This window comes from Bos mutus, chromosome 14 (assembly GCF_027580195.1).
Source record: "Bos mutus isolate GX-2022 chromosome 14, NWIPB_WYAK_1.1, whole genome shotgun sequence".
Classification (NCBI taxonomy): Eukaryota; Metazoa; Chordata; class Mammalia; order Artiodactyla; family Bovidae; genus Bos; species Bos mutus.
This window is the reverse complement of record NC_091630.1, coordinates 52,606,647-52,895,004: the sequence shown is the minus strand read 5'-3', so window position 1 is coordinate 52,895,004 and position 288,358 is coordinate 52,606,647. Positions and strand designations below refer to the sequence as shown.

The window sequence follows — 288,358 nt, the reverse complement described above, 5'->3', positions numbered from 1 at the left end:
GACTGTATAGAGTATACATTTCTTTGTGTTCTGCCTTTCATGACATAGGAGGGCCTCATTACATTACTTGCAATGAAGGGGTTTTCTCTGCTGGAAGGCAGTATAGCTAGAAGTTTAGACCATAGGCTGTGGAAACCAAATTCGTGAGATTAAAGGCAAGTTTTGCTTCTCACTAGTTTTGCAAAGACAGTGTCTTTCTCTACAAGATGGGGAGAGTACATCTCTGATATGGCCATTTCGAGGATTAGTTGAGATAACACATGTGAATATAGCACCTAGGAAGGACACAGTGAAGGTGAGATCTCTTTTCATTAGATATACTGTTGTTGTTGCTAAGTCATGTCTGACTCTTTTGCAACCCCATGGACTGTAGCCCACCAGGCTCCTCTGTCCATGGGATTCTCCAGGTAAGAATACTGGAGTGGGTTGCCGTTTCCTTTTCTAGGGGATCTTCCAGACTCACGGATCAAACCCGAGTCTCCTGCACTGGGAGGTGAATTCTTTACCACTGAGCTGTCTGGGAAGCCCCTTTGTCAGCTATGTTGTCCCTCTATCCATTTCACTGAGGGTTAACATTTCACTGACAGTTTGCAGTGAAAACTGTACAGGCTAGTACATTGGGAAGAGGCGGAGGGCCGGGGGCAACATTGAGTTTTATGTTCTCACGCCAACTGGCCTTGCTGGTTGGAAGAAGGCAACTCTCTTAACATCTCTAGCTATGTTAAGAATGAGGGGCTGTGTTCAACCTTCCCGGATCCTGTGGTTCTGAGATCATCCCGCAGGATGGCTGTGATTGATAGAAGAGCGTTCTCAGTGAGCTTTGCTCTTGTGCTCTGTCTCTGCAGAGATGAACCACTATTTTTCATCTCATCTTGTCATCAGGGTCCCTCCATTATCCCTGATGTATCCACTGACACATATGCTGAAAGGTCTGAGAGCCTGGGCACCACCTTCATTCAGCTTCATTCGTGCTGTGATTTCTCACCTATGGAGAACTGTTCTATTTGGGTATCACTCCAGCAGCTGGCTTTCTCCTGCTCTTTTTATGTCTCTTGCTTGCTTTACAAATTAGAGAGAAAAATTCTTTCATCCTTTTTTATTTCTGTCATGGGGATGAGGGCTGGGAGGAAGCTGATCTTCAAATATCTCTTTCTAGATGCTCAGACAATAGGAAATCGAAGGGCACTGTAGAATTTGCTTTTAAGCTAAAGTAAATACATCTGGGATTGTACCTGCTGGGTTTCTGGGCTGTAAGTAAATACTAAACAAGTGATTATTTCACCAGGATTTTAAATACAGGCTCATTTGCTTCTGTGGAATTCTAAGTGAGACTCATTTTTGAAACGGCTGGTGAAAAGAGACCACAAACTCTGTATTCTAGGCAAATGGTATAACCTCCCAAGGCCATCCACCATCTGCCAGCCAAGTAAGTGTCTAAGTTGCTCCAGCACAAATCCCACTCCAGTAAACAACATTAACCAAAAGGTTCACTTTGCTGAATCATTTTCAAGTCCTGAAAAGTGGTCCACACTGACGTTCATCATGGCATTAGGGGAGAAGACATCACTTTAGAGGAAGGGTGATCTGAGTTTGAGTAATTTGCAGGAAAGAATGAAGACTAATAATAATAAAATCATAGTAGATCCTGCTTACTGGCAACTTACTCCTTCCTGGCCCTGGGCTCAGCACTTCCCAATATCATCTTGGTGCATTTTCAACACAAATCTTGGAGGCAAACACATTACCTACTTTTGCAGATGACAAAAGGGAGGCTCTGAGAACTTCAATGACCTCACCTCAACTCACACAGATGGTAAATGGCAAAACCAGGATTCATACCCTGTCCTGCCGGAAACCCAAAACTGCTCTGAATCAGTGGTCTCCTGAATCAGGACTCCAGGCAAGTGCACTTCCTTGGCTATACACACGCTCCCTGAGGAGCCTGAAAAAACAGAAACCACTGGCTTTGTTTGTCCTGGGAGATACTGAATCAGAGCACTCAGATGTGAGCCAGGAAATACTTACAGGAGCCACAGCCCAGCATAGACTCTACAATAACCCCTGGGCCGTGGCATCTGGCCCCATCACTTCAGGGCAAATAGAAGGGGAAAAAATGGAAACTGTGGCAGATTTTATTTTCCTTAGCTCCAAAATCACTGCAGACAGTGACTGCAGCCATGAAATTAAAAGATGTTTGCTCCTTGGAGCAAATGCTATGACAAACCTCGACAGCATATTAAAAAGCAGAGACATGACTTTGCCAACAAAGGTCCATCTAGTCAAAGCTATGGTTTTTCCAGTAGTCATGTATGGATGTGAGAGTTGGACCATAAAGAAGGCTGAAGTGAAGTGAAGTGAAAGTCACTCAGACGTGTCCAACTCTTTGCGACCCCATGGACGTGGAATTTTCTAGGACAGAATACTGGAGTGGGTAGCCTTTCCCTTCTCCAGGGGATCTTCCCAACCCAGGGATCAAACCCAGGGCTTCTGCACTGCAGGCAGATTCTTTACCAACTGAGCCATAAAGGAAGCCCAAGAATACTGGAGTGGGTAGCCTCTCCCTTCTCCAGCAGATCTTTCCAACCCAGGATTTGAACTTGGGTCTCCTTCATTGCAGGTGGATTCCTTACCAACTGAGCTATCAGGGAAGCCCCGAAGAAGGCTGAGCACCACAGAATTGTTGCTTTCAAACTGTGATGCTGGAGAAGACTCTCGAGAGTCCCTTGGGCTTCAAGAAGAACAAACTAGTTAATCTATTCATTGGAAGGACTGATACTGAAGCTCGAATACTGTGGCCATCTGATGCGAAGAGCTGACTCATTGGAAAAGACCCTGATTCTGGGAAAGATTGAGAGCGAAGGAGAAGGGGATGACAGAGGATGAGATGGTTGGATGGCAACACCGACTCAATGGACGTGAGTTTGAGCAAACTCCAGGAGATGGTGAAGGACAGAGAAGCCTGGCATGCTGCAGTCTGTGGGGGTGCAGAGTCAGACACAACTTAGTAACAAGAACAATAATAATCCATGGACTCTGGATCTGTGGGAGAAGATTGCAGAAAGAGTCTCTAGATTGTGGCTGAAGAAAAGAGAACGATGGCTGGGCTTGGAGGTAACAACACAGGCTGTCATCTTTGGGGCAAGTTGCTTGATGGTGCTGTACCTCAGATTCACACATCTAAGACAGGTCATGGCATGTATCTCCTGTATCTTCTAGTATCATCTAAGGTTTCAGTGAAGATCAGAAAAGATCATGGTAGAATCCTGTATACACACATATCATAGACATATTACTCTAGTATTCTATTTCTTGAATGCCCTGGGTAGAGAAGACTTCAGTGCTCTATCCAGAACAATGTGGATTCTGTTTTCACAATTTTTTAAAATTGAGGTATGGTGTGGATCAGTGGTAAAGAATCTGCCTGCCAGTGCAGGAGATGCAGGTTCCATCCCTGGGTCAGGAAGTTTCTCTGGAGAACAAAATGGCAATCTACTCCAGAATTCTTGTCTGGGAAATCCCATGGACAGAGGAGCCTGGCAGGCTACAGCCCATGGAGTCACAAAGAGTCAGACACAATTTAGTGGCTAAGCAACAACAATAGCTGGTTCACAATATCTATTGCAAATCCCACTCCCCACACCCTCCCAGTGCCCTTGTTCACACCATCAGCACCTATGGTTCCCCTGAAGGCTGCCCTGAGGCAACTGAAGTTGCTTTGTCCTTAGAGGTTTACTGGGTGTCAGGGAGGACTGGAGGCCCTCCAGGCTCAAATCCAATTCTGAGGCAGAATCTTCTCTGAAAAGTTCCCTCTGCAGGAGCAGGACTCTAGGATTATACCTGAGATTACATCCTCACATGGCTTTTCCCCCTTTCCTGTCCCACCTTGCTCATTCCCCCACCAGTCTCTCCTGGGAACCCTTCTATAATAAACTGCACAGGAATCTTCCCCTGAAACTCTGCTCTAACCTAACCTCTAGGTTTCCTCTCAAAGTCTGACAGCAGTGCCATTTTATCCAGGACCTAAGAACACAGACACTCATCACTTTGCCTGCGTCTTTCCTTCTTCCCAAGCCCAGTGCCATCCTCTAGTCTGAGGCTGTGATGGAGTTCTAGACTCTCACCCTGTTCATCAACAGTTTTTTCCCCTGCCTTTCAGTTGAAGGCACTGGGAATGCTGGGGTGGAAGGCAGTGAGCAGACTGTGGCCCATTTGCTTGCGTGCATGCTAAGTCGCTTCAGTCGTATCCGACTCTTTGCAACCCTCATAGACTGTAGCCTGCCAGGCTCCTCTGTCCATGGGATTTTCCAGGCAAGAATACTGCGGTGGGTTGCCATGCCCTGCTCCAGGGCCCATTTGCTTGGTAAGTATCAAATCTCTTCCCAGAGGCAATGAATGAAATAGCTGCTCAAGTGGGAGAAAGGGGAAAAGAGGAGAAATTGATGCGGTGATACTAGTTCATATTTCCAAAATCTTGTTTTACCACATGGAACTCAGTGTCACAAGTGCTTTTTTCATTTTTGCTTACTGCCAGCTTCCTTTTTACTCCTTGGTTCTCACTGGGCAAGATTTTGGGAAAGAAGTTTCCACACTATTAGTTTCCCACTGTTCTCTTTCGAGTGGCAGATGAAGGTCCCTCTAAATAGGACTCCATGCTGCCGGATCCCTCTCTTTGACTCCCTTATCCTAGGTTGAACAGGATCCATAGGGTGTGAGGGAGGTCAAAACTCCTAAAATTTCTAGATGAAAAGGAATATCTCTGAACACTAGGAAGTTTAGCTATTTGAGCAACCAAATATTTTTCACAATACCGCTATTTCACTTTAACTTATTCAAGCTACAGTAGGAAATTTTCAGCAGAAAAAATAAAAACCTGAACTCTTAGAGTCAGCGCATCCTTCTTCCTGAATATTGAACATCTATAAACCCCAAAATAGCTGTAAGAAACTATTTTAGGGAAAGGATTGACATAATGATCCTAAAATGAATGTTACCAACTGTTTTCATATCCTATATTTAGAAAGCATCTGTTTATGTTGTTTTGCTGTGCTAATGATTGAAATATGAATGGTTTGATCATCTTTCAAATATCAAATAATCTTTATTTTGACAAATGTCCTTATTGGTTCAGGATTTCAAACCCAAGTACCTAGAATGAAGCATCATAGTCAATTTTTTTTTTTTTTTTTTTGCCATCAAGAGAAGCAACTCTAGGGCCTTAGGGATCACAGAATTACCTTACATCCCAACCTACTACTGGTGCAGACCATGTGATGCTGAAATAGATAGGTGAGAATCAGAACATTTGCCCCCTGGAACAGCTATTTCAGCTGCACAATGACAAACAGTGGGAATGGCTGGTATTTTACTTATGTCTAACATTTAGGTTTTTAACAAATGACCAAGAAAACTGGATTTAAAAAAAAAAAACAAAAACTTATGACTGAGATGACTGAGATGGCAGAGGAAAAGATCAATTTCCAATCAATATTGAAAAACTGTTTAAAAACTCTATAAATAATTCAAACTCAGGGCCTGTAGCAATAAGCTACTTAACACTTATGGGAAGGAAGAAACACAAAGCCCATGAATGAACAAAACAGCATCAACACTTTTAGGTATTGAATGAAAAAGACTGAATTCCATTTCAATATTCCTTCAGTAAAATTTTATCTTATTTGTTTTATTTTTTTGGCCATACTGCTCAGCATGTTAGGTCTTAGTTCCCCGACCAGGGATTGAACCCATGACCCCTTGCATTGGAAGCATGGAGCCTTAACCACTGGACCACCAGAGAAATCCAGTAAAACTTTAAATGATGCTTATAAACATACTGTAAAAACCTGAAAATAATAATTTTAAAAACCTATCATCATATGATGGTACATATATAAGAACATTTTAAAATGTATGTATCAATTTTATGCCATTAGTGATTACATCCATATGCACTAGAATGTATACATAAACATCTCCAAACTTTCTGCAATATGGTTAAATTCCTCATAAAAATATGAAAATATAAACCCATTAAAATTACATCAATTTTTAAATGGGCACCAAGGCACACTTTACAGAGCTCTGAAATCCAGCTAAACGTTACAGTCCCTGTTTGCCGGCCGGCAGAAACGCCATGGCTGCCACCGCCTCTCTGTTCCCTGAAACTTGCAGAACAGGTGTCAGTGGCTTGAAGAAAACTGCAGAAACATCTGCCCCCATGTCTACCTTCAGCCTTCAGCACATTAGTCTCCACCAGGACCCCTGCCTCCCTCTCCCCAGTCAAGTGCCTTCCCCTAGTGCTGGTTTTATAACAAAATGAAGGAGTTTTTCTTTATAAATAAAGATCATTTGCACAGAGAAAAAAATCTTAGAAAACAATGTGGATATCACTACAACCACAGAGAAGCTATACTACAACCCTTAACTAAAAATCATAAAGAACACTTTATGTTTTCAGTACACAGCAAAACAACAAATAAAATCATAACTATGCAAACAAAAGAATGTATGTGTGTGTGCTAAGTCATGTCCGACTCTGTGCAACCCCGTGGACTGTAGCCCACCAGGCTCCTCTGGCAATGGGATTCTCCAGGCAAGAATTCTGGGGTTGCCACGCCTGCCTCCAGGGAATCTTCCCCACCCAGGGATTGAACCTGTGTCTCTTACATCTCCTGCACTGGCAGGCAGGTTCTTTACCACAAGTGCCACCTGGGGACCCAAACAAAAGAATGACTGCTGCTAAATCAAGAACTACAGCAGCCTCGCCGTTTAATAAGTTGAAAACAATGTGTTTTTAAAAAGCTGCCCAAGCTTTCCATGAATCTATTCTCCTTAATTTTGCACTATTTAACACAAGCTGGGGTATAAAAATCTCTTAGAGATCTTGTGGAAGACATGAGAAATGGAATGGTGGATTCAAATTATATATGATGAAAAGAAAAATAAACCAGACAAAAAGAGCACACACGTGCACTTGTGTGCACGCACACACACACACGCACAACTATTCTCAAACTGCTGCACTGATGACTTTGAATCAGTGTTTGGAACAGCTGGACTCAACAGAGGGACAAAGTTTTAATGACACCTCAGTCCATTCATTCTGCTTACTGCTTCCTTCTTATGCATGTACACAGAGGGATACATGATAAAAGATATCTGGGTCTAATCAAGGCTAATATTCTTTTCAACAAGTATAAAATGAATATTCTAAGTGACAAGGAATCATTATGCCATAGTTAATTGACAGCAATTTTTCTTCCTTTGTGGTTCAGTTGCTAAGTCATGTCTGACTCTTTGTGACCCCATGGACTGCAGCACACCAGGCTTCCCTGTCCTTCACTATCTCCCAGAGTTTGTTCAAACTCATGTCCACTGATTTGGTGATACTATGCAACCATCTCATCTTCTGTCATCCCCTTCTCCTTATGCCTTCAATCTTTCCCAGCATCAAGGCCTTTTCCAATGAATCTTTTCTTCCTTAGTGGAATATAAAATAATGGTGAAATCTTGCAATCAGTGGTGACTTAGATTGAATAAAATGCAGCATTACCAACACCAGTCCTTTTCAGCAGGTTTTGTAGCTACTTTGAGTCATTATCCACTATTTTGGAACTACCGTGCTCTTCTATGTTGTTTAACACCACATCCATCATTTAGGGGAAAATTATTAACAAGGACTTGTGAATGGATAGAAGTCCTGAAAATAAGAAGGCCAGTGAGATGATACCGAGACTGAAGATGATTAAACTTAATTTCAGGAAAAACAGCTATATGGGACTTTTTATGCCTTCTAATCATCTGGGAGAAAGAATTGATCTTTAAGGTTAGAAAGAATTCCAACTGGCAGGAAAAAACCTAACTCCTGGGAACAAGTCAAATAAAAACCTCATCCCACTCCTGGAATTCTCTCTTCCAGGAAGAAGATAGTGCAGGGGAAAAAGCATCTGAGAAGGGAGAGAGATGTTAGGAACAGACTGGGGACAGGGAAAGTGAGAGAATAAGGAATCAGAGGATGCACTTCATAGAGGAACAGAAAGCTTCTGTAGTTGTCCTAGTCATTCACTTAGCAAATGTTCATTGAGCATCACCATGCACCAGGACCTATGCTGTGATGAAAGGATTTAAAATTAAGGATGACTCAGCCCCACAGTGGTGAAGAATCCATCTGCCAGAGATACAGGTTCAATCGCTGGGTGGGGAAGATCCCCTGGAGGAGAGCATGGCAACCACTTCAGTGTTCTTGCCTGGGAGATTACATGAACAGAGGAGCCTGGCTGGCTGCAGTCCATGGGGTCACAAAGAGTCAGACATGACTGAAATGACTAAGCAGCAGCAACATATTATAAACTGGAGGACCCCAATTTATATTTTCATGGAAAAATCTAAGCTTCTGCCCCTTCTGTCTGCCCCTTATTCATCAGTAGGCAGGAGAACTCTGGTGCCAGATATTACCAATTATAAACCACGAAGGCAGTTACACTGTCTTTGTACACCGGAAGAGCTCTCAGAAATAACTGGGCATTCAAAAAGCATCACTGCAGGACTTAGGTGCATAAAGTGATCATTTCTGATGATAAAACTCTTTAGGACTCATATCACTGAATATTATTAATAAGATCTTTTATATCCTCAAAGATTCTCTGAATATAAATACCATCCCTTTAAGGTCACTTCTATCTATCGTGATCATTTCCCCTCCAAAGGAGGGAGGAACATGGTAGCAGACAGTTGGTGTGTCTGAAACTGAAAAGGGGGAGAGGGGATCTGCTGTGTTCATTCAAAATGGGCAGAATATTCTGTTCCTTTCTCACTAGGGTAAACAGCACGTATTCCTTAAGGTCAAGCAAGTACAGAATCTCAAGCATGAATAATTAATAAGGATGTACAAGATGTCAGAACTCACGTTCCCTGGGTTTGCTAAGATACAGATAAATTGGAGTCTGACAAAAACAAATTGTGTTTAATAACCCTTAAAGACGTGATCTCTGAAGCATTCCGCACTGCTCCGGTTGCCCCCTTGTCCAACTTCTTCTATCTTAATTTATAGTTGACAAAGACTAGCAAGAAAAGAATGTTTGAACTTAAGTAATAAAATCAGTTACAAAACCACTTACTTTATCACATATTTAATGTGTTTCCCTACCCCCTCTTTTCTTTTAAATATAACTTTCTAATCTCTCTATTTAGGGAAGACACACAAAGTATCATTTAGTTTCAGCTGAGAAAGCATCTTCCAGAACTAGCTCTGTGATCAGAGTCATGGGCTGAAGCATTTTTGTGAACTTTCTTGGCTATGTGGAAGAGATGGGTGATAGAGAGTAGCCCCACTTAGAGGGGGAAGAGAAAAAATCATCTGATATCTCTGTGCTTAGTTGCTCAGTCGTGTCCGAATCATGGACTGTGGCCCACCAGGCTCCTCTGTCCATGGGATTCTCCAGGCAAGAATTTTGGAGTGGGTTGCCATGCCCTCCTCCAGGGGATCTTCCCAACCCAGGGATCAAACCCAGGTCTCCTGCGTTGCAGGTGGATTCTTTACTGTCTGAGCCACCAAGAAAGTAAAACTTTCCAATACTGGACATAGTTCTACCCTGGGCAAAAGGATGAAGCCAGGGAGAAATTATATTGCTACAAGATTCTGTATTCCTCCAAATTTTTATCTATCACTTCTCCTTGGGGGACCTTTAAACCTCTCCATTAGTTCTTGACAAATGTTATTCATTTGTCTTTTTTGCTTCTCCAAATATTTTCTTCCTTCAAGAATAGATGCGCCCATGGGGCTTCCCTGGCAGTGCAGTGGTTAAGATTCTACACTTTCAGTGCAAGGGGCACAGGTTCAATCCCTGATCTGGGAACTAAGATTCCACATGTGGTGGGGTTTGGCCAAAAAATAAATAAAGATTAGATGTGGTCAGTTAGGGATCAACTGTGCATGTCTCACAATTGAAGGAGAGAAAACATGATGACTCTGAATTATTCCAAAAGGGATTTAATACAAATAACTCCTTCCGACAAAAAAGGAAAGCATTACCAAAATTCAAGGCAGCATTCAAGGTTAGTAGGTCCAAAGACTTTCAGCAACTCTTTAACTGTGCTGTGCTTAGTCGCTGTGATCCCATGGACCGTAGGCTGCCAGGCTCCTCTGTCCATGGAATTCTCCAGGCAAGAATACTGGAGTGGGTTGCTATGCCCTCCTCCAGAGGATCTTCTCAACCCAGGGATTGAAATCAGGTTTCCCACATTGCAGGCAGATTCTTTACCATCTGAGCCACCAGGGAAGCCCATGAATACTGGAGTGGGTAGCCTATCTCTTCTCTAAGGGATCTTCCCGACCCAGGAACCAAACCAAGGTCTGCATTGCAGGTGAATTCTTTACCAGCTGAGCTACCAGGGAAGCCCAACTCTATAACTACCTAGAGTTGAATTATATCTTCAGTGTGTGCCTTTCCTGGTGTTTTGTGTGTATATATGTATGACAAAACAATGTTACTTACAAAACTTCTTTACAGCCTTGAGACAGCCCCACAAAGGAAAAATTTTTTTCTCTATCTCAAATAGCTAATTTAGATTGATATTAAGAAAAATTAAGGGACTAAAAATGGGATTAGGAAGGCCACATCATTAAGGGAAAAGGGAAAAATATATTTCACAAATTATCAATCACTGAGTATAAAGACTACATTAAAAAATTATTATTTTCTGATAAATCTAGAACTTCCGATCATTGAGGAAATAATGTATTATTCACTCAATGGTATTGGAACACACTACCAATCGTTTGTACAACAAATTACAGTAGTTCATATATTATGCAGCACCAAAATGAATTTCATGTGGATTTTAGATTTAAACATAAAAATAAAACCATAAAATATTAACAGAAAGTCTAAGTGATGATTTATGTAATCATGTTGTGGAAACAACCTTTGCAAGAATTGTGCCAAAAACAAAAACCATTTTTTAAAAAGATATTATAGGATGACATGATTAGATAGCATCACGGACTCAGTGGACATAAATCTTAGCCAACTCCGGAAGATACTGAAGAACAGGAAAGCCTGGCATGCTGCAGTCCATGGCAAAGAGTCGAACAAGACTTAGTGACTAAACAGTGTTTAATCATATAAAATTAGAACTTATCTGTACCAAAGATCTATTGTGAAAAACATTAAAATGATACAAAAAATCTAGAAAAAATATTAGCAACATATGATGAGAAAAGAATTGAGGTATTGAAAGTCTATCACAAACAAATTAGAAAAATGAAACAACTTGTAGAAAAGATTACAAATAAGATGAAAAAAGCACTTTAAAAAGATGAAACCTACCAGTCCACAGCATATGAAAAGATGTACAAAGCACTAGTCATCAAGGAAATGCACATTAAAACAATAATGAGATGCTATTTTTCATCCATCAAGTCACCAAAGATTTTTTAAAGCTAAAATTCTAGGGATTAGAAAGTGTTCTGAAAAATGGTCCCTCAGAGAAGCATAAATTACTATATATTTTCCAGAAGCCAGTCGGGTGATATGTATGAAAAGACCTAGAATTGTTCTTTCTCTTTTTCCCAAGCCTCCTATTTCTGGAAATACTCCTTATCTACTAAAATGAATGGCAATATATTAACATGTATCTGAGAATCACAAAGCACACTGGCTCATTCACCTCCATTCCAACTCCCTGTATCAAAAAATATCAACTTTGTTTACATATGCACTCCAGATAATTTCTCCAAATATAGTTGGTTTTACTTTTATGTTAATTTTTTCAATACAAAATTTAAAAATATCTACAAATTTCTTTAAACAGTGGGACAGGGAGAGGGAGAAGGTGAGAAGACTTGAGAGAGAAGTATTGAAACATATACATTATCATGTGTAAAACAGATAGCCTGTGGGAATTTGCTGTATGATTCAGGGAACCCAAAGTCAGTGGTCTGTGAAGACCTAGAGGGGTGGGATGGGGAGGGAAGAGGGAGGGAGGTTTAAGAGGGAAGGGACATATGTATACCTGTGGCTGATTTATGTTGATGTATGGCAGAAGCCATCACAATATTGCAATTATCTTTCAATTGAAAATTAAATTAAATTAAAAAAAATAGAATATGTCTTTAAATTGCTGGTTGGTTTGAATTATTTCTAAACTGGGCTCACACACTGCTTTGGATTTCATGTCTCTTCTTAGATCTCCTTTAACCTAAGAATTTCTGCTCCTTTTTCTCTCTTTTTTTCTTTTTTCTTGTTACTCAATTGTGACAGAAACCAGATTCATTATCCTAAAAAACGTTCTTACTGTTCAGATATACTTGTCGACCTTCTTGTGGTGTCAGGTAACTTATTCTTTTGTCTCTACAATTCCTGTAAACAGAAGCTAGTTCTAAACACTTGATTAGACTCAGGTTTAGAGTTTGGTTTTGTTTTTTTTTTTCTCCTGTAAGAATAAGAATACTTCATCACTGTTACTATGGGCTTCATATAGCATCCTGTCATAAGACAGACAATATCTGATTGTCTCACCTACTGACACTAAGATTGGTCTGGACTGATTTAATTTTCTCATCACCTAGAGCTGTATAGTTACCCCAAAGCATGTTCTTTTAGTTGCAAATTTTCAGAGTAAGAATTTGGTACCTAATTAATTCAAATAGTGTTCAATTATTTTGTTTTAAATTTTTCATCATGAACCTATGGGTTTTTGTATATTCAATATGCAACCAGATGACTGTCAACCAGTCATTTCCACTTATAAATTGTCCCATTTTTTGGCCCTTGGGAGCCCTGTCACATTGGTTGCTATATCCTTTGACATAAAATTAACAGATTTTTTAAAATGAGATTTACCCAGAGAGATGGGATGGGGAGGGAGCTGGGAGGGGGGTTCAGGATGGGGAACACATGTACACTCATGGTGGATTCATGTCAATGTATAGCAAAACCAATACAATATTGTAAAGTAAAAAAATAAATAAATAAAACTGAGACCAAAAAAATGAGCTTTTAATTTCAGAATTGTTTTATAGAAAAATGACAAAGACAATATAAACAGTTCTCATATGTTTCATAAACCCATTTTCCCTTATTATTCTTAATGACCCGTTATGTTAGTATGGTACATTTGTCACAGTTAATGAGACAATATTGATACATTTTCCAAATGACTTAAAGTCCACACTTGATTCAGTTTTCCTTAGTTTTTACTTAATGTCCTATTTCTATTGTAGGATGCCATCCCAGTTAACATAATACATTTCGTTGTCATGTCTCATAAGGCTCGTCTTGGCTGAGATAGTTTCACTTCAGTGTAAAATAAAAGAGAGAAAAAGGATAAAAGTATAAAATTAAGCACAAATTGTGCAATGGAAATTTGCTTGGAAAACAGTAGAAATTCTTGATTGTTTTTTCTCAAAAATATACATTTCCTTGCTCTGTTCACCAAAAATATTTGAAAGAAATGAAAATCTATGTACTCTGTATATCACATAGTATCTTGCTTTTTTCAATTAGTATATGCAAAAGATCATTTTATTTTAGCCTATAGATATTCTTTTAGGATATGATTTACATGCTATAAATTTTACCCATTTTTTAGTATACAATTCAATGATTTTTAGTAAATTTACTGAGTTGCACAATCACCAACATAATCCATTTTTTGGACATTTTCATCAGTCCAATAAGATCCCTCATGCCCTTTAATAGTTAATACATGTTGCTATCCCCAACCCCAGGTAACCACTAACCCACTTACTATCTCTAGAAATTTGCCTTTGAGATCTGCATCGTATTCAACTGTGAGTGTGTGCTCACTTGCTAAGTTGTGACTCTTTGTGATCCCATAGACTGTAGCCGCCAGACTCCTTTGTCCATGGGATTTCCCAGGCAAGAACACTGGAGTGGGTGGCCATTTCCTTCTCCAGGGATCTTCCCAGTCCAGGGATTGAACCTGCATCCCCTGCATTGGCAGGTGGGTTCTTTACCACTGAACCACCAGGGAAGCCTCTTCAACTGTACATAATAATGGTCCCTTCAACTGGACCATAATCTGTACAACCTGGTCACCTCTCAACAGACATTAGGATTGTTTCTCGTATTTTGTTGTTACAAATAATGCCATAGGGAATAGACTTCTGCATAAAGCATTTCAAATTTTTCCTATGTATGTTGCGATAGATTTCTAGAAGTGGAATAGCTGAATTAAAGATAAATTTGTTATGTAGTGATGATAAATTCCTCTTCATGGAGTTCCACTTTGCATTGTCACTAGCCAATACTCGAGTGAATCTGTTGCCTCCGACCATATCAATAGAGAATGGACTAAACTCGGGATTCTGTCAACTGCAAATCTGAGAAGTGTGTTTTGGATAATTTTAGCAGCAGCAGCAGCTTGCATTGCTATTACATTGAATATACTGCTTCCCTGATGGCTCAGCAGGTAAAGAATCCGCCTGCCAATGCAGGAGACACAGGAGACATGGGTTTAATCCCTGGATCAGGAAGATCCCCTGGAAGAGGGAATGGCAACCCACTCCAGTATTTTTGCCTGGAGAATGCCACGGACAGAGGAGCTTGGCCAGCTACATAGGGTTGCAAAGAGTTGGATGCAAATTAGCAACTAAAACACCTAAGCAAATTTTTGTGTGTTTTTGAGTGATTTTCATGTCTTATATGAAATATTTGTTCATATATTTTGCTCATTGTTTTTTCTGCTTTAAGAAACTTTTACATTTAGATATTGTTTGATATAAACTGCAAACATACATTTCCCCTTTGTTTTTTGTCTGATTTTTCTTGCCATGCAAAAGATTTTTAGCATATCATATAATATTTTCATCTTTTCTTATATTACTTCTGAATTTTGAATCATAGTCAGATTTTCCCCCGCTTTTAGATTATAAAATGATTCATCAACATTTGCTTCTTACACTTTAATACCATGACAACACCTGACTTTAGTGGAACTTAATTCCTCATTTAGTAAGAAGCTGACTCTCCCCCTGAGAAATACATATTTCAGGCCAGTAAAAGATCTATCCATTCCTATTTTCTTGAATTTTTAACAATTGAACACATGTGTTCAATTTTCTCTGTCTTTTCAGTATCTGTGGAGATGATCACACTGAACATCTTGGAGTTTTTTTTTCAGTGAACTCTACTTGGGTATTGGAGAATGCAATGGCAACCCACGCCATTACTCTTGCCTGGAAAACCCATGGACAGAGGAGCCTGATGGGCTACAGTCCATGGGGTCGCTAAGAGTCAGACACGACTGAGCGACTTCACTTTCACTTTTCACTTTCATGCATTGGAGAAGGAAATGGCAACCCACTCCAGTGTTCTTGCCTGGAGAATCCCAGGGACGGGGGAGCCTGGTGGGCTGCTGTCTATGGGGTCTCACAGAGTCGGACATGACTGAAGCAACTTAGCGGCAGCACTTGAGTATTACATTAATTTTTAATGTGCTGACGGTTACCATTGCTATTATTTGAAGGTTTTTTTGTTTTGTCTTGTTTCCTCAGCTGTGCACTAAAGAGCTTGGTCCTTTCAAGAAACCTAAGGCCTTACTTCATCCTAAGTGAGGTGAGGTCTTTACTTCATCGTAACATTAGCACCAAGCACAACGGCCCTAGCTCAGCACTCGCCCCCACCGTGACCTGGATGGAAGCATCACTATTATTGATGTTACTGATATGTTTTCTCTCAATACTGCCACACTGTTGTGTGTTTGCATTTATTATATATGACAATATTATGTGATCTCATGGGCACATCATGCAGCTTGCTGAATCTTAGTTCCCCCACCAAGGATCAAACCCACACCCCCTGAATTGGAAGTGTGCAGTTTTATTTATTTGTTTTTTTGGAAGTGTGTAGTCTTAACTGCTGAACCACCAGTGAAGTCCCTAGTCACTCTTATAGTAAGGTATTATCTGTTGGTTACTGAAAGTATTAAAGTTAGCTTGAAAAATAATAGGGTCATGAAGGAGAAAGCCAAGCAGGATGCAAAGGAGACGCCCCTCAGAAGAGGCTTGAGTGTGGGGCTAGTCCCCTGTGGAATCTCCAAAGGGGCTGGTGTGACTGGAAGTCATCTTACCTGGCCTGAGGTTGTTAAATAGCATCACTACCTAGTGCAAAAGGACGAAAACAGAGAGCACGTTCAGAAAGGAGCCTCTCTAAACAGGATGAGCTTGGCATTTGGGGGAAAAAAGCACAGAAAAAGATAAGAAGGGTGGTCTCAAAATGTCACTTCAAAAATTTGCATGAATTTGGCCTCACCAGTTGGTGATTTCTACTGAAATTTCCTTAAGAGAGCCCAAGGCGTATCTCCTATGATCCAGTCTGAGGTTGCCCTCTGGGTACCTCCCTAAACTACTCCCTTGCCAAGTTTTAAACCCCAAATACCCTCTGCAATAGAAAATGCAGTTTGAATTAACTTCAACTGAAGGTGTCCTTATGATGCAGAGAAACGTATCAGTAAAGAGGTCTTCCCACGGAAGATCAAGATAAGAGATTTTGGGTAACTAATGAAGAGTTGTGATGTGTGTTGATGGCGCTGGCCCAGAGTTCCTTGCACATCACTGGCCTCATGCTGCACTAGACTTCAGTACGTGCCCTAAATATGGGCCTCCAGGCTGAGAACTTTCAAAGATGCAAACGTACCTGGTTCCAGCAAGAACCAGAACCTGTGCCATCAACGTCAGGTCTGAGTGAAATTGCAGCCTGCCCTCCATCTCCTATTGCTGACGATCCTTCAGCTCTTCCATCTCCCACTTCCTGTCCCTCCTCTCGTCAGTAACTCTTCTTGCCTGTTCACTCGATACCCGCCCCTGAACGCCAGCTGCTGCGTGCATTCAGTCACTATGCGTGCGTGCTCAGTCGCTCTGGTCATCTCATTTCTTTGCAGCCTCATGGACTGTAGCCCGTCAGGTTCCTCTGTCCACTGGATTCTTCAGGCAAGACTGGAGTGGGTTGCCATTCCCTTCTCCAGGGGATCTTCCTGACAGAGGGATCGAACTCGGGTCTCCTGCGTTGCAGGCAGATTCTTTACCATCTGAGCCACTGGGGAAGCCCTGTTGTACTGTACTACTGTACTTTTCAAGGTACAGTACTATAAGATTAAAAATGTCTATTTTTTTTTATGTATTATTTGTGTGAAAGTATTATGAACCTCTTACAGTGAAGTACTATGTAGTCAGCTGTGCTAGTTGGGTACCTAGGCTAACTTTGTTGGACTTACAAACAAATTGGACTTGGGAATATGCTCTTGGAACAGAACTCATTCGTAGTAGGGGACCTACTGTATCTTCTTCCAACAATGCTAATGAGGTAACTCAGGTTGTAAGGTGGGGGATCTCAGGCATAATACCTCAAGGCACCTACCTAAGGGTGCCTGAAAATCTGAAATCTGAAAAGTAAAGATTTCACCCATGTAAAGTGTTTAGCATGGTTTCTGATGCATCGTGGTGGTGGTGATTTAGTCACTAAGTCATGTCCAACTCTTGTGACCCCACGGACTATAGCCCACCAGGCTCCTCTCTCCATGGATATACTGTAAGACATCAAGAAATCATTCTACTACTTCTATCATAATAAACTTCCATTGGAATTAGGCCAAGGGGAAGGAGTTTAGCACAGATGTATCTCTGAAGCGAAGTATATTCTTTTGTCCTTCATTGAGATGGGCTGTTTCTCAAAAAAAGGATATAATTAATTTACCTCCCTTGATTGTTGTGACAATTTACTAATGAACCCTGTAAAGTGCTTTGGAAACGGCAAGTGAAAAAAAAATGCTAAATGTTGTATAACAGTTTTCTTTTGCATAGCATCTTCAATACACAATAATGTAACCTGATTTAATTAAACAATATAAAGTTAAATTAAAAAGAGCCCAGGAAAAAATAAATATAAATTAAGAGGCATAGTCCAGGGAGAAGGGCAGGTTTTCAGCTGAGATTTGAAAAACGAGTGTGAATCAATGAGGCAGAGAAACCCTGGAAAGTTGTTTTACTTGAGAGAAGCTACAGACAAGGTCTCTTCTTAGACAATCTGCTACATTCCCTGGGACCTCATTATAACATTAAATGCATCAGCATCTCAAATAACAGTGAATGTTAATGGCTATCACTGGTGAGACACAAAAGAGCACTTAATTACCCTTTGGGGGAGTAAATGCAATCATTACTGAGAATTGTTGAAGTCATATAGAAGTTGAAAAATGTAATAAATTGTGGCTGGCTAACACTGAAGATCCGGGCTTCCTTTCTGTAATTTAGAGTCATTCCTGGGAGGCACCTGCTGAACAAGAAACTCCATTTCTCCTACTCCAACTGATGGAATGTAAACAGAAGTGATGTGTGTCATTTCCAGACTGAGGTGGATAATTAGTAATTGTGCTCTTGCCATAATCCTTTTCCTTCCCACAGTGCCCTGTATGTTGAAGAGAGTGGCATCAAACAAAAAAAGAAAGAAAGAAAATGTCTGAATTCCAGAGTCTTAACTTGAAGGAAAGCAACCCAGGAGAGCAGCCCAAGTAGGAACATCACCTTAACTTGGCATGGGTGAGAAGTAAGTTTGTTTATTAAACCACTGATATTTTAGAGCTGTTTGCTACCTTGCCTAGTCATATATTGCCATCGCTAGTAAGATATTTTTATTTCTAAAGTTATATTTTTGATCTAAACACTTTTTTATTAGAATAAACATCTATCACACTTTTTTATTAGAATAAACATCTATCACAAACCATATAAAAAATGGATTGAAGGGGCAGAGCAAGGAACAAAAACTGTCATAGACAGAATATTTATACAAAGTGGAGAGAGAACACAGCATTTGGTCAGCATGGCTGATGAAGAGCTGGGCCAGGGTCCATGCTTAAACATGATGCAGAGGTCAAGTAAGAGAAGAAAAATTTCAGGACTCCCCTCGTGGTCCAATGGTTAAGACTCCATGTTCCCAATGCAGGGGGCCCAGGTTTGATCCCTAGTCAGGGAATTAGATCCTACATGCCTCCACTAAAGATCTGGTGTGCCCCAGCTAAGACTCAGCATGACCAAATAAATTTTAAAATAGTGATAAAATAATAAATATTTTAAAAAGAAGAAAAATGTATTTAAAGTGAATTGAACTTTGGAATCTGGTTGCCATAAATGCCTTTAGTGAAAGCAATTTTCACTGAGCTTTGGCAGGCTAAATCAGACTGTAGTGGTTTGCGGATTGAAGTGGAAGTGAAGCAGTGCTCTTCTTTAAGACCCTTGGCATGAAATGGAAAAAAAGCAGGAAGGTAGCTAGAAGAAAATGGGACAGCGTGGTACAAAGTCCATGGGAGGGATATTGTAGGAAAGGCACCTCTTCCTCTAAAAACTAGAAGCAAGAACAGGTTCTGCTGCAAACTAGAGGAGGAATGGCTGCCTGCTTTCACCATGAGGATTGCAAAATATTTAGCTGTGCGGGCACTAATGTTTCCATCAATCAATTATGATAATAATAAAAGAAATGGGAATAAATTCAAGCCGATGGTGACTGCAGCCATGAAATTAAAAGATGCTTACTCCTTGGAAGGAAAGTTATGACCAACCTAGATAGCATATTCAAAAGCAGAGACATTACTTTGCCAACAAAGGTCCATCTAGTCAAGGCTATGGTTTTTCCTGTGGTCATGTACGGATGTGAGAGTTGGACTGTGAAGAAGGCTGAGCGGCAAAGAATTGATGCTGTTGAACTGTGGTGTTGGAGAAGACTCTTGAGAGTCCCTTGGACTGCAAGGAGATCCAACCAGTCCATTCTGAAGGAGATCAGCCCTGGGATCTCTTTAGAAAGACTGATGCTGAAGCGGAAACTCCAGTACTTTGGCCACCTCATGCGAAGAGTTGACTCATTGGAAAAGACTCTGATGCTGGGAGGGATTAGAGGCAGGAGGAGAAGGGGGTGATAGAGGATGAGATGGCTGGATGGCATCACTGACTCGATGGACGTGAGTCTGAGTGAACTCCGGGCGTTGGTGATGGACAGGTAGGCCTGGCGTGCTGCGATTCATGGGGTCACAAAGAGTCGAACATGACTGAGCGACTGATCTGATCTGATCTGATCTGAATGTACAACCAAATGTGAATAAAAATACATAAAACCAGATATTACTCACCCATAAAAAGGACAAAATAATGTCATCTGCAGTGTCAAGGATGGACCTAGAGATGTTATACTGAGTGAAGTAGGTCAGATAGGGAAAGAAAAAATGTGATATTTTTATCACTTACATATGGAACCTAAAGAAATGGTACAAATGAGCCTATTTACAAAAGAGAAGTTGAGTCACAGAAGTGGAAAACAAGCTTATGGTTACCAAGGGGGTAAAGGTGGGGGTGGAGAGATAAATTGGGACATTGGGATGACATATACACATTACTATACATAAAACAGATAGGTAATATGAACCTACTGCATAGCACAGGGAACTCTACTCAGTACTCTGTAATGACCAATATGGGAACAGAATCTAAAAGAGTGGACATATGTATACGTATAATGTATATGTATTATAGATTATACATTAAGTATATGTATGATGATTCACTTTGCAATACAGCAGAAATTGACACAACATTATAAATCAACTATACTCTAATAAAAAATTAATTTAAAAATATATGATAACCGGTAAGGGGGAAATCCATAAAGTTAGATACAGAGATAGATTCACATACAATAAAGATATAGTATGAAATACAGTAAAATAATATGTAGATAACTGGCAATACATTTGATAGTTATTTTGCAAATATTCTAAGTTAAATGAAGAAGAATACTAATTATTATCAAGGGAAACTATGTGCCAGACAGTGGGCTAGTTTTACAAATATCTTCTTATTTATTTTGCATCACAATTGCATGAGGTATCACTTCCATTTTTTTTTTTTTAGCTTGAATAAACTGGCATTCAATTCGGAGTTATTAAGCAACAGAGCTAGGGTTCAAACTCATATCTGTGACTTCAAAATTCATGCTCTCATTATATTCAAAACTGCTGTTGCTTTAGCAATGAAAGAGAATTCACCTCAGAGACAAATAAACCAGAATTAATCTATTATTTCCGCATCTTACTTCCTACATTGTCAGTTTTTGAGAGCACGGTCTGCACTTTGCTCACATTCGTGCCACTTAACACATGGAACAGTGCTCAAGCACGTGGAAGGGGCTCAGTAAGTGAGTATCGTATGAAGTTGTATTTCTTTGTGTCTATTGCAACATTCCCAGCAGGCTAAAATGAAAATATTACCAAAAAAAAAGACAAATTAAAGAGAGAAAACACTTTTAAAGAAAAAAAATTTATAATGAGATGATTGTGTGCCATGTGCCAAGTTGCTTCAGTCGTGTCTGATTCTTTGCAACCCTATCATTCCTCTGTCCATGGGATTCTCCAGGCAAGAATATTGGGGTGGGTTGCCATGCCCTTCTCCAGGGGATCTTCCAGAGCCAAAGATCCAACCCGCATCTCTTATGTCTCCTGCATTGGCAGGTGGGTTCTTGACCACTAGTGCCAACTGGGAAGTCCAGTGAGAGGATTAAGAAAGGACTAAGATGAAAAAGTAGAAGGCATAGATCACATAAACGCACTTGCAAGGGCTGTTTCGGTGATCTGCACGTGTTGATAACAGTGAAAGTTCTACCATTGTCCGTGGATAAGGATAGTACATTCCTATATTTCTTTGGAAGGAATGATGCTAAAGCTGAAACTCCAGTACTTTGGCCACCTCATGCGAAGAGTTGACTCATTGGAAAAGACTCTGATGCTGGGAGGGATTAGGGGCAGGAGGAGAAGGGGACGACAGAGGATGAGATGGCTGGATGGCATCACTGACTCGATGGACATGAGTCTCAGTGAACTCCAGGAGTTGGTGATGGACAGGGAGGCCTGGCGTGCTGCGATTCACGGGGTCGCAAAGAGTCGGACGCGACTGAGCAACTGATCTGATCTGATCTGATGTACTATTCTATGCCAGATCCTAGTGTTTCTGAGTGGGTGCACTCACAAAAGTCTAAACAGCATACTGTTGTGAATTAATCACTATCAAATATTCCAAAAATGCTTTGTTTTTCCCAAAACCTAGATTGAATTTTAAATTACATATCCATGTTCACACTGCAAATAATGATTTTTGTGTAAGTTGATTTTAACCCCTTTTCAGACTCCATTTGAGAAACCCAAAGAGCCCTCCTTTTAAGAGCCAGACTTTCACATATACAATTTTAACAACATGGAGTTAAGAGTTTGGAGGCAAAATAATGCATATTCTAACAAAAGTTCACAGTTTTAGGTATCAAAGGAAATCATAATAAGCATAATGCACAATAAGCAACATTTGCAAACTACACGTATGGAGCGTGGGTACATCTGGTAGAATACTTAATTTTGAATTCTATCTTTGTGTTACGCACTCAGCATGTCAAATAGTACCAGCTATTTTAGTCACCCAAGTTAACAAAATATTTAAGACTTGGAGCTTTACTCCAAGTCTATAACCAACAAAGCCCAAAACCAAAAATCTTAGGGAAATGGGACAGTATGTGCTAAAGCTAAAACACCAGATTTTATTCTTTTATTTAAAAATACTTTTATAAATGATAATGCTTTTTTTATTATATTCCAGTCAAAAAGAAAAAAAAAGAAATAATGGCTTCAAATCCAACTAGCTAGAAGTTATTCTTATGAAACATAAGTGAACATCAACCTAGACATCTCTATTTGAATAAATACAGATAAATAAGAGACATAAATGACTATAATGCAGTGATTGCTCTAGACATGTTTTAAAATTATTTAATTTTTGCATTTGATAGCAAAATAGAATTGAAATACAAAACATTATACTTTTGGATAAGTTTTTACCACTAAAATTAATAAAAGGGCTTCCCTGGCGGCTGGGTGGTAAAGAATTGCTTGCAATGCAGGAGATCGGGTTCTATCCCTGGATCGGGAAGATGCCCTGGAGAAGAAAATGGCAACCCACTCCAGTATTCTTGCTTAGGAAATCCAATGGACAGAGGAACCTGGCAGGCTACAGTCCATGGAGTTGTTAAGAGTCAGACACAACTTAGCAACTAAAACCACCACCAAAATTAATAAAAATCACAATGAAAAAGAATTGAGTGGTTGGAATTATCATGGTTACTTTTCAAACTGTAGCCATGTTTTAAATACTACTTTTAGTATATTTTAACATACTTTTAAACACTACTGATTCATAATATGGAAAGCTAAGGAGATTCTCACACCAACACTTTCTCCTTTCATTTTTCATTAATTAAATATTCTTTTGGACTGTTAAAGTTTACATTCTGTCCCAGTTCTAATAATCCCCATATATGTTTTGTCTTAGTTTTATACTGAAATGAAGTGCTCATCTCCATTCCTTTCATCAAGTCGTCTGCATTCCTGAGTTCCCTATTTTAATTAATAGTCTAACTGGAGAAATCTCAGCATCAAGTCATTTTTTAAGGAATGACGCAACAGAACTGAATTCTTTGGGACTAGCTGCCTCTTGCCTTCAGACTTAATGGACAGCTTTCATGGGTGTAACATTCTCAGGTCTCACTTAGCCACAGAATCAGGCTTTTTTTTACTCCCTTGGGAGTCTGGGCATTGAATGCTGCCATGAAGAAATCAAAAATCAGTCTTTCTTCTGATAGTTGCCAGATAGGAAAACACTATGTAGACTCTTTTATAGATTAAGAAACTGAGGATCAGAGAGGTTCGTGCTAAGTCGCTTCAGTTGTGTCTGACTCTTTGCAACCCCATGGACTGTAGCTTGCCAGGTTCCCCTGTTCATAGGATTTTCCAGGCAAGAACACTGGGAGTGGGTTGCCATTCCTTTCTCCAGTGGTATCTTCCCAACTCAGGGATAGAACTTGTGTCTCTAATGTCTCCTGCATTGGCAGGCAGGGTTTTTTTTACCACTAGCGCCACCTGGGAAGCTCCCAGAGAGGTTGCTGCTGCTGCTAAGTCACGTCAGTCGTGTCTGACTCTGTGCGACCCCATAGATGGCAGCCCACCAGGCTCCCGTCCCTGGGATTCTCCAGGCAAGAATACTGGAGTGGGTTGCCATTTCCTTCTCCAGGGCATGAAAGTGAAAAGTGAAAGTGAAGTCGCTCAGTCATGTCCGACTCTTCTCGACCCCATGGACAGTAGCCCACCAGGCTCCTCCATCCATGGGGTTTTCCAGGCAAGAGTACTGGAGTGGGTTGCCATTGCCTTCTCCGCCAGAGAGGTTAAGGGTCATATAATTTAATAAATGAGAAAACTGGAATCAGACAGTAGGTCCCTTGACTCCTTGAAGTTCATGATAGAAAGTCAAGAAAAAGCTATGGACTTTATTATCCCCCCATGAACAACATGCTTGAATGTGTCTCAGAAGATGGCTGTTCCTCACTTATTTCACCTGCTGCACTGGAGTTCACAGTCCAAGTAATGGAGCGACCTGCGTTCCTGTACATGGCTCATAGAATAACATTGCAAGTATTTTTTTTTCTCTTTAAGACATAAGACAAAATGTGTAATTATTCACAGTCACAAATTAAACTGAAACCTCAATGAAAAGAAGATGAAACCCGAATACAATGAATATGAAACATCAAATATGTGTTTAAGGATGTGTTAGAAACAAATAAAGATGAGAATCAGTGAATGAGAGAAAGCTAAGATATATGAAGCCATTTGCCAGCCACCCTTAAAAAACCGTAAGTAATTACAGGCATGGGAAGTGTTGAAATTACGTTATACGCATTTGAGCAAGTGGAAAATCCACACAATTCATTTCTATATTATAAGATGAGATTTTAAGAAGTATCTGTTTGCCTGTCTAATGGTCCATTTTGCAATAAGTGCCTTTGTAATCTCCAAATAAATTTACAAGTCTAGTATGCTATGATTATTTTCTATCTCTTTTCTAAACTATGTATATGCAATTATAAGGGCAATGGAGTGTATGCAGAGTTAAGAAGGAGAGATTGTGATTAAAGGGGTGTCTTTCCTGGAAGGAAAGAAAAAAAGTAAATTTTGATAGTTTCAATCGTAAGCAGAAAATTTATTTTATGATCGCTACTATAACATTTACTGCTACTGAAATTACACTGACTAACCAGACACTCCAGGTACATGTACCATGGCCACAAATTCTTGCCACTAGGTGGCAGTGGCGCCATCTAGGGCAGCACTGACCGCCTAACAATCATTTCATGATTAATGTCCCATCCCCTCTCCCTGTAGCATCTAGAGCTTGCCAACAATTAACACGTGTCTCCTTCAGAATTCTTTAGTTTTTATCAAAGAGAATTGAATTAACAAAAAATTAATTAGACACCTATTCCTAAGAGCAATCATCTTAGAAATAAAATTTAAAGAAAGCCCTGTACACAACCACAGAATATTTGCTGTGTGGTTCTGCGTCCAATTGAGCTGGATTGCAATGTGTGAATTGAATCCAGTTTGTACAGATAGATGCACGGCTGGGATGCTTAAATAGGTTTTGTCACCACTTACCTTAATGTAGGTTACAAAATTACTCTGACATGCTTCACAGAGGCAGGATTCTGCACCTTCAGGTGAGTTTTAAACTCACTGCTTACTCTTATCAAGATGATGATCACATTGGATCCTGCTAATGAGCTTTGAAGCAGCATTTCTCCTTGCAGAACTGTTACTCTTCAAAAATAGGCTGAAGAAATTCTTCCTGGAGCCCTCTGCTTTTTCCTTTCCCTCCCAAGCCTACCCATGGTTCAAAACTGTCACTTCTGTTGCAAGTTGCACTCACTAAGAATCAGTGCTTCTCAGAAACATTGTCATTTGTCAACCTCACTAATCTACTTCCTCTTCTGACGCTTCATTAGTAGGCGAGGTTCTTTTTTTCCATGCATTCATTTAAGATACCCTATTAAGTAAGTCAGTACTTTTTAAATCTCTTTAAGATCCTTCTTAAAGAAGCTTTGCTCTCTTATCTTTCATTATGCAGCAACATATTTCAATGTAGAGAGAAGAGACTTATTTTAAAACTTCTATACCTTAACTAACATCAAGTCCTACAAAAAGTGCCTGTATTCATTCAACAAGGAAAAAATGCTTTCCTCATTACTGTAGTCTGAGATTGTATTCAACATGTCTATTTCTGTATCATATTTTTAAAGTGAAAAATAATCCATGAATTTAAAAAGAAAAAAAAAAGGCTATAAAGTATCAGTAACCAGAAAATATAGGGAGTTTGACAGTAATGAAAAAACAGTCAAGAGCTGCCCTGACTTTAAGTCGTCTGCAAACTGTTTTCTTTTAAATGGTTGCATGATGAACACAAGTGATATTTCTGGGTCTTGGCACATCAAACTACCCACAGATGAAAGATGACTTAATTGCTTTGACCACAGTCCGAGTCAGAAGAGCTCAGTTGGCAAATATAAAAATAGCCTGGTGCCATGTGCATTTGCATTTGAGTAAGGAGTGATTTCATTTCAGTGCCCAAAGACTAGGTAACAAAGCAAGCCACGGAGAGTGAAACACACCTTGCAAGTAGCAGCCTCAATCCCTGACCAGATTGTCTAAGGCTGCAGCGGACACCTTGATCTTGTCAGCTCCCTTTGTATGCGTAGGAAATAGCACTGTCAGCACAGAGCTTCCGAATTCAGATCACAATATATTGAAAGTTTATGTCTTAGAGGTTAAGCACTTAAGCATTCACAGAGATTTGTTACCTGAACCATCACTTTTAAATAACCTCCTAAAAAATCTTTTAATAATTAATTATTATTCTAAATATCTGCAGTTACTGTTAATAGCTTCAGTTGCTTCTCATAATTTCACCTAACAAAGTATTTTCAATCAACAGTCACAGCACAGTGAGGCTTGCTGTATTTTAGACTTTACTACACAGCAGCCTAAATAAAGTAAAAATATATAGAAGAGGAAAAATATGACACAAAGAATAGGAAATTTCTCTAGGCCTTGTATTAAATGTGATTCCAAAGCAAGTAATGGTAAGACATGGACTATAGACGCACCATTTCTTCTAACCCGTTATCTTTGAGATGATGTTACTTTCATATTTTCTAAACTTTGTAATATAAACTGCAAACTTAATTCAGGGGGAAAAAAAATCTGCTATCACTGATTACCATAGCCAGGATCACAGACATTTAAATCAAAAGTCACCTGAGTTGGAAAAGGTTTAAGTTTTTTCAATAAATTATTTTTTATAATGACTATAAAAGTTATATAGTACATAGAGGCGAGCTGAAGCTACATACTTTACTATACCTGAATTGCGAGGAGTACTTTCGGAGACATAAAAGCTGACAATCAGACATCTGAGTGCGACTGGAAAATAGCAGCCCCTGAAAGATTAAAGTGTGAATTTTAGTAACCTCAGAGGCAAAAACCATTGTTCTTTCACTTTTGAACCAGGAAACAGAATGGGCAAATGATAATACAAACACATGCAAGGAGATCAAAGGTTAAAGTCAGACCCCCAAACCACTTTGTCAAATCTGGAAGGAGAATTCTTGCCCCACAACAATCTATAATTGTTCTGCTCTTTCAAAAGAGTTCTGTGACCATGCTAAAATGAAAGTATAAAACGGCTCAATTTATAAAGTAAAACTGAGTCATTCTTTACTGAAATTCAATAAAGCCACTAACATTGTAATATAATCATATACAATATGTAAGTAATACATATTATATATATTTTTAATATCATAAATTTTCTTCAAAAATTTAATTCCCTCAGTTGGTAAACAATCTGCCTGCAATGCAGGAGACCTGGGTTCAATCCCTGGGTGGGGAAGATCCCCTGGAGGAGGGCATAGCAACCCACTCTGCTATTCTTACCTGGAGAATTCCCCATGGACAGAGGAGCCTGGTGGGCTACAGTCCGTGGGGTTGCAAAGAATCAGACACGACTGAGTGACTAAGCACAGCACAGCACATCTCTGGTTAAGTAAAGATATATATTGTCACTAAATATCACTATTATTTTTAAATGCATTCTGGATCCAAACAACATGAAAGAAAATGGTTTTAGGTAATAAAATGTCAGAAGCAAAATTACAGAAAGCAAGTGTTTAAAATCAGAAAAATCACTCTTAATATTTTTAAAATAATAATTGATTTACTGTTATTATTTAATTATAATTTATTATTTAATTTTAAAATAAAAAGAGAATGAATAATGATGCAAACAACCTATAGGAAATAGTAACACTTTCATTTAATCATTTATTGGTAAGTTTTTATTTCTTAAAAAAAAAAAAACTACATGCATGACAGACAGTAAATATCTTTACCTATAATCTTTATCAAGCTATTTAAAATAACTCGTGAAAAACCCTACCCTTGAATCTCAAATCTTAGTTCCCAGAGAGAACAAGGGTTTAACTGTTCTGTAAACTTCTTTCAGATTTTTAAAATCATTTATTTATTTTTAATTGAAAGATAATTACAATATTATGTTGGTTTCTGCCATACATCAACATGGATCAGCCATAGATATACATATGTTCCCTCTTTGTGTGGGTCCACGTTTTTTTAATACAAAAATGACTATAGATTCTCTGTCTTGGTTTTTCAACTTAATTATGCATCAGAAATGTTTTTCCAGGTCAGTGTATATAAAGATTGACTTCATTTACTTTCTATAACCATATACTATTTTATAGAATGAAGAAACCATCATTTATTTAGTCATTTGCTTACTACAGAACATTGTTTCTTATTTTTTGCCATTTCGAAAAACACTTATACTATTTCTGTAGTACTTACGCCATTATTTCTGTAGGATTGGTTCTTTAGGCATCAGACTCAAAACCACCTGCACAAAAAGATCATACTGATTTTCACTACAATCATTTCCCTTACAGCTCTATGTATTATTATTATTTTAAAATTTTGCCTATTTAAAATTGCTTTTATAAACAGTGCTGCGATGAATGTAACAGCCAGGACATGGAAGCAACCTAGATGTCCATCAGCAGATGAATGGATAAGAAAGCTGTGGTATATATACACAATGGAGTATTACTCAGCCATTAAAAATAATACATTTTTGACTCAGTTCCAATGAGGTGGATGAAACTGGAGCCTATTATACAGAGTGAAGTAAGCCAGAAAGAAAAACACCAATACAGTATACTAATGCATATATATGGAATTTAGAAAGATGGTAACAATAACCCTGTATGCAAGACAGCAAAAGAGACACAGATGTGTAGAACAGTCTTTTGGACTCTGGGAGAGGGCGAGGAAGGGATGATTTGGGAGAATGGCATTGAAACATGTATAATATCATATATGGAATGAATCGCCAGTCCAGGTTTGATGCAGGATACAGGATGGTTGGGGCTGGTGCATTGGGATGACTCAGAGGGATGGGCTGGGGAGGGAGGTGGGAGGGGGATTCAGGATGGGGAACATGTATACACCCGTGGCGGATTCATGTTGATCTATGGCAAAACCAATACAATACTGTAAAGTAATTAGCCTCCAATTAAAATAAATAAATTTAAATTAAAAAATAATAAATTTTAAAAATAAAGTTGATTAAAAATAAGATTGCTTTAATTTCTATTTTCCTTTGATTAAAGATTTTGAACATCATTTTATTTCATTCTTTTTTAAAATTTAATTTATCATTATTATCTTTTTGGCCATGCCTTGCAGCCAAAAAAAAAAAAAGATCCTTTAGTTCCCCAATCGGGATTGAACCAGTGCCCCTGAACTGGAAGCATGGAATCTTAACCACTGGACTGCCAGGGAAGTCCCTGAACATCTTTTAATATCTTTTTTCTTTGAGAAATTTATATTTTTCTATTAATTGACAGATTACATTATCTTATTTTTCTATTAGATATCTTCTTCTTGTTTTGCAGAAGCTCTTTGTATATTTGATGTATCTGCTATTTGTTTTTACAGAACAGGAATTTTAATTTTTAAATGCATAGTTTAAATGTGTCAAACTTTCTCTGTGTGAGTGTCTGAATTTTTGCCTTGCTTAGGAGAACTCCACTGTAAATCTATACAAAGTATCTTTATCAATAGTATTATCATCAGGGTACCCTAAATGTCTTTCTCAGTCCACAGAGAATTGATGTAACTCTGATTCTAGTAAAATAATAAAACAAAATTTAAGTAGAAATTTGGAGAAGGCAATGGCACCCCACTCCAGTACTCTTGCCTGGCAAATCCCATGGATGGAGGAGCCTGGTAGACTGTAGTCCATGGGGTCGCCAAGATTCGGACACGACTGAGCGACTTCCCTTTCACTTTTCACTTTCATGCATTGGAGAAGGAAATGGCAACCCACTCCGGTGTTCTTGCCTAGAGAATCCCAGGGACGGGGGAGCCTGGTGGGCTGCTGTCTATGGGGTCGCACAGAGTCGGACACGACTGAAGTGACTTAGCAGCAGCAAGTAGAAATTATCTTCAAATACTTACAGGATAATAAATATTGCCTGGGGGCAATAAACAGCGGATGTTTTAAAAGAAAAATAATTCAGACAAATCTGATTTCCTTTCTTGATAAAAATAACAAAATTAGTGGGTAAGGGAAGAGAAGGTGTTTAATATATTTAGACCTTTGACATACATTGTCTCTATAAGTCTTTCATAAAAAATTAATTAAAATTGGCTTTGAAGTGAGTACTGTCAACTGAATTGAAGACTGCCTGATGGACCAGCAATGACAGAGATAATAAGAGCATTGACCCAGTGGTGGGAAGGGAAGAAACAAGCACCACACTAAGACCAGTGATAGATTTGGATTCAGGAAGTTTTTACGTTAATGATCAAGACAGAAGAAAGAAAAATGATATAATCATTACTTTAACAAATGTCACTCAGTTGAAAAGTATGGTCCACACATTTAAAGTTTTGAACATAGAAGCTTGTGGTGGGAGACAGAAACACAGGGGAATAGCCAAGTCAGAACTGACCTTGAACCAAATCCATGGCCATTTCTCCATCCATATACCAGTTAGTGCCATCAAATCACACTATGGTGCCCACTTTATAATTGGCTAGGGGCAAATTCATCCATTCAAGATCCAAGGAAGAGAGCCAGGACTCCCAGGTAGGGCAGTAGGGATATTCAGGAGAGGGAAGAGCACTGGAGGCAAAGGGCATTGATGGTGGGAACATAAAAAGTCCAGCACCTGCGGCTCCTACTTCCACGATCCTCCAGAATGGCTCAGCAGTGAAAGATGCTCTAAAATCTGCCAGCACCTGAAAGCTCTGACTTTTTTAAAAAGTAAATAAAATGCCAGCCAATAATGATAATTAAAGGTGATTGGACTGGTCTAGATGACACAAAGAAGCATAATGAAGTGCTAACATTAAATTCACATGACATTTTAGTGTGTACAAAATGCCTCCATATCGTTTCCTTTGATTGATACTCAGAGGAGGTCAGAAAAGGCATGATGAATAGATCCATTTTTCTGCTGAAGCTAAGTGGGATCAAGAAAACTGCCAAAGATCACACAGTTACTCTGCCCAGGGTCTGCTCTTTCTATTATACCTACTCATACCTTTTAAAGTAATTCACAGACAACTGCAATCAAGTTTGGACATATGCAAAAATTGTAATTCAAATACTTTTTTACTTTTTATTGTTTTATTTATTTTGGCCACATGGCTTGTGAGATCTTAATTCCCTGACCAGGGATCAAAAAAGTTCTTTTTAAAAGAAAAGCAAAGTGCATCTTCATGAGACAAGCAAATTTCCACAAACACCGAAAACATGCATCTTTTGGTCTTTATTCTGCATACCTCCCTTTCCTCAGTCTTCCTTCCTTTTATCCTTCCTTCCTTTTCTTTCCTTTTTGTCCCCAAGACCCTTGTTCTCAAAAACACTAGGCATATGGGAAGTAACTCAGGGGAGTAAGGATTTTAATGTACATGAATCACAAACAACCTTCCTGGGAAAACCTCAACTTCTTATCTTTGAAGGCAATGGGAATTTTTGTTTTCCTTAAGTACCTAAGGCCTGAAAGAAAGTAAAAGTGTTACTTGCTCAGTCCTGTCCAACTCTTTGAGGACCCATGGACTGTAGCCCACCAGGTTCCTCTGTCCATGGAATTCTCCAGGCAAGAATTTGTAGTGGATAGCCATTCCCTTTTCCAGGGGATCGTCCCAGCCCAGGAAATGAACCTGGGTATCCTGTATTGCAGGCAGATTCTTTACCATTTTAGCCACCAGGAAAACTCAACTCTTATGTCACTTTAGGACTAACTTTCATTTCTCCCTGCCTCTTGGTAATATCTGTTCTCCTCAAGGGCAATGCTGGACAGTAGACAGATATCCTGGTTTTCCTGCCAACGGCATTGTAGCAAATGATGCCCCCCTTCATGCCCCCGAATGAAGTATTTCATCGGAGGAATGTTATTTTTATGTTAAGACACTCATGTCATGATGCCTTATTTTAATACTTGTTTAACACTGAGAAAATATAGCACAAATATGTGAGTATGTGTATATACGTGTGTGTGTGTGTATTTCTAAGTGGGCAGCTCAAACAGTACCATTTTAATCCAAATACACTAATAGGAAAACCAAGTTAAATGTTTCTTAAACATAAGTTAAAATGATTATGTGCAGCAATACTGCATTGCTAGAATAGATCAAATGACCTCATCGAAAATGTTTGAGAAGGTGTCAAACTTATCCATGTTAAGTTTAAAAATTTCAACTGTGAAAAGCTCTCTAGCTAACCATCTGTTTATCTTGTTCCTCCTATATATAATCAAATTTCTTTCAAACAGGAAGGCTTACATTGACAGAGTAAATGAGTCCAAATATTTGGCTTAATAGAGCTTCACTTTAATTAATCAAATAAAATTAATCTTTCAACTGAAGTGAAGTTTACATTTGTCTGTTTGATCTACAATATTTTTGAAGGATGCTCATAATATTTTGTACACTACAAAAAGCATATCTACTTTCATTTGTATTTCAAGCAGCTGGCCTGGGCATATTATCATAGATGAGAAATGTTCTTAATTGGGATATCATCTCTTTACTGGATTTTGATCTTACTTACAAAAGGGAGCAGGGCTTGCAAAAATACATTTTAGAAATATTTTAATTTGCAAAAGTGTTAGGTATCTACGGTTCTATTATGTGCATTAAATTTTTGGAAAACAATTTAGCTTCAGATGACATTTCAGGCTCAGAAAGCCTAAATTAGACATTCTGAAAGATTGTGAGTTGAGAAGACTGTTCAAGAAAGTGAAGGGCTATTGAGAAAAATGGAGCAGATTCTTTACTGATGTTGATTAGTAAAATTTGATGAGGCACTAGGAGGAGAATTTGTTTCAACACAGCATCACCTCACAGTAGTCTCCTTTCTATCATATTACATGTTAAGCATAACCCAGAAAAAGTAAAAAAAAAAAGACAACTGCTTTTAATAAATAAACCCATACTTAATAAGAAATGCTTTGGTGATTAAAATATCCCGATAGTAATTCAGCAATTGCTTTTCACTAGTCAATTAACACCTGAGAGCACTGAGATATTTATAAAGTTACAGTATCTTTTGCATAAAATAACTGGTTCAAATCCTAATTTAGAAATTAATCTGGGATTTAATTTCTTCCATCAAATTATGTATTGATTATAAATTAAAGAATCATATTTTATCACAAGTCCCTAGAATAATAACTATATCCGAATCTATAAAAATGATGTGTGTAAATATAGCATACAGACTTCTATTCACAAATAATTAGCTTCCGGGATTGTGTCTGACAATCTTTAATGATCATAAATTTCCAGCTCATCTTTTATCATCGCAATCAATTTATCACTGAAATAATTTTTGAGGCGTAAAATAAAGTGTCTCTCATATTTGAATACTTCATTCTCAGTATTTAAGTATGTTGTTGTCATCCATCGTTACGTTCTCCTCACGGCCAGGAGATGGCGCTGTGGGTTTTAAATCTCAAAGCTAAAACCCCAAAGGCAGAATTGAGCCCTTTTCAGTTAGTTTCTTCTTAATTCGTGGACCCCAAGACAAGCCCTAAAAGTGTTCACTTTTTTTAGGCCAACAATTCCCCCCCCCAAATAGAACGTTTTCCAAGATTCGAAAAGATAAACTCATGTAACAAAAATGAGTATTATCAGCCTCTAAGGAGCGCGACTGAATATGTCCAGGTAACCAAGAAGGCAGTGAATTTTTCAGAAACTCTTTTCACTGTTTCCTTTTATCTGCGTATCCTGCCCTACCGCTGGAGTCCCACAGTGCTATACCACGCCCCTCCCCTTAAAAGTCACCTGGAAGCCAGGTGAGCCCTTCGCTGCGAGCCTGGGGACCTGCCTGTCCGCCTGGGGCGCATCCTCGCGCCGAAAAAGCTGCTTGTCTTGGGGCGGGGGGGGGGGGGACGCTGTTTGACCGTTTCCCTTCAATGTTCACACTTAAGCCAGCTAGTCGCCAAAGAGTCCTGAGGATCAACTTCTTTCTTTAAAATAGATAAAGAATACGGAAGAAAATCTTCACGAAAGAACTTTATATCAACAGGTTTCTGCTTTTCCAAGGTCGAAGTCCTTGGAATTGCCAAGCACTTCAGACCTAAGGCTAGGGACCTTGGCGCGCTGCCAGGGCTGGTCCACCGCCCACGGTCCCTGCTTCTTCGCGGCGCTCCTCCCCATCAGCCCCGCCAATCCCCAACGCACAGGCGGACATATAGCATCTCTTCGCACTGAGCTTTGGGGGACCTAGCTAAGAGGGTAAGAAAAGACATGAATAAACAAACGGGGGCCGAAAGGCTTGACTTCAGGAGCTTGATGGACTTGAAGCTCTCCGCCACCAAGTCGACCCTGCGTTCCCGAAGCCGGCGGGGGCGCAGGATGACTAACAACTGTACCGGCTTCAAACCGACCCAAGAGTTACCAAACAGCGCCGAGCAGGCGAGGGGAGCCGGTAGGCAGATGCAAGTTCAAGGTCAGCGTGCCTCAGATTGGGGCTGGAAAGCAGCCAAGAATGTGAGGGCCTGAAGCGCTGGGGACTCGCCCTGCCAGTGCGCGCTTTGGACGAGGCGGAGGAGGGCTCAGAGCACCAACTCCCTGGCAGTTTCCCAGGAGGACGTTCCGCTGGGGTCACCGTGGTCCCGGCCTGTTGCAATCCCCAAGGCTCGGCTTCTCCGCCTCAAGGGCAGCGCAGCCCCAGGCGGTTTCCATGGCTCTCAGGAAATTTGCTTTTCCAAGCAGTTCCCAAGCAAAAGTTCGTGACATTTTTGGGCAAACTTTGCTTTTTACCTTCTTGAATGTCCTCAAATAGATAAATGAAAACACATTCACACAAGTACAATTCTCCCTTTCAGAAAACACAGATACTCAAATCCCAGTATTCTAGAGTTCTCGTAACTTTTAAATATTGATAAATAATAAGCTGTTTATCAGGGCTATAGAAGTAACAAAGAGGAACTCCTGGCTTTGCTCTTAAATGATGGATTCGATTGTGTTCCGTTCTGATTTTATTCAGGTTCCTATTTCAAATTACAAGCAAGTATTAATGAAGATGATCAAGAAATTTAAGTACGACCTAAAAAAAAAAAAATCAGTTTGGTCTGAAATCCAATAGCCCTGTCATTTCAATGCGGGGTGGCTTGTTAAGTGTTTAAGCGTCCTTTCAAAGCCGTAGGTGTGTTCCTTCCTGCTGAAACAAAACTGTATTCATCTTTGCACAACATGCGCTGGCGTCTGTAAATTATGCAACACTCGGCCAAGAATGCTCCCTGTCCGGATATGTGTCTGCCAAACCGCACCGCTGCGCCACCAGCCCAGCACCAAGGGCACCCTGCTAAGGTGTCCCTGGACGGCGCCCACCCCGCCGTCTGGACCGCGGGGTGGCCTGAGCTGCCACCACCTCGACTGGGCAGAGGGAACAGTTCCCTGCGTTTCCTGTCCCCCCATTGCTTCAGTAACTCACACTGATCTTCTCTGAAACTGCAGAGTCAAGAGGATTTCGCTTCTACCGTTTCATTCCCAGGGGTCATTTGTGGGTCAGGAGTTTCCCTCGAGGGCTGATTCCACACCCCACCCCACCCTAAAAGCCTTCCCAGACCCCCAGAAAGTGCTTCCTTTGTTTTTTTTCTCTGCTCTCTTTCCAACTTGCTAGTTAGATGTGGAACCCAGGCCCTTTCCCCTCTTCGTAGCAGAATAAAGTTCAAGCGCAGACATTTTTGGAGCTCCTGCGGCCAGAGAAGGGTACTAAGTGAGCAGCTGACGTCAGCCCTTTGCTGGCCCGAAACCAGGCGGCGGGATTTCTACTCAAGTGGTGAGAAAGAGCCTAGGCCGTGACTCAGAGCTGGCGACGATTAAACCAGGTAACGAGACACAGGGCAGATGTGTTTTCATTGCCCTGTAAGATAAATGCAGCGTTAAGTGCCTGACAACTTCCCAGAAGCAATCAGCAAAAGTTTACGAGTGCATAAACCTCAAAGACCATTCCCCGACGGTTGTTATAAGGCCCACATTTAGAGCTTCTATAAATTCTTCAGCAGTTTCCCCAAGCTAAGTTTCCAGGGACTATTAAGCAGCCACCTCCTCCGGGGAGACCTGGGGGATTTTCTTGAACCGCCAAAGAAAGAGGTTTGGGGCTCCTAGTGAGTGAAATGAAATTGCGCCAAAGTTTGCTTCAGAAGTTTGGGTGGCCAAGGAGGGAGGAGGGAGGAAGGTGGACCGGAAGTGGGGTCCAGGGAAAAGTTCATGATATGCCGGGTTCGCTGACAGCAGCGGAGTGCCGGGGTCTGTCGAGGGTCGGGGATCTAGCGGAGCTTTGACCGCTTTGGGTGGTGGCCCCAGTTTGGCCAGTCCGGTTCTGCAGGGCACAGCTCCCTGTGGCGCTCCTAGCGAAGTCCAAGCTCCCCCAACTCGGCCCGGACACGGTAGCTCCTTCGTCTGTCTAGTGCCCACTGAGTGTCCGGCAGGAATCCAGCCGGCCAGCGCACCAGAGAGGCGGCCTGGACGGAGAACCGAGTCCGAAACCGGAAACGTGTCTCCACTCCGCCCAGAGCCAAGACGGTGCCAGCCTCGGTCCTCCCCCAAGTGGCCAGAGTTCTTGGGTCATTTAGTATCAGACACACCGACTCACCTATATTTATAGAGAACCTTTGTTTACGATCCCGGTGAAAACAAAGCTGCTAATTGAAAAATAGTAACCGGAGCGTGTCTTTCAGCACCTTAAAGCCCGAGGTTAACAGCTGCGCGCGCCGGGGGAGGGAGGGGCCAGGGAAGCGATGAGCCAGGGGCCGCCCTGCACGTCTACGTGCCTTGGGGGTCCCGGGCGAGACACGTGGGCCGGATCGAGCCTTCAAGAGCTCAGGGCAGGGTCCCAGGCTGGAAAGCTTCCGGCAGCCCGCCAGCTCTTTCTCCCCCTTTGGGTTCCAGTTAACCCCAAGGGGCGAAGGTAACCGACGACTGCGTAGCATTTCTGATCCCGTGAGATTCAATTTCGAGCAGTTATTTTGGAAAGATAGAGCTGGGCCCCTTTCCCTGCTTTCCAGGTGAAAACGCAGACGTTTCTCTGCCGTCCTCATCCCTCCTTTCTGAAATAAGGCGTCCAACTGTTCCGATATTACCATTCAAAAACAGGTTCTGTGGCGAACCTCATTTGTGAATCTATTACAGAGATTAATAGATTATTTCTCCTTTTTCAACTAATTCTCAGTGGGGAAATTTAACCATATGGTAAGGAGAGAATTAGAATTTCATCACATTAGAGCAAAATGTAATGAAAAGAGTCCAACACCTGGGGCCAACTCTGAAAGCCACAATTAAAAGGTTTTTAATGAAACCAGAGAAACCAAAAATTTCATAGGCTTCAGTAATTCTGCCACATAAGGAAGACTTATTGGAGATGTTGGGAAATATTGTTTTTACTTATGTTGTAAGGATGAAAACCAGCCGCTAAATACCATGTGCGCCCGGACACGGAACCCAGAGTCCCATTTCTCATCAGGGGAGCAGCACTTGTTTCCACACTTCGGCTTCCTCTCTCTCCAAGAACAATCGAGGCAGACCCAGTTGTCCCTGAATGGCTTCCTAGCCTTGGAGGCGACGTTTCCGGGTAAATAAATATGCACTGATGCCCCACTTAGTGTGTGAGAGGGTTTGACTCCCGTTGAAGTTGACTATTCTGAAGCCACTGGATTTTAATCTGGAGGGAAGTTTGAGCAATCAGTTTCTTTCTGGTTAGGAAATCGTGGGCTTCATCATCACCATCACTGTAGCCGTGGTTTGGAGGCGGCTGCGAAAGTAACCCCCTCCACCACCACCTTTACAAAAAGTCTAATGGGCTGCACTCCCCCCGCCCCCCACGCCCGATCGGGGTAGGAAATGGGCAGGGAGCATAGTGGAGGGGGCGGAATAAGGCGGTGTGTTGAGAGGGGCGGGGGGGTGGAGGGAGCGATTGCTTTGCTCTTTTACTAGCTAAGAATCTTGGGTGAATTTAGGGCAAGCCAGCGGAGACACCATCTCCCCCCCCCCCCTAAAGTCCCATATCCAAATCCAGATCAGAGCCATCCTATGAACAGGAGTGGAGTATCAGTCTCCCCCGGAAGGGTCATGTAGCAATGAGACAGCAGTGGCGAGAGAAGGGCGGGGAGGGGGGGAACGGGGTGCGGGGGGCGTCTGCTTTCCCCCGGACTCCCAGGCTTCGCCGCCGATCTACAATTTGCTGAAGGAGCAAAGAACATCGTCGACTCTAAGTAGGGCTTTTAGTGTGCTCATTGATGAGTGAAAGTCGCCACACATGTCAAGCTAAAGGCAGTTGTTGGGTTACTAACAGGACCCAGCGCCTTGCAAACATATGCGCTAAGCTGTGTATACAGATGGCAGGCAGAATAATGGAGCAGGCGCCTTTTATAAAGCTCTAGCTGCTGCCTGTCTTCAGACCTGGGAAATGAAACTATTCAGACTCGCGGCCAGATAGCGCCTGCGATTGTTTGTTACCGTTTTAATCCTATTAATTAAAACGTTAACCTGATTGGGTAGAAAGCGCTGTCCCAACAGGCGACTCTTCTTCATAATAACCTACTCAGAGATAATGATGTAAAAGACTCCCCCGTCTGTGGCGGCGGCTGGTTGATGGGTCCGGAAATCTCTTGAAGGTGAATCCAAGCAAGATAAACGGTGCGGAGAGGAGGCGCGGGGCTGGGCTCAGAGCGGCGGCGGCGGCGGCGGCGGCGGCGGCAGCTCCACACCCTGCGCGCCCACCCTCCCACCATGCGGGGCCGCGGCCCATGGTGAGCCCCAGCAGCCAGCACCATCGGCTGGAGACGAAGAAGAAGAAGAAGAGGAGGCGGCGAGCGCGGGGGAAGGCGAAAAAGAAAAAGAAGGGGAGAGGGCTGCCAGCAGCGCCGGGACCGACGCGCGCACCAGCCCCGGAGCCCGGCTCGGGCGCGTCTGCGGCGCCGCCCGACTCCCGAGCCCAGGAGGCGGCGGCGGGCCCGGGCTGCTCGCCGGGGCCGGACCATGGAGCGCGGGCTGCACCTCGGCGCGGCCGCCGCGGGCGAAGACGACCTCTACCTGCACAAGAGCCTGAGCGCCTCCGCCGCCAAGCGCCTGGAGGCGGCTTTCCGCTCCACGCCCCCGGGCATGGACCTGTCCCTGGCACCGCCGCCCCGGGAGCGCCCGGCGTCCTCCTCGTCGTCGCCCCTCGGCTGCTTCGAGCCGGCTGACCCCGAGGGGGCAGGGCTGCTGCTGCCACCGCCCGGGGGAGGCGGCGGCGCGGGAGGCGGCGGCGGCGGCGGGGTGGGCGTCCCTGGGCTGCTCGTGGGCTCCGCCGGCGTTGGGGGCGACCCCAGCCTGAGCAGCCTGCCGGCCGGGGCGGCCCTGTGCCTCAAGTACGGCGAGAGCGCCGGCCGTGGCTCAGTGGCCGAGAGCAGCGGCGGCGAGCAGAGCCCCGACGACGACAGCGACGGCCGTTGCGAGCTGGTGCTGCGGCCCGGAGGCACCGACCCGCGGGCCTCCCCGGGCGCGGGAGGCGGCGGCACCAAGGCGGCCGAGGGCTGCTCCAACGCCCTCCTCCACAGCGGCGGCGGCGCCCCCCCGGGGGCCCCGAGCAGCGGCGGCGGCGGGGGTAGCGGCGGCGGCGGCGGCGGGGGTAGCGGCGGCAGCAAGAAATCCAAAGAGCAGAAGGCGCTTCGGCTCAACATCAACGCCCGCGAGCGCCGGCGGATGCACGACCTGAACGACGCGCTGGACGAGCTGCGCGCGGTGATCCCCTACGCGCACAGCCCCTCGGTGCGGAAGCTCTCCAAGATCGCCACGCTGCTGCTCGCCAAGAACTACATCCTCATGCAGGCGCAGGCCCTGGAGGAGATGCGGCGCCTCGTCGCCTACCTCAACCAGGGCCAGGCCATCTCCGCCGCCTCCCTGCCCAGCTCCGCGGCGGCGGCGGCCGCGGCCGCTGCCCTGCACCCGGCGCTTGGCGCCTACGAGCAGGCGGCCGGATACCCGTTCAGCGCCGGGCTGCCCCCGGCCGCCTCCTGCCCGGAGAAGTGCGCCCTGTTCAATAGCGTCTCCTCCAGCCTCTGCAAACAGTGCACGGAGAAGCCTTAAACATCCCCTCCACCCATCCACCACCACCCCGCCCCGAAAAACACCAGACCGACCCCAAAGCTAGAGGACAGTGCACAGCTGCTCACCACCCCTTTTATTTGGTCCTCTCGTAGTTGTGAAACACTTGCAGAACAGACAAAGCGGAGGCGAGAACTGAGAAGTATCAGAGACACTCGGGACTTCTAGCCTCGACAACCCCAGAATCTTGGTGTTTGGGGTGGGGAGTGAGGTGGAGTTGGTATGGAGGATAGATGTCTTTATTTTTTCCTCGGAAAAGTGGCAACTTTGGTGGCAGCCTAGACCGCGAGGAAGCAGTTTGCCTTTAAGGTTAAAAAACAAGTTGAGAAGTAGTCGTTATTAAGCGTGGAGGGTATTCCAGGGCAAAATAGTAATCCTACTGATAATTGTGAATTTGGCTAGTGCTGAGGGGGGAAGGAGGAGTCCGGGGTTGGGTGGCTTGTGGGACGGAATATTCATTCAGACAAATCAGAAAGGGCACTTGAAAATAAATTTTGATTCTGAGCCAGGAGAAAAACTTGAAATGTAGATTTATTTAAGTGAAAAAACAAAACAAAACAACAGAAAGAGACACGTTGCTATGAAAGACTTGTATTTTTTATTGTCTCTGAACTTTAATCCTGTGAAAATGCTCAAAAGTTTTGGCAAGAGTGATATAAAAAAAACTGACTGTGGCTGAAAGAAATTGCATTTAAAACTATTTATGTGCACCTTGTTACTTTCCGCTCTGCAATGATGTATTAACGATTCATGGTATTTATTTGTTATTCATCAATGACCCTTCCACATCAACAGTATTTATCATGTGTTAAGGTCATGGGGTCTTATGTGCAGATTTTTTTAATGCCTCTAAAATTGTTTTATAGATTAACTTATATTGTGTGCCAAGTGTTTAAAAGGGTTTATTTGCCAACAAGTATGAAGAGACATATTGATGTATCTGAGCTGCTTAGGTTTATCAAAGGTCACCTGGATATCTTCAGTTGCATCATCCCTGTATTTAAATTGAGCTTTAATAAATTGCTTCAGTCCAAAAATTACAGGAAAGGTGTATTCTTAATTGATGAATGAATTGATCTCTCTCTCTCTTTTTTTTTTTCCAAAAGGGGACTCTTTTGCATTCTAAAAAGGAAAGACATCACAGCAATAGATCCTATAAGTAAGAACATGCTATACAAATACTTTTTCCAGGCTGTGCTGTGCATTTTTAAAAGGTCTAATTTAATTGCTTTTAATATATGTATACATATATAAGTTATTTTAACTGTGGAGAATTATTTAAGTTGAAAGACTTGTTTGATTTGCCTATGGTGTGAAATTCTTTGTTATTTTTCTAAAAAACAATTAAAAAGAAATAAAATAAAACTAAGGAAGAGCAAGAAGCTATTTACCCAAAGCGAGCTTTCAGTTTTAGTTTGCATGGCTGTTTGCCTGCTTTTCTAGCCTATGAAAATCCAGAAAACCTTTTTTAAAAAATGGAGTCCTGCTATTTTCCACTCCTTGCAGATAATACAAATTCAGTTTGTCAGGTTGGATGGTGAGTGGGGAGTTGTGATGGATCTCTTGGCGGGTTTTGGATGTGTAAAGAATGATATATATATTAAATAGGTCAATCAGACTATGACAGCTATGTACGACCATTTGTATGTGTATCTATGTCAGAAAGAATCTTTATTAAAATATTTTGATCAAACATCTTATTATGCTGTGCTTTGTGGAAGGAGCCATCACCTCTTTTCTGTGTAACTCTTTGCTTGAAAGGTAAAAAAGAAAGGAGTTTTAGAGAAGGTGAAACTAAAGTTCTGTCAGGGATACGCAATTAGGAGCAGCCCTAGTTCACGTGTTTACTTGTTAAAAGAGGATGGCTGGGCCTGGTCATTGGAGGAGAGAGAAATGGGGTCAGCGGTGAGACGCAGAGGAGGTCTAGAGCTCCTGTCTGCTGGCATGAACTTTGAAGGCCCTTCTCTCCCTGGAAATCTTTTCCCACTTTGTATGGCATTGTTAACTAGCAGTGCCAAGGCCCATCAGAAAGAGTAAAGTTTCTTAAAGAGTTTTTATTTCAAAAATTTCTATCTCCAACTTCCAGAAAGCCAAGGAAAACATGAATTTGGATTCTGTGAGGATGAATTCTATTGTGGCTTTCCCCTTTTTTGTGTGATCGAACAGTCAACCAGGTTGAATGATATGTGTAAACAATGTCCATAGAGATTTTTACAATGTACTAGTGTTGCCTGTTAATAAGATTTGTAGGGGCTATGTTTGGATTGGGTTGGGTGTTGATTCTATTAAAGAATGGCTATATAGGCTTGTATTTAGACTTTCCTAATGCCCTCACATTTAGAAGGTTTTATTTTTATTGTGGTGAAAGTTATAGAGATGGTGGTCATGAAGTTAGAGTGTTTCCTCTATAGGCAGTTTGCTGATTGCGTTTTTGGTCTGTATAGTCTCAGCTCATAATGATATCCCTAAATGCCATCAAACTTAGTAGGGGGTGAGGGAGGATATTTTCTGCTCCACTTGCCATCAAAAAAGATTAATCAGAACCTGTAACTTTTCAGAAAACATCACAGCAAAGGGCCTTGAAGCTGAAGCCCTCCCAGTCTGGGAGTGGGGGTTGAGGGAGGGAAGAGACCAGGGCAGCCCCCAGGCAGGAGAAGACCCGTCTCTCAGCATTTACCAGACAAAGCCTGGGTGCGTCTAATTATGATTATTAAAACAATTTCCATGACGATGTCTAATATTATGTTAATTTGAAAACAACTGTGTATGAAAACTGTCGACTATAATACCTAAATTCATTTAATGAAACACATCGTTAAGGCAATTAAACCTCCTGGATGTGATTAAGAAACATAATTACGACACTGTTCTGCGCCATAATTGGGTGTCTTTAATCAAGGGGTAAAGTGCTCAGCAACACAGCCATTAGTTTGTATTGTTCTGGCCTGGCTGTCCATCATTCTGATTAGGAATTAACCGGAGCCACCATCAGTCGAATTTTTTTTTTTTTCCTATTTTGCGTGTTAACATTGTAGAGGACATATTTGTTGCAGGATTTTACTGCTTAATATTTCTCATTATTAAGAGGACCTCCTTAATATACTCTCTCTGTAACCTCTGTGATGTTCAACTCTGATTAGAAATAGTACAAATAAGAGATCTTGAACTTCAGGGGAAAAAGAAATACCCTCCTCTTACTCCTTTAATAACTCAATCTCCACACTTTGTCCTGAAAAAACTGGAAATGGATGGGGGTGGGGGAAAGGAGAGGATAAATGTCAGACAAATATGAGCAGTTATGCAAAGTAACAGGGTTAATAATATTTAGTTTCATTTTGATAATTTCAGACACATAAATTCTCTTTCCAAATACAGGAGTTGACCAGTGCTGAGTTCTAGGAATAAATGGGGGACATCTGAAAGGAACAAGAGAGGACTTTTCGGTAATTTACTAGGTGGAATTCCCTGCCCTCAGCCAACCTTTGTAAAGTTTCTCCAGCAGCAGTTTTTAGGGAGGGAAAACCACTGATTGAAGAGACAATTCTTCCCCCACCTGGCAAAGCCCTGGGCCGCTTTCCGAGGCCCGCTGGACTCCTGTATTTTCAGCCCAGGGTGGAAAGTTGGTGCACACACTTCTGGCCCTAGATGTCTTCCCACTGCGCAGCATCCACTTCAGGATTGGATGACTGAGCACCAAGGGGTCAGGGTGATCTTGCTGAAGTGCCCTTGGGCCAGAACAGAGACCCTGGCCCCTAAAACGGCGGCGTCTGTCAGAGTAGTTCGGTCAGCTTCAGAGGCTGCATCCACTGCGCCTTGGGTGCTTCTGAGGGGAGTGCACCGCCCGAAGGATCCCGGCTGCTTGAGTTTCTCAGGGAACTGACTGTAGGCCGAGGCAGTGAGCGAGGAACCAGAATCTCACTTGGCCTTTTATTCCACCGGTTTCCTTCTCTAGTTTCTAACTTCAATATCTTTCTCTAATTTCGAGTTCCTATTTAGATCCCATCTCCAACTTGACTTTGGGCACCTACAAGAATGAAGCGCTCTGGGGCTCTTCGTGGACTCCTTCCTATAGAACCCGCAAATGATCATCTTCGGAGAGCTCACTAGTTACACCCTCCTCCCTCTCCGTGGTGCCTGTAAGTGTGTGTGTGCGCGCATGAGTGTGTGCGCGCTCGCTTGTGTGAGCGCGCGCGCAACGATGCGCTCTCATTCTCTGCAGCTGGGCATACCTTCCAAGACCCCGTGCTGCGCTTAAATTTTTGCACCCTCCTGTCGCACCCAGCACCATCCTTCCTGCCAACAGCTCATTGGGGAGGGCTAAGGCTCACCGGTTCCCGTCTCCACGCGCTCTTGGCCCTGACGCCGGAACCGAACCTTTCTCCGCGCCCGGGACCCTGAGATTGTTCCAGCCTGAGTGGCATTGACTTTTCCAATGTAATGACTTATGAAAGATATAATCATGTGTTAAATTGAATCCTCCGTTTAACTGTTAATGGTGTGCTCTGGGCACATTTACGTATTAGATGCTATGGTAACTAATTACCACTAGGAAAAAGGATAATACACTTCCCAGACTTTGAAAAATAATGATGAGAGATCACTTCCCAGTTCGCAACACACAGTGGCGGCTCTGCCGGGCGGAGACGCACTGAGCGGAGACCCCAGCGTGTTCTGGTGACAGGCGGGAAGGTAATGAATCCTGCCCAGAAGAGGCTCCTTAGTAAAAACCTTTGATGAAAATCTAATGCAGTGGGGAAGTAGGGGGATGGGCTGGGACAACCAGACAACGTTGCCTCTAAACAGAATTAAATTGCAAAACAAACCTCAGAAACAAAAGTATTCTTTTAATTACAACGCAGGTCAGCCTAAATCACCTGCCAAGCAACTTTACATGAATGAACATTTTTTGTTGTGTGGGCACCATAAATGAGTCCCGCTTCTTCGTGCTCTGCCTTGGCGCTTACAAAGTTGGATGCCCCTGGATTTGCCAAGCCAATGAGCTCCGGGTTAAAGTTGGCCTTTTAAGTCAGACATTGGGCACAAGAGAAGGAAACAGGAGGGAAAACCAGGAAAAGGTAACTTAAGAAAAAAAAAAACCAGTTCTCATTACAGGAGTTTTCTTCTCTCCCTGCCAGATCTCTGGCTTTTCTGATCAGTTGATCTGTGTTTACCAGAACCAGGGTTCTGTAGACGGTGTCTGTTTCGCCCCAGAGCCAGGGTCAGTGTTTGTGCTGGGGACCCTGAAGGGCAGGAGGAAGGAGGGAGCGGCTTCCCCGAAGGCCAGCCCAGTGTTGCAGACCAAATGATGTCCACAACATGTGCCACTGCGCTGCGCTGCTCCGGCTGCGCCCAGGGAGGGATTTGGGCTCCACAGCAGCAGAGCATCCCTGGACTGGCTGTCGTTCTGGGCCCCTCCTGTGGGGCTCGAGGCCATTCGGCCCCCAAATTCCTAGGGACAGAAAGGGAACTTTGGGGGCTCTGCCTCAACTCTTTCGAGGGAAGGCATTTGGATCGGGGTGTCCCTTGCACCTGCCATGGCCTGGTGAGTTCACCGGAAGATTCCCGGTTTATAAGAAGCGCCTGCAGCCCAGCCAAACCCCGGAATTGTGCAAAAAAGCACCTCAGTTTTAAACCCCAAAGAACCTCATCTCTTCCCAGCCAGGCAAAGAAAATTAGCTCGCTTTCCCTGAAGCCCTTCCTAAATGGCTTGTCTTAACATAATCCAGGAGACTTCTGGACTATTACAAAACTATCCACCCCCTAAGTGCTTGTGAGTGTGCAAGTAGGACTTTCCTATCCTTTACTTTATGTCCCCTCCTTCTGACAGTACAGAAACAGAGATTAGGGAGCTTTGGAAGAGAAATGACTGGGCTGGGAAGGCTAGACTGCAAACGGAAAAGGGATTTTGCAGTTACCACCCACCCCCAGACCTAGCTTTCAATATGTGATGGACAAGCCTATTTTAGAAGTCACCAGGACTTCTGATGGGGAGTTGGCTTTAATTATGCACAATGTGATATCATTTTCCTTCCCAGATTGGGAAAGAGTTAATTCTTTCCCAAAGACCATAGTTGCCCTTGTCTTTTCAACCTGATTCAGAGATGTAATAAAATATGAAGCAAATTTATGATCTGTTTCAAGCATTTTATTGCTGTATTTTTAAATTCATATATGCACATATAAGAACTATGATCTGTGAATAATTTGAAATGCTACACTAGAATGATACATTTTAGATAAAACATAACCATATCTTTATATAATTGTCTCAGATTAAAATAAAAAAGAAAAATAGATTTCTAATGTGGACCAAACTGAAAAACTAATGACAGCCATAAACTGCTAACCAACCATAAATTAACATCTTCATCAAATGCTAAAATGATATCAGTGGTTATATAAAGCAATTATTATTTCTCTTTATAAGTTTCAGAATAAAGTTCAGGGATATTTAAAGGACCCATTATTTACAAATGCTTCCCAATTCTAAAGATTTCATAATTTTATTAGGAGGATGGTTGCAACTCAAATCTGCTATGTTAATAGGGATGTTTAGAGATGAGAATTTAGTTTTAGACATAAAAATGCTTCATGGCCTAACCTCATTCTACGCATTTACTCTGCTCTGGCAATTATTGAAGAACTTGGTGTAAGGATTTCTTTGTTAATATCCTTATATCCACTTAGAAAATGGAAGACAAATAATTTCTTCTTGTGAGTGAGACTGAGATTATGTACCCAAGTGGTTAAAACATTAAAATATGCACTGTCTATTCAAGCAAGTGCAGCTGCATTTGCCACGTATAGTTTCTTTCTGAAGAGCTATGGTCAAAATTCAAGTGCAAAGTGCAGCTTGTCCCCTCCATCTAAGACTTCCATAAAAAAAAAAAAAAAAAAAAAATTTTCCTAACCAGGCCTCCACAGAAACATGAATAGCCATGAAGGAGGAAAGGAAATCTATCTATTAAATCTATAAATGTATCAGAAAGCAGGAGCAGTAAATAACTTACATTTTCTACTGCAGAAGCATCAAGCAAATACATTCTTTAAAGTGTAGATTTCTCAAGAAAGTGAAATTAAGAAAAATCTGGAATTATTCAACAAAGTAAGCTCTTTTTAACAACTTAGAAAAATTTTTTTTTTTATGAAAACAAAACACTGATTTGAATTATGGAGGATCTGGGTGGAACACATACATACTCAAATTACTTCTGCCACTCTGGTGTTACTTCTGTGTGTTGCCCTTCTGTGGATAAACATCTCCAAAGGTCAGGGATTAACTAAGATCTTCAGTTGGCTGAGTCCTGCATTGTTTAGTCTGAGGACTTTGTTTTTAAAAAATGAATACTATTTTTATAGCTTTCCTTGTAAGTCTAAAATTAGTTAAAAATAAAGTTAAAAAAATACCAAATTTTAAAATATATGGAGAAATTACTACTTTCTGTATGCTTTTAGATTTAAAAATTCAAAAGTGATTTCAAATACTTCAAAAATATTCCATCTAAAGTATAAAACAAAGGCATTTATAAAATTTTAAATATATTGGCCAGTTCTTAGAAGTTATGGAATGAAAGTCTATTTCATTTCAACAGTAATTTGAATCTCAAAGACAAAATCATTTACTTAAAAATGTGGGTTGTCATGTAATGATGACATACATTTCATGTGAACTATAATGGTTAGTTTTTAGAAATAAAAGTTATATGGAGTGAACATTCTCTTGCAAACAAGAATCACCAGCTAATATGTGCTTTATAAGTGTTTAAATTTGACCCAATGACAAACCATCAGGTACTAGTACCTTTACCTGTTACTTCCATCACCCTAGCTTCTTCCATGAGCAAAGAACATAAATTGTAAGGGAAATAAAATACCTTATGAGTTTATCTCTAAATATTTACTTTATAGGTAGTCTGCAGTATATCATGTCTGCTAAGTCACTTCAGTCGTGTCCGACTCTGTGCGACCCCATAGACGGCAGCCCACCAGGCTCCCCCATCCCTGGGATTCTCCAGGCAAGAACACTGGAGTGGGTTGCCATTTCCTTCTCCAATATCATGTCTATCCTTATAAAAATGAATACAGTTAGGAATTAAGAACATAAGCTATACCTCAAAAAAATTAACAAAAAACTGTATCACATTTAAAATTATCCAGCATAGCCATTGAGTATATTTTTTTCCTATTCAACTATATTCTGAGTAGAAAATGCACAGTATTACCCACATGACCATGGATAATGCCAGACAGTTCTGCAAAATTATTGTTTATTTAGTGTGTTTTAGAGTAAAACTGAAACCCAAGATGATTATTTCATAGATTGTCCATTTAACGACATAATTGACCCTAAATGTTCAACCATACTGAACTGCCTAGTTCCAACGAACAGAAACACCCTCAGAGTCCAAGGCAGTCCTTTAAAACATGGATGAATTCTTTCTTAGGAAAGCTAAGAGTCCCAGTGAAACACTGTATGTATGGTGACTGAAGGAGCCACATTTCATCAACACTCTTCTGTGTTCTGTGTTTTATTTACAGCTAGCATTTCAGCTCGTGAATACACAGAATACTGTCCAAATATTACTCAGCTTCATTCACTATCTGTGGTAAAGTTATCTACAGAAAACAAAGACCATGTCTCTTTTCTGTAGAGAGAAACAGAATCTCTCTCCCATTCTTGTTTTCTTATACATCGCTCCACAGAATCATAGTCTATAATCATAATCTATTATTAAGAACAGCAGCCTAGCAAGGTCAACCTTGTTAAAATAAAGTTTAAAAACTTATTAGTCACTGATACTCTTGTTATGTTTTTATTTCCCACATAAATACGTGAAACTATACTGAAAAATGGGCTTCCCCGGTAGCTCAGCAGTAAAGAATCCACCTGCAATGCAGGAGACACAGAGTCATGGGTTCTATATCTGGGTTGGGAAGATCCCTGAAGAAGCAAATGAATGGCAACCCACTCCAGTATTCTTGCTGGGAAACTCCATGGACAGAGGAGCCTGGCAGGCTACAGTCTATAGGGTCGCAAAGAGTTGGACACAACTGAAGTGACTGAGTATACATGCATGAATACTGAAAAATGTTCTGAATGTAACAATTAATGTTCTTTTACTGAAAATATGAGAAAATAAGAATACATATGTATATGGTGGGAAAGATGAGGGTCTGAGGATCTCCAGACAGCAAAATTATTTCCCAAATCATTTACTAACTGTAATAAAATCTTCTGTCACCCAACATGCTCCTAGTAGGAAAATAAGGAGACAATCATTCACCTGTGCTTTAAAAGTTAATTTATTGGCTCATTGCATATTAAAAAAAACACACACACATTAAATTGACTTACAAAGCATTTGCATTTCTTACCTAAAATCTTTTCAAGATAATTTGCTTCCTCATAAATCCACCTATATACCATTTTAAAATTAAGAGTATTAAATATTTAAGATTTCTTTTTACAATATAGAGACTCTCCTGCTTAAAAAATACTTGAAAATGTTAAGTGTTGTCAATTACTCCTTTTAAAAATTGTTCAGTAGAGATTTTCACAAATTAAATTCATCTTACTCAAGAAAATATTATAAACAAAGTAAACATTTAAGCCAAATATTTCCAACACCAGTGATCACTGACTCAGATTAACACTCTGAAATAGAGTAAGTAATAGAAACATTAGAGAGTTTTATGTGATCACCTACTGTAATTTAAAATAATGCTACAGGGAACTTAATCTTGGCTTGCTAACTTTTTCCTAATTGAACATGTGAATATGAATACCTAATAATGCAATTCGGTAAATAATGGCTTGCAATACTGGCAAATTTAATAGGTTAAATCAGTGTACATTCTCAGGGCGTATAATTCTTGTTTTAAAATTATTGATGTTATTTTATACTAAGATCAAAACCTAGATAATTTTTGTGCTTTGACCTTTGAAATTGTTTTAAGATTTCATGGCTCAATTAGAAGGGTTAGTTTATAGAAAGGGTACTCAAATTATTTTTCATAAGAAAATAAACGGAAGCAATCATGCAAATTTTGAGCATAGAAGCTCCTTTGCCTTAGACTTGTGACCCAAACTTAATGATAAAATCGACAAAATATAATGAAGTGTGTCAGGAAGGCCAAACAAGGCAGATAAAAGTTTCCAAATAGGTTGCTTACCAACATTCTTTATTTAGTGACAAATAGCTTTTTCCTGAATATCTTCAGAGCATTTAGTTTTTGCTAAATGATGCCTCAGTTGGTCACTGATATAAAATAATACTGCTAGTCATTCATTTTCTTCAATTTGACATTTAGAAGGGGGGCTGTAAAAATGAAAAGGGTGGGTTTTTACTATATGTAAAATACAGTTTTTAAAAAATTCTGATGCCTCAGTGACTGTATTTTGTTTTGGACATCTTTAAACATATAATCACAATACTGGATGTATATGTTTTGTTGTATCTAATTAGGCACATAGTAATTTCTCACTGCAGAACACATATTTGGAATGAGTGATGGAAGGTCAGTTAGAATGAGTGTTGAATCAGAATTTTAAAACAGTTTTAGGAAGATGAATTTATTACAACTACATTTATAATAAATTAGTTGGGTATATACTGCTTTCTCTAATAAACTGTGTGTTCTTAAAGAGGGTAATCCAGTGCATAGTATCAGTCTAAGAGGAAATGCTCAATAAATGTTTGACTGAATAAATGACTAATCCTTTAACCAATAACAAAAAATGCTTCCCTTTAACAAATATATACAAACAGTTTTTAATTTAAAAGGCACAGCATTGTCCAAGTATCTTCTTACAACTTTACATTTGGATATTGCATTACACTTTTCAAAATAAGTTCACACATCTTACTGTGTTCAATCCTCATAATGAACCCTGGCATTCAAAAGCCATATTATTTTTATTTTGCAAATATGGAAACACTGAGAGGCAAAGTGACTTGTTGATAATAGTAAATCAATTGTGTCATAGCTAAATTTCATGTCTTTTAACTTATTTCTCTATGACATTTATTCTATTCATAGACAATCTTTAATGACCAGGTTTAAGCCTGTCACAAGACTCCATCCATTGCTTTTATATAATATTTCCACCCTTAATTCCTTTCACTATAAATTAAGCAGAAATTAGAATGGAATGCTTTTCTGTGCTCTCTCTGCTATAGCAACACAGAAGTGTGCTACTAAGATGAATTTAATAATCTGGAGGTTTCCACATCAGGCAATATGGTGGAATAGAGGTCCTAGTACAAAACGAATGGGCTCTACTTTGTGGCAGGACGGGATAAAGGTTGCAGCCCAAGAGGGGTAGGACATGTGTGCATGCACGTGTGTGTGGGTTTAATCCAAGACCTGTGCACAAAGGCAAGAACTTGCAGAGGCAACATCTTCAGTAAGTGACTAGAAAGAAACCTCACTCCACAGAGGACTGGGTATTCTTGCTTATCCCTACTCACAGGTTGCAATCTGGCTGACTTAGGGCCAGAACCCACCCTATCTATGCAGTTTCCCATGTGTGTGTGCTCAGTCGCTTCAGTCACATCCGACTGTTTGCGACCAGATGGACCGTAGCCTGCTAGTCTCCTCTGTCCATGGGATTCTGCAGGCAAGAATACTGGAGTGGGTTGCCCTTTCCTTCTCCACCCAGGGATTGAACCCACATCTCCTGTATTGGAGGCGGATTTGTTACTACTGAGCCACTAGGGAAGCCCATGTAGTTTCCCGTCCCCTCTCATAATACTCAAGGTGAAATTTTAAATTGATCTGAATTTGATAGTAACAGCAGCCAGGTGAAAGCAAACACAAATTTTCTCTGGAGGTGTGAACTTTAAACTCGGGTCTTAAAAAAAAATTCCAGAGATAAAATTCCAAAGAACGAGTCCACTAAACAAGCAATTCCGAGGAAGAGTTAAAAGAAAAACAAAATACAGGATCAGACCCATAAAACACTGATGATGTGGAAATACCAGATATGAATATAAGTTTCTTAATATATTTTTAAAATGAAAGAAGATATTGAGTGTATGATGAAGGAACAAGATACTATCAAAAATGACCAGGCAGATAGAGAATTCTCAAATTGAAAATGTAACCACTAAATTTATCAGACTCAGGGGAATTGAAATCTGAAAGCTGACAAATTGACGGCTGGCACCCTGGCTCAGATCAGCTCTGGAGACCCCATAGAAGGCAGAGGGTAGTGAGGATCTGAGTGTGAAACACAAGAAGTCTAGAGCATCTCAGAGAATGAAGGCTGTCACAGACTGTTGTCTGTGTGTGTGGGTGTAGGGGGGTGGTGCTGATGACAGGGCTCGTGGCAGCCCAGGGCGGAGGAGGGGCATGCAGTAGTGAGAGGATGGGTGGGGGCAAGAGTTTTAGGTTCTGCTTTGGCCTTTCCCCCAGATTAACTGTCCCACCAACATAGTTTACATCACTGGGTGAATAGAGCACTGAAACATCATGGGTACACATTATGAGATACTACACAGTAGTTAGAAGTAATAGATCAAATACATATAAAGTAATACTTTTAAAGTATAGTGCTTAGTAAAAAATTAAGAAGAATATGATGTATAGAATAGACATTTATGAAAATTAAAAAACACATACACCCAAGATAATAACATATGTTTTATAAAAACACCTACAAATAAAAAGATACATACCAAACACAGAATATTTCCTGATGATGAGGAAGGGTATAATGGTAGGGCTTAGGGATAGAATAGAATGAGTAAATAAAGCCTTGTTTGGACCAATTATAATTGTGTACCGTGAACTAAGGGGTATAAGGCATGTGATCACTCAATCCTGTGAACCTGAGGTTAAAATAAAAAGACAGAAGAAACAAACCCAATGGATGAGTTAAAGAGTAGAATAAACTGAAAGCGATATAAAGATCCAAAGAAATGGCCTAGAATGTAAATTAGAGATAAAAAAAAAAATACAAGGGGAAAAGGTCAAACAACATGGACTGTAAACAAGATACAGAGCTGAAAGAGGAAATTTTCAAAGAGATAATCGTGAACATTCTACGCTTGATGAAAGGCACCATGGCATGCAAGCACAATAAACAGAAACTAAGAGCGTCAAAGACAAAGAGAGCACGTTAAAGCTGTCAGAGAAAAGAGGCAGACTACCTACTGAATAATTAAACCGAATGAAGGCTACGCTCTTAACAACATGAGATATCAAAACAGGAAAAAAGGCAAACTCAGGAATGAGGACAAAAGGAAAGCATCTTCAAATTGGCAAAAACAAAGTTTAGACTGACAGACCTTCACTAAGGAGCATTTAGTGCATGAACTTCAGGAAGGAGAAAAATAGATGCTAGAAAAGCTATTAGGCTACTAAATATGGTCAGTATTTTATAATGTTATTTTAAAGATAAATTTCCTTTTCAAAAATGAAAGCAAATTTCTGAAATACTAGAAGTTTCAATGAAATAACTAGAACTTATAACTAGAAGTTCCCATGAAATAACTGGGCTTATTTACCTGCTTTGCCTGTTTAAATATGGCATCAGCATTCAAGTTGAATGACAAACCATCATTTGGCAATCTGATATTAGCAATCTTTGAATCATCCAGCCGATGCTGCATTTTGGCATATGGAATTATACTGCATTACATAATGGTGTAATTCAAATACTACAAATCAAATCCCAGTCCAAGAGGTGAGGCATCAAGAACAAACACTGCTCTCTAGTTTCTCAGTTGATATAAATCGAAGCATTCAGGAACGTTAATTACAATACCGGCATAACCCTTACAGTTTACACTGGAGTCAAATGCTATAATCAATCCTGTAATGATCTCAACATTTACTCCTACAATAAACCTAATACTAATGTCTAGGGCAATTGCTGAATATATAATAGGTTTTGTGTGTTCTTATACTGATAAATCTTACCAGTATCTAACTTGAACATGAGTAGCCTTATATAACAAGAAATTTTGTTTTACTGAGCCACAGTATACAAAGTAATAAAGTACATTTATGGATGATTAAATATTGAAGTGAAGTTGAAGCATTTAATCTACTGCAAACCTCATTTAATGCAAACGTACCCCAGCAATATAGATATTATTGATATTATACTTGAAGGGAACATTTTCATCTAGTGTATCTCGTGGAAATTTAATTTCCTTCTTCTCTGAGAACTTGGAATTTGTTAGACTGTGTCCATTTACAGCATAAATTTCCATTAGTACATAAAGCGTATTTTTACATATTATAGAAGAATTTTTGACTTAACAAAATCCCACAGTGTCAGATCTATTACTGTGAAGGCACACATACAATGACATTTGCAAATCACAATATGTAGAAACTTAAAAAAAGCTACTTTAAATTTATCATTATGTTGATTTTGATGTCCATTTTCATGCTACCATCTTTTTTTTTTTTATGATGGGTTTTGTGATCAAGTATAGATGGGACTGATCTCAGATCAAATAGAAATTGGCATTTTTAAAACAAACAAAGCAATTACACTTGAAGAAATTAAAAACAAATAGATGAACTGAGGACATTTAGGTTAGTTTTCTAGATAGATTTCTCTCCTTTCCTTTTAGCTTAAGATTTTATTTTGTACCTAAATAAAACATCAGAGTCTGGGTAAGGAATACCAAACAAAAAGCGGCTATAGTTTAGTTCTAACGGCTTATTATCAATTATTTCTAAATCAAAGTAAGTTAAAAGCACAACCAACAATTGCTTTATTTCAACCATGGCCAAAAATCGGCCTGGACATTTGCTGACTCCCAATCCAAATGGCAAGTGGTAATACTTCAGCTTTTTCCCTCTTTTAAAAAAGGTGGTTTTCTTCTTACCATTTTCTGTAAAACGATCAAATCTAAACTCCTGTAAAGAAGAAAACAGCATGTTAAAACAAAAAAATTCCATGAAAAAGTTTGAGTTCAGTTCACAAGGATGCTAGCTCTCCTTGCCCATCTTAAAAGGTTTCTTTTAATGTAGCAAACGAAAGTTATGACCAACCTAGATAGCATATTCAAAAGCAGAGACATTACTTTGCCAACAAAGGTCCGTCTAGTCAAGGCTATGGTTTTTCCTGTGGTCACGTATGGATGTGAGAGTTGGACTGTGAAGAAAGCTGAGCGCCGAAGAATTGATGCTTTTGAACTGTGGTGTTGGAGAAGACTCTTGAGAGTCCCTTGGACTGCAAGGAGATCCAACTAGTCCATTCTAAATGAGATCAGCCCTGGGATTTCTTTGGAAGGAATGATGCTAAAGCTGAAACTCCAGTACTTTGGCCACCTCATGCAAAGAGTTGACTCATTGGAAAAGACTCTGATGCTGGGAGGGATTGGGGGCAGGAGGAGAAGGGGACGACAGAGGATGAGATGGCTGGATGGCATCACTGACTCAATGGACGTGAGTCTGAGTGAACTCTGGGAGTTGGTGATGGACAGGGAGGCCTGGCATGCTGCGATTCATGGGGTCACGAAGAGTAGGACACGACTGAGTGACTGAACTGAACTCAACTGAAGTGCAAATCAGGTATGAACTTTCAAAAATCTCCAATGTTATTAGACATTCACTCCTCTCATATCAAACAGAAATCCAGACTCTTCTGTAGGACCTCTCTTCACATTTTTTCCTATGCTAAGTATAGAGGCAGTATTTCTGTTTTTGTTCTCTAAAATGGGTCTCGACTTAATGACACCTGAAATACCAAGGCTGGGGGAAAGGGAAGGGCAAGGCCTCCACGGTTACTAGGGAATAGTGAATTCTACTGACCAGAGAGGCTGCTGGAGAGGGCAATGGCACCCCACTCCAGTACTCTTGCCTGGAAAATCCCATGGACGGAGGGGCCTGGTGGGCTGCTGTCTATGCGGTCGCACACGACTGAAGCGACTTAGCAGCAGCAGCAGAGAGGCTGCTACAGATGGACAAGTAGGATGAGTTTAGGATTCATGTTTGGATGAAACATATGAAATAATAAGATTCACATTAAGCACTAGAAAAGAAGAGCACTAAGATACAAAGTCTGTCTGGATTGCTTTTTGATGTTTTATTGACTTTCTTCTATGACAGTTCTCTTTAGAATGAGTGTTCCTTGGGTTAACTCTTTTGGTTTCTGATATGTTTTCATAAACAAGTAATATTATTTGTTACAGAAAATTATGGGACTGGTTTATGGAAGGTGTTTGGTCCGCCATCTTAATTTACTCTCAGTTGAGTTTCTGAGAGGACACTGAGCGACCTTATTTCAGCCCATGGTAAATTAAACCATTGATTAGATTAATGCACATGGCATGCATGACAAGACCAAGTCTGTCCTGTATGCCATGCTCATTAGCATTAGACCTGCTCAGCACACAACTTTGCCATGAACTATGAAGCCAGAGGCAAAGAAGCAGGTCAGACCGAAGGCATTCAGATTATAGCAAAAACCCCACAGTACAGATAGATTCTGACTCTATCACAAATGATCTAATTTTCTCGCTCAACGCCAATATTCATGTCAGTGAAACCATTTCCTTTAAAAGTATTGGTTTTACCCTCATTTACCTAGGATACTGATTTTGATAACTAATTAAGCTTTTAAAACACATCTTGGGTAGTTTCTATTCCACCCCTGCCCCCTAAACTTGCAAGCTGATGAGATCATAATGGGAAAATTAATCTGCATCAGAATGCAAGCATATTTTGCCATAGATAGTTCTGGGATATATCTGAATAGGATCTACCAGTGCTAACCTATAAATACCTGTCCATCCTTGGAGCATGGATAAGGACATTCTCTGTGGACATCGACTTTGTTACTAGAGATGGAATTACAACTTGGCACTGTATCTCAGTAAATCTTTTTTTGTTACTGGAGCCCAGGCCTGCCTGCCTGAGTTCAATACTGCAGCTTCCTCCTTCTCAGTGACCAATCTAAGATCGTGCTCTTCTCAAGAGTTTTTTTGCCTAGGCCAAACCAGTGGATATCACTTTTACATTTGAAAAGCTCTCACTGCAGTCAGTCTCATAGTTTAAGTCAGAATATACAGAACGAAAATTTAGTTTGAGTTACGACTTCATAGTATGCTGATATCATAAATAAGCCAGACACTGTTACGGCATCTTGATTTTCTTTTGTATACATGGATATACAGCTGAGAAGCCACAGTGACCAACAAAAAAATGCCTAAATCTTCCTTCTCCCCTGCCACCTTCAGCGAGTGCACATGCAGCTCCCTCAGACTTCTAGTCAATCAGTAATATCACTCGTCCAATTTTCCATCACCTCCCAGTCAATTTCCTCACAATAAATATCAAAGAAATTCCTAGTTGTTTATATTATGGACCAAGAAAGGAAAAGGCCAATTTCTTTTGTTCTGTGGCTACCATCAAGCTCAAAGGCAATATGGGCATACATAGCAATTTTTTTTTTTTAATGTGGACCATTTTCAAAACCTTTATTGAATTTGTTACAATACTGCTTCTGTTTTATGGTGGTTTGTTTTTTTTTTTTGGCCATGAGGCATGTGGGATCTTAGCTCCATAACCAAGGATTGAACCTGCATCCCTTGCATTGGAAGGTGAAGTCTTAACCACTGGACTGCCGGGGAAGTCCCCATAAATAGCTTTTTGTGTTAAAATTTCTTTTCAGTCTGTCTTCCTTTGCCAGGACATGGAGAACCTGAGCAGGTTCCATGTTATTAGGAAGGGCTTGTGACAGCTGCTAGAAGTATAGTCTGTTTTTTTTTTTTTTAATAAAAGAAGGGGTGTAATAGTCTCACTTCAGAGATTCTGAGGTCACAGCGACATAGAACAAAAAGTCAGGAAGCTTGAGATGCCGTGATCTTTGATCAGGAACACGATGAAAATAGGATCCATCACATGGCAGTACACTGCCATAACAGTTCAGTGCTACACAATTAAGGGACCGTTAAATGCAGTATTATTCAATGGATGAGAAGAGAACAATCCTGAGAGACAAGCATTAGGCACCGAGATTCCCCACGGCTCCTCTGCTGATTGTCTACTCCTCCACTGGTTGCTCCCCATCATCATTCTTCTGTGTGACCTATTGAGGCACCCATCATGGTGACCATGTTGCTCTGGCCTCTGACTGATTCCGGACAGGGTGTGTGAACCAGTCTCTCAGGGCTACAGGTGAAGAGTCTGTGGGGCCATCTGGGAGAATGTCCCTTCTCATGAAGAAGGAAAAATGTAGTGAAACGGTTCCCCACTCTTCCTACTCTGGATCTGGTTAGATGAGAATAAGATCCCTGCAAGGCTGCAGCGATTCTGTCACCAGGCTGAAGACGAAGCTAACCCACAGGAGATGGCAGAGCCAAGAACTCCCAAGAGATGAGACTCGTCACACTGTCTTATTTATCTCTATACTTTCAAAGTCCCCACCGGAGTGCTATGCACATAGTGAGGTTCTATGTATGTTTGTTGAATTAATGAATAAATACATGACAATAAAGTATATTTTAAAAGCAATCTTCAAGCTTTTGAAGAAAACAGAGATATTGAATGAGTAAATAAAGATGGGAAGAATGAAGAGTAGATGAATATTCAAATAGAAAATGTTTACAAATAGAAAGTGGTATACTATTTAGCGCTAGAAATAAAGATTGGGTAGACGATACAATTTCCTGGATAGAGAAGAATTTTGGGTCTGAGTGACTGAGGAACATTGCATAACACCCTAATCTGAGTTCTCCAAATTTTATGTTTAGTTCAAGTCAACAGCTTTTTTTTTTTTTTAAGCATTTCCAGCATGTGAAGGAAGTACTAAAGTTTAAAAAGGCATAGAGACTTCCCTGGTGGTTAATAGTGGTTAAGACTCCATGCCTCTAATGCAGGGGTGTGGGTTTGATCCCTGATTGGAGAACTAAGACCCCACATGCTGTGTGGTGTGGCCATGAAAATATTTTTAAAAAGTAAAAGACATAAAACATAGTCTTGTTGGAGTAGTTATAGGTGTTCAAATCCATATGATCAGCTCTTGTAGTCACTCAATTCATCATTTTGGGTTTAGGAATCTGGATTAGATAAAAGATATGACTTTCTAGAAATAAAAACTGTCACTATTTTGAATGTATGACTAAGAGGCTGCACACTTGCCCTGGTTTATAGCCAGACCTCCTGGGAGCAAGATGACTAAGTACAGAGATTTCTTTTTTTATCTCCGTGACTTGGATTCCAATCAGTGGTGCGCTGTGGCCAGTTTATACCAGTAAGAGAGGGTACACATCTCTTCCCCACACTGTGTTCAGGGTCTTCACGTTGGTAGCAGGAAATCAGTGAAGATGAGAGCGTTTACACCATGACAATTGACAAAATCAGGGTTTTGCAGAGTGCTGGTTTGCCAGCACATTGCTGGTTCCAATATGGTAGGAATGCAAGTGCCAGTTCACTAGCGGAGCAGAAATCCTCTCAACACGGAGCATGTGGTTATAAGAACACAGCCGCATCATAAGGACTAATCCCTAAATAATAAGCTCTTAAGGACAGGGGCCTTTGATATATCTATATCACCCATTATGCACATCAATGTGCTTTCTGGATAGTAGATGCTCAATACAGGTTTATTTTGTTGAAATGTACTAATGGCACAATCTATATTCCAGTTTGAGAGACACAAAATCATGAGACTGTTTTCACATTTGTCATGATCTGTGTATTTTAATAACAGTGACAATAATCTGAAGAATATTGATGAAACAATTTTTACAGTAATTTAGAATTTTTTTAAGGGCTTTCAAACTCATTTATCATTTTTTAATCCCTGCGCCCCTGAGAAGTAGACTGGGAAGGCTTGTATGACATTAACTCAGAGCTTTGGGGTTGGTAGGGGGTACTCCAATGGCTTTGTAATTACTTTGTTTCACTGTGTCTTTCTTTAGAGGCTATTTGGTTATAGAAATGCATCACCATCTAAAACGTTGGCTCTTTCTTCCTATGGGCCAGCTTCCCTTTATACCTTAGCACCTCCACAGAGAAACCAACCAATACATTTGGTCTTCTCCACAGCTCTACTTTTGGATGCTTCATTTTGCCAGAAAAGTAATCATCACCATTTACTAATTACTTGAAAGCCAGTGGCTAGAATTCTGGTTGACAATTGACATAAATTTGAGGAAGCTTCCAGAAAATTTTAAAGGTACCCATTTAAAAAGGTACCCATTCCGAGTTAATTAAGAGATCATCCAGACTTTCTTGGGTGGCATTTAGATGGATAAAGAAGGAAGAAGAAAGAACTGGGAAGGGGGGGGTTTCCTTTGTTCTCGCCCACTGTTTTAAATTTCACTTGCCAATCTGTTTTCCCACATCAGCATGTGCCACCTGACAGGCTAACATCACAATAAGCTAAGGAACCCACATTTAGGGAAAAATAATTCTTGGTACAGGTTACACGCTGGTAGCTTATAGGCCCAATTAGGTATCCAAACATTTTTTGTTTAGCCCACATTGTGTTCAGACTTAATTTTTCCAAACATTTAAAAATTTTAACTTTCACCCAAAAGTCTGTTTTTGAAGTTTAAAAAACTAATAATAAAAATGACTTGATTACATCAGGTCTATGTGCTTATAAGAACTGAGGGTTGGTTCAGAAGCAGCCAAATGATCTCACATGCCTCTTGGGCAGTCCTTTCACCAGAGTTTTTACCACTCCCAATGGTATTGCAATATTTACACACAAGCCACCCTATCTATTGGATCTAATTAGGCCCAGGATACATTTGAGTGTGTGGTCTCTGCAGTGATTTAACATTTTAACTGAAGTATAATTTCACTTTCGGAACACTCACCCATCTCAGCACTTCCTATTTGCTTCCTTCTATGGGTACCCTCCTGAGTGCCAGGCACTGAGAAATCAGAGAAGGTTGAGGACAGGCTCTCTCTGCTCTAAGAACTTATAGGATATGGGCACATGAGTAAACAAGTCACTGCAAGATACCTTGGGCTGTGCCCCCTCACACAGACTACATAGGCCAGAGGGAGCAGTGGCAGATTCTCTGAGGAATGATGTGGAAATCAGGGACCTTGTCAAAGATGGTGACTAAGAGAGAGTCTTGTGAAGTCAACTGGAGTCTCTCGGTAGACAAGTCAAGAGGGACATTAAACAATAGACAGATGTGTGAGGAAAGAGGTGCCCTGCTTTTAGAATATTCTAGGGTCTCTTGGGCTTGAACATCCTGAAACCATGCCTCACTGGTTGGGAGCAACCCATCTTTTGCTGAAGATTCTCAGTCTCCACGTTCTCCAAGAATAACTGTACTTATATCTGGAGTTCGTCTTTTCCATGATTTTGGACTAACAGCTAGTGGTTGTTTTCTGTATCTAAGGAAAGCCAGGTCTTCCTATATCTGTAGGGTACCAAAGTCAGGCAGTGAGGAATATGAGCCTTTGATAAGCTCCTGGGACAATGCTGTCAGTGACAAATAACCAAGGACAGAACTTTCCAGAATTTTCTTCTCTTTTCTTACTCTTGGCACATGATGGTTTTAGGAATGGGCATCTGTTCTATGAGCATCAACAGCATCTACTTATTGTTATCCTAAGTTATTAAGTGCAATAGAAATCAACCCACGAGCCTGAGAAGAGTGAGTGCTCAGTAAACGTTTATAGAATGAATGATTATGTAAGACTTTGCCAAACATATAAAATTGGTTCTGCCCCATACCATTTTTTTTCTGTGCCAGTAGCTATCACATTTCACCATTCCACAACTAATTTCAAGGGAACAATATCACAACAAAAATTAGCTAGTTGATTTTAACATTAGTCAGGCATAACTGACTAAGTTTAAGTCTGGTAAATAGTACAGAATGCTCATCAAGTCAAGTTAGAGCTGTCCTAATGATGCTAACTCGGGGTTCACAGTACTGCAGTTTTGTTCTTCCCACCAATTTAGTATGAGGCAAACCCTTCTGACTACTATTTATTATGTATAGTTTGGGGGTTGCTATTTAGCATTGTACAGAAAAAACATAATTGAGCACATTTCCAATGTTTACCTTTGATACTGGGTTGACAAAAAATTTTGTTTGGGTTTTTCCATAAGATGTTTAACTTCCTAAAAGTCTAATCCATGAGTCTAACTCATGGGGGCAAGGCTGGGGATACAGACGAGGAGGAGCCCAGAAATTCTTAATGACAGTTATGGTTGGGTAAACATTTATTATTTGTTGATGACTTGAATGTTGATTTTACTATCATGACATGAATGGTAAATTTAATGACAGTGGAATAATCACAAAATAGAAACACAAAGTGGAAATTAAATGAAAAATTGTAGATAAAAATGAAACTGTTTTCAAATTCTAAAGTATTTTTCAAAGATTAGCTATTTACTTGCTTTATTTATTGAACATCTAACTATGTGTGGATTTTTTTTTTTATATTTACAAACGTGGAGATGAAGCTTGTTGTTTGCACAATGTTCATTCACTCACTAATACCCAACTTCTGATTTGCCATCATTAGTTAAGTAAGACCTCTTCTGAAACACACAGAAACTATATATATATTCTCCCCTCACTTAGGAAATTTTGTCTTTGCTGATGAAATAAATGCAAACTATGTCATTGTATTTGAAGTCTGTCCCTTTCTAATTAATTTTCAAAATTCAACCAGATTTTAAACCAGCTTGGCTGTCAAACACCTTAGAAATTGGGTTTAGAAGTGGTTCAGCTCTAAACTGCTCAGAAAGTGCATGGAAGTTTCTCTTTGAAACATGGTATTTTACATATAAAAACCACTGCAGCAACAACCTGACTCCCTGAGAAGCACAGGCAGAAGATGACTGCTTGCAATTTGCATGCAGGTGCTGAACCTCTGAAGTGGTATTAAGGGATGAGCCAGGGTGGATTAATTTCCAGTCTTTGATATTCATTAACTCCAGCTTCAGAAAAAAATACAAGGAGATGACACAATTACCCTCAGAGCTTCACCCGTGAGCAGCAGCTTTACAATCTCAAGTTCACAGTGCCATCCTAATTGATCAAGAAGGGGCACATGCCTTTAGTAAGAGGTGAAAAAGTAGAGAGCTTAACTATAGCAGTGATGGTATCGGACTCTGGGACAGTCAAGCCCACACTGGAAACACTTAGCACAACAGTCTACCAGTGTTTCTTCTCTAAGTGACCTGTCAACAGCTAGCCCTCCATGGTTTTGTAACACATCTCTGCCATGCAAGACTTAATTTTGGCCTAAAGTGACTAGTGTCCATTGTGGTATCAATGTTCATTTCACTTGATGAAACTAGAGTTTAGTCTCATCTCTGTATTTTTATTTATAGATCACAAAACCTTTGAAAGAGAGGTCCTTAAGAAAACCTCTCAGTAAATAGGATGATGTTTCCATTGGATGGAAAAACTGGAGTCATTAAGCTCTCTCAAATTCTTTCTGGAACAAGGTGGCAAAAGAAAGAGAGACCATGAGGGAAGGAATGTGCTTGCAGCATCTAAGACGGAGCGATGCTGGCTGGATGTTTACTTACATCTGGAGCTTCAAAGATTTCAGGGTCGTGGTGTAAGATGGGAGGAAAGATGACGACAAAATCTCCCTTTCGCAGACAGCAGTCCTGGCTCTCTAAATGAAGTGTCAAGTCCTCTTGAACGAAACGAAAGATGCCAGAAAAGGAGCAGAGTCGCAAAACCTCGAGAATGGTACTTTCTGAAAGAAACAGGCAAGCATCATTTTTATTAAAATACGACTGCGTTTGAAAAGTACTCTCATTTAACCATCAAAGCTCATTACCAATAACTTCAATTGACAGGGAAATCCTTTCCCAATCAGATCCATCAGAGCAGCAAGAGGGAGTGGATGCGGGCTCTGGATGGGAGAGAAGGAGGGGAGGGGTGAGATAGTGTGGGGCATTTCACAGGCAAGACACAACTCTGCTGTACTGGGACAGAAAGTCATTAATTAGGATTTTTTTGTAGGAAAGATTGATCTGCAAGACAGGAAAGCTGTGTTGGGGTACACTCTTTGGAAATTAAAACTGTATCCCAGTTAAAGTACACCCCTGGTGAGTTATTTCACCAACCTTCTGAAGAACAGCGATGCCTTCAAAGCCAGGCTTAGGCATTTAATATCCACTTAGGCAGTTAATAGTAAAATAATTGTAGTAGTGCTTTCTGAGACAGCTTAACACTTAATTTCTTTTATGCTAGCTGTAAATAAAATGTGAGTCAGCATTTGCTGGAAAAATTTCAAAGGGAAAATACTTTGAGAGTATTCAGAAGAAAACCAGATTTCTCTGTGGCATCCAGGGAAAATAGCCACCATCATAACCTGGAAGATTCCAGAAGCTGAATGTCCTTGCTTTCCCAGTGGCCTTCACCTTTTGCTCCTAGCACGACAGATTTTATGGCTAATTTCCGGCAATTTATCCTGGCAGTTTGAGGAGGAATTCCTTTGGGAATAATATGCATAATTTGCATAAATCATTCTGATAGCATGCACATCAGCATGTAGCTGCTGTCTAGGTCTGCATCTCTGCCTTCATAATCAAAACTGACTATGTTTTCACCAGCGCGAATGGGTCCTAGAATAAAAAGCTTGATTCTTTCTAATCAGCAATGTGAAAGAAGAGCTCCAAATTGAGCGTTTTCTCCCTCCTCCACATGGTAACAAATGGTTGTGTTTATGGCTTGCAGTTGAGAATCACACACACACACACACACACACACACACACACACAGAGCCCAGTTTCTTAGTGTTCAGTAAAGCTCTGAAATGTAGAATGACTAATTATTAGATGATAGAAGCAGGCCACTCAGGGAGGGCTTGCATCAGCCAAACAAATAAAAATAAATGTTATTTCCCGAAAATTGAAATCTATGCACAGCTTGCATGGGGATATCTAACAGCTTTCGGGACCTTCTCCCAGGAGGTTTTTCCCTAAGCATGCATTTGTCTAAAGAAATGAGGCTGCGGTTCGCTCTGTGTGGCCAGTGTGGTGATTCGATGTGACGCACAGTGAGACCGTGCATATTCTTTTAGACTGCCTTCGTTATTATAATCAGGCAGAGTCAAATCGGTTTGTTGGTGATGAGGCCAGAAAAGAACTTTGGTTTTGGAACGGGGACTCTACTGCAGATAGCCACAAGGCGCCTGACACGACGGATTTCAGCTGGCAGGACACCAGCGACCAACATTTCCATGGTGCAAAGCAAGGGTCAGCTTCCCATGCGCTGCCGCTGGCTCTTGCTGAATCAACAGCAGCGCAGCATCATTTTAGCTTGTGGTGTGAAATGGTAGCTGACATATGCATCAGAGCTGGGCACCCACCCGGTCCAGTAGGGGTGCGAGAGGGAGAAATACAAAAGCACGGTAATTGCGGGCTGGCCGCTGTGACGGGGCAAGCATTGAACGGTCCGAATAACACGGTCAAATCCCATTGGCTGACGTGCTCTAGGGGAAGCGTGGCAGCTTGCGGCCACCACAGGATCACAAATGACAATCGGGCAAGCGTATCTTAGGCGGAAGTTAATCACAATAATGGAGCCCAAAGTGTGGCTTAGCGGTTGGATCGCAAATGACAAATCTGTTTTACCTTCCAGTACCAGTTATGTGCTTGAGATGAGGCTGGCTCTGGGTCTGAGCGGTCATGCGATCATCATCAGAGGACACAAGTCATGAACATTATTATCCTCAGAGGAGAGGGGGGGCTATGGCTCTGCGTCACAAGGTACAGACACAAAAGCCATAGCCTCGCTGCGGGCCCCAGGAAGAACACGGGCAGGGCTATACGTTGAGAAGAATGACAACTGCACAATAAAAAAAAAAAAAAAAAAAATTGCAGCCTCGACTTGTAGTTGTCATAGTTGAGCAGACACCAGCCAGTGCCACTGACAGACCAGCTGGGCCTTGGGAGGCCGTCCATGCCGCACCAGGAGGTAGAGTAAATTATCCTACACGCCAGAGCAACATCTGTTTCTGTGCTAGTGCCGAACAAACAAGGCAATTGAAAACATACCAAGGGATAACCAAGCAACAGATGAACATGACCCTCATTTTTTCCCCCTTCTCACACTCGAGGTGCTAAACTTCATTGTGCAAGCACTCCACGAAAGAGGGGCCAGGTTGGTTTGAGAAGGTGTTGTCAGAGAGAGTTTACATATTGCCAAAATGGAAAGAAAAGCCTGATAGTATTGTTATTCTTAGAATCTTCCTTCCCCCCTTCTATCTGCATTTCTTTTATACCAAAGCTAGCACTCAGTTCTCAATTCGCTCTAGAATTAAAAAAAAAAAAAAAAACTTTCCATACACTTATAAATATTCAGTCTTTAAACCTAATTTGCTATACTTAGTTCACATGCCTTCAAGCATTTGTCTTCCAATTTCCACTGAATAAATGCGTACTAATGAGAACTAGAGCAAGCTGCTGAGGCAAAGCTGGGTGACTTGGGTCTGGCCTGCCACCAGCTTGTGATAGGCGGGCAAATTGAGTTAAAATGAAAAGTCTTGTCAGCTGAAATTCAACATGGTAGCCAAACAGCAAGCTGTCAATCATTCCAGCCAAAACAAGGGACTGCAGGTAATAAAAGGTCATCGTGATCATTAGTGCACTTGGCTTTCATAGGCAAGTTAATTTTAATTAAATGTGATCTCTATCTGTAAATGTTTTATAAAACTTATTGTGCATAATGGGTTGTTAATTTATACTTACATTTAGCAGGTAATGGGACCCTCTACTTACTAAACGCACTGTAGAGAAATGGCTATCAAGAATGCAAATATTTGGAGGATCATTTATACCAGCCACTGCAAGGTGCCAACACTTGCAATTGTGAATACAATAAGGCTGCTGATGTTTTATGAAGAACTGAATTTTACTGACCAGTATCCCCAGGAAATTAGACTGCAGAATTCCCACAATGAACTTGGAATTCTGAGCCTGCCCTGTCTCCTTCACTTGACTAGGAGAGATTTGTTTCTATTTGTAGGATATAAAAATATTCTGATTAAGTATCTTTTCTAAGCAAAAAGCTGAGGAGCATGTTGAGCTAAGAAGCGACACAATGTGACTGGGAAAGAAAATGGTAAAGAAAAAGAAATGCAGGTAGAAAAAGATATATATACTTTCTCTTCTGCCCTCAGATCTCAATTCTGGCTGTAATAATTGACAGATGATTCTCATTTGCAGATTTAAAGCGCTGAAGCCGCTTATGACAATCAATAATGCATGTTACAATGCAAACACAAACAAGCACATCCAAGTTTCTGCCTCACACTTAGGCCGTGTCTGGATGTGTGGAATGAATGTACTGTGACATGGCCAGGCTGTTAATTTGGGTCATCTTAATGATTGGTACAGACTGTCACACCATCTGATTAGCCATGGTGATCGGTGGATAGCAATGATGGCTGGAGTGAAATAACAGCCAGCCTCTGCTGAAATGGGCTGGGATGGTCTTTAAAAAGAAGGTAGACAGGAAAGGGGATGGAGGGCTCTGCAGATAGTGCTCTAGAAGACTGAGAAACGGAGTGAGGCTACAGATGTGTGTGCCAGTTTTTATGTAACTGCCTTCAAGACAGGTGAGAAGCTATTGAATAAATAAGACATTATCATCATCAGATAATCTGAAGCCAAATAACTACTTTTTGGCTCAAGAATTGTGTATTTTAAGTATAGTTAAAAATAAATCTGAATCAGTACGCATGCCTACTTTCACTCTGCACTGCAGACATAGCTTTTGGTTCACTGCTAAAACACAGAAATATAAATTCAACATTCATAGAGTCAATAAATAGACTACTGAGGTCCTTCTCTGCTCAGGACACTGGGCTACTGCTGTTGGTGGAAAAGAGAACAGAGATTATGGATGTTCCGCAGGGTCCTACTGAAGATACTGTTAAATTTCTGATTGGATAACTCCAATGATGGCATTCCGAAAGTCCATTTAGTTAGCAAGTTATTTTCCGTATTGGCTGAAATTTTCCTCCCTTTAGAATACACAAAGGCAAAAAATTTTGAATCTCTCTTCTATATAACAGCCCTTTAAAAATATTTAAAGACAATGATCATGTCATTTTTGAATTGTATGTCAGAGATGATAACGGCCTTTAGTCTTTAACTCAATTAGTCAACGTGCCTCTTACAATGTGGCAGAGCTGGGTGTGCTATTTCAGCTGGGAAAGTAGACAGGAACTACTTTGCCCTAGATACCACACTTCTATTAATATTTTGTTGGATGCATACGAACAATAGGTTTTTGAAGTAATAACACCATGGACTTGTGTTAAGCTTTCTGATGTCCCAGAAGTATCGGCTCTGATGGCACGCTTACAATCACCTGAGGTGGTTTTAAAAAAATAAATACTCCATCTCAGGCCAATGGCGTCAGAACCACTGCATTAGGAAAACCTTTACACTCATGGTTTTGAACCTTGGTTGCACATTTGAGTCCCTCAGCCTGTACCTCAGACCATTGAAATCAGAACCTTTGAGGGTGGGACCAGGTGTGAGTACTTTTTTAAGCTCCGAAGATGATTCCAAAAGCAGAAGCACATGGGATCTTAGTTCCCCAACCAGGGATCAAACCCATACCCCCTGTCTTCAAAGCACAGAGTGTTAACCACTAGACCACCAGGAAAGTTCCTGAGAACTATGACTCTGAACCTAAACCCTCCTCTGCTGGGCCACTCATCTCTTTCCTTATCCTATTCTTACACAGTTGATGTTTGGACCTATGTACAATAATTTGCATTCTCTTTATATTTCCCTTTCAATCCTTGCAACACCTGTTTCCAGCATTCATTATATTATCTAGCCCTCTTTGCTTTGTGCCGAGTCAAAAACTTGATAAATATCTAAACCTGTATTTTTCACTTTTTTGACCACTGTCTCCTTATGTTACTTATAAAAAATTCCATCAATTATTTCTAGTGTACACCTTGTGGGAGATGCCTCTCTCCCCTCCTCCAGTTGGAGATTTCTAACATGAAGTGGAATTTGTACCTCCTGTATAGCCCCACTGGAAGAGAGGATTTTGTTAGGCTTTACTATTGCTGTTTAAATTATAGACACTCTTAATTTTTAAAATACACAATTTTTTAAAATAATGAATGAGCTTTTTCAAAATAACACCCACAGTTATGACAAACATAATACATCACACTAAGATGTTAATAGTGAGGCAGACTGTGCGTGTGTGAGGTATACGGGTATTGTCTTTGTAACTATTCTGCAAATCTAAAACTATTCTAAAATAAAAATTTTATTTTTATTAGGAAAAAAACACAAAATTACAATGTGAACCTCTTAACCCCAACCTTACCCTCAAACCCAACTGCATTTGAGAATTCATGATATATATCCTTGTGAAATATAATGGTCAAGGTCTTGGTATATTTCTAGAGTATTTTTCCCTGAGTTGACAATGTTCATGGATTGGCATTGAAATTAGGTAGACCTGACATCAATTTCAGGCTCTGCCACTATCTAGTTGTATGATTTAGATCGGTTAACGAATCTTTCTGCACCTTGTTACCCAACAATTAATAAAGATAATATACTTGAGGATAAGATAAGTTTACTTGAGTTTACTTACATGTATATAAGTAAGTTAATACTTGATGATGATGAAGTAAGCTAATAAGTCTGCTACATAATAAAATAATAATTATTAATATTGTCATTCATACTGTCTCATCCTGAAATTAAGAATATAGTTAACTCTATCACCTTCTAGCTCACATTTTCTGGTCTCTTCTATGTGCACATCACAGCTGGCTTTGATGAATCAAGATACAAAGAACTCCTCTCCCCTCTTTGTTTGGACAAATTTCAAAAAAAAAAACAACTCCTTTTGGGACTTCCCTGGTAGTCCAGTGGTCAAGAATCTGTCTTTCAATGTAGAGCACATGGGTTTGATCCCTGGTTGGGGAACTCAGATCTCACAGGCAAATAAGCCATGCACCACAACTACAGCACATGAGTGCCACAAGGAGCGAGCTCGCAGGACACAACCAAGACCCTGCGCAGCAAGTAACTAAATAAATTAAAATATTAAAAAAAAACTCCCTTCCCTTTGCATGTTCTACTAATATAAAAATTTTCCTTCCTGGTTTAAAAATAAATTAGCATTCCTTTTATCCTTGTGATCCTTTTTCTTACAATAATAAAAATTCAAGATATCTATCTTTAAAGAAATTATACTTAGAATACATAAAACTCTTTTCTTAAGGAGGTAAGATGCATGTACACTCAGTCCATGAAGTGCACTGTAAATATTTAATTCTGTAAGTCTTGCCTTTCAGCTTAGAGTTCACACCCTTCTGATAGAGATACCCATGATACAGTTATGACTAGATACAGAGGTCATCTGTTCTGGGACTGTTCATATTAAAGAAATTGCTTCAATCTGCATTAAACAGTCATCTGGAAAAAGAAAAAAAAATGGACCGGATTTTCTAGAAGATTCAATTCTGGTAATGAGCAACACTGGCCTCTGCTGGTACCTGAGGCTGTGATGAACAAAGTCTACCTTCTAGATTGCTGAAGGTGCTGTCTGTACTCAGGTGGATCTCCAGGCATTTGGGGTTGGTGGTGGTCCATTCATTGATGATAAGTGAATGATGAGGTCTCTACTCTAGTGATAGACTTTAATGGCCCCAGTTATGGCTCTGGAACTTGCCGTTTCTTCTGCTCGAATAAATTTAAACTTGCCTGCTCTAATGTTGTTGTTCAGTTGCTAAGTCATTTCCAACTCTTTGGGACCCTATAAACTATAGACTACCATGCTCCTCTGTCCATGCTGTTTTCCAGACAAGAATAATGGAGGGGGTTGCCATTTTCTCCTCCAGGGGATCTTCCCGACCCAGGTATCAAACCCACAATTCCTGCATTGGAAGTCAGATTCTTTACTACTGAGTCACCTGGAAAGCCCTGTCAGCTCTAATAGCACAATTTTAAAATAATCTTTTCTTTGAATAGTGAGAAGTTGAGAGTAAAAAGAGAGCTGATTAATTTAACTAAATTGTACTGGATACAAACACATATTCCTTAAAGTTTATTTGCTTTATTTCCCGGTATATATCATCTGCTTCATAAAATGCAATATAAATTACTTGAATTTATGGGAAATGCAACCTTGATCTTCATACAAACCATAAATCTTCTACCCAGAAAATACTGTAGATCCATGTGAAAACAACTACCCAGAACTTGATGCAAATTTTGTGCATTTGAAGAAAGGGTGTTAGCCGCACAGTCAGGTCTGATTCTTTGTGACCCCATGGATTATAGCTGCCAGGCTCCTCTGTCCATGGGATTCTCCAGGCAAGAATACCGGAGTGGGTAGCCATTCCCTTCTCCAGGTGGCGTTCCCCACCCAGGGATCAAACCCAGGTCTCCTGCATTGCAGGCAAATTCTTAACCATCTAAGCTACGAGGGAAGCCTCATTTGTGCATTTGGTCCCCAGTAATTCTGAAAAAGAAAAATATAATAATGTTCATATTTTAATAATGCTGGGGTTATTTTCCTTCTCCAAGCAAATATAAAATTACTTTGATAATGTATGCTAAAAACAGCATGACTGAATAAGCTAGCCAACTGTCACTACAAGGCAAGCTTCCTGCTAGTGCCTCTGATGGGTCTTATCCTAACCAGGGGGAACAATCTCTCAAACACTTGGACCAGTCTTTTTAATGTCAACTGGTGGTCAACACTGATCAAGACCTGTAGGGCCTCTATTCTCAGAAGTTCCCATCAAAGAACCTGGAACATATTTTAAAAATATGAAAAAAATGTAGATTATTGTGGGCTAAAATACTTGTTACATTGTCAAAGGAGTGAAACAACAAACATCTTTGTCCAAAGGGACCTGGAATAGAGTGTAAAGAAAGCTACAGGATGAAAGGTCAATACAGAAAAAAACCCAACAAAACAAAACAGAATAATTCGCTGATGAGGAATTTAACTTTGGGAATTAAAATTTACTCACATGATGACAGTCATCTTATCAAAACTGGGAAAGGAGAATCCACTGTCATCAAATGCTCATTGTTACTGGCACACAGACCTACATAGATGTTTAAAAGCAACTTAGTCACTTCTGACTTCAAACATATCTGAAAGGGTGACCACACATATCTCGTGAATCTTTTATAGAACAGTGACTCTTTTCTAAAACATGGATATTTCACATGAAGTAATCTGTAGTTGTAGCCTGCTCTTTTCCCTCCTTCACTGCCTCCTTTTCTTCCTTCATTTTTTTTTCTTCCCCAAGTATGTTTAAATCGCAAATTTCCAGGGAAAATCACTCTTACAAGTTTTGGAGAATCATACACTGTAAGCTGTATATGACATCCTAATCTCTGCCTAAAAAAGACACCATTTTGGGGGAGAATAAGTATGTTTTACACATAAGCTGTCTGTTTGAAATACTTTCTTTTTCAATCCCAAATACCTTTCTTGTTAAGATACTACTGCAGTGTTTGGAAAGCATTAGCACACCAACAGATGCTCAGAATCAAATGACTTAATAGGCATAAACTTTTTTTTTTTCCAAATAATTGCAAAGCTTTGGTTTAGCCTTTTGCATACCTTACATAGTTAATTACTTAGGCCTTAATGTTTACATGCAATGAGAGCATCTACAGCTATAAACTACATAATTTATAATTGATGTAAATGGGTGTTATTATGTCAATTAGGCAGCTGTGTCCTCCACCTCTTGGTAAACAGCTTTGAGTGATAAACTGAGTTTGCAGAGAGGTACCTTCTTTTCTTCATAACAGATAAAAATAAATTACCAAGGTAGACCAGGCTGTCCAATTGTTCTCTGGTGAGGTAGATGGAAAATCCGGGCCCTTTCTTTTGACCTGTTGACTGCAGTAAATGGTCAATTTCGTCACGCAGCACGGCCATAGCTTTCGGGTTCCGTAGAAGGTAATACATTGCCCAGAACATGGTTGGAACAGTGTTTGTCACAGAGGCCCAGAGCAAGCCTAAATGATGTGCTGGGAGAAAATAAGTGAAAAGGAAGATTAATAGCGTTTATTACACTGATTAGATTTGCAGTGTGCTAATTAAAAGATGTTAGGACACAGACCCAGCCAAGGATCAGTGCATGCTAATGAGGACCAATAGGCTTCTGAAGTCTAATTTTCTGCTTAATGAGAATAGTTTAAAATGTAATGTGTGTGTGGTGGGGGAGGGGAGGAGGGAGAAGAGATAAGGGGAGTAAATGCAGCTTAGTTATACTCTTTCTCATTATCACCATTAAGTATCTTGCATTACCATCTCAGCAAAAAAAAAAAAAAATCAATTATCACAAAGGGTTGTTTCAGAGTAAAACATTTTATCATTAGCCAATTAGAAAGAGCATAAAAATTCTCAAGGTCGCCATTTTGTCTTTTTATTTCAAAGGTCTATTGTAAATTATTTTATTTTAGACAAGTTATCATTCAGAAGTTTCTTACCTCCTATTTCAGTGTCCTTGGGCGTATAGTATTTCTCCAGGATATCATTCCTTCTTTGAACAACTTCAGACATTCCTTGTAACTTAGCTAAGCTTTCTGTTGTCAAGTCTTTTATGAGTTTAGTTCGAACAGACTTGATGTTTCCTAGAAGCTCAATGGGTATGCCTGATGCTAAACGTGTGAATTTTTCATCAAATTTTAAAAAATCATCTTTTAACTCAGTAATAAATATTTTCTTATCATCAGCAAGAATATTTCCATATATGGTTGTAAATGTCATTTCGAATATTACTGAGTTGCAGAATGGCAACAAATATTCCGTGCTCCAGCTTGTGGTTTTTAAAAGTTGGGGTTCAAAAACTTGTTTCAGATTCTGCATTGTGCTTTCCATCAGTATGTCCAAATGCTTCCCTTGTAAAAATTGATAGGTACTATGAATCTCGTCGATGAGGTCAGAATCTGTTAACATCTTTTTGATAGAAAATACTCTCTTTAAGAATTTATTAGTAAATATTTGAAAGCTTAATTTTTGATTTTTTGCCACTGACGTGTAGTGGAAAGGATCCAGGATAAATGTTATGTACTTTCCTAAAAGAAATAAATGAGAATATGAATTCATGTGGCCATACAACAAAAGAAAAAAGATATCTGAAATTTGAGAATATCCTACTGAAAGTTAGAAAGACCTTAATCAACTCATGTCTCAAAGGATGCAAAGTACAATAAAAATCTATTTGATTCAAAATTCCACTACATGTTTCCTTTTAAAATGGAAGATGGTGGGAAAACCCTAGAAGTTTGAAGTTAAATATTCTGAAATTCTTAATAACTTTCAAAAATATAGCTTATTCCTCAGATTTTTATTTTAATGAACTACCAAGATATTTAAGTTATCTTTTAAATAGTCTCAACAGTCATTACTTAAACATTTCTCATATTTTTCCTCAATAATAGACTCAGAAAAACAAACAATTCAAATTGGTAAAGTATATTATCTTAGCTTTGATTGAATACAATTATTTTAACTCGAAGATTTGGAGTGAAGCAAGTACTCACAAATGAACATCTAATTCAACACTAACAAGTCACAAATACCAATATTTTCATTTTTATAGATGAGAGTATAGTAGAGGTCAGGGAGATTCACTAACAAGGCTGAAGTATCATACTGATTTGTGGTCAAAAGAAGATTCCAAAACTAGAACCCATCCATTCAAGCTTTCATGAATTTACTTGACATTTATTGACATCCAGGTACTTGGTTGAATCTCTTTCCTCTTAAGATAAAGATGTAAAGGAACCACTGCATCATTATGGACAGTAAGAGAGCAGAGGTGGGAACACAATGTAAGAGCAGCAGGAAGTGGAACCCGCTTCTGTCTGCCTGGAGTGATCAACAGGCATTCTTTGAGGAGGTGATATTTGGCATTTTCCATATATTGGTCCAAAGTTAAGGTGCTGGTTAAAAATACAGATTCCTGCTTGATTCTGACTCAGATGGCTCCGAGATGGGACCTACAAGTCTTTCAGGTGGTTCTTATAAGAAGGCACACTAAGGAACTTGGCCCTCTGATACAAAAGAGCTGACTCATTCGAAAAGACCCTGATGCTGGGAAAGATTGGGGGAAGGAGGAAAAGAGGGTGACAGAGGATAAGATGGTTGGATGGCATCATCAACTCAATGGCTGTAAGTCTGAGCAAACTCCGGGAGACAGAAGGACAGGGAAGCCTGGTGTGCTGCAGTCCATGGGCTCGCAAAGCGCTGGACATGACTAAGTGACTAAACTGCAACATCACCAGCACCACTAAGGCACAGACTCACACTGCAGTCTAGCTCTCAAAACTGGCAGGGACCGTGGAGATTCCTGGTTGCACCCTCCCCACCCCCACCACCCCGGGCATTTACCAGTGAAAGAAAGGCAGGAAAAGCTAAAGGCCAGGATTGTGTTGCCATTTTTTAGTGGCAGAGCCTAGACAAGAAAACAGTCCACACACGGTGCTTTTCCTGGTACTGTTCTGTTTCCTTCTCACTCAAAGGTTGCTTCAAGACTCCTGCTAATGAGAAGTCATATGCATTCAATACTCAATATTAACTTTAATAAGCCTTCCTTTCCAAGAACACACATGAAATTTAGTTGATCCCACAAACTGTAATGCTTATGTTACTGTCTTCTAGAAAATGATAAATGATTAGACATGAAAGTTTGTCAGAACATCTATGCTCAGCTCTTCACGTCATCATTTCTGTGTTTTTATGTGTATGTGTGTGAACCTTTCTTAGATAAACAACTCACTTATTATTTCTGGTAACTCAAACAGCATCACAGAAATTAAATTCAATTTGGGACAAGTTTTATGACAAAGTTTTGAATAATTTTAACCTAATCCTAGAAATAGGATAATTTTTTTTTGCTTTTCAGTCTTAAGGCATAATTTAAGGTTTTAGTGTACATAAATATACATGTGCTACAACTTTTTGCCTAAAAATAAATGACTTAAATTGTATTCACTCTATTTCCCCTTGATTTAGTTAATAAGGTGGGCCAATTCAGGAATGAGGGTAAAACTTGAGTGACTACTCATTCTGATCAGATCCCAAAGTTATATCTACAACATAAACTGGATTCCCAACCCCCCAGGAGAGCAAAACTGACTCAACTGGATTTGGGCATATTTTATGACACCTGCTTTACCATAGCAGCTTAATTAAATAAAATCACCAGCATCTGCCTGACAAATAATTGAAAAAAAGAGTCAATTCTCTTATGTTGCAAAAGATATAATTTTAGGCAAGGCTGTGTATTTTCACAGGTGGTGATTCATACTTTTCTCTTTTCACTAAATGAAAGGAGTTTGCTACATATCTTTACAGAGTTATTTTAAATTTGTCACTAAAATTCAGAGAATGCATAAAAGGCTTAGTTTGTAAAACATAATTTTAGAGAATAGTTGGAATTTTTTGTTACCAATTGTCTGTATTCATCAAAATCTAAGCGGAAAGACAAAACTGTATTCAGTCATGGCAGTAGAAGCCACTAGTCACTGACTTATTGAAGTACAAGCTTCATGTACTTTAGAGATTTTTATCTATAATTCATCATGAATACACATGTATTCCCTCTCTCTCCCTTTCTTTCTCTCACCTTCAAGGTGAGGAAATGGGAAGAAATTATGAGGTTAGTATCAAATAAAAACAGTAAAAGCTAAATGTGGAAAACTGTGTATGATTAGCAACCAAGTATTCATTGATTTTTAATAACTGCTTATTTTTTAATAGGCAGTGTCACATAGGTTGTTTTTTAAAAAATTACTGATCAGTTTAATGCAATTTATTTGTAGATAAAATTCTCACTCTTTCCAAGGCTCTTTACACTCCAGGATCTGTATTTTTTTTCTCAGTTCTTATTTTGATTTTCTTCAATATCAAGGCATTATGCTTTACTGACTCTCTTATCCAAATAAGATGTGGACTGCTGAGTAAGACATTTTGATTTTCTGGATTTTACTTTTCAAGTGGGTTTGGAAGTACTAATAACACTGGAGATGCTAGCTGGCTTTCCAACTTTTAATCTTCAGTATAAACAATTTAAGCTAAGTTTTCCAAAATTAATATTAATTTAAACCATCTGTCCACCATCTGCTAATGTGAGATGCAAAACCAGAGTTTCTTTGTAATCTTTAATCAGACAGTTAGGAAAACACATATACATTCATAAAATGAATTTAAATTTCTTAACAAAGGAAATTTGAAAAGTTATTCTGAAGGCCATGGATTCTTGGAGCAAAATTAACTTTTGTTCCAGTGTGCTTTTATGTAAGTGAATGCCGAGTGTCAACAGGCAACTCGTCTACTTCACAAAGATCACAAGATAGAAACAGTATCTTTTGCCATGTTTTCAAAAGAGAAAGGAAAGCTACCAGCAGTTGATGTGAAATATTGATTTAAAGAATTTCAAAGAATAAATGTCAAAATGAGGCTCACTTCTGCAAAATAATGTATATGTGTGTGTGTGTATATATATATATATATATATAAAAATCATCCTTTTGAGCAGTAAATTTGAAATGGGGTCACATTTTTTAATATATTCTTTACCAAACATTTCATTGTCCTCCTTTTTTTAGGAACTGGCTCAACACAAACATATTAATTCCATCATTCCTGAATAACCTGCACATGATCTATTACTAACCTAAGAGCCGTTTCACTTCCTGCAAAATTACTTCTTTTAGGAAGGTGAAGCAATGTAATGATAAGTATGTCACTAAATGTTAAAAAAAAAAAAAGTCATTCACTCTGATGTCTTGAAGTTTGACATCTGGATCATTATAACTTGAATTTTGATGTTTTCATCTTAGATATTTGGTGCTGTACAGGAAGACCTCCAAGGGAATTCAGAACAACCATTTGACTATTTGGAATAGAAATGTATAGTCAATAAATAGGAGATAAACTAGAATTTTATAGAAATTTTCCATAGCTATCACCTTTTAATCTCCACATATACCTGGCTCTCCATTTAAAATCTCCAGCTAAAAATATTCGTTGGAAGAGTGGACTATGAGCCAACTTTTTATTTGGTAAGGATGACCACATTATCCTCCCACTCTTATTAGGGAGATTTCGCTAGCTGTTGACAATGATGTACAGTGGTGCTTCGCTGCGGTGACATCTAGGGAAAACGATTCCGCTGCACCACCACACAAAACCAATTAGAGAACTATTTTCTGCGACAGGTCACGAATTTGCGTGGTTTCCCATGAAAAGATGTACCTTTTAATTTCTTTATTAAGATGACATTCGTGTCCCTTGAGACTTTTGGGGATGACAATCATTCGCTCATCACGAGAGAACATATACTCAGTGAAATCACATCATGGGACAAAGGTGGGAGACACTGTTTCCCGTTTCACATTTTCCAAACGAGCTACTTTGCCAACTGATCATTAGAGGCACGTACATGAAAAGGATTTCTTGACAGGAATTTATTCAAACTCTAGGAAGAAGCCAAAGGAAGTAGTAGTATGTATTCAACTCTGGTTGTCTGTGGTGGAGTTTAAAAACATAACCATGGTCAATAGACATTAGAAATTCAGCAAGTGTCTCGGTATTTAAGATGAAGATATCAAGTGTCAGCAGAAATTTGTTATTTTCTGAAAAGTGAATAAAATTATTCCAATCTGCCTTAAAGTTTCTGCTTAATCATCTGAGGTTATTTTTGTAGAATGTATTAGAAAGGAAAACTGAAAATGTCAATAATTTGTTGTATCTACTCATTAGACTATAAGGTTTACTTTTTAAAGTTAAAAGTGACTTTTTAAAATTTAATTTTTGTTTTATATTGGAGTATAGTTAATTTACAATGTTGTGTTAGCTTCAGGTGTGCATTTAAGAGATTCAGTTATACATATATCCATTCTTTTTCAGACTGAGTTCCCTGTGCTATACAAAAGGTCCCTGTGGATTATCTATTTTATATATAGTAGTGTGTATATGTAAATCCCAAACTCCTAATTTATCCTTCCCCAAGAATTATTTTTTTAAGTGAAGAATATAGTTTTGTATTATGAAGCCAAGTCGTGTCCAGCTCTTTGCAATCTCATGGACTGTAGCCTGGCAGACTCCTCTGTCCATGGAATTTTCCAGGCAAGAATACTGGAGTGAATTGTATTCCCTTCTCCAGGGGATCTTCCAGACCCAGGGATTGAACATGGGTCTCCTGCATTGCGGGCTGATTCTTTACTGTCTGAGCCAGCAGGGGAGCCCTATATAGAGAGGTATGTATATGTTAATCCCAAACTCCTAATTTATCCCTCCCCAAGAATTACTTTTTCTAAGTGAAGAAATACAAAATGTAATATGAAACGAATAGTTCACTTAGGCTAGAAGCCCCAACTATGGCCTTTATTTGTGTTATAGTATTTCATCAGCTCTAAGGTATTAAGAATTTCCTCATCAAATATTTATTGTGAATCAATCAGTGCTGAGCTGTGAACTAAATGTGGGCAAGAGAGGAGTTAGATAATAATGAAGGGAAATAGATAATGTGAATTAACAATACAGTCACAATTTATTAAATGCTTTGACAGAAGAGATACTAAGAGTGATTTGAGAAGAGGCATCAGACATAACATGGGGAGGTGGTAAGGATCACTGTAAAACACCAGTGCATTTGACAGGTATGTGGGGATCTAAGCGAGATCATACCTGTCATCTTCAATTTTCTTGGGAAAGAAACTGAAAGTTATCAGATCCCAGTGACAGGGAGCTGGAACAGAGCCTCCTATCTGCACACTCAACCAGAAGTAGGAGGGCAGAGGAGTGTAGACCATCTAGTGTGTAGAGATCAGCCTCCCAGACATACACGGGACAGACAAAAGCAAGCAAAGGAATGGCTAGCCCAGGAGATAAGCTGATGGTGGAAGACTGTGAGCAAACACACCACCATAAATTTCTTCACTCTTTCTACATGTGCTCCTTTGCAACTCTGCCACTCTGCCCAGGAAGAAGTGGAGGTCTCTTTTCTTAGCCTTGAATCTGGGTTGCTCTGAGACGTGCTCACACTAACAGAATGTGGTGGAAGCAAGGTTCTATGACATCTGAGCCCAGGCCTCGAGAAGCCTTGCTGCTTTCCTCTAACCCTCTTAAAATATCAGCTGCCACATAAGGACATCATCTTGAGGATGAAACCTCATGAGGACAAGGAGGTCCTAATTGGCATGTGATGAGGTCATCTTGGGACATTTAGCCCCAATCAGTCAAATGGCTCAAGCCACACAAGTGGGCCTGGGCAAGACCAGTTGTTGTTTCAAGGCATTACATTTGGGGGAGGTTTGTTATGCAGCCAGAGATAGTTAACACAGCTGGAGAGCGTGGGCCTTAAAGGAAGATGATCTGAGAACATTCCAGCTTCTCCTATAGCACCATGATGTTGGACTATGTAGTGATCCTTCTGTGTATATTTTTTCTTGTTCTGTAAACATCTTGAAGTTAGAATCATAAAAAATACTTTTAAGTTAAAAATATTTTCTGGGCTTCCCTGGTGGTCCAGTGGTTAAAACTCCCTGCTTCCAATTCAAGAGGCATGGGATCAATCTCTGGCCAGGGAAGTTCTGCATGCCACATGGCATGCTGCCCCCCTGCCTCCAAAATGTGGGCTTCCCTGGTGGCTCAGTGGTAAAGAATCTGCCTGCCAATGCAGGAGACGCAGGTTTGATCCCTGGTCTAGGGAGACCCCACATGCTGCAGGACAACTAAGTCTGTGCACCACAACCACTGAGCCTGTGCTCTCGAGCCCAGGAGCCACCACCACTGAAGCCCGCATGCCCTAGAGCCTGTGATCCTCAACAAGAGAAGCCACCGCAATGAGACGCCCATGCACTGCCACTAGAGAATACTCCCCACTCACCACAACTAGAGAAAAGCCCAGCACAGCCAAATAAAGAAATAATTTTAAAAGGTGCATCCTGATCTGTGGGTGCTTGGGGCTCAGGGGAAAGGGACGAGAAGTGGATAGGGGAAATGCAGGGGATTTTTTAGGCCAGTAAAACTACTCTTGTGACACCATAATGACGGATACATGACATGATGCATTTTGGAACAGGACCCACAAAGGAACAGGACAAACCCAAGGAACTGGACAACACAAGGAATGGACTGCAGAGCAAACCACAGACTTGATGATGTATCCACATTGGTGCATTAGTTACCACAAGTGTGCCACACTAGCATAAGGTGTTCATAACAGGGGGAGTTATGACCAGGGAGAAGAGGGCATATATGGGAACTGTCTGTATTGTCTGATCAATTTTCTCTAAACCTAACACTGCTTCACAAAGCCAAGTCCGTCAATGCATTCTGGCTTTTAAAAAAACAATGCTTAAAGGCAAGTTAAACCAAACCCAATAACATATGACAACAGGAGAGTGGTATTCCCCAGGCACTCTCAAGAGAATTCTATAATTTGTTTTTTAATGTTAGGATTACTACACTCAAAAACAGTTTTCTTTTGCATTGCTCTACAAGTAAAGTAATATACAAATAATCTAATTTTTCCTAGAGAAAAATATAACGACATTAAAGAATAGGTGAGAAATTTTAAGTAAGGAACTTAAAAGAAATGTCATTTACCTCCAAGGAGAAGAGTGAAAATGTCACCATACTGCTTTTGAAGAGAAGTCATGAAACCCAGAGGATCTTTTTGTAATTTCAGGGCCTGTCCAAAGTAAGGAAGCCAGCCTTTTATCAATGGAGGCTCACCAGGTCTCCTATAGGAAAAAAAAGAAAATAAAAGAAAAAATTAAATCATTCTTATTTTAACACCCGTGGTCATTTGTCCAGTCTAGAAGTAGACTGGAAGAACTTCACAGTTTGTTTTTTTTTCCAATTCTTTTATTCGGTGAATGCTAAGTCACTTCAGTCATGTCCCATGCTTTGCGACCCTATGGACTGTAGCCTTCCAGGCTCCTCTGTCCATGGGATTCTCCAGGTAAGACCACTGGAGTGGCTTGCCGTTTCTTCCTCCTGGGGATCTTCCCAATCCATGGATAGAACCTGTCTCTTATGTCTCCTGCACTGGCAGGCGGGTTCTTTACCACTAGTGCCACCTGGGAAGCCCTTTATTCGGTGACTCATATAATCTTAGACATGTATTTATTGAGCCCCTTCATGTGTGTGGCTCTGGAGCAGACAGTTCAACTTACAGTTTTTGGTGAGCAACACTTGTGAGAAATTGTGTCTTGTGAGACTCAATTGGCTGAAATGACAGACATATTCAGTAAACATTTTGTGTGTGAGTGCTCCTGCTGTGCTTCTGGGGGTTAGATGTCAGGCAGTTTAGTTGCCAAAGCAAAGCTCTTTGTTATCAGATGTCAATTAGACTGGAATTAAATAATTAGAAGAGGGGCAATTATTAATCTTGAAAAATCTTTTGTGTTGTTGAAAACAATAAAAATCTCAATATTATCCTATGAAAGGTTTTTTTGTCATATTCTTCATAGGAATATTTATTAAGTTTTACAAGATTTTTTAAATATATGAAGTATGTTCAATGAATCATTGAAATATTATGAATTAAAAACCAAGTTTCTTCTTTTCTGACCCATAATCCTAGCAAAACTGGACTTCAAAATTTCTTCTCAATCATTTATTTGGTGAACTCAATCTGATTTAAAGTTAAAAAAAAAAGATCCAAAGCCATTTTATCCTACAAGGGATTAAAACAAATATTCAAGAGCACTCTGATGATTCCCCATCCCATCTGTGAAGTGACTTATACTACACGCAATACAACCCATTTTGATTAATCACAAGATATTACAAGCTCAGATCTAATCAAAGACCAAGATTATGATCATACTCAGCATGGAATTTTATGTAGCTAGATTAACCCTATCAGAAGCTTTTATTTTCCCACAACCCAATATGGTAGAATTAAACTTGAAAATTTTATCTTTATAATAATTTACAAAATACAAGCTGTTGTTTAAATACATATACTTAGAATAGGAAGACAGGGAACACAACATAGAAACGTGTGTCTTGGGGGCTTCCCTGGGGGTCCAGTGGTTAAGAATCTGCCTTGCAGTGCAGGGGAGGCCATTGAGGAACTAAGATTCCACATGCCACGGAGCAGCTAAGCTCACCTGCCGCAACTACTGAGCATGGGGCTCTGGAGCTCATGCACCACAGTGAAAGATCCCACAGGACACAGCGGAGATCCCACGTGCCACAGCTAAGACCCTGTGCAGCCAAATAAATAAGTAAATAAACAGATAAATAAAAAATTTAAAAAGCCATCACCCCCTCCCAAAAAAGGAACGTGTATCTTACTCTTCACCTCACTCCCTGTTATTTTCTTGAATGCAACTCAGCAATGGAGACTTGCTTTTTTGAGAAATATAAAAGCGTACCAAGAAAACAATGTAACAGTTAATTTTAGGTCCAAAGATTAATCAATAAGAAGACATTGCACATATGATTGGAAAGTAGGCCCGAAAGTTAGAAACTACCAAAGCTATTCATCAACGACTGTTTTGAAATTTGCAAGTGATTTAGTTCACAAAACTTCCTGTCAAAATATTAACTCTCTTCCTCGGTCTGCTTTTACTCTATTATGTTTAATGTTGCTTGAATACTGCACTGTGACAAAGATTTTGAAAGGCTTTTTGTCATATCATAATTGAATGCAACTGATTTCATCCTTTGTGCTTTGTCATCTGGTCAAAAGTCGTACATTTTCACAGGGTTTCCGAGAGGGGAAAGGATGGAGCTTGGAAATCCAGAGGAATGAACTGAAAATTCAAAGGTAGGGAAACACATTAGGAAGCCATTTTATCGCTATGAAGATGAGAGGGTCATCATTTCTTACAGCTGTGCTCATTTGGGTAGAAATAAGCCTCAAGCTATTAAATATGTGTGTGTTAGTCATTTAGTCGTGTCCGACTCTTTGCAACCCCATGGACTGTAGCTCGCCAGGCTTCTTTGTCCATGGATTCTCCAGGCAAGAACACCGGAGTGGATTGCCATTCCCTTCTCCAGAGGAACTTTCCAACCCAAGGATCGAACCCTGGTCTCTTGCAATTGCAGGCAGCTTCTTAACCGTTTGAGCTACAGGAAAGTCCTAACTATTAAATACCATGTCACAGCTATGCATATTTTCAGGAAAAAAATATAGTGCTAGTTCAACTTATGACCCATTGAAGACAGTTAACAGAAATCTGTCTTCATCACTATATTTGTAAAAATTATTTAGGGAGGAAAGATATCATCATCATGATCCAGAAAGGCCTGTTGACACCTAGCACAGTGCAAACACTGCTATCTGTCTCTTTCATGCTCTGTGACTTTGAAAATGAAGTACCAACTGCTCACTTCTGAGTGAAGGGACAGGATGCTTAATGCTTATTGGGGATGCTCCAGTTCCAAAGCTTAAGAGGAACAAGTCCTGAAGCAATGGTGGGTCACCAACCTCTCCCCTCAAATCTACAGTCCATATCCCTCTTTTTCCCCCACTCAAATAATAAACACTCAAATACCTTCTTTACTATTTTAGAGACTACAAGATCATATCCTGTAAATTATACAACTTAAAGCTTACAAAGAATCTCAATGATTAATCCCAAGTTCTATGTAGAGAGCACAGCATCACTGCTCACAAGGTCTTCCCTACAACTTGTACAACACATCTTAAAGTTCAGGCTTATCTGGAAGCAAACAGTGGAAAAGAATCTAAATACATAAAATAACTATAGAACACAAAAGACATTAAAGACATTTCCCTTTGGTGAAAAATCAGTGCATAAAATTTAAAAGAGTGGACCAACAGAGAATACTTGGTTTCTAATGATACATGCAGTTCGTCTTTATGCTACACCTTCCATGAAATAAACAGGTAAACAATTTGACATCCCACACATTGTATCCCTGGACATTTAGCGCCAGCACTTTCCAAAGCAGTCTACATGTGTCAAAGTATTTTCTTCTCCATTTTTCCCATGATCATTCTAGGCTAGGAATCTCAGTTATTGAAACAACCTTCTAAGCAAGTAGGGAGCAAGCCTGATACATGCACAACAATCTAGGGAAAAAATAAAATTACATGTTGATGAAGTTTTTCTAGACAATACATTTGTATCAGGTCACCTAATATCTGGAACAGTACCTTAGTAATTTTTTAATTTTTCCTAACTAATACTTTCTTTGTGTAGGTGGTTAAATTTCAGAAACTACACAACTAAAGGGCATTGTAGTATCTGACAATAATACTGACCTTTTGAACAAACTGTGCTGTTGAGCAAGGCACTTTTGAAGTTGCTCTGTTTCATGCTTCCCTGACTTATTTTGGAAACTACTTATTTGCAAAATGTTATCTGCCTCTTTGTGTCTCTTAGAACTGTATTCTTGAAACATCCTCTATCCACCATTCTTTTTTGGCTCCAATGGGGGCACCAAGATACCTAAAAATGTTCCTGCGGCTCTGAAAAGCAGAGAATCAACATGCCCTGTGGGACGTTGTGGAGAGGGAGCATCATCGCAGGGTTGTGGATGAAAGGTCCCGAGAGAGAGCGTGTGGAAAATGTGCTGGAGCAACCTCAGGGAGCACCCAGGTGGGGCCAAGCAAGCCCAGAACCACATGCCTCGCTTTCTCCAGAAACTCAGTGAGTTAAAATCAGCTGGGGAACTTCAGTAAGGGATGCAAAGGTGGAGGACTACTCCCAAAACCCTAGCCAGGAGGCACCTCCGGGAAGCCATAGATGAACCTCATGAACATCTGCACAACGCGATTCACCAGATCAACAGAAAGGAAGGGGAAGAGAGAATCCCAAATCTCATTTATTCCTGGTACAAAAGAGACCAAGTTTTAAAGGAGAAGTGACTGAGCCACTTTTCACTGGAAATATTCAGTGTTTTCTGCTATGAGCAGAAACAGGGGCTCAGAAATCTGAGTTCAGGTATAAAGAATTAAAATTACATTTCTGCACATCTGACTCATCCTAGGAGACTGAAAATCCCATATGCTAGCTATGTGTAGCTAGATGCTCAGTTTTTTCACCTGAAAATGAGAATAAAGATATTCAGTTTAGAGATTTACCCATCAGGCTGAGGTGAAGTATTAGAAAGTAGCTGGTACACAGAGTATGGTTAGTTTTCCCTTGGGAGCAATACAGATGTCCTTAAATGGGTGAATGGATAGGCAAACTTCTATATAAGCCCATATATACTGGAATGGTATTTAGCCATATAAGGAAATAGGTATCCTGTCCTAACAAGACTTGGAGGAACCTTAACTACATATCGCTAAGTGAAAGGAGACAACCTGAGACGGCTGCATACTGTACAACCACATGACCCGGACAAGGTAAAATGATGGCGATTCACTAGATTAGTAGCTGCTAGCTGTTAACAGGGAAGGAGAACAGAATGAATAGGTGGAACACAGGAGTTTCAGGGCAGTGAAACTGTTTTGTATGTCACTGTAATGGTAGATACACGTCATTATACATTGGTCAAAACCCACATAATATGCAACACAAAAAATGAACCCCAATGTAAACTTCAGGACTTTAATTAATAGTAGTGAACCAATGTTGACTCAGTTGTAACAAAGGTACCACACTGATGCAAGATGTTAATAAAACGAAATGCTAAGGTGTTGGGTGGGTCAGGAGGGGGTTGCGGGAACTCTGCAATTTCCTCTCACTTTTCTGTGAACTTCAAACTGCCCTACAAGATAAAGCATATATATAATGAATTTTGAGCATGAAATATATTATTAATTTCCATTTTTAAAAGAAGCTAAAGAGTTTTTTTTTTAAAGATAGGCAATTTGAGGTTTTAGGATTGGTCATGCAAACTGATACAATTTGCCACATTCTCTCTTTTTTTTGAGGGGGCAGGATGTGGACCATTTTATAAAGTCTTTATCAAATTTGTTATAATATTGCTTCTGTTTTATGTTTTGGTTTTCTGGCCAAAAGACAGGTGGAAACATAGTTCCTGGACCAGAGTTTGAACCCGTACCCACTGCACTGGAAGGCAAAGTCTTAATCACTGGGCCACTGGGGAAGTCCCAATTTCTTTTTAAGAGTAAAGAGTTCTGGAAACCAAAACATGAGACTATTGGCTGTTGATTATTCTCATTCATGTTAGGTACATTTCTTCCTATGACCTAATAAGGAGCCACTTTTATGGGACTCCAACCATCTATTTAAGACCCTGCCTGGACTAAGTGTTTTTGTATCTTTTAGTTCAGGAAGCTGGTTTCCAGTGACCTGAGGGACTCTGACCAAAGTTAGTTTCTTCCTTGACATTGTGGGGTTTTTGGCAATTTTGTTCACTATTATTTTTTATTTCACTTTTTCTTTATTCTTTTTGATTTTTCTCATCTCCCTTTTATTTTTCTAGTTTTTCTTTTTTATTCTTTACCCCATTTTTAAAAATTCACTTTTCTTACTTAAAAATACCAGTCTGTTAATAATCGCTGTTCAACTTCATTTTTGTCTGGCTCTGTGTTTTGACTCTGTTATAAAGATCAGCTTTTCAGGTGAGCTTTTCAGGATTCTCTTTTGAGGTGATTTGGATCCAGTTTTCCCCCAGCGTTTCTCCATTTTTAAGCTGACCTCGCGGGCACCTTATCTCGACAGCAAAGGCAACCTGCTTCGAGGCCTCTTGCCTACATCTCTGCTGAGGAGAAAACCCATATGGGCAACGACTATTGACAAGGTTACCTTCACCAAGGTGAGGTAGCCTTGGCACATCCTGACTGAGAAAGAGGTGGCTGTGAAGATCATTCACAAGAGCCGGTAAGAATCCTTGGGGCTCCAGACACTGTCCCACAAAGTCAAGATAATGAAGGTCTTGGATCACCCCAACATCGTGAAACTATCTGAAGTGATGGACACGGAGGAAACACTCTCCCTTGTCGTGGAGTGTGCTGCCGGAGGAGGGATGCTCCATCAACCAAGGGATCATGGCAGCACGAAAGGGAAACAGGCCTCAGGCTATTTCTGCCAGAGAATGTCCACCAGACAGCATTGCAGCTGGACAATCCACCCAGGATGCTGACTTGAACATCAAGGTGGCAGACTCTGGCTTCAGTCACAAATTCACCTTTGGCAATAAGTGGGATGCCTTATGTGGAAGCCCCCATCCCCTTGAGCTGTCAGCCCCCAAATTAAGATGGCATCACAGCAGATATGTGGGGTCTGAGTCATTCTTTAAACACACTGGTCACACAGATCCCTGCCTTTAGATGGACAGAACTTAAAAGGTGCAGAAGGAACATTACTGAATACAATTCGCCATATCTCCTACTATTTGTCCACTGAATGTGAAAACCTGCTCAAGAAATTTCTCACTCCCTATTTCAGCAAGGGAGGCACTTTTCAAAGCAAATCACGAACCCTTCCTGGATGCCTGCAGCTCAAGTAGATGGGAAACTAAACTGCAGGAGGCCATTCCCTGACCTTCCCAGGCGGCATTACTAGTAAAGAGCCCGTCTGCTAATGCAGGTAGACATAAGAGAAGTGGATTCCTTCCCTGGGTCGGGAAGATTCCCTGGAAAGGGAAAATAGCAACCACTCCGGTATTCTTGCCTGAAAAAATCCCATGGACAGAGGAGCCTGGAGGGCTATAGTCCATGGGGTTGCAGAGTCAGACACCACTGAAGCGACTTAGCACACACGCACTCCCTGACTACAATGTTCTCGGTGGCTTGCCTTGGTGGCGTCCCCAGCTCCACAGTGTGAAGAAGGGTGACAGCAATAACATGGTGTAAAGGAATCAGCTCTGAGTCCTTATCCACAGACAGAGGCATTCATCTCAGAGGACATGCACACTTACTTCTCAGAGAAATTTGTTTACAATACACCTTTAAGTGAATAAAGCAGTAGGCAATGGCACCCCACTCCAGTACTCTTGCCTGGAAAATCCCATGGACAGAGGAGCCTGGTGGGCTGCAGTCCATGGGGTCGCTAAGAGTTGGACACGACTGAGCGACTTCACTTTCACTTTTCACTTTCATGCATTGGAGAAGGAAATGGCAACCCACTCCAGTGTTCTTGCCTGGAGAATCCCAGGGACGGGGGAGCCTGGTGGGCTGCCGTCTATGAGGTTGCACAGAGTTGGACACAACTGAAGTGACTTAGCAGCAGCAGTAACCACAAGCACAACAGAATAATATTATTTTCCTAAAGAAAATATGGGAATAGAAATGCAAAGATGGGCTTCCCCGATGGCTCAACGGGTAAAGAATCCACCTGCAATGCAGGAGTCATAGGAGATGTGAGTTCAATCCCTGGGTCAGGAAGATCCATTTTCCAAGGAGGAAAATGGCAACCCACTTCAGTATTCTTACCTGAAAAATCCCAAGGACAGAGGAGTCTGGTGGGCTACAGTCCAAAGGGCTGAAAAGAGTCAGACATGACTGAGTGGCTAAGCACACATAAATTAAAAGAGTCTAGTCTGCTTTAAGATGTTAATGGTCACTACTTTGGGGTGGTGAAATTATAGAGATTTAGTCCTCTGGTCTTCTGACTTGCAAGACAGAAACACAGTACTTATGAAGGTTATTTGTCATTGGTTTTGTTGAACATTTCTCAATTTGGCTTATCTGATGCTTTTGCATGATTAGACTGAGGTTGTAACAGGTTTGGGAAAGAATCCCACAGAAGTGTACCCTTCTCAGTGTATTGTTTTGGAAATGTAAGAAAATGCTATTCTAGTGTGAACATGAAAACCAGGTGCCTAGGGCACCGTTTTCTAAAAACCAGTTGATGAGGACTTCCCTGGTGGATCAAGGGGTTAGGACTCCATGCTTCCACTGCAGTGAGAACGGATTCTATCCCTAGTGGTGAGACCTAAGATCCCACATGTTGAGAGGCCAAAAAAATTTTTTTTCTTAATGTGTTTAATTAAAAAAAAAAAAAAGAAGCTGATGGCAAAAACTCTACAAATAAATCAAGTGTTAGTCACTCAGTTCTTTCTGACTCTTTGCAGCCCCACGGACTGTTAGCCACCAGGCTTCTCTGTCCATGAAATTCTCCAGGCAAGAATGCTGCAGTGGGTTGCCATTTCCTTCTCCACAAAGGAATCAAAGGCTGATTCTAAAAATGAGCACAATGTTCCCATGGTTGGGGGGTGGGGGTGGAGGGTGGGTGGAGGTTCACCCTGAGCAAGCGCAGAACTCAGTACACCCCTCCCCCTACCCTGTTCTATCTCCTCCCCAACACCACCAACCACAAGCCAAAAAGGAAGAGTAGACACCGGGGATCAGACTCTGTGAGTGTACAAAGTATGGATGCACAGTGCCACCTGGATCCCCTGCTGCTTCCTCCAGGGTCCAGGCGACCCGCAAGTAAGGCAGGCAAAGTTGGCTTCCATGATGGTCACGGGAAGGGGAGTGGCGCTTGTCACAAGTAAGGCTGCAGGTGTTGGGCTATGACAACTCGATAGCCTCTTCAAGGCTCCACTCAGAGCAAGAAGCGTTGTGGCTCTGAGGACACTGCCTCCACCCCCACAAGACTCCAGTGACCCTCATCTGCACAGTAGAGAACGGGTTAACTTTCCCCGTGTAAATGATAAATCATCATATGTGCTTCAGGACTCTCGATTCATATGTTGTACATGTATGATCTGCTTAGTATTTGTTTACTGCAAGAAACAGATCTCCTGTAATCTCTTTTCAGGATGAACATTAATCCAACGCTGTCTAGAAAAATTATACAATTCATTACCATAAGTAATCTCCATTGTACCCTGTGCTTAACCTTCATTTTTTCCCCAGTCTGATAATCTTGCAAATCCATTGGTGCTGTGTGATTGGCATCTGGTGTTCACACAACCTCTGCCTCACAAAAAATAAATGAAAAATTCCTGGATAAAAAATGCAACTTTTCAGTCTATTGGTGATTCTAATCTTTGCTCTTCGGTAAATTTTGTTACCACTCTAGGATGATGGGGGGGCTCAGAAATAAGACCTTCACTCTTGGAATGTTCTGCCTCTATCAGGATGACAACTGACTTAAAAACTTGACATGATTTCTCAGTAGCAAAGATATTCACAGTTCAAGCACTTTTGATCGAAGCATTAAATGTAATGGCAACGTAAAAGCAACCAATGCTCAATGGTCACCAATTTCTCCATTATTAGCATGGGATCAGGGCTAAACTAATACTAACATGACTAAATGTATTTTCACACCTTAGAGCATAACTCTTCAAGCCATATTCCACTTGAATCTTTAACTGTCAGTTCATCTCTGCAATTGTGTGATCTGAACAAAGCTTTGTTTGTACAGTGTTTCTGAACTCGATTCCATTAGCAGATTTATACTAATGCCTTGATCAAGTGAGTGATTTGTAAATGCTTCTTTGGCTAAAAAGACAAACCACATCCATATAGGATTTTACTCTGAGAAGTCTATGATTGAGCTTTTTTTTTTTTTTTAAGCTAGAAGAAATACCCAGGTTGGCACCAGGGAATAGTAATGTCAAGGCATATTTCATAAAACTATAATTTAAAACCTAATTGAGTCTCAAGCAGGCTTCCTAATGACCACAATACTGGAATACTTTTTTTTTTTTCAATGAACTTCACCCTGGGCTAAGCAGGGCATAGGTCCAGCCCTCATCTGTTCCCATGTTCGCTGCTACAATGACTCCTGGTTAATCTTGCTACACTCTGGGGCTCAGATCTGGGTTTCTGCAGACAACACCAATTTGGTGACTTTGACCAACTTACATATCTATGCTTCAGTTTCCTCACCTGTAATACTACTGTACTTACACCTAAAATACTACTTACTGTATACCTGAAATACTACTGTACTTACACCTAAAATACTACTTACTGTATACCTGAAATACTACTGTACTTACACCTAAAATACTACTTACTGTACACCTGAAATACTACTGTACTTACACCTAAAATACTACTTACTGTATACCTGAAATACTACTGTACTTTCCTCATGTGAGATTTAAATAAGTTAGTACACATAAAAGAACTGAAAACAATGACTTCAGCTAAGTATTAGCTGCTTTCATCATCTTCATATTACTACCGGGATCACTTAAAACATAAATCTAATTACCACTTTCTCCTAATTTCTCTTTCCTAAAAGTTTTCAATAGAATACCAGTTTTTAAGACATCTTATTTTCACTTGCTGGCATACTTCCTTTATTTGCCTAACTTACATTTTAGTTTAGTGCTGCCTTATATGATTTGCAGGCAAGGAAACGGGGCACCAGAATCACCCTCCTACATTTTTCAGGTTTTATATCTCTGAATCCACACACTCAAATGAACAAAAGGGGTTCATAAGAGCTCTGGAGCTTAGGAGGAAGCCAGTTAAGAATGTTGAAGTGGCCTAGATAATTCTAAAAGAGGGAAATTGATTCATAATGGAACGTTATTTCAACTCCTTAATTAAAATAGAAAACCATGCAACTGTATTTGTAATTTCTGAGATGATCAGTTGCTAATTTATTTTACAGACAGGATTTGATTGGACTCCATGGAAGAGATATCAATTCCATTAGCTCATCATTTCTTATATTTGATTAAATCATTTGACTTTGAAACATTTAATCAAAAATCAGAACGTACAGTTTTGTGAAAACTAAATTTTACAGAGAACTAGCCCAGAGAGCCTTGGTAATGACAATATAGAGACGAATGTCAACAATACAGAAGTGCTTTGTCAAGTTATCAAACGATGGTTTATCAACTGAAGCCCATGAAGAAACCAAGTTCCAAATTCTGATAGCCAACACTAAAATAATCAAGTCCAGCTTATCAGAACCATAGGGAAGGCAATTCAAGGGCACTCTGGTTTGCTAAGGTGGGAAGCTAATGAAAAGCCTGTGGACCATACACTGCATGGTGTACATAATGCAATACAAAACCATAACTTAAAATTGGGTAAAACATTAACATAGCAAAAGCCAATTGTAGCTGTACATTTGTAACATAGCACAGAACCAAGAAAGGCAAAGTTTTGATCTTGTCATGAATTAGAGGCCATTTAGAAAGGAAAAATACCATTCTTTTCCAAACACTGGTTCTTAACTTTGTCTGCTGATTTTAAGTCACTGCATAAAAGGAATGGATGACTACTCCAGGAACTCCATTATCACTAATACTAGGACATAGGACATAGAAGACATATACAGATTATTTGTAGAGAGATAATTCTAATAGTATCCTGCAAATTTGAAAGTTCTATTAAAGATAATCTTCGACATATTTTAAACATATCATTGCAGTGTCCCTTGCACACGTTGCTCCTGGCATGTACGCCCTCCCACATGTTCTGTGAAATCAACAGTGTTTTCACCAGGCACGTTGTTTAGGCAGTGGTCAATTGCTTTATTTCTGTCCTTTTGCCTTGCTTTCTGTGTGCCCATCACTAATTCTTATCAATCTCTTTCAGTCCTCTCTAAAATCACTCTCAATATGGTCAGACACATGGTCCTGGAATTTTCATATAACTCCTCTCCTGTTTTCCATCAATTTTTGTTTTGCTCCAGTCAGCAAGAGACTTTTGTGATTTTATCCCTTTCAAAGATTATTTTATTTCTACTCTTAGATTTCTAATTTCCAAGAGGTCTTTTATGCTCTCTGCTGTACCTTATAGAAATTACCTTTAATTCTTGTTTTATAAATGCAATTTCTTCTCCTATGTTTCTAAGATGACTACACATGATTTGGGGGGAGTTTTTCTGTCCCCAAGTTGTCTGTCTCTTCTTTTTTTTTCCTGTTTCTTTGTCATAGTCTCTCTCTTTTATGATGGAAGCTTTCATCAACGGCTCATGAACTTAGCTTCCTTTCACATTTGAAAACAACGCTGTGTGTGTGTTGGTGAGGCTGGTGGACTTCACCATATCATGATTGGAAGGGGGCCTCGTCATTTTAATGAGCTGCCTTTCTACCAGTTAAGTGGAGGATGTTGTTATCTTTGATGAATTCTAATTTTGCTTTAGGGACTTTGGGAGTAGAACATAGTATATACACATATGCAAATCTGTTTCCTATAAATAGTTAACATTAAACAATTTTTTGAATTTGTCTTAATTCTATTTTTTGTGGAGATTATTGCCAAAGTCATTTGGAGTAATATTTGCAGATAAAAAAATTTTTAGAGTTCATTTCTATTTATGGAGGTGAGAACAGATAGGCGATCTTATAAGAAAATGTAGTGTTAACATTAAAAGTCAGAAAAGAGGAAAAGATGATGGGGTGTATAGTTATGCAAGTTTCAGGTAAAATTCCAGAGTGAAGTAAGGGATGCTTCTAGTTCACTGCACTGTTTCCAAAATTACTCCAATACGCCCATCAATTCTATTATCTTGTTTCTGAGGCTTGGAGGATTAGCGGGAATCGGCAGAGAGAACAGAGGTACTGATAAGATTCTTCTTGTTCATTTGAAGAAGTGTGTGTGTGTGTGTGTGTGTGTGTGTGCGCGTAAGTGAGCAAGCACACATGTAATTGTATTTTGAACTTGGACCTGCCCAAAGTGATGCCAATGTCAGTAACACATTTAATTCTTTGCATAGACCACCCATCAGAAGGCAAATGTGCTAACTCTCAGTAGAATAATAAGCATGAACAAAAGCAATGTCAGGGTAAAGGGAGTCGTGGCTTTCTGAAATCAGATTTTTCTCTTTTCTGATACGTTTTTCACTTGCAATGAGCCCAGAGGTGATAATGCTATAAAGTAAATAAACATAAGATGTTATCTCCCATAGGGCAACTTCTGTTGGTGGCTAAATGAGCCAAGATGAAGAAACACTTCAAATAAAAGACTCAGCTGGAGGAGCAGAGCAAAGAGCCTGCTTAGCTTGAAAGAAAGTCTGGCACCTAGCCACTGTGATTCATAAACTATAATGTAATAGACTTGTATGAACAAAAATCTCATTTCCATATTCAATACTGGTTACCTGAATGAGCCTTATGAGAGCTAATTTTTGGAAACAACATTAATTCTCTGGAAACAAAATGAGCCACTTGATACCAGCCAGAGTGTGGTAGCAAAAGGGTTTCAAGTCCCACATCCCATGCATACTTTTCTCTATCTCCACATTCCAAGGGGTATCTCTAGAAACTTCGGAAACTGAACCTTAGTCTAGTTTAACGTCTGTTTTTGTTTTTGTTTTTTTTAATCCCCACTGGCAGATGGAAGTAAGTTGTTTAGTCGCTAAGTCATGTCCAACTCTTTGTGACCCTATAACTGTAGCCCACCAGGTTTCTCTGTTCATGGGATTTCCCAGGCAAGAATACTGGAGTGGGTTGCCCTTTCCTTCTCCAGGGGATGTTCCTGGCCCAGGGATGGGACCTGAATCTCTTGTACTGACAGGCTGACTCTTTACCACTGAGCCACCTGGGAAGCCTATAGAACAGTTTGAAACAAATTGCTATAACATACATTAATTATCAACTTTCATATAAATCACTAGGACATATATTTGCTTTATACTAACACGCATGCTTTCACTCCTGAAAACCTGTCACCTTAATTTGGCCTCCGAGTCACAGAAGATCCTAAAATTGTCTCTTATCTGGTCATACCATTCCTTTTAGGTGCCAATAATTTCAAATGAATTTTGGCTCTGTGTAGCCATCTCAATTACCTGGGTCAGCCATTCATCAATGGATCAATCAATTCATTAATTCAAACAATTACCTGGCACTCAATTTGTGTCAGAGGCTGTTTGAGGTGACAAGGACACGAGGAAGAAAAACAGACACAGGATCTTCCCTGGGAGGGCTCAGTGTTCCGGAGGTGAGGGTCAGGTATATACACGGAGATAACCCAGACACACTGTCACGTGAGTAATGGTAGAGCTCATTACGAATTACGGAATTATGTGTTCTGACTTATAACTCACTTCTTAGTTTGATTCCATTTTTCTAAAAAGCTTCTGTAGTTCATTTTTCCTTGTCATCACCCTGTTGAGCTGAAAACCCTAGACCACATAATCTGCTCCTCTACCCTGTATATCTGGTTTGCATACACCCTCAAGAAAGGAATATTGTTACTTAACTGAAAGAATGATATTTAATGATTGAGTCTACCTTGATCATGTGAAATTATGCTTAGATCCCCACATGAACATGCAACTCCAAGAGTGGTTTATTCACCATCCTGCAGGATGTATTCACATTTTTTTTTCAACATATTATTTAACTTCAGTGCTTGTTAAGTAGTGTTTTGATGGCCCTTCTCTCATTGCTATCTCTGTGAAGCAGGAAATCAGATTATTTGGTTCAATATTTGTTTTGTTCTGGCCTCTGCTAACCACTGGAAACTTCATAACTGTTTTTCTTCTGATGTAAAATACTCATATCACAAGAAGGTTATGTCAAAGGTATTTAGTGAGAACGAAGTATGGGAATACTTTTCCTATGTTTGATCTAGAAGATAGAATACTATACACCTTTTCTCAAAATTTAATTCCCCAGAAATCCAATTTCTGCTAAATGAGATATGGGAGATTCAAGTGATTAGTAAATTCCACACTTTAAAACAATCAACTGTCAGTCTCCCAAAGTGATCTGAGATTTAAAAAATAATAGTCTGAGTAGTACCTTCATGCCAATAAGTATTAGCACCAGCCTTCCATGCCCACATGCTCTGGAATCTGTGCGTATGCTGCTGCTGCTGCTGCTAAGTCACTTCAGTCGTGTCCGACTCTGTGTGACCCCATAGACAGCAGCCCACCAGGCTCTACCGTCCCTGGGATTCTCCAGGCAAGAACACTGGAGTGGGTTGCTATTTCCTTCTCCAATGCATGAAAGTGAAAAGTGAAAGTGAAGTCGCTCAGTCGTGTCCAACTCTTAGCAACCCTATGGACTGCAGCCCACCAGGCTCCGTCAATGGGATTTTCCAGGCAAGAATACTGGAGTGGGGTGCCATTGCCTTCTCCAATCTATGCATATGTTTAGAATAAAATTACTTTACACTTTGTTTAATTCCAAAATAAACAAGGACATAAGTTAACAGAGGCTTCTCTCTAATAACACAACTCCCCAAAGAAAGATATATGTTGGGTGCTCAGTATGGATCAAGTTTACTCAAACTTGTGTATCTGTTCCTAATAATAAAATGAAGCAGATAGGCAAAACTAGATGTATTATTAAAAACTGCCTTCCTGCCTTAAAAAATAATTAGAAAGTCATGGATCATTCCTATATAGAAATATTTAATTTTTTATGCCAGGGATAAAATCATTTTCTAACATAGCCTGGCAAAGATTTTTTTAAGTTTTAAATTATAATAGCTTTGAAATGTATTTTTTTTAATTTGGACCTTCTGAGACACTTATAATTCAACGTGTAAACTAATAGCAGCAGAAAATTTGCTAGTTGGCCTTCATGAGGCCTTTTAACCAGATAAAAATGCCTTATTCTAGAACGTGCCTGAGAATTTCCTCTACAGAGCACAATGGGGTCAGGCCAAGAAAAAGCAGATACTTTCTACAGTTTTCACCGGGTGTATAAAATGCAATTATGATTGCCTAATCTTTAGATCATAAAGATATATACAGGCGTATTTGATAGGAATTCGGTTCAGTTCAGTAGCTCAGTCATGTCCGACTCTTTGTGACCCCATGGACTGCAGCAGACCAGGCTTCCCTGTCCAGCTCCTGGGAGTGGATGTGGGAAATGAGGACGAGCGGCAGGGACTATCCATAATGCACTGTGATCATCTGCACTTTGGAGAAACAGGACTTGGAGAATGTTTTCAGTGATCCCGCAACATCCAAAGCTCCCTGGCTTTGGATGGAAATGGTCTCTCTCCCTTCTGACAGCACTGGGAAGAGGTGGCTCATTCTACCACTTTGCGGCCAGAAGGGCAGCCGACAGATGGACAGATCTTCCCCCCCAGGCCACTCGTCTGCACTGCTTCACCCATCAGGTCCACATTAAGGCTGATGCTGTTTCCACCGCATAAAATGGTACGGTTGGAAGATAATCTGGGGGAAGGTGATGGACACATCGAATCTCTGGAATTTAAAACAAATGTTGCAGTGCGTCCTGAGAACCTACATTGTTGATCTTCATGGTGAGGAGTATGGGGTCTAGGGCCTGACTATCTGCATTTGATTCCTGGTTTCATTCTACTCAATGTATTCTCTTAGGAGACTTCCCTGTGGCCCAGTGGGTAAGGATTTGCCTGCCAATGCTGGGGACACGGGTTTGATCCCTGATCTGGGAAGATTCCACACGGCGTGGAACAACTAAGCCCAGGCACTGCAACTACTCAGCCCATGTGCTGCCACTACTGAAGCCTGCCTACACCTACAGCCTATGCTCCACAGCAAGAGAAACCACCGCAGTGAGATGCTGTGCACCACAACTGGAGAGTCGCTCCCGCTCACCGCAGCAACTAGAGAGCCCACGCAGCAATAAAGACCCAGCAAAGCCAAAAGTAAACTGAAAAAAAAATATTCTCTTGGGGCAAAATCTCTCTGTATCTTGGCTCCATTTTCTGCAAACCTACCTTATCGCGTGGTTGTGAAGATTCAATGGTGTTTGTAAATTATTTGGGAACAATCAAGTTTAAAGGAAAGTCTCTTAGCTATTACTGCAAATCACATGCAGCCTAACCTAAAAATTAGTTGATGAGAACATTGAGACAGACAGGCTGAGGGCTTGCAACCATCTTAAAGTTACAAAGACCCCAAATATAAATCTAGGCCTTTTGATGCCTAGCCTACAATTTGTTCAAATTATTGATATTCCAAACTTTAGGTCTTCAAAGACCACTGGCAAAATGTTTAGCTATATTCATGAAACACTGGCTCATACTGTTTTCTTAATATCTGTCTTTAAAGGAACTCATTTATTTATTTTTAAGACATTTATTTATTTATTTTTTAATTTTATTTTATTTTTAAACTTTACAAATTGTATTAGTTTTGCCAAATATCAAAATGAATCCGCCACAGGTATACATGTGTTCCCCATCCTGAACCCTCCTCCTTCCTCCCTCCCCATACCATCCCTCTGGGTCGTCCCAGTGCACTAGCCCCAAGCATCCAGTATCGTGCATTGAACCTGGACTGGGGACTCGTTTCATACATGATATTATACATGTTTCAATGCCATTCTCCCAAATCTTCCCACCCTCTCCCTCTGTAACAGAGTCCATAAGACTGTTCTATACATCAGTGTCTCTTTTGCTGTCTCATACACAGGGTTATTGTTAGCATCTTTCTAAATTCCATATATATGTGTTAGTATACTGTATTGGTGTTTTTCTTTCTGGCTTACTTCACTCTGTATAATAGGCTGGGTGTTCACTGATGCACAGGCTTTCTCTAGTTGCAGTGAGCAGGGGGCACTCTCTAGTTACAATGCTCAGGCTTCTCATTTTGTTGGCTTTTCTCAGGCTCTAGGCACACAGGCTTTGGTTGTTGTGGTGCGTGGGCTTGGTTGCTCTGAGGCATGTGGGATCCTCCCAGACCAGGGATTGAACCTGTTCATGTCCCCTGCATTGACAGGCAGATTCTTAACCACTAGACCGCCAGGGAAGCCTTCATTTTTAAAAAAAATATATAAATCACTACCATACAGAAAGAAAACAAAACTAAACACTGCTATGAAATTCTAGCCAGATATTCTAGTGTGCTGAAAGGTCCAAGCTTGGACCCTATTATTGGTTAAAAAAAAAGATTTAGTGAGTCGTTATGGGGAGTGGGCTTCCCTTGGTGGATCAGATGGTAGAGTCAGCCTGCAATGCAGGAGACCCAGGTTCAATCCCTGGGTTAGAAAGGTCCCTGGAGAAGGGAATGGCAACCTACTCCAGTATTCTTGCCTGGAGAATTCCATGGACAGAGAAGCCTGGCAGGCTACAGTCCATGGGGTCGCAGAGTTGGACATGACTGAGCCACTAACACTTTCATATCTTTCTTTCATTTTCATGGGATTGAAGACTTGGTTTTGAACTTAATAAGGTTTAAAGAAAACTGCAAAGGGGTAACTTTTCACTAGATGATTCGACTGATGTTACCTCCTTGCCACAGTGAAAGTGAAAGTGTTAGTCACTTAGTCGTGTCTGACTCTTTACAACCTCGTGAACTGTAGCCCTCCAGCCTCCTCTGTCCATGAAATTCTCCAGGCAAGAATACTGGAGTGGGTTGCCATTCCTTTCTCCAGGGGATCTTCCTGACCCAGGGATCAAACTCAAGTCTCCTGCATTGCAGGAGATTCTTTACCATCGGAGCCACAAAGTACACTTTGGGAAACGCTGTCTACATTGCTTCCTAGAGAAAGGTTCTCGGGAGCAAACATCAGAGAGGCTCCCTTGCCAAGACACTAGTGAAGCTTCTCATTTATCATCATCTCTCAACAGGTAAGAAAAGTGCTCCATATGAGGTCCCCAAGTGAAAGATTAACCAACAAGAATTCACTGAAGAGATTAGAAGAAAAAAAAAAAAAGCCCAGTGGTACAATCGTTTCATGCAGTATTCAGATTTTCTTTCTGAATTCCACTTACTGATGTTAGGTATCCCTACTTGATGCTGTCACTCTTATAATGACTTATAATAAGACATAATAATAATAAGACTTCTAATAAGATCACTCACAACTGCATTGTGCTTGGGGACACCGCTAAAATTTAAACCACCATATAAACACATAAAACTTTCATTTGAAAACTCTGAAAACTGAAGGCAAAACATAATGAGTGATAAGGCAGACAGGCAGCATTCAGGAGCAGCCTGTGTCAGTCACATCCCTGGGCCCAGGGGCAGGGCAGGCTGCATCTGTGCTCCTGGCTATTCAACACTCTGACTACAAAATGTTTGGCTTGTGTAAAAAAGTGGTACGGAAAACAACAACCAAGACAAATCATGATGAACTCCCTGTGGTCCAGCTTCAATGACAGAAGGAAACAGATAAAATCAGTATCTGAATAATTTTTGGCGAAAGATTTCACATATTTTCCCCTTACTTTGTTATCTCTGTCTTTTTTGTTTGTGAGACCCAGAACTAAAATTGGTTCTAGAAAATGGGCTCTAGGTTTTAGTAATTTCCAGGATAAAATTTGGTGGCCAATTAGGATCCATTTTTCCTTAAGGGCAAAACTTTAATTCTAGAGTATAAGAAGCCAGAGGCCCGCTTCAGTTTTCCCAGAAGGAATTCCTAGCTTTCTCTCCAGTAGTCTTTTTTTTTTTTTTGTATCTTTATTACACTTGACACACAGAGCAAAAATTGTGTGTAACGTGGAAGATATTTGCAGTGCTCCGTGACCTTCGTCTTTTTCTTTCTTCAATGTCCAGTACTCACCAAATTCCTTCCAGTTGTTGAAACTCAAAAACACGTGTTTAAAGAAACAGATGCCTAACTAACTAGGTTGGATTTTAAACATCTCTATTCATTGTAGTTGTGGTTCAGTCACTCATTTGTGTCCAACTCTTTGCAACCCCATGGACTGCAGCATGCCAGGCTTCCCTGTCCTTCACCATATAAAAAAGAAATATTAATAATAATAAAAGTCATCAGTAATGCAACCATCCCCAAATAATCTTGTTAGCATCTTAATGTCATCTAAAGGACTTTTTGTTTTTTACTACTATACGCAGGCAATCCTTGCTTTTCACAGGCACGAAGGCCATAAAATCCAAGGTCATCTTAATAATCAATGGGGACAATTATGATTATTTTGTGATCTTTAAAAGTTTTTGTCAAGGCTTTGGTATAAATGTATAGTGAAATGGAAAAAATGGTAAAGTTAATATTTATTTAGTACACTGTAATTTAAAACATTAGAAACACTGAGAAGTCCCTTTTTTTTAAAACAGATAAAAAACTTAAGAGTAGTTTGACCAGGAGTTGCTTGCTTCTTGTTATATAAGTTATATGATATGGAGTGAACAACTTTTCTACTACTTGGCCAACTGTTCCATTCTTTTCTAAGTTTGGATCAGGTTCCAACATTGTACCCTTTACAACCATATGCTTCAGTTCAGTTCAGTCGCTCAGTCGTGTCCAACTCTTTACGACCCCTTCCACCACAGCACGCCAGGCCTCCCTGTCCATCACCAACTCCTGGAGTTTATTCAAACTCATGTCCATTGAGTTGGTGATGCCATCCAACCATCTCATCTTCTGTCGTCCCCTTCTCTTCCCGCCCTCAATCTTTCCCAGCATCAGGGAATGGTGAGTCAGTTCTCATCAGGTGGCCAAAGTATTGGAGTTTCAGCATCAGTCCTTCCACTGAATATTCAGGACTGATCTCCTTTAGGATGGACTGGTTGGATCTCCTTGTAGTCCAAGGCACTCTCAAGAGTCTTCTCCAACACCACAGTTCAAAAGCATCAATTCTCCAGTGCTCAGCTTTCTTTATGGTCCAGCTCTCACATCCACACATGACCACTGGAAAAATCATAGCTTTGACTAGTCGGACCTTTGTTGGCAAAGTAATGTCACATGCTTGCATGGACTTAATAACAAATATGCAATGGCCAATCACTGATCAACACTGAAAGGACTGACTGATGTGATTTGTCACAGGATTTGCATCTGTTACTTACATGGTGATTTGTGGAGTGAAGAATTAGCAGCAAAGTTTGTACTTCACTTTTCACAGTAATAGACTGTAGCAACTGACATTTGAAAAGCGCTGCTGGGGACTCAGTGTTACTTAACTAAGACGTGGTAACTAAAACCTTGTTCACATTGAAACTGTGCAAAGTGCTTGTAATGAGAAACTACTTATTGTATATATCTACATCTAAGCTTAGATGTGTTTTAATATTGTGCTATTACATATACCTTCATAATTGTTTCTCACTTTACAAAATTTCATGAGTATTTTTCAATATGAGCTTGATCTATATCTATAGCATCCTTTAAAACGGGCTGTGTCAATTCCCCTGAATAAATATAAACAGAGTTGTAATGATTTAAGTGGCACAACTGGAGAAGGCAATGGCACCCCACTCCAGTACTCTTGCCTGGAAAATCCCATGGACGGGGGAGCCTGGTGGGCTGCAGTCCATGTGGTCGCTAAGAGTCGGACACAACTGAGCGACTTCACTTTCACTTTTCATTCACTTTCACTTTTCACTTTCATGCATTGGAGAAGGAAATGGCAACCCACTCCAGTGTTCTTACCTGGAGAATTCCAGGGACGGGGAAGCCTGGTGAGCTGCCGTCTATGGGGTCACAGAGAGTCGGACACGACTGAAGCGACTTAGCAGCAGCAGCAGCAGCAGCAAGTGGCACAATATATATAAAGTTCTTAGAACTGGGCCTGCCAACTTTAGCAAGGACTAAATAAATGTCAAATTATTATTATTAATTATTGGTAGCTCAGTTGGTAAAAAATCTGCCTACAGGGTGAAGACTCAAGTTCGATCCCTGGGTTGGAAAGATGCCCTGGAGAAGGAAATGGCAAACCATTCCAATATCCTTGTCTGGAAAATCCCATGGACAGAGGAGCCTGATGGACTGTAGTCTACAGGGTCGCACAGAGTTGGGCACGACTGAGTGACTAACACCTATACTTTCATTATTATTTATGAGCACAATTTCCTATTGACAGATGCCTAGATGGTTCCTAATTTTAGCACTGTGTGTGTTCAGCCGAGTCTGACTCTTTGTGACTCCATGGACTGTAGCCCACCAGGCTCCTCTGTCCATGGAATTTTCCCAGCAAGAATACTGGGATAGGTTGCCATTTCCTCCTCTAGGGGATCTTCCCAACCCAGGGATTGAACCTGAGTCTCCTGCATCTCCTGCATTGGCAGGCAGATTCTTTACCAATGTGCCACCTGGGAAGCCCAATTTTAGCACTACTTTATGATGAGTATCTTTGTATATAGATCGCTGTATGCTTGCGATGATTGTCTTAAAAGATTAGCACACTCTTGGTTACCCCTACTCAGAACAAGGTTCTTAGATCATGATTCCTCTCAAGAACAATACAGTAGCAATAGCTACTGTTGGGTTGGGAGGAAAACTAGGACTTTTGAGATATCTGTGGGTGGGACAGCTCCATAGTTATTCCACAGGCAAAAATATACACACATTTTGAGATTATAAGAGATGAGAAGCTTTGTGGTTATCAGCACACAGGGGGAAAGTAAAATTCTGGGATATATGAGACCCACCCACAAAGAGCCAATGGGACAGAAAACTCACAAATAATTGAGAGGCTGCAAAAACATTACTGAAACTTTTAGAAAATTGAGCAGAATCTTTTTTTTTTTTTTTAAACTTTACATAATTGTATTAGTTTTGCCAAATATCTTAAAAGAGGCTGCAGGGCCTTCCCTGGTGGTTCAGTGGTTAAGACTTCACCTTCCAATGCTGAATTCCTGACTGGGAAACTAAGATCCTGCATGTCTGGGGGCCAAAAAACCAAAACATAAAATAGAAGCAGTATTGTAACGAATTCAATAAAGCCTTTAAAAATGGTGCACATCAAAAAAAAAACAAAACACCAAAAAAGTCTCAAAAAAATACTAGAGGCCTGCACTGAAACAGAATGTATGATGATCTGCAGTTCTTAACTGATCAAATGAGAGTGAAATGTGGTGGCCTTAAACTGCAACATGCAGAGTTTCATATATTCTTCTCATAAAGGATAAAGCCTTAATAAGAATTGCTGTCAAAGACAAGAATAGGAAATCCTGGAAATTCACACATGTTCACAGGTCTGAGAAGTGTGAGGGTGGCCCTTCGTGAATATGAGGGATTTTGCATCAGATGTTGTAAGTTTCTTCCAGATTAAAGTTCCAACAAGAATTAAACAGGGCTTTGTAAAGGTTTGGGAGGAGGTGGCCAAATCTTCCACATCAGGCCACTGTAGTGTTCTGAGAAGTTAGTTTCTGGCAGTTCAACGACTCTGACTTAAACGGCTCTTTATTTGTAAGGAAGCCAGTTTCTGTTTTGAATCTCCTTCTTTTGGAGAACCAGAGATAATTTAAACCATTTTTCTAGTGGAGACAGAACAGTTGATTCTAGCTATATCCAGATGGTTTGCATTGCTTAGGCTGATTTCTGTTAAACTGTTCAAGGTTGTTAATAATCCTTCTAATATATTTAGATTTGTGTGCAGGGTAGAGGGGAGCAGGTCTGGTACATATTGGAAGTCACAGCTCCTGCTGGACTTCTGTCAGATTTGTTCAATCCAACTGTGGTCTCTCCTACTTGTTCCAATTCTGCTGAACTCAAAGCGACCCCTTCCTTTGTGACACTCAAAAATAATGGTTCATTAATAGGGACTTCCAGGAAATGTAGACCTGACTGGAAATGGATGCCTTTAAACAGAAATGCATACCTCAGGAGGGCTTCCCAGGTGTCGAGGTGGTAAAAAAGCCTCCTGCCACTGCAGGAGATGCAAAAGACACGAGTTTCATCTCTGAGTCCGGACAATCCCCTGGAGGAGGAAATGGCAACCCACTCCAGTATTCTTGCCTGGAGAATCCCATGGACAGAGGAGCCTGGCGGGCTATAGTCACAAAAGAGTTGGAGATGACTGAGTGACTGAGCACGTACATACTTTAGGAAAATTAGTTCAACTACAGTTTTTATTTCATAGAGGAAAAAGCATGCTGTGAAGTATGCTTATCTTCCACATTCAGTGACCCCAGGCCTGTTGATTCAACTTTTTAAATATCCATTACCTGGCTACCCAGCCCATCTCACAAGGTATGGCCCCATCTCGATTCCTAGTTGGACCCTAAACAAAGGCCTCCTGGCTGGCTGGTCTTTTTGCTTTCAGCCTCATCCCTATATAGAAGATAAAGATAATAATGAATACATATTGAGAGATTACTACTGAGTTAAGACACAGTGCTAAAGGCTGTTCGTGATTTCATTTAATCTTTATAATAGAGTTGAGGAGGTAATTCTATTACTGTCTCCATTTTCTAGATGAACAAAGACTTAGAGGTTAAGCAACTTGCTCAAATCGTGTCAGTTCTATTTTTCTCAATAAACCAGAATGTGAATGCATGCTAGGCTGCTTTGCTGATTAAAATCCTTATTGGCTCCTTGGAACAAGCAAACTGAAGCACAAATTCCTTAGCATCCTGTTTATTTACTTATTTATTTTTACTTGTGGGGTCTTTTAGTTGCAGCATGCAAACTCTTGGTTGTAGCATGTGGAATCTAGGTCCCTGTCTAGGGATCGAACCCAGGGCCCCCAGCATTGGAAGCATGCATGTAGTTTTAGACTGGACCACCAGGGAAGTCTCATGGTGTTTAAATACTAAGTAACTTCTACATATCCAGAATTTCACTCACATGGCCACAAATTCTCACTACAACCCCACAAGATACTGTGAGTTCTTCATCATAATGGATGAAGACATGAAATCTTAGAGATGATTTCCAAGGTCACAAAGCAGTTATTCATTCATCCTGGCAGAGATGGGATTCACACTCAGTCTATTAGACTGCAGTCCTGTATTCCCCCGTCTGCCACCCCACCTCTGTCTTCCAACTCACATGACTTTATCTACCCCTCTTCCTTTTCCTACCCTTCATTCAACTCCTACACTCATATAATTCAGAAAAAAGGTAATTTCTGAAATATACTCTTCCTTATATCCAGAATGCATTTATTTTTCATCTAGACATCACTTAAGACTCAGCTTAAACAAACTACTTCTTATGAAACATTTTTTGATCTTCCTCTACCCTCTCCTGGCTGGAAGATGATAACTATTTTCGAGGATGCTTTGTAAATAATTGTGAGGTTGCTGCTACCTTATTATAAATATTTATTTATAATAGATAGTTATGGGGAATCATATATTGATTCATTTTGCACAACTAATTATTCTTGAATGCCTACTGATGTGTCTTCTATTTATCTGTTTTCCCAGCTCTTAGTACAGTGCCCGACACTTAAATAGTCCAAAACAATGACTGTATGCATGAATGACTAAGTGGATGGAGACTCTACTCAGGAATGTGTAAGAGCTGAATCCACAGTAGTCATTTCTGAATCAGATTATAAAGCTCCTGAAATATGGTTTGCCATGATTCACTTTCCTTCTCCTTTCATAGACACGGCCTTTTTGATCTAAACATCGTATTTTTAAAAATGCATTAAATTTCCAAGGACCCCTTCTAACTCCTGAAAGTTTCAAATACAAAGGAAACATTTGTTAGGTAATTGCAACAGAGTGACCCTTCATATGGGATTGCCCAGTCGAACAGTGGTAAAGAATGTGCCTGTCAATATAGGAGACTCTGGAGACTCAAGAAACACGAGTTTGATCCCTGGGTTGGGCAGATCCCTTGAAGATGGAAATGGCAACATACTCCAGTATTCCTGCCTGGAGAATTCCATGGACAGGGAAGCCTGGCAGGCCACAGTCCACGGAGGACATGACTGAGCACAGCAACACAGCGCAGACCCTTCACATCCTGAGTTCTTAAGCTCTCTCACCTCAACCAGTATCCCAATTCCAAACAACCATGCATGGATGACTTCCCTCTTTGTCCTTTCTCTGCTAAGTTCCAAGTGCTTTTTTATCAGCCACTGTTTTGGCTTAAAGAGACCAAGTTGCTCTCAACTTCAGCTCTAGATCATGAGGACCAAGAATTTCATTTCAGTCCACTAAACCTGGCAGCATCATAGATCCCACCCACCTGTTCCCCAGGCACCCAATCTTTCCTCTGAAGCTGCCCAGCATTCCCTGGCTTTCAGTAGCACCCTCCCTGCCACTCTTCTCGTGGTCAGACCCACTTAGGCTCCTCTAGAAAGGCTGGAGATACAGATTGCAGCAGGGCAGCTTCAGGAGCCACCCAGGTGAGGGAAGGGCAAAAGTTGCTCATACTGTTCCTCTTTGCTGTATCTTAGGTTACACCCTGTCCATGTCCAAGGTCATGGGTTTTAGTGTCCGTAGTGGGGTGGGGGGGGGCAGTATTTCAGATGTGGCCTATTTGCAGTTTGAATCATCTAGCCAACAGGAGTTCACTGTTTTTCAGGTCACATCTTATATATGCTGGAGAAGACTCTTGAGAGTCCCTTGGACTGCAAGGAGATCCAACCATTCAACCCTGAATATTCATTGGAAGTACTGATGCTGAAGTTAAAGCTCCAATTGTTTGGCCACCTGATTCGAAGAATTGACTCATTGGAAAATACCCTGATGCTGGGAAAGATTGAGGGCAGGAGGAGAAGGGGCCAACAGAGGATAAGATGGTTAGATAGCATCACGGACTCAAGGGACATGAACTTGAGCAAACTTCAGGAGACAGTGAAGGACAGGGATGCCTGGCATGCTGCAGTTCATGAGGTCACAAAGAGTCTGATAGCAACAGAACAACAACAAGAACAACACACACACACACACACACACATACTATTATTGGTTCCTGTTCAATTTTAATAATAACATTTTATTTATATAAGAATATGACTTATATTTATATTTATATATATAAGAATATATTTATATATATAAATATATATATTTTTATATATAATATATATTATATTATTTTAATTATATTATATTTTAATTATAAATATATATATATTTAATATATTTTATATTATATTATATTTTAATTATAAATATATATATATATATATATATATTATATATATATTTTATATATATAAGAATATTTATATAAGAATAAGAAATTCATTTCTTCCCTAGTAACTCAGACAGAAAAGCATCCACCTGCAATGCAGGAGACCCGGGTTCGATCCTTGGGTTGGGAAGATCCCTGAAGAAGGAAATGACAACCCACTCCAGTATTCTTGCCTGGAGAATTCCATGGACAGAGGAGTCTGATGGGCTCTAGTCCATGGGGTCACAAAGAGTCGGACACAAGTGAGTGATTAATACACACATTTCTGTCAGATACTGTGCTAAAAGCTTTGAATTACCTCCTTTAATCTTTACAATTTAATCTTGGCAAATAAATGGGGAAACAATGGAAATAGTGAAAGAGTGTTTTCTTGGGCTCCAAAGTCACTGCAGATGGTGACTGCAGCCATGAAATTAAGAGACGCTTGCTCCTTGGAAGAACTCAGACAGCATACTAAAAAGCAGAGACATTACTTTGCCAAGAACTGTCCATCTAGTCAAAGCTATGGCTTTTCCAGTAGTCATGTATGGATGTGAGAGTTGGACTATAAAGAAAGCTGAGCGCCAAAGAATTGATGTTTTTGAACTGTGGTGTTGGAGAAGAATCTTGAGAGTGCCTTAGATTGCAAAGAGATCCAACCAGTCCATCCTAAAGGAAATCAGTCCTGAATATTCATTGGAAGGACTGATGCTGAAGCTGAAACTCCAATACTTTGGCCACCTGATATGAAGAACTGACTCACTGGAAAAGACTCTGATTCTGGAAAAGATTGAAGGCAGGAGGAGAAGGGGACAACAAAGGATGAGATGGTTGGATGACATCACCAACTCCATGGATATGAGTTTGAGCAAGCTCCAGAAGTTGGTGATGGACAGGGAAGCCTGGCGTGCTGCAGTCCAAGGGCTTGCAAAGAGTCGGACACAACTGAGCAATTGAACTGAATCTTTACAATAAGCTTCTGAAACAGATTTTTACCTGTACTCTTTTTTTCCAGAGAGAGAAACCAAGACTTGAGAAGTAAGAAACTTGTCTCCCACTGAAAGCAGGAATGCTGGGATTTGAATGGTCTGCTCACCTCTGAGTCAGAAGATGGGTTTTGGGCTCCCAGTTCACCCTCCCTCCTGAATGGCACAGGGAAACCACATCCCAGAATTGTTATTCCATTAAGGTGATGCCCTCTGACTCAATTTCCTTGACTTTGGCTGATGCCGGCAGACTTAAAGGCCAGGAGTGCAAGAGGCTGAGGGACCCCAGGGTGAGGACAATGCTATGAGCTGAGCCTTTATCTCCACGGGAAGTAACCTTGTTTGCACCTGTCCTTTATCTACCAATTCTCGTCTGTCCTAAAGGCACTGAAGCAGGAGAAAAACTGAGAGAGAATCTAGAGCTGAAACACCAACAGAAACAATGGCATCATTCATATGTCCAAAGGAACCCAAGCCAACTGCAATTTGGCTTTAAGCATGGAATTAAAATTTGTCTCTGCCAATCACATTGGCATCATCATAAAAAGAAATCCAGACCACGGCTGGCCATGAATTGGACTCTGGCAACTCATACAATTATTTTCTATGTGTCATATATGAAAATGACACTGGCTCATTACTGTCCATGGGACATACATTAATGCTGCCTAATTCAGCAGACGATGCCTACTGTGTCAGAGGCACTGAATCAGGCTCTGGGTACAATGTTTGGATAAAAAACTATGATTTTTGCCCTTATTAGAAGGGAGGGAAAAAATCAGATTGTTACTCCAATCTGACTCTTGGGGTTGTCGAGCCAAAAGATACAACCAAGCCAGAGTGGGAGAAGGAAGGATTTATTACTCGCAGCAAGTAAGAACACTTGAGATATTTCCCAAAGTAGTGTCTCCCTAAACAACAAAATTGAAAACACTTCAAAAAAAAAAGTTCTAAGCTAAGGGTATATGCATATTCACGAAGGGGTTTGGATGGTATATGCATATTCATGAAGAGGCTTGAGCAGAGGAGAATTCAGCCTAGAACTGAAGCAAAGGATGATACAGTTCAGCTCTAGATGACTGAAGAAGTTATGAGCATCAGAAAGGGTCATTCTTTGGGTTCTAGTCGATCTGATGATTGAGGAGTAAGGTGGGGCGGGGGTTAAATTCTGCAGAAGAGCTCAAAAATATGCTTCAGGCTAATCTTTGCCTTTGAAACAGAACTGTGAGTCTTTACAACTGTTCCATTGTTCTGACACTCTGATATGGTTATCTCCCTGGCTTGGTAATAGTTGTTTATTTTTACATTCTTTCGTTGCCTTAAAATCAGTGACTACTGAGACTGTTCTGCAAAGATCTGCAGCCAAGATCACAAAATAGCTCCAGCCTAAAATGGCTTCTCTTATGTTCTGAAAGTTTAGGTCTGGTTCTCTTCCTCTAAGGACCTCCTACCCCATCTGCTTACAGGATGATGAAGGTGGGGAGAGTGAGGTCATATGGAGTACCAAGTACCCTTGAATTTTGGAGATCAAAATGAGGGGATCTGGAAAGGCTTCAAGAAGGAGACGGCATTTCATATAAAAGGGCAGGAATGTTGGAGAAAGGCAGTCTAAGAAAAGAGATATTTAACAAATGATATAAATGAAACTAGACAAACTTTGAGTTTGGACAAACTGTTTTAACCTAGACAAATTGCTTCACCTTTAGAGCAACTTTAAAAAATTAATAAAATCTCTTCAAATTTTTTAATGACTGCCCAGTCCTAATATATTAGCTCTCACTAACACAAAGAAGTTACACGTCAAGCATTTGAAAAGTTAATGTACTGTTTCTGCAACAATGTTAATGTTCTTTTTAAAATGATTTGCTTTATAAAATATATGCACTGGCTGAGAAAAGACTTGAAGGCTATATACACACCAAAATGGTAAATTAACTATGATTGTTTCTGAGTAGTGGGACTGTGATTAATGCTTCTTTGTGCTTTTCCAAGTTTTTCACATCTGCAATAATAAAGATGCATTTTTTGGTAAACAGTTAAAAACACAAAACTTACTTTAAATTGACATTTAAAAGTGTTACTTTAGAGAAATCGTCAAAGCTATTAACTCAGTAAATTCTACATTTAACAAAAAAATGTATTTAACAAATAAAACCCCACTTACATGCCAGGCACTGCCCTTTTTTGGTGTGTTAGTTACTTAGTCCTGTCCGACTCTTTGCAACCCCTTGGACTGTAGCCCACTAGGCCTCTCTGTGCAGATTCTCCAAGCAAGAATACTGGAGTGGGTTGCCATTTCCTTCTCCAGGAGATCTTCCTGACCCAGGGATCAAACTTGGGTTTCCTGCATTGCAGGCAGATTCTTTACCATCTGAGCTATAGGGAAGTCCTGTCCTTTTTAAAATTTTATTTAAAAATTTATTTTTATTTATTTTTTTGGGGGTGGGGAGGGAGCTACAACACATGGCATGTGGGATCTTAGTCCCCAGACCAGGGATCAAACTGGCATCCCTTGCATTGGGAGCATGGCGTCTTAACCACTAGACTGCCAAGAAAGTCCCAGGGTATCAATTTTTGATACAAAAGAAATGAGCTTGTGTAAATAAAGTCTTGCATACACTCAAACACACATGCACATACATATCATTTTTCTCTTTTAAAACGTTGTTCTAGGTTAGCATCATTCAATTTAACTGGGGCTCGGACTAAACAAATATATTTTACACTGCCAGGAGAGCCTACGTTTTCTTGTTATCACAAATGCATTTTATAACCCAAAAGGCTGATCTCCCAGAGGAAATGCAAATAGGAGGAGAAAAATCTGAAGTGACCACCTAGGAGAGTGCATTTGTCTTCTGCAGAATGCTTAGCTTTGATGACACTAACTTATAGCTGATTTTAGTGAATGAGAATGAGTAGAACTCACCAGAATACTCAGTGGAAGAGAAAAAAAAGAGTCCACTATCCAGTTATTCCCCCTTCAATCCTACTGGTTATCCATTATGTAACATAATGGTTGAGCTGGTTTGCTGTAGTCATTTTCTGCCTTAAAAATATTACACGTACCACCAAATAACAAATGCTGTTGGCTACTGAAAGGAAGTTGTGGGAAGGTAGTTATTTGTATTTGATCTGAGAAATTCAAGCGAAAACACACATGCCAGAATGTTCATTTGTTCTACTTCTCAAGTCTTTATACATGCTTATAAGATGAAGTTTCTACTCGAATTCCCTTATTTCTATCCAGCTTCTCACCCAGACAACCTCAAAGTTACTGGATATTATAGAAAAAAGTCAGAGTTCTCATGGGTTCAGGGACTATCGGTCAAAGTAAGCTTTCTGCTTTATTTGAAAGATATATTCCTAAATTAAATGAAGCTATCATTCTCAAAGGGAGGTGGGACTTTGACTAGGGGAAATAGAAGGGAAAAAAAAAAACCAAACCCTACTATTAATACTATGTGCTAAGCTGTGTTAATGGAATTACATATTTGATAAAAGTAAAGAGAAAGATTTTGAGGTGAGGGTCTCATAATAACTAAGTGCGGTTGACCCTTGAAAAATGCAGGTTTGAATTGCATGGTCCACTTATACATAGATCTTTTTCAACAGTAAGTATTACGGCACTACATGGTCCTTGGTTGGTTGAATCCACAGATGCAGAAGTGAAGAGCCAACTACAAGTTGTACAAGGATTAATCCCCACCTTGTTGAAGGGTCAACTGTAATTTGAAATTGGGCAGAATTTCCTCAGGGGCCACCATATGAATCCCCTTGCAGAAGAGAAGTAGGTGGTTCCTCGGAGCACCCTGGCTCAAGAGAGCCAGGCCAGAAGCTAGGGAAGATTAAGTCTCTCTTATTTTGTACATGGGCCCAGAGAACACAAATAACTCAGTGGTAAAGAATCCACATGTCAATGCAGAGGCACAGGAGATACAGGTTTGATCCCTGGGTTGGGAAGATCCCCTGGAGAAAGAAATGGCAACCGACTCCAGTATTCTTGCCTGGAAAATCCCATAGAAAGAGGAGCCCGGTGAGCTATAGTGCATAGGGTCGCAAGAGTGGGACACAGCTTAGCAACTAAACAACAATAACAACAGAGAACCCTAAAAAGCCACCACTTTTCCAATGCTCCCAGGTAACAACATCAGTTTTTCAGGACTTGATGACAATAGTGATCTGTAAAAATCTTGAGCTCTCGAAGCAGACAAGGAAGATAATTATCGTCTGATCCTTTTGTACTAAAGCATACTGAAATGATTCATTAATCTACTCCCCAAGTTACAGGAGATGAGATTCACCTCTAATGAGGTACCAACTGGACACCTTGCCATGAGACAGTAACTTAGGTGAATATGTTTCTTATTCATATTTGCAAAGTATCTGTGATGGGAGAAAGAACTGTATTTTGGTTCCTTGAAACTTAATGGCTCAGATGGTAAAGAATCTGCCTCCAATGTTGGAGACCTGGGTTCAGTCCCTGGGTTGGGAAGAGCCCCTGGAGAACAGAATGGCAACCCATCCCAGTATTCTTCCCTGGACAATTTCATGGACAGAGGAGTCTGGCGAGGCTATCGTCTTTGGGTCACACAGAGTCGTACACGACTGAGTGACTAACATTTTCCTTTAAACAGGATGGGGGATAAATGATTTTCTAGTCCTTTTTTTAACAACCTAAAGAAGTATTTTATTTGGATCTCCATCAACAGCTATAAATATTAGATATAGGATAATATATAATAGGTGCTTTGGATTGCTTTTGTAAACCCACTTAACTTTGCTAAATAGAAAAAAATATTCATATCAGATATGCAAATTTTGTGCAAATATTCATATCAAAATCTCTATACAATTCAAACAACTCTTCAAACAACTGTTCCATCTTTTAAAGAATTTTTTTCATATAAGAATAGTTCCAGAGGGTAATTACTCCCCTCTCCAACCCCCCAAGTAAGATGGGCCTTCCTGTCCCCAGCAGTGTTTGCGATGTTTGGGGCTTTACCTTTTGATGAATGCATGACATGCCAAGTTCTATGGGTCTACAGATTCATCACTCTCCAAATTTATAGGGATGTATGCAGTGTGATTTGATAAATTGTTTTGTTTTGCTTTTCATCACTCACACGATATTGAAAGGACGCTCCCTGTATATCTTAGGCATCATCTATCAAAAATAAGGCTTTGGGGAGAACAAATAAAATGCAGTAAAAACTTGTTGAACTGATAACTATATAATATGAATGTGTCATCTCTGAATATGAAGGACCACTATATGAGGCTCATATTTTATTTTTTTTAGCAAGTTTACATATCTGGTTCCCAGTGGTTTAAACTGCACTTCGGTTCAGACGTTTGCAAAGCTTCCCAAGTGTCTTTGGGGGGCAGAGTGCTATAAATTAAAGTGATTATTAATCTTACTAAATCTATTTCTTTTTACTGGCATTTACTTAGGAGATCTGTACCTCCTTATGATGGATTGGCTTGGCAACTTACTTGACGTACTGGTTGGTATATGAAATAAGAAGCTGGAACCTGATATCCTGTCTTGCTTTGTACTGTTTTTAAAGGAAAAAAACTCTATTAAATTGGCAACTATGTACATTGACTAAAAAAAAGTGGTTTAAAAAGAGATTTCTAGGACTTCATAATTTCTGGACATGGCAATTTAAATCAAGGTGGTAATAATGATTCTATTTACATTTTATCACAAGAGTAAGTTTCCTCTAATTGATAAAACAGTCTTTATCCAAGGCCACTAATGACTATGAGTCCACCAAAATACGTTTGAATTGCAGAAGAAAATTGCTTTACAGGCTACAAAGCCTAAATTTCTTATCAGAGACATATAAACGTAACAGTCAAGGACTCTGTTAAACAGATTCCATGGTTAAAATGTTTACTCTTTTTTAAGCAATCTTCACCCCCTTAGGCAATCTTCAATCTTCAATGTAACAGGTAATGGAAAAGGTACATAGCCAATATACAGAACTCAAATGAATGAAACAGCAGTGAAAATAAATTAAAACAACAGGAAGGTTTCAAATTTGCCATTCAGATAGCAAACATTTCATAGATTGAAAATTTCCAGTGCTGCTGATAGCGGGGTGCAAATGATGATATTCATACCTTTTTATCCTTTGAATTCAGTATATTTTACTGATACAGAAAGATTTCTAAGGCATGCTGTTGAGTGAAAGAGGTTAAGTCATAGAATAGTAACTCTAATATGGTCCTATTTATATAAATGACCCCTTCTCTCATGCATATATAAAATAAATGCAAAAATAAAGATCTGAGAGGCTTCAAACCAAACTCCCAATAGAGCTTGGGGTGATGATGGGGAGAGTGGGGAAGGCTGCAAGATGAAGGGGCTTTGCCCAGAGACCCCTGTTATCAGTTAAACTTTGTATAAGAAGTTATGTCCTCCTATTTTTTCTGTAATTACTGTTTTAAAGAAAACATGTCTTTATAAAAACATGTGGATGAATGACCTCATTCACAATTTTTCATAGAATGTTGAAGGGCTATTCCCACTCCATTCTGAACTTGTTCCCACAATGACAACAACCCAACTTGCCCAAAGCCACACCCAAGTGCAGACCCTAAAGAACAGTAGGAATTCCACCTTCCCCAATGCCCTGTAACCCAAGGCCTCTCCATAAGTGCGGGGAGCCCCGGTCTCAGACACACAGTCCCACACATGGAATCAAAAGCAACCAGCAGTAGGGACAAAGCGATAAACCAACCTCACCCTACACCAGCTTTCCTATTCATGTCTGCTTAAACATTTATGTTTATCTTTTAAAACCATACATAGATAAACAGGCTTCCTAGATGGCTCAGTGGCAAAGAATCCGCTTGCCAATACAAGAGATCCAAGAGACTTGGGTTCAATCCCTGGGTCAGGAAGATCCCCTGGAGAAGGGAATGGCAATCCACTCCAGTATTCTTGCCCAGGAAATTCTATGGACAGAAGAGCCTGGCAGGCTGTAGTCTATGGGGTTGCAAAGAGGCAGACACAACTGAGCTACTGAGCGTGTGCGTGCATGTGCACACACATACACATACACACACACACACGTATAATTGTTTCAAGTCTTCTAGGTTCCTTAGGAGATAACTTTAGCAGATGATCTAAATAAGTACAAAACTAAGAAAAAGGTTGGTTTCCACTATTCTCCCCCAGATAAAAAGACTGCCAAACTAATGAATAAGATGACATTTATTACAGTCAAAAAAATATAACATTAAAATCGCTAAGCGCAAAGTAGGTTAAATGAGTCACCTCCCCCACTCAATTAAGAGCCGACCCCACAAGATCCAAGAGGACGACCACTCAGAGGAGACAAAAGGGCCACTCATTCTACAGGAACCAAACCTCAGCAGCACATCCTCCCAGCTCACCGCCATTCTCATCAGTAGAGATGAAGACAGACAACTCCAGACCCAGCGAGGGCAGAGGCAAACCCACCCCACTAGGCTGTTAGTTATTGTCACACAATGAAAAATGACAATGAACTAACAGCCCAACATAGACAGTCAGACCCACATATAGATCTTCTTTCATTCCCATGCTAACTAGGATGTTCCCTTCTCTGAAAGCCTAGTCCTTTTTTTTTTTTTTAATTTGTGTTAATATCACCCATTTAATCTCTGAATCATACATTGTCCATTCTTGTTTTTGAAGTGATAAGTCGTGTCTGACCTTTGCAACCCCATGAACTGTAGCCCACCAGACTTCTCTGTCCATAGGATTTCCCAGGCAAGAATATTGGAGTGGCTTGCCATTTCCTTCTCCAGGGGATCTTCCTGAACCAGGGATCGAATCTATGTCTCCTGCATTGGTAAGTGGATTCCTTACCACTGACCCAGCACAGATTGTCCATTGCTGTAGCTTAATTGTTTCCTTGAGTGGAATGTGTTTTCCCATCCAGATCATAAGCACTGGAGGGCGGGGCTGTATCTTACAGGGCTTCTTGTAAGGTCAATACAATGAATTAACTACTACAGAGGCAACAGGATTAATGTGCCAGGCATGGCTCTATGTGCTAGAGACATAGAGCTGTGATGGTTAGTTTTATGTGTCAATTTGGCTAAGCTATAGCATCAAATTACAACAATCCATTGACTTTAATAAGTCAAGGAGATTACTATCAATAACGGGGTGGGCCATATCCAGTCAGTTGAAAGGATTTAAAAGCAAAACTGAGTTTTCCCTGAGAAAGTAGAAAGTCTGCCTCAAGATAGAATCAGCTTAGCTCTTGTCTTAAAATACTCAGGCTGCCAATCTATCCCATGGATTTTAGACTTGATGGCTTCTACAATCCTGTGAGAAAATGTAAAATAAATCTTAAAATAAATCTCATATAAATATACACATTATATACATACATGCATTATATATATCACATATACACATTAGATATCATATACTTTATATATAACATATATATATGTGTGTATATATGTATATTATTATGTATATCTCTATCCTATTGGTTTTGTTTCTCCGGAAAACTTGGACTATTATGAGAGTTGGAAAGACTTAAGGTTTGTTATGGAAGATACATTCTTCTAGGGGCAAACTAATAATCACTTAAATACACTGCTAATCAAAAGAAATAGTGAGGGACAAGGCTGTGTGGAAAATAAAACAAGATGAGTATTAATGCAAGTGGCTGGTGACCTCCACTTAGACCGAGTGAATCGGGAAGGCGTCTCTGAAGCAATGACATTGATGCTGAAACAGGAGTTGATACTCTCCTGACTTTTTTCTGTCCTTTCCATAGAGCTTGTATAAAGTGATTTACATAGTATGCACTCAATATACTATTTTGAATAAATAATGAGTAGATTAATAATAAGGTCTTATGGAAGATTGGCCGTTCTAATTTTAGGTAACAAAAAAACAAGCTGAGTTGAAGACCTTAATGAAAAGAAAGTCTTTACACTGAAATTACATCAGCTTGGAGCTGGAGGCTCTTGTTTCTGGCTTGATTAATGAATGGAGGTGACTGATTAAGTCGTTCTGGGTATGCAATTCCTTTTACCTGCACTAATTTGAAAACAATACAGATATAACAGAGTTGGGAGACAAAGTACAAAGCAGGACAACGATTCCTTTCTGACCCTATTCTGTCTCTTCTTACATCTTTCTCCTCCTCTTTTTCTTCAAAGCACATAAACACTCACCTACTCTAAACCCACAAGACGTGATGGGTTATTTATCATGGAGAAAACATTCTGTATTTCATCTTTCTTGTCCATTATTCCTATTATCTAGCCATTCACATTTCAGTTCAGTTCAATTGCTCAGTTGTGTCCAACTCTTTGTGACCCCATGGATTGCAGCATGCCAGGCCACCCTGTCCATCACCAAGTCCCAGAGCCTGCTCAAACTCATATCCATTGAGTCAGTGATGTTATCCAACCATCTTATCCTCTGTCGTCCCCTTTTCCTCCTGCCTTCAATCTTTCCCAAAATCAAGGTCTTTCAAATGAGTCAGTTCTTCACATCAGGTGGCCAAAGTATTGGAGCTTCAGCTTCAGCATCAGTCCTTCCAATGAATATTCAGGACTGATTTATTTTAGGATTGGTGGTTTGATCTCCTTGCAGTCCAGGGGACTCTAAAGAGTCTTCTCCAACACCACAGTTGAAAAGCATCAATTCTTCAGTGCTCAGCTTTCTTCATAGTCCAACTCTCATATCCATACATGACTACTAGAAAAACTATAGCTTTGACTAGATGGACCTTGGTTGGCAAAGTAATGTCTCTGCTTTTTAATATGCTGTCTACGGGGGTCATAGCTTTTCTTCCAAGGAGCAAGCATTTTTTAATATCATGGCTGCAGTCATGCTCTGCAGTGATTTTGGAGCCCAAGAAAATAAAGTCTGCCACTGTTTGCCATCTACTTGCCATGAAGTGATGGGACCGGATGCTAAGATCTTAGTTTTTTGAAAGTTGAGTTTTAAGGCAGTTTTTTCACTCTCCTCTTTCACTTTCATCAAGAAGCTCTTCAGTTCTTCGCTTTCTGCCATAAGGGTGGTGTCATCTGCATATCTGAGGTTATTGATACCTCTCCCAGCAATCTTGATTCCAGCTTGAGCTTCATCCAGCCTAGCATTTCGCATGATGTACTCTGCATATAAGTTAAATAAGCAGCGTCCCAGCTGTATATTGTACTCCTTGATGTACTCCTTTCCCAATTTGGAATATACAGCCTTAATGTACTCATTTTCCAATTGGGAACCAGTCAGTTGTTCCATGTCCAGTTCTAACTCTTGCTTCTTGACCTGCATACAGGTTTCTCAAGAGGCAAGTAAGGTGGTCTGGTATCCCCATCTCTTTCAGAATTTTCCACAGTTTGTTGTGATCCACACAGTCAAAGGCTTTAGAGTGGTCACTGAAGCAGAAGTTTTTCTGGAATTCACATTTACTATTTTTATTATTGAATGGAGTGTGTGTGTGTGTGTCTATGTGAAGGGGAGAATTTTGGGGGAAGAAAGTTGAGATTCGCCCAAATCTTAGCCCAAGAGATGTTCTTATCATCCAACAGCTGTAACTCATATCACTTAGGGAGATCTGAGTAGACAACCATTTCAGATGAGACAGGAAGATCTACAGATGCCTTTCAAAAAATGCAGACTTGAAGGTTCTGTTTCTTAGCACTACAAATTGACTTCTAGTATGAGCATATGAGGCACTGTTGTTTTGGTTATGACTAAAGACCAAGTGTAGGCAAAGCGACTCAGTGGACATGAATTTGAGCAAACTCCAGGGGATAGTGAAGGACAGGGAAGCCTGGGAAGCCTGGCGTCCTGCAGTCCATTGGGTTCAAAAGAATTGGACAAAAGAATCGGACACAACTTGGTGAGCAAACAAGGCTCAGAGAGGCCCACCTTCAGCTAGCATGCCCTCTTCTGTCTGTTCTCCACTGTTCTTGGATGGCAGGTTTTCCAATGTTATGTGAGAACTGATGTTAACTTTGCTTAAAAAGATACTCATTCTGTTCAGTTGGGTCTCACAGGGGTCAAATATGAACAGAATAGTTACGTTCAAAGCCAAGGGAGAAAATGAAAAAGTAAATGAAGTACAGTGGCAAGATGACAACCTCCATTTCAGAAGTTAGACCTAAGAAAGTCAGACTCAAAGTGTCTCGTTACATCTCAAGAGGCACTGTACGTGCCACACACCAGCTCAAGACCTGGGGGTCTAGACAAAATAAAACCAACTGAAGCCATCCCAGATCAGGGTACTTGGAATGATGAAGATGATGGTTTTTTTTTAAGGTTCAAAAAGTTTCAAGGAGAGATATCATGTCTTGCAATACCAATTCCACCTATTGGGAGGGATTAACTGAGTGAGATAGGACTGTGTTGAGACCTCTTTACTTCCTCTCTTGAGCTGTGATGCAAAAAGTGTGAGTAGAGGCTGATGCTCTGAATACAGAAGGTTCTTTGGAGCATTTTCAAGCAGAGCTCCCAGGCAGTAGAGGTTGACCAGATTAGGGAGTGTGTGAGGAGATAAGAGGTGGTGTTAAAGACTTCATTAACATTCATGCTCTGAGAAACAGACAGAATACTTTGCTCAACCAGCCTGAACAGGATTTTCATGGTATTGGGGCCATGTTTTGGGGGTGAGGTCATAGAAGATGGATTTGAAGAGTTTTTTGTTTTTGTTTTTGTTTTCAGCAAAGAAGAGGGGGAAGGGAAAAGCTATGGTAAGTGACACAAAGATAATAACTTTCAGGGTCAAGAATCATAGATTTTGTAGAATTAAAATGGACCACAAAAGTAACTCAATTTCTCATCGTCATTATTTCAATGATGAACTTGATGCCCAAAGAGAAACCCCTTTCATTCAAAGAAATCCCTTTCTTCTGCCATGAGTAGGTACTTTTATTCTGCAGGTAGAGGCTACCCAAGTCTTTGAATAGGTTCTTAACAGGAAGCTATCTCTACTCTACAGTGCTTGCCTAGATCCTAGTTCTCAATGATATTATAGCAAGAGACCATTTATAAATAAAACCCTGGTGTGGTCTTTTGTTATTTATTGTTTTTGTTTTTGCATTTCATGTGCCCCACCTATTAACACGGATTCAAGCTATTACATGATAATAATGCTAATAATGAGCTTCCTAGGTGGCGCAATGGTAAAGAATCCACCTGACAATGCAGGAGACACAAGTTCAATCCCTGGGTCAGAAATATCCCCTGGAGTAGGAAATGACAATCTACTCCAGTATTCTTGCCTGGAAAATTCCACAGACAGAGGAGCCTGGTGGGCTACAGTTCCTAGGGGGTGGGAAAGACTCAGACACAACTGAGCACACAGGCAAGTAATAATGTCAAGGGTAGGGATTTATAGGCAGTATGGACAGAGGAGCCTGGTGGGCTGCAGTCCATGGGGTCGCGAAGAGTCAGACACGACTGAGCAACTTCACTTTCACTTTTCACTTTCATGCATTGGAGAAGGACATGGCAACCCACTTCAATGTTCTTGCCTGGAGAATCCCAGGGACGAGGGAGCCCAGTGGGCTGCCATCTGTGGGGTCGCACAGAGTCGGACACGACTGAAACAACTTAGCAGCAGCTCATGGAAAAATATTAGAGTTTTTCCTGTGAGCCCAACATTTCTGATGATACACTATGTGCAGAACATTTTATGCACTGCTATGCAACTCCTCTTCCCTGTAGCTCAACGGTAAAGAATCTGCCTGTGATGCAGGAGACCAGGGTTCGATCCATGGATTGGGAAGTTCCTATGGAGAAGGGAATGGCAATCCACTCCAATATACTTGCCTGGAGAATTCCATGGACAGAGAAGCGTGGAGGGCTACAGTCTGTGGGGTTGCAAAGAGTTGGACACAACTGAGTGACTAACACACAATGCAACTCCTCTCTCCTCCCTGCCTTCCTCCCAACCTTGAAGGTTCAAGTAACTTATCTAGATACCCATTTGTCTCTTGGAGTTTCTCCATCTTTCATGGGCCCTGGTGTCGTACACATCTTATGGGGCTGTACCGTGTTCTGATTTTCCCTCATCTTATGTTTGTTTATATGAATCTACTTGGAAAATACTGTTCTGCATAATGTTCACTCTGTTTTATAATCCTAACCCTTAATCAAACTCCCCCCTCTTGACTTCTTTTCAGGAAGTGCCTCTGCATTACCCCTGTTTGAACCTGATGTCAGACGGCTTCCTGCCTCTTCCACACTCATGGGTTCCTTTCTGTTACTGACTTTCAATCATGAACAAGATAATAGGTTTAGGCCTGTGGCTGGTGCTTCATTGCTCTGGTCTTGTTCCCCTTCTGCCCGCATGACTGTTGCATGGGCATTATAGCCACTTCCTGGGAGCCCGTGCTAATAATATGTGCTTGTATTTCTGCAATTTTTGCCATTGTAAGTCGGGTGTAGAAGCCAAAGCAGAAAGCATAACTCAAACCAGTATTCTGAACAGAATTATGACCTGCAGGTAATTCATGAGTCTATTAATTGTTTGTTCTTTTCTGCTCTGGGTGAGGTATTAGCCACCATTGAGTCTTTAACCATAATAAACGGGCAGACAAGGTGACAGTGGAAACAGGCCCTTGATTAAAAATCCATGCCCTGCAAACCTGCAAATTAGATCATCAGAGGAGATGGGATAGAGTTTCTCAGCAAACACACCACTGCTACAGATCTCTCGGAAAATAAATAGCCACAAGTCTGAAGGATCTGAGACACATGACGTTCAGAAAAGTACAAAAATATGCTTTAAAATGATATCCATCTAAAACCTTAAAAATGGTATACAATACCTGATTCCAAAAAATGCCAAAGTGTTCTGAGTGTTCTGTCTGCCCCTTCGGAACTGAGCAACATTTTTAGCACCTTGTTGACAGAGCCAAGAAGTGAATGATCGACACTAATGGGATTTTTAATCTTCAACCTAATTAACTTTGTTAAAATTAAGGCTTACTAGGAAGAATCGGCACAAAGAAATTAATTAAAGTAATGGAATTTTTGCCGGATTTAACAGCTGAGTACTGACTCTAGCTATAATGCACACAGAGACGGATATTTTAAATTCAGTTCCACTTTTCTCTTGTATGCTTCAGTGTTTCCCATTTCCAGAAGCACCTACATTCCCAGAGCTGAGTGTGTCCACCTGTCCCTGGCATGGGCCAAGCTATACCAGAGGGGATATTTGCCTATGTATCTACCACCTTGTTGGTCCAGTTTACCTGGAGCCTGGCAAACGTCTGGCATATGGCAAGTATGTGACATACACATCATTAATGAGTAAGTCATTATAACTTTAAAAAATTGATATCATTGATACTCCAGTTTACTTTCCTCACCTTGTGGTTATTATGTGAAAAGAAACAAAAGTAAAGTGAACTGGGCATTTTCTTGTGCATAGCTTGCAGAAACTAAGCAAGCTGATGTTTACGACATTATGTATTATGCAGAAGAATATTTTCTAAATTTTTCTTTTTTCTTTCATTCATTTATTTATTGAAGTAGAATTGATTTACAATAAGTTAATTTCAGGTGTGGGCTTCCCTGGAGGCCCAGTGGTAAAGAATCCACCTGCCAAGGCAGGAGGCATAGGTTCCATCTCTGGGTCAGGAAGATAAAAATCCCATGGACGGAGAAGCGTGGCGGACTACGGTCCATGGGGGTTGCAAAAGAGTCAGACACAACTTAGGGACTAAACAACAACAACAGTTTCAGGGGTACAGCAGAGTGATTCAGCTGTTCAGATAGGCCTGGGCCCATAGGTGGGGGCAGGTGGTCAGGTGCAGTGGCAGCTCAAGGGCAGAGAGGTGGGATGGGTCCACCCGGGGCAGAGACAATAAGAAGGATGCTGTGTGGAGAACTGAAATATAAGGATGAAACTACTAAGCATCAGCCTACTCTTTAGCTATCACCAGCCACCAGCAACTCTAAATGATGTTCATGGCAACATACGCCTCACTCTAAAAACCTTTTGTTAACCTTAAATTCTAAGCACATGTTGGGCCTATTCAAGTTAGTGAATTTCTCTTACATTTCCCTTCGTGAACATGGTCTTCTACCTGAAAGTTGTCGGGAGAACTACCAGTTGTACAATCTTCCCTCCTGACCCACCCAGACTCAGCACTATGCTTTTACTTCAAGAGTAAATGCTTCACTGTGCAAAATAATATAAACTCATTTTGAAAGTAATTCACCTCTCCTAACCCGGTGGTTCTATATAGTTCTGTGTTTCCACAGTGGATTCTAAATAAATATGATAGCACAGTGGTTACAATGGTGAAGAAACAGATCCAGCGTTACAATTCTGTCATTCTATGGATGCCCTGGAATTTTTATTTACGCTCAAAAATTTAAATGATGAAATGGTACAAATTGCAAGGTATGATATTTTTATTTGGTAAATGCAAGTTTTAGCTTATACTTATGAAGGATCATTACATAACTTGTTCAGTCCTGCCTGACTCTTTGTGACCTCACGGACTGCAGCACACCAGGCTTCCCTGTCCTTCACCATCTCCTGGAGTTTGTTCAAATTCATGTCAATTGAGTCAGAGATGCCATCTAACCATCTCATCCTCTGTCACCCCCCTTCTCCTCTTGCCCACAATTTTTCCCAGCATCAGGGTCTCTTCCAGTGAGTCTGCTCTTTCCATCAGGTGGTCAAAGTATAATATTAAACATAACTTATTAATATTATTCAATGACTGTGTCACATAGAAGAAGAAATATTAAAAAATCACATCTGAGTGTTAAATATACTTTCTCCAACACTGGAGCAGAGGTGGTTGGCATTGGGAGTGAGGGAGCAGGTCCTACTTGAGAGGATGTCCCTGAGATGTGCTGGCATAATCTCAAGGTCACCCACAGGATTACATACACAGGTCCTGCCTAAGGGTGGACACATTTTTCCTACAGAGATTTACCAAAAAAAATTACTTTTGTACACAGCTCCAAGGCCAACTCTCAGAGGTCTGTGCCATCTTGTATTCTTCTAAGTCATGGGGGAATACAGGCAGATCTCTAATGTGACCCAATGACTCATCCTATAAAGGCTAAACTGGAGGTTCCTTAGAGAAAGACAAATACCATATGATATCGCTTATATGTGGAATCTTATAAAAGGGTCCCTTGGACTAAAAGAAGATCCAACCAGTCAATCCAACCCTGAATATTCACTGGAAGGACTGATGCTGAAACTGAAGCTCCAAAACTTTGGCCACCTGATCCGAAGAGCTGACTCACTGGAAAAGACCCCGATGCTGGGAAAGACTGAAGGCAAAAGGAGTAGAGGGTAACAGAGGAAGAGATGGTTAGATAGCATCATTGACTCAATGCACATGAATCTGGGCAAACTTGGGGGAGATAGTGAAGGACAGGGGAGCCCGGGTGTGCGCAGTCCATAGGGTCTCAAAGAGTTGGACATGACTTACCGACTTAACACAACAAAGCATATGAGTGAAATTATATACAAACAGAAATAAACCCACATATATAGAAAACAAACTTGTGGTTACCAAAGGGGAAAGGGGGGATAAATTAGGAGTCTGGGATTAATACATACACACTACCATACATAAAATAGATAATCAACAAGGACCTACTGCATAGTACAAGGAGCTCAATATTTTGTAATAACCTATAAGGGAAAAGAATCAAAAAAAGATATATATGTGTGTATATATATACACACATATACTGAATATACATATATAACGGAATCACTTTGCCGTACATCTAAAACTAACATAACATCGTAAATCAACTATATTTCAATTTAAAAAGGAGATGCATTGAAAAAATCCTGGGGCGTCCTTGAGGGCAGAGACCGTGTTTCATTTCTCAAGTCCCAGTCCAAGCACAGTGCATGGGACAGCTCTGATGTTTTGGTGTCAACAGAATAAATAAGCAAGGGAATATAGACTTCAAATAAAACGAAGGCCTTCTACCATGATAATTTATATTTTTCTTAAAACTGTATCCAAATAGTCTATTGTTTGTGTTCAGATTTATATGTTTTCTTTTCTCACCCTTTCTTTGGTAAATGTCGATAGGTGCCTACTCTTTGGGGGCACTATTTTCAGCCCTGGAAATGTAATAATTTACAAGCACGATGTTTAGTCTCATGAGTTAAGTGCTTCTTGGTTACAGAATCCCATGATATAACATCTTGTGCATGTCACACCCCCATGTACCTGCTAGCCACTCAGGAAATGTGGACTACATGGAATTGTCCCTGAATCTCACCGAGTGACCTGGATTTTACACAGTCTGAGACCATCCAATGCAAAACCTTGGAAGAACCTCTTCAGAGATTTATGGTTGGATTGCAATTTTGTCCTCCTAATTACAAGGGGCAGTCACATTGGGTTTGGACTTGGGGCTTGTACTCTCATTAAATTTACCACCTGGCATGTTGTGGACCCTCAATAAATATTTATTAAATGAATTAATCATACAATATTCACAATGGCTCGTTTGTGATCTATTAATAATATATAAATTTCTCAGGAATACAGTCTCGGCTGCAACCGGATTTCTTTTGCACTCTTAATTCAGTCTTAAATGGTTGTGCACTCCCGTTTTCTTTCAGTAGTTCACTGCACTGAAGCACTGCTTTCTATCCCCCCCCAGCCTGTGATTTAAATATGCTTGCAGAAATTCCTATTAATTCCATTCCAAGTATTTGCACAGAACTGATCCACCATCACCGTCTGCTAATGATGCATCTGTCATTTTATTGACACCCCTAAACAGCTTTATTCTCTTTTCTAATTAAGAGACAAAACTGGTATTGTCAGCTGATGAACCGACATTTGGGGGCTTTTGTTCTAATGTAAAAGGCAGCACATTATGCTGCGAAAACAAAAACTCTGAAATGTTAACAGAAAAGCCCACTAGACAAAATATATTTACATGTAAGATTGGAATTAAGACGGTTTAGAAGCCTAATACTCATACAATATTTTGAGTTACAGGGGGTAAAAAAAGACACACTCATGGCAAAATAGATTCAAAACAAAAAGTGATGCTTCTTGCCCTAACTGGTCATTAATATTCGGAACAAAGCAGTCTCGTGCTCACTGGACAATCAAACATCTTAAGAAAAAAGCAAAACCTTTTCAAGCTGACCAACATAATATGCTTCAATATAACTTGTCATAAAAGATAACAATAACATGCAAACAACAGCTAAGTAAGAACTTGAAGTTCTTACCAAAGACCCATAGAAAGGAGGTAAATAGCAATTTTGAAGGGCTAAAAAAGCAATGATTTCCTCATGACTATATTAGACAATTGCCAGAGAAATGATAATTACATACAAGTACAGAACTAACTGCTCACCAGAACATTCTCAAGCAACTGAGGAGGACAAGCCATAAAAGCATAAAAGCTCTATCACCATCGCATTAAAAACCTAATCTAAAATCATCGCATGTCAGAAAATTAAGGATTCATCAAAATATTCCCAAAGGTTATGTGACGGAAAGAATACATAAAGAGGAGTCACAGCCCTGGATTTCTTCACGGAGAAATGCATCGTAGGATCTACATTTTAAAATAAACTCAATATAAAACCTGGTCTTGCCAAATGAGATCATTGTTATAAAGCAGTCAGCTAGGATGTCGGCACACAGAAAGCATCTGATAACATCAGCTGCTCTTATGATTGTTATTATTATTGTGATGTCAGAATCAGCTCCCTTAATGCCTTTCATGGTTCCCTCCCAAGGTTTAAAGGACCCCTAGAAGGACTGCTTGTGGCTAAGCCATAATTCTAGCTAATTCTGTTTCTAACACTCCTTTCTGGATATTTTTATTCTGCTTTGGTGGACTAATTCCAAGCTCCTGTCTTCTACCTAAATTCCCTCTCTCTGCCTAAATGCTTAGGGCCGAGGCTCTAATCTGTATGTCTTGCCTTTATGGCTCATTTCACCCTGACTTTGCCCTTGTCTCACTCTCTGTATCTGAGACTATGAACAAAACCTCCCACACATGTAGCCCAGGGCTAGGCGCCAATGCCTGCTTGTTGAGGAGCAGAGCTGGGGATTCGATGAGTGAATTTCATTTCACTAGAAAAGGTTTCGAGTCCACCAACTGCACTGCCTTAAGCCCTATGAAAGACTTAGACCTCATAGGGTTCTTGGGGGTCACTAGTCCAGCAGGATTTGTTTAGCATCAACACTTTTCCCCTAGAAAAGTCATTAGAACAAAAGAAAGTACCTACCCTGTTCCCCCCAGGAAAACTCCTTGTGACAACAAAGCCAATTTATTAGTTACAAATAAAGTGCTGGCTCATTTGCTGTGATTCAGTGGACACCCATGGCATCCAGGAACCACTGCTCCCACCATCCTCACCAAGTGCTATATGACCCAATCTTGGGTCTAACAAAAACAGTAGATTGGTCCAAGGTGGGCCTCTCACCTACAAGGAGTCAAGGAGCCAAGATGCGCCAAGATGAGCTTTTCAAACAAGAGGTGGGGTAATGTGGTGATGTGCAGAGCTGAGCAAAACAAGGTATACCATCAGTATGTGGCCACATGACAATTACTGGAGATGATTATTGCATCCATAGAGAAATAAAGAGGAAAATACTGCCTTGAGACAGAGAATATACACTGACAGCCAAATCTGTGTGCAAAGACTACAGTGTTTCATATATGATGAAATCTGTATGGACCTTTCATATACAAAGAAATCAGAAATCAGAACTCTGATAGAGCTTAAGGAAACTGGTTTTGTTAAACAGTAATGCCGTATATCCAAGACCATCATGTGTGTGTGTGTGTGTGTGTGTGTGTGTGCATGCATCTATTTATCTATTTAGGAGTTGGAGAGAGAGATACAAGGAGTCTGTGGTGACAGTTTCTGAAAAGCAAGACAGGCAACTGGGCAAGAGAATCTTGAAAATGAATCTGGTTGCACACCTATGACAGTCCTTGTGTGTTTTGAGCTTCAAGGGGGCAGAAAAGGTAGAATTGATGATTAATAGACCTGTAAAACTTTCATAACCTTCTGGTTGAAATTCAACTTATTAAGATAATCCAACTAGAATGCCCATTTTTTTCCACATTCATTCATGCCTCCAACAGTTAGCTTGAAGGAGGAAGCGTTGACCAAAATCAGTTTCTTCTACGCTAGACCTTACTGACTTCTTGTGGAAGTGGACAGGGATTTCTATCATCACTGCTTCCCTGGCCAGTGATCAGGGCTGATGGACAGGAAACAACGAGGAAACCCTTTGTTAAAGGAAGATGTCAGCCTTCACACTCCCCTGTAAGCAAATCTATTAGCTTTGACCTCCGCTGGTCGTGACTCCCCAAGACCCACTGTCCACCAAGCAGGAGTCCTTTCCTAGGATCTGTGTTATGTCGATAGACGAAAAAAATCTTTAAACATATTTTCTTGCTTTTGAAAATATTTTTGTTGCTATCAGTTACATACAGTTCTTAAAAAAAAAAGAAAACATTTTTGGGCAAAAGGCTCAATGAATGCTAGCAGAGATGCTCATTCTTTTTTATGGCAATTGTAATGTGTTTTTCAACTTTTTTTTCTTGCTTACTAATTTCTAATTCTATTTGTTTTTATTTTTAAAGGGAACCAAAAACTTTTCCCCTTATTTTAAGTATAGTAGATTTTATATTTATGCTTAATGGAGGATAAGAAAACCAGCTCTTTTCCTGTCCTCATTTTGTGGGAAACCTCCCACTTTTTCTTTCATCACATCTTCATTTTTCTCTCATATGTTGTACATGCTTATTTTAGTTTGTCTCACCAGTTGAGTGTTCCTTTTAAATACAGTCTTTCTTTCCTGATAGGTTCCTTTTGGCTGTTCCCAGATGGCTCAGTGGTAAAGAATTCACCTGTCAAGGCAGGAGATGAGGGTTCGATCCCTGGATTGGGAAGATCCGCTGGAGAAGGAAATGGCAACCCACTCCCGTATTCTTGCCTGGAGAATTCCATGGACAGAGGAGCCTGGTGGGCTATATAGTCCATGGGGTCACAAAAGGGTTGGACACGACTCAGGGACTACACAACAATGAGTAGGTATGAGGGCAGGCAGGAATGGGGAATAGCTTACGAGCTATTTGCTGGTGGTGGGGTAATGAAAATGTTCCAGAATCAGACAGCGGCGATGGCTGCACAGTCTTGTGAATATAATGAAAACTGATAAAACTGTACACTTTTAAAAGGTGTATTTTATGGTGTGCAAATTATATCTCAAAAAAATAAATGCATCCCCTCACAAATTTGATAGCATCTAAAAGTATGCGGCACATAATAGATGCTCAAGAAATGTAAATTTTTCTTTAAAAAAGTACTCCTTGGCCAATTCAAAGTTTCTTCAAGTATTTTCCATGTGTGTGTTTTCGCTCTGGATAGCTGGGAAAACAGCTCCACCTGCTTTCAACATTGTGGAAGGAGTAATAAATAAAGCCTCACTCTGTTCCTTGCGGGCTTTTCCCTGGATAAAATCTCTCTCACATTCCAGTGGATTTACCCTAGGTTGTCCACAAGAGCCTCTTCAGTGCGAGCTCGCTGAAGCTGCTGGTACAGGGGATGAGACAGGACATGCTGGAGGTCAAGGTGCCCTTCCCAGCCGCCTCCTGGGCTTGCAGAGCTCCTTCATCAAGCATCACAACGCAGACAAGTGCATTTAGTACCAAATAATTACACTCAATCGTCCTTCCTATGCTCTCAGCGCCTATCGTCAGCATAAAACTCATTTCCCAACTCAGTGACAGCCATGGTGATAACAGAGGTTTGCCCATACAATCCCGAATTCAAGCTGGGTCACAGTACCTGTGACAGTGTCCTGGTGGCTTCTAATAGAGCATTCCTGTTCTCCCCCATCGCCTCGCCAAGCAAAGCTTTAGAGGCGGGGACTGTCGTGGCTACAATTAATATTGTAAAGCCTTGAAAACTAGCTTTTTTTGTGACGCTTTTCCGTTTTTCAGGACCTTTCTTTCCTCCCTACTTTTTTTTTTTTAATTCACTCACTTATTTAGCAACATATATTGATGATATATAGACTACATGTCAGACGTAACATCGGATGTTGATAAACTGAATGAAAAAGACACATCCATGACCCCTGAATATTCACTGGAAAAACTGATGCTGAAGCTGAAGCTCTAAGACTTTGCCGCCTGATGTGAAGAGACGACTCCCTGGAAGAGACCCTGATGCTGGGAAAGATTGAGGGCACAAGGAGAAGGGGACGACAGAGGATGAGATGGTTGGATGGCATCATGGACTCAATGGACATGAATTTGAGCAAACTCCTCGAGATAGTGAAGGACAGGGAAGCCTGGCATGTTTATGCCGCAGAGAGTCGGACACAACTTAGTGACCGTACAACAACAACAATGACATCTGAGCAGTTTACACTTCATTTAAAAATGCACCCCTCCCAGGAAGCTCTCAGGAGTCCAACTTTTGCTGAAGTGCAAGTTTCTGGGGTTCTGGTTTTCTAGGCACTGGGTGCTAAAAAGCTGTTGATTTAAAAATAGATTTTGTGATGTATGTCATTAAGTTTAAGCAGTCTTTCATTTCTTTCCTAGTATTAACTTGGTTTTATAAAATAGCTGTATAAACATTTTTACCTTTAAAAATAATTCTTTGTTTCCAAATATATGACATACTTTTTGAGATAAACTCTTTAACATATATATGAACATCAAACTTGAAAACATAAATTTCATAAAATATAAAAAAAAATCTACTTATAATGTCATCATGAGAAACGCTGGACTGGAAGAAATACAAGCTGGAATCAAGATTGCCGGAAAAAATATCAATAACCTCAGATATGCAGATGACACCACCCTTATGGCAGAAAGTGAAGAAGAACTAAAATGCTTCTTGATGAAAGTGAAAGTGGAGAGTGAAAAAGTTGGCTTAAAGCTCAACATTCAGAAAATGAAGATCATGGCATCCGGTCCCATCACTTCATGGGAAATAGATGGGGAAACAGTGGAAACAGTGTCAGACTTCATTTTTTTGGGCTCCAAAATCACTACAGATGGTGACTGCAGCCATAAAATTAAAAGACGCTTACTCCTTGGAAGGGAAGTTATGACCAACCTAGACAGCATATTCAAAAGCAGAGACATTACTTTGCCAACAAAGGTCTATCTAGTCAAGGCTATGGTTTTCCCTGTGGTCATGTATGGATGTGAGAGACTGTCAAGAAGGCTGAGCGCCGAAGAATTGATGCTTTTGAAGTGCGGTGTTGGAGAAGACTCTTGAGAGTCCCTTGGACTGTAAGGAGATCCAACCAGTCCATTCTGAAGGAGATCAGCCCTGGGATTTCTTTGGAAGGAATGATGGTAAAGCTGAAACTCCAATACTTTGGCCACCTGATGCCAAGAGTTGACTCATTGGAAAAGACTCTGATGCTGGGAGGGATTGGGGGCAGGAGGAGAAGGGGACGACAGAGGATGAGATGGCTGGATGGCATCACTGACTGGATGGACGTGAGTCTGAGTGAACTCCGGGAGTTGGTGATGGACAGGGAGGCCTGGTGTGTTGTGATTCATGGTGTCGCAAAGAGTTGGACACGACTGAGCGACTGAACTGAACTGTCCCTGGTACTTATTATTTAAAGAAATAATGAAGTAAACATATAAGTTCAAAATACTCATAACTGAATGGTAAATTCAATTTTATTTCTAGGCTTTTATTAGACATGTGAATAATTGCATTCCTTCCTAATGCACGCACATGTTGCCCCTACTTCCTTGATAGGAACCACAAGGATCTCCACCTTCTAAACTGACACCAGCAGACGTATATCCAGAGAGGTTATTGTCCCTCAAATCATAAAAAGCATAATACTCTCCCTATTATTTATTAATTAAATCAGTCCATTTTGAAATATCCATTGTCTCTACCCCAATCTGGCTAACCATCTACCAAAAAAATTATGTGATTCTGGGTTTCAAAAAGCATCTTCACTCGAAAATGCCTCAAATAAACTACAGCTGTGTACTTACTACATTAAAATATATCTTCTCTTCGTAAACAAGGAGAAATGTAAGCTGATGTAATACTCTTTTTTTCTCCTCTTTTTAATACTTTTTTCCCCCAAACTCTAAAAGGATGTCCCAATACTACATATTCTTGAAAATAAAACCAACTGTTTGACACCATCCAGTTTTTCATGTTTATGATGCTAGCGCGAGTGCTAAGTCGCTTTCAGTCGCGTCTGACTCTTTGCGAGTCCACCAGGACTGTAGCCCGCCAGGCTCCTCTGTCCACGGGATTCTCCAGGCAAGAATACTGGAGTGGGTTGCTGTTTCCTTCTCCAGGGGACCCTTCCAACCCAGGGACTGAACTGCGTCTCTCATGTCTGCTGCATTGGCACGCGGGTTCTTTACCACTAGTGCCATGAAATGTTCCATCTCAAAAGTCATGCACTAATCCAGATGTTGCATATGAGGGTGGGGCGGAGATAAGAGACTTACTCCTAGTCTCAGCCTTCTTTGAATTCAAGAAATTCTAAGGCCCTTGTAATCAGTAATCCCATCTTTCTGCTTAGAAAATACTGGTTAAAGACACACACATACCCCACCCCCCCCCACCAAGAATTATTCTTTCCCAAATTTGAAGGAGTAAGACACATTTTCAATAACATATACATGCAGAGCTGTGGTTGAAGAAATATTTGAGACTTGCTCTATTCAAAAAAAGAATGGAGAAAATACATTTTGGAAATTGAAGAGAATGTCCGAGGCTGCCTTCTGCTTCTCCTATAGCTGGAACTATTCTTCCTGTTCATTCCACTGTGGGCTGTGGATGCAAATATCCCCAGGCATTCACTTTCTGCCAGGACGTTTTTGTGGTTTAAACATGCACATAAGCAATTAGTTTTATGCCTTCCAGTAAGAAATGGAACTGAATTCTCACGGTATGAAGGGCTCACACATGTGCCACTTTTGCATGGAACCCACCACTCCATCCCCCTCCTGGTTTTATGAACAATTCAGTGCTTTGAGATGGAGTGGATCCCGGGATAATCGCTGTTCGGGGTGGGTGATGGAGGCAACTTAACAACAGTAGTGAGAAGAGTCATATCAACAGCTTAGGTATTATTTAAACATTCTACAGCAACATCAATAGCTTTATGTTTTTGTTGTTTAGTTGCTAAGTCATGTCCAATTCTTTGCAACCCCATGGACTGCAGCACACCAGGCTCCTCTGTCTCCCACTATCTCCCAGAGTTTGCTCAGATTCATGTACATTGAGTCAGTGCTCTGTCACCCCCTTCTCCTTTTGCTCTCAACCTTTCCCAGCATCAGGGTCTTTTTCAATGAGTCCGCTCTTCGAATCAGGTGGCCAAACTATTGGAGCTTCAGCTTCAGTAACAACATCCAAACCTAAATTGACATAAACATTTCTCAAGGTTGTAGTCTTTACCAAAACGTCTCAATTTCCTCATATATCAAAGCAAATGCATCTATTAACTAGGGGATAGAGTTTAGGGACTGTTGGCTTGGTGCCCGCAGAAGAAAATGACATCAGCTTTCCCTAAAGCTCTAAAATAAAGAACAGAGAAGCCAAAGGAATATTCACCTCCTCCTATTCTCACCTCTCTCCACTGTCAAAGGCTCCAGAAGACCAGGAAAGCAGGAGACCCACTGTCACATGCATCCGACGCCAATACAATACAAGTTTATGGTTGTTATGCCAGTGGGGGTGGAGGACGCTGCTGGTCCAAGGTGGCCTCCAGGTCCTTTCCACATCACATGCAACAGGCTAGTTTCTGCTAGCCTCTGACTCGCAAGTGCAGAAACAACATGAGCATATAAAGGAACACCTTCAGTGAAATGATAATAGCACAAAAAGTACCTTCCACCTCTGTGTAGCCTGAGGAACTAACAAGTCTGTGTATGGCACTGCAGCCTAGGGATCATCAGAGAATCAAGACTCAACAGGTCCTTATTCCTCCCCCAACCCCGCCTCTTCCACCTGCAGAGGAGGTAAGCCATGGTTGTAGGCATCCTGCTTCATAACTGTTAGATCAGGACTCCTCAGTACCGACCACACTTATCACAGAATTTCTGGGAACACCCCCCAGGGCTGTACTTCCTGACAAAGGTGTTTATACTGCAAGGCGCAGTGTCCATATTTAGATTCTATCTCGAAGGGCTGAAACTAATCAGCATTAAACACGTGTACTCTGTGGGCAAAACATTATTAGAAAAGAAACTCACAGATGCAGAAAGGAGCAAGCATCATGGAAATGAATACACAATACACTGACAATTGGTGCCTGCTCACGACAGTCCCAGGACTATCCACCTTCCATGGCTCCTGATTCTGTTTCATGAAAAACAGATCCCACTGGAAAACCAATGGGATCTCAAGTTACCCCAATGTCCTGATTAGGACATGTTAATTTTTGTCTCTCTGAAAAGGTCTATCTCCAGCAAGAAGCAGGCCCTGGAGCACAGGAATGGAGCCGGAACCTCGCTCTGGGCTGCCAGCTGCACGCTCTGTCTGTAACAACAACAGAAACTGGCCAGAGACATTTCGAAGAATGTCTCTGAGGAGCTCAGAGAGAAAGCAGAAGCCTCATCACAGCGGACGGCTGACTCACAGTTGTAGCTGCGGCAAAGTAAATGTAAACCCAAGCTGGTTTTCTACAACTTCCTCTATCAAGCTGCATATACCTTCAAAGCCCATAGAAGAGGAGAAGTTGGCTGAAGCCATTCCTTACATTGTAACCATCTGTGATTCTCAGGAGCAGGGACCCAGGTTGTTTTTTCATTGCCTCTGTCTACATAGCACAAAGTATTGACTCTGGTTTCTAACAGGTGCTCAATAAATATTTGAATGGATAGATAGATGAGTCAATGAATGAAGTGAAAATGTTAGTTGCTCAGTTGTGTCCAACTCTTTGCAACCCCATGGACTGTAGCTCGCCAGGCGCCTCTATCCATGGAATTCTCCAGGCACGAATACTAGAGTAGGTTGCCATTTTCTACTCAAGGGGATCTTGAGTTGCCATTTCCTACTCAAAGATCTTCCCAACCCAGGGATCAGACTCGAGTCTCTCGCATCATGGGTGGATTCTTTACCGTCTGAGCCACCAGGTAGAAAGGACCATAAAATATACATGGGATGAGTTAACAAGGAACTTAAAATGTGTATTTCAGGAGAGTTCAAGAAAATAAATGTTTGTTTAAGAAAAACAAAGAATAAGAGGGAGGGGATAAGTGTATTCATAGAACTGATTCACACTGTTGTACAGCAGAAACTAACAAACACAACATTGCAAAGCAATTATAGTCCAATAGAAAAGGAAGAATAATGCCACACACATATACATATATGTATATGTATGTATACATATATACACACACATACACACACACACACACACATTTGCGTGTGGATAACATGCCTGATGGCCGCCAAAGCCAACTGCCTAATTAACCTGGTCCTCCTAGGAATCTTATGAGGAAGACAAAAATGTACTAATAGTCTTCCCATGTTAAGAAGAGAAAACTGAGGTCTAAAGTGATTTGCTTAAGGCCAGATGGCTAGTAAATAGTGACAAGATGATAACTGAGTCTCTTGATCCCCAGTCCAGCATATTTGTTTAGTTAATCTATCCTCAATATGCGTTGAGGCTTGGGAGACAAAATTACCCTTAGTCTTCTGTCAAAAGGGCAACTAAAAAGAAAGAGAGAAATAAGGCAATGTGGTCAAGTCTATTATTTTACTAGGCTCTCCAGATTCCTTACCTATTGAATATTTCATGAACATGAAGACTTCCTTTAATTGCTTCACTCCTGCCCCAAATTCAAAGACAAAAATAACTTAATTTCAAACTCTTTATAGTGAAAGGTGATTAGAAAATATCATTTGCAACAAACTTTTAATTATATGCACAGGGTCAAACATTTGAAACCTTATTTTCATTAAACTGGTACTGCCATCAACTCTTCTTTTTAATTTTTTAATACAGTTCCTTTTCTATTTATCACAACCTTACATTGGGCTTCCCTGGTGGCTCAGACCGTAAAGAAACTGCCTGCAGTTTAGGAGACCATGGTTCAATCCCTGGGTTGGGAAGAGCCCCTGGAGAAAGGAATGGCAACCCACTCCAGTATTCTTGCCTGGAGAATCCCATGGACAGAGGTGCCGGGTGGGCTACAGTCCAGAGGGTCACAAAGAGTCAGACATGACTGAGCGAATAACACACATATTCAGCTCAGAAGCAAAACCTTCCAGCTCCTCCCTTGCTTTGGATAAGAGCAAATAAGTGCGTTCTGTTAAAGCTGCTGTTCTCTGCTACTCTGAAAGACAAGGTTACCTGTTCTCTGACTGGATCACCAGGAAGCTGTGAAAATACGAAGATGCTACTAGGCCTAAGACTGTCCATTCTGGTCCACAATGAGATTCAGAACATGAGGGACATTGTTTAGAAACTCTTACAGCAATTTCAGAGGAGTTTTATGTCCAATGAATGTAATAAGAAAAAATTAGATAGTATTTCCAATGCTTATTTCATTTGTCTAGTCGTTTATTTTTATCATACTTGACAGAAGTATTGATTCACAACCAATTGGAAGAGGAATAAAAGAATGGGTCTATCACCACAGAGACTTTGAGAAACACTGTGCTGGACAAGTATGCCAGGGCTTCTGAATCGGGTTTTGTTTGAGAGGAAAAGAATGATTTCCTAAAATAGCAAAGAAAACTCTATCTGAAGATGAGAACCAATCATCTGAAGATGAGAACTAACCAGCTGGTAAGCTAAATATCAACACATATCTGTAATAATCACCTGTATTGTCAATAACCCCTAGTATGGTGATCCTCTGACTTCTGCATACATGGGTGCCTGCGTGCTCAGTCACATCCTAGTCTGCGACCCTATGGACAGTAGCCCACCAGGCGCCTCTGTCCATGGGATTCTACTCTCTAGGCAATAATACTGGAGCGGGTTGCTGTGCCCTCCTGCAGGGGATCTTCCTGGACTAGAGATCGAACCTGCATCTCTGGCGTCTCCTGCATTGCAGGCAGATTCTTTACCCACGAAGCCACCTGGGAAGCCCATGCGTAAGAAGCGAATAATCCAGGAATAAATCACATCAAAAGTCACTAATGGGTAAGGTGAGCTATTTCAGCAAAAGCTAAGGGGCCCTGTCGAAAACCTGAAGTTTTAAAAATCTGAACTCTGCTGGCTAAAACCAGCTGTGCTGCGCAGGGAACGTGGCCCTCGCTCTCCCTCTGCTTTCTGGGGCTGAGTGGAGTGAGCAGGTGGTTTCGGCTCAGCTCCTCATTTATAAACCGGCTCTGCGAAAACACACAGAGCCACTTGTTTGGTGGTCTCAGAAGAGGAGCGGAGGACTGACCGGACATGAGACACAATTACCCTCTCGCCCTCCAAAGAAGTCCCCGCAGGTTAGGGAAGATGGATATCAGTAGGTCAGCATGAAAAACTCCAGCACAGCTGCTCCTTGTGTGGAGAGAGGAAAGGAATCTCCGTTCTTAGAAGGAAGCCTGTGAAGTGATCACCTTTTGAAAGTTGCACTTGCTTTTTTTCCCAAGAACAAAATAACATATGATGAAAACTTCCATGGTGGGGGCGGGGAGGGAAGCAAAAGAATGGACCTGGTAAAATTGAGTTTATTTTGTATTGTCATGATTTTTGTATGACATCGTGCATGTATACGTTTTGTGGGGAGACAATGGATGTATGATCAATGCTCTAATACAGCCTGTTTCCTGTTCTGAGTTTCTTGGGCGCTCGTGACAAGGCAGACTCCCTCTAGTGGCCAAAATAATATAGCACTATGTAAATTCCTTGGTTTGATGACAAAAACGGTTTGTCTCTTGCATTTTCGAGAGAAGATAATTTTTTGTACTATTTTTTCAAATGAAGTTGTTGTATATAAATCTAAGAAAATGTAAAATGAAGATCTTATTCTTAAAGTATTGAAGTGTATATGATAAATGTTATATATAGCTTATAGTTCTTATAATTTATCAGACACAAATTCATCCTCCTGCGTTTATAATATTAAATGTTCAGAACAAAGAAGACTCATTATCAAATTTATTAATAAAGCCATGATTATTGTTTACCACTACCAGGGCTTAGCATCTTGGTGACTGAATTTCCACAGATACTTTTCCAAAACAGATATCATTAAACGAAATCATGATAATCTGATGCCTTAAATGAGGGCTTTGTTTTACATGAAAAATGTGTACCCTTTAAAGTGAAATTACAGATTCCTAAAACATTAGAATTGAAATGTATGGTTAGAGGAGATAATAGAGGTGGAAATGCTATATTGCAAAGCAAAAAATTGGATATAAATGATTAGTTTTGCCATCTAATCCTGAGACTTTGCTTTACAGGTGAAATATAAAAACCTGGGAGCCAAAGAGCTCAAATGACTTGCTCTTGGATCACCGAACTAGTGAAACAGAAGAGGGAGCTGGCATCTGGGTATCACAACTCTGTTTTGACTACACACAACTGAGGAGAAAGAATCCTGGTTTTATTAGCATCCTCCCCTTAAGTTTGCACTTTGCATGGACTTGTGACTATAACATATGCAGGCTGATTCCCATATGAAAGAGTCTCATTCCTTTGGACATATCATTTACAACTTTTTACATTTTGTTGATTACTTAAGCACTTTCAGAAGCATTCGTTAACTGAAAGAACAAACTCCTAGGGAATTCCTTTGATGGAATGAAAATGAAAAATTAGGTAATTAATAATAACAATAATATATGCAGATTCCTGGTCCTAATGATCTCCTCATTACCATGGACTTAAGAGTTAAACTTTATGTTTCTTATAAATTTCTGGGATTTGGGGAAGAAAAATGATGCCAAATTAGTGAAAGTACCTTGAAAATTGTTATAAATGCGATTAAAAAAATCTTGTTTTAGTTAAAGTGAAATCACACAGGAAAAAAAAAAGATTTTATCTATGGCTATAATATTCTGGAAAATGAAGAGAAACAGAAGGAAACTGACAATCATTTTAGGAAATGAATGAAAACAGAAGAAATTCAAATGTTCTCCACAAATGTGTATTGAGCAGCTGTGTCAGGTGCTGGAGAAGGCACTATAACTTCTTCCTGAGAGTTTGGACATTTGATTTGGACTAGAATTAAAATCCTATAATCATAGCTGTGAACTACCATAATTATATATTCACATACAAATAGAGTAGGGGCTTCCCGGGTGGTGCTAGTGGTAAAGAACCCGCCTGCTAATGCAGGAGACATAAGAGACGCAGGTTAAATCCCAGCATCAGGAAGATCCCCTGAGGAGGACATGGCAATCCACTCCAGTATTCCTGCCTGGAGAATCCCATGGACAGAGGAGCCCGGCAGGCTATAATCCACAGGGTTACAAAGAGTCAGACACAACTAAAGCGACCTAGCACGAACGCACGGATGGAGTAATGAGTTGCCAGTTCTTACGGAAGGCCAAACACATTTTGAATCCTTGAGTTGTTTCCTGACGTGAACATTTCTAAGCCCTGAATCAATCCAGATTATAAACTCTGAGAGACCAGGGGAGTATGTCTGTCTTGACTTCTGTACACCCAGCTCCCAGGATGAACCCAGGCACAGGGTAGGCTCTCCTTAACTGTTTGCTAAATTTGAACTCCAGACTAGAAATCATCAGAGTCCTCCTGAAGGGCAAGGGGCTGAAGGACTGAAAGAAGCTGGAGATGCTTTTCAGCCTCTATAAACAGCATGCGATCCAGCCACCAGTGGCTGGGGAAGGGTATTCAGTCTGGGACTTCACTCTTCAGATGGGCAAACACTGACCACAGCTGGCACCAATACGGACCCACAGATTATGTAGCATCCCTAAACTGCCTCCTACATCCCAAACTGGTGGATGAGAGATGCAGGAGCTCTTAATCACAGATAGAAATGTCAGAACAGACAACAACAGATATCAACACCAATTCTTCAGAGTCAAAACCAACACAGAAAAACAGTTTGCACGATTCACTTTTCATTCTTTACAGGCTGACCAAGAGGAATGAGTCGGGGCTCGCTTAGACTAGATGTCTTCACATATTAGACGTATCAACTGTGACAATATTTTGGAAATCAAGAGCAGAATCCCCTTACTCTGTGTCTCTGAATGCCCAGCTTAAAAAAAAAAAAAGCTGAAGACATACAAAAATCCCACCAGTTTTCCATGCTTTGGAATTAAAAAAAATCCTAATACATGATGGGTGATAGAAGCTTCTTTTTACTGTCAGAGAGATCAAAGGGAGGTTGAATCAGACTCCATAACAGATGCTGCCCAGTGACCAACCTGAAAGAAGCAGACAGTGGGGCCAGATGTTGGGGTGACCTTCGGTCTGCAGAGCACGTCGGCATGGTGTTGATTTAGATGGCTGTTGGCAGAAGCTTTAGATCCAGCAGCAGGGGGGTGGAAACTAAACTATGGAATCCTTCCCTAACTCTCTGCCGTCACTAGAAAACCTGAAACCTCTGGTCAGTTGCACTGACGGCTGTCACAGAAGTTGAAGTCACCACACCATCCTGCCAGTAGGCATCACATCAAAAAGGAGCTGGCCGCATGAACAAGAACATCTTCAGGCGGTGCCATTTTGCATCCCACTCAACTTTCAACAGCTGTTTCTTGAGTGAATACAGACGCAAAATAATTATATGAAAAGAACAACAAACATTGGTGGGCCAGCGTTTATGTTTAATCCGTAGTCATTAAATGGAGATGGAACTAAGACAGGCACTGACATCTGAAAAGTTAGCATCCTGGCCAATAAGTCTAATTAGTGTCCAGTGGAGGCTCTCTTCAATTAAACCATTGACTCTGATATCAATGAATCCCTCATATCAGTACTGTGAGAAATACCTAATGGCATGCAACAGTTTTAAAGAGCCCAATCACATTATGCTTCAACTCCCATCATTCACTCAGTAGGAATCTAAACGATGTTTTGAGCAACCCCAATTGTTCTCGTTATTGTAAACACTCCTAAATAAAACAAAAGGTGTGTAATCTCAGGTTCCAAGAAAATTTCCAATCTTGGCCATCATATGATGCTACAACACAGAACGTAAAGAAAGCCCTGCTTTAGAATATTAGATATGATTGAAGACCACACAGTTCTTCTGACGCTTTTAGACATCTTGTCACTTTACCTGGAGAAATATACACTGCTTATTCTGCATTGCTGCTGATGTCCAGCACTTGTCAAAACCTCTATCTGTCAAGGCCTTCACAAAGAGTTGCAAAATGACAGATCAGGATGTCTGAGTTGATGGAGCCCCAGGAAAAATGGAACAGATAGAAAATTCATGACTCTAAACTACATCAAAGTGACTTCTGTCAACATCATGTCAAAAGAACTGTTCATTTTTAGAGGGTTTTTTTTTTTTAATTATATAAACACTTCTTTGAGTATGAGCTAAGTGTAATGAAAAAATTTTCCTAGTGTACAGTATGATCATCCAAATGTTCCAAAAATATACTTTAGATCATCCAGGAATAAGGAAAATTCTAATAGTAGACTGTCTGCCAGTTAAAACCAATGACATTCAAGAGAGATGTATGAAGATACTATCAGCTTAAAATAGGACAAACCATCTGGCTATAAAGGAACAAAAGTATATTTTTTGCATATTTTTTGGACCCATCAAATTTCTACAACTGGATTAGATTTTATTCTTCTATGATCAATTCTGATCCTTTTTTTTTTTTTTTTTTTTGCTTAGTGTGACAATTTAAAAACACGAATTCAGTGTTATTTTCCTAAACAGGTTTCTGAAAATATCTGGCATTATATTAAATTTTTTTTAATTGCTGAAAAACCCTTCTAGTACATAATTCCCTTAAATTATTGCTTTCAGAAGGAAGTAAAAAAAATAAATGGCTTATAATATGCAGTACTGCATACACAGAACCACTCCATAATCACATTCAAAAACTCATTCACCGAATGAAATATGAGTCGCATAAATCTGGCAATGACCACTCTTTCGTTTTAATTCCCAACACCCTTCAGGAAGGATGGCTGGCATCTGGTGCTGGAAGCCAGGCAACTCGAATCCCCCTGTTCATACGTCACTGAAATAAACAGGGGAAGCGACCTTGTGAACAAGGACCATGGACTATGCAGTATGTGCATATATAGAGCAGACCAGGGGGAGAATACATCTGACCCACCACACACACACACACACACGCATGCACACATGTGCAGGGACACAGGCATGCACACACACGACCTGAAAGGAATCAGACGTGCAACTTCCACAGTCACCCTAACTGTCCACCATCTGGTTGATCCCTTCCACTGCTCTGTTCACCTTTCCCTTTAGCTAGGCTTTAATCATTTCCACACCAGCCCTTCCTCAGAGTTACTCTTACAGAGACCATCTCCAATCCTAATCATCATGGCTACGCACTTGGTACACTCCTCCAGTGGCAGGAAAAAAATCCATTATCTGTGACCATAAAGGTTTGCTTACCTCCAGAATGACAAAAGAGCTCGAAATAAATGACCACCTCCAGTTTGGAGAGAAGACGCCTGCTCCAACATGGTCCTGTTGCAGTGTGTCTAAATACGTATGGGGAATACCATCCATTAACACAAAAGTAGGACAAGATGCCCATTTCTTATTATAGGCAGAACTCAATATATCTCAGGTCCTACTTATGAAAAGATGTTTATTACCTGTAAGTGTACAGAGGTGTGGGTTTCACAGCAACTATGATTGGTAATTAAGCCTCTTTTTCTCATTTACATTGATAGCAAGCATTAGTGAAGATATATGCATTTCATTTCATGGTTCAGAAAGAACAAAGTATATGTATATGTGATAGCAGTAGGTGGTTAATGAAATGGTCTGACAAACATAAGCTAATACATAATCATACCAGAATGTGAACTGGAACACCTGTTCCTGCTTCTGCAGACTTGCAATTCTTAAGGAAAAGTTACCATTCCCAAGGATTGAAGCCATTACTATTTAGACATCAATATGCTCCCAGGAAATTTTAGTCACTTTTTTTGGTGGTTGTTGCAATCACTAAAAGGTGGCTGTTTTAATGATATCAAATCTCTTTTGCTTGTGTCCTAAGAGTAATGAAAACTTCACACATGCATGAAGCTCCAGTAATTATTTTAAACTGCCTTCTGTTGTCCCCCTGAGGAACACGGTGGTATTTGTTTGATGCAGTTTAATTAGTGTCAGGGTAATTAATGCTATGCTATCTACATGAGATCAAAACCCTTTCTTTGTAACACTCTGGTAACTAAGAACTAAGAAAAGGAAGCATTTTGAAAACGTAGAGGCATGGTGTTAACCTGGGTTCATGAGAGAACCAAATTGCTCACCGCTCCCCACTGGCCTTGCCCGAATGGCAACGTCAGCCCCTCCCAGGACAAGATCAGCTCCTCAATACACTGCAATCCCACTGCCAGGGAAAAGACCCAGTGACTGCTAAGGAATTAAATTCTATTTTTATTGGTATAATCAAATTAACTAAAACAGTCACAGTCACCAGGCACCTTTTACCACAGTTTAATCCTTTAATAATGAAACAGGAAACTTTTGCAGTACCAGAGAACTAGAGTCCCTGGTAAAGAGGAGGTGATCTTACCTTGTGCTGATACATTTTTTCAAATAAGAGAATCATTTGGTTTAATGAACGGACGTGATTCTGCTTAAATGCCAGAACAAAATTTACACTTAATAGTAGGTTTAGATATGGTCTCTATCTGACAATAATGCTAAGAAAGGATAAACAGAGACAAGCAAGGAGAGAAGTTAAGTACACAAAAATTCCAGACACACACATAATGTGCAGCCCCATAAATCCTTTTTAACTGTTTCTTTGGTAATAAGCGACGGCAGTATAAATCTCCCCACACACAAACTCAAGCTGATCACAGGCTTAAGGAAATAGCTCCAGTTATCTTGACTGGATAAATTATTATATCCTAGAGGTTATTCCAGTTTCTAATAAAGCACTGCAGCTAACAAACAAAAATAAAAAAGATCAACCGTTTTCTTTATTTTATAACAGATGAAATTACAGGCTGCCCAGAATAGACACAACAGCATCGAATTTATTTTTACTCTCAAAGATGCACCATGCAATGTTCATTTTGGAACAAGACCGGTGCTTTAAACACAACGATGATAACCAGCATTAGACTGATAACATTTTTTATGGGACGGAGAGGCTTAATGGCACATATCTAAAAAATAAACATGACTGGTTTAAAGTCAAACCAAATGGATTTAGCCCATTACCTAAGTATACTAAGCATGAAAATCACTTCTGCACCTCACAAGAAATGAACAAAGAAAAATCCTTCTAGAGGGTACAAATGTTAGGTCCATAGTAGTTATGGAATGGTGTCAGTATCCATCAACAGCTGAAATTAAGGTTAATGTTATAAAATGATATTTCACCAGCTCAGGCTGGCTCAGAGAGTTTGCGCTGAAAGCATCTGTATGGGGTCGGTCATTCATTACTGAATACCTCGTGGGATCAGCTGACGAGCAAAGTATGTTCTTTCACATCTTCAGTTCTGCTTCCCGCAACTTAGTTGTTTATCAATTAAAGTGATAAATACAAGTGACTTTCGTAACCTGAGAAACACATTAAGTAGTAGAGCAACTTCCAGGAACACTGCCGTAAGAACTGCACGCAAAGTTCAACAACTGTGAAGGAACTATTAGAGAGGACACACAAACAAGTGACCTTGACTGACAAACGCACTCCATCCCAGCAATAAACAGTGGAGGTGCTGATAACTGTTCATTGGCGCAGAGAGTAATTACCTATCTGTCAGCGTTGCTGGTGTGTGCGAAATAGTATAAATGAAACATACATAATGTACGGCAATAATATCGGGCATGCAGAACCTAACACATTATCATCATTCTCAGGACCCAGGCTTATGCGGCTGCCACCACTGAGTAAATGCCTTCTAGCCATGATAATTTCATTCTAATCTCTGTTCCATATTATAATTTTCATAGCGAAAAGATATTGAGGAGCAATACGTTTCAATCAAGGACTAAATAGAACACAACCTGTAACTGGTATTTTATACACCTATATATATTTTTTCTTTCAAGAAATTTAGTCAATTTATGAAGAGATGGGAATAAGCTGGAAATTTATGGGTGACAAACCCTGTCGGTAGCAATGTCACCATGTTGGAGATGGGCTGAAAGGAGCTTATTGAAGAGGTTGGAGGCTTTGTCTTCTATTTCTTTCAATAATTCTGTCTTGTTCAACAAAATGCTATCTCATTCAATGTTCCTATTCTGTTCCAAAATACAAGGTAAAGATGTATTTTTGAACAAAATAAAAGGTAGCCCCTATTCAATGGGAGAAAAAGAATCATCTAGGTTTTGAAGACAACTTATCTTGGTTTGCATGATTTGCTTACATAACAGAAGGATGGGAAAATCTCCCCCACCATGATGCTCTATTATTTGTATAAAACTGTCTGACTCTTGCATGCTTGTTTATTTTGTGCCTTTAATGCAAATGAAATTTGATGATACCTCTAAATCACATTTAAGACCATACAAAAGAAACCAGGAAAATCTTAAGTAACAGCAATGCCATCAGGATAAATCCCTTGACTCAAGTATGAAGCATTAGAAACCCTCACAGTTCACAGAGTGAACGAGGGATAGCAGTGCATCCCAAACTATCAATACATAATAGAAACAGCTGTTGGTCCCACCAGCTCCCTCATTTAGAAAAGGAAGAAAATATATGAATTTGGGATAATGCACTGGCACACCTGATTGTTTTAATTTAGCCTTTGAATCTTTACACAGTAAGAGTACATATTTTGGAAATTTTACAGATGCTTGAACTAATAATTAATGTAATAGTCTGCCTTTTTCAAGAAGCATTTTAACTGATCATCTAACGTCACATTTTAAAGTACATGCATCCTTTTAACTTTTAAAAGATGCCATCTTCATTTAATTTTTGGTTTGCCAGTTTCTCAAAGTGATTTTCTAAAACTGATGCTGTAGTTGATAAATGAAGTCTTTATAGGAAACTGAGCAAAACAGAGAAACAGCACAAATTTTTCTTCAGTGCATCCTTTTGTGTGCTGCGTTTTTCTAATTCCCAGCCAGGAGAGTAAACAATAAAAAAAAAAAAAAACTAACTCATACTAAGTTGTTTGGGATATGATAGGTTAATTCTCAGAGAAACATAACTATTTAAAAGAGGCAAAGCTGAGCTAATTCTTAAGGTGAAGGAATAAAAAGACAAGTAACTGTCCATTCTACTCATGCATCATCCCACTTAATTGTATGACTAGCCCACTATGGAAAAGATTTTACCCAACTTGAAGGCTTTCAATCAATGTAGCCCACTGGATACATATGATACTCTTCAGCTGAGTAACTTAAGTCTTTCTTAATGTATAGATTTTATGTGCTTTACAAGTAGGTTTTAAGAATACAGTATTGGAAAAAAAATACAGTATTTATCAGAATACAGACAGAAAATCTTCAGGAAAAGCTAGTATCCTGTGTCATTGATTCTAAGAACAACCTCACATTTCTTTACATCTTAACGTTTTTGAAACAGCTCCTCTGCCAGCCAGGTGGCAGCTGTTGACACCTTTGGTAAGATCAAGAGCCGTCCATCATCAAAACATCTTAGATCTGACTACATTCCATGAAATACAGTATTTCACGCTAGTCTGGCTTTGAGGAACATCTGTTACACCTTTATCTTAAAATGGTCCTGCTTAGATGTAAAGAACAGACTTATGGACAAGGGCGGGGAGAGGAAGGAGAGGGAGAGGTGAATGGAGGGAGTAGCATGCAAGCATATACACTACCATACGTAAAACAGATAGCCAGCGGGAATTTGCTGTATGACCCAGGGAGCTCAAAACGGCCTTGAGTTGTTACACCCCACTGAAACAACCTAGAGGGGCGGGGCGGGGTGGGGAGGTGGGAGGGAGACTCATGAGAGAGGGGACACATGTACACCTATGGCTAACTCACGCTGATGTGTGGCAGAAATCAAACCAATATTGTAAAGCAATCATGAATTAAAAATAAATAAATATAATTTTAAAAATTAAAAAAAGAGAAAATGATAAAGTCATAACATAAGAAAAAATGGTCCTGCTCACAATCACATCTTTACAAAGTGCCCAGCCAATGTTATATACGTTAAGTCTTGTGAAACACATAAAGTGTTAGTCACTCAGTCGGGTCCGATTCTTTGCGACCCCATAGACTATAGCCCACCAGGCTCCTGTGTCCTGGGATTTCCTAGGCAAGAATACTGGAGTGGACTGCCATTTCTTCCTACAGGGGATCTTCCCGACCCAGGGTTCAAACCCAGGTCTCTTACATTGGTAGGCAGATTGTTTACCATCTGAACCACAGGCAAGACCAAAACACACAAAAATATAATTGATTGAATTAAATAGCTAGTTGATTTGTTAGGGAAAAAAAATCCACTAATGTAATGTAGTTCTACTGACTGTATAAGGAACATACGGACCTTACACTGGATGTATTGAGGTATTTACCTCTGTGGCCTGCTGCATAAGCAAGATTTAAGCAAGATTTCATTTACTGGTGATTTTGAACCTAGAAACAGGGCAGTGAGCCAAGGGACTCCCTCATCTCCAGCTTCAGCAAAGGGACAAGTGACTTTCTTTCTCCAGCTGAGAAGCACTGCCCTAGGGGCCAAGTGTGTCTGGTGGGGTGTGTCTTGTCACTATGGTGTGTTAAGGTGGTAAAAATATTGAGAACCACTGAAGAGTATAATCAGCATAATTCAAAACAAGTTGGGGCGGAGGGAGACCACCTTTTCATAATTTTCTCAAATAGCCCCAAGGATATTTATCCACAAACACGATTAGAACTCAAGTTGTTTATTGCCTGTTGACACACCAGAAAATTGCTATTGCATTTCATAGTCATTATTCTCAGTGCCTGAAATCTAACTTTTTCAATGAATATGTGAGGAATAAATGAATGAATCAATGAGTGAATGAACAGTGTTCCCAAATCAGGTAAGTTGTAAGAACAAACATCCTAATGTGATGTTGCAAAGCTCACAACAGCAACAACAAAATAAACTCTTAAAATGTTAAGCGAAAGTACTCTATCATGTTCTTTGGTATTATAAGATTTTTTTTCTTTGGTAATGGAATTATTTAGGATTGATGGCTTTGCAGTTAAAGTACACTTTTAAATCAGAAATTAACTTTTAATATATGACTTGGTGATGATAATACTGAGGTATGTAAAGTGTAGTTGCCTCCTTATAGGCAATATACTTGATTAATTTTGAACAATTTAACAGTGAAAGATTAATTAAGAATTTCATCCAGTACAGGCCATCTTTCTTTTCCAATTACATTCCTTTAGAGCCATGATAACTGTTTCAATAATTGTACTGAAAATGCTAGAAAGTATCAAGATAATACAGTGATTCAGCGAGAACAATAAAATCCAGGCACTTTGATGTCTGGAGCACTTAACACTGTGGTGTATATAAGCCTTCTGAACTCCAAAGGGTTATTATAACCCAGGAGGTCTAAAGTCAGCCTTAATGTTTTAGTTATATAAGAACTGCTTATTATTAAATACCTATTTGAAAATACTTTGCTAGAAGAAGAAAACAGTATTAAGAATTTCTCTAGTCAGATGCTAGCAGATTTCCAGCTTATGGTAATATTTTCTTGGGTGATATATTCAGTAGAATTATCTTTGAAACAAAAGTATATCTTATACATCTGTAAACTTGACCCTAATTCAAGGCAAGTGTAGAGTGCAAAGGTGAGGCTAGAGTTCATGGTAAACTTGACTATGAGACTCTGAGTACAGTGTACCAATAATAAGTACTAAGGAAAAAAATGCAATTTAGGGGCTCTTTCATACTTTTAAGCTAGGAAGACAGTTATTGTACAAATGCTTATTCTTCTCATATGCTAATTTCCCATATATTTCCCATAGACTAATGTACTAAATTATTAGTCATTTAACTGTGTAACTTTCAAGCTTTTTAACTTTGGTCATTACGATTCTAACAAAATAGAAACAGTTGTAAAAAGTTTAGCAATTCTGAAAGCTTCTTTCCTGTATTTGGTTTCTGATAAACATGTTGCAGCATGAATCTTGGATTCTTCAGGACAAGGGAAAAAAGTACTTGTCCTAAATAACAGCTCCAGTATTCTTATCGGGGCTCCCTAGGTGGCGCCATCGTAAAGAACCCACCTGCCAATGCAGGAGATGCAGGAGTTGTGGGTTCAATCTCGGGTTGGGAAGATCCCCTGGAGAAGGAAATGGCTACCCACTCCAGTATTCTTGCCTGAGAAATCCCATGGACAGAGGAGTCTGAGTCTGGCAGGCTATAGTCCATGGGGATGCAAAGAGTCAGACACAACTGAGTGTCTAAGCATGCCCACGTACGATTCTCATCAACCGATTTAATCCCGTCCATTTCATCCTGTGTTAAAAATACTATATGCATGCTAAGTCTCTTCAGTCGCGTCCGACTCTGTGCAACCCCATGGACTGTAGCCCGCCAGGCTCCTCTGTCCATGGGATTCTCCAGGCAAGAATACCAGAATGGGTTGCCATGCCCTCCTCCAGGGGACCTTCCTGAACCAGGGATCGAACCCGTGTCATTTATGTCTCCTGCATTGGCAGACAGGTTCTTTACCACTAGCACCACCTGCAAAGCCAAAAATATTATAGTAACCCCGATAAACAACAATCTTGCTTGATAGAGAGGCTTTCCATCACTACCACCAGGAATAGGCTTTCAAGGAAGACCTGGGTTGCACCTGTCTTAGCTATTCACATTACAGGTGTTCACCTTTGAATCGCATCTCTATTAAAGTAGTGCAGTAACAGTAATGCCTCATTGGCACATAGGAAGTTCCCTAGAAATGAGAGCAAAGATTATTATCAGAAAAATGCTTTCTTAAAACAAAGTATTTAGATCACTATCAAAAGTGGAATTGAACAATATGTCTACTTAATGTCATTGAGTGGTTCATAGGATCAGAATTTGCATTAGAAACCCTGAATAATTCTGTTTTAAACAGAATGCATTAGTATGCACTTAGAATCTACACCTGAATAACTCAAAATGCATATGCTGTGCAACATATGTGTTGTAGCAAACAAGCCTTCAAGAGAGAAAATGAAAGCCTCAGAGTTTTACTAAGATAATGCTTTCATCCTTAATGGAGTTCATCTTCATTTAGTTTTGAGCGTCCCTAGAGGCCAACAAAATGAATATCCGAGCCAACATTATTTCCCAAATTCCAGAGTCTATTATCTGTTCCAACATATTTGTCTGATTCAAGTCCACGTTCCCCTGATAACTGACTAGTCAATCAGCTTTCTGATGTCACCTCCAGGTGAAAGTTTTTTTTCTAGGCAAACATGTAATCCAGGGGCATATATTTGGGACTGAAGAGGAACCTCTTCCTCTCTTTTGAGCCAACAGAGACCTCACCAACCCAATCAGACTAGTCAGTCAGTTCAGTCGCTCAGGTCCAGTTCTTTGCGACCCCATGAACTGCAGCACGCCAGGCTTCCCTGTCCATCACCAACTCCGGGAGCTTGCTCAAACTCATATCAGACTAGAAAACCTGGTTAAAATCTTAATAGATTCTACTGCAAACATGACTTGCAATCACTGGGAATGGAATTCAGCTGTGATTCAAAATGGACAGCCTCTCCTGGACTGTTCTTTGCTGGAGGGTCAATTATTCCCAAGATATACTGGTAAACAATTTCACCAAAACATTAACATTTTATTAACTTTGTTTTTTTCCCCCATTTTTCTTGGCCTCTAACTTGTTTTCCTAAAGACTTGAAAGTCCAAAATCAATTGTAAACTTGACCCATGATAAACTCTGGACTTTTGAAGAAGGTCTTATTGGTAAATAGTTACCAATAGGAGACTGGATGTGTCTATTTTTCATAATTCACTATCACAGAATAATCAGAAAGAAAGAGATATACTCTGGGTACATGAGCAATGAGGGGAGGAAGAGTGGTAGAGGGGAACTACACTGGGAATCAGAAGTGCTAGTGGAGAAGGCAATGGCACCCCACTCCAGTACTCTTGCCTGGAAAATCCCATGGACGGAGCAGCCTGGTAGGCTGCAGTCTATGGGGTTGCTCAGAGTCAGACACGACTGAGCGACTTCACTTTCACTTTTCACTTTCATGCATTGGAGAAGGAAATGGCAACCCACTCCAGTATTCTTGCCTGGAGAATCCCAGGGACGGGGGAGCCTGGTGGGCTGCCGTCTATGGGGTCGCACAGAGTCGGACACGACTAAAGCGACTTAGCAGCAGCAGCAGCAGTGATATGATTCTGTTTTTGTTTTTGACCAGACTGTATGTGGGTTACAGTCTGTTAGTTCCCTGACAAGGAATTGAACCCATACCCCTTGCATGGGCAGTGCAGAGTCTTAACCACTAGACCACCAGGGAAGTCCCTGAAAAAGTGAAAGTGAGTAAGTGTTAGTCTAGTCGCTCAGTCGTGTCTGACTCTTTGCAACCCCATGGACCATAGCCCCCCGGGCTCCTCCGTTTACAGAATTTTTCAGGCAAGAATACCGGAGTGGGTAGCCATTCCCTTCTCAAGGAGATCTTCCCAACCCAAGGATCAAACCAGGGTCTCCCGAATTGCAAGCAGATTCTTTACCATCTGAGCCACCAGGGAAGCCCAGAGACATAATTCTAATCCAGGCAAGACTGCTGTCATTTCCCACTATCCAAACACACAGTGGCCTCTGGGAATACTGGCCATGAGCAGAAAGAGGCAAAGGCAACACTTTTTCCTTCCTTATCTGACTGTCAGTCTCGACACCAATCATTGAGTAAAAAAGTGTTGGACAACAGAGTACAAATCTTATCTAGGCTAAACTTTGAGTCTCGAGTGTAAACGTGGCCTAATGTATATATTTTGTTTAACATTACAAAAGATTTGAATGAAATTTTAGCTTTATTCTCTTAAATATACTGACCTTGGCTGGTCTATGACATCGTCTTCTGCTCTCTCGTTGGCCCCTGTTGCTGCTACTGGTTTACCCTACTCATCAGCAAGCCACCCTTCTCCCATTCTCACGACTAGCCAATATCCCACCAACTCTTCTTTGGTGCTCTGGGAAACTTACTTAGCACGATATTGTTGTACATGGAATCTTTAAGGAAAGATGTCTCTCAGGACAAACCACAAAGGCACGAATAAAACATTTTTAAAATGTGTAAAGTCAGTGCCGGAATTACTAGATACCCTGGACCTTCCCACTTGCTGCTTTATACTGTTTGTGATACCCTCTCATTTAACCATTTCAAACCCAATACTGAAAAGTTTTCAGCAGGTAACTGCAGAGATGAAAATAAAATTAGAAGACACATGAAAAATTCCAAGAATAGATAATAAAAGTAAAACTAAGAGCAAAATGTGTGAGTTTAGAAGGGCTGATATGTGGCACATAGTAGGAACTCAAAAAATTTCATGAATGGCTCAGTCAGTGGTTTAGTTACAGATGTATAAATACAAAGGAGTCTGCAAAATACATATTTTTATATATTTATTTGGATTATGTTTATATAAATATATATAATATGAACATATAGAGGCATAAAGCACCTTATAAAAATAGACAAAATATCTTACCTTCAAATTAACTTAATATTAAACATTATATAAAATCTTCAAGCAACCTAATTATTAAAAGGAAATACCTACTTTGTAGCAGTTTAAAATGGGAACTCTCCCTAAAGAGCTTAAAGAATAAAACTACACATATCTTTTCCAACTTAAAAATACCATGTCTACCAGCATAACAAACTGCACATCTAGAAAAAAGCACAGTGCACATTGTCCCTTTCCCTTTCATATGTTTAGAAGAGGGAGGGAAGGTATAGAGCTGGAAGGAGGGATGGAGCAAAAGTTCCATTTTTCAAATCTTTGAAAATGTAATCCACCAGAAGACAAAGCTAGAGGAAACTTTAGTTCCAGCAATACTCGTAATATTCTCTCTCAGAACAGACACAGATCCGCTACAACCTCTTGAACAGCAGAATCAGCTGCAAACCAGTTCTCTTGTTTTTAGACACTTCACGGCTGAGTGGAAACGATTTCCCAACTGCATTCTAAGCCCACTGGTGTCTGTCTGCATCTGCAGCCCCACCGTCCTGGGACCAGGCACTGGAGGTCAGCTCATCCCCTCCCCCGCTCTCTGGGAAGGGGCCATGGTGGCACCACAACAGGTGTGGCATCAGGAAAGGCTGTCTGCTCAGCGTGGATCTTATCATCTGTCTCCTTCTGGAAGGAGCCCCTGCCTTAGAGAAGGAAGCCAAGGTGTGTGAAAAGCACCCTGGGCCATATATCCCCTGACCATTTTAATCTTATCTACCACTTAGCTTTTAGTTAATTCTTGGGAAAGCTAGCTAAGGAGGGTATTTGCTGTTCAGGAAGGCGGAGATACTAGAGACATTGTTGTGAGAGTTATTTTAAATTGCCAGCATTCTTTTTTTTTTTTTTTTTGGCCAAGCTGTGCAGCATGTGGGAAATGCAGTTCCCTGACCAGGGATCAAACCTTTGCCCTCTGTATTGGAAACACAAAGAGTTTTAACCACTGGACCACCAGGGAAGTCACTCCAGTATTCTTACACTATGCCTTCCTTCTAGAAAACCACGTAGAATTTGATTTGAATCTTTCAAATAAGCCTTGCTCAGAAAGCCATCTACTCAGTCATCAAACCAACAATAAAGAAAGAAGTGAAAGTGTTAGTTGCTCAGTCGTGCCTGCACTTTAAACTCATGGGTGTCTGTCTGTATCTGCAGCCCCACCGCCCTGGGATCAAGCACTGCAGGTCAGCCCATCCCCTTCACTCTCTGGGAATGGGCCATGGTGGCACCACAACCAGGTGTGGCATCAGGAAAGGAAAGGCTTAAAGACCCATCAACTGCAGCCCACCAAGCTCCTCTGTCCATGGAATTGTCCAGGCAAGAATACTGGAGTGGGTTGCCATTTCCTTCTCCAGGGGCTCTTCCTGACTCAGGTATCCAACCTGGGCCTCCTGCACTACAGGCAGATTCTTTACCGTCTGAGCCACCAGGGAAGCTTAAAACAACAATGCTAACTGCAGTTTACAATCTGCAGTGCAGTATGTGCTAATAGTCTTATTATAGCACTTTCAATAATGCAGATTGAAAATTATTTCTGTCTTGATATGTCTCATTTTCATGAATACTTTGAAAAAGGATTTTATGGCCATCCTCACTTTTTCTCTTCTGTACTATTATTACTCTTCACATCCCACGATTCTTTGAAGGATGAAAAGAGATTAAGTTGAGAACTTCACAGAATACTGAGCAGGGCCCCAGCAGACGTTGATACTCAAGAAATCGCAGCAGCAGGAATAGTAGTAACATTTGGAGTTAGGAGCTCCAAATGTTAGCTAGGAGCTCCTAGCCTGGCCTTTCTTCTGCAATTAAGAATCTTCTTGAATTCATACCCCAGAACTCTACAAAAAGGAATCCAATTTGTATGTACAATAATAGTACTTTCACAGGCAAAAATATAGATACCTCAGCAATCCTTTTTAAAAACACTTCTCTGGAACTAGCCATTTTCGGCAGCACTTAGGATCTGGAACTCAGAACGGGGAATAATCTGGCCTGTACAAGGGCAATTTTTCTACCAGTAAGTCAATGGTAGAATCATTATGTCACTTTAAAAGCAGGAAGATAAATACAGAGTCATGATTTTGTAATTCAGTATACATTATCACTGCTTGATTATGCGTTTTGAATTTGCATTTTGAAAGGACTTTGTTTTGTTCATGGTTTAGCTTCAGTTTTAGACACATGGTAGCCAATCAAGATATACTGGTTGAATCAATGCTTGAATTGTTGTAAAAGTAGATAAATTTCTCCTCCTAATGTACATATTTACAATTCAAGCATTGATTCAACCAGTATATCTTGATTGGCTACCATGTGTGTGTATATATATATATATACACACACACATATATAAGTATACATCTTTATAATACTGAAATTTTCTTAAACACTGTGAAGCCAAGAGAGAATCATCACAGAGAAAAGAAAGTTCAGTACAAGAGTACACTTTGGTTGAACATCCATATACACACATGGGAAAAGAAAGATACTAGCAGATTCTCCAGCAGTTTGCTCGTATCACTGCCTGACGATATCTCTACATGGATCTTCTCTCCTGAAAGGTTAAGTTCCGTGAGGATATTTATTCAACTTAACCATATCAGAGAAATTCAATAAAGTAGGTAGGTGAATGGATAAAATAGAGAGCTAATTAATAAATTAATGAATAACTAGCACCATCAAACAAAAGTTGTCAGTGTGTTGTATGAGACTAATCAAATGATCCTTTCAGGACCCAAAGTTATACAGTTGAAGAGCAAGGTTAGGTTCAAATTAATTAAACTGATACCAAGAAGCTTAAATGCATGCCAGAACAAAGTACACTATCAGAAAAAATGTGACACCCGCAAATAAAATCCTCAATGTCCAGCACACAAAAGAACTATTAGGCAAACAAAGAAGTAGGAAAATACAGATAAAAAGTCAATCAATAAGAGTTGCCACAAAAACATGAACGAGAATAAAAATTGGTAGATGACATACCATACTCGCTCAGAACATCAGGTAAAACATGAACTTCAAAAGAAATGGGAGGTTTAAAATATAAATTTTAGAGATGAAAAATAAAACATCTGAAATGAAACTATACTGGACAAGATCAACAGCAAATTTTATTAGATACTGTAGAAGAAAAGATCAACTTGAAGAAATAGCAACAGAAAGTATCCAAAAGGAAGAAAAAAAGTTATAAAAGAAATAAAACAGTTGTGATGACCTGTTGGACAGGAAAAAGCAGTCTAAACATGTAATTCATTGGAATTCCAAAAGGATAAGAAAGAGAGATGCAAACAAAAGAATTTTCAAGGGATAATGGCTTCATTTTTTCCCCAAATTCAATCAAAATTATGAACTCAGAGACCCTCTCTTCTTACATTATGCCATTTCATAGAATTTGCATATTGGATATATAACAGTTCCGCAACACAATTTAAAAATAATTATGTGGCACCCACCATAAGATCCTGAATCTGGGAAAGACTGAAGGCAGGAGGAGAAGGGGACGACAGAGGATGAGATGGTTGGATGGAATCACTGACTCAATGGACATGAGTTTGAGTGAACTCTGTGAGTTGGTGATGGACAGGGAAGCCTGGCATCCTGCAGCCCAAGGGGTCACAGTCAGACATGACTGAGTGACTGAACTGAACTGAACTACCAGATGCTAGACCTGTTCTAACAGCTTCACAGGGAGTAACCCACATACTCCTCACAACCTGGCGAAGAATGAGCTATAGCTATCCTTGATTTATAGATAAGGATACACTGATTCTCAGAAATATCAGCTATTGTGCTCAACATGGCTCAATTCTTTTTTTTTTTTCATTTTTATTTTGTATTGGGGTATAGCTGATTAACAAATAATGTTGTGACAGTTTCAGGTGAATAGCAAAAGGACTCAGCCATATATATACTGTATCCATTGTCCGCCAAACTCCTTCCCATTTAGGCTGCCACATAACATTGAGCAGAGTTCCATGTGAACACAGCCCAATTCTTAAGTGGATCCATAACTCAAACCCATGAGATCTGGCTTCAATATCTAAGCTTCTAACCACTATTCTATGTGGCCTCTGTTACATCTGCAAAAGGGACAGACGTTAACATGTTAAGACTCAAACTTGAGCCAAACGTGCCCATTTTTATGCTAAACATGGTTTTAAAACACTTCAATTGTAGTTTTTATAACTAACATCAATTTATGCTTTATCATTCAAGATCCAGAATTATATCCATAAATGTGTACAAATTCATACACAAACTGGCAAAAAGACCATGAACACATTAGCACTGAAATTGGTGTGACCTGCCATTTAGTCATGGACTCTATCGGCAGAAAACCTGCCTGTCTGGAAGAGTGAGAACCTGTGATTTTCTGAAGTCATATTTAACAAGAAAACCAAGAGCTTCCAAATACCAGAGTTGTCAGCAACTTGACTCCCTCTGGTCAGAATCGGAGGGTTCTTGCTGATACGTGTAGCCCCTGCTTGTCCTTTGTCACATGTGTGCTTCTCCTGCAAACTGTCAGTGACTTGTCAGAATTGATCAGGAAGTCTAAGGTCATTCCTCGGTGACAGACAGATGCAGACACGATAGCGTCCCACTTCTGGTTCTGTGTCACATACCGTATGAAAACAGATGCCCCCATCACTCTGCTCTCAGGACAAATAGCTGCAAGTGGTGATGATGAGATTTTTAAAGGTTTAAAAAAAACACCAAGACAAACTCAACATTTTAGCATATTTTCAACAAATATTTACCCCAGTGATATAAAGAACAGGGATGCCGTTTAGAAAGATCCATTCCCCTTATGTCTGAATAGAGCTGGCATACTCCTTATTTGGGAATGCAAAGCATGAAACAACCAAATGTAGGAATAAGGAAAGAGGGGACCTGGGTAAAAGATGGGAGACCTTGATATCTCTCAAGGCCTTGAACTCATGAATTACAGACCAGAATTCTAGAAGGACATTTGTACATATCTACCATGAAATTTGGTAGGAATGAAGATTTGTGTTCCTCTTCAAAGACCATTGTTTTAAAAGACCCACTTTTTTTTTTTTTAATTCATACTTAGATTGTCCTTTCTGGAAGAGAAAAATGCTGGAAACTTTTTGACAATCTTTTCAACGTCTGATTCCATGGAAATATACTGAGACGACAACAGCAATCTTTACTGAGGAACAGATAGGAAATCACTAACTGTGAGCATGGTTATAAACTATACACTTTATCACTGAAAAAAAAGGGGACAAAAAAGGACACCCTTTGGGTAATTTGCATGAATTAGTCAACAACACCTATGCTACCCTCTCTTTAGGCTTCCTAACACACCTTTTCTCATTTCCTCGTTGCCCCTGACTTCTCTCAGTGTCATCCTTGCTGGTCACTTTTTAAATGAAAATTTATTTGGCTGTGCCAGGGTTTACAGATCTATTTCCCTGACCAGGGATCAAACCCAGGCTCCCTGCACTGGGAGTGTGGAGTCTTAACCACCGGAACACCAGGGAAGTCACCCTTGCTGGTCACTGTATTCACTCAGAGATTTACCACAAAATGTAGAGAAGATCCTGCCACAGTCCAGGATCCCACGTCCACTTTTCCATAATGCAGCCATCATGTTCAATCTAGGTCTGTGGTTAGCCAGTGGCTGTTTGGGGTGGGGAAAAGTTCAGAGGAGCTTCCTATGGGCTGAGTAGTCTATTCCAGGCATGCAAGAACACATGCAGCGTGGCGGATGCAGGCTGAGGGCCACCCCTTGTATCTCTGTCTCAAATATATCACAGGTGAGTTTTCCTTGGGGTAACTGGGACGGAGACTATGAGGGATTCCCTAAAGCACCTAGCTAACCTTCCAGTGGTGAGGCAGTGAGGGCAGGGTTACTCTTTCAAGGTCATCTCAGGTCCATCTGTCATACTACTACAGTCATGCCTTAAACTGTCACGGGATGCAGTGCCTTCTAAAGTCCTAAATTGGTGCTGCATAACTTTGAGGTCACTAGGGCAAGCTTTTCAAGGAACTGTGACTCATGACAAATGGTTTTGGTAAGTTTTAGGCAACTGTTTCTGCTATTGTTCAGTCATGAAGTCATGTCTGACTCTTTTGCAACCCCATGGACTAGCCCACCAGGCTCCTGTGTCCATGGGACTTTCCAGGCAAGAATACTGGAATGGGTTGCCATTTCCTTCTCCAGGGAATCTCCCTGGAGATCAAACCTGCATCCCCTGTATTGGCAGGTGGGTTCTTTACCACTGAGTCACCAGGGAAGCCCTTTAGGACAACTCTAAGTACTAAAATGATCATACCCATCACTCAAAAAATTAGATGAAATGAAATTTAGAAGAATAAAAATTTGGAGAGAGCTTATGAATGTCATAAGGGTGAGTAACCAACATTTAGGACACTTGAGATGATCCCGCGACTCACATTGTTTGTAAAATATCCTCCTCCCCTTCCCAGCCTCAAATATTAACCCCTTAAAATATACTAAATGGTTCATTCTATAATTTTCATTATTAAGACCCCATAAAGCAAAGCACAAACTAACCTCCTCCTTAAAGCACGTATGTGAGAAATCAGCAGTGCAGCTCACTCACATATTGTTAAGCTATAGAACTGTCTGTCAAGATATTAACAGTGCTGATTTCTAAAATGAGGTCTAGAATTTTAAAAGTCAAACTGAGCTGATCAGCCAGGACAGATTGCTGCTTGTCTAAGTGACTTAAGTTTGTGACAGAGCTACAAGCTGCCTTTGGGTTCACAAGTCCTTCAAAACCAAAGATCCATGCTAATGGAAACCTTTTCAGCAGAAAGCACCCAACAATCAGAGTTAAAGTTTTATTTATTGGCTTTGACCACCTACTTCTGTTATCAACCATAAGGGCCCATACACTTCATCAACCCCTAACAATAGCCGCAAGCTTGGACAATCTGTCTTGCGTCTTCATTGGGTAACACTTCAATGGCACAGGCCGGATTAAAGAGCAGCCCACGCATAAAATGGACACTCATTAAAATAAACTTTCTCAAAGGGGGGAAACTTCAGTTCCAATTGAACTCGACTGTTTTTATTTCAAAGATGAAAGGCCCATTACCCAGTCATACATTCATGTGCTCTTGGCTTAAGTGCGTTTTATTTGACGACTTTAACTTTGGGTCCCTTCCCATGTCTTTTTGAAGGCTTTAGTAACATAATAGGAATTCAGCCCTTATTGAGCCTGATTGGAACATAGTATCTGTGAACCTCCTAATAATACTTCAGACCTTTATGGTTTAATTTGCAATGGTGTCCCTTTTGTCTGCCTTACTGGCCTTTAATCTAAAGCGCAATACACCCACTTCACATTTATTTGCAGAAAAGCATTGAATACCTAAGGATTTTTTAATGTGCCCATTAGAAATAGTGATTTTTAAAAGCACACAGGTATGGTTATTTACATAACAGGATGCAAAGGTGAATGAATAGAAAGATGATGTCAAAGATGGTTGCGGCTGATTGTTTACATGAAAACTGACTAATAGCTTTGAGCCTGAAAACTTCACCTTGAACTTATTATGAGTCTATTTTCAGTAAAAGAAACAATGCAATAAAATGAAAAAAGTCAAGAGACGGGAAAATCTCTGTTATGTGAAAATATCAGCCATCCTATAAAAGAGTAATATAGCTGGTATTAGCTGAAGCAAATAATATTCTCAAAGCTTTAATTTTATATGAATGACCATTAAGTGAAATGAACCACAGTCATGGTTACTTAGATACACAGAATATTCAGAGAAAATGTTAATGCTCAAAGCAATGCAAAAACATCCACAGTGGTTGTACACACATGCCATCAAAAGGAAATTAAGCTCTTTAAAATTGGTTGTGTGTCATTATTTTACACAATTTTAAGTCATCCATCTTTGTCTGAGGCCAGAATGTAATTCATGTGCATATTTTAAAAGATGTATTAGTTAAAAAATATAAATCTCTTTGATAAAAATATTCTCTTAAATTATGTAATTAACAAAACTATACATGGATGAATTTCAAATTTTATCACAATTAATAACTAACATAATGGTCTCTGTGACATGGAAGTGTTATATATATTTTCTCAACACATTTTTTCAGCAGTTTACTAAAGGGCTGTCAATTATATTTTGAATTTAATCTATTTGTAAATCACTTCCAAATAGGTATTTTCCTTTATGCAAAAATGTACTGAGAATGAAATGTATAATAAAATGTTATTCTCTGAACCAAAAATTATTAAAAAGAAAACAAAATTAAAATCTAAAATAGAACAAAGTCACACACACATAATCACAAATGACAAATGACAGGAAAATACATGACTCTTACTTAGTTCTTTACCTGCAATATTTCTTGCATGTTTCTTTTGTGGGTGTGTTCTCTTTTAATAGAGAACGCATGAAAACTTCCACATGAATTTTAACTAGCAAACAATGAAACAAAACCTACCTTCACCGAAATCACAAACAACCCTGTCATTCACCAAGTGACTCTGAAGTTCAAGTACAAGATACACATCTGCTCTGGCTGCTAGAAAGCTCTAAGTGAATTCTCTAGGATCCCATAGATATAGTGTTTCTCCACTCCTTTTTTAAAACACCTTAGTTTCTATACTTTATTTTATATGGTTTTGGTCTTACTACATCGCTCCTATCATCAAAAGGAAAGAAACAGTATTAAAATAAGCAACAAGCTCTCGGGGAAATAACATAATGGGGGTATGCCTTGCTTTAAACAAAAGCAAAATAGGTCTGTCTCGCTTTAAACAAAACCAGCATATAAGTGAAGGTGAAGGACGATGAAAAGATTCATATTTGTAACACGCGGCACTTGCGATAGGAATTTTTCAGTAGCGGATTCTCATTGAAATTTGCAGTTTTAAAAATGTATGTAACTTGCTGTGTGTATGGCTGAGTCACTTTGCTGCGCACCTGGAACTATCACAACCTTGCTTACCAGCTATGTGCCAATAAAAAATAAAAAGCTAAAAAATATATGCTACTTACAACTGTCCTTGAGTATCTCCAATATACAAAATATTTCATATTTATATTGATACTATATTATTTCCTGTATAATACAATATTAAGTATTAAGAATCATTAAGTATTATTTTTTTGCATTTACTGTACTGTTCAGATAAGTCCAACAAATCTGGATTGCTCCACTAAAGAATGTTAATTCATAAAAACAATTATTGTTAATTAGAAGATGTTCTTGCCTAAGAAGGTTAACTTATGAAACTTGCGTTCAGTATAAACCATTTATAATTTTAAAAAATAACATGAGGGCTTCCCTGGTGGTCCAGTGGTTAAGACGTTGTGCTTCCACTGCAGGGGATGTGCATTGATTCTTGGTTGGGAAAGTTTCACATGCACTGAGTTGTGGCCAAAGGAAAAAAAACTTTTTTAAAATAACATAATGGGGGTATGCAATGCTTTCAATTTCCGAAGAGTCATGAAAGTTCAGAAACTATGATTAATTTCTTACTGAATGAGGTTGGTCCAAGCTGCCACATAGCTTCCTACAGCTTTAAGACCACTCTTAAGTTCTATTTTTCTGGTTGTGAAGTTCTTTTTTCAGCTCAAGCAGCATTACAGACTTCCCTGTAACTCAAACAGTAAAGAATTTGCCTGCGACGCAGGAGACCAGGGTTCAATCCCTGGGTTGGGAAGTTTCTCTGGAGAATGGAATGGCAGTCCACTCCAGTATTCTTGTCTGGAGAATTCCATGGACAGAGAAATCTGGTGGGCTACAGTCCATGGGGTCGCAAAGAGTCAGACACGACTGAGCGACTAACATACACGCACAAGCAGCATAGAGAGTGATAAACACAATGCAAAACTGCATGATGGAACCTATGGCCTCTGTAGACCATCCTTATAAACAGGAAGAAGAGCAGCCAAACCTGGTACAGTATGTGCCAGACCTTGTATGGCAGCTCATTGGAAAAGTTACTCCCAATCATGTACAGTGTTGAAAATATTAACCACAAAGAATCATTACTAATACAAAGGAATTTTACTTTCATTTCAATACGTCATATAAATGTGGAACAATTTTTAACAAGCTATAATGGGCTTCCCTTGCAGATCAGCTGGTAAAGAATCCACCTGCAATACAGGAGACCTGGGTTCAATCCCTGGATTGGGAAGATCCCCTGGAGAAGGGAAAGGCTCCCCACTCCAGTATTCTGGCCTGAAGAATTCCATGGACTGTATAGTCCATGGGGTCACAAAGAGTTGGACACGACTGAGAGACTTTCACTTCACTTAGATGATAAATAGCTTTTAAAGTTTGGACATACCGTTATCTACTAAAGAAGATCTAATGTAATTTAAATGCTCATTTGTGCTGAAATTGTCATGTGTCACAAATGAGATGAGACAGCAGATTTCCCCTCACGTTTATATACCTGCTAATATTTGGGATGTTTGCAAGTCTTCATTTTTATGATGTCATCTTCTGATGTTCTTCTAGGAAAACAGGGATACTGAAGCAGAAGATTTAAGAACAGCAAACATGATTTAAAGAATGTCTAGTCTAGAGTGTTTTGGGGAGGGGCGGGGGGACTTAATTTTTTTTTTTTTTTTCTTTTTCTTTTTGCCTTAATCCTCTCATTTGGTTTAGAGAAACATAAGGCCCTGTTCACTTCATTTAAGCCTCACAATGACTGGAAGCCTGATCAATCTGTCTTGTGTCGTCTTAGGGTGAAACTGCAATTGAGCGGAAGCAACAGATGAACAAAGGCCACATTCAAATCTGTAGCTCATTAAAATAACGTTAAAATAGAGTAAAACCCCAATTGTCAGTGAATTGTAACTGGGTTTTTTTTCCTACTAAATACATTTGATTAATAAACTGTACAACCATTAGCCCTGAATCAGTGGTCTTTAAAATAACTTTAAATACATGCCTTGTTCTTTTAAAAAATTTGAACATTTTGAAAAACACGTTGAAAATAGGCTTTCAGGAAAGCGCCAAAAATAAGATAACATCATAGCATACCAAAGGCATACGCTGTCAAGATATCATTCTCAAAGATTCTATGCAATTTGTGAAGGAATCATCAATTGAACGGTTCCAGCTCTTAATTCCCATGACTCTATAATGATACATCATAAGGGGTGTTTCTATACACAAATGCACAAATTGATCTTCTCAGCAATAATCTGCTATCCAAATGTCCTGTAAGTAAACTCTAGAACTTTTGTGAGTTTTACATAACCCAGACATTCAGTAGAGGCGTACCTAAGGAAACATTATCTCTGGAGATCTGTTCTCAATTTGATCCTGTGGAGTCTGACTTGTACCTAATCCAGGACTGGGATGTTTATAACACATTTGATAAGGGACAGTCAGGGTTTGAGAAGGCCAAATTAGAGTTGGGAACGCATGCGTCCATTCTTATGTACGTCTGATGGGTTTTTGATAAATGGCATTTTCACATGTCCTAGAAACTGCTTAGGCAATCTGGTGATACTAAAATTTTAAAAAGGCATACTCTTCAACCTACAAAACCTCACCTCTGGGAAAGTCTAGCTCATAGAAATAAAAGCACCAATATGAAATAAGATGTAAAGATATTTAGTACAAAGTACAAAGATATTTAGTACAAAATTGTTTCTTCAGGAAAAGAGAAAGGGGAAAAAAAGAGCTGAAACAAAGTAGAAAAACTATAGATCATGCCTCCTAGGTAGTATCACATACCTTTAAAAGAATGTGCTAGTTATACCAGTTGGCCAGGAAATTTTTCTATGATGTTACTCTTGAGTGAAAAGATGAGAATATATTTTTAAAATAACTAACATGAACAAACTCCCTATTCATGCTGTGTGCACACCTGCAAATTCATTCCAATTATATTCTCTTAGAGCAACATTTGAAGGGCTGTGTCACTTCATATAGGTATGGAAGGGTTCTGGAGGTAGAGGGGACAGGTAGGAGATATTGGTAAAGGTTGGCTGAACAAGAATTATTGTTATTATTAATAACAATAATTATTATTATTTTTAAGAGATCCTCAGTGAAAACAGCATATTATTCCAATATACCAGATTTTTCAAATAAGCATGTAACGTACAGAATCAGATTAAGGCTATTTTCATAAAGAAGAGATGGCTGAGAAACACCTGGAGTTAGAAGCTTAACAGGTCATGAGTAGCTCTGCCGATCAATTCCTAGTTTCTCCATATGCTTGTTCTATAGTTTTGGGGAAATCTCTTAATTTCTCTAAGCCTCCATTTTCCATTTCTGTGCAAAGTGAGGTAATAATCAAGTGGGCATTAAATGAAATCATGTCTTTAAAACACCCAGAAGAGGGAAGGACCTCAGTATATCATGGTTCTGAAACCCTTCACCACGTTTGCCCTAGGGTTTAGGGAGGTGACATGCTCACAGGACTGTTTGCATTCAAGTTGAAAAAGCACTAAATGGTTCTCAGACACGTATACACGAAAGTGCAGGGTCTGAGCCTACAGATGGGAGAAAGGAAAGCAGGGAGACAGGTGGGAAAGTGGAACAGGGATGGAAGAATGGCTAAATTCTTAGGTCTCTTCATAGTGATGAGAATAGAACTCATGACCATGAATCCCTTAGTTCAGTACAGCGATAGACAAAGTCTCTCAGTGTTGAAATCTGGGTCCTGCTGATCTACCTGGCTTCTCTCCCTCCCTCACTGGCCTACCAAGGGCCCACTCTGCCTCCAGCAAGGGAAACTCACGAGCTCTTCACCCCCCATCCCCACACCCCCACACACGCCGCCCTGTCGGGTGGAGGGTCAGAGATTTCTGAGTAATCACAGAGGAAACAGACGGTCCATTTCATGGATATTTGGTCCCCTTATGAGGATCTGACTGACATTTTTTAATTAAACTAGCTCACTGGAGTCTAATTAAGGTGTTGTCTTCCTGAGATGAAACTAAAGGAAAAATAGATACCTTTTACGTAAGATAAGAAACCTTTTCCAGCCCTCTGATCTTTAAAAGAAAAATGTAAGCCAAAAACTTCTATTGTTTCTCTTATTCCTTAACCTTTTCATCTTTTAATTATCAGACTTGTTTCAGAAGAGATTTAAAATGAACCACAGACCACCGGTATAGAGGTCCATGTATCTGAGAAAATATGGAGACAGAATATATGTTGGTGTGGGGGTCAGAAAGTCCTTTGTTTGAATGCAATTTCATGGCAACCAGCTTAGCAAATATGTATTCACTGACCCTACAGTGACACAAATTCTGTAAAACACTTTGTATCCCAGGGGGAAACTCACAGTGTTAAAAAAAAAAGAAAGTGCATGATCAAAACAACTGATTTTGAAAAGAACACTGGCCTTGGAGTCAAGAGAGCTTACTTTGGCATGAGTCTTACTGTTTCTTGGCTCTGTGACCTTGAATAAGTTACCCAACCTCCCTGAATATCAGCTGTCTAATTTGTAAGGATGGTGGTGGTGAAGATGAAATGGGCTAAGGATGTGGAAGGCTGGGTGAACTGTGTGGAGCTGTAGTAATACAGGGAGTTGTTATTGTTTGGGAAATAGAGACTAGAGGTATTTAAAAACAATTTTCTTTTGAAAAGGCATTTACATCTTCCTCCATTTACAATGGGATTACATGTCCTGATAAACTCACTATATGTAGAAAATATCCTAAGTCAAAAATGCATTTAAGAACCTAATCTATCAGTCATCAGAGCTTAGCCAAGCCCACCTTAAACATGCTCAGAACACTTATATTAGTCCACAGCAGGGCAAAATCCTCTAGCATGAAGCCTATTTTATAATAAAGTGGTTGAGTATCTCATGTAATTTCATTGACTACTGTATTGAAAGTGAAAAACAGCACTGTTGTCCAGGTACAGAATGGCGATAAGAGTGTCTGTTATTACACCTCTGTGATGGCATGGCTGATGGGAAGCTGTGGCTTGCTGCTGCTGTTCAGCATCAGGAAAATCCAAGAAAAGGTCAAAATTCAAGTACAGTTTCTACGGAATGTGCTATCACTTTAACACCATTGTCAACTTAAAAAACCGTTAAGTTGAACCATCGCAAATCGTGAGCCGTCTGTATACTGGAACAGATTAAACCACCCAGGGCTTTAGAGTCAGACAGATGACACTGTGTCTTGAGTGAGCCATTCACTTACTTACTTTAATGAGATAATGGAATGAAAGTACATGTCAGCCTATCTTTAATTCAATAGTGTTAGTTGCTCAATTGTGTCCAACTCTTGGCAACCTCATGGACTGTAGCCCACCAGGCTCCTCTGTCACTGGAATTCTCCACTCAAGAATACTGGAGTGGGTAGCTATTCTCTTCTCCAGGGGATCTTCTCAACCCAGGGATCAAACCCGCATCTCCCAAGTCTCCCGCACTGCAAGAAGATTCTTTACCATCTGAGCCACCAAGGAAGCCCCATCTTAAATTCAAAAAGGTGTGGCCATTCATTTGCTTATTCAAAAATCATTTTTGGTGCACCATGGCTTCTGGCAGAGTTTCTGTTCTCTTTGAAGTGAGAGAAATAATAACCATTTTCACTGCCCTGAGAATCAAAGAGCTAGTGACTGGTAGGAGCTCAATCAATAGCAGGTTTCATGTGTTTGTTATATGATTAAGAACAAAACAACACACAAGGATTCTTGGGATGGTCAATTTGATTTTTTTTCTTTAATCTGAGAAATTATCCAGATTTGAAATATCCTTCCTGAATTTTTACACATTTTTTAAAAATTTTACTTTAATTGGAGGATAATTTTTACAATATTGTGATGGTTTTTGCCATTTATCAACATGAATTGGCCATAGGCATACATATGCCCCCTCTCTCCTGAACTCCCCTCCCACCTCCCTCATCACCTCATCCCTCCAGGTTGTCACAGAGCACCAGCTTTGGATTCCCTGTGTCATACATCAAACTCCCACTGGTTATCTATTTTACATACAGTAATGTAGGAGGTGGGATGCATGCAGAAATGGTAAAAAGGAATAAGAGGGAGTCAACAGTGTCTGTTAAACAGATGATCCTATGTTACAAAAATGTATAAAAATGAAATCTGGAGTTTTCGATAGCCTGGCCTGCAGTGCTTCAGAGGACAACTCTCAGGCTGCTGGGGCTACCTGGCTGCAGGCGTAAAAAGTGGGAAGGACCTGAGGGGCTGTGACCTTCTTATACACCCTGAGACAGTCAAGTGATTATGTGGTGACAGAGTATGAACCTTCAACACGTAATTCATATTCCAGAGGTCTTCTGTAGGACTAGGCTGAAGCCCACCCTTTGGGAGATTCTTCCTGAGATCAGTCTCTTTCCATGGTTTTCTCCCCCACTGACTGGTTTTTCCCATTCCTTTAATGTTTCCCCTGGAAGTTCCTGCACAGGAGTTCTGCTTCCAAGGACTGCGATCTAAGAAGATCTACAGTCTCTTATAATTTATTTTACTTAATTTCAGAGCCTAAGTTCTCATATCTCTTCTTTTAAACAACACATGTAATGATACACTGTTTTTTGCTGTTGTTGCTGACAAGATTTCCTAAGGACATAATGCTGAACATTCATTGTTTTCCTTAAATTATTTTTTCTTCACAATTAGTTTCTGTTCACTTGAGATCTTTCAATGTATATTTAGCCGATGAACCAGTTTTCATGATCACTCTCATGAATCAGGTCTTTACACAATATGTGCATTGATCATAAGAGTAAATGACACCAAGGACCTGAATTCTTGAAAAGAATAATTATCATGAGGATTCCAACATCAAGGTGATTGCTTCAGTCCTATTAGTTCATTCTTCTAAACTGAAAAAGACCATAGGAAACAGCTAACCAAGTAAAAATCTCTTGGCAAAGATTATGCTAATATACTTGCCAACAGAGTCAGGAAAATTAGTCTAGAAAAACCAACGAAAACAGTTTAAAGTCTTTTTGGATTAAAAGATGTAAAACCAATAATCAAGGTTCATAGCAGGGCAAAGTGCTTTGCCAATTCTAAGAGAGAATTCCAAAGGTATCTTCCATTTCAAAACACAGAAAATTCAGCAAGAAAGTAATGTTATATGATTTAATCCCACTTGGACTCCAACTTTTGAAGCAGCATGGTTAATTTGAAAGATATTTGAATATTTAACTAAAGTCCAGAACAAGGACATTCAAATGGTTGTCCTTCATTTCATCATCAGCTCTTCATCCTCTCATTTCACCGCCACAACACAGAAGTTATGCCTGCCACTCATGTGGACAGTAGGGTCATAAGTCTTGGGTTGCGTATGCAGTGCCTGCTGTGGTACATATTCTTCTGCTAATGAGCATGCATAACTCTTCATCCCCAAGGAACTGTCTCTGCACATAAAAGGATGCATAATTTTTATAATGCTAGAAAGAAGTAAATACAGCTCATTGAGTTTTCTACTGGAGGATTTGGAAAGTATAATTATCATTCATTGCCTGTATCTCCAGGCAGCAGGTTGGTTCCTTTTCTAAACTGGGGCTGTGTTTAAGTTTTTAGATCATACAAGCAAGTTACCAAGTATTTTGTTACTGAGTATAATGTAAAAACAAATTTTAGATCCTCCTGGTGCTTTCAGTGGTCAGCACCTGCAGCTCTTCTCCTGAGGGCAAGTCATAGGCCACTGGGGCCACTTCATCTCATGCAGTGAATGGGAAATGCCTAGATCCTAATAAGACCCTTCCCTACACTCTGTCAGCCCCTTGCCTCAGCTGGGAAAAAGTCTAAGATACAACAGTAATGATGTGTAAAAGACTTTTTAAGAAAAACATTATATTTTCTTATAATCTGTATGAAGCGCTTGTGCAAAGAAACAGACACATACCAAATATTCAGTAAATAGATGTGATTATTATAATTATTACTATCATTAAGAAAAACTTTAGGAAATTATCACACACTTCTAAAAAATCAGGGAAACAACTGAAATTAATTTCAAAACGTTTAGGGAATTTCTATTTCCCAAATTCTTCAAAATGCAATCATAGAAAAGGTCTGTTAAGAGAGAAAATTTCATCTGGGGGAGAATGGATACAGGTATACGTATGGCTGAGTTCCTTTGCTGTTCACCTGAAACTACCACACCATTGTTAACTGGTTATACTCCAATACAAAATAAAAAGTTTTAAAAATATATAAAAAACAAAAAAGAGAGAAAATTTCATAATAGGAATTCTAGCTCAATAACAATCAGACTGAGGAAAGAAACTCCCACAACTAAATCAAAGAGAAGCTGAAAGATAATAGCTAATTCAAAGATAGACACTCAGATGGCTTTATGTTATCTGATACATCAAAGCAAAGGGAAAACTTCCTGTGTTAAGTACTTTATTACTTGAGCAGAATGTGCACACATGTACACACACATACATACACACACAGAGGCAGTCCTCACTTTGCTCTGTAGTTCAAAAACACAGAGATAACTATATAAACCAAACAGTTTTGATAATCAATGGGAAAACATTCGGAACAGATAAACCAAGCCTCAGAACCAGACTCCAGTATTACATTGATTGTGGAATTAATTGCAAGACAGGGAATCAAAAATAACTGCGATGAATATGTTAATGGCTCTCATGGAAAAAATATACAGCACTTAAGAAAAGATGCATAATGTAGACAAGAGAGATGAAAACTCTAAGGAAGAATCAAAAACATATACTAGAAAAAAATTTTTTAAGTGTAACAAAAATGAAGAATGCTTTTGCTGGGCTCACCTATATGCACAGCCAAGGAAGGAATCAGTGAGCTTAAAAACACTTCAATTCACAACTCATGAAACTGAAATATAAAAGAAAAGAAGAATGAAAAAAACAGAATAAAGCATCCAAGATCCATGGGAACATTTCAAAATATGTAACAAATGCATAATTGGAATAAGAGGAAATGAGAAAACAAAACAAAAAATATTTTCAAAATTTTCATTTTCTTCTAAGAATTTTCTAAATTAATGACAGATATCAAGCCACACATATGCAGGAAGCTCAAAAAGCATCAAGCAGTGATCCTGAAAATTCCACACCTAACCACGTCATACTCAAACTGAAGAAAACTAAAGACAAAGTCCTGAAAGAAATCAGAGGAGAAAAAACTCTTACCTGAAGAGGAACAAGGATAAGAATTACAGCAGAATTATCTTCATGCAAGCAGGAAGAGAATGGATTGAAATATTAAGTGTTAGAAAAAAACAATTTAATACGCACCAAACTTAACCTTCAAAAGTAAAGGAGATATAATGGTTCTCTCAGACAAAAACTGAAAGAATTCATCACTGGCTAACCTGCTCTGCAAGAAATGTTCAAAGAATTTCTTCAGAGAAAAGGAAAAAGATAAGGTCAACAACCTGGACCTACATAAAGAAAGGAAGAAAGCTTCATGGTGAAGAACTGGACATGCTCCCTTAGGACAGAGAACATGGCAAGAACATACCCCTCAATACTTCCATGTAATGTCATAGTGGAAATCCAACAGGTATGCAGATTGTGAGAGACAGAGAGGAAGGAAGAAATAAAACTCTTTATTTGTAGATGACATGACCTTCTATGCATACATCCTAGAGAATCGAACAAAAAAAAAATCCTTGAACAAATAATCACTTATAGCAAGGTTATATGATACAAGATTAATATATAAAAGGCAACTGCTTTCCTATATACCATCAATGAAAATTGGAGTTTGAAAAGAAAACACAATACTATTTAAAATAGCACCAAAAATGAAATATCTAGGTATACATCTAACAAAACATGTTCAGGATGTATATGCAGAAAACTAGAAAATGTTTTCCTTTATGATAAGTATTAATATTAAGACATCAGGCGATGACAGGATGGAAGAGGACAAAAGAAAATGTATCATTATGTCCACAGTCTTTTTAAATAAATTACTACCCACCCCCCCGCCACAGAGAATTTATAAGCAAAGATTAAGTAGGTCATTTGATTGTTTCTCAGCTTCAACTTCTAACCCATCCCAGAATCATATGGTTCAGCCCAATAAAAAAGAAAAACAGAGTAAACAGCATGGTTTTCAAATAAAAATACATTTTTCATTTTGCTAGACTGGAGCAGAACTGTTTCTTTTCATTAGAAAGAAGCTAAACTTCCCCATGAACACACTGAGTGCATTAAAAAATGTTATTAATTTCCTAAATTATTTATTTTATAATATTCTATCTCTAACACATTTTTCTTATAAACTTAAACTCTTTCTGTTAGCATCTCCTGGAGGAATTTATCTTGTTACATTTACACACTAGAAAATCAATGCAAGTGGAACTTTTTCCAGTAAATTCACTCATGGAAATAAAATTACCAAAGATGAATTATTTAATATGTAATATTAACTTTTATTAATGAAATTCTTGGATAACAGACCATTTTTGTGAACTAGCCTTTCTAATAATGAGAGTTTAAAATTTAGAGGAGATAGTTCTACATTTATCGCTGAAATCATTTCTAAATAATATTGATAGACCACCTGCTTAAGAGAGGGGGCAGCATGGGTTGTTAAGAGAAAGGCTTTGAAGACATATAAACATGGGTTCAAAACCATGTTTAATTCTCTGACATAAAATGTAGAAATATTTTCTTATGTCAGTCTCCCAAGGAATAGAAATAAAAGTGAAAATAAACAAATGGAATCTGCTGCTGCTGCTGCTAAGTCGCTTCAGTCGTGTCCGACTCTGTGCAACCCCATAGACGGTAGCCCACCAGGCTGCCCTGGCCCTGGGACTCTCCAGGCAAGAACACCGGAGTGGGTTGCCATTTCCTTCTCAAATGCAGGAAAGTGAAAAGTGAAAGTGAAGTCACTCAGTTGTGTCTGACTCTTTGCGACCCCATGGACTGCAGCCTACCAGCCTCCTCCATCCATGGGATTTTCCAGGCAAGAGTACTGGAGTGGGGTGCCATCAAAGTGAAAATAAACAAATGGAATTTAATAGAACTTTTAAGCTTTTGCGCACTAAGGAAACCATAAACACAACAAAAAGACAACCACAGAATGGGAGAAAATAATTGCAAACAGTGTGACCAATAAGGGTTTAATTTCCAAAATACACAAACAGCTTAAACAATTGAAAAATAAAAACCAACACAATCAAAATGTGGGCAGAAGACCTAAACAGACATTTTCCCAAAGAAGACATACAGATGACCATGAAAAGATGCTCAACATCACAAATTATTTAACACAAATCAAAACTACAATGAGGTATCACCTCACAGTGATCAGAATGACCATCATTATAAAGTCTACAAACAATAAATGATGGAGAGGTTGTAGAGAAAAGGGAACCCTCCTACACAGTTGGGAATGTAAACTGGTACACCTACTATGGAGAACGGTATGGACTTTCCTTAAAAAACTAAAACAGAGCTACTATATGATTCAGCAATCCCATTCCTGGGCATATACCTGGAGAAAACCCTAATTTGAAAAGAAACATGCACCCCAATGTTCATAGAAGCACTATCTGCAACAGCCAGTCAAGACATGACAACAACCTAAATGTCCATTGACAGATGAATAAATAAAGAAGATGTGGTATACGCATACAATGGAATACTACTCGGCCATAAAAAAGAATGAAATAATGCCATCTGCAGCAACATGGATGAACCTAGAGATTATCACACTAAGTGAAGTAAGTCAGACAGAAAAAGACAAATGCCATATGAAATACCACTTATGCTGCTGCTGTTGTTTAGCTGCCAAGTCCTGTCGGACTCTTTTGCAACCCCATTTACTATAGCCCACCAGGCTCCTCTGTCCATGGAATTTTCCAGGCAAGAATGCTGAAGTGGGTTGCCATTTCCTTCTCCAGGGGATCTCCCTGACCCAGGGATTGAACTCTCGTCTCCTGTGTCTCCTGCCTTGGTGAGCCATCAGTTGGAGGGAGGCAGGAACACAGTTCAGCCCACAACATATTCTAATACCCTTTTCATTTTGTTAGTTTGGAGCAGTAAGTTGTAAAGAAACTGAACTTCACCATGGACACCGGGTAAAGCCCAATCATAATTAGCTATTGTTAAGTACAATATTATGAACATTATGTAATTATTCTTTGATGGATGATGTGTCATTATGGCCCCTCAGGTTATCCTTGTGAATATCACTTATCACAACAAAAGTTCTTTTTACAGATATGAGAGGGGAAAATGGCAAAATGTTTATTCATACTAGGAATATAACTTGGAAATTACTTTATGGAATAAACCCTTTATACTGGCTTAAAAATTATAATTGGTCTTAATCTCTTAAAAGTGAAGTAAATCAGAAAGAAAAACACCAATACAGTATATTAACACATATATATGGAATTTAGAAAGATAGTAATGATGACCCTATATGCGAGATAGCAAAGAGACACAGATGTAAAGAACAGACTTTCAGACTCTGTGGGAGAAGGCAAGGGTGGGATGATTTGAGAGAACAGCATTGAAACATGTATATTATCATATGTGAAATCGATCACCAGTCCAGGTTCAATGCATGAGACAGGGTGCTCAGGGCTGGTGCACTGGGATGATCCTGAGGATGGGATGAGGAGGGAGGTGGGAGGGGGGTTCAGGATGGGGAACACATGTACACCCATGGCTGATTCATGTCAATGTATGGCAAAAACCACTACAATACTGTAATTAGCCTCCAATTAAAATAATTAATTTAATTTAAAAAAATAAAATTAAAATAGAGGCTTTACAGATGTAATAAGTTGAGATCATACTGGATGAGAGTGGGACCAAAAAAAGCAGACAGGAAATATAATCAGTTGAGTGTTAGAAAAGTGAAATATTGTCTGTGTCTATGACTACTGTATATAAAACATTTAAGACATTAGAACCAATGAAATTTATTTGACAGGTATTTTCTAGCTATTCCATCTGCAAGTATAAGTCAACTCAAGTAAAAATCAGAGATTTAATTGAGAAATGGCTTTTAGTATTTTCCTTTCACATACATAGGCCTGCTACCCTAGTGGTGGACTGAATTTGCCATTACGGAATGCTCTGTAGGCTCCACGCCACGCCATACTCACAGTGACACCAAGACAACCGAATATATTCTGCAGGAGCATGGTAGGTTGCCAATTAAAGCGTTTTAATTGAAATTAAAATAATGAGTAAGATATTTTCTTAAGAAAGACTCACAAGTCTTATCCTGGCCCCTGTATTTGACAATAAAGGTTGGTTGGTACATATGGTATTGAGTCTTTTTTCAATCATATTCTACAAACCTATATATTTCTTGAATCTACCCTGTTATTTCTGGTTTGTGCTGCAACAGAAAGCAAAATTTCATCCAATACCAAATAGCTCTGCTTGAGGGACTTGTCATTGCTCTATAATCAACTACAGAGGAATTTTTCAAGGCGATAAACTACAGATATATGTATATATATCCTTTAGCAAATAACCAGCTGTAGCCACATTTTTATTAGGACTCTACAGTACAACGACAATAAGTTTAGGTGTAGTACTATCATGGCTAAAACAAAATGTATGCCTGTGTTATAACTGGTTGATCATACAAATAACTATTAAATATAAACACATATGCTTTTGTAGATTTGTTGGAGAGATTCGTTAATTGCTTAATGAAAGATGTCTTTCAGATACTAATTCCTTCATTTAGTTCAACAGATTAAATTTTATATGAGAAGATATTAGCATGCATGCAATGAAGTGACAAGGACAACCAAAAAGCTTAAAAGTTAATGGATAAAAGATAGCGTTCAGGTTATTTTTAAAAATTAGCCAGTATAATTTTCCTTTTGTGTGCTTCCACTTTCTCTCTGCATTGATCAAAATGTCCTTTTTAATGGTCATGCAAAGACTGCAATATCAAGATTGTGTTGCCATTCTTCTGAGTTGTATGTCAATTGTAAAACTTTAGGCAGTGTTAAAATTTGCAGAACTAAAGGACTCAACACTTCCAACCAAAGCAAATCATGTTTTGTGCTATCATTTTAAGTCCTTATCTAATTTTATGGAGAATCTAGATTTCTAGTTTGCAGAAAGCTTTCATACACAAGAGTAATTTTACCACCCTAGAGCTAATGTCGACAATGTTTTTGTGAGGGAAAATTGCCACTAATACCAATAGACCTGTGTCTCCATTCCCTCCAGTCCCCTTAAACTGCAGTTTAATCTGGTATAATCTTTTTTCTTCCCTCAGTAGGGTACAGGGAGCCCTCTAGCCTCCAAGCCTGTTTCCTACTGAGGTACATATTGGCCAGCATACAGCTGCTCAGAACAACTATTTGCATCTACAATGGGGTCATCCCACCACGTTCTTTTCAGATCAATATGATTGGTACAAACAATAGTTTGATTTTGATTGCTCTATAGTACGCTTGGGTAGAGCCTCTGAAAGCAAGTGAATTGCTTAGGAACAATGGGCTGGTTCATCATCCAAAGCGTCCCTTTGCAAACAGCTGCCTCCGCCACACTCACCCTGACAACGTCCAGAAAAACAGATGGTTTCAGCATTCATGGCCAGTTTAGTGAAAGCCCCTGAGTCAACCATTCAGTGTGTGTTTTTGAATCTATTTGATATGAAGGAGTATTTCTCTCCACTAAAATTTTCAAATGTGCTTGAATTCTCTTGCTGAATCTAAGTTGAATTAAAAAGAAAGAAGTGGGTATTTAAGAGGTGAGAATGAAATCCCTTTCTTAAGGCAGTATAGCCAAGGTTTTTTGTAAAAACTACAGTGAAGACCTTCATGTATGTTATGTGTAGTAATTCTGCAACACAAAAAGGTAGATTAACAATGCAGCTAAGATTCCTTAGCGTTGATCTCCCAAGCTTCTGTTGTCTATTTAAAGCAGGCCTGTAAGGTTACTTTAAAAGCAATACATTTTTGTCCCTGGTTTTGTTTTACCACGAGAAAAATCTGTTCTGAGTGATGGATAGGGACAAACATAAGAGATGCTGTCATGCTGGTATACATGCTGGTGTGTTGTCATCACTCACTTATAGACTATATTAAAATATTTTGTAGGTAGTCCGTTCCAATGGCTATGAAGACTTTAGTATTGATACTAAATGTATTCACATTTTGGTACCTTAAAAGAAACAATAACTCTATTTTATATGTGAGCTATCATCTCAAAATTATTTTCCTTCGGCATGTTTATAGTAAGGATTAAAAGCAAGAAAATTTTTACCCATTAGCCAGGAGAAATATTTTCATTTCAAAAATAAATTACTAAAAACAGGATAGTAAACAAGTTAAAATTAATTTTTTGTTACTTAAAATATACCCAATGCTATATATTTTTTATAAATACCTTTTGCTTATATGGTAATACTCTAAAGACACAAAAGAGATGAAAAGGGCATTTTGACATACTTATTATCAACTGCCTCCTGTGGAAAGTATTAAATCTCAATCTGCATTGAGAAGTCTCCAACATTACAGTATACCTTCATTTTATGAAAGATCTGGTTCCTCAGATTCGAGTGAAAAACAAGTTTATAATAATAATTCTGTGTTTTCACTGACCTTATTTTAAACTCATTTCATCGACTCTATTTCTAAATTAATAAAAAATACTCATTTATTCAACTAATTTTGCTCATCTGTGAAATGGGGAGAATAATTTTATCTGTATCCTAATTAGTAGCCTAATTAAATTAGATGGTGCTTACAGAAGCACTTATCACAGTGCCTTGCTCACCATTATTATTACTATCACCACCACTGTCATTATCGTGATGAGAGAAACATAATGAAAATGTACTCAGGAGAAAGTCTGTTGCAATTATTAATATGTCACCCAGTAGCAAAGCTGGGAACTTGAAAGGGGAAAAACCTAGGTCATGACCTTTTATGCTCTGCTGTGTAGGAAGCAGCATCTCTACGACCTTAGCATCAGTGCTGGTCCCCTCTTGCCAACTGCTCCTCTGAGGTCTACGAGATGTTTCTCGGGCGAGAAATTGTGCCCAAAGTTTTCCTTCCCTTTCCTTCCAAGAGTTCTCCTTCCCTTTTCTTCCTCTCCAAGAGGGCCTTCCACTTCTAGGCCCTCCCTTTCTTTCCTTCTCCACTCAACATCTCTCCCTTCTCACCTGCACTGGCCCCTTCCTCCAGCTGTTGTACCAACTGCTAAGTCACTTCAGTCGTGTCCGACTCTGTGTGACCCCATAGATGGCAACCCACCAGGCTCCCCCGTCCCTGGGATTCTCCAGGCAAGAACACTGGAGTGGGTTGCCATTTCCTTCTCCAATGCATGAAAGTGAAAAGTGAAAGGGAAGTCGCTCAGTCGTGTCCGACTCTTAGCGACCCCATGGACTGCAGCCCACCAGGCTCCTCTGTCCATGGGATTTTCCAGGCAAGAGTACTGGAGTGGGGTGCCATTGCCTTCTCCATCTTGTACCAAACACTCCACTAAAACTGTAATTAATTATCCCATTGATGACCAAGGATGCCCTAACTGCCAGACCCAGCGAGCTCTTCTCAGGCCTTGTGGTTTTCAACTTGGCTGCTGAATCTGAATCTCCTGACCATCATTCATTCAACCCATTTCTTCATCCACTCCTGTGCTGGGCCCTGCAAATACAAAGAAGCATCATTTTTTTTTTTTTTTTTTTGAGACTCTGGCTCCTCCAAACCCTCCTGCATTCTCTCCTGAGTGTCTTCCCATCTTTTCAATCATTCTCTCAGTTGACACTTCTCTACCTTGCAGTGAAATGTGAGTGTTAGGGTTCTACTGTCTACGTCTGTCTTTAGTCTACTAACCTTTGTGAAAAGTTGCTTCAGCCGTGTCCAGCTCTTTGTGACCCCATGGACTGTAGCCTGGCCTCTGTCCATGGGATCCTCCAGGCAAGAATACTGGAGTGGGTAGCCATTTCCTTTTCCAGGGGATGTTCCCCACCCAGGGATCAAACCCAGGTCTCCCACATTGAAGGCAGAGTCTTTACCACCTGAGCCACCAGAGAAGCTCCAAGTAACCTTCATTATTTACCTATTCATTCAACAAAACCCTTACCTACCAAGCAACTCCTAATCCAGATGTCATCTACACCAATGACTTCAACTAAACATGACCTCAACACTGGCATCCTCCATTCATCGAAGAGATACTGTCCAGCCCTTACACTGTGCCAGGTACAGTCCTTGGTATGTTCATTTACTGATGAATGAACTAGTTTCCACCTTCAGAGAGTTTTCTGTGTGGTTGAGAATGATGACTATGAAGGCAATTGAATGGATTGAATGAGATGAAGGCACAGAGGAGGTTCACCTAATTTCCACTAAGGGTTTCCATGTACAAAAGCAGGAGAGAGACATTATCAGATTTGTGTTTTAGAAACATCACTCTAGCTATGATGTGAAAAACGGGTTCCCAGGAGGCAGGGACACCAGGTAGGAGGTGACCCATGTAAACAATGATGGAAAATGGGATTATGGGAAAGGCAGTAGGGGACTGAAAGGAATGGAATGAATTTTAGAGCAACTTATTAAATAGATTCATAATACTTGTTCATTGAGCCCAAGTCCCTGGTTATGTAAGAAATTCCTGGAAACAGAATAGAGGATGGGAGGACAGGGTCAGTATATTCCTACAGTTATGTTTCTGTGGCCCATGACCCCAAAATATCACCCTGTCATAGATCATATGGGGCTTCCCAGGTGGCTCAGTGGTAAATAACCCTGCCTGCCAATGCAGGAGATGCAAGAGACATGGGTTCAACCCATGGGTAGGGAAGATCCCCTGGAGGAGAAAACGGCAACCCACCCCAGTACTCTTGCCTGGAGAATTCCATGGACAGAGAAGTCTAGCAGGCTACAGTCCATGGGGTCACAAAGAGTCAGACACGACTGAGCAACTAACACAACACATCCAGTATTCTTGCCTGGAAAATTCCATGGACAGAGGAGCCTGGCGGGCTACGGTCCATGGGGTCACAAAGAGTTGGACATGACTGAGCCACTGGGCACTCATAGATCATATGATGGTGATCTATAATTGCCTATATATGAGTCTACCTCCTGCATTAGGTCAATGGTTTTCAATATTCTCTACCTCCATACAATCCATAAACACAATTAAGATCTCTCATAATATATCTTATTAAAAGCAGTGTGGGTGGAAGGGGGAGAAGAAGGAGGAGGTTCTAAACCTCCAGGGGAATATACAGCAGGAAAATTGAAGATTTCATGACACAGAAAGTTCCTTGACAGCAGGATCTTTTTAATTTTTGTTTACCTAAGACCCAGCACACGACACGAGACAAAACCAGGTGTTCAGCACCTCTTGAATGAGCGAATAGATGAATATGCAAATGTTAAAATGCTCCTGGGCTTTTAGCTATTCAGTCTGTCTGTAAGGACACCACAGGAAAAAAAAAAAAAAAGAACCATCTCTCCCCTCAGTATGACCTTCTGTGGGGGATGTTTCTCTTTTGTGGCTCTTTTATTTAAGGACTGGGATAGGTAGATATGAGAGAAGATACGGTCATGGAAAGAAGAATACAGTTTCAGGTCAGGAGAGTCCTGGAGTTTCAGGGCTGGCAGGATCTTCCATCTTTATCTCCCTTTGCAGGACTAAGATCTAAGGCACTGAAGTGACTCTCTCAGTCAGGCATGGTAGCACAAATAGGATCGAGATCCACTGACCCAAATCCAATGGTCTTTTTCTTTCCCAAACTTTGCAATCAAAAACTTTTTGCAAGGTTTGAAACATCTAGATGTTGCAAATGATCCCGATTTAAGGGCATGTTTGAAGTCAAAGGAATGAATTTAATCACCTTTGCTTCCTAGGGAAAAATTAAGTGGGGGGAAAAAGAGACATTGGTTCCATCTGTTGGCTTAGTTTTATTTGTATGTTTTCCAACTCGTTCCAAGTACGTTAATAGCCTAAAGCAACCTTTATTACACTGGAGATGATGCTTCTTCCATCTGCAGACAAATGGCTCTCTAAATCTCAAGTGTGGGGGAGGAAGAGGGAATGAAGCTTGTCTGGAGCATGATCAAGGGGAAATGCGGCGAGCTGGGACAGTCGTTCAGTCATTTAACACTGAGTTGGACTTGTCTCTCCCTCTGCCCTGGCTTTACCCACCTCTTCCCAGAGCCAGCCCTCATTCCTATCTTTTACTCTCTTGCTAGCCCCCCAGCTTCTCTAGGACAAAAGCAATTTCTAACTTGGGGCTACTCTGCAGTCACCAAGTTGCCATTTAAACAACCCCAATGCTACTGGTGGCCTTCCCAGGTGGCGCTAATGGTAAAGAACTCTCCTGCCAATGCAGGAGATGTAAGAGACATGGATTCGATCTCTAGGTCAGGAAATATAAGAGATGAGTTTGATTCCTGGATCGGGAAGATCACCTAGCAGTAGGCATGGCAACCCACTCCAGAATTGCTTCCTGGACAATCCTGCAGACAGAGGAGCCTGGTGGGCCACAGGCCATAGCGTTGCCAAGAACTGGACAGGACTGAAGCAACTTAGCATGCACGCACGCAATGCTACCTGTGCAAGAACTTCTACTCCCTCCCTTTACGACAGCCAGGAAGCCACCAATTCCATCAATGCCGGAAATCCTCGCTGTTTAACCTCACTTCCCATTAACTTCCTGCTGCGGATACCAGTCCCTCTCCACTTCTATCCCAGTTGGTTCTGTAGTCTCAGTCCCCTGGTTGCTTCCTGTTGTCATATTCTTAATTCTCTTAGAAGACAAGCTGCTCTAAATTTTATTACATCTTTAAGATTTTTTTATGAGGACCATTTTTTAAGTCTTTATTGAATTTGTTACAATATTGTTTCTGTTTTATGTTTTGTTTTGTTTTTTTTGGCCTGGAGGTATGTGGCATCTTAGTTCCTGACCATGGATCAAACTTGCACACCCAGGATTGGAAGGCAAAGTCTTAACCATTGGACCATGAGGCAAGTCCCTAAATTGTTCTAAATTTTTTAAATGATGTATTTTCATTGAAGACAATTTATAAAAGAGGGATGAGGAAAAGAAGAAAATAAATGTGATCTGCCAAGTAATTAGAGATAACCACTATTGGTATTTTGGTAAATCTTCTATATAAGCCCACACAACTCACATTTACACATATAGAGTTTTACTTGGAAAGTTGCATCATATGACCTCATAAACCATTTTTTTACTTAATAAATGGTATAAATAATTTCATGTCAATAATATTCCTATATAACATTTCCAATGGATGAATATAATTTATAGGGATATACTATAATTTATGTTAACAATACTTTGTTACTGGCTGTTATTTAGATCATTTATTTTTCATGATTGTAGTAAATGCTATAGCATATAGTATGTGCATGCGTGCTCAGCCACTCAGTCATGTCCAACTCTTTGCCACCATATGGACTATAGTCCACCAGGCTCCTCTGTCCATGGGATACTCCAGACAAGAATTACTGGGGTGGGTTGTCTTGCCCTCCTCCTTTTGACCCAGGGATCAAATCTGTGTCTCCTGCTTGGCAGGCAGATCCTTTAATGCGGAGCCATCGGGGAAGCATATAGTATACATGTATGAGAGAGAGAGATGCAATAACTATATATATTAATAAATCTCTAAGCACCTCTCTGATTATTTTCTGAGGATAAATGACCAGAATTGGAATTGGCTAGTCAAACGGCATGCACATTTTTAAGTCTTTATTTGCATACAGGAAAATTGTCATTCCCCCCCAAAATGGAAGCAAAATACCCTACAACTGGCAGTATTTAAGATTGTTCATTGCTGTCCAAATCCTTCTCATCTGAATAGCCTTTTCTTTTTTTGCCTCAAAAACTAGGTCATCCTAGCTATTTCCCACAGGCATAGATTTTTCCTTGCATTCACCCCGTGAGCTCGGACAGTTTCTCCAAGTTTCTGATCTCTAACCTCTCCGATGGCATGGGGAAGAACACACCACCACATGGGCACAGCACATTCACAACAAAAGTTCATTTTCTTCCTTCCATATGCCACACACCAGCTAGTATGTAAATGATCATCACCACTCTGTTTTGTTACTTATCCTTTCATGTATATGTTTGTTCTAAAAAAACAACACCACGGTCTGCTTTCCAGGGACGCACTGTTTCGGGAAGCCAGGCCGCCTATAGAATTAGAAAGCAATATCACTCATTGCCAGCAGATGCCAGTACCTGATCCATCATGTATACCAGAAAAAAAAAATCTTTAAGTTCCAAGTCCCATAAGCAAATCAGTGCTCTAGCTAGATCACACATGGTACACAGCTGAGATTATGTAAAAACGATGTAAAGAGAGTTTACTTACAAGCAAGGCTACATACTTTGGCATAGATTTTCATAGTTAAATGTCATGTCCAACTTTCTGTTAAAACAAATCGTGTCTCTCTGTGTGTGTATACGTATATGTATATATCAAGATCAACTCTCAAGTTTCCCCACGAGGTTTATATTAATTATGAGTGGTTCTCCAATGTATCTCTGCCACCCACAGAGTTCTAATGACTTTAAAATATGCCGGTAATGAGGAAAGACATATGGGATATTATGTAGAGCTGAGGTAGGTGGTAAGAGATACAGAATGGGACTCAAGGAGAGAATGTTTTTTTCTAATGTTCGCTGTGTGAAATTATACAGTACAGTATTTGAAGGGAAACTGCAAAACCTTATGTCTTTTTCTATATATGTAAGTCTATATATACTTAAGTCTATATATATAAGAAACTTTGACCCTATATGTAAATATATACATATGTGTGATTTTTGTTATAGTTTCTCTTGCAATGTAGGAAAAAAAGTAAAATCTGAGAAAGTTCTATAATTTAAAGGTCCCCATCAGTGCCTTCTTACCAAATACCTTGATTCGGGTTTTCTAGCCAGGGATTACAAAGGTTCTGGAAAATCCACTATGCATATGCTACTTCTGTGCGTGTGCTTAGTCACTTTAGTCGTACCCGACTCTTTGCAACCCTATGGACTGTAGCCCCGCTAGGGTCCTCTGTCCATGGGGATTCTCCAGGTAAGAATACTGGAGTGGGTTGCCATGCCCTCCTCCAGGGGATCTTTCTGACCTGGGGATCAAACCTGTGTCTCTTATGTTTCTTGCATTGGCAGGTGGGTTCTTTACCACTAGCGCCACCTGGGAAGCCAATATACCACTTCTGTTACATGTTAAAGGGATGAGGAGAAATCTGAGAGAATCTACAGATAGCACACACACAATGAATAATCTGCAAAAGTTAACACGGCGAGCACAAAGTAAAGGTCAAATACGAATTCCTAAGGTCTTCCAGTGTTTGAAATGTTATTTTCCACTCAAGATTTAAAAAGAAGACCTTTGGCTTAGAAGTTTCCATAATTCAAGAGTTCTCTTTAAGAAGTTAATACTCTTCAAAATGAAGATGATGGACTCACATTTGGAAAGACTGACAGGAATTTCTCATGAGAGCATTGCAGCAATTTTTCAAAACAACAGAAAAAGCAATGCCAAATATCCACTATTTAGGACTGTTCTTGATGTGAGTTTACTAATAGCCTGCAAAATATTTATTTTGTTTGGCTGAAGTCTGAAACATTCCACCAACATTTAACATCCTTACATCAGCTCCCACCACTCTGCAAGCAAACTTGACTTCTTGTCTGTCTTAAGCAAGTGTGTGTGTCAGTCACTCAGTCATGTCCAACTCTTTGTGACCCCGTGGACTGTAGCCCACCAGGCTCCTCTGTCCATGGGGATTGTCCAGGCAAGAATACTGGAGTAGGTTGCCATGCCCTCCACCAGGGGATCTTCCCAACCCAGGGATGTGACCGGGGTCTCCCGCATTGCAAGCATATTCTTTACCATCTGAGCCACCAGGGAGAGAAAATTCCTTTAAAACCCAAATGTGTAACCCTGTCGCACCAAAGGTTAATGTTCGCTTTGACAGAAAGCAACCCGTTCCTCGCAGGGAACGAAGGAGACCTTTTGCACTGACTTTTGCACGTTCATCCTAAAGGAATAAAGACAGAGCAGGACAACTGAGGGGGCCTAGCGAAGGCAAAATAGAAAAGATTTCTGCTCTCATGAAGCTCGGATTCTGGTCGCGGTAAACAGATGGGACTAAGTACACAAACCACAAGCCAGAAGGTTTCAGACTGTGATAAGTCCATCGGGGAAACACAATGGATTCATTCAACAGGGGGAGAGGACAGCTTTACAGAGGGTGACAAGGAAAAGCCTTTCTGAGCAGATGACATTTGAGCTGTACTTTGGATGACAAGCCTGAACACGGCATGAAAATGTGGGGCCCGAGTCCCAGCCAAAAGGGCAAGGGTGTAAGGGGAAGCAGCCTGGCATACCCAAGGAACCAAGAGATCAGTTTGGCTGGTGCCCTGAACATGACATGGTACAGGAGGGGAGGATGGGAGAAGGCTTCTCTTAGGACCCTGCCACCCTAGATAGGATGTGTACTCTCCGCTGAGAAAAACAGGAAGCCTGGCAGACTTGGAAGCAGTGACAGGACACGCGTGGCCTGATTAAGTTGTACAAAGCCTGTGCAAAAAGTGCAGGAGCTCCTTTCTAGTACTGGGATGACTTCAGTACTGGAATATTTGCGCATACTTGATGTACTGATCCTTGTAATATTTAAGATCCACAAGAAAAAAAAAGATCCACAAGAGGGCTCAAAACCAGAGTGGTGACTGCTTCGACAGTCACCTGAAGTGCTTAGAAAGATGGTCTGATCCATGAACTTTAAAGCAATGTTCAAATGCTCAACATGACCTATTTAACAGGCAGGCATCAAGGCTGATGGGGCCCTGAAGGACTAGAAGTTAGTGCAGCAGAGCTGAGAGGAGAGAACGGACTGAGGATGCAGGTAGATGAAGCTGCAAGCTGAGTCAGGCCTGGACAGGGAGGTACTGGGTTCAGGAAGGAGGCCGGCATCTGACAGGCAGCGTGCATCGGTTGGCTGGACATGAAGAGAGACCACCCCTTGTGCCATGGCCCGTCTCTGGGGTGAGGACAGGAGTGTGTGTGTGTCTGTGTGTGTGAGTGCACACGCACACTATGTATGTGTTTTAAGTTACACACAGAGAAGATCATTTTTTGCTGAGCTTGGCAAAGTGGGCAAGTCCTTAAAAAATCCCACTTTAGTGCTTCACGTGCTTAGAGAAAGAACATTCTACTTGTTCCATTTTACATGTGACATCATTTTCCTGTGCTCCATTTCCCTTTTATCCTCTCCCACATCTATCACTCTTCCTATTGTCTGATTTCTTTTCCTATCAACAAGAGGTTGACAAACATTTTCTGTAAACAGCCAGATAGTAAGTATTTTAAGCTGTGTGGACCAAGAGGCAAAATCAGTTCTATTATGTAGGTTTGTTCTACAGTAACAGTGAGGCTTTCTTGGTGGATAAGACGGTAAAGACTCTGCCTGCAATGAAGGAGACCTGGGTTCAATTCCTGGGTTGGGAAGATCCCCCGGAGAAGGCAATGGATACCCACTCCACTATTCTTACCTGGAAAATCCCATGGACAGAGGAGCCTGGCAGGCTATAGTCCATGGGGTCACAAAAGAGTCGGACACAACTGAGCACGCATGCATGCATGGGGTGAGTTTAGAGCCTCAGAAGAGCCCTGTCTCTCAAAAATGAAATTGGCTGAAGGGTGACATTTCCTTAATTTCAAAATTAACTATAAATCTCAATAAGCAAATGCACCTGGGGAGGAGAATACACTGACTCAGATCCTGCACACGAAGACACAACTAAATGTCCAACCATTTATTCAGCACAAGGTTTGTCTTGGAAGCAAAACTGATAGATGTTGGAATAGGATGAAGACCAAGGAGGAAAGAATGCCCTGTCCATTTTGAATCGCATTGTCATCTGGCAAATGCAGATTGGGAATGTACTCTGTGCTAAACGCTGAGGAAGCAGTTTCCCAGTGCAGCCTTGCCCCTGCCCTCTAGCTCCTCCTAATCCAATTCAGTGGAGCCTCAGTCTCAAAAAATCTAAATCCAAAGTTTTGGATGCCACCTTAGAGAACTTGAAATCCACAGCCTTGTTTCATAAATGAGAATACTGAGATTCAGAGAGGTTGATGCTAATTTTTTCTTAATTTATTTTTTTTATTGGAGTATAATTGCTTTACAATGTTGTGTTAGTTTCTGCTGTATAACAGTGTGAATCAGCTGTGTGTATGTTAGTTGCTCAGTTGTGTCCGACTCTTTAGGACTCCATGGACCATAGTCCGCCAGGCTCCTCTGTCCATTGGATTCTCTAGGCGAGAATACTGGAATGGGTTGCCATTTCCTTCTCCAGGGGATCTTCTCAACCCAGGAATAGAACCTGCATCTCCTGCACTGCAGAATTTTTTACCGTCTGAGCCACCAGGGAAGTTACATCAGCTGTAAGTGTATATATATATGTATCCCCTCTCTCTAGAGCCTCCCTCCCACCACCCCCAGCCTGCTGCCCAGGTCATCACAGAGCACCAGGCTGGGCTCCCTGTGCCATACAGCAGCTTCCCACTAGCTGTCTGTTTTACACATGGTAGTATGTATATGTCAATGCTACTCTCAATTTCTCCCACCCTCTCCTCCCCCCTATATCCACAAATCCATTCCACTTCTGTCTTTATTCCTGCTCTGCAGATAGGTTCATCTGTATCATTTTTGTAGATTCCTTTTTCTTTGGTGGCACTGCATGCTGTGTTCCTAGTTCCTAGTTCCCCGGCCAGGGATTGAATCAGTGCCACCTGCTTTGGAAGCAAGGAGTCCTAAGCCCTGGACCATCAGGAACACCCCTTTCTTTGTTAACTTTTGACAATCTATTTAACTTTATGTTTTTGAATATTAGAGAGAACGTGGCCTTCAGTACTTTTGGGGGGAAAGGGTACAGCTTCTAGGAACTTTCAACTTCAGTGTGTACTTGCCCAGGCAGTTTATAAAGATTTGTGGGCTCAGAAAGTCACCTCTGAGTCAGAGAAACAGCAGGAATTTCCAGCTCTTATCATGGAGACGGGCCAGGTCCCCAGTTGACTCACTTGGAGGATGCTGACAGGCCCGAATCCCCAAAGTGAGCTCATTTTGTAGAGTCCGAGGGTGAGAGCTCAAGCCCTTGCCAAACGAGAGCTGAGACCTTACTACATCTGCCCATCAGACAACCGCAGGGTGGAATGAATCTGGACTTAGGCATCAGCTGGAAGGGCGCCTGAAGTTCAGCTCCGCAGAAGTGGCCTTAGGCAGTTTAGTTCATTTCTTAGCCTCATTTTCCTCCTGTGTAAGACGGGATTAATACACACTTCACGATACTGTGGTTAAGACTGAGTGGGCTTATAGTGGGACGAATGAGGGGAAGGAATAGTTAGGGAGTTGACATGTACAAACTGCTATGTTTAAAATGGATAACCAGCAAGGACTTACTGTATAGCACAGGAAGTCTGCTCAATGTTATATGGCAGCCTGGATGGGAGGTAAGTTGGGTGAGAGTGGACACATGTATATATACGGCTGAGTCCCTTTGCTGTCCACCTGTGTGTGTGTGTATTTGTATGTGTGTGTGTGTGTGTGTGTGCACATACTCATTTGCTCAGTCGTGTCCAACTCTTGGCACCCCCATGGACTGTAGCCCACCAGACTCCTCTGTTCATGAGATTTCCCAGGCAAGAATACTGGAGTGGGTGGCCATTTCTGACTTCAACGGATCTTCCAGACCCAGGGATTGAACCTGCATCTCCTGCACTGCAAGCAGATTCTTTACCACTGAGCCAGTGGGGGAGTCTGCTGTCTACCTGAAACTATCACAATATTGTTCATCAGCTATACACCAATATAAAATAGAAAGTTTAGAAAAAATAAAAGATCAAGTGGGCTTATGTAGTCTAGCATACAGGCTGGCACATAACAGATACTCAACAAAACAGAATCGCTAATGTTCAACAAACTTGGTCTCTTAGAAACAGACTGATATTTATGAGCCCAAGTTTCTGTCAGTCAGAAGAGGGATAGAGAGAGGGAAAGTTCGAGAAGTACTGCAGATGACACGTTATTAGTACTCTCCTAGCCTAATTATGGGCTTCCTGGGTGGTTCAGCTGGTAAAGAACCTGCTTGCCAATGCAAGAGAGGCAGGTTTCATCCCTGGGTCAGGAAGATCCCCGGAAGGAAGAAATGGCAACCAACTCCAGTGTTCTTGCCTGGGAAATCCTATGAACAGAGGAGCCTGGAGGGCTACAGTCCATGGGGTCCCGGAGAGTCAGATACAGCTGAGCAACTGAGCAAACACAGCCTAGTTACAGGCTTTAGAAGGGTCCTGGAGTCTCCCCAGGTCTGAGGGAGTTACAGACATCGACCCTGGTCAGTGTCCTCCTGGGCACCACTTCAACTTCAAGATCCTTGCAGCCCACTGCTCACACCAGCCACTACCAAGCTGACTAACTGCAGGCTTTACCAGCCTCACTGGCTGCGTCTCAAGAGTTTCTCACCAAGATGCACTGCCCGTTCTTGCTTTCTACCTGTGAGCTTCCTTGCCTGCAGCAGAGAACACCCCAAAAACCCCCTGAACACACACCAGGCAGGATGGAGGAGTGCACACTCGCAGGACCGCCCTGGCCCAAAACCCAGGAGTCTACGCTGATGCTTCTTGTTTGCCCATGATCTTCCCCGTGGAGAGTCCTCAGACACATTTCACGATGCTTTTCAGGAGGTTGCACCAAACTGAGTATAAGTGGTGACCACCTCCGTAACACTCCCTTCTGCTGGCTCTCCCTCTGTCCATTCTTTGCTCCTGCACCCAGGTCACATTCTTAAATTAACTACCTGCGCACAAGCCTCTATCTCAGGCTCCGCTTTCAGGGGAGTGCAGGCTGACATTACCTATTCCCACGGTTACCCAGAATAACAGGTTTGTGGAGTTGAAAGGGACTTGAAAGAGAGTTTACTTCGAGAAAGAGAACTAAATGGCTGGGTGTTGCTCTGTACCCTTCACGCCTGTGACAAAGGTCACTAACTCAGTGTGACACTCTCTCCCAGTGAGCCCAGACACTTCAGCATCCTCTCTGCACTGCTTCAGGCAGCCTCCATCAGCTAACTGAGGCTGATGCTCCAGATAAATTCATTTGCTACCCTGAGCCCTGCAGACCCAGCTGGGGCAAATCTCAGTTCTATGACTTGTTACTCATGTAGCCTTGAAATAACTTCTCTAACTCCCATGAATTTCATTTCTCTCATGGACAAAATGGGCATAATAATGGCACAATAATTCCTTCCACGGTGTTACAAGGAATTTTTATTTATTTAATATTTAATTACATAACACAGGGCTTCCCAGGTGGCTGAGTGGTAAAGAGTCCGCCTGCCAAGCTGGCGATGCAGGTTTAATCCCTGAGTTGGGAAGATCCCCTGGAGGAGGAACTGGCAACCCACTCTAGTATTCTTGCCTGGGAAATCCCATGAACAGAGGAGCCTGGTGGGCTACGGTCCATGGGGTCACAAAACAGTCGGACACCACTTAGTGACCAAACGGCAACATAACATACTGAAGCACCTAAGAACACATCTGGCACATACACAATACATGTAATTCTGTTCTCTCTTGCTTTTATTTTAAAATACAACGAGCAGGGGAAGTACAGACACAATGACTCATTGTGTAAACTTGGCCAAGAAACCCCATCTCCATATTTTACATCTGTAAAAAGGATACAGTAATTTATATGCCATTTCTCATTGTAGGGAGAATCAAACATAGTGAATAGATCATAGTACTATTTCCAGTAATAATATTAGGATTATTACAAACATTAAGTTAGTAATAATATCATTACTCATGTTGTTTCAAATGAAAACTTCTAAGGCTAGTGAGTGTAGTAATCATGTCTTTTTACTCTGTTTTTGATGGTTTGACATCTGGGGCCTTGCTGACACTAGAGGGACCGCCTCTCCCTGCATTACCCAACCATTCTTATCTAGAGATAAGATATGGCTCACCTGCAAGCATAACTTTCATACGCAAACTCATCAACCCAGAGTTCACACCGCAACCACCTCCTTTATTTTGTATTCTCACAATTTGGGTGACTATTCCCCTGCCCTAGTCACCCCGTGGCCTGGCACCAGACAGCTAGTAACAGCCCCTTATGCCCCAGAGCCTGCTGCTGCTGCTAAGTCGCGTCAGTCGTGTCCGATTCTGTGCAACCCCATAGATGGCAGCCCATCAGGCTCCCCCGTCCCTGGGATTCTCCAGGCAAGAACACTGGAGTGGGTTGCCATTTCCTTCTCCAATGCATGAAAGTGAAAAGTGAAAGTGAATTCGCTTAGTCATGTCCGACTCTTAGTGACCCCATGGACTGTAGCCTACCAGGCTCCTCCATCCATGGGATTTTCCAGGCAAGAGTACTGGAGTGGGGTGCCATTGCCTTCTCCACCAGAGCCTGCTAAAATCATTCAAACTAGCCAATCCTAAGCCTGTTTACCCTGCCTTGCTGTCCCTTCCTCTAGAAACCACAAAAAGCTTTCTTCCTAATATTTTTCCCTTGCTCTCTCGGCCTCCTGACCAACTCTGGTGCTTCCCTGGGTGCCCTCACTCTCACCCCCAGTGTGGCATCATTCACCATACTTGAGTAATAACAAAACAAACCCTCATATTAAAGCAATGAGGCTCAGAGATCAATGTCACCTACCTGATTGAAGGCAGAACCCTCAGTCCCTGATCTATTACACTGTGCTGCCTCCCAGCTGGGGCATTAGGCAAACCTGACCACCATCTATAGGAAGATAAGCTCAAGGCAGGGTCTGTTGATCAAGAAATACTGACCAAGGAGTTCTCCAAGCACCTTGGGGACCCTGCAGCATGGTGGTAAGGGGAAGGAGAAGGAGGTTCAGTAAGTCCTAGGGTGACCTTCCTGGCCTGGTCAGCTCTGAACCCAGTGATGGGGGAAGAATCTGGAGTCTTGACTACAGAAACCTGAAACTGCTGTAGCTCACCACAATAAAAGATTTATTCTTAAATGTCACAACCAGTGTTTATATGAGAGGAGAGACGTTACTTCTGACGTCACAGCTAAAAGGAGGTACACATGATAAAATGTGAAAAGTCATCAAGCTGCTAATCTCTGACTCCAAAGGTCCTCCTTCTAAACCAAAATCAAGGCCGTGAACAATTCTGCCATCACTTTTCCTCTTTTTGATGGATGGGCTTAATGATGTTTATGATCACTTACATCTCTAAATGGGCTTCCCTGGTGGCTCAGACGGTAAAGAATCTGCCTGCAATGCGGGAGACCTGGGTTCGATCCCTGGGTCAGAAAGATCCCCTGGAGAAAGGAATGGACCCACACCAGTATTCTTGCCTGGAGAATTCCATGGATAGAGGAGCCTGGCAGGCTACAGTCCATTGGAGTCACAAAGAGTCGGACACATCTCTAAATAACTATACTTTTCACATTATTTTACAAAACCTCAAAAGGTTCCCTTTTATCTATTAGCTACACAAGAAAGGTATCAGAAAAATTGAAGAAACAGCCAGCAACAAAGAATAATCATATGCCAAATTATAAGAACTAGCAAACAAAGAGGGTGGCAGGCCAGTGATTTATTTCAAAAACTGTGGAAAATGATCAAACTATAAGGTGAGTAGAAGATATCAGACTTTTATGAAGATAGAAATTCAGACTACAAGAAGTCTGAAAGATTATGAAATATGAAAATCTTCATTCTATGAACAAGGATACAAGTTCAGAGTGGCTAAATAAATTGCTTTAAGATGAAGCAGCAAACAAATAAGAAAAATATTAATGTTTGAAAGTCTAGAGATGTGAACCCACTCTAGCATACCTACATATCATAGGTTAACATGGATTATTTCAGGGGAAAATAAAGAAATTCCAACAGTTTACAACTTCATTTTTAGTTGGGCAAGCCCATGAGAGGATCAATATTTCACAGAATATTTTATACGATAATTTTAAAAATTAAATGTAGAAATGAGATCTCTGAAGTCAAAATTCATGATCAAAATGGTCTTGAAATGAACATTTACTTCCTCAAAGGGACTGACAATATTTTAAAATATGTATATAGAAGTACAGATTTGTCACTGGGTTAGAAAAGACTTGAAATGATCAAACAAGAAAAAGAATATAATCAGTTCCTGGACTGGTGGACACTTTTTTTTTTTTAAGGTAAAAAGCATGCTTGCCCTCTGCTGACCACCTAAAACTCTACTTAGTGACATGCAGTTTCTACCCGAATGCACATAAACCAGAATATATTTAGAGGCTGGTCTATTTCTAGTCACACAAGTTTTGTTTCCTAAATAAGACTTCGTATTACCATTTTGGGTTGCTCCCAAAAATTCCGGTATTCCATATGGTTGAAGATGGGGTCCCATCTTCTTCACAAGACCTCGTGCGAACTGTGTATAGTACTGTCTTCAACCCGTTCGTTGGTTCCTATTGCATATTCCACGGTGAGGAGGAAGGCAGGGTTTGTGAGAGAGGCAGGAAATGAGAAAGACAGGCATGTTCCAAAGTTGAGATTCTGAACTGCTTTCCAAATTTTTTCAGATGTGAAAATTTCTTTAGTTTGCAAAAACTGTTATAAATGATAGCACAGAACATATACATTCAGCTTTTGGAGAATCACACAGTATGGTAGCTATCCTAATTACAGCTCAAAAACCTACTACAGTAAATTTCTTAATGCATCAAGAATATTATAGCTGAAATTTTATCTCAGTTAAATAATTATATATTTGTAAAAACTTCTATAGACATCTGGAAAGGGTCACTGGGATGTATTAAATTTATTTTTGATACAATATGAGAATAAACTTACCTGCTCATGAGTGATCATATTGATTTTATTTTCAGATTCCTCTTCAGTTACATGCTTAATTTAGGTCAATTTAATTTATATTAACCAAATAATGAGCCCCCCAAATTTCTAGAATTTCTGTAACACTGATAATAATTTACATGCAATGGAATTAAAACAATGAACTATTAATACCTGGGTAGAATTAGCTTGAGAAGATTAACAAAAATAGGTAAAGAAAATACATTATTTCACTTAGTTCTCATAGTGCCTCTGAAGCCTTGGTTAAATGATTCAGTGAATAGGGCTACCAACCATTTACGACAGTACAAGTTTACACAGTTATTAAGGGTGTCAACAGAATGGGGAAGACTAGAGATCTCTTCAAGAAAATTAGAGATACCAAGAGAACATTTCATGCAAAGATGGGCTCGATAAAGGACAGAAATGGTATGGACCTAACAGAAGCAGAAGATATTAAGAAGAGATGGCAAGAATACACAGAAGAACTGTACAAAAGAGATCTTCACGACCCAGATAATCACGATGGTGTGATCACTCACCTAGAGCCAGACATCCTGGAATGTGAAGTCAAGTGGGCCTTAGAAAGCATCACTACGAACAAAGCTAGTGGGGGTGATGGAATTCCAGTTGAGCTATTCCAAATCCTGAAAGATGATGCTGTGAAAGTGCTGCACTCAATATGCCAGCAAATTTGGAAAACTCAGCAGTGGCCACAGGACTGGAAAAGGTCAGTTTTCATTCCAATCCCAAAGAAAGGCAATGCCAAAGAATGCTCAAACTACTGCACAATTGCACTCATCTAACACACTAGTAAAGTAATGCTCAAAATTCTCCAAGCCAGGCTTCAGCAATATGTGAACCATGAACTTCCTGATGTTCAAGCTGGTTTTAGAAAAGGCAGAGGAACCAGAGATCAAATTGCAAACATCCACTGGATCATGGAAAAAGCAAGAGAGTTCCAGAAAAACATCTATTTCTGCTTTATTGACTATGCAAAGCCTTTGACTGTGTGGATCACAATCAACTGTGAAAAATCCTGAAAGAGATGGGAATACCAGACCACCTGATCTGCCTCTTGAGAAACCTGTATGCAGGTCAGGAAGCAACAGTTAGAACTGGACATGGAACAACAGACTGGTTCCAAATAGGAAAAGGAGTACGTCAAGGCTGTATATTGTCACCCTGCTTATTTAACTTCTATGCAGAGTACATCATGAGAAACGCTGGACTGGAAGAAGCACAAGCTGGAATCAAGATTGCTGGGAGAAATATCAATAACCTCAGATATGCAGATGACACCACCCTTATGGCAGAAAGTGAAGAGGAACTAAAAAGCCTCTTGATGAAAGTGAAAGAGGAGAGTGAAAAAGTTGGCTTAAAGCTCAACATTCAGAAAACGAAGATCATGGCATCCGGTCCCATCACTTCATGGGAAATAGATGGGGAAACAGTGGAAACAGTGTCAGACTTTATTTTTTGGGCTCCGAAATCACTGCAGATGGTGACTGTAGCCATGAAATTAAAAGACGCTTACTCCTTGGAAGGAAAGTTATGACCAACCTAGATAGCACATTCAAAAGCAGAGACATTACTTTGCCAGCAAAGGTTCATCTAGTCAAGGCTATGGTTTTTCCTGTGGTCATGTATGGATGTGAGAGTTGGACTGTGAAGAAGGCTGAGTGCCGAAGAATTGATGCTTTTGAACTGTGGTGTTGGAGAAGACTCTTGAGAGTCCCTTGGACTGCAAGGAGATCCAACCAGTCCATTCTGAAGGAGATCAGCCCTGGGATTTCTTTGGAAGGAATGATTATAAAGCTGAAACTCCAGTACTTTGGCCACCTCATGCGAAAAGTTGACTCATTGGAAAAGACTCTGATGCTGGGAGGGATTGGGGGCAGGAGGAGAAGGGGACGACAGAGGATGAGATGGCTGGATGGCATCACTGACTCGATGGAAGTGAGTCTGGGTGAACTCTAGGAGTTGGTGATGGACAGGGAGGCCTGGCGTGCTGCGATTCATGGGGTCGCAAAGAGTTGGACATGACTGAGCGACTGAACTGAACTGAACTGATCCTTTTCAAGAGGAAGCTAGTTTTGGTGGCCATTATTCATGTAAAATCTCAAATCCCTCCAATGAGCTTTCAGATAACTGTTATATGCATTAATCTTATGAATCTAAATTAACCAAAAGACTCCATGTTCTATTATTCATTGTTATGGTTATTAGAGAATAATAAATGTTTTTCAGGTATATCTAACATTAACAAACTGGTAAGGTAGATAGGCAAGTAGATAAACAGTGTATAAAAATCTAAACTATAAGAGGGGAACTAAGAGGTATTATTTATATTTCAAGGAGGAATTACTAATTTGCTCTTTTGATGCATTTTCCAATCTTTTCTTTTTTTTAAAAAAAGAATATATTCACCGCTTTTTTAAATAATAATTTTCCAAGTGAGGTTTACTTTTTAAAGCCATATTTAAATTAATGATTGATCTATAATCAACCTGAGTTTCCTACATATGGTCTTCCCAGACGGCATTAATGGTAAAAAATTCAACTGCCAATGCAGGAGACATGGGTTTGATCCCTGGGTCTGGAAGATCCCCTGGAGAAGGAAATGGCAACCCATTCCCGTACTTTTGGCTGGAGAATCCCATGGGCAGAGAAGCCTGGCAGGTCACAAAGAGTTGGATAAGACTGAGCACACGCATACACACACACATATCCTACATATAGTGAGAGAGCAAGAAAGAGCAAACCCACTGACAGAGTCTTCTGTGTACCTGCAACTATACTAAGCATTTACCACCATGATCCCATTTACTCCTCAAATAAAAACTGTGATATGAAAAAAAAAAAAAAACCAACTGTGATATGTGTTATTATCCCCAGTTTACTTAGGAAAGCACTAAGGCCCAAAGAAGTAATTTAAGAGATTATGAGATTAAGATTATAAAACTAATAAAATTATATAATCAATAGTTGGCTGTGCTTGAATTCAAAGATTCATTTGATTTTAGGTATAACCCAAATGCCTGACTTGACAATTTGAAAAATCAAACCCATTTGAAACAATTTCCTCAATAAAAGAATCACCTACCTTTGAGTGGTTCTAATACTTAATGGATTTTCCAAAACATACTGAAAACTATATGAGATTAGTTGCACAGAATTATGAGCTACACGCCAGTTTTTTCATACATCACCCCACTATACATCTCTGCAAAAAGTATTATGTGTATTAAAATTTAAAATACTGTTTTTCATGATCCTGACCATCATACTCTGTTAAACATGTTCTTCTGTGTTAAACCATCATTAAATTATAAAATCATTAGCATTACTCACTGAACAAAACAAATTAAATGCACTACACATTTTAATACATTATTAAACTTTAAAATCGGGAACAAATCCCTTAAGAAATGCATGGGAGGGGCTGGTAGAGCGCCTTGATGAAAGAAGACTTGACAAACACAGATACTTTGAATCCTCACTCTTTTTTCTTCACCAAAGAGATCTTTATACTCTGAGACAATGGTAAGATTCAGCAAGAGTGGGAAGATTGTTAAAGAAAAGGCAGACTCCTTGGCATTCAAGCACGTCTCAGGCATATCACCGTTAGATTAAAAGTTTATAAAGTATGTAAAAGCAGAGAGCCCAGAAGCAGGCTGCCTTTACAACATCTTCTGCCTGTCCTCCAGTTCGGTTCAGTTCAGTTCAGTCACTCAGTCGTGTCCAACACTTTGCGACCCCATGAATCGCAGCACGCCAGGCCTCCCTGTCCATCACCAATTCCCACAGTTCACTCAAACTCACGTCCATCGAGTCGGTGATGCCATCCAGCCGTCTCATCCTCTGTCGTCCCCTTCTCCTCCTGCCCCCAATCCCTCCCAGCATCAGAGTCTTTTCCAATGAGTCAACTCTTCGCATGAGGTGGCCAAAGTACTGGAGTTTCAGCCTGTCCTCCAAAGGATATACAAAAGCCCTTTTTTATTCCTTTTTTCTAAAGATTGCTTTGTTGTTGTTGTTGTTCAGTCACCCATTCGTGTCTGACTCTTTGTGACCCCATGGACTGCAGCACGCCAGGCCTCCCTGTCCCTTACCACCTCCCGAAGGTTGTCCAAGTTCATGTCCAGTGTGTCAGTGATGCCATCCAGCCCAAATCATCCTCTGATGCCCTCTTCGCCTTCTACCCTCAATCCTTCAATACAGATTGCTTTATCCCGTGCTACATTTCCATTCCCTGTTACATTTTGGTTTTTCAACCTTTCATAAAAATACTTAAATATTAATATTTGAATGTGAAAAAGAATAGTTACATGTATATATACAACGGAACCACACTTGCTGTACACATGAAACTAACACAACCTTGTTAATCAACTCTAATATAAAAGTTAAAAGAAAGATTTTTTAAAATACTTGAATGTGCTCTATCCATTGCATTTCACACTAGTATGAACCACTCGTGGACAGTCTGAACTTTCTGTATTTCTAGCCTTTCCTTCTCCTCCTCCAAGGCAAGCTGATCTTCTTCCCCCATCTCTCGAATTTTATCCATCTTTGTCCACATCTCCACTTCCATTCCATTGCCCCAGCCAAGTGCACAGGGGAAGGCTTATTTTCCCTGAAGACTGAGATCCAGCTCATCCTGCAAACACTGGGTCAACTGCCACCTCCTCCCTGGGTTGTTCCCAGACCAACAGTGAAGCAGTGCTCTCCCCTTTCTTTCAGAAGTCCGCCAGGAGGTCATGTTCTCCCCATTCTTCTTCACCCATTTTCATTGCTTAGTGTTGTCAATGATGCTGTTCTATGAACACATGCGCTTACTCTTCACCACAATGCATCATTAAAAGCCATACCAGAAAACTGGAAAGCAGACTGTTATCAAGCTTATTCACATTCTTCACTTGGCACCATCCAAGATACTCGAAAAACAAGGAGTGACAATAAGCCACAGTGAGGCCAACACTGTGAAGCCAAAAAAAAAAAAATATATATATATATATATATGTATGTATATATATAAAACACTTCTGTATCTTCAAAAAATGGGGGAGAAACTATGGCGTATTTCATAGAATTTTAGGGCTGAAATGAATCTTGGAGACCGTCAGTGTAGAGGTGGAGACCCTAATGCAAAAGGGGTGAGAAACTTGTCCTGAATTTCAGAGCTGGGATGGGACAGAACAGAACTTGAGCACAGCTCTGCTGACACACAGACCAAAGCTCTTTTTAGGATATTCTACTGCAAAAGAAAAGTGAACGCATCAGTCGCTCAGCCATGTCCAACTCTTTGTGACCTCATGGACTGTAGCCCTCCAGGCTCCTCTGTCCATGGAATTCTACTGTCCTGTTGTAAATGCCTATTAAAAGGGCATACTTTACACACCAATTATTTAAGGAGCCTTAATTTGCAATAAAGTGTTCAGAATAAATACAGAATAAAACTACTGAACCATAAATCTAAAACCAATACACTCCTCACAATAAACATTAAACAAACAATAACACAAAAAACGCATGGTAAGCTCCCGGGGAGTAGCAGCCACACCTTTATCCTCGTGGTCACACCTATGCTGTAGGGTACCCCACTGTCCATTGCTAGCCTCCTCTGGCCTGGCACGTGGCTGGGCACTAGAGCTGTAAAATGTATCCAGGGGAAATCTGAACACCTCTTTCTTTCCTCATAGGTCTCCCAGTAGGAGGCCGACATAATCCAAAAATTATCAATCATTGAATTCAAAGATTAATTTGTAGCATCTGAATAATTTGAAGCTGTCATGAAAGACCTGAATTGAGAGGATTTAGAACTAGCATTCTCAAGCCAGGTTGAAGATTGGGTTTTAGGGGGGTGTTGAAAACAACTTCCTTAGACTTCACCAAATGAATCAGAATCTCAGGGATGGGATCTGAGCATCCCTCAATTTTAATTTGATTCATCACTTTAATTCTGATAATTCTGACACACATAATTGAGAACCGTATGTTTGAAGGGTGGAAGTTTCGTCACTTGGGTCCTTCCCTTTTTTTCTTTCTGTTTCCTGTCCAATTGGCAAGACTTTTTCAACTGCAAGTGACAAAAACCCACCCTTCTTCAGCTCAGAGGGGAATGTGCTAATGCAACTGAAGTCAGGAGTGACAGGAAGCAGGGATGGGGTGCCTCAGAACATCCCCCTGAGACCTCCTATTTTCTGAGTCCCTCTCTCACTTGATGGCCCCTCTGGCCATCAAATTCCACGGCCAGGCATCATAACCACTCTTGTTCCTCTCACACGACACAGGGCTGTGAGCAGAAACGTAAGCTCTGCTTTCTCCACCCAGAGCCACTGCAGTGAGTGTGGCCAAAGCAAAACCCACCTTCATGCTGATGGCTCTCCCCTTCAGTTTACGACCTCAACCCCAAGTGACCGTGAATCCCGCCACATTGCCCTATTCCACTCACTCCCCCGCTTCTGGATAACAATTCCCACCTTTAACGGATTGGGTAAGGCTGACTTTTAATTTCATGGTTGCAGTCACCATTTGCAGTGATTTTGGAGCCCCTCAAAATACAGACTGTCACTGTTTTCACTGTTTCCCCACCTATTTGCCATGAAGTGATGGGACTGGATGCCATGATCTTTGTTTTCTGAATGTTGAGTTTTAAGTTAACTTTTTCACTCTCCTCTTTCACTTTCATCAAGAGGCTCATTAGTTCTTTGCTTTCTGCTATAAAGGTGGTGTCATCTGCATATTTGAGGTTATTGACATTTCTCCTGGCAATCCTGATTCCAGCCTGTGCTTCATCCAGCCCGCATTTCACATGTACTCTGCATATAAGTTTAATAAGCAGGGTGAGAAATACGCAACCTTGACACAACCTGATGTGAAGAACTGACTCATTTGAAAAGACCCTGATGCTGGGAAAGACTGAAGGCAGGAGGAGAAGGGAACGACAGAGGATAAGATGGTTGGATGGCATCACCAACTCGATGGAGAAGAGTTTGAGCGAGCTTCCGGAGTTGGTGATGGACAAGGAAGCCTGGTGTGCAGCAGTCCATGGGGTCTCAAAGAGTCAGACATGACTGAGTGACTGAATTGATTGATTAAGGCTAACAGTATGGAGGGCAATCTGCTTTACTGAGATCCACCCACTTAAATATTTATCTCATCCAAAAATAAACCCTTACAGAACCTCTAGAATAGTGTTCAACCACGTATGTGGGCACCGCAGCCTTTCCAAGTTGACGTCGTGGTGGATCTCTCCCGAATGGACCTCTTGTGGAAAAGGAGGGCCGGGTTGGACAGGGGCACTGACTGTTCCTCACAGGATGAGGTAGGAAGGCAGAACGAAGGACTGGGAGCTGATTGGCAGGTGTGTGTGGTGCTGAGTCTGTGAAAATTCTCTTCAGATAACTTCAGTCCTCTCGAAAAGTAGGAAGCAAGGTTCTCTGATAAGAGTGAATATGGTGGACCAGGTGTCAGGAGGTTGAGAACCAAAGGGAAGGGAAGGCGGGAAACAGAAGTATTACACAATGGCAAATAAAGATGTTACGCAATATGGACTTAAGAGAATAGGGAAGTCTGAACTTTGAAGACTGGGACCTATTTGTACATGTCTTCCTAACTCTGCTATAAACTCCCTGGAAGCAAAACTGGTATCTTATTCTGCCGTCCACTTATCTCAGGGTTTCTCACACTTGAAGTCACTGAACAGTGAACACCTGCTTTCCTTTAAGGGCCTGAGCAATGAGACCTTTTCAAACTCACCTGTCTGCCTCCAATACCATTTCTATACCCAGAGGTAAAATAACCTGTGAAAAGTCTTACCTCAAATACGTAGCAGAACTAGAAATTTAACTCTTCTCTTTGGTTCTATAGCCTGAACCATTCTGATATATTGCCACCTGAAGTATTCTGAACAAGTGTAAACGATCAAGTAACTCACTCCCTTCTATTCTGGTTTTGTACCAAGAGTTTCATCCGATTTTTCCTGAAATGGCCTTCCTGTCTCTGCTGTAAGTTCCAGGGACATGCTTTAATTTCCAAATGTCCTTATTCAATCCCTTTCAAACAACTCTCTGCTTTAATTCTCAGAAACAGTGTTGCTTTGAGTCTTCAGGAATGCTATGTTTTTTCATAGCCTTGAACTTACTCTGGGATTCAGGGTCTTGTGATTCCTCTATGTTGGGCCCTGAAACTAGTCTTATAGCTTATACTTGTCAAAGGGGAATTCCTGATAGCTGGCTTAGCTCTGACTCAGGTGGAGTCACAGGTCATGCTCTTCATAGTCAGCTCTGTATGTCTGGTTTCTCAGCATTTTGTGAGTCAATAATGACTACAAAGAAAATTGTCCATAGTCATTTAATTCCATATTATGATGAATATTGATTCTTTCCAAGGGAAGTTCTATTTTTAAGTTATTAATGCATTATTTATTAATATATTACTAAATGCACCAGACATTTTCTTCTAAGTGCTGAGAACACAGAGATGAATGAAAAGAAAAGTGATTGTCATACTAGCTGCTGACACACTGACTAGGGAGAGATACATGTTGACAGATAATTATGACACATTGTGAAGTGAATTCTGAAATGCTGGGAGCGGCTCAGGGAGGAGACGGCAAACTCCGCTTGGGAAAGACCTGGAAAATTTCCAGAGAGATGGAGCTTTGACACTGGGACCAAAAGGGCAGAAAGAAAGATGACAACAGAATCAGAAAGAGACATACTGGGATTCCCTGGTGGTCCAGTGGTTAAGACTTGGCCTTCCAAACAGGGGGTGAGGGTTCAATCCTTGGTCAGGGAACTAAGATCCCACATGCCTTGCAGTCAAAAAACCAAAACATAAAAACAGAAGCAATATTTTAACAAATTTAATAAAGACTTTAAAAGAGGTCCATATTTTTTTTAGAAATATTTTTTAAAAACAGAGAGATGCTGTGTTTGAGGACAGGTACCTTCTGTAGAGCTGAAATACATGTATTTTGGGAATTAATTTGAGAATGTCAAACTCCTGGTAGAATCATATCACTTCCTTAGTGATTATCTCCTCTAACTTCCTCGTTCATAGATGAGAAAACTGAGGCTCAGAGGCAGTGAGAAATGTTATTATACCATTTCCTCTTCTGTGGGATTTCGTAAATACCATGATCCCTGTTCTCTCTGAATAAGGATACAGATATACATATACAGGTTATTTTCCTGACCTGCATGCAACGGTAGCATCTTAGTAAATTTGGAAATAGCAGTTGGAAAAAAAATTAAAAAGCTCCCACTGCTCTGTATTCTTCTTCACTCCCAAGGTTTCAGAAACCCTGTGAAAAGTATGCTCTGGATATCATCAAAATTCCAGTCATTTTCTGTCATCCTGTGATAGACAGAAACAATGCTCCTGCAATGTTTCTTGTTTTTCCTTTTATTGATATGGTCAGTTTCAAGGAAGGGGGTGGATTTGAAAATAAATATACACCTATCACAAAACAGTTAGAAAATGGTCAGTATTCGAAGTTGTTGACAGATCAAGAATGATCAATTTTTACTAGTTGAATAACCTAGTATTATTCTAAATGTATTACCCATGCCATGAGATGGCCTCAAATATGCATCATCCTTAATTACTTAAAGGCCCTCTTTCCCATCACAGAAACACAGTGCTTAAGACTCCAGTTCTGTGTTCTTTTTTATAAGACAGTGACAGTTTTAAAGTCCAAAAACAGACGCTATTTCAGCTGTTGGTTCTATTCGGCCAGCATTTCTTCTCAAATATGACTGTCTTAAAAGAGTACAAATACAGAGTTTCAAACGGGGATTGAGTTATCTTAGTCCCACTAAAGCAGACTGAGAAAACTGACACGAGTCAGTTACTTCGGCGTCTAAAAAGAGGAAAAACTAGTCCTTTAAAAATATTATAGCTGCCTATAAAGTGGAAGGCAATTTGCATCTATCTTGCAAGGCAATGTAATTAAGAACATTTTTACCTAGAAGGCAATGGCACCCCACTCCAGTACTCTTGCCTGGAAAATCCCATGGACGGAGGAGCCTGGTGGGCTGCAGTCCATGGGGTCGCTAAGAGTCGGACACGACTGAGCGACTTCACTTTCACTTTTCACTTTTCACTTTCATGCACTGGAGAAGGAAATGGCAACTCACTCCAGTGTTCTTGCCTGGAGAATCCCAGGGATGGCCGAGCCTGATGGGCTGCCGTCTACGGGGTCGCACAAAATCAGAGAGGACTGAAGCAACTTAGCAGCAGCAGCACACAACTTTATTAACTTATGTTTGGAACTAAAGAAACTGCTTGAGAGTAGATCTCAACATATGGAAAAGCACAAGAACAAATAAAACATGTAGATGCTTCAGGAACAAGACTTTTGTTTGAACATTTTTGAGATCTATGTGTTGTTCTCAAGGTAAGGCAAACACTGCCCAAGGAAGTCGATTGCAGTATCACAGGGTTCAGACATAAGTCATACAAAATGAGAAAGGGCACTGCTAAGATTTGGTCTAGCAATACTATTCTATTATAGATCCACCCTGTAAAAATCAAGCCCAGGCAGAGCTATTTTGTAAAAAAATAAGAAAAATAGAAGAGCTGATTAAATACAAAAGAAGAAACATAATCAGTGAAGAGATGAAACATTAAGGTTGGATCTTTGTCAAATAACATGAGAACTATTTACAGAACTGCTACCCAGAAATTTCATGGCAATGGCACTTCCTCTATTTTCTATGATAGCTTATCTCTAGTAAAAAAAATATACTCAATCCTTGGCTAGGAAACTAACTGCTAAAGTTTTCCTCCTATTTTTGTTTAATTAAGTAGTTGGAAACAATATTCAACATAGCGCAAAGGAACCTGAGTCTACTTGACAAGTAAAATGAGTGAAATCTAAGTAGCACAATCAGACATTAGTCTGCACTAACAAGGCATTAGTCTCTGTCATCTGCAGACTCTTTATTGCTTATGGCTGGGACTCAAACAGCCCTGAGTCACACTGACACTATGACTTTATTCCATGGTCCCTACGAACACTGTAAGATTTGATTTTCTATACCTTTCTTTTTAGGTTGAAACATCTCACCCAAGGAATAAGTTAGAAAAAGCTGTGTGGTGGCTATGTTATTTGCAGTCCAAAGACTCCAACTCCAACCACCAATAGAGTGAGTTCCATCTCCAGTGTCTCCCTGCACGGTAAATCTAGAGATTAAAATAAGAGGGGAAAGTTCTGTAAATACATACGGGAGAATTTCAACAGAGGAAAGAAAAACACTTTTTTGAATCAATTCCTTCAGAAAAATAAAAATTTGAAAGACTTCACTTTTGGATGTATTCCCTTAAATACAAAGAGGCACTTTAACTTCAAAATATGTCCTTTTTTTTTTTTTTTCAGAATTTCAGTATTAAGCCATGTTGCCATTTGCCCACAGATGTATCAGAGTCACAAGTGCTGTGGTCAGAAGTCTTTCCCCTTCTTCAGTTGACTGGTGATTTCATATGTTCTAGGAATATTTTTATCTTTTGGCATGATGCTCTATACCATATGGTATAACACACTGACAAGCAAAAAGGGTAGAACTAGTTTGAAATATATACACATATATACACACATATATTTATACATTTATATATTCACACACACATACACTGCATGCATAGTGAAAGAAGTTGCATGGATGCCTGCAAAGAAATAAGGGCAAAGTGACACACTCTGCATACAGAACTGAGCTTCTTTGTCCCCGTGGAAAAAGGTCATTCAAAATCCAAAGCAAGACTGAGAGTTCACTACAGGCCTGAAAGCATTCAAGAGACACAAGAGAAACCCCTATGCTTTGCTACAGTATCAAGTAATATTTGAACCGCCTGCAACACTTATATCACACAATATTTAATGCTGCTTCTCTAAGTGCAATGGTAACTGCAGCAGCCCCACACAACAAGTTGCAGAATCCATTTAGGAGACAGTGTTAAAATGGGAAATACACCAAACTATCTTTAATGGATTCCAGAGGGTGAAAATATCCTTCATCTCGGGTTTCAGGTTCCTTCAACATGATTTTCCTTCTGAAAACAGTGATCTAGAATCAAATTTTACAATCAAAAGGATTAAGGTATGACACTCAGCCTGCTCATTATTCTTCCTGTCAAAAGGTCGTTTTCGTTGTTCAGTCACCCAGTCATGTCTGATTCTGTGACCCCATGGATTGTAGCCCGCCGGGTTCCCCTGTCCATGGGATTTCCCAGGCAAGAATACTGGAGTGGGTTGCCATTTCCTTCTCCAGGGGATCTTCTCCACCCAAGGACCAAACCAGGATGCCCTGCATTAGCAGGCGGATTCTTTACCACTGAGCCAACGTGATTTTCCTTTGGAAAACAGTGATCTTGAATCAGATTTTACAAGTTTTCAAAAAGATTAAGGTGTAACAGCCTGCTCATTGTTCTTGGAATCCTCCAGACAAGAATACTGGAGTGGGTAGCCATTCCCTTCTCCAGGGGATCTTCTCAACTCAGGGATAGAACTAATGTCTCCTGCATGGCAGGCAGATTCTTTACTGTCTGAGCCACCAGGGAAGCCCTGTCAGTAGGTAGGAATCCTGAGAAAACACACAGAGGAAAAGCTTCTTAACAATGATTTCTTGGATAGGACACCAAAAGCACAGGCCACAAAAGCAAAACTGAACAAGCGGGGCCATGCCAAACTCAAGAGCTTCTGCACAGGAAAGGAAACGACTGATAAAATGAAAAAGCAACTGACAGGATGGGAGAAAATATTTGCAAACCATATATCTGACAAAGCATTTACTACTCAATATCTATAGGTAACTCCAACAACTTAATAGCAAAAAAACCAAATAACCTGATTAAAAATGCAAAAAGGAACAGAATAGGTGTTCTTCTAAAGAAGACATACAAATGTCATTCTCTTACAAATGTGAGAAGGTGCTCAACATAACTAATCATCAGAGCAATGCAAATCAAAACTAGAATGAGATATAACCTCACACCTGTAAGGATGACTACTATTAAAGAGAAAAAAGCCAAGTGCTGGCAAAGATGTAAAGGGAACTTTTGTACTGTTGGTGGGGATGTAAGTAAATTGGTACAGTCACTCTAAAAAAACAGAAAGTTCCTCAAAAAATTAAAATTAGAACTACCATATGATCCAACAATTCCACTTCTGGGTATATATCCCCCCAAAATTGAAATAAGGATATGTGTACTTCCCAAAGAGATATGTGCACTTCCATGTTCATTAAAGCATTATTCATAATAGCCCAAGACACAGAAGCAACCCGAATGTTCATCAATGGGCAAACAGATAAAGAAAATGGGGTTTATACATACAATGGATTGTTATTCAGCCTTAAGAAGGAAGCCCTGCCATTTGTGACTACATGAATGAACCTCAGGGAAATGATGTTAAGTCATATAAGCCAAACACAAAAGGATAAATACCATGTCATATCGCTTATATGAGGAATTACAAATAGTCAAACTTGTAGAAGAAGAGGCTAGAATTTGGGTTAACAGGGGTTAGAGGGAGGAGAAAACAGACAGGTATTAGTCAAAAGGTACAAAGTTTCAGTTGCTGCTGCTGCTAAGTCACTTCAGTCGTGTCTGACTCTGTGCGACCCCATAGACAGCAGCCACTAGGCTCCTCTGTGCCTGGGATTCTCCAGGCAAGAACCAGGATAAATAAGTCCTAGAGACCTATTGTACGCCATAGTGCCTCTAATTAATATTGTGGTGGTGGTGGCGTTCAGTCGCTAAGTCGTGTCCAACTCTTTGTGACCCCATGGACTGCAGCACCCAGGCCCCTTTGTCCTCCACCACCTCCCAGAGTTTGCTCAAATTCATGTCCATTGTGTTGGTGATGCTATCTCACCATTTCATCCTCTGCTCTGCTGCTCCCTTCTCCTTTTGCCCTCAATCTTTCCCAGCATCAGAGTCTTTTCCAATGAGTTGGCTCTTTGCATCAGGTGGCCAAAATATTGGAGTTTCAGCTTTAGCAGCAGTACTTTCAGTGAATATTCAGGGTTGATTTCTGTTGAGATTGACTGGTTTGATCTCCCTGCAGTCCAAGGGACTCTCAATAGTCTTCTCCAGCACCACAATTCAAAAGTTATTAATTCTTCAGTACTCAGCCTTCTTTAGAGTACAACTCTTACATCCGTACATGACTACTGGAAAAATAGCTTTGACTTATGGACCTGTGTCAGCAAAGTGATGTCTCTGTTTTTTAATATGCTAAGTTGTCATGTATACTTAAAAATTTGCTAAGAGGGTAGATGTAGATACTATGTTAAGTGTTCTTAATAATAATAAAGAAAGTAGGTGGGAGAAAACTTTTGTAGATGATGGATTATGTTTATGACACATGCTGTTGCGATGGTTTCATTGATGTATATGCTGTGCTGTGCTTAGTTGCTGAATCGTGTCCAACTCTTTGTGACCTCATGGACTGCAGCCCACCAGGCTCCTCTGACCATGGGGATTCCCCAGGCAAGAATACTGGAGTGGGTAGCCTATCACTTCTCTGGGGGATCTTCCCAACCCAGGAAGCCCTCATTGATGTATAATTATCTCCAAATTCATCAAATCGTAAACATTAAACATACATAGCTTTGTGTATGTCAAAAAAAGGAGAGAGAGAGAGACAGGGTCCTGCATGATCTGTCCTGTTCTCCACTGTCTCTGACAAAGGATGTGGACGCACAGTGGACCTCAATTCCTCTGCTAAGCCATTAAGTGAGGCGGTGCAAAGCCAGTAAACAGAAAAAGGAAAAAGAGATGTTTCCTCACACTGGCCAACAAATGTGACTTTCATACAATCTAATGTAAGAAGGAGACAGTAGACTAGCACTGCCTGTTTTTTTTTTCAATCTTAATATATTCTTTTAAAAGTCCAAGTGTACATATTCATATCTTAGTTAAATTTTTATTAGAAATGCTTAAAAGTCATATTAGATCTTAATACTTTCATTCTTAGTCAAGGGTAAGGGCATATGCCAGAACCGTATTACAAGAAAACTTCAAAAGAACATGGAAAAAAAAATGCTAAATTAAAAAAAAATGAAGTCAGCACTATGGCTTTGAAACCTAACTGCACTGTATTCTAGCTGTGTGACTTTGGGAACAGTATTTCAATGAGACTTACTTTTGTACCCCTATAAAAATGAGGAAAGTTATTCTGAGGGAGGACTCTATTAATTCACTCTACCAATGGCTATAAAGTCCTTGCCTCAGTGTCTCTTAGGCACACAAGAAGTGCTCAGAAGGGTTGGCCGCCATTATTACAAGTCAAACGAATTCTGTAGGAGTGTGTACTCAAAACACAAAAATAGACTGGAAAGTCAGTAATATCGGAATAGCTGAACATCTCCACCAGGTGACTGTCCATTATCCAAAGATGTTAATCCCTTCACTTCCTGCCCCCAAAGTACAGCCCTGCCAAAATGCTGGGTCACAACTAGACATGACCAAACAACAACTTTCTGGAATAAAGTGGTCTGGGGACCAGACTTCTAAAGAGCAGCTGATACAAAGCAGAGCTTTCACCAGGGCAATGCTGATTTTCAAACAGAAAATCTGGTCTCTTTAATATTTACAAGTAATCAGCCCACCATTATTAGCGATCAGGGTACTAAAGACCAAAATGTGTGTGAATCTACGTGATTAACCCAAATCAGGCTCTGCTCTTTCACAAACAAGCTCTGATTTGTTCAACAAAGCACTCTATTCACCAACAGAGGGGAGAGGAACCACAAGCACAGTTATACAATTCCAGTGCCTAGACCTGGAAGTTAACAATACATATTTTTAAATTCTGAATTTTCAGAAGCAGGAAATTTTAGGAATTGACTGCACTCTAGTTGCTATGTTTTCAATTAGGTTTACACTAAAGAATAATCAAATAATCCAGTGGACTTCCCTGCTGGTCCAATGGTAAAGAATCCACCTGCCAATGCTAGAGACATGGCTTCAATTCTTGATCCAGGAAGATCCCACAAGCTGAGGAGCACCTAAGCCCATGCACCATTATTACTGAGCCTGTGATCTAGAGCCCATGCTCCATAAGAGAGGCTACCGCAATGAGAAGCCCGTGCACCACAATGAGGAGTAGTCCCTACTCGCTGCAACTAGAGAAAACCTGTACAAAGCAATAAAGACCCAGAACAACCAAAAATAAATAAATACAATTTAAAAAATTATCATTGCACTAATATATGTTCTCCATTTATAAATACTCATGCTAGGTAAGCACTCGCTTATGAAATCTTTTTATTAAAGTTGCAGAAAAATCGATACATATTGACATCATTTTTGTATGTAGTTTGTATGTTTTGATATCAATACCTATGACTCTAAAATAGTTATATTGAAATAAATAACAATTACTGCACCAAACCCATTTCCTCATCCTTTATTATAATAAGTATTGACCGAGGACCTATTCAGTGTCAGATATTGCGCTTCGTGCAAAAACTAAAGTCAACTTTCAAAGTTTCTTCTTCATTATTATCAATTATTTAGGATACAGTTACGAAGAGAAATGACAATAGACTTAAATCCTGTTATGATTGTACTTTTAATAAAATTTCCATTAATTTTTGTATTAAGCAATTACAGACTTAATGAATCCTCTCCACTTTGCTACAGACCAAAAAAAAAAAAAAAAAAATCCAATCCCAAATACTTCATTGTTGAAAAAAAAATGCCAAAGCCATAAAAATGAGCACTTGGGCCATAAAAATGCATGATATAATAGATGTCACCTTCTCTTATTCGGCAAAGCAGCTTTCTATAATTTTGTCCTTTGCCTTTCACAGAACAGTAACCTGAAGTTGTTTCAATGGGGTTTTACTTTGGATAAAGTACAAAAATATTCTTTTCCAAGAAGCCGTTAATCTTTCCTCTGCAGCCGATGGCGCTCAATTTGGGGGAAACCAGGGACATACAGCATCCTGCCACCCAGGTCCCTTCAACTCCCCCAGATTCTCCCTTTGCTTTCTCCTCCAGGCCACGGGTAGCGGCAAACAGGGATGAACCTCAGTGCTCCCAGTTGGCATCACACTTTCAAAAAATATATTCCTTTCTTTAACCTATCAGTGGGCTCCCCTGGTGGCTCAGTGATAAAGAATCTGCCTGCCAAAGCAGGAGACCCTGATTTGATCCCTGGATCAGGAAGATCCCCTGAAGGAGGAAATGGCAACTTACTCCAGTATTCTTGCCTGGAGAATCCCATGGACAGAGAAGCCTAGCAGGCTACAGTCGATGGGGTCACAAAGAGAGCTGGATATGACTTAGCGACTAAACAGCAACAACAACCTATCAGCATACATTTTAAAAAGTCACTGGTTCAACAACAGGATTAAAAAAATTCAACTTTAATTCATAACTTCAGCTTTTTCTTCCTTTTTCTGGAAACCATTTTTCCCGAGCCTTTATTTTAACAAACATTGTAAACTTTTATGTTAAAGAAAAATGTATACATTTACACATTGTGAGATTTTTAAAGAGAATTTAAGACATGTACAAACTTATTTTTTAATTTAAAACTGGGTTTCCGTTGGCACTGGTGTAGGTGAGGGGTTTTTAGTCCCTTGCTCCTGGCTTTGAAGGCTGGGAGTAGTTGGTCCAGAAACTCTGGAAACTTCAAGAGAGATCTACTGAGTGTGTTTTGGTTTTTGTTTATTCTCTGCTTTTGGTGACTGGTGTGCCTAACCATGTCTGCAGGAGTGCTGTGGAGCCCTCCCGCCTGCATCCGCCCTCCCGCCTGCATCCGCCCTCCCTGGCATCAAGGATCAGAAGGCCAGGCCAGCCCATCACCAACACTCTGGGCTTCAGGCCTTTCTGCTGAGCGGTTTCAATACAGAAAGTGCATTTCGATTAAAAATAGATATATATTTAAAAGATGCATGGAGTTACACAGATACACAATAAACCTTACTTATGAATTGATGGATAAGGAAGAGAAACATCAATGAATAGCTCATGGTAATCTCCAATTGTTATGTATTAGCAAAGACTGAGTACTTTTTTTATTGTTTTTTTTTTTTTTTAAGACGTGTTTATTTTTGGTTGCACTGGGTCTTCGTTGCTGGGAGAGACCTTTCTCTAGCTGTGGTGCTTGAGAGCTTTTCTCTAGTTGTGTCAAGTGGGGGCTACTCTCTAGTTGCGATGTGCAGATTTCTCATTGTGGTGGCTTCTCTTGTTGGGGAGCATGGGTTCTAGGAACACGGGCTTCAACAGCTGCAGGGCACGGGCTTAGTTGCTCGGAGGCATGTGGGGTCTTCCCAGACCAGTGGTGGAACCCGTGTCTCCTGGATTGGTAGGAGGACTCTTAACCACTAGATCATCAAAGAAGCCTGATAGAGAGTATTTTTAAATGTTTATCTTCTATCCTGCTCCTCACGGGCAACCAGAAAAGTGACCCCAGTTCCAGTCTTTTCTGCCCTCTGAACTTCCTTGCAAGAAGCTGCTATGTTAGCTTTTTAGGGCCACTATAACAAATTAGCATGAACCTGTGGCTTGCATGTGAGCGAGCTAAGTCATTTCAGTCATGTCTGACTCTTTGCAACCCCATTGCTGTAACCCACCAGGCTCCTCTGTCCATGGGATTCTCCAGGCAAGAATACTGGAGTGGGTTGCCATGCCCTGCCCCAGGGGATCTTCCCAACCTAGGGATCGAACCCATGTCACTTGCTGCATTGGCAGGAGGGTTCTTTACCACTACTACCACCTGGGGCCAGTTGTCCAAAGTGGCTTTCCCCAGGTGTTAGCAGGGTGAGGCTCCATTCTGGAGCCTCTAGAAAGGGCTCTATTTCCTTGCTTATCCAGCTTTAAGAGGTGTCTGCATTCTTTGGCCTTTGTACTCCTTAATCCATCTCCAGAGCAGCAATAGTCAAGTGACTTCCCCTCCTGCCTCACTCTCCCCATTTTAATTTGTGATTGCATTAGGCCCACCAAATAGTTTGGGATCACCACCCGTTTTAAGGTTAGCTGATTAGCAACCTTCATTCAACTCTGCCAAGGAGAAGGCAATGGCACTCCACTCCAGTACTCTTGCCTGGAAAATCCCATGGACAGAGGAGCCTGGTAGGCTGCAGTCCATGGGGTCGGCTAAGAGTCGGACACGACTGAGCGACTTCCCTTTCACTTTTCACTTTCATGCATTGGAGAAGGAAATGGCAACCCATTCCAGTATTCTTGCCTGGAGAATCCCAGGGACGGGGGTGCCTGGTGGGCTGCCGTCTATGGGGTTGCACAGAGTCGGACACAACTGAAGTGACTTAGCAGCAGCAGCAGCAGCAGCAAGGGACTTAGTCATAGGTTCTAGAGATTAAGGTGGGAACAATTTGGGGATTAAGCAGGTATTAGTCTGTCTACCACAGCTATAATGAACCTGGAATCAAAAACCCAGTTCTACCCAGGTAGCCCTGCAAACTGGTTCATTTCTCATTGTGCTCATCTCTTCTGAAAAAATAGCTTCACAGCTATCTCATGAACGGTAGGGAAGGTTAAATTAGACAATATGTGCAAAACCAGCTAAGCACAGAGCCTGGTTTGTTCATTTCCATCTTCCCTTACCTTCCTCTCAAAAGTCAGCATCCTAGCGGGGTGGAGAAGGATTTTGGACCCAGGTCCATTATGGCTTCACAGGTTTGTTCCTTGCCTTACACTGCACTTCTTCTACAAGAAAAGTCCCACTAGTAGGGAACACTGAGCTATGGATGATTTTACATACATAATTTTATCCCTCATGACTAAGATAAGCACTTCAAGATTTCACTCTGATAATGATAAGAGATTTATGCTGATCTGGCATAAAGTCTGAATATTCAAAGGCAGCAGTCGTCAACCTTTTTGTCACCAGGGAACCACTTCTACGGAAGACAGTTTTCCCACAGATCAGGGAGGGGCATGGTTTTGGATGATTCATTACAAGTCCATGACATTTATGGTGCGCTTTATTTCTAGTATTATTACATCAGCTCCACCTCAGATCATCAGGCAGTAGATCCCAGAGGTTCAGAACCCCTGTTTAAAGGGATAGCCAGGATTTGTCAGCAAATTTTAATTCCAGTGTTGAGCAATCCTCAGTGTGGATCCTGTCAGCAGTTTGGAACTTCCCAAGAACCAGACAATAGTCTCTTTGAATGACACACAAATAAACAGCAAAGTACTGCATTTTCCAAAACTCAGCTGTTCCTCTAATTACACAGTAGGAACACTATCTTCAGGACCCTTTTTAAAAAGATACAAAATAAGATAGTGATGCAGCCTGAAAGGTCACAAAAGGTAAGAGCAATCCAAGCTCCTTGGCTTAGTAAGGGTAAGTGTAGCAACCTCTAACTGATCAGTCAATTAATTAGTCAAGGGTCATAGATGTGCCTGGAGAGCGTCTTATCACCTCCTATGTAAAAGTCATACAAATCCACCTGCTGAATCAGCATCCTCTCAAGTACATAATGACTTTGCTTTCAGGTGCCCACATCCTTCTCCCACATTCTGTCATGAGAAAAGGAGAAGGAACAAGAAAACCATCCCCTAATGATGACAACCTAGTTCCTCTCATTCTCTTGGCAGTGGTAACAGTGTGAGGGATCCGGAGCATCAGTGTCTCATCGGGGAGTAATTAAGTAATTAGAAAGAGGAAATAATTGATTTGTGTGCTACAGAGATGTCAACAAACCCACATTTCAAAACAACTCATTATCTACATAACCTTGACATCTTCTAACTTAAAAATAATCAGATTGTTTACATTGACTAAAATTTATCTTAAAATATTTAAATAGGATTTCTTACCAATAAGAGCATTGGGGGTGGGATGGGGGGCGGGATATGTGTGTTACGGGAGAAGAATGAAAAAGGGAAGGAAACTCATTCTACTTTTTTCCTCCTAAAGAGCAACGAGGAGAAAAGTGTTTCTGGGAAATACCAAGGAAACCTGATGTTGCAAGCGAACTGTCTTCCAAGTGACTTCACACTTTACAAAACGTGCACTTCACTTCTCATATCTACCTGTGTGGTGGCTGTCACTTCCACTTTCTATTAAGGAAGATGATTCAGTGGTCATTGGACTATGGATCCTTTGAACATCCTGTTGAGGAGGGGAACTCGCTATGACATCGTCCAGAGAATGTCATTCAGTGAGGTGTCCTCTCCTGAGGATTTTTCTCAGCCAGCATGTGTTCAGTTGTGTTCTCAGAATCTAGCGTTCTCCCCTAGACCCTCCAAAAGGTCTCACCCTGCTGACTCCTTGATATCAGCCCAGTAGGACTCTGACCTCTAGGACTAAGAGAGAGTCCCTCTGTGTTGTTTAACATCACTACATCTGGAAGTGATGTGCCGCTGTAAAAACACAGAAGTGGCTTTGGAATTGGGCAATGGGCAGAAGCTAAGAAGAATTTTGAGGAGGATGATAGGAAAAACATAGATTGGACTTTGCTGGTGGTTCAGTGGTTAAGACTCCAAGTCTCCACTGCAGGGTGGCATGGGTTCCAGCCCTGCTAGGGGAACTAAGATCCCACATGCTCAGTGGTGCAGCCAAAATAAGTGAATAAATAAATAAATAAAGTAGTTTTAAAATGAAGTATCAATAATTTGTTCCTCTAAAAAAAATTGATCGCCTTGAATAGATGGCAAGGAGAAATATGAATATCAACAATTCCACTAGTGAGAACTCAGAAAGAATATATATTGATACAATTATCTTAGAGAACACTTACTTTGTCCCAAATAAACTGTAAGTAGAAATACAAACATCAAGGGCACTGCTGCTAGGGCTCAGGTGAAATGAGGAACCTGTTACTGGAAACGGGAGAAAATGGATCTTAATCATATAGCTACACAAAGTTTAGTCACAGCATGTCTTGCAGTTATGTGGAAAGTAGATTTCGTAAACAGTGAATTTGGCTATTTAGCTGGGGAGATTTTTAAGCAAAGTGTTGAAAGGACAGACTGGTCTCTTCTTGCTGCTTATATGAAAGTGTGAGAGGAAAGATACAGATTAAGGGAAAACTGTTAAGCATTGTACAAAGGACACAGGAATTAATTTGGGGAAAATTCTCAGCCTAATCCAGATTGCAAGAGACCCTAAAACTAGAAGATTCACTGACAGGAAAGAGTGCTCCGAAGGGAAAGTCAAGGATGTGGCTGGACAATTTTTGCTAGTGCCTGGGAAGAATCAGGGCTTCCCTGCATGCAGGAGATGTGGGTTCCATCCCTGGGTCAGGAAGATCCCCTGGAGAAGGGCTCAGTAACTCACTCCAGTATTTTTGCCTGGAGAATCCCATGGACAGAGAAGCCTGGTGGGCTACAGTCCGTAGGGTCACAGATAATCAAACACAACTGAAGCGACTTAGCACGAACATAGGGGAAGAGTCAAAGGTTGACATGTTCAGTCATACACGTTCATTCATATATAATTAGTCAGTCATCGAAAATGTTAGGAACGTGACTCATGTTTGCCCTCAGGCATCTCAGAAGAAGCCAGGAATATAAACGGGGTTACCCAGAGAATATCTGTGGAAAAGCCTCTTGTCTGATGGAGTAAATCGCTACGACATACATGGGAGACCCACAAGGTTCTTGGGAATTTTTGTCCTAGCACAGATCATACCCAGAGGCCCACACCTGATTTAGATGATTGAAATAATGAAACTTGGGACTTCTAAGCTGATGAAATTTAGATGAGATTTTGAGCTTTGATTTGATGCTGTAATTGGTAGAGAATTTTATGGATGTTGTGATAGGGTGGTTATATTTTGCATGTAAAATGGGCATAGATCTCTGGAGGTCAGAGGGAGCACTGTGATAGGAAAAATAGCGTCCCTCAAAGATGTCCATGTGTTAATTCCTAAAACCAAAGATGTCCATGTCTTAATCCTTAATCCCTAACCTCAGTATGTTATCTAACATGGCAAAAAGGACTTTGCCCATGTAACTGAATTAAGGACTTTCAGATGGGAAGATTATCCTGGGTGGTTCAATATAGTCACAAAGGTTCTCAGAAGAAAGGAGTGTCAGAATAGGAAAAAAGAGATTTGAGTTCTGGTGGCCTATAGAAGCTAGAAGAAGGAAGGAGATGGATTCTCTTGTCGATCCACCATAAGGAATACGGCCTACCAACACCTTGACTGGTCAGTAACACCCATTTTCAGACTTCTCATATTCCGAACTGTAAGATTAAAAAATCTGTGTTACACATGTAAAGATCCTGCATGTTGCAACTAAGACCTGGCGTAATCAGATAAATAAATATTTTAAAAATCTGTTACTGCCCTCTCCCCAAGACGTTTTCTATAAACACTTTCCCCTATTGATTATAAAGCTTTTAATATGGTTTTATGTGTCCTCTTCAGGAAACATGATATTTAGTGCCACTTTTATCTCATTTACAACAATTTAACAATTTTATATTTATTTTATATTTTTTGGTAGGACTGATTTTTGTCCTTTTTATAGGGGATGGGGAAGTAGAGAAAGAACAACAGAGATGTGTTTGTTTTCAACTCTGTCTTGCTACACAGACTCTGAATTTATATGATGTTGTCTTCTAAAATACATTGGAAAGTATCTGTATTTAAGTCTGTTATTAGTAGACAGTGATTTTTTTTAAAATGTAGCTAATTATTGGACAAAAACACATATCACATATTATTAATGATGTTCTGGAAATGAACTGGATTTCCTAGCACCACTCAAATCATATCTTCTAAGTTAGAATCCTACCACTACCACTGATCCAGAATGCTGGTTCTTTGAAAAAGAAAAAATGATTAAAAACATTTTAAAATAATTTTTCAAAGTTTTATTTAAATGTATTGCTTATTTTGTATTATGAAAGAAAGGCATATGTATTTTGACAATTTGAAAATATACGCATAAAATAGGAGATAAAAAATCATCCCACAAAAAGAAATCACCTAGATATAAGCAGTGTTAGAAATCTGGGTTTAGGTTCTTGTTAATGATGAAGTAGGACTTCTTAGGTGGCTCAGTGGTAAAGAACCTGCCTGCCAATGCAGGAGATATGAGTTCAATCCCTGGATCAGGAAGATCCACTGAAGAAGGAATGGCAACCCTCTCCAGTATTCTTGTCTGGGAAATTCCATGGACAGAGAGAAGCCAGGTGGGTCACAAAGAGTCAGACACAGCAAGAATGGTGAAGTAGCTTAAAATAACCTAACATTTTCACAGATAATAAAATACAAAACAAACAAACAAAAAAAAATGTTTTAAATGCGCTAAAGAACAAGCAAAATAAGGAAGACGCTGAAGGGAAGTGACCCCTTAAAGAACAGACTCATAATGAATTAGGTCCAGGGTACACAGCGTTTCCTCTGATACATCTGCAAGAGGGAGAGACAGCTGAAACTCAAGCAAAATGCTACAATATTACTGATCGAGGTGTCAGAGCTTGGGGTTGGAAGTGGGTGTAAATCCAGAAGAGAAACCTAGAAAAATATGCATATAATCACCCCTCAAATTGTTGGCCAAACTCAGAAGTATGGATCTGTGGAGGAGATTTCAAAGAGCCCTTTGGAAGGAATCAGTTGGAAGATTCAAAGAACTGAGCCGAGATTTCAGGTGCTGCCCACTGCTGGGGAGACAAGAGTTTAGGGTTTGAATCCTATTGAAGAAAAGATGCTTAGAAAATACCCTGAGATTTCCATGTGTGTGTTAGTCACTCAGTCATGTCCGACTCTTTGCGACCCCATGGACTGTAGCCCACCAGGCTCCTCTGTCCATTGGATTTCCCTGGCAATCCCATTGGAAGTGGATTTCCCAGTATATGGAGCTTTTCATAGACTTTATAAAAAAATAAAGCTAAGCTTCCCCAAGTTCAAGAGAAATACATCTGCACTCTAAAACAAAATTCAACACTCTTCAAGGGAAGATAAACATTCAGAATCTAGAAAGCTGGGTTTATAAACCAACAGACCGGCCACATCTGATACAGGTGAAGATATAGAGCAACTGGAACTCTTGTATAGTATGTACTGGTGGAAGTGTTACAAACAGTATACTTTGGAAAAGTGGCATTTTCCAAGATAGTTATAAGTCTTTACCCCATGACCCATCGATCTTCTCAAAGGTTTCAGGATTTTAACCCAAGAAATAACTAAATACATGCCCACAGAGTCTTATAAAAGAATGTTTGTACACGCATGCTCAGTCACTTCAGTGGTATCCAACTCTTTTGTGACCCCATGGACTATAGCCTGCCAAGCTCCTCTGTCTGAGATTTCCCAGGCAAGAATACTGGACTGGTTGCCATTTCCTTCTCCAGGAGGTCTTCCCCATCCAAAGATCAAACCTGAGTCTCCTGTTTAGCAGGCAGACTCTTTACCAGTGAGCCGCCTGGAAAGCCCCTTCCCATGCATAGAAAAGAACTAAAATCATTAACTTGAGATGTCTATTTTTTTGTGATTAGCAGTAACCCTTTGATGTACATGGATTTTTTCCCCCAGCAAAAACATGGTTCAATGACATCCAGCCAAAGACCACTGCGAACAGTGGTCTGACTCCTCCCTTGCCTTTTCGGAACAGTTCCTTAGAGCTATGTGAAAGGCTGTCTGTTGGGCTATATAGTTTTCAAAAGGTTCCAGATACAATATAACTCATAACTTTAGGTTGTGCACTTCTCTTCAGTTGACAATAGCTATGGCACTTCACTCTTCTGCTGAGCAAAAATGAAGCCATTACTACTCAAACATTTGATTAAGTGATCAAAGAAAGCCACTCCATGACTATTACAAAGTCAAAAATGAGATCAATCCATAATCACATCTAAATATTGACAGAAATCACTGTCTAAATCAATAAAATGACCACATATCCCCCAAACATTACTAATTCTAGTGTCTGTTGCTTTTTCACTAATTACTGATTCAGCCTTAATGCATTCCTTTTGCCTCATCAAGGAGACTTATCAAGGTGTCCAATCACAGACTAGCCTCGACCATCTGAGAGTATCTTACCAACAGAGCAAAACCTTGCTTCCTTGAACTGTCCCCAAAATCACATAACACAACCCAAATCCCATAAATAGGTCCTTTCTAACACTCTTAGCCAGAACGAATGGTGTGTGTTCTTTCTCATAGCGATAAGCAATAATTCAACTCATTCCACTAAAGATGTGTTCCCAGTGGTCTTTGGCTGGATGTCATTGAACCATGTACATGAACATATTCTGTTTTGTAAGTTTGTTCACTTACTGTATCTTGAATGTAGATTTCTATGTCTTCATCATGGCTACATAAGTTTCTATGACTCCAATATGCAATAATTTTTTTAACTAAAACAGTATTTTTTGGAAAACAGTTTTTTTCTAATGCCTCACTGTTATAAGAAGCCCTAATGAGCACTGTGCTAATTAAATCTTTAAGGACCTTCATGATTACTTCACCAGGAGAAATTCCTTTAAATAAAATTACTGGAATTATTGCCTCAAGAGATATGAAACATAATATTACGTTGCACTCTCACCTGAATATAAAACCTTAGGAGCTACTACTGTAGGACAGACAGTGTTTAAATCCACTTCAAACAGGCTAGATGTCCATCAACTCTCAGTTTCACTCATCAATTCTGTGTTGTGCTGTGTGCCGTGCTTAGTCGCTCAGTTGTGTCCGACTCTTTGCAACAATCCCCATGGACTGTAGTCCACCAGCTCCTCTGTCCATGGGGATTCTCCAGGCAAGAATACTGGAGTGAGTTGCCATGCTCTCCTCAACAGGATCTTCCCAACACAGGGATCAAACCCAGGTCTCCCACATCGCAGGAGGATTCTCTGTCTTATCAACTCTGATTGTCCTTTGTCCTCAACAAACTAGACTTCTCATCAGCTTCTGACACAGATAACTCCCTTACCTGTTTAAACATCTTTCTATCTAGTTTCCAGGATACCACATTCACTTGGTTTTCTTCCCATGCCATTGGCCACTCCTTCTCAGTCTTCTTTGGTGATCTTCTGCCTGGCTCTTCAATAAGAAGAATGCCCTGGGACCCCTGCTTCTTCATCATTCTTCCACAAGGTGACCAATCTTACTCATGACTTTATGTTCCATTTTCATATTTCTGACTTTTATAATTAAATATCCTCCCTGGACCTTGCCACCAAGCACCAGAAACAGACTTCTCTACTGATCTAACATGTCCCCAACAAAATCATTGATCTCCCCAACTTCCCCACCTGACCGAGATCCACCCAGATGATCAGACAAAAAACAAGGGAGAGGAAAAAAAGCTACAAAGAACCTAGTGGTATGAAAAAGTGACGCAACAAGAAAATAGATTTCAAAGTGAGTGCTTGTATGTTCCATTCTCCTTCCCCTTTTCAAATCAGATAACCAAGTGACGCACTTCTGGGTTTTGTGGTTGTTAATATGCTGTTCTTTCTCTTCTAATAAAAATAACAGAATAAGTGTATAAAATACACACTACAAGCTCACTGCTGTGCTTAGTCGTTCAGTCGTGTGGGACTCTGCACACTCGTTGTGGGATCCATGTACTGCAGACCACCAGGTTCCTCTGTCCATGGGATTCTCCAGGCAAGAATACTGGAGTGGGTTGCTATGCCCTCCTTCAGGGGACCATTCCCAACCCAGGGATTGAACCCAGGTCTCCCCAAACGCAGGCGTATTCTTTACAGTCTGAGCCGCCAGGGAAGCCCAAGAAACCCAAGTGGGTAGCCTATCCCTTCTCCTGGGGATCTTCCCCAACCAGGAATCGAACCCGAGTCTCCTGCACTGCAGGTAGATTCCTTACCAGCTGAGATACCAGGGAAGCCCCTGCAAGCTCACTGAGTACCCACAAAAATAGGGGTTACTATTTTTTTTTTCCAGATGCCGGCCAGTGGTAAACTGAGACCCAGAGAGGCAGCCAGAGTACTGCTCATACCATACACTGGGATTTTCCTAAAACATTTCACTTTTAACAAAATGAAATGAAACAGAATTCCCCTCCTGGGATACCTCGCAGGCTAGGCCATAAAGCATCAACTCACTGCAGCAAGGCACCAAAACGTGTCTGGAAACATGCGTGACACCTAGTGTGTAATACCGCAAACCCAGGGCTGACTACAAACGAGCCTGGAGCAGCGAATCGAATTCGAATTCGGTGCCCACGCTGTAAAAAGGTCTGCGCGTGCCTGAGAGAAAGGCAGGGGAAGCTTTGTGTTAACACCCGACCCCCAGAGACGCCGGCGTGGCCCCAAGTTGTGAGCCCGCGCGCCGGGATGGTGGAGGGCGGTCTGGGCCCAGGACGCATGCGTGGCCCGGGCTGGCGCGGGGTCGTCGGGGCGCTTACCTGGTGCGCCGCGCATTCAGGCACAAGACCAGCAGCAGCAGGGCCGCGGCGAGGGCCAGGCCCGGGTAGCCGAGCGACCGCGTCAGCCACGGCTCCGGCCAGAAGCCGCCCATGCCCGCGCTCATGTCTTCCGCTGTCCCGACTGCGCGCAGATCAGGGTAGCCGGGGTCTCTTTCCGAGCGGCGCGGCTCCGCGACTCTGCAAGGGCCCAGGAGGCTGACCAGGCCGTGGCGCCGCCTGGATGTCACCGAGGGCCGAGTCTCAAAGTTCCCGGACTCCCTTCCCCCGGCACCCTCCCCCCCCCCCCCCCCACGCGCACCGCCCCCTTGGCCACCGCTTCCCGCTTGGCGCTTCTGGAACGCGGCGCGGCTCCCCCCACCCCACCCCCACTCCCACCCCTCTGTCCCCGCCCGGGGGTAGGAAGGAAAAAGGGCTCGAGACGAGGGGGAAGGGGCTAGGATTTCCCCGGCTGGAGCCGCTAATGGCCGGAGAGAAGGGGATTTCAGTTCTGAGCTGGAAGTGAGTCGGTTGCGTCCTGCATCCCTTAGCCCGCGCCCCCGGCCGGAGGGACCGCACTAGCCCTCGAGGAGATTTGGGACTGTGCCCGCTGTGCTTGGGCCCCCGCGACCACATAGAAATCCCACGCCTCCCCGCCCTGTCCATTCGGCGGGGTGCCTGCGGGCTGCGCTGCCCTCCGCCCGCCTGGTCCACGCCGCGCTCCTCGGCTCCCTCCCGCGCTTGCTGGGCACCCAGGCCAGTCCCAGGGGCCCGAAAGCCAGGGACCCGGATGGGACCCTCCAGAAGCCCTGATGGGGCAGGCCTGCCAGAAGACAGAAGACACGTGAAACGAGCTGTTAAAAAACGACGCTAAGGTACTAACTACAGCAGAAGTGGTATAAGCTCCCACAAGTTGTCCTTAGGATAAGGGAGAAACTTTTGAAAAGATCTTTTCCTTAGTAATGATCATTCGCATTGCTTGACACATGTGTATTTACCCTCCACACCAAACTTGGAGCAGTACTTTTTGTGTGTTAGAGAACATCCAGGGCTTCCCAGGTGGCTTAGTGGTAAAGAATCTGCCTGACCATGCAGGAGCCTCAGGAGACTTGGGTTCTATCCCTGTGTCCGGAAGATCCCCTGGAGTAGGAAATGGCAACCCACTCCAGTATTCTTGCCTGGCGAATCCCATGGGCAGAGGAACCTGGTGGGCTATAGGCCATGGGGTCGCAAAGACTCTCACGTGACTGAGCAGGTGTGCAAGAGAAAATATAATGAGGCTCAAGTTAAGGGCTTCCCTGGGGCTCAAACTGCAAAGAGTCTGCCTGCAATACCAGAGACCCCAGTCGGATCCCTGGGTTCTGAAGATCCCCTGGAGAAGAAAATGGCGACCCACTCCAGTATCTTTGCCAGGAGAATCCCATGCACAGAGGATCCTGGTGGCCTACAGTCCATGGGGTCACAAAGAGTCGGACAGGACTGAGTGACTAACACTTTAACTTTCACCTGAAGTAACTTACCTCTGGCCACCCAGTTAAGTAATTAATAACCATTCTAACCAGGACTATTCCAGTGCCAATATGCTCTTTCCTTTAGGTAAGATTTTTATTTCACTGTTCTCCAGACTGTTACAGTGGCCTCAAAACTGGTCTCCATACCTCTGACCTTTGAGTTTTCCAGCCTGTCTCCCAGTTGCCACATCCCTACAACACAGACTTATCCAGCTTTGATCCTGGTCAAAACTCTCACTGGTTGCTTTTGTGATAAAGTCATTAATCTTGGACCTGAAATGAGAAGCTCTCCACAATCTGCCTCCATCCGTGGCTAGGACAGGTCCGTATGCTGGAACGCTTGAGCCACTGTGTCCCTCACAATCGGTCCATTCACACCTTTGTTTATGACGTTCGCAACCTGAAAAAGTTTCCTCTCTCCCCTAAATTCTCTTATACCTACCTGTCAAGACCCAGCCCAAATACCACTTCCTGGTAGAAATTACTACTAAGTCTTATAATTAATCTTTCCGTCTTCCAGATTGTTAACACTCTCTGCTTTTCATTCCAGGAATCAAACCCGAGTCTTCCTGTGTCTCCTGCATTGTCAGGCAGATTCTTTACCACTGAGCCACGAGGGAAACCCTATATGTTCTCTAACACAATGCTGAAAATTGTGTTCCAGGTTTGGTGTGGAAAGTAAATACACACGCGTGAATTTTCACATTTCACATTTTCCCAAGGCAAGTTAGTTCTGTCTCACCTGCTATAGAAGGTGAGAAGCCGCTCTTAGACAACCTTGTCTTCACCTACACTCTGCCCCTTACCGCCCTGGTCCCCGACCCTGGACTTGAGATAATGTATTGGGTTGGCCAAAAGTTTTCTTCAGTTTTTATGTAAAAATGAAATAAACATTTTTCATTTTCGCCAAGAACTTTACTGAACAGTGTATTCACTGTTTTGTTCCACTACCTTCTGCCGTTTTTCAGCAACTTTGTAATTCCATCTTCCCAAAACCTTTTATCTTTTTGAGCAAAGAACTGTTCCAGGTGCCTTTTACAGTCTTCCAGAGAATGGAAATTTTTTTCCACTAAGAGAATTTTGTAAAGACTGAAATAAATGTAAAACTGAAGGTACCATGTGTGGTGAATGCATTGGATGAATCAGAGCTTCCCAGCTAAGCTTTAACAGTTTTTGCCTGGTCATCGAAGAAACACACGTGGTCTTGTGGTATTCTGATGGAAGATTATGTGTTTTCTGTCAATTAATTCCAGACACTTTTCTTCGATGCTACTTTCAGTTTGGTCTAATTGGGATCAGTACTGGCTGGAATTAATCATTTGGTTTTCCAGAAAGAAAGTGAAAGTTGCTCTGTCACGTCCAACTCTTTGCTACCTTATGGACCATACAGACCGTGGAATTCTCCAGGTCAGAATACTGGAGTGGGTAGCCATTCCCTTCTCCAGAGGATCTTCCCAACCCAGGGATCAAACCCAGGTCTCCTGCATTGCGGGCAGATTCTTTACCAGCTGAGCCACAGTGAAGCCTTTGGTTTTCCAGAATATTAGAAGACTGCCTTCCAATCCCCTATATACACAATATCACCTTCTTTGGATGGAGATCAAACTTTGGTGTGGTTGGTGGTGGTTCATTTCACTTGCCCCACAATCTCTTCTGTCCTTTATTTTTGTACAGTATCCACTTTTCATCCCCTGTCACAATTTGATTTAAAAACAACATGTTTTCATTACATTTAAGTACAGAATTGCATGCAGAAACACTATCAAGAACTTTTTGGAACAGAAATTCAAAGTGATGAACCTAACGAAACTGTTGCAAATGATTTTCAGTGCTTGATCTGGATATTTTGAGTATGTCATGTATTTCCCACATGACATAAGGTTGATTGTGCTCACTTAATGTCTTGATTTGATCACTATCAACTTCAACTGGTCTTCTGGAGCATGGAGCATCACCCAGCAAGAAATCTCCACTTTTGACCCATTTGATCAGTCACTGCACTTTCTCCATACCCTTCTTCAAATAATAAAGCATAGTATATCAATGTTGCTTTTTTTTTCCACCTTCAATATTAAAATGGTTATACAAAAATTCACCCTTTATTTTTAATGCAGGCTGATATTATTGTCACAATACTGTCTAACAAAATTGTTTCTAATGAAGTTAAAGACAACAAAACACTGCTAGAGTCATCTTACAGAAAAAAAACAAATGAACTTTTTGGCTAACCCAATAGTTGGAATGACTTTGCATGTGCCTGGCCCTTAGTTCATGGTCTAGAACTGAATTACATGTGTTGCTGTGCTTGGCCTTAAAACTGGGAATGTCTGGGCAAGCAGGAGAACTCTAATGTTTTTTGAGCTTCTTTTTCTTGTGCTTTTATTACAGGGTTCTTCTACTGCCCCTCCTATCTCCTGTCATAGATTCAGTTTTCCAGGAAGTCAGCATCCAGTGAGCCAACAGCTATCCTATCCCCTCTGAGAAAAAGCAAATAGGTTTCCATCACTACCTGGCCTGCAGAGTCAGTTTACAGGATGGTATCAATGCCTCACATTTCTGTATCCACTGAAGAAAAGCCCTCTCACTAATTTTCACAAGAAGCCTCAACTTACATACTTCCCGTTTTTCATTTGACTCCTGGATGACTCTTCTGTTTGAAAAGATAGGTTAAAATGTTCAACATTAGTTTATTGAATGTTTACCATGGGCCAGGCACCATGCTAAACTTTTTATTTTATAACATTAATAACAGACAATGCCAGCAGTTAATCACAGTGTCTTAGGTAGGTGGAAGGAGGAAGACTACACTGTCAACCCACTGAATATGGCTGGCAACTGGGTCATCTCCCTGTGATATTGCTATAGTATCTTAGAATGCTTCATGGCAAGAGTTCCCAACCTCCAGGCCTTGGACTGGTACCTCCTGTTAGATCAGTGACAGTATTAAATTAGAAATAAAGTGCACAATAAATGTAATGTGCTTGAATCATCCCCAAACCATCCCCACTCCCTTCCTGGTCCATGGAAAAATTATCTTCCATGAAACCAGTCCCTCGTGCCAAAAAGGTTGACGACCACTGCTTTATGGTACACACTTAATACATTGTGAATATGTGTTTCTCTTAGGTTTGCCATTTTTGCTAAAAGGGGACTCCATACTGTAAACTGGGGCTTCTCTGGTGACTCAGACAGTAAAGAATCTGCCTGCAATGCAGGAGACCTGGGTTTGATCCCTGGATCAGGAACCTCCCCTGGAGAAGGGAATGGCAACCCGCTCTAGTATTCTTGCCTGGAGAATCCCATGGACAGAGGAACCTGACGGGCTACAGTCCATGGGGTTGCAAAGAATCAGACATGACTGAGTGACTAGCACACACATACTGTAAACTAACCTGGTTGAAATAAAATCTAAAGACCTCTTTGATTCCCCTTTTGCTTTTGTAACCCAGTGTCAACATCACTATATTCAATCCAGTTCAATTTATTTTACTTCCAAAGCATGCCTCGATTTCCATTACTTCTCTGACAGAGATGACTAGTTGACCCACCATGTCTGCCCACTCCTCCTCATAAGGGTCCTCAATTTTTAACTCAGCACATGGCTGCCCATTACAAAGACTGCTTTCTCAGCCTTCCTTGTATAAATAGTTAGATATAACCTTGTGACTGAATTCTCACCAGTATACCAAGTTTAAGGTGTTACTTCAGACAAGTGTCCTTAATAGGCATGGCCAGACCCTTTACTTCCATTCTCTTTTCTGCTATTTAGAATATAGACACTATGCCTGGAAGCCAGGCAGCCATTGGAGCATGTATAAGTATATCCCAAATATTACATTCAGTGTTTTTTATTGTTTATATGAAATTCAGATTTAATGGGATCCTTTGTGTAGAGCCAGACATCCTGGAATGTGAAGTCAAGTGGGCCTTAGAAAGCTTCACTATGAACAAAGCTAGTGGAGATGATGGAATTCCAGTTGAGCTATTTCAAATGCTGAAAGATGATGCTGTGAAAGTGCTGCACTCAATATGCCAGCAAATTTGGAAAACTCAGCAGTGGCCACAGGACTGGAAAAGGTCAGTTTTCATTCCAATCCCAAAGAAAGGCAATGCCAAAGAATGCATTGCACTCATCTCACACACTAGTAAAGTAATGCTTAAAATTCTCCAAGCCAGGCTTCAGCAATACGTGAACCGTGAACTTCCAGATGTTCAAGCTGGTTTTAGAAAAAGCAGAGGAACCAGAGATCAAATTGCCAACATCTGCTGGATCATGGGAAAAGGAAGAGAGTTCCAGAAAAACATCTATTTCTGCTTCATTGACTATGCCAAAGCCTTTGACTGTGTGGATCACAATAAACTGTGGAAAATTCTGAAAGAGATGGGAATACCAGCCCACCTGACCTGCTTCTTGAGAAACCTGTATGCAGGTCAGGAAGCAACAGTTAGAACTGGACATGGAACAACAGAATGGTTCCAAATAGGAAAAGGAGTACATCAAGGCTGCATATTGTCACCCTGCTTATTTAACATATGCAGAGTACATCATGAGAAACGCTGGGCTGGAGGCAGCACAAGCTGGAATCAAGATTGCCGGGAGAAATATCAATAACCTCAGATATGCAGATGACATCACCCTTATGGCAGAAAATGAAGAGGAACTAAAAAGCCTCTTGATGAAAGTGAAAGTGGAGAGTGAAAAAGTTGGCTTAAAGCTCAACATTCAGAAAACTAAGATCATGGCATCTGGTCCCATCACTTCATGGGAAATAGATGGGGAAACAGTGGAAACAGTGTCAGACTTTATTTTGGGGGGCTCCAAAATCACTGCAGATGGTGATTGCAGCCATGAAATTAAAAGATGCTTACTCCTTAGAAGAAAAGTTATGACCAACCTAGATAGCATATTCAAAAGCAGAGACATTACTTTGCCAACAAAGGTCCGTCTAGTCAAGGCTATGGTTTTTCCAGTGGTCATGTATGGATGTGAGAGTTGGACTGTGAAGAAAGCTGAGCACCGAAGAATTGATGCTTTTGAACTGTGGTGTTGGAGAAGACTCTTGAGAGTCCCTTGGACTGCAAGGAGATCCAACCAGTCCATTCTGAAGGAGATCAGCCCTGGGATTTCTTTGGAAGGAATGATGCTAAAGCTGAAACTCCAGTACTTTGGCCACCTCATGCGAAGAGTTGACTCATTGGAAAAGATTCTGATGCTGGGAGGGATTGGGGGCAGGAGGAGAAGGGGCTGACAGAGGATGAGATGGCTAGATGGCATCACCGACTCGATGGACATGAGTTTGAGTGAACTCTGGGAGTTGGTGATGGACAGGGAGGCCCGGCATGCTGCAGTTCATGGGGTTGCAAAGAGTCGGACATGACTGAGCGACTAAACTGAACTGAACTGAACTTTGTGTGTTTTGCTACATCCGGTAACTAGCTTAATTTCAACACAGGAGATCATAAGGCATCCATATAAGGCAACAGTAAAATTCTAGTTGCCCAACATCCCCTTCAGAAATCAGCCAAAAATTTCTCCTTCAAACACTGGCTACCAATGTTAGTGTCTTATGTACATTGGCTCTGCTAATTACACCAGAATCAATAGTTAGGTCTAAAGGTCATGGGGTGGCCTTTAGATTTTGAGATACCCAGATATGGAAATGTTTTCAGAATAGAGAGCAACTAGCCTAATCATCTGTCTTCAGAAAATACTAATTATGAATCACATGGAGAGAGAAAAATACATGCAAAAACAGAAGCAGGACCAGAGGAAGTAAAGGGAGAAGATGCTAAACTGGAGTCTCTAAAGGGAGAGCCATGAAGGTCCAGATGACAGGGTGTACCCAAAGCCTTCTGCCTCCAGCCCAGCTGACCCTCATCCACCAGACGGTCTAAGCTGTCTGCCTGTTTTGCTGTCCTCTTTCTAATCTGATTAAGGCTTGAGTCTTGGCCCTGCTTCCCTTGAGGCCTTCTCTTTTACATAAAGCATGTTTGGAAGTCACCAAAACTTGAAAAATGGCTATGTTCCTGCATTTCAACATCTGTGTCTAATCCCCCTGCTCTGTTTTGTTTTGTTCTGTTTTTGACTGCTTGACTGTGGGACCTTAGTTCCCCAACCAGGGATTGAACCCAGGCTGTATGGCAGTAAAAGTTTGGAGTTCTAACCCCTGGAGCGCCAGGGAATCCCCAGTTCTGCTGTGACTTTGAAAATACAAATACATGGGCTTGAGACCTCCCAATCCACCCCTATGTGACTGAGACCTCCAAGTCCACCCGTATGTGGTCAATAACTTCTGTTTAGTGCACATTGTGTCCATGGCCCTATGCCCGGCCTTCTAGAGCTGTAAGAGTGGATGAGATTGTTCTTCTTTCAAAGAGCTGGACCTAAGAGGACTAGAAGGGTTGACATTGGAAGGGAGAAAGAAAGGAGGCTGGTCAACATGAGATTGTGGGGTGGGATGAGGGGATTTTAAAACATGCACCCATATGGCTGCAATCTTATGAGTTCCTGGGAAACAAATAATGTGTTGGGAAAAGGGGAGCTTGTGGGCTCCAGTTATTGGGAAACATTTGAAAGTCCCACTGTGGGAACTGTCAAAGAAGAATTCCACACATTCTCTTTTTTAAAAAATTGGGAGTCTTTTAAAAGCAGGTTTGAGTACTCAAGCCTTCAAGTTCCCGTTAACTTTTGATATAAAATGTAAATAGAGTTTGAGTCATATCTTTAAAAAGAAAGACTGTAGTTACGATTCTCCCCTTCCTCATGAGCTTTGTCTTAACTAACCTTGACTTCCTGCCCCCCTGTTAGAATTACGACTGCTTTTGGGCCAGAGAGTGAAGGAGAGGAAGGGAAGAAAATAAGAAAGGAACAAGGATTAAGAGGACCTGCCATGTGCCAGGTACTGCTTCATGTTTTACTCACATGTTTTTCCTGGTCTTCAAAACCAGTCACTGATGTTAGAGGCAAAAGAAAACTAGGCTTCCCAGGTGGCGCTAGTAAAAAAAAACCCACCTGCTGGTGCAGGAGACATAAGAGACCTGGTCCAATCCCTGGGTCAGGAAGGTCCCTTGGAGGAGGGCATGGCACCCCACTCCAGTATTCTTGCCTGTAGAATCACATGGACAGAGGAGCCTGGTGGGTTACGGTTGATAGGGTCCCAAAGAGTCAGACACAACTGAAGCGACTTAGCATGCACACAAAAGAAAACCAAGACTCAAAAGAGTTTCAGGTTACCCGTGATTATTCAGCTTGTACTATAGAGTCATTCTTCTTCCAGAGTACCATCCTGTCTTCTTTTTTTTCTTTCATGAACCTTTCCCACCCAATCCTTCTGGCCTCCATTTTTAGGGATACTGTTTTTACCTTGAGCTGTCCATAACCATAGCACCCCACAAGGACAGTTGTTTCTCTGCTTTATACCTTGGCCTACCTCAGAGCTCTCTCACTAGCTCAGAGGCTAGTCTTGGTTTTTCCATCTGAAAAATGGCAGACTGCTTTCCCTATAGATTTATGAGAATGAAATTGTGAGCAGTAAATAAATGACAGTCAAAATGCCTGGTGCTTTTCTTTTTTTTTTTTTTTCATATTTGAGCACCTTCTGCTCCATTGGCAGAGGGTGTAAGTAGAAATGAGCTTATCAGACAAGTTCAGCCCAGCTAAGGTGTTAGCTTGTTGATAATTACTTCTGCCCAATTAAAATGTAAAATGTGCCATTTCTTGTTTGCTTAAGGTGGCTATTCTGATTGTATCTGAGACAGTAATTATATATATATATATTCATATATTTATATATGTGTGTGTATGTATATATCCTGAGACTGCTGTTAGTATTGTTTAGTTATCACATAGTAAATAGCAAGGCACTTCAGATGTTGGCCCTGGACCTGACCAAAAATACCTTAAATCACAAATGCTTCCTCTTATTCTTTCTTTAAAATTAAAAAAATTGCACTTATTTTTCCTTTAGTTTTTCTTTCTCCTAAGAAGCCAGTTTATAATGTCAACCTAGCACTCACTTTACACATACAGATATGGCAAGCAAGAATGCTTATTAAAAAAAAAAAAATTGCTGTTGAATGAAGAGTGACCCAATAGTAGAGACCATTGTTAAATGTAAATCTTTTTCTTAATAAAGTACAATTTTAGGTAAGGCCTGGATGTAATTATTTTGAAGCAGCTTTAAAAATGGTGGAACAGATGGCTCTGATTATCTCCAAGAGGAAGGAAAAGATTCAAGAGTTTTGTCATTTCTTGTTTAATAGTCTTGGCATTCCTTATTCACACTTGAGTTTTGAATACTCTGGCTTATAAATTCACAATCCTGTGCTAAACCTTAGTTCATTCTCATGATCTGACCCTACTTCCCATGTCAAGGTTTGAGACTCCATCTCTGTTTCTGATTCACTGGCTTTTCCAACATTTCATTTTCTGATTAGCCTCTGAACCTAGATACCCAAAAACTCTGATTTGGGCCAGGACGATCCTTAGAGAGCCACAAAAGCCCTAGTCTGAAGTAAAGTGTATCCACACCACCTCTCCACCACCACCAGGTTCTGCGGTTTCTACCTGTTACGGAAGAGATCCAGGAAGACAGACAGAGAGAGACCAGCATGGGACTTTACTAGGACAGAGTCTGAGGATAAGTGCCAGCGGATTCAAACAGACAGACAGAGGGAGAAGTTTGCTTGGGATGCAACCTCAACCAAAGACTCGGGGTGGTGGGGTGGGAGACTCATGAGGCCTCCGAGGAGATATATATTAATATATACTTATGGCTCATTCATGTTGTTTTACAGCAGAAACCAACACAACATTGTAAAGCAATTTAGTCCCCAATTAAAAATTTTTAAAAAACCAAAGACTCAGCCCACAAGGATATCTAGAGCCCACACTGCCCCTAGAATTGTCCCAAGATTAGGATGAAGATCCAGGCTTTCAGAGCTCAGTAGCAACATGCCATTGGCTATGGACTGCCCTCAGGGTGACCGAAGGCTGGTGGTGGGGCTGGGGGGCACAACCTTGGAAAGGAGCTCTCTTTAGCTGAAGGCAGTTCCTAAAGCAACTGGTGACATTCCCAGAAGCTGGGAACACAGGTCCTCCCACCCTGACAGAATCTGAGTGACACAACCTTGTGAGCACATATGCATTATTCACTAAATACACAGTGTCCAGTACATACACAGTGTCCACCATATATTCAGTGACCAGTACATATGCAGTGTCTGCTCCAGTGCCACAGAAATATAACAGGGCAGGTGACAATAGGTGGTGGTGATTCCTGTATTCATTCATTTTGGAGTTGCTCTATTTCTTACTAGCAGAACCACAGTAACACTAGCCTCTCAGCTTCTGTGATGACATAGCAATCATGTTTATTAAATGCTTCTAATGTTAAAGAAAAAAACTTTAGACTAAAGCCTGTAGACTGCAGTAGGCCTCTTATCTACAGGGGATACCTTCCAGGATCCCCAGTGGACACCCAAAATGTCCAACCTTATATATGTTTCTCTTCCCCCTGACGGAGGCCAGCCTCTCCAGTTCTTCTCTCCCTCCAGGATTTTCCTCTTCAAATATCAAATACCTCCTACTTTTGTGAAGCCGAGCAGTTCAGTCCACACTATTTATTTGTGCCAACCACTCTCATGTCAAGAAGCAAGAGAAAAATTTCTTCTGAACAATGAGCATATAATATTTTCCAAATACAATTATCATCATCAAAAATATCAATTAAAAAAATTTTAAAGCAAATTTAACTATGCTGTCTTTCAAAAATATAAGTAAATGTTAAGGAAATTAGAGAATACTAATGTTCCTTTCCTCCCATCCTTAAAGTTACTGTGATGATAGTGACTGGTCAATCAGAGAGCCTTGTTGTTGTTCAGTCACTGAGTCGTGTCCAGCTGTTTGTGACCCCATGGACTGCAGCACCCCAGCTCCTCTGTCCTTTACTATCTCCCAGAGTTTGCCCAAATTCATGTCCATTGAGTCGGTGATACTCTCTAACCGTCTCATTCTCTGCTGCTCCCTTCCTCTTTTGCCTTCAATCTTTCCCATCATCTGGGTCTTTACCAGTGAGTCGTCTCTTCGCATCAAGTGGCCAAAGTGTTGGAGTTTCAACATCAGTCCTTCCAGTGAATATTCAGATATTCACTGAATACTTGGTGCACAAGTAATAACATGAGCCCCTTCTACATTGGTAGGTGTCTCAGAGAGTCACACTTATAGACATATTGTGTCTTTTCTTTACCTGTTACTCCCCACCATTTTAATGATTCTTAATCTGGAAAGGTCCAAGGGCCAGTTTAACTTTTCAGAATTTCCTCCTTCTGGCTTCGGTATTCTAGAATCTCAAAATCCCATACTCTTTTCTCATGTCTCCGGGGTTTTTGCTTCTTCTGTATCAGTTCTTTGAACAGCCTGAAAATCTGTTCCTTACCTAGATTTCTTATCTGCCATTTCTCGGTAAGCCGCTTAGCCCTCTAGCATGTATACAAGCTCCTAGCCAAGAAAAGTGTAATACAATGCTTTAAGGTACTTTATATGCTCACACAGAAATTAAGGAATAGGTTAGAATTCTACCCACCTACTTTTCTCTGCATTTCTGCATCTGGAATCAGAACATAATTATTTGGTAAGTAGAGGTCTAAAAATGAACTAGCATAGTTCTTTGCTGGTTTTTCAAACATTATCTCATGTGACCACTGGACAATCTAGCTGGCTGAATCTTATCTTCACTTGACACACACACCTGATAACTTCCCTGCCATCAACAACCTTGACTGTCTCACCAGTGTACGCACCATTCTTGGCAGAGTATGTGCCACTTAGTAGAGTCTCAATAAATACTTGTTAAATGAATGAACATTGGAAAACTAATGTTCACAAATGAAATAGAATGAATTTTTATTGAGTACCCACAATGGGCTGTTCACCAATCTAAATATTTTCATCTACATTTTATCTACACAATATTCCTATGAGGTTGACCAAGTGCAGGAGCTAGATTGTGCAAGCAAATGGATTTTCAATAAAATCTGAATTTTATTGGCACATTTGCTACTGTGTAGGGTTGCCTCACTGTATTTAATGCATTTCTAGATTATTTCTAGAAAATATATTATAAATATGTAGTATGTATAATGCATATCAACCTACCATATAATTTTTCTTTTTTCTAAAAGATATTTCTAGATCTCGGGTCAATATTTACACAATATCAAAGCTTTAATTTGAGGAAAACATCATGATTACAGAACTAACTTAGAAGGAGCAAAGGGTAGGTTTAGTTGGTTGTTTCTGAGAAATTAAAAAGAGCAGACAGTAGGGGCTCTTAAGGATAGAGGCTGGGTAATTTTGTGTGTTTTATTTTTCTAAAGGTATAACCTAGAATAGATGGTTTGTAGACAGGACAAGAGTTGCTTGTCAAAATAACAGGAATGATTAACAACAGTCTCTCTTAAGGCTTAGTTAAGCTATCTGTTTTAGAAAGAAAACATCTCAACCTGTTCTTTGCCTCCTTAGAGTATTGAATTTCATTTTGCTAGCATTTATGACATGATCATTAAATAACAGTTACTGTAATGAACGGTTGAAAACCTTCTCCACAAGAATGTCAACTTCAGAAAACAGGGACTTTGACTGTCTAGTTCACAACATCCTCACACAGGGCCTTCAGTATAGTCAGTGCTTTATACATATTTGATAGATAGATAGAAAATCACTCAGTATCTATTAGTCACTTTTTATGTGTTGCTTACTGTTCTGTGTTCTTTCATGTGTATTTTCATCTGCCCTCACAACCCCACTGGGTTGGTACTTTTATAATCTCTATCTTAAATATGAGAAAACAGGTACAGGAAGATGAATAACTTTCAGGCATATAATCTCCATTCCTGCCACCATGACCATCTTGTCCGTGAACTCATGGATTGACAATAGGAATAGCTGAGAAAAGAGGCTATTTATTGAGATCTTCTGCTGAAGTTGGTCTTTGGGAAGCATTAATATGAAACAACAATAAAAAAAATGCTTTTACAGTTAATAACCATGTGGCAGGGCTTATCTACATACCTCTGCCCTAGATCTCTTGTCAACAGTCTTCCAATCGTTTTTCTTCTAACTAACTGATTGTACAACTGAACTGTCATCTAATACCTGTCACTCAATGAAGATCTGTATTTCTGGTCATCTTTCGTTTCTGGAAGAACAAACCACCAGGTGCATTGCCTGAAGTTCTGTCCATTTGGAGGGTTTATTTTCAAACCATTTTTCAGTTGTGAAATGGGCTGTACTGTTGCAGCCATTTATTTTTAGGTGGTGTCACCATATCATGCAATACTCTTTATACAGCAGGCTGAGTTTTTTTTCTTTTTCTTTTTAAGTCATCAGACTGCAGAAAATTGTGGTAGGTTGTGAAAGGACGTAATGTAGCAGAAATCTGAGAATTGGTTCTAGAAATTAATTGTGCTTTTAAGATTTTCTTGAGCCTGATATATACATGTTACAACTGATGATGGAGTGCAGCTCTCTACGTCCAACTTCATAGCTTGATGAGTCAGACCCAGTTCTCCATGGGCAGCTCAGGTTGCATGGTAATTTGCTGGCCGCAGTCAAATGTTTTGTTTCCATGAGACCCAGAGGCAAGACAAAAGTTTTTCAAAAGAATTGTTATAGGCAGAGAATTATGGCTTTGCTCTGAAATATTATAGGTTTTTCTGTGACTCACTTTCAGAGACCTGCCAGTGGCTCCAGAGGGCATTTCTGTTGTCCATAGACACTTCAGACACTATCGGACCTGTTGGATCAAATGAACCCAGCAGCAAAGTCACTTACATAATAACAGCCTGAAGCTGTTCAGGACTTTGTCTTGCTCTGAACCCTATCAAACTGGCAGGCTTCTGGGTTATTCAGTAAACATATTGGGGTATCAAACCCTAATGAGACACTTGTTTTCCTTAAAAATCCAAAATGTTCAGTAACTGTTGTGCTTCTTCCTTGAGGTAGGAGGAATCAGATGCAGCAACCTGCTTTTCTTGACCCTTGATCACCACCCCCTTAAAAAATCCATCAAGGTGGCATACATGTGATTAATGGGATGTCTAGAAAAGTTTAATTTCCTCTTCATAAGGTCAAATCAACATGATAACAATCAATGTAGTGGATCAGGAATGAAGAATGAATATGTGAGTGAAGAATATGTGAATAGGTGAATGTGAATGAAGAAGCAATAAAGGTCTCTCCTAATTGGATTGTGATTAAGACAAGGGCTAAAGACTTGATATAAGTGGGTGGGACAGTGACTGTTTATTGCTGACCCTTCTAGGTGAAAGCAAACTGCATTTCTGAGATTAATAGCTGCAGTGTCCAGGGATGTATTGATGTGCTGCAATGGGGATCTTCCTGACCCAGGAATCAAACTGGGGTCTCCTGCATTGCAGGCAGATTCTTTATCAACTGAGCTATCAGGGAAGCCCACGTGGTACAGCAGCTCTAATTCAAATCATCATCTTATTAAGCTCACAATATACTATTGTCATTCTTGAGGATTTACCTGTGTCCTGCATAGTCAACATAGGCAAGTGAAATGGGGATACAGTAGGAATTACCACTCCTGCCTTCTTTATGTTTTTGATGAGGCGTAATATTCTTTAGTCGTCTTTTTAATGCCCATGAGGTCTGTAGTGATGGCCCCTCTTTCACTTTTGATGTTAATGAGTTGCATACCATCTCTTTTTAAATTAGTTAACCTGGCTAGAGGCTTGTAGATTTTGTTGATTTCTTCAAAGAAACAGCTTTTAATTTCATTGATTGTCTCTGCTGACAATTTCATTGATTCCTACTCTAATTTTTATTATTTATTTTCTTCTGCTTATTTTGGATTAATTTGCTCTTTTTCTAGTTTCCTTAGATGACTGATTTTAAACTTTCCTCTTTCCTAATATATGCATTCAATGCTATAAATTTCCCACTAAACATTGCTTTTTGCATCTCAAAATTTTGATAGCTGTAGTTTCATTTTCATTTACTTCAAAATATTTAAAAATTTTTCTTGAGATCTTTTTCTTTGGCCCAAATGTTATTTATTTTTTTTTCCAAATGTTATTTAGAAGTATATTGTTTAATCTCCATGTGTTTGGGAATTTTCCAGCTGTTTTTCTGCTTTTGACTTCTATTAATTTCATCATGATCTGAGAGCTGACATTGTAATATTTCTATCTTTATAAATACGTTTAAGATGAACTTTATGGTCCAGAATGTGGTCTATCTTGACAAATGTTCCATGTGAGCTTGGGAAGAATGTATATTCTGCTGTTGTTGGATGAAGTAGTCTATGGCTGTCCATGATACCCAGTTGATTGACAATGTTTTTGAGTTCAACTATGTTCTTTCTGTCTGCTTTATCTACCTATTTCTGATGGAGGGATGTTGAAGCCTCTATCTATAGAAGTGCGTGCCTGCATGCTAAGTCACTTCAGTCATGTCCAACTCTTTGCAACCCTGTGGACTGTAGCCCACAAAGCTCTTCTGTCCGTAACATTCTCCTGGCAAGAATACTGAAGTGGGTAGCCATTACCTTTTCCAGGGGATCTTCCTGACCCAGGAATCGAACCCAGGTCTCCCAGATTGCATTCTTTACCATCTGGGCCACCAGGGAAGCCACGTATAGTAGTGGATTCATCTGTTTCTTCTTGCAGCTCCATCAGATTTTGCCTTATGTATTTCGATGTTCTGTTGCTAGGTACATACATTTTAAAGGTTGTTATGCCTTCTTGGAGAATTGGCCACTTAATCATTATATAATGTCCCTCTTTATCCCTGATAACTTTCTTTGTCCCAAAATCCACTTTTTCAGAAATTATTACAGCTTTATTTTGATTAGCATTAGTATGGGTACTGTTTTCTCTTTGTTATCCTTGATCCTTGTTCCTATTTTGTTCTCTACTCTTTTTCTGCCTTTTGAGGTTTTCATTGAATATTTCATATGAATTTCCATTTTCTCTTTCTCAGCCTATCAATTATACTTCTTCCTTTTACACTGTTTAGTGGCTTTGCTAGAACTTGCAATACACATTTACAACTAATTCAAGACCACTTTCAAATAACACCGTACTGCTTCACAAGTAGTGCAAATTCCTTATAATAAAAAATAATTTTATTCTCCCTCCTATCCCTTAGGAGGACATCCTCATGGGTCATACTCTGTAGCTGAACCTCTGGAGTCATCTGGGATTTGAATCTGTTTGTAGAGTTAGAACCAATGAGAGGTGATGGGAGTAGGGCTTAAGGATGATAGTAATGCCCTGAAAATAAGAGATCTTTTACAGTTTCTTCAGACAAAAGGTAACTAATCTCAGAAAATGGTAGAAATCTCACTTTGATTGTCAAAGAAAATGGTAGAATTTGGGTCTTCAAAATCCTCAGCTTTCTTGGAATTTGTGTATGTGCCCTCCTCCCAAATTTCAGAAACTCACTCTTTTCTAATTAATTTCTAATTAATTTTCTAAAAGACCTTGAGAACTTAGAATTAAATTTGCCTTGCAGTTCAGCCATCCACATGATTGAATTTTGGGTTTAGTTTTTAGAAATTTCAATTCTTTGACTACAATTTTAGTTTTTAGAAATAAGTCACCTAAGGGCTATTCTAGAAGTTTTCAATTCCTTACCAAGACCTTGAGTTACGAATTTAAAACCCTAATCCCATTTTCCCCGCTTCCATGTTGCCCAGCACATTTAGAAACAACCAAATCAATCCATGGTAGTTTCACAGTTATTTCCACTAAATTGTCCTATGGCAGGAGCCACTTGGATATGCAAGGTCTTTCCAGGTGGCTAGAGGTGATACTTTTAGGTAGTGTTCTTTGAGGACTTCCCTGGTGGTCCAGTGGTTAAGAATCTGCCTGCCAATTCAAGGAACATGGGTTCAGTCCCTAATCCAGGAACTATTAATATTAATAAGATCCCACAACTAAGCCTATGTGCCACAACTACTGAAGCCTGTGTATCCCAGAACCCATGCTCTGCAACAAGAGAAGCCATCCCAGTGAGAAGTCTGCACACCTCAACTAGAGAGTAGCTCCCACTTGCTGCAACTAGAGAAAGCCCACACACTGCAACAAAGACTCAGCACAGCCAAAAAGAAATTAACTAAAAAAAATTTTTTTAATATAGGTAGTGTTTTCCCACTGCATGCCATGGACTACCACTGCCCTATTTGCAACTGGAAACAGGATCATACTGCTGCTGCTGCTAAGTCGCTTCAGTCATGTCTGACTCTGTATGACCCTGTAGACAGCAGCCCACCAGGCTCCCCCATCCCTGGGATTCTCCAGGCAAGAACACTGGAATGGGTTGCCATTTCCTTCTCTAATGCATGAAAGTAAAAAGTGAAAGTGAAGTCACTCAGTTGTGTCTGACTCTTCATGACCCCACGGACTGCAGCACACCAGGCTCCTCCATCCATGGGATTTTCCAGGCAAGAGTACTGGAGTGGGGTGCCATCGCCTTCCCGGAAACAAGATCATGATGGTCTTTAAATCCAGCCAGATCAAAGAACCCATTCTAGATTGCTAATACTAAGATCCTGTTACTCTGGAATTATTCTAGGTAAAAATAATTGTGTTGATCAAGAAGCAGAGCCTCATGCATACTGTTAGAGTAGGAAATTTATTAATCTGATTAAGCTTTACATGATTATGGGAGGAGCTAGGGAAGTGAAGGCACAGAAGGGAAACTCAGAAGACCACTGAGCAAAGCCAACAACCAGGCCTCCTGAAGCACTGTGGCAGGTGGACGTGGTGGAGCTTACAGAGAAGCATGGACGCATCTGCCCACATGGACTCACGAGAAGTGTATGGCAAGTAGGGGCCTCTGTGTGGCTCTTGCTTTTACAAGTCTGCACTCCAGCATTGGGGGTCATCTTGGGGTTCCTGTGGGTCAGGCAGGCCAACAGTTGGAAAGACAAACAGGCCAGGAAGTGAAGTGAAGTGAGGAAAATCTGGGAAATTGAAGGTGCAGTGGTAACTTTAGAAGATCAGAGTCAAAGAGTTTCTTCCTGCTTTCATCATTTACTATTGTGAACTTGTGAACCTTAATTAATTTTTGTGAATTTCTGTTTTTCTAGTTGGAAAAGACAAATGAAATATTTACACTTAGGGATTGCTTGCATACCTCTGATATTTTTTAAAAACTATTTTACTTTTTTCCCACATTTTAAATTAACAGTGAAACGTTTTCATCATAAGGTAAAATAATATCAGAAGATGTGACTTTCAGCATATTTTAATTATTGACATTTGATATAGAAATCATATTGTCATCCTTTCAAACGTTCTAATCAATATAATTTAAGTGCTATAGTGACTTTATGCCCACCATCCTCATTTTAAAAATCCATGAATAAGCTCTTCTTTAACAACCAGAAATTTTACATTGTCCCATTTTCTCCTTGAACTCATATTTCCATTCCATTTCTCCTACAGAATTTTATCCTAACATAATATATTTTTATGCTTGACGGTCTTTTATTGATCACATTTTATATGTTTCTGCTATAAAATTAGGTATATAAATTGAAATTAATTTTTTTATATTCTCTGTGACCAGAGGACCTAAGTGCTATTCTTCCTTCATCTGGATTAAGTTATCATTACAATTATTATTGGCTTATTATTGATCAAAGAAACTTAGTATTTTACAGAAATGGATAGGTAAACCTTGAAAGTACAATTTAGTTAGAAATATACATTTTAATATTGGTGGTTAAAATTATTATATTATATTATTGGTGGTTAATTTATATTAATTTTATAATGGTGGTGGTTTAGTCACTAAGTTGTGTCTGACTGTTGCAACACCATGGACTGTAGCCTACCAGGCTCCTCTGTCCATGGGATTCTCCAGGCAAGAGTACTAGAGTGGGTTGCCACTTCCTTCTCCAAGGGATCTGCCTGATCCAGGAATCAAACCCAGGTCTCCTGCATTGCAGGCAGATTCTTTATGACTGAGCTACAAGGGAAACCAGATGTATAATATATATGAATATATATGCATATATAACTCTCTCCTCTGACAGTGAGAAACATGGATTCCATCACTCTTAAAATATTTACTTATCTGATCAATCCTGCCTATGGACAGTTTCCCATAACCACTGCCCTGTCGCCATAAGCATCTCACACCTCTTAGGTCCGACACCCCACGTGTGCCCACCATGCAGCATGCATGCATGCTCAGTCCTAAGTCTTGTCCAACTCTTTGTAACCCCATAGACTGTAGCCAACCAGGCTCCTCTGTCCATGGGATTTTTCCAGGCAAGAATGCAGGAATGGATTGCCATTTCCTTCTCCAAGAGATCTTCCCCACCCAGGTATCAAACCTGTGTCTCCCTGCCTGACAGGTAGATTCTTTACCACAGCACCACCTGGGAAGCCCTGGCCACTGTTCAGACACCTTCTTAATGATGCTCAGACAGACACTCAACACTGGGCATGCGCTCCTGTTTCCCCTCTTCATGTTATTTTGCTCTGCCCTAACTACTGGTGTGTGGACTCAGTTATTCTAAAAGGAAACCAGATAGGGAGAGGGAAGGGACCATGCATGTTTACAAATCTTAACTTTTTAATTCTGAAATAGACATTGGACATAATTAGTTACAGCCTTTCTATGAGTTTCTATGAGAAATAGCCTACAATACCCTTTAGTATTTATTACTGGCACACTTCTGTTGCTTTCTTCTCAGGATCTTCCTCAGCATCCACAATTTTGTTGACAGGAATTAGGGGTATAGAAGAAAATAGATCTTTAGAGATGATTGTCACTTCTTCTTTAACCCAACTCTACGTATATATCTGATTTCAGAACATTCCAACATGGGCAGAATACCCTATTTCTAATGCCCTAGTTTGTCTGGAAGACAAAAACATAGTAGAAAGGGAAAGATAAGCCTTATCAAAGTCTTATCAAAAGTTTACGTTGATTCAGTTGAGGAAGTTTTCAGATACTTTCCCCTAAGATTTGGATTGGGTGAAACATGGCCCTTTCTTCTGTAATATGAGGGAAATTTTATTGTTAGAAGGAAATGGAAAAAATAAACTAAATTGATGCCTTGACCCGAGACCTATTTTCAGGCAGATCAATTTTTGCAAAAAGTTGAGAATATGAAAATGGATTTTCGTCTACTGCCTACAAAGTTCTTGAGAGGCATATCTACCGAATTTGGTAATTATTGGCCTTTGTATTTGTCTCTTAGGCAATTTGAGTTGCTACAACAAAGTACCATAGACTCTATGGCTTATAAACCACAGAAATTTATTTCTCTTATTTCTTGAGACTGAGAGTCTGAGATCAAGGATTCTGTTGAGAGCCCTCTTCTGAATTGTAGATGGCTACATTCTTGTTGTATCCTCATATCGTAGAAAGAGGCTCTCTGGCCTTTTCTTATAAGGGCATTAGCCCTTTTCATGAGGGCTGTACCCTCATGATCTAATTACCTCCAAAGGCCCGCCTCCAAATACCATATTAAGAATTAAATTTTAACATAAGAATTTTGCGAGGGGGACACTGACATTCAGTCCATAGCAGTGCTTTACAAAATTAAATTATGAATTGATGGCTGTGGAAAAACAATTTGTGCAGATAATCAATAATGTGCACAGATGAGAATGAAAATAAGTATGTTAAAATGTTATTCATCAAAGAGTAAGTAGGGATTGCACTTTAATTCTATTAGGACATATAATGGACAACACAAAAATCATTTCTTAAAATTTTTGTCAAAACTTTCTGTCCTTTTAAATCCAATTTTCATATTAATACTCATCTCTGTCACATTAAAAGCCTGTTGATGAAAGTGAAAGAGGAGAGTGAAAAAGTTGGCTTAAAGCTCAACAGTCAGAAAACTAAGATCATGGCATCTGGTCCCATCACTTCATGGGAAATAGATGGGGAAACAGTGGAAACAGTGTCAGACTTTATATTGGGGGGCTCCAAAATCAGTGCAGATGGTGATTGCAGCCATGAAATTAAAGACGCTTACTCCTTAGAAGGAAAGTTATGACCAACCTAGATAGCATATTCAAAAGCAGAGACATTACTTTGCCAACAAAGGTCCGTCTAGTCAAGGCTATGGTTTTTCCAGTGGTCATGTATGGATGTGAGTGTTGGACTGTGAAGAAAGCTGAGTGCCTAAGAATTGATGCTTTTGAACTGTGGTGTTGGAGAAGACTCTTGAGAGTCCCTTGGACTGCAAGGAGATCCAACCAGTCCATCCTAAGGGAGATCAGTCATGGGTGTTCATTGGAAGGGCTGAAGCTGAAACTCCAGTACTTTGGCCACCTCATGTGAAGAGTTGACTCATTGGAAAAGACTGTGATGCTGGGAGGGATTGGGGGCAGGAGGAGAAGGGGCTGACAGAGGATGAGATGGCTGGATGACATCACCGACTCGATGGACATGAGTAAACTCAGGGAGTTGGTGATGGACCGGGAGGCTTGGCGTGCTGAGATTCACGGGGTTGCAAAGAGTCGGATACGACTGAGCAACTGAACTGAATTGTCACATTATTTTAATAATAGATGTTTAATGAGAACTACCTCAACTATTTAGATTTAAGATGTTAAATTTCCGGGGCCACACCATGCAGCATGGGGGATCCTAATTCTTGGACCAGGGATTGAACCCATACCCCCTGCAGTGGAAGCATGGACCACCAGGGAAGCCCCTAAAATGTTAAATCATAAAGGCAGGAAATATTTTTAGGCATTGGGTGAACTTATTCACCCTGTTGTTTCATGATTCAGCATATAGTTGAATCCCTACCAAGAACTCAGTGGAGCCAAACACAGGGAATCTAACAATGAGTGAAATTCAGTATGGACCCTGAATCCATGGAGATACATCACCCTTTGACGAAAGCAAAAGGAGCTATAACTTAAGCAAGAAAATGAGATCCATGTACAGAACCTAGATTAGCTTGACAAAATGAAAGATAAGCTCTAGAATATCCCTGTGGCTTTCAGCTTCAGGAACCTGAGAACTCTATTTTTAATAATTCCATTGGATCATCCAGTCATGGACACCTTCTGCATATGGATCTTTGCTCTTATTTAAATCCCGCAAGGGTGATTATGGTTGATGTAGCTTGTGTTGTGTTTCTATCTCTGGGAATAGTTGTGTGACTATAAATGGTAGTTTCACCATAAGTACAGAAAAAAAAGGTGTTCATTAAGGTTAAAAAAATAACGGGGAGGGCAGGGTTTCCACTGAAAGGAAAAGAAAGTATATTGTGAGTAGGAATGTCTACTTCAATTTTCAGCCATGAACTAAAATCTGTATCTGGTTCATCTTCTTATAGAAAAGTCAGCTCATTAGTTTCTAATAGTTTATATTTTAAAACTGAACAGATAAAGAAGAGATACCCATAAATACAATGGAATATTGTATATTGTACTCAGCCATAAAAAGGAATGAAATTGTTCAATTTACAGAGACGTGGATGGACCTAGAGAGTGTCATACAGAGTGAAGTACGTCATAAAGAGAAAAATGAGTATTGTATATTAATGCGTATATATGGAATATAGAAAAATGGTACACATGAATCTATTTGCAAAGCAGAAATGGAGACAACAGATAGAGAAAAAATGTATGGACACCAAAGGAAGAAAGGGAGGTGGGATGAATTGGGAGATTGGGACTGACATATATACACTACTGTGTATGGTTTTTCCAGTAGTCATGTACAGATGTGAGAGTTAAACCATGAAGGCTGAGCCCTTTGATGCTTTCCAACTATACTACTGGAAAAGACTCTTGAGAGTCCCTTGGGCAGCAAGGAGATCAAACCAATCAATCCTAAAGGAAATCAATCCTGAATATGCATTAGAAGGACTGATGCTGAAGCTGCCACCTGGTGCGAAGAGTCAACTCATTGGAAAAGACCATGTTGCTGGGAAAGATAGAGGGCAGGAGGAAAAGGGGGTGACAGAGAATGAGATGGTCGGATGACATCACTGACTCAATGGACATGATTTTGAGCAAACTCCAGGAGACAGTGAAGAAAAGGGAATCCTGGCCTGCTGCAGTCCATGGGGTCACAAAGTAGGACATGACTTAGTGACTGAACAACAAATGCAACGGTGTATAAAATAGATAACCAATGAAAACCAACTGTATAGCACTACTCAATGCTCTATCGTGACCTAAATGGGAAGGCAGTCCAAAAAACAGAGGATATTTGTTTATATATGGCTGATTCACTTTGCTGTACAGCAGAAAATAATATAACATTGTCAAGGAACTATACTCCAATAAAATTTTTTTAAAAAACTGAATCAGCACCTACAATGCTGTTTGTCTCCTTTGCTCCTCTCCCCCTCATCCTCTTTCTTTCTTTCTCCTGTTCCCTTCTGTTTCTCTCTCTTGGATAGTTTCCACTCAGTCATGTCCAACTCTTTGTGACCCCATGAACCATAGCCCACCATAGAATTCCTCTGTCCATGGAATTCTCCAGGCAAGAATACTGGAGTGGGCTGCCATTTCCTTCTCCAGGGGATCTTCCTGACCCAGGGATCGAACCAGGGTCTCCTGCATTGCAGGTGTGTTCTTTACCATCTGAGCCACGAGGGAAGCTTTTCTCTCTTTATATCTAGGCAATTCTTTGAAAAGATACTTTGAAAAGATACTTTTTCAGCTTTCTTTGAAAAGATACTCAACCATCTTTATATAAAATAAAGTCAAGGCTATAATATTTTTCTATAAGTATAATAAAATTAAGACAGAGCTAATAATTTATAGTTTTATAAAAGTTGGTTTCACGCATACATACATTTGCTGTATGGTTGACACATGGATGCTATTCTCACTGTGCAGCACATAACACACAGAAACAGCTCGTCACAGCCAGTGCCTGCAGTTCGTATCCTCTACGCTGTGGCCTGTTCATGTCCAGGGTGCAAGAAACACTCCACGGAAACCATCGAGGCTTACAAAGGGAAAGCTGGCCCAAGGGAGGCAGTGAGAGCCAGTGTCTAAAACACTGGTTTCCTTTTACTCTACCCTATGTTCATACAATGTTTTTGATCTTGATGTCATTTAAAAAATTTTTTTCTGTTTTTTTTTTCCCCTATTAGTAACCATTTCAGTAGTTCTGGAAGCTCATTAAGTGACCTCAGTGTGGAACCTTTGCACTGATCTTTTATTTTCAGTATTTATAGATAATGACACATTACAGCCATTGAACCAATATTACATTCCTTGGTTCCGGGCTTGTATTTAAAACCATTGTTTGTTTTCTCTGTCCATGGAATCTTAATATGCATGGCATGTCTCTCTTGAGTAGCCGCCAAATTTCCCTCAGGCTGGACTTTTAACTACCCGTGGCAAGCCCATTGGATTGTCAGTCACATGGGCATGCCTGGGTTTCAGTGGTTCTTGAAGATGCCCGTCACTGGGTGGTTGGCTATTCCTTACACCAAACTTCAAGCCTCAGTGTCTTTAGCAAAACATGCCTCTCCCAAGTGTCCTCAAAAGATTATCCTTTCCAGACCACCTTCGGACTCACTTAGAAAGCTCACTTTTGTTTTCAGGCTTTTGATGACTTGAATTTAAGATTTACTCATTTTTGAGCTTGCCTTTTGTCTGGGATAATTTCTCATGACTGTAGCCAAAAGAACATTGAAATTCATAGTATTAGAACATCAGTGAACATTTGGAGCTCTCTTCATTTAAAACATAAAAGTGTGGTTTTTTTCCAAAATATGTACAGCATAAATAATGGAAATATTTAAAATTATCCTCCCTCAACCCCCTTACATAATTTGCATGATTGCGCATAGTATATAGTTTAGATTATAAATCAGAGCATTCCGAACATACTCTCAAAATTGGGTGAAAAATCTATTTGTTTTCATAGTGTGTGGTTTAAAGGAGTTAAATATACAGCCCCTTTATTTATAGAAATTAGCATCTCCCTGATGACACATAAGATGAAATTTCCACGTTCTTGCTAAATTCCATGTTCTCTGTACACAGAATTGATAGTGTGTTGCTGAATATTTCTTTGTAAAGCCAACCCCTGTCCCCAACTCTCTATTATCCGACATTCCTAGAGCAACCCAGAGTAGCCACAGGGTTTCGTATGTGTGTGTGTGTGTGTGTGTGTGTGTGTGCGTGCACGCGCGTGCACTCAGTTGCTCCATTGTGTCTGACTCCGTGTGATCCCATGGTCTGTAGCCTGCCAGGCTCCTCTGTCCATGGGATTTCCCAGGCAATAATACTACAGTGGGTTCCCATTTCCCCTTCCAGGGAATCTTCCGGACCCAGGAATTGAACCCTCGTCTCTTGTGTTTCCTGCATTGACAGGCAGATTCTTTACCACTACACCACCTGGGAAGCCCCAACTACGGGGTTAGAGCATAATTATTATTATGGTTATAGTGACAAAGGAGTCATTAGAAGTTATTCTGTTTTAAGTACAGAGCACAACTAAGGGAATGCTTGATAACTGGAAAAAGGAGTGTGAAAAGTGAGATGTGCCAAGAAAATTGCTTGGGTTTTCTAGATATTGCCCAAACTTTTTGTTAAGACTTTGTTTAAAAAAAAAAAAAGCAATCATCCTTAATATATTTTTTCCTCCTTGTTCTTGTGAAATTCTGTACTTCTGTCAATTGAAAAAACAAAAAGACCAACATGACATGGAAGTTAGCTCCAGATCATTGATTCTCAGAGCGCCATATTTATATACATTAACTGATCTGAGTTTTATTTTAAAGAATTAATGGTAGGTTGTCAATGACTAGACTTCAACTTCCGAGATGAATTAGCAAAGGAAATCATATTAAGTGTGACTAGGGCTTTCTGGTTGTCAGGAAACTATTTCGTTTGTCCTCTGTATGCCTTCATCTTGTCCCTTTCGTCTTTGGTTTGAGACTTTGAGAAATTTCACCTAAATTCGCTTGAGAGAAAAATGATTAGCAGGAGCTTACCAATGCCTTGTGTGAGTGGAGTGGCCCTTGTTACCTGTGGTCTGAGCGAGACCAGAACACTAGCTTTAATAACTTGCTCTGTTTTAGGTAGTAGTGTGGGGACTTTCCTTGTTGAATGTAAGGATTTATTTAAATTATGAGAGCCAGTGATTATCACTTGATAGGACTGGGTTGGCTAAATAATTTGTTCAGATTTTTCCCTAAGATAAACCAGAACAAACTTTTGGCCAACCCAATCAAATTATTAATACAAATGACCGTTGTTCTCTTCTTTATAAATCTCTGCTTTTTTTGAATGTTAAATTTTTTTCAACGTACTGAGTTTGCATCAGGATTTCATAAAAATGACAGTTGAAAAGCGGATTCACATACCCAAGATGTCCCAAGCATGCTTAAAGATTTGCCAATAACTGAACCGAGCATTTATTTTCATATTTAAGTTAAGTCTATACATTTTTCTTGAATTTATTTTAAAGATCTAGAAAAGTAACTTAAAAATTAAGATAATTAGTTCTAAGGTTAGTGGTCTGTACTTGTATCCAGGGTTAATCATTAAACTCATATGAGTTAAACAGAAGAAATGTTTTAGGGATTTACATCTCCAGAGTAAGAGATTAGACAGAAACATACCAAAATATTAACAGTGGCTGGTGGGGAGTTAAAGTGGTTAAAATATTTTTATACTTGTCTATATTCTCATATATATATATATATATATATATATAATTACTCCTAAAATTACTATAAATTACTAAAATTACTCCTAAAATTACTATAAGAAAGTAATTTTTCTTATTACTTTTTATAATTAGAGAAAGATGTCCTTAATGGCATTGCTAAGGGCTATCTTGGATTTCCCAGTGGCTCAGCACTCCAGTACTCTTGCCCGGAATATCCCACAGATGGAGGAGCCTGGTGGGCTGCAGTCGGTTGCTAAGAGTCAGACACGACTGAGCGACTTCACTTTAACTTTTCACTTTCATGCATTGGAGAAGGAAATGGCAACCCAGTCCAGTATTCTTGCCTGGACAATCCCAGGGACGGGGGAGCCTGGTGGGCTGCCATCTATGGGGTCGCACAGAGTTGGACACGACTGAAGCGACTTAGCAGCAGCAGTAGCAGTGGTAAAGAATCTGTCTACAGTAGGAGATGCAGGAGACCCTGGTTCGATCCCATGTTCAGGAAGATCCCCTGGAGGAGGGCATAACCACTCACTCTAGTATTCTTGCCTGAGAAATCCCATGGACAGAAAAGCCTGGCGGGCTACAGTCCATGGGGTTGCAAAAGAGTCAAACACAACTGAAGCAACTTAGCATGCATGCACATTATTGGGAGAAACTTGGAAACTTTGTAAATATTGTATTCCTTATCAGAATTTCAGTGTTAGTCACTCAGTTGTGTCCGACTCTTTGTCAGAGTTTTATTTATTCATTTGTTGATTTATTTAGATCAGTGTAGATGTATGATTCCTAATTTATTAAAAGGCATATACTCTGTTCTTGTCATTCTTTTATTTTTCCTTCCTGTCATTCTTTCAGACTCAAAGTATCTAACATTTGGCCAGTGGAAACTACTTCAAGATGGAATCTGTGTTCTTTGGATACATTCTTATCATTTTTTTGAGCATTTCTTTGCTTTCTGGCAAGCAAGATGTTCCAGGCTTTCTTGTACACTCTGTGCCTCAGTCCTCCAAGAAACTCTGGTTTCTTTTTGAGGAGGATAGTGTTGGGCAGTCAGCTTCTGTTTGCTAAGTATCAGTTGCTGTTGGGAAGTTGTTCTCAGATAATCTCAGTGGACAGCACTGGGTATGAGTTGATGTATTGAACACCGTGAATTCACACGTATACATCTAACTCCAGTCCAATAGTGCCAAATTCATTTTAGTTTTCTTCCTCTTCTGTAACTGTAGCCCCTTTGGCAACTCAGAAGCACAGCTCCTATAATCCTTAATATATTTACTTCTTTGATCACTTAGTATAAGTGTTAGTCGCTCAGTCGTTCTCAACTCTTTGTGACCCCATGGACTGCAGCCCACCAGGCTTCTCTGTCCATGAGATTTTCCAGGCAAGGATACTGGAGTGGGTTGCCATTTGCTTCTCCAGGGGATCTTCCCAACCCAGGGATCAAACCCAGGTCTCCTGCACTGCAGGCAGATTTTTTACCGACTGAGCTACAAGGGAATCGCCCACTGCTGGCTGCCACTTCATCTTGCCTACTACCTGAGCTCCTACTCCCCAGCACCTGGGGCAGAAGATATTTTCTGGAGGAACTCTGCCCTCTCAACCCTATTCCCTAAGGTCTCAGCCATAGATTTTGCTCTGATAGGTCTTCTTCCAGGTGACCAGCTCTCTTGATCGGATGGGAAACTCATAAGACAGGCTAAGCCTGGTATCGAACGGTGTTCATTTGACCAACAAGAAACTCATACATCCTTGCCAACCTGAAATGTGTTCGTGCAAGCTGTTCATTTTATTTTCCAATTCTATCTCTTCCTGTGTTCCTGCCTCTTAAAGAAGCTCAGTGACAGAAAAGTTGGGGGATAGACTCTGAGTCTCCACTTTGCAAGTATCCTGAACCTCCATGACTGATTTTCTTGGTACCCCCTTTAAGGGGCATACTCCCCTCCTCTTTTGCATAATGGAGAGGATGAAAATGGAGCGGCAGCCCTCCTAGAAGTTTCTTCCCTGTCCAGCTGTCCTTCAGCTTACAAAGCTGAGTGGAGAGAGGGTCCTGGGGTGATAGGTTGGTATAACAAGGCCAGTGTGGTCACTCTAAGCCAGACCGAGAAGAAGGCAGTCTGGTCCGTAATTCATCAATATTGGCTGTTGGCATTTTTGTCCTCAGCTTTTGTTACCAATCATTAATCTCAGGGTCATAAGAAAAGCATCTTCAATAAAAACAGAAAGAGCTAAAGTAATTATCATGGGGTGGGCTCTCTAGAAGAAAACCCTGAGATGTAGTTTGGGGTGCAAGATGTTTATTAGGGATCAATAACTGAAAGAAAGGGGGAAGGAAGCATGGGTTAGAACAAGAAGTTCAATTGTGATCAATATAAGACCTGCAAAGTCTTGGTCAACCCGATGGGAATCTGAATGACTATTCAACCATCAGAGTGTCCCTTGTTGGGTCAAAACTGTCCAGACCTTTATGGCCCTACCTGCCACTGACACTGAGTGTGGACAGCTTGGGAAGCATGTGCTCTTGGGCAGTTTTCTCTCTGCAGCTGAGGCAGATCCTAAAGACATTGAGATCCGGAGCCTGTCGTTGACCACAGTCCCTTCTGTGGGGCAGCAGGTCATCCCTAGAGGGAGTCTGGGTGGTGCTCCTTTGTGTCTGCCACAAAAGGTAACTATAGTTTTCCTGCCCTGCTTCAAATGCTGCTGACAGGTATATAAAGGACCTTAATACAAGAATGTTTGCTAAGGGTAATTGCTAGAAAAACTTACCTTTCTTTTTTTTTCGATTGAAGTATTGTTGACTTACAGTATCATATTAGTTTTAGAGGTACAACATAGTGGTTTGATATTTTTATAGATTATGCCCCATTTAAAGTTACTATAAAATGTTGGCTAACTCATTTATTTTATACCTAGTAGTCTGTACCTCTTCATCTTCCTCACCTGTTTTCCTCCCTGACCACTGATTTGTTCTCTGTATCTTTGAGTTAGAATAACTTTGGTGTGTTCCCTTGCTATTTGTGGAAGAGTAAACAGAGGATGAGATGGCTGGATGGCATCACCGACTCGATGGACGTGAGTTTGAGTGAACTCCGGGAGTTGGTGATGGACAGGGAGGCCTGGCATGCTGCGATTCATGGGGTCGCAAAGAGTCGGACACGACTGAGCGACTGAACTGAACTGACTGAACTGAAACACAGGTTAATCACTGTAAGAAGCTGAGAAAAAAGATTAAGTTAGCATGACTAAAGAGCAGTTTTTCCCAAAGTTTAAACTGGCAAAGCAGAATAGTCACAGCAAATTCTCTGTAAGATGGGTGGAGTTAACTGAAATTGAAATAAACATCACATCACACATCTCTTTTGAATTCTGGAAACAGTCATTCTTTCAGTCTTCAGGGCATGACTAGCAGTCATGAAAGTGACAAAGATCATTTGCACACAAGTCTTCCAGTGGTGACCACTGGGGAATAAAATAAGCCTGTTATTCAGTTAGACTGACTGATCCTCATCAGCTGGAATGTAGATTCCTGCCAAGTGATATGGAGAAAAGGAAAGATATCAGGATAGTTTGTTTATATCTTGTTGTTGATGATCATGCAAAAGAATTTATTTGATTTGTGTAAGAATAGCAATTAATTTTCATGGATTTCCTCCTTGGGTTCCCTCCGGCCCCCCAATTTCCACAAAGCACTGGATAATCAGTAGAGAAAGACTTTCCTGAATGGAAAATTAAATCCTTTCCAACGTGATTTTTGGATTATAAGCATTCTGTCTAGATTTGCTGTTTTTACCTGCCTCTAGTTACTATACATTTGAACTACTCACAGAATCACTTGCCATTTAAACACACTTGTTCATTTATGAATAAAAATATGTGTGAGATCTCTCTAAGGATTCTTATTTGCATATTTGTCTTCTGAGCATCTTCAAGTAATTTTTTTTTACCCAATAACTGAAAAGTCGTCAGTTTTTGTAAATAGTGGTTACTTTGAGAGAGTGGGAAAGAAGGAGAGGGTAAAATGATGATGCATATTTATACATGTCACATGCCTTAGGGAAAGAATATGCTCGATTTCAACAGACTAATGGAAATAAATGAAAGAAAATAGAAAAATACAAGAAAATAGTCACTTTCCTGAGCTCTTAGGGGAAGTGATGCCATACCACAAAACGAGCAAACAAACGTCACTTAACATTCTGAGGCCTCATTAAAAAATGAGTTGCATCTGACAGATGTGTAGTTGTATTCATTTTTAATCTCAGCCATGTGGAGGCTGAAACCCTACTAAAACAGTGCTGCTTCAAGCAATCATATCTATGGAAATGGATCAGAAATACTGAGTCTCATTCAAAATTGAGGGGTACAGTGGACAGCTAGAAGGTTCCTGGAAGGTGATGTGAGGTGCCCAACAAAGAATTAGAGTTAGGTATACCCATGTACACCGTCAGCAGATCCTTAGGAATTCTTGTGCTTTTCCACTTAGTTTGAATGAAAGTTTTGTTACTGCGTCTTAACATAGCAGTAATTTAGTAACACTTTCATTTTTTTAGAGAAGAACATCACTTCAAATATTAATAGCATTATGAATAAAGAATCTTTTTTGATTGTGTCCTCCAGTATTCTTACCTGGGAAATCCCATGGACAGAAGAGCTTGGTGGGCTACAGTTCATGGGGTTTCAGAGTTGGATGTAACTTAATGACTGAGCACACACACACTCCTACCTCTCACCAACTTGGTAACAGCGCATTTTGAGTAGGGGAAGAATTCTAAAAGCTTCCAAATACCAGACAGATTTGTTTCTCAGATCCTGTCCAAACCCCTGGAGGTCAAGTCCTATCAGAGCACTGATACCATGCATTCTGATAGCTTCTGTGTTTTTACTACAAAAGAGTAACTGGTTTAATCAAATGTTTTGCTAAATTAAGCCTCTGTAAAACTTCTGCTTTCTCTCCCCAGATTAGCAGAGTATAAACAAAAGAGATTAGGCAGGCTAATCTTGCCAAGACCATAAATTACCCTGAAAGAAAAAATAGCAGAATCTTTTCCTTTCAGTAATTTTTGTAAATAACATTAGCAAAGAAAGTTGAATTTCTAATCAGCTAACTTTAGTTGGGGGTTTGATAGACTTTAAAAATTTTAAATATATTATGAATATTCATATTTTATAAATATACATTCGTACATGTGTGTTCAGTCATGTCCCACTCTTTGCAATTTCATGGACTGTAGCCATCTCCTTCATCAATGGGATTTTCCAGGCAAGAACTAGAGTGGGTAGCCATTTCCTTCTCCAGGGGATTTTCCCAACCCAGGGATCAAACCCAAGTCTCCTGCGGCTCCTACATTGGCAGGCACATTCTTTACCACTGAGCCACCTGGGAAGCCAGGTGTAATAATAAATAATAAATGTATTTATAATGTAATAATAAATACATTATTTCTATGTAAATATATTTACAATAGTGTATGTTTATATAAAATAAAAACACACTGAATGCTGACACTAGCATTGTAGGTGAAAATAGTTTTATAGTCAATTATTGTTTTCTTGAGCGTTACATATTTGTTTTTCAAACAAGAAGAAATATAAAGTGAGGTAGTCTATAGGGAAATGATTAGATGAGTAGAATCACTGGATCGTTAGTAGCCAAGTGGCTTTTAGCAACTTCTTTACCTTTCCTGTAAGAAATTGATAATAAGAGAACCCATGCCCATATGAGATAATGCATATGAAGCATTTACTACAATGCCTAGCACTTAGTAAGAATTCCATAAATGTAAACTTTCAGTGAGTCAAATCCTAGAACCAGATGCGTGGACTCTGAAGTGACTATGACTACATACTACACTGAATAGATTTTCTGTCATCTACATGAACAGCTTTCCAAAGGACTGTCTTCTATTTTATAAGAAAAAATGATACACATTAAAACTCCTAGAATCTTAAGTTGAGCTAAGATACGTATGACATCAAAGATCAGTTGGCTGCTGATATGGCACCTCACAAGCTGGTAGTTTGTTAGTGGGGGTCACTGGGTTCTGGTTTTATAAAGGGAGAAATTTGACTTTCTGTGGAGCAGAGTCGATCAGGTGGCGCTAGTGATAAAGAACCCACTGCCACTGTAGGAGACATAAGAGATGCGAGTTTGATCCCTCCATGGGGAAGATCCCCTGGAGGAAGGCATGGAGAATCCCATGGACAGAGGAGACTGTTGAGCTACAGTCCAACGGGTCACAAAGAGTCGGACATGACTGAAATGACTTAGCAGGCAGAATAGGTTCATTCTAAATAAAGTGACTAAAGATGAACATGTGAGTCAAAATAAGAGTGTGTTAATTTTCTTTGTCAAGCAGAAAATACTTTAACTCTATGTTGAAATCATTGATAGTGAAATAAACGTGTGATTTGGTGAAGGGAGAAAAGAAAGCACCGGGGAATAGATGGTTTTGAGGAGAGAATATCCTTTACCCTGGGGGAAAAAGCACTCACAAACTTTTCCTGTAGCAAAGTCAAGTCCAAGTTCTCATTAATGGAACACTCTTTTCTGGTAAAATCAGGGTCTTTTGCCTTCATCCAAGCTGTGTGAAGACTGCTAAATGTGTGCTCCCCAATTTTATAGTTTACTCTTCTTTGAAAATCAGTGTTGCTAAGTAGCTTAAGTTGTGTCTGACTCTGCAACCTCATTGGCTATAGCCCACCAGGTTCCTCTGCCCATGGGATTCTCCAGGCAAGAATACTGGAGTGGGTTGCCATACCCTTCTCCAGGGGATCTTCCCAACCAAGGGATTGAACCTGCATCTCTTATGTCTCCTGCATTGGCAGGTGGATTCTTTACCACCAGCACCACCTGGGAAGCCCAAAAATCATTTGTGGCAGACTACATTTTTCAAAGATAGTGACTCAATGTCTAGTCAGTATTGAGAACAACAGCACGAAGTAATGTTATAACAGGACAACATGCTTCAGTGGAATATATTAATAAGGATTTTCACTGATCATACTCCAGTGGTTGACCTTTCATTATTCTTTGATTTTGTATGACTGTAATCTGGAGAACTAAAAAACTTATACTAAGAAACTAAGAAGTTCAAACATACCTTGGTTTTCTGCAGTGTTGCTTGTAAAAACTTGAAATTTAATTTAATCATTCCTGTTATTTTTAAATAGTGCATGATACAGCAAGTTTATACATTTGGCCCTTTGGTAAAGATAATGCAAGTATTAGCTTGCAAATTTGGATATTTGAATCTCTGGTAAAATTAAAGAAGGTTATAATTGGAAATTTACACAAATGTTAAAACATGGTTTGAAAGTGGGTATCTTCTAGAAGTTGATGATACAAGTAGTAGAATTTGTGACAAGAAAATAATGTTTTCCTTGGTTAGAAAAATTAAATTATAATTTTTCCACCTTTTATAAGCTATATTGTTTCTACTGCATTATCTTATTAGTTGACAGATTTTGACAAAGTAGAATACTCAGATGTTAATCTATTCTTTCATCTGAGAATCTTTAAGCATGTTGTGACCCGAATGCACTATTTTGAAGTTTAGATTTAGGCGGGGTGAGATGTATTCAGTATACTGGAAATGAATTTAAGATACTCCCAGAGCTTTGCAGATGAAACTATTCTCAAACAAAATAAACCAATGAAAGAGGGATCATTTAGAAAAATATTTTGAACAAAGGCCCCAGAAAAATCTTGTTAACTTTACTTAAAAAATATGTTGAAGATCTGATTACTTCTCACTCCAAGTTGCTAGCCACCCACCTGAAGGTCCCTGCACATTCTTCCCAAGTACCCCGAGAGTGGCAGGTCCTGCCCACTCCTCACTTACGACACTTCTTAAGGTTATGTTTGCAGTGAGCAACCTGAAGGGATGGGGCAATGTCATGGCATGAGGGATAAAAAACAGGTTGGCTTACTGCTTAGTGCTGTAAAAGAGATGGATTTCCTGAGCTCAGTGTTCCACAGCTGCAACACATGCCCACCAATTATGCAGCATTCATTTGGGCCCACCCATATTGCCTCCAGGGGACTTGGCAGGACAAGGGGAACCAACACAAATTCGACACCCATGCTGCTTGTTATGCTATGAGCAATAAAGTCCTTTGTCTCTGACCCAAGAGTCTCATGTCTTCTGCCAGAATCTATGAAACAGAGTTTAGTGTATTATAAGTAGATAACGTCAATCCTCAGACCCCTGACCTCCATCAAAAATCACCCTAATCCAAGACAGCATCATCTCTCACTTGGATGACTGCAGTTGTTTTCTTGTTGGTCTCCCTGCCTGTGTCCCTTTGCTGTCATTCTCAACACAATACCCAGAATGATTCTGTTAAACATGAGTCTGATTATGTCTCCTCTGCGTAAAACTCTTCAGCAGATTCTTTTCTTACTGAGAAGAGATGCAAACATAGAGAACTGACTTGTGGACACAGTTGAGGAAGGAGCTAAACCAAAACGCAGCTGCTAAGTCATGTCTGACTCTTTGTGACCCCTGGATTGTAGCCCTCCAGGCTCCAAGGGGTTTTAGAGTGCATTGCCATTTCCTTCTCCAAGGGATCTTCCTGGATCAGGGATCAAACCCATGTCTCCTGCAATGGCAGGTGGATTCTTTACAACTGAGCTCCCTGGGAAACCCTACAGGGTTGGAAAGGGTGAGACAAATTAAATAACATTGAAACATATAAATTACCATATGTAAAATAGGTGGCTAGTGGGAAGTTGCTGCATAACACAGGGAGCACAAACTCTGACAACCTAGAAGGTTGGGATGAGGGTTGCAGTGGGAGGGAGGTTCAAGAGGGAGGGGACATATGTATATCTATGGCTGATTCACATTGTTGTATGGCAGAAACCAATACATCATTGTAGAACAATTATCCTCCAGTTAAAAATAAATTTTTAAATAATAGTTCAAATTCCTTCATCTTCAAATTGTGACCACATCAAATGCCAGCTTCTGCTATAATTATTCTGTTATCAGCTATCTTCTTTCAATACAAACAGTGCTTTCCTTATTTTAGTCTAATCTTATTTTTTCCAAATAAAATGCTTTTGTTATGAAAAACAGCAGAATGAAAGTCAGAGTTTTCAGTTTAAGCCAGAAGACCCAACATTATCCCTCTTGACTGTGTCTCCAATTCCTTTCACCCTCGTTCTATCTTTTCCGCCAAGTACCCTGAACGGCCTCTGAGGTGTTCACTGGGTTGGCTCCCTCATTTCCTACAGCTATTTATTCACCCTCGTCATAGGTGAATATAATTTTCAATCAGTATTGAGAGCTACCCGTCCAAATTCAGCAGTTGTCCAGTGTACTGTCATTAAATATACTGGAAATAAAATTGTTCTCAGAGAGAAGCAATTCTCAAATATCCTAAGTCTTTGTTTTTTTTTCTTCATAGAACTTTAATAGTTTGTCCTCTAGTTCACTGTTCTTTGAGTATCCTAAAACTTCCATATCCACAAATGCCTGTCTATACAAACTTCAGTATCTTCCAAATGCTGATAATGGGACCCAGGTTGCATTTACCTGGGTGCTTGCTGTTTGTTGTTCAGCAGCTAAGTCATGTCCAACTCTGCGACCCCATAGACTATAGCACACTAGGCTTCCCTGCCCTTCATTATCTCCCGGAGTTTGCTCAAACTCATGTCCATTGAGTCAGTGATGCCATTTAACCATCTCATCTTCTGTCACCTGCTTCTCCTTCTGCCCTTAACCTTTCCCAGCATCAAAGTCTTTTCCAATGAGTCAGCTTTTCACATCGGGTGGCTAATTAGACCTTCAGCTTCAGCATCAGTCCTTCCAATGAATATTCAGGGTTGATTTTCTTTAGGATTGACTGGTTGGATCTCCTTGCTGTCCAAGGGACTCTAAAGAGTCTTCTCCAGCACCACAGTTTGAAAGTATCAATCTTCAGTACTCAGCCTTCTTTATGGCCCACTCTCACATGATCAAACCTTAGGGGCTAGTACATATGGGGGCTACATGCTCATCAATAGTGGTGGTTTCATTTGGTGGTGGTTTTAGCATCTGTTACAGTGAGAGACTTTATTTTGGGGGGCTCAAAAATCACTGCAGATGGTGACTGCAGCCATGAAATTAAAAGACCCTTGCTCCTCGGAAGAAAAGCTATGACCAACCTAGACAGCATATTAAAAAGCAGAAACATTACTTTGCCAACAAAGGTCCATCTAGGCAAAGCTATGGTTTTTCCAGTGGTCATGTATGGATGTGAGAGTTGGACTGTAAAGAAAGCTGAGTGCCAAAGAATTGATGCTTTTGAACTGTGGTGTTGGAGAAGACTCTTGACAGTCCCTTGGACAGCAAGGAGATCCAACCAGTCCATCCTAAAGGAAATCAGTCCTGAATATTCATTGGAAGGACTGATGCTGAAGCTGAAACTCCAATACTTTGGCCACCTGATTCGAAGAACTGACTCCCTGGAAGAGACCCAGATGCTGGGAAGGATTTAAGGCAGGAGGAGAAGGGGAAGACAGAGGATGAGATGGTTGGATGGCATCACTGACTCGATGGACATGAGTTTGAGCAAGCTCCAGGAGTTGGTAATGGATGGGGAAGCCTGGTGTGCTGAAGTCCATGGGGTCACAAAGAGACAGACACAACTGAGTGACTAAATTGTATTGAAATAACTCAGGAAGTATGCATCAGATACTATTATCTAAGTGCTTCAGAGAGGAGCTACAGCAGAGGATATGGGGAAGGGCCTGTCCCTGAAAGACCCCATAGTATCCTGCTCAGTTATACTGATGGGTCAGTGGAAATCGCCTCCAGCATTTTAATTCCTGGGCCTGTAGTGACTGAAAGCCTTCTTTAAGATTTTTGCATCCTCAGAATTCTGCTTCTGGTCTTAGTCGCAGCACCTGGAGATCTTTTGTTGTGGTGCTCAGGCTCAGTTGCTCTGTGGCTTGTGGGATCTTGGTTCCCTGACCAGTGATTGAACCAGCATCCACTGCACTGGAAGGCGGATTCTTAACCCCTGGACCACCAGAGAAGTCCCCTTCTGGGCTCTTTAACTTGTGCCTCTTGTTACCGGTGCCTGAACCAGGTGCACTGTGGCTGAAAACTGAGTCCTTCTTTGATGTTCACATCCTTGTACAAGCATTCCTGAGTGTTATTATACAACCTGACCATGTTGGCAATAAGGGGAGAGAGTGAGAGGAGTGTTGTCTGAGAGAAACTGCTAATTGTTCTTCAATATACATTCTTTCTTCCTTCCTTTTAGTAATTCACCACTTCCTTCCCCTCTAAAGAATGTCTGTTTAGAAAGACATCCCTATTCCTAAAAGAAATTCTGATGACAGTTGTTCTAATAATATAGGCTACATAAAAAGAAATTTGAACAAGTATCGATATATATATGTATACTATATATAAAGTGAAAATGAAAGTTGCTCAGTTGTGTCTGACTCTTTGCAACCCCATGGACTCTACAGTCCATGAGATTCTCCAAGCCAGAATACTGGAGTGGGTAGCCTTTTCCTTTTCCAGAGGTTCTTCCCAAACCAGGGATCAAACCCAGGTCTCCTGCATTGTAGGTGGATTCTTTACCAGCTGAGCCACAAGGGAAGCCCAAGAAGACTGAAGATCGCCCTTTCTCCAGCGATCTTCCCAACCCAGGAACTGAACCAGGGTCTCCTCCATTGCAGGTGGATTCTTTGCCAACTGAGCTACCAGGGAAGCCCATACTATATATAATCCTCTTATAAATATCAAACAAGTATTTTTGTTAAAATACTTTGCCCTGGTAGCTCAGTGGTTAAGAATCCACCTGCCAATGCAAGAGACACAGGTTCAATCCCTGGTCTGGGTAGATCCCACATGCCGTGAAGAAACTAAACTGGTATGCTATAACTATTGAGCTTGTGTTCTAGAGACCAGGAGTCACTTCACAACAAAAGAAGCCACTGCAATGACAAGCCCACACACTGCAACTGGACAGTAGCCCCCACTCACAGCAACTAAAGTCCATGCAGCAGTGAAGACCCAGCACAGCCAAAAATAAACATATAAGTAAATAATATTTTTTAAAAGAAAAAGCAACCATTTAAAATACTTTGCTAAAATGAAACCTTATTTTTTCTCAAAATACTTTTCAAAAGTGGCAAAGAAACATGGAATTTGACTATCTTGTATATAAACAACCTAGAATTCTTTGGAGCTTTATATTTTGTTTTATTTCAAGTTAAATGCTGATACAAGCAGGGTTGCCATTTATGCAGGGGGAACTACTATGAATCCCCTGACACCAGTTATTAATACAACATCTCTGGTCTCTGCATTTTCTGTTCCTGTTATTGCTTCAGTTCAGTTCAGTTCAGTCACTCAGTCGTGTCTGACTCTTTGTGACCCCATGAATCGCAGCATGCCAGGCCTCCCTATCCATCACCAACTCCCAGAGTTCACTGAGACTCACGTCCATTGAGTCAGTGATGCCATCCAGCCATCTCATCCTCTGTCGGCCCCTTCTCCTCCTGCCCCCAATCCCTCCCAGCATCAGACTCTTTTCCAATGAGTCAACTCTTCGCATGAGGTGGCCAAAGTACTGGAGTTTCAGCTTTAGCATCATTCCTTCCAAAGAAAAATCCCAGGGCTGATCTCTTTCAGAATGGACTGGTTGGATCTCCTTGCAGTCCGAGGGACTCTCAAGAGTCTTCTCCAACACCACAGTTCAAAAGCATCAATTCTTCAGCGCTCAGCCTTCTTCACAGTCCAACTCTCACAGTTCAAAAGCATCAATTCTTTGGCACTCAGCTTTCTTTATAGTCCAACTCTCACATCCATACATGACCACTGGAAAAACCATAGCCTTGACTATATGGACCTTTGTTGGCAAAGTAATGTCTCTGCTTTTCAATATGCTATCTTAAGTTCTTTTAAAACTGAAACTTGAGGATTAAGTTTCTAGCCATTGAATGATCTGGTAAGTAAGAGAAGCTGTTTTACCTGAAAGAGCTCATTTATGCTATGAAGTAGAAGAACCACTGTTAAAGAATTAAGAGCATACAGTAAGGTATGAATATTTGCATATTTTTTAATCCTCATGTCCTATTAACAAGAAGATAGAGGCTTCCCATCAGCTAGAGCCATGACTTTGTGTCCTAAACAACAGTTAGGCTGAATGTAAGGGAGAGTCAAATGAGGGTGTTGGAGGTAGCCTGGGGGCAGTGATAGTATTAACATGTATTTTTTATTTATTTATTTTTAATTGAAGGATAATTGCTTTACAATATTGGTTTCATTTCTCCTTCCAAAGAGATTAGCTTGCCTTTTTGGAGGCCTGGGATCTTCTGCTGTTGTTTAGAAGTTGATTTGTAGGAGTTCCCTATTTTGATGAGTTTATGATGTATGTGTGGGGAGGCAGGAAATCTCCCCATCTTACTCCTCCACCATCTTCTTCTGCTCACCTTAACATTTATTTTAAGTTTGTGGCCTCAGAAGCCAGATTCTCTGAGTTCAAAGCTCAGTTCTGCCATTTAATATCTGAATAGTCTTGGCTAACTTGCTTAACCTGGTTTTATCTATTCTGTATCTATAAAATGAGGATAATCCTAGTTCTCACTTCATAGGGCTATTATAAAAATTAAATAAATACATGTAATATGCTTAACTTGTGATAAGCATACTATTATTTAAGAGCTAAATAACATACATAAATATACTTAGCGTGTTTTATGTCATTACTTAGCTAATAACATTGGGTTTCTCCACTGGCTCAGCAGTAAAGACTCTGCCTGCAAAGCAGGAACCATGGGAAATGCAGGTTCAATCCCTGGGTCAGGAAGATCTCCTGGAGGAAGGCATGGCAACCCACTCCAGTATTCTTACCTGAAGAATCCCATGGACAGAGGAGCCTGGCGGACTACAGTCCATGGGGTCAAAAAGAGTTGTACACAACTGAAGCGACTTTGCATGCATGCATGCATAGCTAATATCATTAAGATATTTCACTGTCCAGGGTTGAAACCAACTGAAATTTCAGTTTATGTGGACAGAGTCTGATACATCATATCCCACACCTCTGCAACTTGTTTTTTGTTGTTTAGTTGCTAAGGCATGTCTGACTCTTTTGCCACACCATGGACTGCAGCCTCCCAGGCTCCTCTGTCCATGGGATTTCCCAGGCAAGAATACTGGAGTGGGTTGCCATTTCCTTCTTCAAGGGATCTTCCCAAGCAGGAATCAAACCCATGGCTCCTGCTGCTCTCCATTGCAGGTGTGTTCTTTACTGCTGAGTCACGGAGGAAGCCCAATTAACAAAAGTGACATATTTTATAATTAAAGAGATAAAACGCCATCTCATTTGTTATAGAAAATTCCCTTATCATGTCTTTGGGGGATTCACTTACTTTAAATGAGAGTGAAAATCCTGAAGAATATGCGGTTTGTCTTATATGTTTGATATGTCTTTACATTCATGATAGTGTATACTTTTGCATTTTCTAGCTACACAGACAGATAATGTTGCAGTCACATTTTACTCTGCATTAAACATCTGGTATCAACAGAAGAAACAAGAAAATAAATGATTGTACTGTCAGAGTTAATAATTCAGGAGTGTTAATCTGCTCTTATGATAATCTGTCATGTATAATGCATTATCAGGCCTTGTGAATTTCTCTCTCTTGTATCACTTGTTGTTGCTATTTAGTCACTAAGTCGTGTCTGACTCCTCGTGACCCTTTGGACTGTAGCCTGCCAGGGTCCTCTGTCTCTGGGATTTTCCAGGCAAGAATACTGAAGTGAGTTGGCATCTCCTTCTCCAGAGGATCTTCCTGATCCAGGAATCGACCCAGGTCTCCTGCATTGGCAGGTGGATTCTTCACCACTGAGCCACCTGGGAAGCTCCTCTGGTGCAAGGTTCTCTCTTATCTCTAGTGCTGCTTTGTACAAAGTGTTTTGAGTACTTAATAAAAAGTTTTCCATCACCATCAGTGAACCACTGTTGAACATCAGTGTGATGGCAAATGACCCATGACCCCAAAGCATTGTCCTCAAAGATGAAAGAGTTCCAGTGACACTGGGAAGGGATAGTCTCTAAGCAGGTGTCATGGTGGAAGGTTACTGCAGCCCTCTAACTTCCTCTCCATGCTGAAATAAGATCTAACAGTGTTTGAAGTTTAATACGGTTTCAGACTTACAGCCACCCTTCTGTTTAAAACTAATTCTAACTTCTGCCTACTGCATTCACGTTCCACACAGTAATTTTCCTTGTTTTGCAAAATAGCATTAACTTCCACTGCACTGTCACATTTTACTATGCATTAAGCATCTGGTATCAATAGACCAAACAACACAGAAAGCAGGATTATGCTGTCAGACTTAATAATTCAGAAATATTAACCAACTCTCATAATTATCAGTAGTTCTTCATGTGTAATTGGCCCTTGATGTACATTTTGTACTTCTGTGTAACTCTCTACATACTGGTATAAGATAATACTGCCTAATTTTTCATATAACTAACAGAGTTAATTTGGTTAAATGAAACCAATTCATCAGAGATAGCAGTTCCTTGCCACCAAAAAATTAAACACACACACACTCAAACATGCATGTACCCACCTTACCAAACAGTATTTTTAAAACAACAAAATACGCTGAAATTGCATACAATATACAAAGGAGGAAAGCTACTTAAAAAAACTTGAGAAAGGAGAAAAGTGAACAGTGTTTGAGAGGACCTTGCCTGTGAAGTTAATGTTTGCAGCCTGGTTCACTGCAAACTCAGGTTGAGACCATTTGCATCCCTGTTTAATTAAAGGTATTTGTCATCTGCTGTGACTCCTAACCTGCAATACTGCAGGACTGTTCGAGATCTGTTTTATACTCAGTCTTAAACAGCTTTACTAAAATTTCAACTTAGCATTTCCAGTGAGGAGCACTGGACAGAAGTTCTTGTTCCTATAACACCCTTATTTGAGAATTTCAAGTTGAAAGTCAGTCTACTGTGTTGATCCTAGACAAACTTCTTGAATATGTCACTCGTGGATGTGAACATTCTACACACTTCTGCAGTGTCCCAGGGTCTTCCCTTGCTTTCAGCTGCCATCCCTTGTGATTGTCAGTCTATCTGAGAGGACTGACTACTTTTCTCCTGATGACCTTCTGCTATTTACGTGAAGTGTACTTGGAAACAATGTAAAGAAACTTGCTAAAAGCAAGGAGTGGATGTGCTCAGAGGGACCAAGGGAGGTTGACAGCTCAGTAGAGCGAATGAACTTCAATGAGTCTCTTCTCTTCTGCTTGTTACTGTGGACAAGGGCAGAGTATTTTTAGTTGCTTCTAACTGTGTTTAGGTGGATCAAGACTCTAATATCTGAGCTCTGCAGAGGGGAAATGGAATTTTTTCTGTAAACAAAGACCTTTTATGTGTTGAAGGAAGAGTTCAGTGCATGCTTTATCTGAGAGTGACTTTTCCACTGACCACAGAAACAGAACAGGTCTATCTGACTTTCTCAAAGGCATTCTTACCGGGAGCAAGTAATAATAAATGCTATTTTCTATCCAATTTCTAAAGAATTGGTTGCATACACTAGCCCTTTCCGTCTCTATAATCAGGTTCCTAGTGGAAAGAAAAAGAAGGAAGTTAGAGGCTAGGATGAGTGGCTTCAGAGGTAAGAAAGAGGACATAGACGATAATAATGAACAAGCTCCTTGATTTTAGCAAATCTAACTACTGGAAGAAAGGATAAACATCCTTCATTAAGAAAATTCGGAGACTTCCCTGGTGGTCCAATGGCTAAGACTCTGGGCTCCCAACACAGGGGGCCTGGGTTCAATCGCTGCTCAGGTAACTAGATCCCATGTGCCTCAACTTAAGAGCTCACATGCTGCAACTAAGACCCAGTGCAGCCAAATTAATTAATAATCAAATTTTTCTTTAAGTTCATTAACCTTTCTAAGACTGTTTCCTCATTTGTAAAGTTAGAATAATGGCACTCAAACAATGGACATTTTCTGAAGACTACATCTGTTATGTAAAGCACTAAGCATGTTATCTAATTAATGCTTTATAAATTTCAAATTTATAAACTCCCATTTTCCTCAAATACACTGAACATTAGTGCCCAAATTAGATGTAAACCTTTTTATATTAACATGCTGGGACTAAATTAAATGATGAAATATCACTATCTGATATGGAATATTATGAATATTGCATTCAAAAGATTCATTTTTTAAAATAAGCACTTTAAAAAGTTCTCTATTTTATGAAAAGCAATTTGCAACATAAAGCAACTGTAATATTTTCCCAAAGAATTTAATCAACAGGGAAACATTTTAAGACTTGAATTAGAGGGAAAAACTTCATGTTATAAAGTAATAAAATCTTGACTTCAGATGTGATTCCTGATGCATAAGTAGCAACAGGACCCCTAAAAGAAGACAGTAAATCTGGATAATTTATTTTTAAAACATCTTTATGTTTCTTTCTTTGATTTAAAAGAAGGGTGTTGAGCTCTCTCTATATGCCTAGGGACAGAAAATACAAACTCCCTAAGTGCCAGGGACAGAAAATACAAACTCAAAATAGCACTGACCTCAACTGAACAGACATCATAGCACCTCTTTATAAAAACAATTTAAATCCAGTGATAGAAGTAGGTGCTAGTCTTACTGGACCATAGATAAAGTGAACCTGACCTGACCAGCATGGAACAGGAGAAGAAGAGCTTCCTGTGGGAGGCATTGCCTCTGCTGAATCTAATAGAAGTAGACAAAGGTGGACAAGGGACTCTAGGCAGAAGAGATTTGAGCAAAGGCAAGGTGTGTGCAGCAGTGGTGGGTGCAGGGAAGTAGAAGCAGAGGTGGGAGGTGAAAAGTGAAACTGAGGGTAAAATCAAGACATGCGTTCAGATCTCATAGAGCTCCATATGCTGAGTCAAGGAGCATAAGTTAACCCAATAGGTGAGTATTTAAAGGTTTCATCAGGATCAGTTGGGTTCAGTTCAGTCTCTCAGTCACATCTGACTCTTTGCAACCCCATAAACCGCAGCACACCAGGCCTCCCTGTCCATCACCAGCTCCCGGAGTCCACCCAAACCCATGTCCATTGAGTCGGTGATGCCATCCAACCATCTCATCCTCAGTCATCCCCTTCTCTTCCTGCCCTCAATCTTTCCCAGCATCAGGGTCGTTTCCAATGAGTCAGCTCTTCACATCAGGTGGCCAAAGTATTGGAGTTTCAGCTTCAACATCAGTCCTTCCAATGAGCACCCAGGACTGATCTCCTTTAGGATGGACTGGTTGGATCTCCTTGCAGTCCAAGGGACTCTCAAGAGTTCTCCAACACCACAGTTCAAAAGCATCGATTCTTCTGCGCTCAGCTTTCTGTATTGTCCAACTCTCACATCCATACATGACTACTGGAAAAACCATAGCCTTGACTAGACGGACCTTTGTTGGCAAAGTAATGTCTCTGCTTTTCAACATGCTGTCTAGGTTGGTCATAACTTTCCTTCCAAGGAGTAAGCATCTTTAATTTCATGGCTGCAATCACCGTCTGCAGTGATTTTGGAGCCCAGAAAAATAAAGTCAGCCACTGTTTCCACTGTTTCCCCATCTATTTCCCATGAAGTGATGGGACCAGATGCCATGATCTTCGTTTTCTGAATGTTGAGCTTTAAGCCAGCTTTTTCACTCTCCTCTTTCACTTTCATCAAGAGGCTCTTTAGTTCCTCTTCACTTTCTGCCATAAGGGGGTATCATCTGCATATCTGAGGTTATTCATATTTCTCCCAGCAATCTTGATTCCAGCTTGTGGTTCCTCCAGCCCAACGTTTCTCATGATGTACTCTGCATATAAGTTAAATAAGGAAGGTGACAATATACAGCCTTGACGGACTCCTTTTCCTATTTGGAACCAGTCTGTTGTTCCATGTCCAGTTCTAATTGTTGCTTCCTGTCCTGCATATAGATTTCTCAAGAGGCAGGTCATGTGCCTGCCTGGTATTCCCATCTCTTTAAGAATTTTTCCACACAGTTTATTGTGATCCACACAGTCAAAGGCTTTGGCATTCATCAGGATATCCCATCAGTAATTTAAAATAAGACACTCTGACCCTTGTATTTAAAATAAGACTCAGATTTGTATTTAAAGAGATTTCCCTGGTGGCTCAGACAGTAAAGAATCTGCCTGCAACATGGGAGACCCAGGTTCCATCCCTGGGTCGGGAAGATCTCCTAGAGAAGCAAATGACTACCCACTCCAGTATTCTGGCCTGGAGAATCCCGTAGACAGAGGAACCAATCCCAGACCAGCAGACTACAGTCCATGGGGTTGCAAATAGACATGACTGAGCGACTAACACTTTCACTTTCTTTCTGATTCTAGAGATAGGAAAAGAGTATTTCAGTAAGTTAGTTCAACAGATTTGCACCTTATTTTCTTTCATTTCTCTAGACACTAAATGCATGCTGTTTGTTGTTTAGTCACTACATCGTGTCTGACTCTTTTGTCACCCCATGAACTGTAGCCCACCAGGTTCCTCTTGTCCATGGGATTTCCCAGCAAGAATACTGAGGTGGGTTACCATTTCCTCCTCCAGGGGGTCTTCCCAACCTAGGGATAGAACCTGTGTCTCCTGCATTAGCAGGTAGATTCTTTACCACTGAGCCACCTGAGAAAGCCCTTTCCTTAGTTCTTATTAACTAGTCGAATCTCAGTATGATGTAATACAATATGTAAGTATGGGAGGAAGACTTTTAGCCTGGCACGTTGACAGGTAGAGACTGATGCTCCTGGTGCCTGTGTAAAGGGAGCTGGAGTCCTTTGATGCAGTGTACTCATAGTTGGTTTCGCCCTGGGTCTTTGTACTATCCTCTGATGCCACTGCATGGCTGGATGGTGGTGGGTGAAGAGCAATGAGGTATCTCAGACCCTTTTCTATTTTTCCCCTTTATAAAAGTTTTTATTTTTTTTTTAAAAAAAGAACTATGCAGATGTAACTGTAAAATCTTGATTCTAACGAGAGAGCCGAGAGCTTGGGAGAACCCACCTGGAAAATCCTCTTATTTTTAATATCTTTCCTGCTTTCTTTATAGACAGCTCATCAAGCTTGTAGGTTAGGGAGAACTTAAATGAAAGTAATATAGAACAAGAAATGAGGAGAATAAAGCAACAACAAATCATAATAAAAATACCAATGGAGAAGGAAGATGGAGTCAAAAATCAAATAATAGTGTGCACTTCTCTGGGAAATGTTAGACAGTCCATTTGAAAGAATCTGTGATCTGCCATTAAAATTAACTCCATAGTGAGATTTGCTTATCTTAGGTGTTTGAAAGTTTTGCCTTGGTAATCACAGGACAGACTTTGTTTTTAATAATAAGGGATGAATGAGAAACCACATGGGGAAGTTACTGGTGTTTATAATCTGTAGAACAAGAAGAGGTGGGACTTCATGGCATTCATCCTCTTTTTTTAAATTCTCTGTGAAATGACACATGTTATTTCCTTTATGGGGATTTTTTTCTTTATAGGAAATCTGAGTTACTATCTCTCAACTAAATTTAGGTAAGCACTTAAGAAGAACTTAAAGAAAGATACAACTTAAGCCTTGGTCTGCTAGGTTTAAGAGACCTAGAAAGGATTTTAATTAGTTCATTTATGTCTTATACAACTTTTTTGACCAATTTTCTCATCCATAAAAAGGAGGTAATAAAATCTACCTCAAAAGTTGTGGTGAAGATTAAATTAGTTATAGTTTGCTTAGAGAAAAATTTTGCTACTAATCATTGAAAAATGCTAGATGTTAAATATCAATTTTATTATTATCATTCAATATTTGTTAAAAATTCTTGGAGACCCTCTGCCAGGATGTAGGAATAAAAGAGGATATGATGACATCCCCCACCTGGTCCCCACCTTATGGGAGTTCAGTGTTGAACAGGGGTTCTTAAATAGGATTCTGTGGATGGGTGTCAGGAATCCATATACTCTTCTAGAATTTTAGAGGGGAAAAGTTTTCTTCCAAATATATGCAAAAATTAGGAGACAGTTTTTTTTTCTTCCTGAGGAGAGGATTTCCAGCTTCATCAGATTATCATGGGCCCAGTTATCCTAAAGAAAGGAAAGACCATTGGTCTGTAAAGTTGACTTTATTACAGAAAAGAGGAGCTTGTGAGCCTCCTCATGGACCAAGATAGGCCCCCAAGCCTCATGGAAAATCAGAAATTCTTTAGAGCTCATTGATTGCTTTATCACAGAGTTCTTTCCTCTCTTTGCTTTCTTCAGAAAAAAAAATTCCCATCGTATTTTTTGTGAGGTGTACATGAACACACAGCCCCACCTATGCCAATGAAAAAGGAATTAATCCTAAAAAATTAGAAGTATTTGCACCTTCATAAGAAAGGGTTTTTCTGAATTTTCTACAGAACGTCTAACACCTCCCCTACCCTGTGCAGGATCCAGTGTCGTGTTGTAAACATCACCCACCTACTCCCCTCCTCACCGCCACCCCCCAGCAGCTTGTGCATTCCCAAAGGGTAAGACCAGAGAAGGAATGTTCTTGAACACTCAGTAGCACATAGTAAATGGTCAGTAAAAGTTTGGTTCTTAATTGAATATTAACTGAATTATAGCAAAGTATACAGATATACATTTCTTGTGAAAGAGCAGGATTAAACCTATGAAATACTTTTGCTTTCTGTGTTGTCAGAACCATACTCACTGAGGCAGATTTAACCTAAAAAGATTCATCAGTAGCTAATGATACTGAAGCCAAAGCTCCAATACTTTTGCCACCCGATGCAAAGAGCCGACTCACTGGAAAAGACCCTGATGCTAGGTGAGATTGAAGGCAGGAAGAGAAGGGGGTGACAGAGGATGAGATGGTTGGATGGCATCATTGACTCAGCGGACATGAGTGTGAGCAAACCCTGGGAGATGGTGAAGGACAAGGAAGCCTGGCATGCTGCAGTCCATGGGGTCGCAAAGAGTTGGGCACAACTGAATGACTGAACGACAACAAAGTTTCTCTTGTTATTTCTATGAGGTCATTTGTCTCTGAATGGATCAGCCTTGGACACATGACTCCACCTGGGCCGGGAAGGTTCTCTATCCTAGGAGTTTGGCATCAGCACCCCATCAGGACTGTAGAGCGAGGGTGTGTAAAGTCAAGGCTTACACAGCCATTTCCCACAGGGCACGCTCATGAGCTGTTTGTGAGTCACGTGCAGCACTGCAGAGAAAAGTGAAGGCTGCATGGCCTCAGAGAAATGGAGAGAAGGACTTTGATTTCTGGTTTCCAGTTCCCACCTTGAGTTCATTGTCAGATCTATCTGCTCTTCCTGCCTTGGCTTCATTGGATACGACGAGATTTCTATTGTTATAATCAAAGTTTTCAAATTGTGGATATCTAACAGCCACACTGGTCGTCTTGGTTCTTGTTTGTGGACAAGGCTATTAGTTATTTATTACCATTCTCACTCTCATCCTCACCATTGCTCCTTCCCAAGGTTACCTGTGAGGGGGAAAAAAAAAAAACTATTGCTGGCAAAAGGGTGGGAGGGGATTGAATTTTGTTAGCAAATGTTTCAGAAAAGTTTTATTGACAAATAGTTGAAAGTGAAGTTTGTTGAGGATAACTCAAAAGATAGACAACTTTATATTTCAAGGAAAGGAGAGAGAGGCTCAGCTACAGAGGGAGCCAGGATGAAGAAATTCACATTTCTACCTAGGACTGGCCTTGACTTAGCTTTTGAAACAGAAAATTCTTTAAAATAGAAGGTAACCAAAGTTATAGGGATTTCCCAGTGGTTCAGACCAGGGAAAGAATCTGCCTGCAATGTGGGAGACCCAGGTTTAATCCCTGGGTGGAGAAGATCCCCTGGAGAAGAAAATGTCTACAAACTCTAGTATTCTCATTTGGGAAATCTCACGGTCAGAGGAACCTGGCTGGTACAGTCCATGGGGCCACAAGTGTTGGCCACGACGTTGCAACTGAACACCAGTAACAGGGATATAAACTTTAAACCAACATGCATTTGGTTTTTTGGGTTTTTTAATTAATTAATTTATTTATTTTACTTTACAATATTGTATTGGTTTGAATATATTTTTTTTTTTTAAGTTTAAATTTCTTATAAACTGAAAACACAAGTCCTATTTTCTATTTTCCTTTGAAAAGTATGTTGGGCTAAGACAAGGGAACCAAGGCAAAAGTCAAGCAATGAAGACTATTCTGTAACGTAAGAAAATATTTGGCATGCTGTAGGCTTCCATCACGGCACACCTTAGGGGCTATGCACCTGATTTGCTTTTGTCCGTAGCTAATAATTGACGTTTTAACAGAATGCTCTCTTAGCAAAATCACCTTATGGCACTACTTTCAACATCCGCATCTATCACAAAATACATCTCAACTGTTTTGCAAACAAACTTTCTTCCAATTAATAATTAAACAGAGGAACAGCTTGCAGTGTATGCTTGGAAGTAACTTTACTATATATAGTTGGAAATGACAGGCACACATGAAGATGTGACTGAAGCCGGGTAACATTTAAATATTCAGTTTTTCCTGTGTTACCTTGACTCAAGTAAAGTTAGTTCCCAAGGTAAAAACTAAGTGGTCTGCCGGCATATGGTATAACCTCCATTTGAGCGCTAAAAGCTGGATACTGTTTTTGCTGAAACAGATGTTGCTGAGTGCAGCAATGCACAACTGACTCTAGCTAACAGCTGGGAATCCTCGGTGACCCATATAGCGAGAAATAAACATAGTCCTATGCTTGGCAAAAGTGTAGGAAGGCAAATTTCCATTTGTTAAGAGCTTATCAAAATGAAGAATAAATGTTTTTAGCCATAAACTGATTTTATTCACCAGAGTAATCTTTCCAGCAGCTTCTGTGATGGCCTCATCATATCAGAGGCACCCTTTGCCAGATTAAGGCTGCAGTTACACTGACATATAGTACAGATGGAGAATAAACATCTGCCTCCATCAAGAGGGAAGACCAAGGACAAGGTTGACGAATATTATCTGGCATGACTGTCTTCGCGGGGAAGCATATAAATGCTACAGGACCAAAACCACTGGCATCGTCTGGTGTTGTCCTTATGTGGTTACTGACCATGAAGAGAGATGATTACTATGTACTCTCTAAGGAGGCCGCTGCAGATGCTACAATGATATGATTCCAACTCTAGGATCTGCCTCGCTGTAGCCGTATCATGCGAGTTGCCCAGTGATTCCACTCCCTCCATTTTATTTATTTTTTTTTCACATGGTTCGGCTGCATTGATTGCCTGCAAAGTTTCCATTCTTGTTGTGGAATGCCACAAACAAGGCGGGGAGGGAGAAACAAGAGGAGCTACTATGGAAAAGACAAAAGCATCATTTTGTTTGTTTGTTTCATTCGGAGGAAAATGTCAACAAAGCCGCCTAACCCACGTTCAAATCAAATGCTTTTTTTCCCCAACGAGGACTAAACCCCAACATTTTGATTGTGTATTGCTATATTTTAGTACAAGATCCAATTTCACCTTTGGCAAAAGCCAAGTGGGATGACATATGTTCTGGGAAAGGCACAGGCGTGCTCACACACACACACGCACGGATACACACACATCCTGTAGTTCTAGCACTGAGTTCCTTTTGTCCTTACTGCAACCAAATGATTCATGTGGCACAAATAATATGACAGATGTAGCTTTAAAAATTCAGTTTTACTGCGAGTGTCTTTTTGACTGAACCTTCTTTCATTTTCTGGTATCTCTTGTGACCATATGGAGTTTAGATGGCAATGAATTCCCTTCTACTAGCTCAAATCCTTTTTCTGCACCTGGGCACAGTTTTGGATAAGGAGGTGAAGAAAGGGGGGAAAGTGTCAGGCTTAATCTACAGGATTACATTACGAGTAGAGAGTACTTTTCCTTTTTGTGAAAAGACAATTTCACTCCTATCCATTTTGGATATATGGATTTTTTTTTATTCTTTCCCTTGAAGGCAATGGCACCCCACTCCAGTACTCCTGCCGGGAAGATCCCATGGACCGAGGAGCCTGGTAGGCTGCAATCCATGGGGTCGCTGAGGGTCGGACACAATTGAGCAACTCACTTTACTTTCCCTTGACTAAGAAAAAGAGACTTGCTTAGATTCTGATCTTCTTGTTGAAGCAATCATGATCTTATCACTTGAGATTCTAGAATGAGCTGAAATCTCCATTTTTACTACTAACAATAGCAAACGTTTATTGACTGTTTATGTATCAGGTGGTGTACCTAGCACTTTATATATACTGACATATATGTAGCATTTAATCTTCACAAAAATCCTGTGAGTTCAATACTGTTATTATTTCCATTTTACAGAGGAGAAAATGGAGTCACAGAGAGGAAGTAATATGTCTAAAGTTACACAACTCATAGTAGAAGCAGCATGGGAACAGAAAGAGCTGACCCGAGTCCATGCTCCTGACCGTGATGCCACCGGTTGCGAGTATCAGTCGCTCTTGCATCTTCTGCGTTGGCAGGCAGAGTCTTTACCCCTGAGCCACCTGGGAAGCCCATGTGTGTATATGCACACACGATAATTTATTTAACCATTTTCCTAATGGTTGTTGTTTCATCCTTTATGTTTTGCTACATTAACTGTTGATTTTTTCTTAATCCAAACAGTGACATGTTTATAAACATGCTTATACTTACATTTCTATGTGTTTTTTGTTAATATCTATATCAAAGATTCCAAGGAGTAATCATCAAGGGGAGGTGTGTTTTTTTATTAGGTGAATTAAAACTTTTTAAAAGTACAAAAAATTTTGGCCCATAGGTACACGCTTGTTTATAATTGTCTCCACAGTAATTCCCTTTTCAGTGAGCGATATTGAAGTATACTTTACAGTAAGATTCTCTTGTTAAAGAATACCATTCTGTGAGCTTTGATGCGTATGTGTGGTTGTGCTCTCACCACCAGTCAAGATGTAGAACTGTGCCACCAACCCAAAACTTCCCTCACACCTGTCTAAGATCAACCCTTATCCCTCCCCGGATACCCACTCCTCTATTTTTGCCATTTCCAGGATATCAGAGAAATGAAGCTGAACAGTATGTAGCGTTTGGACTTCACGTCATGCGTTTGAAGTTTGTCCATCTAGTTGCTCATATCAGTAGTCTATTTCTTTGTATTGCTGAGTAATATGCAACTGTATAGTTGTACCAGCACTTATCTATTTGCCAGCCAAAGAGCGTTTGGGTTGTCCTTGGATTTAGTGTTTATGAATAAAGCTGTATTATTTGCCTAAACGTTTTTGCATAAGCATGGGTATTCATTGGGAAAATATATTTAAAAAAAGGGAATTTCCTATTATATGATAAGCACATGTTTAACTTTATGAGTAGATATCAAACTGTGTTCCAGAGTGTCTACCATTTTGCTTTCCCACCAGCAGTGAATGTGAGTTCTAGTTGGTCTATGTTCTCATCAGTATTTGGTATTGGCGGTTTTTGTTGTTATTGTTGGTTTTTTGAGTTTTAATCATTCTGATAGGCATAAAGTGGTATCTTGTGATTTATAATGTGCATTTCCTAATGACTAATGATGTTAAATATCTTTGGGGGTGTATTTTTGCCATTTGTATTTCTGGTAAGATAATATATGTATCTCTGCTCAAATCTTTTGCCATTTTTATTGAATTGTTCATTTTCTTATTTTGGAGGTTTGAGCATTTTTATATACTCTAAACACAAGTCTTTAATCAGATAATGTAACTTGTAAATGTATTCTTCTCATCTGTGACTTATCTTTTTATTCTTTCAAAGAACTGACATTGTTCATCTTAATAATTGTTTTAATATTTATTTTTCTTTCTTTCTTTTTTTGCTGAGCCCATTCTTAGTTGCAGTATGTGGGATCTTCAATCTTCATTGGGGCATGCAGGATCTTTTTTTTTTTTTTTAGTTGCAGTGTGCAAACTCTTAGTTGTGGCACGTGGGATTTAGTTCCCTGACCAGGTCCCTGAACCCGGGTCCCCTGCCTTGGGAGCATGGAGTCTTAGCCACTGAACAACCAGGGAAGTCCCACTGTTAATTTTGATAAAATCAATTTATCAATTTTTCCCTTTTGGATTGTAGTTTTAGTGATTTATTGATGAAATATATGCCTAAAGATCTTCTACTTCTTTCCAAAAGGTTTGTAATTTTAGATTTAGTTTAGCTGAGTTTAGATATAGTTTTATATCAGTTGGTTTGGCTGTATTTTTCAATAGAAACATTACTTTCTTTGAGATTACGTTTAGTGATAAAGTTTGCACCTTTTAAACTCACAGTGCATCACTTAAGTGCATGACCATTAACTTAGACACCTCAATCCCATGAGGAGATGGGGAATGTTTCACTCTGGAAGTCTCTGTCATGTACTCCACTACTGTTCTCATGATGCTCATGAGTTCCTTTTTTTATTATATAGATCTGAGAAAGTAGATTTAGCACTATCTGAGAGTGTTAAATAGTCTGATAATTTTCTCAACATGCTGTTTCCGTGTCTGTTTAATATTGATTGATTGATCTCCTGATTTTGAATTCTATTTTTTTGCTGCTTTGCCTGAACTGGGTTTCGTTTATTAGATGCTAGCTATTGGGGGCTAGCATCTAATAAAAATTTGGGGGCTTCCCTGGTGGCTCATATGGTAAAGAATTTGCCTATAATGCAGGAGACGTGGGTTTGATCCCTGGGTCAGGAAGATAGATTCCCTGGAAAAGGGAATGGCAACCCATTCCAGTATTCTTGCCTAGGAAATCACATGGACAGAGGAGCCTGATGGGCAACAGTCCACAGGGTTGCAAAGAACTGGACATGACTGAGTGACTAACACACACATATGTAGTTTTTAAGGTGTGAGGGCAAACCCTATCCCTGTTAGTACATCATGGCCAGAAGTTCAAGTCTCCCAGAGCCTGTCCCTTGTTATATCATTTTTTGAAACTTCGTTTAATCCAAACATCTGCCTTCTCTACTTCTATTTCTGAGATGCTGGGGGTCCGCTGGAGAAAAAAAATCACATAAATGTGAGCAATGGTGACATTATATTTTTATGGTTCTCAATTTCAGCTGCCTTCTCAGCACCATTTCCCATTACAGCTATTTCAAATGCTTGCCAACCCCTTCAAGTCCCCAATTCCAACATCTAGAATCTTTCTCTAAGCAAATTAACCTCTTTTATATGTTACAGAGGAGAGTAAGGGTTTCTTAATGGAAATTCCTTAACTCTCCCATCAACATGCCTAAAAACACATCTATTTCCTACTTCTATTTTTCTTCCTGTCTTTTGGAAAGATGTGTTTTTTGCCTATTAAACCAAGTCCTTCCCCTGTACTCTTTACTTATTTCCTTTACTTTTTTCTGTGATTTTGATCCTAGATTGCTTTTTTTCTTTGTTATCTTTCTCTTTGTCTACCTATTGCCTGTGATTGTAACTTTATTATTTTGTCTGATAACATGATTGTGGCAAAAGATTAAAACTCAATGGAAGAATATAACCCATTCTCCACATATATAAAAATTAGTAATTGACATAAAAAGTCTTCTTTGATATAGATTATCTTCTGCGTTTGTATAGTGCTCTCTTGAAGGACATCCTTCGTAACCTCATGAATGTGACTGAGCAAGACTGTTGTGCGGGCCGCTGTTGTCCTTTGAATAACACCCGCATTTCCTCAGTGCTGACCTCAGCCAAGGGTTTCTTTTACTCTGAATCCTCAAGGACTCCTCTCTTTTGCAGAGTAAAGGCCAAAATTCTAAATTGTCCTAGGAAATCCTGCAGGGACCAGCCCTTCCTGTCTCTCATCTCCAGTTATCTCCCCGCCCCCTTCATTTCATCCTCTCCTCACTTGGCTGCTTAAGTACCTTGTATAAGAAACAGCTGTTCTCTCAATCTGGAATCCTCTTTCCCAGAATGCTGGAATGCTAGATCGTGTACGTGGATATCCCAAAAGAATCTAAGAGAATACATACAAAACTGAGCTCATTGTCTTCCCTCAACTGTGTTTGATTCAGATTTCTACATAGCACCTGAAAGCCTTTGTTATAAGTGCATGCGTGCTCAGTCATGTCCAACTCTTTGAGACCCCATGGACAGCAGCCCTGCCAGATTCCTCTGTCCATAGGATTTCTCAGGCAAGAATACGGAGTGAATTGCTTTCTCCTTCTCCAGGGGATCTTTCCAACCCAGGGATCGAACCCATGTCTCCTGCATTGGTAGGCGGATTCTTTACCACCGAGTCTAAATTGGTTTCATTGTACTAGATCAACAATATTCAAATAAGAAGCTGGAGAATATGGAAGCCCCCAGTCTGTCAGACTCTTAAGAAAATAAAACCTCCAGGTTATAACTAACTTCTGGAATGTCTTGCCCATGTGCTGCATGTGGAAACAGGAAAAATGCTAGAAACTTATTCTTAAATGGTGAATCCTGGAAGGCAGAGACTGAGTGTTACTCATCTTTTGAAACTAGCATACCAACTTGAGCATATTAAGTAGCCAATATGTGATTATTAAATTAACCTGAACTCACTCTTGGTTGAGCCTTGGTTGAACTCACTCTAGGTTAGTTTATCCTAACTCTAGACTATAGGAAAGTAAATGTTTTCTATAACATTGAAATTTATATGCTAAATTGAATGACTATAGGACAAAAATATTGAAATCTTAAAAAGTAAATCAAATTTTTCATTACTTCAAGCAATTGTACTCTGTCAAAGAATCAAATTTTCAAACTTATTGGCACATTTAACTTGTAGATATGTTAACTTTATTATTTGGCATGCGAAAATATGTCATATTTTTGACCCAGTGTTTCTGCTTCCTCTTTAAACACTGTTGATTCTTTTATTGAATGCCCTAAAAGGTTCTGCCAGTTTTAAACCCAGGAGGCTGGTACCCCATCTGTTTCACTGGAAACCATCTAATCCAAACAGACACTTCTCTTCTTAGGAGGTATTTCCAGTGCTCTGTGAAACCAAAAGTTTCCATTCTGTGATGCATATATATCTCTCGATCTGACGTGTTGAACACATTGAGGTAAACGTCCAGATGTCCTTGCCACCATGGAATTTGGCTAAACTGTGGAGAAGCCCCAACGAGAGAATTCTAGAAAAGAGCAAGTTACCCACAAAGAAAGAGGCTATCTGGGAATCTAATTTGATACAAATCCACAACCCCATTCACATATTGCTGTCAAGCTGAAAAGAATCTTATGGATTTAGAGAAGATATAACCCAGCTTGTAATATAAGAATAACCTAGGCTTGTCCCATAGCCCTAGGCACTTAAAACTCATCTTCATATTCAAGAATGAATCTGCAGAATGATATAGAATTGGACTGATTTTTTTTTCAGAATTACAATTACATTGGATATTGTTTTTTGTCATGTAAAACTTTTGGGGAACTTCTATTTTAAGTGTACTTAGTTATACACTAATATTTACACAGACTGCCAAACATCATCTGGGTTAAAATTATTGCATTTAATATTTCTATTTTTGTAGATTATCTCTAGTGTCTGGCATTGCTTCCTACTTTTTTAGATTGGATGTTAATGTGCCAAGATATGTGATAGTTGAATGCTACTGTTTAGTTCTCTGAAAGTTTGCTGCTGCTTAATTCAGTTCCTTGATTTGTAATTTGTTGCTGCAGAAGAGGACAGTGTTAAGTCATTACTAGTTTCACCAAAATATGACTTTTTATTGTTACTGTTGAAGCACATTTGTTTCCTGTTCATGTTTATTGCTTCCTGGCATCACATTAATCTTCCCCTTACCAGAGAATCACTTTATATAAATGGAAAGAGTCCCAAAATAATGTCTTAATACTTTCCTCTCTTGCTTTTGTTAATACATTTTATATCCTTTCTATTATTCTACACTCTTCATTTTATGCATTTCTACCATCCTTGAGCACTTAACACTTGTTTCAGCAAATATTTCATTTAGTTCATTTCCATTCAGTTGCTCAGTCATGTCCAACTCTTTGCAACCCCATGGACTGCAGCACGCCAGGCATCCCTGTCCATCACCAACTCCCGGAGTTTACTCAAACTCATGTCCATTGAGTCGATGATACCATCCAACCATTTCATCCTCTGTCCTCCCCCTCTCCTCCTGCCTTCAATCATTCTCAGCATCAGGGTCTTTTCCAGTGAGTCAGTTCTTCACATCAGGTGGCCAAAGTATTGGAGTTTCAGCTTCAGCATCAGTCCTTCCAATGAATATTCAGGACTGATCTCCTTTAGGATGGACTGGTTGGATCTCCTTGCAGTCCAAGGGACTCTCAAGAGTCTTCTCCAACACCACAGTTCAAAAGCATCGATTCTTCAGCACTCAGCTTTCTTTATAGTCCAACTCTCACATCCATACATGACCACTGGAAGAAGCATAGCTTTGCCTAGATGGACCTTTGTTGGCAAAGTAATGTCTCTTTTTTTTTTTTTGTCTCTGCTTTTTAATAAGCTGTCTAGGTTGGTCATAACTTTTCTTCCAAGGAGCAAGCGTCTTTTAATTTCATGGCTACAGTCACCATCTGGAGTGATTTTCGAGCCCCCAGAATTAAGTCTGTCACTGTTTCCACTGTTTCCCCATCTATTTCCCATGAAGTGATGGGACCAGATGCCATGATCTTTGTTTTCTGAATGTTGAGCTTTAAGCCAACTTTTTCACTCCCCTCTTTCACTTTCATCAAGAGGCTCTTTAGTTCTTCTTCACTTTCTGCCATAAGGGTGGTGTCATCTGCATATCTGAGGTTATTGATATTTCTCCTGGCAATCTTGATTCCAGCTTGTGCTGCCTCCAGCCCAGCATTTCTCATGATGTACTCTGCATATAAGTTAAATAAGCAGGATGACAATATGCAGCCTTGATGTACTCCTTTTCCTATTTGGAACCAGTCTGTTGTTCCATGTTCAGTTCTAACTGTTGCTTCCTGACCTGCATATAGATTTCTCAAGAGGCAGGTTAGGTGGTCTGGTATTTCATTTAGTACTATTCTTAAATATTGTCACCTTAAAAGTTATTTTTCAGACGCCTTTATTTTCAGTTTTCTTCTCCAGGTCCACTTTTCTGTGACACATTTATTATTTCCCTATGGTCTTCAGTCTTCTTTTGGTCATTGAATGGTACACATCAGATTCTTTGGAGGCCAAGTAGGTATGTTTTTATTTCTAAAAACACTTATTTTAATAAGTAAGATCTTTGTCTCTCCAGCTTTTACTGATCTTTTCTTCCCTGGATTCAAGTCCAATCTGAATGTCCTATCAATTTAGGTAACTTGCCCTTTCACAAGTCTGGAATTCCCAAACTTGTGAAAGAGATCAGGAGGATGTGTGACTACCAAAGTGAAGAGAAGTACCGTGTTTGCCAAGACGTAAGCACTTGAGTGTTTCTGAATAGAAGTGGAGTCAGTTAGAGCAGTTAATGTAGATTGGCATCCCCAGCCCCACTGTACTCCTAGAAGCTTGCCAGCCTAGAAAATAGGCTCTCTAGCCTTTGCCTGTGTCCACCATGGGTTCTCATGACACCATCATTTTTTAAAATATAGCTCCTAACCAATTCTGGGAGCTTTTATCATTGATGAAATTTAATTTTATTAGGTAACAAATAGCCTACAACATCAAGAAACTGGGAAGAATGAAGTGTGAGCAGTAAGGCACTGGTTGTCTATTCTCCTCCCCATCCTTACTTCTCCTGAACACACGCAGACACACACAGACAAAAACAACAACGACAAAAAATCCAGGGGATCTCCAGATAACTCACTTATTGATTCCACAATGGAACATCTTTACTTGCCTAATGCTTTATGCACTGGTCTATATGCTTTATGCTTCTGTGTCTGTATCCATATTTTTCTTTAAACTTTTAAAAATGGTCACGAGCATGTGAACTATTTCACCTTATTCATTCTTCCATTAAATAAATAGATAGGTAAATACATAAATAAATAAAATGAAGAGTATAAAAACAGAAATCTTGTCTAGAAAGCAAACTAAACTATGATTGAGTATTTGTGTGAGCTCAGTTGCTCAGTTGTGTTTGCCTCTTTGTGACTCTATGGTCTTTAGCCTGCCAGCCTCCTCTGTCCTTGGGATTCTCTGGGCAAGAATACTGGAATGGGTTTCCATGCCCTCCTCCAGGGGATCTTCCCCACCCAGGGATCGAACTTGCGTCTCTTGTATCTCCTGCATTGGCAGGTGGATTCTTTACCACTAGTGCCACCTAGAAGCCCAATTAAGTATTTAAAATGAGTAAAAGGCTAGCATTGTTCTTGGTGCACAAAAAGCAGTATTTTCCCCCCTATTACTGTGCTTAGTATGAAACCTAAACTTTTTTTAAGTCCGAACTTTTAGAAGCTTGTTATTCATTAATTAAAGGATTAATCTCTTTTTTGTTAAGATATTTAAACATCCTAATTATAAGAAAAGGAATTAAGACTTACTGAATTTAATGCCTACTTAGTCTACTAAAATAGTCCTATGTGGGTGTACAACTTTTGAAAGTTTTTGGAATTGCACGACATAGTTTGAAACAATTGACATCTTGAATAACTGTATTTCAGAGGTTTAGTTGAGACTGGAATTCACAAGAAAAGATGAAGATGAATATTCTAGCTTTCTGAACCCCTAAACCCCTTATCTTCCTTAAATTATCTATTCTGCATTTAAAATATATATATATATATATTTTTGATATTAGGAGTTTTATCTTTGTACTATTTAGTATGCAAAGTCAAAGACATTTTTTGGTTTATAAAATACATATAAATACATATAATACATAGTTATATGTCATATTCTTTTAATGGTGAGGTTGAACATTAAGTTAGTTTGAGTCCTTCTGTAAGTCATGACCATCATGTCCTTTTCCGCTTAACCTTTTTGAGGTTTTACTTTTGTTTTGTTCAATTTCTTTTTTTTTTTTTTCTAATTTTATTTTATTTTTAAACTTTACATAATTGTATTAGTTTTGCCAAATATCAAAATGAATCCGCCACCGGTATACATGTGTTCCCCATCCCGAACCCTCCTCCCTCCTCCCTCCCCATACCATCCCTCTGGGTCGTCCCAGTGCACCAGTCCCAAGCATCCAGCATCGTGCATCGAACCTGGACTGGCAACTCGTTTCCTACATGATATTTTACATGTTTCAATGCCATTCTCCCAAATCTTCCCACCCTCTCCCTCTCCCACAGAGTCCATAAGACTGTTCTATACATCAATGTCTCTTTTGCTGTCTCGTATACAGAGTTATTGTTACCATCTTTCTAAATTCCATATATGTGCGTTAGTATACTGTATTTATGTTTTTCCTTCTGGCTTACTTCACTCTGTATAATAGGCTCCAGTTTCATCCACCTCATTAGAACTGATTCAAATGTATTCTTTTTAATGGCTGAGTAATACTCCATTGTGTATATGTACCACAGCTTTCTTATCCATTCATCTACTTATGGACATCTAGGTTGCTTCCATGTCTTGGCTATTATAAACAGTGCTCCGATGAACATTGGGGTACACGTGTCTCTTTCCCTTCTGGTTTCCTCAGTGTGTATGCCCAGCAGTGGGATTGCTGGATCATAAGGCAGTTCTATTTCCAGTTTTTAAGGAATCGCCACACTGTTCTCCATAGTGGCTGTACTAGTTTGCATTCCCACCAACAGTGTAAGAGGGTTCCCCTTTTCTCCACACCCTCTCCAGCATTTATTATTTGTAACTTTTGGATCGCAGCTGTTCTGACTGGTGTGAAATGGTACCTCATAGTGGTTTTGATTTGCATTTCTCTGATAATGAGTGATGTTGAGCATCTTTTCATGTGTTTGTTAGCCATCTGTATGTCTTCTTTGGAGAAATGTCTATTTAGTTCTTTGGCCCATTTTTTGATTGGGTCGTTTATTTTTCTGGAGTTGAGCTGTAGGAGTTGCTTGTATATTTTTGAGAATAGTCGTTTGTCGGTTGCTTCATTTGCTATTATTTTCTCCCATTCTGAAGGCTGTCTTTTCACCTTGCTAATAGTTTCCTTTGATGTGCAGAAGCTTTTAAGGTTAATTAGGTCCCATTTGTTTATTTTTGCTTTTATTTCCAATATTCTGGGAGGTGGGTCATAGAGGATCCTGCTGTGATGTATGTCGGAGAGTGTTTTGCCTATGTTCTCCTCTAGGAGTTTTATAGTTTCTGGTCTTACGTTTAGATCTTTAATCCATTTTGAGTTTGTTTTTGTGTATGGTGTTAGAAAGTGGTCTAGTTTCATTCTTTTACAAGTGGTTGACCAGATAGAAAATGGCCTTATGTGACCACTCCAATTTTCTGAACACTTTTTATATACTTTCGTAGACCCCAGTATTGTTTTCAGGCATTGATTACATTTTCTTAATTATATATTGGTATAATTATTAGATTGATATTTGATTTCCTGATCAGACCACAAACTCAGGGCAGGAACCAAGTTGTCTTTTAATCACTGTTGATCTCCAAATCTGTCAAAACACATGATGTCAACTAGGTTTTACACCAGTACGATGGCATCACCAATGCAATGGACATAAACTTGGGCAACTCCGGGAGATGGTGAGGGACAGGGAGGCCTGGCGTGCTGCAGTCCGTGGGGTCGCAGAGGGTTGGACACAAGTGGACGGCTGAACAACAACAAGGAATGACTGAATCTTATAGGTCTTATTTTTTGTAGCATGCATTAGACTTTGATGTTGTTGTTCAGTCGCTCAGTCACGTCCAACTCTTCTGCAATACCATGGACTGTAGCCTGCCAGGCTCCCCTATCCAAGGGATTTTCTAGGCAAGATTACTGGAGTGGGTTGCCATTATGACTAGTTCTAAAATCTCAGGATTTATTTGAGTGAGTGAGTGAAGTCGCTCAGTCGTGTCCGACTCTTTGCAACCCCATGGACTGTAGCCTAACCAGGTTCCTCCGTCCATGGGATTTTCCAGGCAAGAATACTGGAGTGGGTTGCCATTTCCTTCTCCAGGAGATCTTCCCGACCCAGGGATTGAACCCAGGTCTCCCGCATTGTAGGCAGACACTTTACCGTCTGAGCCACCAGGGAAGATCCAAGGTCCTCTCAATTGCTGGGAGAATCACTGACAGTGATTACCAAATCCACTCACTTCAGTCATTAAGCATTTAATCATTCATTCAGCAACCTTTTTTTGAGTGTTTATTGTATGCGAGGCATTGTTTTTGTTGTTGTTGCTTTAACATTTATTTGGCTGTGTTGGGTCTTACTTGCAGCACCTGGGAGCTTTATTGCATCATGCAGGACCTTTTGTTGCAGCACACTGGCTTAGTTACCCCTCAGCATGTGGGATCTTAATTCTCAGACCCAGGATTGAACCCGTGTCTTCTGCATTGCAAGGCGGATTTTTAACCACTGGACTACCAGGGACGTCTCCAGGCACTGTTCCTGAAACTGGGGTTTGTCAGTGAACAATGACAGCTGCCTGCCTTTGAGGCACTTATATTCTGTGGGCAGTAAAAAACAGAGACATTACTTTGCCAACAAGGCCCATCTAGTCAAGGCTATGGTTTTTCCAGTAGTCACGTATGGATGTGAGAGTTGGACTGTAAAGAAAGCTGAGCGCTGAAGAATTGATGTTGAACTGTGGTGCTGGAGAAGACTCTTGAGAGTCCCTTGGACTACAAGGAGATCCAACCAGTCCATCCTAAAGGAGATCAGTCCTGGGTGTTCATTGGAAGGACTGAAGTTGAAGCTGAAACTCCAATACTTTGGCCACCTGATGTGAAGAACTGACTCATTTGAAAAGACCCTGATGCTGGGAAGGATTGAAGGCAGGAGGAGAAGGGGAGGACAGAGGATGAGACGGCTGGATGGCATCACCAGCTCAATGGACATGAGTTTGGGTAAACTTCAGGAGTTGGTGATGGACAGGGAGGCCTGGCGTGCTGCAGTCCATGGGGTCACAAAGAGTTGGACACAACTGAGTGAGTGAAGTGTGGAATCAGTGCCTCTAAACCACAAGATGTAGTGAGGCTTCATTATGAGGTCTAAGTGGCTTTCAGCTGCCTTAGTTTTAGGAAGGCTTGAGTGGTGAGCTAAGTATTTACATCTTTCTAATCCATCACACCTCACACTACCACCTGTCTCTGATGCTCCCTCCAGCTTCGCCGTTCCCTGTTCCTTCCCCCCGCCACTCCTAGTTAGACCAGACCGGAGGAAGGATCCCCTGTACTTTCTGTGCCATCTCAGGCCTTGTGGTTTAGAAAACAACCCTCTAGGACAGGAGTTTTTCGGTAGA

The 288,358-nt window shown here is 40.3% G+C and overlaps 2 protein-coding genes across 2 annotated transcripts; one reads left to right on the top strand and one right to left on the bottom strand.

The window, feature by feature from the left end:
• The first annotated feature begins 38,465 nt into the window (after positions 1-38,465).
• On the top strand, positions 38,466-42,767 carry BHLHE22 (basic helix-loop-helix family member e22). Its single transcript, XM_070382328.1, has one exon. It carries the CDS (start codon positions 39,502-39,504, stop codon positions 40,588-40,590), a length of 1,089 nt encoding a protein of 362 aa, XP_070238429.1. The 5' UTR covers positions 38,466-39,501; the 3' UTR covers positions 40,591-42,767.
• Positions 42,768-49,895: 7,128 nt separating this feature from the next.
• CYP7B1 (cytochrome P450 family 7 subfamily B member 1) lies at positions 49,896-224,182 on the bottom strand. The gene is made up of 6 exons (XM_005892952.2): positions 223,904-224,182; positions 82,164-82,300; positions 74,033-74,620; positions 73,364-73,570; positions 64,097-64,272; positions 49,896-55,488 (listed from the first exon to the last, which is right to left on the bottom strand). Exons 1-6 carry the CDS (start codon positions 224,026-224,028, stop codon positions 55,201-55,203), a joined length of 1,521 nt encoding a protein of 506 aa, XP_005893014.1. The 5' UTR covers positions 224,029-224,182; the 3' UTR covers positions 49,896-55,200.
• Positions 224,183-288,358: the final 64,176 nt, after the last annotated feature.

What these genes read in the sequence shown, in the direction of transcription:
- BHLHE22 (XM_070382328.1), top strand. Translation starts at nt 39,502, where the DNA reads ATGGAGCGCGGGCTGCACCTCGGCGCGGCCGCCGCGGGCGAAGACGAC.
- CYP7B1 (XM_005892952.2), bottom strand. Translation starts at nt 224,028, where the DNA reads ATGAGCGCGGGCATGGGCGGCTTCTGGCCGGAGCCGTGGCTGACGCGG. An exon ending in TTTCACTCTTCTCCTTGGAG is followed by an intron (nt 74,621 to 82,163) that starts GTAAATGACATT and finishes TATTTCTTTTAG; the next exon opens with GAAAGTACATAACATTTATC. An exon ending in AAATCTTTGAAGCTCCAGAT is followed by an intron (nt 55,489 to 64,096) that starts GTAAGTAAACAT and finishes TCTTCTTTACAG; the next exon opens with GAGTTTAGATTTGATCGTTT.